The sequence below is a fragment of the Zootoca vivipara genome, chromosome 8 (assembly GCF_963506605.1).
Source record: "Zootoca vivipara chromosome 8, rZooViv1.1, whole genome shotgun sequence".
Taxonomy (NCBI): domain Eukaryota; kingdom Metazoa; phylum Chordata; class Lepidosauria; order Squamata; family Lacertidae; genus Zootoca; species Zootoca vivipara.
The window spans coordinates 37,256,983-37,545,340 of record NC_083283.1 but is presented as its reverse complement, the minus strand read 5'-3'; the positions used below and the strand labels follow the sequence as shown (position 1 = coordinate 37,545,340).

The following is a 288,358-nucleotide window of genomic DNA, read 5'->3' as shown; positions in this document are numbered from 1 at the left end:
TGGTGAAGACCAACGCCTCCAATAGGGTGATGGGAGTGGTCCACCGTGTGTGGCTGCGGGGCAATCCATCACACGGTGCAGCAGGCCAATCAACAGTGTGCGGTGCAAGGTGAGCCCCCGCTGTGTGCCTTTTTGTCACCCCCTCAGAGATGATACCCGCTGCAGACCCCCCCTTCCTACGCCCCTGCTGTGCTCGGGTGCCTTTGTCAGGCGTGGGCCAGCATCCAGCTTGATAACAGCACACAAGACTTAATTAACTGGTAGATTTATTGCAAGCAGCAATTAGTCTCTGACCTCTCTATTGGAGAACCTGTTCTTCACAGTCAAGTTGACCCTTCTGAAGAGTCCTTCCAGTTTCTACAGAATATCCTGAACTTCCAACCCTTACGTTTTGGGGCTTGTTTTCTTTCTAGGACTTTCCCTATTCACCTAGTTTTGGGAATAATGATCTTAGTTGCCTCCTCATCCTATGTGGAACCGCTCACTCTCCTTTGTGCTGGGCATGACTGTGCTTCTTGCGAGAGCGGGCTGCTCTCCAGCCCGCTCTGCCGAAGCAGATAAGCTGCATTCCTGCCAGCTCTCAAAAGAGGAGGGGTTGACAACCCCCCTGTTTCAACTATCTAAGAAGTATCCAAGCCTAGAGAGCATCCAAGCTCTCTCTGCATCTGCCTGCATTCTATTTCAGGCAATACGTCTTTGCTTTGGGCTGGTGTGTTCACAACACCACCCCTCCCCTATAATCGTCGTCCTCCTCCTGCTCCCCCTCCTCCTCAGGCTCCCTGTCTATGTTTTACCACCAGTCATCCTCACTCTCTTCCTCCTCTTGAGAGTTCCCAACTATGCCCCCCCTCATCCTCACTTTTGCCATGTTCTTCGACTGCTTCCTCCTCTTCCCTCTACCCTTCTTGGTTTGGGCTTCCTGAGGTACCTGTGGTGGAATTCTACCTGTAACCTAGGGTCATGCACATTTTTGGAATCCTCCCAAGAATTTTCCTCATTCCCATAACCTTTCGAAGAATTTTCTTCTTTCCCATAAACTTTCCAAGATACTAAATATTGCAGTCTCCTTCCCCTCTAGTCCAGCAACTGTTCCACTTCATATTCCCCTTCACTTTCCACAATGATTGGTTATGGGGTGAGGTTTCCTTCTTGGGCTCTTGATACGGGTGTGCAGGGTGTCAGGAGATTCAGTTCCACCTTAAGACTTAGGCATGCTGCTGCTGATATATGTCACATGTCTAGGTATATCCTTTTATGGACTCTTACTTTCAGTTCTGTACTGGTTCTGTTCTGAGTTCTGTTCTGAACTGTTTGATCTGATGGAAGAGAGAAAGCATCGTTCGCTCTCTCTTCATGCTGTAATATAGCTGTAAATAAACCACTTTAAAATGCCTCTCTGCTGCTGCCTTATCATCTCTGCTGAAACTGCGTGGGCATCTCTGCTGATTGCGTGCTCAGGTTGCTGAGACCCTGAGTCGTGTTCCATGGGAATCACCGGGACTGAGACGAAGAGGGAGCTGCCGGCTGGACCTCCCAATGGTGAAATCCCATCAAAAGGGTTCCGGGCCCAGAAGTACAAGGGTCGTCAAGCCCAGAGGAGATGGTTGGTGGTCTCTGGACCAGCCAGTTATGGATCCAGGAGCAGGCAGTGTGTTCCGAATGCGGCTTTGATCAGTGCTGAAAACATCGGAGCAATTGAGAGGTATGTGTGGAGAGCGAGAGGCAGCAAAATGTTTATTCAGCAAGCTGCTGGCTGCTGCCGGAGAAAGCTTTGAAACAGACAGTCGTAAACCTGTCCCAGTGATTAATTGACTGTGAGATAGAGCTGGAGCGGAGGCATTTTTCCAAAGTGATTGCCTGTAACGGGTGGCTGGAAAAATGGAGAATATGCTTGGAAGCTCTAACCAGATAATTCTTCTGGATGGGACTAATTATCATACATGGAAAATATATGTAGAAGGCAAGTTAAGACTTGCAAAGCTCTGGCATGTGATTGAAGAGAACCCCCCCGCGCCTGTAACGAATGCTTGGACTCAATGTGACTCACAAGCTCGCGGTTTGATTATTGGATGTGTCTCAGCTACAGAATTAATTACCCTTGCTAACAGAGCGTCTGCGAGACAAATGTGGGAGGGACTACGTGAAGCCCATGAACGCAAACAGGCAGGGTCAGTTCTATTGTTTTTTCGGACTCTGCACAACATGAAACTCCAGCCGGGAGGTGATTTACGTGCCCACATTCTTGAAATGCAGCGGCTGAGGGAGGAACTGGTGAATCGTGAATTTGTTTTGCCAGAAGCTGTGTTTGCAGTGTTGATTCTGGACTCTTTAGACCACAGCTTTGATGCCATTGCTAGCCAGTTAGCAGCCCTCCCCACAAGAGATTTAACAGCAGCTAGAGTAATTGCTGTATTGCAAAATGAGTGGGATCGGAGGAGAGCTGAGGGCGCCAGTTGCAAATCACAGGAGCCAGCTGCTACGTGCCAATCTCAAGCTGATAACGCTAGAGCCTTCACGATCAGATGCTATGGTTGCGGAGGTCAGGGTCACGTAAAGCGAAACTGCAGAAAGAAGCAAGATAAGCAAAGACCGATAGCTGCTGCAAATTTCAAAGGCAAGCAAGGAAAGGGGGGTGGCAGCGGTGGAAAGCAGCCAAGTGGACAGCGTAAAGCTATGCTGGCTAAGATAACAGCAACTTCAAAGGCTAATAACTTCTTTGTTGTCGATTCTGGTGCCACGAACCACATCTGCCGAGACCGACATCTTTTTGTTTCATTTCAAGCCTTTAAGGGGAAGATTTTACAGGCAGGTGGATCATCTTTGGACATTCAAGGAACTGGGACAATTGTGTTAGAATCTCTAAACCTAGAGATTGCTGATGTGCTTTATGTGCCAAAAGCAAAGGATAATTTACTTTCAGTTCCACAGCTGGACAGAAAGGGTTTTCACATCTCTTTCAGGAATGGCATTGCCATTATCACTAAGAACAATGAAGAATACGTACGTGCTGAAAAGGTTGATGAACTGTTTTTGATGACTTTTGATGATGTAAAAGTGTCTGAGGGTGAACCTGATGAAAATGTTGCTTATGTTGCTAACACAACTAATAGGCCTCTTCATGCAGGTTGTATTCACGAATACCATCGCATTTTTGGACACTTAGGCTGGCAAGCAGTGTCCAAGATGCCCAAGGTTGTGCAGGGCTTGAAGCTTAAACCCTGCAAGTATCATATGAAGTGTGTTTCCTGTGCACAACATAAGGTGAAAGTTGCACCCAAAGGGAAAGTGTCTGGGAGGAAGGCAACCCAGCCTTATCAGGTGGTCCATGCAGACCTGGTAGGTCCACTTTCACCATCTGTGAGTGGATCTAGGTATTTTATGATCCTAATAGACTCCTACACCAGATATGTTCACGTGTTTGTGCTAAAACAGAAATCAGATGCCTTTTTAAAGTTCAAGGGTTTCTGTGCATGGCTTGAAAATGCCAGGGGCCAAAAGATAAAGTGCCTATTCAGTGACAATGGAGGGGAGTTCACTTCTCATGAATTTAAAGCTTTTCTGTCTGAGAAGGGAATTCAACACGATCTGGCATGCCCCAGAAGTCCTTGGGAAAATGGTCTGTGTGAAAGGGCAGGACAAACCTTACAGCAGGGACTTAAAACCTTGCTGCATGATGCCAATTTACCTGAGCAGTATTGGGCCGAAGCACTATCTAATTTTGTTTACACTCTTAATCGCAGGTGGCATTCAGCGATTGAGTGTACCCCTTATGAGAAGATGTTTGGCAAACAGCCTTACATCAAACACATGAGGATCTTTGGATCTGACATGTGGGTAAACACCCCACAAAGTGGTAAGCTGGGGACACGAGGTGAACCTGGTATATTTTTGGGATACGAAAATGGAGCGTACAGAGTGTTAATGAAAAACACTCAAACTGTAAGAATCACCAAGAGTGTCCAGTGCAATCCCAAATGGGGGGAAAATGTGGGGATTTTTCAGATTCATCCTGTTGATGATGATGATGAAGAAGAAGCACAAGCTGAGGATGATGATGAGCAGGATTCTGGTTCTGATTCTGATTCAGTAAGAGGCGCAGGTGCACTATCAGCATCTGATAGTGACACTGCAGATTATTTAAGTGCAAAAGCCTCAATCAGACCATCAGATGCGTCTGACACTGAACTAGAAGAACCTCTGTTCACCATTGGTCGCTTTTCTCCTAAAAAGGAGGAGTTAAGTAAAGATGAAGAACGGACTGTTCGAAGGTCCGAGAGGGCCACAAAGGGGAAACCGCCCAAGAGATATGCTGATGAATATGCAAAGACAGCTGTTGCTGTTCTTGGTACCTCTGAAAAAATCTTTGAACCTGCTAGTTTCCAAGAGGTTCAGGAATTGAACCCAAAGCAGGCTCAGCCATGGCTGGAAGCCATGAAGGCTGAAATTGACTCCTTAGATAGAAATCAAACCTGGGAGCTAGTTCCAGTTGTCCCGGGAATGAGACTTGTTGACAGCAAGTGGGTGTTTAAAGCCAAGACTAACCAGAATGGAAAGATTATGAGACACAAAGCAAGGTTGGTCGCCAGAGGATTTTCGCAGGTACCGGGGGAGGACTTTCACCAAGTCTTTGCTCCTACCGTGAAATACGAGACGGTGAGACTCATGCTTAAATTTGCGTCTGAACAAAAGTTTCAGGTCGCCCATCATGATATCGATACAGCTTTTTTATACGGGGTTTTGCAGGAAGATATATTTTTACTGCCCCCTGCTGGTGTGGATGTACCAAAGGGAATGGTATGCAAACTAAAGAAATCACTGTATGGGCTCAAGCAGAGCGCCAGGTGTTGGAACACCAAACTTACAGAAACATTGCTTTCCTTAGGATTTAAGCAAGGTATCGCTGATCCGTGTGTATTTGTCAAACAAGAGGGGGAGCAAAAACTGTACTGTATTTGTTTTGTTGATGATTTGCTGTTCTTCCGGAAGAACAAAGAGTTGTACCAGAGTACACTTGCTCAGTTGAAGGAACACTTCAATATGAAAGACCTAGGTGAGGTTTCCAATTATCTTTCTCTACAGGTTGAGAGAAACAAAGAAGGTACTTTTCTGGTACACCAAACTCAAAAGATTACTGATGTGCTGAACCAACTGAATTTAATTGATGCAAATCCTGTTGACACACCTATGGTACAAGGTTATAAAGTTGATGATGATGCAGAACCATTTGCCGACACCACACTGTATAGATGTGTGTTAGGTAAGTTAAACTTCATCGCAAGAGTTTCAAGACCTGACATTGCTGTTAGCTGTAATTTGCTGAGCAGACGTGCCAACAATCCTACTGTTCAGGATTGGCGTGCTTTGAAACGCATTTGTAGGTACTTAAAAGGAACCATGCACTACAGATTGCGTTTCACAAGTCAAAAGACTGGAGGTCTGGAAATCTTCGCAGATGCAAGTTTTGGTAGTGATGTCACAGATAGCAAAAGCACTTCAGGTGTTTGTTATGTATACAACCATTGTCTTTTTGATTGGATGTGCAGGAAACAGACAACCGTTTGTCAGAGTTCCTGTGAAGCAGAGCTCAACGCTCTCTCACTCTCCTTAATGGATTGTGAATGGTTGTTGCAACTGTTCAAGGATATTGGAGTTAATGTGTCTTGTCCTATTCAGGTATATCAAGACAATCAGTCCTGTTTAGCTTTGCTAGCATCCGAGAGTTGCAAGCAGAGGACCAAATATTTGCAGATAAAATTACATCGTGCAAGGGAATGCATAAAGAAAGGACTGGTCCAAATATCATACATGCCAGGTAATGAAATTCCAGCTGATATGTTGTCCAAGGTTGTAAATAAAGAACAGTTGCACAGTTATATGCAAAAGCTACAGTTTGGAACTGCTGAGCTTAAGGTTTCACAGAATGGGGGAGTGATGTCAGGAGATTCAGTTCCACCTTAAGACTTAGGCATGTTGCTGCTGATATATGTCACATGTCTAGGTATATCCTTTTATGGACTCTTACTTTCAGTTCTGTACTGGTTCTGTTCTGAGTTCTGTTCTGAACTGTTTGATCTGATGGAAGAGAGAAAGCATCGTTCGCTCTCTCTTCATGCTGTAATATAGCTGTAAATAAACCACTTTAAAATGCCTCTCTGCTGCTGCCTTATCATCTCTGCTGAAACTGCGTGGGCATCTCTGCTGATTGCGTGCTCAGGTTGCTGAGACCCTGAGTCGTGTTCCATGGGAATCACCGGGACTGAGACGAAGAGGGAGCTGCCGGCTGGACCTCCCAATGGTGAAATCCCATCACAGGGTTCATGGGGGACAATAAGGACCTATGGAATACAGAGTGTATCTTCATGGAGGTGGGCAAACAAAGCCTGAATGACACAGGGCTAATTTGTGTGTTCCGCAACTGGGACTGACATGTTGTCTTCCTTCTTACACCTTCAGCAGCTGCTTTAGTTTCCTCCAAAACTGGGAGGTAAACTGTGTTCCTCTATTGGAAATGACCCTTAGAGCAATCCATGCTGCTTAAACACATGCTCCATGAAGAGTTGAGCCGTCTCCTGAGCCAAGGGAAACTTCTTACAGGGCACAAAATCCTCCTCCACCCATATCACCGGCTGCTTCTGTGACTCAGGCAGGTCAGTGATAAACATAGCTGCCAAGTTTTCCCTTTTCTCGCAAGGAAGCCTATTCAGCATAAGGGAAAATCCCTTAAAAAAAGGGATAACTTGGCACCTATGGTGATAAAGTCCATAACTATCACCTCCCATGGTCTTTGAGACCTAGGAAGCGGTTAGAGTAGTCCTGCAGGCCCTTCATGGGGTCTCTCTGCCTGCTGACAAGTCTCCAATGCCTTCACATACTCCCTCGTTTCCTCCTTCATCTTTGGTCACCAAAATGTTCTCATCACTCAGAATAAGGTTTTGTACTGCCCCAAATGCCCCGCAATGGGTCTGTCATAACACTGCTTCAAGACCTTGGCCCAGAGCTCCTCCTCTGGGACATATAGCCCTGGTCCCTTATAGAATAGAATAGAATAGAATAGAATAGAATAGAATAGAATAGAATAATTTATTGGCCAAGTACTAACATAATTGGAATTTTGTTTCAGTTACATTGCAATGTAAAAGTACTTTGAACAAAGTGTGCAAAACACTATTTCAAGATCACAAGCGGAGTTACTTCAGAACAGGTTGAGGTGGTTGTTGGTGCCTCTGGCGCCAACTGAATGGCACTAGTTGATAATGCTTGACTTTTGTCCTGCTATAAAACTGATTCAGGTCGTTTGCCAATTTTTTGACTCTCTGGAGCAGAATATGTTCTTTTATATTCAGTAATGTTCTGTAAATTCTTCCAAAGAGTAGCCGAGTCCCTGTTTGAGAACTGAGTTTCTTGAGTTTTCTCAAGATGCAGTTCATCCATTTTATTGGCAAGTGAGTGAAGATTTGAGAGGTGAATAGATGGTAAAGCTGATCTCATTCCATGCCTTCATATCTTAAACAAAGTGCCAGCATACCTCCCTCTTTGACGCCGTCTCCAGATCCTGCAAGGAGCCACAACTCCTCCATCGAAAACATCTTCGCAATTTTCCTCTAAGGTTGGAGGGTAAGTACCCGAAAAGGCTTCTCTGATATTTAAAATCTCATCCCAGGAAAATGTAATCCAGGTGGTTTGTAAGAAGCCATAAGGAATGATAATAAATGTTAAAAAAATCCTTTTCCACTCCAACAGTTCTGTTAGGCAATTGGCAGTTAAGCTCACTCCTTGTTGTTGTTTAGTCATTTAGTCGTGTCCGACTCTTCGTGACCCCATGGACCATAGCATGCCAGGCACTCCTGTCTCACACTGCCTCCCACAGTTTGGTCAAACTCATGTTTGTAGCTTCAAGAACACTATCCAACCAGCTCGTCCTCTGTCGTCCCCTTCTCCTAGTGCCCTCCATCTTTCCCAACATCAGGGTCTTTTCCAGGGAGTCTTCTCTTCTCATGTGGTGGCCAAAGTATTGGAGCCTCAGCTTCAGGATCTGTCCTTCCAGTGAGCACTCGGGGCTGACTTCCTTAAGAATGGATAAGTTTGATTTCTTGCAGTCCACGGGACTCTCAAGCTCACTCCTTAGCAGGCCTTATCTCCAATCCTTGTCTACAACGCTGTCATAAGAGGCAATAAAAGCCATAAAACCATAAACTCCTAAACACCTTAAAACAATAAAACAGTGATATAATTTCAAATCGGGGAGTCCAAAACCTCCCCTTTCTTTGGTGTCAATAAGCAACTTGTGTTTGATTCTCGGCCTTGTGCCTTGCCAAATAAATTTAGAGATTTCTTTTTGCCAATCCATTAAACACCCGGTGTTGCGGATTATGGGAATATTTTGAAAAAGAAACATAAGCTTTGGCAGTACACTCATTTTGATTGCCGAAATTCTCCCCAAGAAAGATAATTTGAATTTGCTCCAGGTCACCAAATTTCTTTTAATCTCTTCCCATGTTTTCTTATAATTGTCCTGATATAAATTTATATTTTTTGGGGTTACCCAAATTCCTAAATACTTAATTTTTGAGAAAAAATTTAACTGGGTTATTCTCTCAATCTCTGATTTTTCTTCAGTTGATAAATTCTTGGCCAGCATTTTGGTTTTTGCCCTATTTAATTTGAATCCCGCCACCATTCCAAATTCATTTATAATTTCTAAGAGTTTAATTATACTTTCTTTTGGGTTTTCCGTTGTAATCATTAAATCGTCGGCAAAGGCCCTTAATTTATACGTTCTGCTACCGAGTGTGATTCCTTTTATCTCCTTTTCACTTCTAATTTTATTATTCAATATTTCCATTACCATAATAAAGATTAACGGAGACAGGGGACACCCCTGTCTGGTTCCCTTATTTATTTCACACTCTTCTGTAATATTATTATTCAGTAATATTCTTGCCCTTTGCCTGGAATAAATCGCTTGGATTCCCTTACAAAACGAATTCCCGAGATCCATTTTTTCCAAGGTGGCTTTCATAAATTTCCATGAAATTTGGTCGAACGCTTTTTCCGCGTCGACCGCAATTAGGGCTCCTGGCTTGTCTATACGCATGTCTAAATACTCAATTATATTTATAATATTCCTGATGTTACTCTGCATTTGTCTTTTTGGAAGAAATCCTGTTTGATCCTCATGTATAACTGTTACCAATATATTTTTTAGTCTGTCTGCTAAAATAGCAGCAAACAATTTATAATCGTTATTCAATAACGCTATGGGTCTGTAATTCGATGGTAATGTTAAATCTGTTCCCTGTTTGGGGATGAGAGTTAAATAACTTTCTCCCCATGTTCCAGGCATTTCACCCTTTTCTAATATTATATTCATGATTTCCTTTAGCGGGTCAATCAGAGATTCTTCCATTTTTTTATAGAATATCGCAGGTAGTCCATCAGGACCTGGTGTTTTCCCTTTTTTTGCATTCTTTATAGCCTGGTAAATTTCAAATGTAGTGATCCGGGCATTCAATCTTTCAGCTTGTTCCTTGGATATTTTTCCTATGTTATTTTGTTCCAGGTACTGCACTATTTCTACGTTTGTTTCCTTCCCTTCTTTATATAAATCTTGATAAAAGTCCAGAAATTTTTTTTCAATTTCTTTAGGGTTAGATGTATACTTTCCTCCTGACTTCAATTTATTTACAATACGCTCGCTTTGTCTTTTTTTCAGTTGCCAGGCAAGTAATTTGCCTGGTTTATTTGCCTGTTCAAAATTTTTTTGTCTCATCATTTTTAGTTTCCATTGAACTTCTTCATTTAATATCGTAGAATACTGTGTTTGCAGTAATTTGATAGTTTGTTTGATTTTATCATTTTCAGGATTTTGATATAATTTCACTTCATTTTTTCTAATCTCTTCCAGGAGTTTTTGTCTCTTTTTTTCCTTTTCTTTCTTTTGAATGGCATTCTCTTTAATAAAAAAGCCCCTTATCACCGCCTTTCCGGCATCCCATACCGTCAAGGCTGGGGTCTCCTTGTTTAAGTTAAATTGAAAGAATTCTTGAAGGGTCTTTTTTGCTTTGTCCACAATCAAATCATCGTCAAGTAGAGCTTCATTTAATCTCCATCTTTTCATTTTAGGTTGTTCTTTCTTTAACCAAATAAGCACAGGGCTATGATCTGATAGCGCCCTGGGTTGTATTTCGGCTTCTGCTATCGCTATTGTTAATTCCTTAGGGATCCAGATGGCATCAATCCTACTTGCTGTCTTGTTTGGCTCTGAAAAATACGTGAATTCTCTTTCCATCGGATGCTTTACTCTCCATGCATCACTCATATTCATAGTTTCCATTGTTTGGGTGAATATTACCGGTAATTTAGATTGTTTTAATCCTTCCCAATTCTTTTTATGCGTTCTATCGATATCTGGTGTCGTGACCCCATTTAAGTCTCCTAACAAAATGGTCTTTTCTCCCACATATTCAATTAACTTTTTCTCCAATTTTTGATAGAATTCTTTCTGTCTTTTGTTAGTTGCATAAATTCCTACAATGACTATCTTTTCTCCCTGTGTTGAGACTTCTATAATAACAATCCTCCCCCCCGGATCTTTAAACAGCAGTTTGGGTTGCAGATAATCTTTAGCGTAGATTACCACACCTCTCTTTTTTTTTGTTTTGTCGGCCGAAATAAATTCCTGGCCTAACTTTCTGTTAACTAAAACTCTTGCGTGTTTTTCCGTCACGTGGGTTTCTTGTAAACAAATCAAATCAATTTTTTGTTTACTTAGTTCATGCTCAATCCTATTTCGTTTTTTTTTATCGTTTAAACCGTTTACGTTCCAAGTCAAGAATTTAAGATTCATTTTTTGTTTATTATATTTATTTACTTATTTATTACTAATTTCCTTTTTTTTTTAAATGCCTTTATTGTTTAAAAATAAAATAAACCTATACAAAATACACTTCTTGTGCAAAATACACTTCAGTTCCCGACAGTATTCACCAAATATTTAGTAATTTGTGGTTCTTTAAAGTACTTCTCTAACTTTCTTCTAACTCCCCTGGGTTATCCGAATCCTCCCCTCCTCCACTTGACCTTCTTACTGTCCCAAGCTGGTTCGGGTACTTCCTCCAATACTTGGCAGCATCATCTGTTGCCACGAATTTCCTCCTTCTACCCTTGAAGAAGAAAGAGAAACCCTCTGGAAATTCCCATCTATGGGTTATCGCCTTTCCTCTCAATGCTTCGATGTAAGGTTTAAATTTCTCTCGTTTTTTTAAAAATCTTGCTGGTATGTACTTGTGAATAATTATATCACTTTCATCTATTTGTAATTTTTTCTTATTACTTGTTTGTAGGACTTTATCTCTGATATCTAAGTTCTTAAAAGTTATCAGACAGTCCCCAGGCCAATTATTCTCCTTTGCAATGTTTGATTTTATTCGGAAAACTCTGTCTATTTGTTGTTCCATATCCAATTCGGGAATTTCCATCCATTTAGCTAGTTCAACTGTCAATTTTTGTCCAATTTGCTCATCAGGTTTCTCCGGTATTGCCCTCAACCTCAGAGTCCTTTCCCTCCTATGCATCTCTATCATAGAGATTGCATCCATTACAGCCTCATAAGTCATTTTCATTTCAACTATATCTTTCCTTGTTTTTTCCCCCTCCCTCTTTAGTTCTCTGTTCTCATTCTGCAATTTCCTCACTGTCTCCTCCAAACCTAAGGTTTTACCTTTCCATTCTTGCACCGTTTTTGTAAGCTCTGCATTTTTTATCCCCAATTCGTTCATCTTCTCTGTTAGCTCAGTTACTATCTTAGCATTTCCATCAATTTTTTCTCCAAAAGAATCCAATTTCTCATTCATATCTTTTTTCATTTCTACAAAATCCCTTTTAAGACTTAAGATTAATTCCTTCACATCCATATTCATATCCATATCTGCTCCTGATCCCCTTCTAAGTTGGTTATTAACGTTTCCGGAAAGAGTTGTTGAGGTAGTAGCAGTTTTTTTCCCTGCCATTTCTCTTAGCGTTCCTACTGTATCCCAAGAACCTTGCTAACGATAATCACAATAACATTAACAAGAGGAAAACAGCTAAAGCACTATAACAATCCGAATAAAATAAAATAAAAAGGGGAAAGAGAGAAAGAAGAAGAGAAGATGGAGGAAGAAGAATAGCAACAAAACCTAGAAAAGGGCACACACAAAAACAAAACAAAAACAAAAACAAAAAGAAAGGAGAGAGAAAGAAAGGAATAAAGGAGAAAAAAAAGGGGGAGTGGGGAATTTACAATATATGTAATTTGGTTTAAATTGAACAAATTTAAGAGTTAAGATGAGACCTGGTATGATTTTAGTCCGAATGAATTAACAAGGTTTTGCCAACAAACCGATACAAGTAAAAGTTCTGACGTTGTTCAATGAATAAGTAGAATTTTTATGGCCAGTCCCAGTTGCACTTAAAGGCTTTTAAACGTCTTTTTACGACCTTCCTGGGGGTGGCGTAGCTCCCCAAATGGGATTGTTCTTGTCTGGCTCACCCTTCTGCAACCACTATGACTCGACAGTTTGTTGGTATATTTAATTGTCCTTACCCATAGGAGGCCGACATCCGAGGTTTAGGGATATCCTGGGTTTCTGCTTTAAATTTGCTTCTCAAGTCCACTTTATTTTACACCTTTCTGAGTCTGTAGATCACGTCAAGCATAGAGGAGGGGGGGAATAAGTTTCAACACAGTTCAGTTTCCCCCATCTTCTTCTTTACCCCGTCGCTTGAGAAGAAAGCTCCGAAATTAAGAGATGAAATAACAACTTGTCTAATGTGGTTAAAAGAATGGCTTGTGCTTCAGAGACCAAATCTATTAGATCTAGAAGGATTTGATTTAAGATTCGGATGGCACGCCTATCTTTATTATGATAAAGTCAAAGCCCACAGAGGATTCTCCAACCACATATTAAGAGGTGCCCTATATAAGGTGTGGGAGAAATATAAAAACTTATTAGAGCCCAAAACCCCACTCTGGCTATCACCGGTCGAGGCTAAAGCCGTAAGGAAAAAAAAAATACAAAGGAAAAATGGGTAACTTATCGAACACTGCTGAGCTGGAATGAGGAAGAGTTTGAAATGAAGCGATATGAGGAAATTAAAGGCGAGTTAGTTAGTTGGTTAGATTATCATCAATTAAGAGAAGTCTTTAAGGACGACAAAAAGAAGGGATTTAATAAAGAACCATCCATAATAGAAAGAGATTTGTTGAACAACAACAGTAAAATTATCTCTAAAATGTACCACCTACTCTTAGAATGGGAAGTTCAAGAAGAAGCAGTGAAACATGTAATGATCAGGTGGGCCCAGGATTTGGGCCACACAATAATGATGAAGGATTGGGAGACCCTGTGGAATCACAATATGAAGTTTACGGCGTCATTTGCAATCAAGGAAAATATGTATAAAATGATGTACCGGTGGTACCTCACACCAGCTAAACTATCTAAAATGTATCAAAAGGCATCAGACAATTGTTGGAAATGTGGGGTTGTAAGAGGAGACTTGATACATATGTGGTGGGGTTGCTCTAAGATTAAAGAATTTTGGAACAAAGTTTATGAGGAAATGAAAAAAATCTTGAGAATCAATTTTGTTAAAAAACCCGAAGCATTCCTTCTTGGAATATTAGCGAAAGACATCCCACTGAAGTGTAGAGAGATCTTCCTATATGCCACTGCGGCAGGGCGACTGCTGATAGCAGCCAACTGGAAAGGGGACAAAATTCCATCCATTGGAGAATGGAGAACGAAGCTACTAGAATTTCTTGATATGGCTCAATTAACAGATAAGCTAAGGGGAAATTCGAAACAAAAATTTCTGGAAAAATGGGGAAAATTTAGGAAATATTTACAAGAATATTATAACAATGACGAAATCTTTATGGCTGCCCTGAATTGATTGGTATAGAAAAATGATTCAGTTAATTGGGTATGATCAGTATAAGTGTGTACAAAAGAATTAACAGAATTTTGAAGAGAAAAGACGGTACATAGAATAACTAAATGAGTCGCACGGCAATAAGCGACCGGAAGTCAGGGGTATTAATATGATTTAATGACTTAAAGTTGAATATGTTATATTGTAGAAATCATGGTTTGGTGGGGGGAGTAAGAAAAAAAGGATGTATTATTTGCTTACCTTATGTTAGAAATTAGGAATCACAGTAAAGGTAGTAGGAAAATGAGACAAGAAACCGTAAAATTGATCATTTTTTATTGATATTGTTTTGTAGTTTCGTTTTAATTGTATGAAGTATTCTTTTGCATTGTATCTGTAATTTACTTTCAATAAACTTAAAGAAAAAAATAAAAATAAAACAATAAAACAGTGAAACAATACACTAAAAACATTCTTAAGCTCGTAAAAAGGACAAGTACTTTACAGAGCAAGAGCCGAGGCTGCCCTTATCGGCACCATCTTAGATAGAACAATCTATATATATTATATCATACAACAATCCACCTCTTTCAGCAAAGCTATCTGCCGCACTATCCCCTCTCTGTATTGCCTCTATGTTCCCCTTCATCCTCCGCAGTTTGTTTCTGGAAGTCGAGTATCTGCTGCTGAGACTGCTGCTACCTGTAGCCAGTCTGAGGATGTGCCTCAGCACTAGGGTAGGCTCCTCTTCCAGATACTCCAGTTTCCGTGAAGGAGCATATGCTCTTTGGTTCTGAGGGCCCACCACATACTGCACTCTGAAGTTGAATCTGGCAAAGGATTGTGCCCACCGTATCTGCCTCTGGTTAAGACGCCAAGCTGTCTGCCAGTGTTCTAAATTATGGTGATCGGTGCGCAACTCCACTTGATGTTGTGCCCCCTCCAGGAAGTGTCGCCACATCTCCAGAGTGTCCCAAATAGCAAGCAATTCTTTCTCCCAGATGGTGTAGTTCTGCTCTAATGGATTTAGCTTACGCATGACTAAATACAGTACTCAAAACTGCCATATCTGGTACAAAAGGTGGTCTTCCACTCATTTCCTTCTCTTATCCATATCAAGTTATAGGCCCTCCTCAAGTCAAGCTTTGTGAAGATCTTTGCCGACCTCAACCACTCCAGCAAGTTCCCTATATGTAGCAGGGGGTAGCGATTGGGCACCATCACCTGGTTCAGCCTCCTCTAATCATTGCAGAGGAGCAGCTCAGAGTAGTTCCTCTACTTCACAAAAAGCACAGGTGCACCCCCAGGACCCTTAGAAGGATGAATAATCCGGAAGTCAAATTATTCTCCAGAAACTCCTTCAGTGTGGCCAACTCTGCTTCTGACATGGAATAAAGACGACTGGTGGGCAACTGGGCCCCTGGGAGCAATTCGATTTTGCAGTCATAAGGCCTATGGTTGGCAATCTATCAGCTTCCTTCTCACAGAACACATCTCGATAGGCGTTGTAGGGCGGGGGTAATTGTCCTTTGTCCCCTGTAAGGGGTCTTAGGGCCTCTTTCCTCTCTGACCTCTGACCTCTCTGGCCCCCTTCCACCTAGGCAGTGTAGGCGGCAATAGGCTGAAGCAAAGATTATGGATCTCTGCCCCGAAAGCAATCACAGGATCATGCCGGGATAGCCCCGTCATTCCCAGTACCACAGGGTGAGTTGCCAACCTTCTGATGCGGAGTGTGATTGTCTCTTGGTGGCCCAGCAACCCCAGGCCTATCGGCATTGTGGCCTCAGAGACATGCGCAGCGAGCAAGGGCCGCCCATCAATATTCTATACTTTCAGAGGGGGCTCCAACCTCTGCATGGCCAACACCAGCCTCTCCACAAAGTCCAAGTCTATAAAATTTGTAGATGCTCCTGAATCTATGAGTGTGCACACTTGCTCACTGCCCCCATCCGGAAACTAGCGTGGCGTGCGCTGTCAGTCCCAGAATAAATTTGGAAAGAGACTTAAAAAAATTCCCAAAACACGAGGTCCCAAAAACAAAAGAGTTTACTACTTTATGCCACTACTGCAGCTAGAACCTTATTGACACAAAGCTGGAGAACAAGTATAGTACCCACTAACAAAGAATGGTAGTGTAAAATGTTGGAATACAGTGGTACCTCGGTTTAAGTACACAATTGGTTCCGGAAGTCTGTACTTAAGCTGAAGTGAACTTTCCCATTGAAAGTAATGGAAAGTGGATTAATGCCTTGCAGATGGTCCATGGAGTACTTAACCTGAAGCGTACTTCACCTGAAGTGAACTTTCCCATTGAAAGTAATGGAAAGTGGATTAATCCATTCCAGATGGGTCTGCGGAGTACTCAACCTGAAGCGTACTTAACTGAAAGTATGAGTGTAATTGGTTCTGGAAGTCCGTACTTAACCTGAAGCGTACTTAACCTGAAGTGAACTTTCCCATTGAAAGTAATAGAAAATGGATTAATCCGTTCCAGACAGGTCCACAGAGTACTTAAACTGAAAGTACTCAAACCGGAGCGTTCTTAAACCGAGGTATGACTGTATACTGAACTGGCTGGTCTGATAAAGAGCATAAGGCAGTCATCCCCAAACTTCGGCCCTCCAGATGTTTTGGACTACAATTCCCATCTTCCCCGACCACTGGTCCTGTTAGCTAGGGATCATGGGAGATGTAGGCCAAAACATCTGGAGGGTCGCAGGTTGGGAATGCCTGGCATAAGGGAAGGGGAGGGGGTTAAATATGGTCTCTGTTATAGTTTTTAAAAATTATTTTAAAGCCCACTCTAGACCTAACAGAGTGCAAGAACTATAGACTGGTCACTGATGCCTCTTTTTTGTCGAAGGAGATGGAAAGGGTGGTTGTGGAGCAACTGTAGGCATTTCTGGATGAAAATTATTTTCTAGATTCATTAAATTCTAGGTTCAGACCTGCATTCAGAACTGAATCAGCCTTGGTCACCTTTATCATAAAATGAACCAACTGCAAGGCCAGGTTACCGCTTGAGCACTGTGCTCCAGGTGTTGGTTGGTAACATGAGGCTGTATTTCTAAGATAAGATGATAAGTAAGATAAGATAAGATAAGATAATTTTTACTGTCATTGTCCTCTTGCGGGAACAATGCAATTACTTGGTTACCACATCCACTCAGATAAAGCATTCCACATAATCCAAAATAATTCAAAACCTTAATTAAAACAGTGCAATACGATTCAATATAACAAATAAAATAAGATGACTTCAAAGTCCAGAATTTCCATTCCAGGCCAAAATCTCTCTAGAGAAGAAACTGTTCCTGAGACGGCTCGTTCTTGCTTGCATTGTTCTATATCTCCATCCCAATGGCAGGAGCTCGAAGAAATGGTGACCAGGGTGTGTTGGATCTCTTGATATGTCTAGTGCTTTTCTATGTTACCTGGTGGTATAGATTTGTTCTAACGTGGAGAGTGAGCAGCCAATAATGCTCTCTGTAATGTGTTCGATGTGGAACTGCCCTTGGGCCTGATAAAGAAATTTCCTTGCACCTTTAAAGAAACAAGAAGACAACATCATTGGGAGAAGGTATTAACCTTTATTTCTCAAAACAAAACAAAACATGGAAGTGATATGAAAGTAGCTAAGACAAATGTGCCACAGAAGCCCACCAACTCTTGCAAAGCCCAACTAGGTAAGGGTTCTTTTGGCATGTGGGTGGAGGAAATAAAAAGGCACCTGTTGGGATGGGTAGTGCAGAAGGCAGGAATGGCAACAGGAAGAAAACCCAGAGCCACTGATTGTAGTTATGCCCCTAGTCCTCGTCCATGCTGAGTACTACAATGGCAACAGGAACTGAGGAGGAGGAAACTGGCAGGCAGTGGCATCCCCATGTCATACATGTCATATGTGTTTTGGCCTACAACTCCCATGATCCCTAGCTAACAGGACCAGTGGTCGGGAAAGATGGGAATTGTGGTCCAAAACATCTGGAGGGCCGAAGTCTGAGGATGCCTGTTTTAGAACTAGTGGCTTTGGACAGGGAAGCAACTGAGAAAATGAGAGATTGCAAAGGACTAGAAGGATCAATTCTCTTTTCTCTTTTTTTCATTTTGCATCACTTCTACATATCTGGAGGTAGAGGGACAGTGGGGAAGATATTGGCAGAGTGGGTATTTTTGAAAGACGTTGATGGAGCCAATCCAGTGTGCCTGCTTTGTATGTTTATACCATGCTGACCTCACTCCCAACTTGCCTTTCCCCTCTACCTTCTGTTAAGCAGCAGCAATGTCACCAGGTCAGGTGGGCAGCAGTGCCCCATCACACTCTGCCATTGCCGTAACCCATCATTGTGCAATGCAGTGGCATGTAAGAAATTGTGTCCTGCAGTTGCTGTGCCTCCTTAATAGCTAGGTACACCCACACCTCCAACTAAGCTGGCGTGGTTTTGAAATGGGGTGGTACACCCCACTAAGGTGATCTCCACCCTTGATTGTGGAAACTCTCACTATGTGGGCAGTGAGAACTTCAATCAATGACAATGCTAGCAGGGTGACAAGAATGGAGCCACTTCAGAATAAATACCACATAAAAGTTGCAACATATGTGATTGATTTCCCATGACTGCTTATTTGGATATTTTCTGTAGACATTTCTGCAGATTCCATTATTCTAGCATCATTATTTTAGTAAAAGGACCTAGTCACTTTGAGGAATTTTGTAAAAAAGCAGGATATAAATCTAAATAAATTGAATAAACCGTTTAGAGACTAAGAAACACACTGTGACAAAACTTTCACCAAATTATTTCCATGGCACAATCTACATCCATGGCACCATGCAAGTGATGATAATACTGTGAGGCGTCATAAAGAATATCTACCTCCCAGCTCTTTAATTACACACCCAACGATTTTCAGATCTAAAACCTGGCCTTTGTTCACAGGGCATACATCATGTTCAAAAACAAATGCCCAACAGTGCAGTGGCAATGGCGTACATCTGTTCCTACACCAGCAAAGTAGTCGGGGCACCCCAAAACGCCTCCCCCTTGACCTGCGTCGCAGTGCTCCCCTTATCTCTTGCGCCGGAAGGAGCGATGCCATCTCAGCCTCCTCCTGGCCAAAGCGATGTAAGGGCTCTCCAGCATCCTGGAGCCCTTGCCTGCATCTCTCCTCCCCTGAGCTTTCCAATCGTTCTGCATGCTGGTTTCTCTCTCCCTCCGAGTCTCCCCCCTCCCCCCTGGCTGCTTCAGACCCACTGCTGCTGCCTGTGCTTGGCGAGGTGGACGATAGGATGATGGGGGCTGGCTCCCTGTAGGGAGTCACCCTTACACTATGGAAGAAAAAAATCAGCTAAAAGATAAAGATGATAGTGTGTGTGTAAAAGCCTGGTTGCTCCAGTTACTCTGGGCAGCTTAGAACATAAAAAAACGCCGCAGCAACACATAATCAATTAAAAACTTCCTGATTCAGGGTTGCCTTCAGATGTCTTCAGAATGTTGTGTAGTTGTTTATCTATTTGACATCTGAAGAGAGGGTGTTCCGCAGGGTGGGCGCTGCTACTACGGGGTGGGCGCCAAACCCAGATTCATAGCTGAGTTGGCTGTTTTCATTAGATCAGTCACTTTTTTTCACCAAATTCTGGCTATATTTTTGTTTTCTCTACTTTTCTTTCTATAAGTTTAAAAGGAATTGTATAATAGGGCTCAAATCTTGGAGCACCCTTTTATAAACATAAAAGAAGCTCCACTGTTTTAATACAGGTGATTTATAGACATTACTCTTTCACATGTAATATTATTTCATGTTTCAGTTAAACATTCGCCTCCCTGTTATACTCTTTGATTCTGCCTCTACTAGTGGCAAGTTCCCCCAAAAGAGGAATTCTGGGTGTATTGCAGGATAGGGCAGGAAAGCACGTGTACGTCTTCGAAAACCTAGGACCTTCTGCACACACAGCAGGTGCTGAGTTACTGAGCTAGAGTCCCTTCCAGATCATTAATAAACAATCCAGCACCATTCTGTATATATCAATTTAGCTTTAATAAAATAAAAAAATTCCTTCAGTAGCACCTTAAAGACCAACTAAGTTTATATTTTGGTATGAGCTTTCGTGTGCATGCACACTTCTTCAGATACACTAGGAATGCGCTAGTGTATCTGAAGATGCGCTAGTGTATCTGAAGAAGTGTGCATGCACACGAAAGCTCATACCAAAATATAAACTTAGTTGGTCTTTAAGGTGCTACTGAAGGAATTTTTTTATTTTGCTTCGACCTAGTGTATCTGAAGAAGTGTGCATGCACACGAAAGCTCATACCAAAATATACACTTAGTTGGTCTTTAAGGTGCTACTGAAGGAATTTTTTTATTTTGCTTCGACTCAGACCAACACGGCTACCTACCTGTAACTAGCTTTAATAACATAATGATTAATGTTCCTATTACAGACATCTTGTCAGAAACACTGCAACTGTTTTATATGGACTAGTTAGCTTTGTAATGCTTATCAAATCATTCTGAAAGAGCTCTTAATATATTTCCGGGCCTTTTTTGGTGTTTATCCCGAAGATTTTCAAGTGCAGTCTTTGCCTGTTGAAAGAAAACCAGAGGAATACATTGTGTTATAGGAATAGATTGCAAAATAGTTATGCACAGTTATTAATATTTGTGAGGAAAAAGCTAAGGGGATCAGAACCAGAGGCAACCGATTTATTCCAGCCATAGAAGCACAATATGCAACTTCTTTCTGGGATACACAAATGACTTTGTATAGGCCTCCTGAGATGTGTTGCACGAAGGTTTATGAACACAATTGGTTCCGGAAGTCTGTTCATAAACTGAAGCGTTCATAAACTGAAGCGAACTTTCCCATTGAAAGTAATGGAAAGTGGATTAATCCGTTCCAGATGGGTCCGCGGCGTTCGTAAACCGAAAATTCGTAAACCGAGGTGTTCATAATCCGAGGTTCCACTGTAGTTACCTTGCATGGTTGTTACAATGTAAAATAAAAGGATGGAACCTCATGACAACAAAGGCATAATCCCTTGCAGAAAGAAATTATTTATCTGCCCCTTTAAACAGGCAATCAAAAGCAGCAAGAAAACAACCAGAAAGTGCTTGGGGGAGGACCAGGCATACTAACTAAACCATGTTCCAACCCCGTTCCCAATAGCCACCAGGACCCTACATGCTCCTCCCCTTAGCCCCCTCCCTTTGGGAGTCAGCTTCCCAAGTCTTCCTCTGTGTGTGGGCGGGGCCGCTCGGCTTCTGTCCTTGTGGCGTGGGCTCTGTTTCACACATGTGGACAGTTTGGAGAAAGCGCAAGAGGACAGTTGACCAATGGCCCCACAGAAGCTCAGCTCAACAACTTTTCATGCAATAAACCAACATTTTCATCAGTAGGAATTAGAATAAGATCTATTATTTGATTATTGATATAAACATCCAGAATGTCTTTTGTATAGTCAACCCTAACATAGTGGGAAGAAGTCCCATTGCATGAGCAGATCTCTCTCTGTGCTGCATAGTTTGTCCCCTTTAATTTGTCTCAACAAGTTAAGGAGAGGGAAAATTGAGTGATGGGAATAATGCACAAAAGTATATATAATGAACCCTATATCTGGTCATATAGAATGAGGAAATCAATATGTACAATACAATTTAGAGCTGAAAGAGAGAGAAAAATGAAGTGGAAAAGAAATATTCTGCTTTTAAACTTCCAAGTTTAGAGTTAACTTACTCTTTCAGCCAGCTCTACAGCGGTTATATTTGGATCATATGGGATAGGTTCTCCAATAAATGTCCTCAATTTCACTGGAAACCCTCCGTAAATGGGAAGGAATATACATCGAGTTTTATCATACAGCCATTTTGTCAGCCCTGTGTATGAAATGGAAGAAGATTCCGAAGGAAAGCGACACCATATCAAATTTGAAATTAGTTGACATTCTCAGTGTTTAGCAATTGCAATAAATACACCCCAAAGAGGAAGTATATATGTGGGCTTGGGTAAAGAGATACAGTACAAGATATTCAGTCAGCTCTTCTCAACTCTTTGCAATCAGATTCATAAGTTTTGTACAATACATATTCTTTTAAAAATATCATTCTATATTATTAAAATGTTTATTGCCTGATATCAACCAAGGTACCGGTATTTAACTTACTTGTCTTTCCAATGGTCCTGTATGCTGTTTTGTGTAAAAATAGGGATGATGGGCTAACAGAATAAAAGATGAAGCAAACATGAAAAGAAAGGTGAGGACTGGATATTTATTTTGTCCCAAACAACCCACCTTTATTTTTGTTATGGACTACAAAGAATGCTTCACATCTAGGATTATAATGAGAAGCAACTCCTTCTTCTTTTGTTGTGTTCTTCTTTTGTTGAGTTCTTTGCTGTTTTTTACAGAGGTTTTATTTTGTTTTTAAGGGGAGGGGTCAGGGCTGCCCGGGAGGGGGTCCCAGCAAGCAAAATGGCTGGGGCAGATTCCACAGGGGGGTGTGCACTGGAACAACCGATCTCAGTGGTCACGGGTAGGAGGAGGAGTTACGCTAAGACCAGACCATGTCATTACCGAGGAGGCAGACTTAGTCGTTGTCTGAGGACTATCCCTGCCTCCAGGTCTGGTCCTGACCGGACGGATATTGGAATCAGCAAGGGATACCCACATGACCTGAAGGTGCTGCTGTGCAATGCCAGGTCGATGATGAATAAGACCACCGCCATTCACGACCTGATTGTGGATGGAGGATTTGACCTGGCATGTGTGACAGAGACCTGGTTGGAGGAAGCCGATGGGCCCGTTCTTGGCGCTGCTTGCCCACCAGGTTTCTCTTATGCACAGCAACCCAGGCCATCTGGGCGGGGAGGGGGGGTTGCAGTGATTTTTAGGAAGTCATTAGTTTGCACCAGGCGTCCTATTGGGAAGACCCAGTTCTCTGAGTGCATGTTCTGGAAGTTGGGCAATAGAGGCAGTACAGGATTCCTTTTGGTGTACCGACCTCCCCGCTGCACCAAGGATTCCCTGCCCGAGCTGCTTCAGGTCGTGTCGGATGTGCTCCTGGAGACACCTAGCTTGGTTGTCTTAGGGGATTTTAACATCCATGCCGACACGACCTTACAAGGAGCCGCTCGGGACTTCGTGGAAAGCATGGCCACCATGGGGCTGTCCCTGAATAAGTCTGGCCCAACTCATAGCCGCGGACATGCCTTGGACTTGGTGTTTACCTCTATGGATGTTGGTGATCTGACATTAAGTAAAAGCGAAACAAAAGAAGTGCCATGGTCAGATCACTTTCTGGTGCAACTGGACTTCTCCGCAACCCTTTCCCTCTGCAGGGAGGTGGGACCGATTCGGATGGTCCGCCCCCGCTACTTAATGGATCCAATTGGCTTCCAAAGAGTGGTAGGGGATGTTTTATCCCATGTCGATGGCCTTTCAGCTGATTCCCTGGTGGCCCGCTGGAATGCGGAGTTAACCAGCGCTATTGACTGTCTGGCTCCGAAGCGCCCTCTCAGATTGCATGGAGCCCGGACAGCCCCGTGGTTTTCCCCGGCGCTGAGGGCAATGAAACAGTCGTTGAGACGGCTAGAGCGCCGGTGGCGGAAAACTCATTTTGAATCAGACCGGACACGGGCTAGAGCTCAACTTCGAGCCTACCAAGTGGCAATGGCGACGGCGAAGAGGACCTTCTTCACCGTCTCCATCGCATCTGCAGAAAACAGCAGCAGGAGACTCTTCCAGGTGGTTCGCAATTTAGCGGAACCACCTGCTCCATCCGGGCCCAGTACGGGCCACATGATCTCCTGCAATGATTTTGCAAAGTTTTTTGCAGATAAAGTCGCTCAGATTCGGGAAGAGGTAGACTCCACCGTGGGAGCAGGGCCGGGGCGGGGGAGTGCTAGAGTCCTGTCTAGTCAAGTTTTGTGGGATCAATTTCAATCTGTTACCTCCGAGGATGTGGACAGGCTGCTTAGACGAATGAAACCAACCACCTGTCTCCTTGATCCTTGCCCATCCTGGCTTATAAAAGCTAGCCAGGAAGGGCTGGGCGATGGGCTTCGCGGGTTGGTAAATGCTTCTCTCCATGAGGGAGCCTTCCCAGACCCGCTGAAAGAGGCGGTTATTAAACCGCTTCTTAAAAAACCATCTTTAGATCCGGCCAATATGGCCAACTATCGCCCAGTCTCAAATCTTCCATTCTTGGGCAAGGTGATTGAGCGAGTGGTTGCGGAACAACTCCAGGCACGCCTGGAAGAAGCGGACCATTTGGATCCCTTCCAGTCAGGATTCAGGCCTCATCATGGGACTGAAACTGCCTTGGTCGCACTGGTCGATGATCTCCGGCGGGCTAGGGACAAAGGTAAGAGCTGTTTCCTTGTTCTGCTGGATCTCTCAGCGGCTTTTGACACCATCGACCATAACATCCTTCTGGACCGTCTAGAGGGCTTGGGAGCTGGGGGCACTGTCATGCAGTGGTTCCGCTCCTTCCTCCTGGGCCGTGTTCAGAAAGTGGTGGTGGGGGATGAGTGTTCAGACCCCTGGGCGCTCACTTGTGGGGTGCCTCAGGGTTCTGTCCTCTCCCCCATGCTTTTTAAATCTATATGCAGCCACTGGGAGAGATCATCAGGGGGTTTGGGCTGGGTGTCCATCAGTATGCTGATGATACCCAGCTCTACCTCTCTTTTAAATCAGAACCAGTGAAGGCGGTGAAGGTCCTGTGTGAGTGCTTGGAGGCGGTTGGAGGATGGATGGCGGCTAACAGATTGAGATTGAATCCTGACAAGACAGAAGTACTGTTTGTGGGGGACAGGAGGCGAGCGGGTGTGGAGGACTCCCTGGTCCTGAATGGGGTAACTGTGCCCCTGAAAGACCAGGTGCGCAGCCTGGGAGTCATTTTAGACTCACAGCTGTCCATGGAGGCACAGGTCAATTCCGTGTCCAGGGCAGCTGTTTATCAGCTCCATCTGGTACGCAGGCTGAGTCCCTACCTGCCCACTGACTGTCTCTCCAGAGTGGTGCATGCTCTAGTTATCTCTCGCTTGGACTACTGCAATGCGCTCTACGTGGGGCTACCTTTGAAGGTGACCCGGAAACTACAACTAATCCAGAATGCGGCAGCTAGACTGGTGACTGGGAGTGGCCGCCGAGATCACATAACACCGGTCCTAAAAGACCTACATTGGCTCCCAGTACGTTTCCGAGCACAATTCAAAGTGTTGGTGTTGACCTTTAAAGCCCTAAACGGCCTCGGTCCGGTATACCTGAAGGAGCGTCTCCACCCCCATCGTTCTGCCCGGACACTGAGGTCCAGCTCCGAGGGCCTTCTGGCGGTTCCCTCATTACGAGAAGCCAAGTTACAGGGAACCAGGCAGAGGGCCTTCTCGGTAGTGGCACCCACCCTGTGGAATGCCCTCCCACTAGAGGTCAAAGAGAACAATTACCAGACCTTTAGAAGGCATCTCAAGGCAGCCCTGTTTAGGGAAGCTTTTAATGTTTGATGGATTTCTGTATTTTAGAATTTCTGTTTTTTTTTGGAAGCCGCCCAGAGTGGCTGGGGGAACCCGGCCAGATGGGCGGGGTATAAATAATAAATTATTATTATTATTATTATTATTGATAATGTAATTGGCGTTAAAAGTCCTGACACATGTATTCAGATATCTCAGATGAACAAACTTCAGAAGCTGTCCTCCAGATTTTCAGGAATTGAAGGGGGGGGGAGAGAAAAGGATTTCCTGGTTTGCCCTGAGGCCGCTGCTTTTTGGCATTTGGGGGCAGCTCGTAGGAAACAAGCACCCCCCAAAAGGAAACAAAGAAAGTCTGTTATTGGAAATAAAAGAAGGGGGATAAGACCTTTGAAAGCTTTCTTTTTAAAGAAAAAAATCGAACTTTAATACACCTCCCCCCTGGATTCAAAGCCTCAATCCAACTCTTCTATATTTTACAAGATTTATTCTGAAACATTTCCCACCCCCTCCCATTTTCCTGTTGGGCATGTTGGATTTTTTTTTTTGCTATTAATTTAGTAAGTTAGATCCCCCCCTTTATTCCTCCCCCCTTCTCTTTCTCAATTAATGGTTTCTTGGGCAATTTAATTAAGGTTGTATACTGCCCCCCTCCAGATTATTGCTCATTTTTTATGTATCAGCGAATTTTCCCTCCCTCTCTGGACTGGTGGCATATTTAAGAATTTAAATATTGTTCTGGCTTGGTGCCTGTGGCTGACTGACAAGGTGTTGCCTGCTCAGACTGTGTAGCTTCATATATATTGGATTTTCCCTTTCCCCCCTCCCCCTTCTTTTTCTCAATTAATGGTTTCTTGCACAATTTAATTGAGATTGTTTTTCCCTCTTGCTCCTCCCTTCTGACAACTTTCTGTTCCCCTGCCAAGCATGTCACCTATGAATTATAAAAACTAGATCTGCTTATTATTATTACTACTACTACTACTACTACTACTACTATTTTGTTCTCCTCAATGGTTGGAATAGAAACCCTCTTTTTCTGCCCTTCCCCTCCTAGTTGTGGTTCTGGCATTTATTTTATGTTATTGGTAACTCAGAGGACTGTACAGCTGTAAATGAAACTGGCTGCAGAAACACTTATGAGCTGCTTATAGACATAGCAAAAGTAACCCCTAGGCCAAGAAAACAATAGGAAATATTTGCATGAAGAGCGCTCTCTCTCTCTCTCTCTCTCTCTCTCTCTCTCTCTCTCTCTCTCTCTCTCTCTCTATATATATATATATATATATGTATTGGATTTGTTTTGGCTTGGATTATAGTATCCCCCTATTATTGTGGATTAAGACTTTAAGTGGCTGAAGAGTTGTGGGACTTGGCTTCTTTTTGTACAGGTAATGCTGTGGATTAGGCCAATAAGTGGCTGAAGTTTTGAGAACGTTTTAAAAACTAGACAATAAACAATAGACTCCTTGCTTTTAGCTGGGTTAAAAGTCGAAAATGACTGAGGGAGGGAGAGAAAGAACGGTTTGGTGCCATCTAGTGGGGAAAAAGTAAAATTGTTTGAAACTAGAAATTTTCTATTAGAGCTCCACCTGGGGGCCAATCTGGTATTGCAATTAGGTATTTTTTTTTTACCAGGATTGAAATTACAGCCATAATTTGACTTTGAGAATGGCATCAAAGGAAGGCAAAAATGGCAAGGAGGGAAAGAAAGGGATGGGTACACCAAGTGACAGAAGAGGATCAAAACAAGAGGAAGTCAAGGATGTTTTATAGCATAAAATTAAAGATGAACTTAGGCAAAATGAACAACGTATGGAGAAAAAATTAGGGGAAGTACAAGAAACAATTGATAAGAAAATTGAAGGAGCAGTGGGAGAACTCATGACGAAGATAAAAGATTTATCAGTGAGATCCAAAACAATGGAAGATACGATGAAGAAGAATCAGAAGGAGATAAAGGAGGTTAAAAAAGAAACAGATAAAGTTAAAGAAAAAGTCGCAAAATTGGATATGGCACATGAACAAATGTTTGATAATTTGGTTTTGATGGAGATGAAGCAAAAACAGATGAATTTGAAATTGAGAGAGATACCTGAAGAGCAAGATAAGGATATTAAAGCAAAAATAATTGGAGAATTGGCGAAATGGATGGAGAAAACAGATGACAAAGTGAGTAAAACCATTGTAAATGCTTTTAGGATTAAAGTAAGATCAGCAAGGCCAAAGCAAGGAAAGCGCCTGGAGACTGCTTGGTCATTTTCAATTCAATGGAAATGAGGAACGAGATATTAAGACTGAGTTTTACCAATAAATTGATCATCAATGGAAGACCCATGATCGTGTTTAAAGAGATCCCAGGAAGATTTTTACGTAAAAGGGATGGATATAAAGCAATGGTGTCATTATTGAGGAAAAATGGAATCCAACACAGATGGGAATACCCAGAAGGGACCATGTTTTACTATAAAGAGAAGAAATTTGTTTTAACAAGTATGCATGATATTGGGAAATTTCTAAGGAAGTATGATAAATATCTTGGAGTCCTAGAACCCAGCCTAGCAGTCCTGGTGGAAGTAACAGCAGAAGAAGAAGCAGAGCCAAAACCACAGAGAGGGAGGAGGAGGAAAAAGGGTGAGAAAGAAGATAAGGAAGAAGAAGAAGGGGAGGAAGGAGAAGAAGAAGGAGAAGAATCAGGAGAAGAAGAGGAAGAGGAAGAAAATAAGGATATTAATAAAATACCCATCCAAGACTAAATCAAGTTTTTGATAGTTGAAGTTGAAAATGGCACTTAAAGAGCTTTCATGGAACGTGAATGGACTAAACGATAAAGTTAAAAGAAATAAGATTGAACATGTATTGAAGAAGAAAAAATTGGATGTAATTTGCCTACAAAAAACAAATGTGGCGAAAAAACATAGACATATTTTAATCAATAAAGGGTTGGGTAGAGAATTCATGAATTCAGTTGTAAATAAAAACAGAGGAGTAGCTCTGTATATAAAAGAGAAATTGGACCCGAAACTGATCTCAAAGGACGAGGAGGGAAGAGTGATTGCTGTACAGATAACATCGCAAGGAGAAAAACTGATTGTTGTGGGAATTTATGCACCAAATGAGAACAAAGCAGAATTTTTCAAGAACTTGGAAGATTGACAGAATTCATGGATCAAAAGATAATGTTGATGGGAGATTTTAATGGAGTGGCGGTACCAGAATTGGAAAGGGCAAAAAAGAGGGAAAATGAAGGAAAGTTGCCCAAGTCCTTTTTGATTTAATAGAAAACCTGGGCCTAGTGGACATTTGGAGGTTAAAACACCCGACGACTAAACAATTTACGTTTTTCTCAGAACCAAATCAGAGTTCGGGAAGAATTGATTATATGTGGATTTCTAAAGAACTAGTGCCCAGGGTAGCACGAAGTGAGATTACGCCACGAACATTATCTGATCATAATTCAACATTCATGGAAATGAGAGGGAAGGATCAAAATTCCTTCAGATGGAGAATGAATGAAGATCTGTTTGATGAAAAGGAAGTTGTGGATAAAGCTAAAGAAATCTTGAAGGACTATTTTTACTTGAATTTACATAAAGATACCGGATTGGATATGGTGTGGGATGCAAGTAAGGCAGTGATGAGGGGCTTTCTAATACAGAAGAACAGTTTCCTGAGGAGAAAGAGAGAGAAGAAAAAGGAGGAAATCCTGAAATACCTCATGGAGAACGAGAAGAATTTGATTGCAAATCCAGAGGATCTGCAAATCAAAAATAACATAAAGATTCTACAGACGCAGTTCTCCATGTTGGTAAACCAGGAGATAGAATGGAAAATAAAACAAATGAGACAAAAAAAAAACCTTTGAATCAGCAAACAGGAAAACTGTTAGCTTGGCAATTGAGGAAACATCAAAATCAAAATACAATTAATAAAATTAAAACAGAAGATGGAATGACGGAAGACCCAAAGGAAATCAGTAAAGCTTTTCAAAAATTTTACAGAAATTTATATAGCAAAGGAAAGAAGGAAGGTGGAGAAATTAAAGAATATCTGGATAAACATAAATTGAAGCAAATTCCAGAAAATGAAAGAAAAAAACTAAATGCCCCAATAACAATACAGGAAATACAAAATGCAATAAAGAGAATGAAACAAGGCAAGGCCCCAGGACCAGATGGACTTTCAGCAAAATACTATAAAGTGTTAAATGGGCAAAAATGATACCAGTTTTAGTTGAAGTGATGAATAACATACTTGTAGGAGGAAGGATCCCAAATACTTGGAAAGAAGCATACATAACATTGATTCCAAAACCAGGTTCAGATGGATTAGATGTGATGTGAAAAATTATAGACCAATTTCATTATTGAACAATGATTACAAGCTTTTTGCAGACATAATGGCAAGGAGACTGAAAGAGATTTTGAATGAGATAATACATAAGGATCAAGCAGGATTTCTCCCTAGTCGACAGCTAAAAGACAATGTTAGACATATTATAGATGTAATAGAATATCTGGAGACCAGGATAGATAAACCTGCAGCATTAATGTTTATAGATGCAGAAAAAGCGTTTGATAATATCTCTTGGCAGTTTATGAAGAAGAACCTGGAATCGATGGGAGTGGGAGGATCCTTCCTGAATGGAATCGAAGCAATATATTCTGAGCAAAGTGCAAAACTGATAATAAATAACGTTTTAACAAAATATTTTGAAATCACAAAAGGTACTAGACAAGGATGCCTGTTATCATATTATTTATCACGGTCCTGGAAGTATTACTGAATAGATTAAGAGAAACCTCAACAATTAAAGGAGTTAAAGTAGGTGCCAAAGAGTTTAAATTGAAGGCCTTTGCGGATGATTTAGTTTTAACTTTGGAAAATCCCAATGAAAGCGTTGCAGAAGCTATAGAAGAGATGGAGAAATTTGGACAGTTGGCAGGATTTAAGTTAAACAAACAAAAAACGAAAATGGTGTTTAAGAATATGAAGATGGAGGAAAAGGAGGAATTACAACAGAAACATGGAATCGTAGTGGCGAAAAAAGTACAATATCTGGGAATATGGATGACAGCAAAAAATATCAATCTATTTAATGACAATTATGAATTAGTGTGGAAGGAGATAAAGAAAGATTTAGAAATTTGGAATAGAATGAAGTTGTCGTTCCTTGGAAGAATAGCAGCAATCAAGATGAATGTATTACCCAAAATGTTATTCCTATTTCAAACGATACCTATAATAAAGGGAACAGGACAATTCAGAGAATGGCAAAAAGTTTTGCAGAGATTCGTCTGGCAGGGGAAGAAGCCAAGAATAAAATATAAAATTTTGGTGGATAGAAAAGAAAGAGGTGGATTCTCCATGCCAGACCTGAGGATATATTATGAGGCGTCCTGTCTCTGTTGGTTAAGAGAATGGATAACATTGGGAAATACAGATTTATTAGATTTCGAAGGATACGACAACAGATTTGGTTGGCACGCATATCTTTGGTATGATAAAAAAAAGAGTTCATAAAGGTTTTACAAATCATGTGATAAGGAGGTCTTTATATGAGGTGTGGGAAAGAAACAAATCACTGTTAGAAACGAAGACCCCATGGTGGATTTCACCAGTGGAGGTGTTAACAGTCAAAAAAATAAATATGGAGGGGAGGAGGGCCACTTAGGAGGAGATACTGATGAAATCAGAAAAGGGATGGAAGTTGAACCCCTATGATGAAATTAAAGAATTTCTGACTGGATAGCTGCAATATCACCAAGTAAACGATGTGTTTACAAATGATAAAAAGAATAGGTTTTGAAGATAAAAGGTCCAAATTTCAAATAGAATTGTTGGAAGGCAGAACAAACTTGTTGTCAAAAATGTATGATTTGTTGTTAGAATGGTATACGAAAGATGAATTGACAAAAGATGTGATGATAAAATGGGCAAAAGATTTTGGGTACAATATTGAATACGATGCGTGGTTGAAATTGTGGAATCAAACATTGAAATTTACTGCATGTACTGCCCTGAAAGAGAATGTATTGAAGATGATGTATAGATGGTATTTAACAGCAGTAAAATTAGCTAAGATGTATAGGATGAGTAGTAAAACATGCTGGAAATGTAAAGAGAAGGATGGTGAATTTTATCATATGTGGTGGACATGCGAAAAAATTAAAAGATTTTGGGAAATGATATATAATGAACTGAAAAAGATTTTTAAATACACTTTCCCCAAAAAATCGGAGGCTTTTTTATTGGGACATATAGGACAGGAGATTGTAAAAGGAGACCAAGTATTATTTATGTATGTGACAACCGCAGCTAGGACTTTGTTAGCCCAAAAATGGAAAACTCAGGAGTTACCGACGATTGAAGAGTGGCAGACAAAAATGATGGACTATGCGGAACTAGCAAGGCTGACTAGCAGGATCCGAAACCAGGGAGAGGCAAAGTTCCAAAAAGACTGGAGTAAATTTGTGGACTATATGGAGAGGAATTGTAGAAGTTTAAAGACACTTGCAGGACTGAAATAAATCCTACGAAATGACTTTAAGTAGAGGGAGTAAAGTAACTGTGAGATAAGAGTGGATAAGAAAACCAAAGAAAACACTCTTTTCCAACAGAAAGAAAACACTCTTTTCCAACAACACAAGAGACGACTCTACACATGGATATCACCAAATGGGCAGCATCGAAATCAGATTGATTATATTCTCTGCAGCCAAAGATGGAGAAGCTCTATACAGTCAGCAAAAACAAGACCTGGAGCTGACTGTAACTCAGATCATCAGCTTCTTATAGCAAAATTCCAGCTTAAACTGAAGAAAGTAGGAAAAACCACTGGGCCAGTAAGATACAATCTAAATCAAATCCCTTATGAATACACAGTGGAAGTGAGGAACAGGTTTAAGGATTTAGATTTGGTGGACAGAGTGCCTGAAGAACTATGGATGGAGGCAGCAACGAAAACCATCCCAAGGAAACGGAAATGCAAGAAAGCAAAATGGCTGTCCAACGAGGCCTTACAAATAGCGGGGGAGAGGAGGCAAGCAAAATGCAAGGGAGATAGGGAAAGATACAGGAAACTGAATGCAAATTTCCAAAAAATAGCAAGGAGACAAGAGGGCCTTCTTAAACGAGCAATGCAAAGAAATAGAGGAAAACAACAGAATGGGGAAAACCAGAGCTGTTCAAGAAAATTGGAGATATGAAAGGAACATTTTGTACAAAGATTACCATAATAAAGGACAAAAGTGGTAAGGACCTAACAGAAGCAGAAGACATCAAGAAGAGGTGGCAAGAATACACAGAGGAATTATACCAGAAAGATATGGAATTAAAATGTTATAGTATGAGCAATTGGCAATACATACAGTTGATTAGCATATTTAGGGCAGACAAAAAGATAGCTTTTGCAAAAGAAAATTCTTTATTCGAAAGAGAAGTCATTCAAAATAAAAGTAATCTGTTATCCAGAACATATAATCTCCTACTGGGGTGGGATTTAATTCAAGAAGATACGACAGAATCAATTATTAAATGGTCCCAAGATCTCAATCAGGTAATACAAATTGACCAATGGGAGAAATTGTGGAAGCAGGATATAAGATTTACGGCTTCTTATACCTATGATACATTTTGATAATTTCAGCAAAATGTATCATAGGTGGTATTTAACACCTGTAAAGATGGCCACAGTATATAAATTAAAAAATAACTTGTGCTGGAGATGCAATGGGGAACCTGGCACACTCATACATATGTGGTGGACTTGTCAAGATATAAAAAAGTTTTGGTTAATGATTCATGAAGAATTAAAGAAAATGATGAAAAAATCGATAAAGAAAAAACCAGAGATCTATCTATTAGGTTTATTAAGTGAAGAGATTCCCCTAAAGAATAAGACAGTGTTTTTATATGAGTGCATAGCAGCCAGGGTTCTAATAGCTACATATTGGAAGACATCCAAAACACCAACAAAAGAGGAGTGGATAAATAAACTTAGTGAGTATCTATTAATTGCCAAGCTGACAGCAGCTTTGAGAAATCAATCGAAACAAAAATTAAGAAGCGAATGGGAATGTTATGATGAATATATTAAAAAATTATTTAAAATAGAGCATACTCACATGCTTAGAATAAAAAGATATGAAGGGATACAAAAGATAAAGAGTGGAGGTATAAGATAAGAGAGATAGAGGAATATAGGAAAGACAGAATGCATGCACAGAATATATGTGATTGATTATACTTACAAAATTGGACTAGAAGTGAAAACAGAAGTCGAGTAAACAAAGGAGGCAAGTTTGTGGGGGAGGGGGGAAAGGTGGCGGGGGGTGATTGGTATTTGGTGAACTTTTTTCCCTTTCTTTCTTTCTTTCTTTCTTTCATCATTATTATTATTATTTATTGTTATTATTATTACGGATTATTATTTATTTATGTTCATTGGTTTATAGATTATTTGCTTATTGTTTATGTTTAATTGTATGATGATGGATATTCAATAAAAACTTTAAAAAAAATATAAAATAATAATAATAATAAAAAAGAAGAGGTGGCAAGAATACACAGAGGAATTATACCAGAAAGATATGGAGGTCTCGTACACCCCAGGTAGTGTGGTTGAGCCAGACATCTTGGAGAGTGAAGTCAAATGGGCCTTAGGAAGCACTGCTAATAACAAGGCCAGTGGAAGTGATGATATTCCAGCTGAACTATTTAAAATTTTAAAAGATGATGCTGTTAACGTGCTACACCCAATATGCCAGCAAGTTTGGAAAACATGTGCTGGATTATGGAGAAAGCTAGAGAGTTCCAGAAAAACGTCTACTTCTGCTTCATTGACCATGCAAAAGCCACAGCAAACTATGGCAAGTTCTTAAAGAAATGGGAGTGCCTAATCACCTCATCTGTCTCCTGAGAAATCTCTATATGGAACAAGAAGCTACAGTTAGAACTGGATATGGAACAACTGACTGGTTCAAAATTGGGAAAGGAGTATGACAAGGTTGTATATTGTCTCCCTGCTTATTTAACTTATATGCAGAATTCATCATGCGAAAGGCTGGACTAGATGAATCCCAAGACAGAATTAAGATTGCCGGAAGAAATATCAACAACCTCAGGTATGCAGATGACACAACCTTGGTGGCAGAAAGTGAGGAGGAATTAAAGAACCTTTTAATGAGGGTGAAAGAGGAGAGCGCAAATTATGGTCTGAAGCTCAACATCAAAAAAAACCAAGATCCTGGCCACCGGTCCCATCACCTCCTGGCAAATAGAAGGGGATGAAATGGAGGCAGTGAGAGATTTTACTTTCTTGGGCTCCTTGATCACTGCAGATGGTGATAGCAGTCACAAAATTAAAAGACACCTGCTTCTTGGGAGAAAAGCAATGACAAACCTAGACAGCATCTTAAAAAGCAGAGACATCACCTTGCCGACAAAGGTCCGTATAGTTAAAGCTATGGTTTTCCCGGTAGTGATGTATGGAAGTGAGAGCTGGACCATAAAGAAGGCTGATCGCCGAAGAATTGATGCTTTTGAATTATGGTGCTGGAGGAGACTCTTGAGAGTCCCATGGTCTGCAAGAAGATCAAACCTATCCATTCTGAAGGAAATCAGCCCTGTGTGCTCACTGGAAGGACAGATCGTGAAGCTGAGGCTCCAATACTTTGGTCACCTCATGAGAAGAGAAGACTCCCTGGAAAAGACCCTGATGTTGGGAAAGATTGAGGGCACTAGGAGAAGGGGACGACAGAGGACAAGATGGTTGGACAGTGTTCTCGAAGCTACGAACATGAGTTTGACCAAACTGCGGGAGGCAGTGCAAGACAGGAGTGCCTGGCGTGCTATGGTCCATGGGGTCACGAAGAGTCAGACACGACTAAACGACTAAACAACAACAACAAGAAAACCAAAAGAGGGGAGGGAGGGAAGTCAAAGCTCGGCAGAACATAGGGAATTTGAGATAGGTGAATTTGAGATAGATGTTAAAAGGAGAAAATTTTGTGTTTATTGTGTGTTGTTGTGTTTGTTGTTGCATGTTGTTGAATGTTTTGTTATTGTTTAATGTGTTTATTTGAAAATTTAATAAAATGCTTTTTTAAAAAAGAAAACAATAGGATATATAAAACAAAAAGCAGCAATACTTGGTGTTATATAGGGATCCCTCGGCATTTGGTGGTTAACTAAGGGTAAAAAGGTAAAGGGACCCCTGACCATTAGGTCCAGTCGTGTCCGACTCTGGGGTTGCGCGCTCATCTCGCATTATTGGCCGAGGGAGCCGGCGTATAGCTTCCAGGTCGTGTGGCCAGCATGACAAAGCCGCTTCTGGCAGACCAGAGCAGCACATGGAAACGCCGTTTACCTTCCCGCTGTAGCGGTTCCTATTTATCTACTTGCATTTTGATGTGCTTTCGAACTGCTAGGTTGGCAGGAGCTGGGACCAAGCAACGGGAGCTCACCCCGTCACAGGGATTCGAACCGCCGACCTTCTGATCAGCAAGCCCTAGGCTCAGTGGTTTAACCACAGTGCCACCTGGTTCCCAACTAAGGGTACTGCTTGTAATATAAATATTATTGTCAGCCCTTTTTTTTCTTGGCATAGATGTGTGGACTTTTACCAGATTATCCGCATCATAGTGCCCAATCGCTACCCCATTGGGGATTTGCTAGAGAGGTTGTGGTCTGCAAAGATTTTCACAAAGCTGGACTTAAGGGGGGGGCGTACAATTTGATACAGTGGTACCTCTGGTTAAGAACTTAATTAGTTCCAGGGGTCCGTTCTTAACCTAAAACTGTTCTTAACCTGAAGCACCACTTTAGCTAATGGGGCCTCCTGCAGCTGCCGCGTCGTCAGAGCATGATTTCTGTTCTCATCCTGAAGCAAAGTTCTTAACCTGAGGTGCTATTTCTGGGTTAGCGGAGTTTGTAACCTGAAGCGTTTTTAGCCAGAGGTGCGACTGTACGTATGAGGGAGGGAGATGATTGGAAGACAACATTCTGCAGTTACGGCAGTTTCGATTACTTGGTCATGCCTTTTGGGTTGCAGTCAGGTACAGTGACATTCCAAGCATTCATCAACCACGTATTGGGAAATCTGGTGGACACGCATGTCATTTCTTATCTTCTGATCTATTCTGAGAACCCAGAGCAGCATGTACGTCACATGACGGAGGTGCTACGAAGGCTGAGAGAGCATTGCCTTTACATGAAGTTGGAGAAATGCCAGTTCCACGAAGTAGAGTTCTTCAGGTACCGTATAACGGTGAGTGGAATGCACATGGATCTGGCCATGGTGCAGGTGGTAGTGTTGTGGAAGGAGCCCAAAACCAAGAAGGACTTGCAAAGGTTTTTGGGGTTCGCGAACTACTATCACAAGTTCATGTCTGGCTACTCCAGGCTCACAGCGCCTCTTACGGACTGAGGGTAAAATAAAACCCTTCCTGTGGACAGCAGTGGTCAGCAGGCATTCGAGCAACTCAAGGCCGTACTCACATCAGAGGAGTATCTAGCCCAGGTATCCCTAAATTTTGGCCCTCCAGATGTTTTGGACTACAATTCCCATCTTCCCTGACCACTGTTCCTGTTTGTTAGGGATCTTGGGAGTTGTAGACTAAAACATATGGAGGGCCGCAGTTTCGGGATGCCTGATCTAGCCCATTCCGACCCCCGGCAGCTGGTGGTGGTGGAGACCAATACCTTCAATAGGGCGTTGGGAGTGGTGCTGCTTCAAGAAGACTGGAATGGGCGATCTGTGCCCTAGTGGCGTAGTTAGCTGCATGGGCAGAACAAGCTGCGTGGGGGTGGGTGGACGGGATGATCCACCATGTGTGGCTGCGGGGCAATCCATCATGCATGGCAGCGGGCCAATCCGCAGTGTGCCTTTTTGTCACCCCCTCTGAGATGACACCCGGGGCAGACTGCCCCCCCCTTCCTACAGCGCTGCTGTGCCCATGTGCCTTTGTCAGGTGTGGACCAGCATCCAGCTTGAAAACAGGACACAAGACTTACTTAACTGGTGGATTTGTTGCAAGCAGCAATTAGTCTCCAACCTCTCTATTGGAGTATCTGTTCATCACAGTCAAGTTGACCCTTCTGAAGAGCCCTTCCAGTTTCTGAAGAATATCCTGAAGTTCCCTTTTCAACTAGTTTTGGGAATAATGGTCTTAGTTGCCTCCTCATCCTGTTTGGAACTGCTCACTCTCCTTTGTGTTGGGCATGACTGTGCTTCTTGCGAGAGCTGGCTGCTCTCCAGCCCGCTCTGCCGAAGCAGATAAGCTGCATTCCTGCCAGCTCTCGAAAGAGGAGGGGTTGACAACCCCCCTTGTTCAACTGTCTGAGAAGTATGCAAGGTTCTCTGCTCTCTGCGTCTGCCTGCATTCTATTTCAGGCAGTACGTCTTTGCTTTGGGCTGGTGTGTTCACAACACTACCCCCTCCCCTATAATTGTCCTCCTGCTCCTGCTCCTGCTCCCCCCTCCTCCAGAGGCTCCCTGTCTGTTTTCCCACCAGTCATCCTCACTCTCTTCCTCCTCGTTACAGGTAGGTAGCTGTGTTGGTCTGAGTCGAAGCAGATACCTGAAGAAGTGTGCATGCACACGAAAGCTCATACCAAAATATAAACTTAGTTGGTCTTTAAGGTGCTACTGAAGGAATTTTTTTATTTCTCTTCCTCCTCTTGAGAGTTCCCTACTATGCCCACCCCTCACCCTCACTTTTGCCATGTTCTTCGACTGCTCCCCCCCCCTCTACCCTTCTTGGTTTGGGCTTGCTGAGGTACCTGCGGTGGAATTCTAACTGTAACCTAGGGTCATGCACATTTTTGGAATCATCCCAAGAATTTTCCTAATTCCCATAACCTTTTGAAAAAATTTCTTCCTTCCCATAAACTTTCCAAGATACTCAATATTGCAGTCTCCTTCCCCTCTAGTCCAGCAACTGTTCCACTTCATATTCCTCTTCACTTTCCACAATGATTGGTTATGGGGTGGGGGTTTCTCCTTGGGCTCTTGATACGGGTGTGCAGGATTCATGGGTGACAATAAGGACCTTTGGAATGCAGAGTGTATCTTCATGGAGGTGGGCGAACAAAGCCTGAATGACACAGGCTAATTTGTTCCACTACTTCAAATGGCCCCACCCTCTGAGGGTCCAACTTCTGGCACCATCCCTTTGTAGGCAAATCTTCTGTAGACAGCCACACTTGGTCCCCCACCCTTATCGCCTTGCCTTGTTTTCTATCTGCCTCCCTCTTATATGCGTCATTCACCTGTTCCAACTGCTCTCGTAGTAAGCTGTGTAGAGCCGCCAATTCCTCTGCCAGATGTTCCGCAGCTGGGACTGACATGTTGTCTTCCTGTCCTGGAGAAGCGCGGGGGTGTCTTCCCAGGCAGGCAAAGGGAGACTGTTGTGTAGATGAGTGTACAGCGCTGTTATATGCGAACTCTGCTAGAGCCAGCGTGTCGACCCAATCATCCTGTTGATAGTTCACATAACACCTCAGATACTATTGCAAGGTTGCATTCGTCCTTTCCGACTTTCCATTGGTCTGTGGGTGCCACACTGATGCGAGGCAGACTTACACCTTCAGCAGCTACATTCGTTTCCTCCAAAACTGGGAGGTAAACTGTGTTCCTCTATCGGAACTGACCCTCTTTCTTTCTTTCTTTCTTTCTTTCTTTCTTTCTTTCTTTCTTTCTTTCTTTCTTTCTTTCTTTTTAGTTTAAATGTATAATTTTATTTTTATTTTTTATTTTATTTTAACCATTAAATTTTTATTGATTTTTCCAATTTTTAACAGCTTAAACATTAAACATTGATCAAAACAGTACATAGCTTTCCCCAGCTCTGACTTCCCTCCACCCCCACCCCCTTTGCAGGTAAATTAGTTCCGTCCTCTCGCATATTTCTGGTTTCACTTAAAATCACAAATATAGGATTTAACTCATAACCGCCAACATTTTCATTCTTTTGTAATTCGTCCTACCATAGTCTACAAATTTACTCCATTCTCTATGAAACTTCTCGTCAGCCTTGTTCTGACTCTGCATTATCTAAAAGCCTGCACATTTTAGAGAGTGGTTTTTTTCATTATTATGAAGAACCTCTTTTTCAAATCTTGTGGTTTTATTTCCAACCCCCCTTGTTTTTATGTCTTTTTCATATGTTGCCTTCAATTGAAAATACTCCAACCAACTTATCCCCTTTGTTTTGAATTCTTCATATTCCTTTAATTTAGTATTTCCAATTGTACTTTCTATTATCTCTCTATAAGTTAACCACACTTCCTTTTTATTACATTTTAAGGTAGAATTTGCTTCTAGGGGAGATATCCACCAGGGGACTTTGTCTATCACCTTTTCTTTTGTTCTCTCCCATACTTCAACTAGGGCTTTCCTTATTAGATGGTTTTTAAAATCTTAATGAATTTTGTTCTTCTCATATATCAGGTACCCATGCCAACCAAATATTTTATATTCCATCCTTCCAGTTCTAGAATCAGGGCCGGCTCTAGGTAGAGTCCCGGTTGCGCCAGGGCACCGGGCTGGTAGGCAGGGCGCTGCGCGCCGAAGCCGCACGGAAGCCATGCTGAGCCCTGCGAGGGCGGGGGCGCCGGAGTGATCCCTGCCCCTCAGCGCCAGGGCGGCCGACCTGCTCGAGACTGCCCTGTCTAGAATTTTGGTTTTTAATGTTAGCCATTCTTTTAACCAGGTCCAGCAGGCTGCCTCAAAGTATATTTTCAGGTCTGGAAGGGCAAAACCTTCATTTCCTATCTTTTCAGGTCTGGAAACCTATCTTTTCAGGTCTGGAAGGGCTTCTTTTGGGCCTGTCAATATTTCATTTTTTATTCTTGCTTTCTTCCCTTGCCATATGAAGTCCACAAGATCTTTTTGCCAGTCCTTAAGATACTTTGTTCCAATTATTATAGGGATGTTTTAAAATAAAAACAAACTTTTCGGCAGTGCTATCATTTTTTAAAATATATATTTTTTTATTGATTTTATAAAGGATACAAAAAGAAAAAGGAGGGTATGCAAAAAAGGAATACAAAAATAAAACCCCAACAGCAAAAAACAAAAAAGAAAAAAGTATTTCTAAAACAATATCATATATAATTCTTATTCTGTTGGCTTCCTCCCCCCCCCTCCACATTTCTATTAATGACTAATATAGCGCTCTCTTCTTCTTATACCATTTCTTCTAAAATACTTATTATAAAATATTAATTGATCCATTTTACACACTCCTTCCCGATATTTCAAAATCTTATTTGGATCTGAAAATTTTAGTAATTCTGATTCACTTAAACATAGTCCCTTCTTACTATATCTAGTTGCTTCTACAGCCTCTTTGTACTTCCACTTCCCTCATTATCCATTTTTAATCTTATATTTCTTCTCCAGATAAATCTTAAATTTCTTCCAATCTTCTTCCACCGTCTCCTCTCCCCGATCTCGGATTCTCCCAGTCAGTTCAGACAATTCCATGAATTCTATCAGCTTCATCTGCCAGTCGTCTGTAATTTCTTTACCCTCATCTATGATCATATTTATTACTCTTTCAGTTTGCCTTTCTTTATTCAACCAAGCTAGCATTCTTCCGGGTTTATTTGCCTGTTCCAAGTATCTTTGTTTTGTCCAAATAATTTTATTTTTAACTTCACTATTTATTAAATCAGATAAGTGGGCTTGCAATCTTTTAATATGTTGCAATAATTCTTCATTTCTTGGATTTTTTTTATTAGATCTTTCTCTTTCTCTCTTATTTGTTTGCTCATCTCCATTATATTTTCCCCTTTTCCCCTTTTAATCCTTCCCATTTTGTTGAATCCCATAACCTCTCATGTATGCTTTACTTGTTTCCCATATTAATTTCCTGTCAGTTTCTTGTCTTTCATTTATTTCAAGTCTCAAACGCCTTCACATACTCCTTCATTTCCCCCTTCATCATTGGTCACCAAAACAGTCGTCACTCGGAATAAGGTTTTGTACTGCCCAAAATGCCCTGCAATGGGTCTGTCATGACACTGCTTCAAAACCTAGGCACGGAGCTCCTCCTCTGCGACATATAGCACTGTTCCCTTATACAACAATCCACCTCTTTCAGGAAAGCCGTCTGCAGTGTGGGAATGTTTAGGAATGTGGATGAGGAGATATTGTTTAATATGTCCTATCCCCACTTGCGCTAGCAAGCACCAAACTTTAGCAGAGTAAAAACATTCCCCTTTTGCAAAATGCACAGCAGAAAAGCATTAGTGCAGGCTTGATTTAAGCCTGTAAAATAAAGTGTATTTTCCTGGTGTTTCCCCTTTGTCCCTCTTAAAAGAAAACACACGACACAATGCTCTTAAAAGTATAAAAGATGTTTACTTACAATCTTCCTGAGATACAGCATACTCAAGAGGTAGACTTGCTTAGGTAAAAAGTAATATATACATTGTGAAGTTCACTTATAAGAAGTGAGACTCCATCTCATCTCTCTCTGTTGGCTGGAAGCCTTGAGAGAGAGTAACTGCAATCCAAGAGTCCAAGAGTAAGAGAGAGTAAGAGAGTCAGAGTCCAAGAGAGGGAAATGGCTGCTTGCTTCAGAATTTATCTACCGCCTTTCCCATCCAATTAGCATGTGGCCTTCTCGGTGGTGGCGCCTGCCCTGTGGAACGCCCTCCCATCAGATGTCAAAAAGGAAAACAGCTACCAGATTTTTAGAAAACATCTGAAGGCAGCCCTGTTTAGGGAGGCTTTTAATGTTTAAGAAATTAGTGTATTTTAATGTTTCTGTTGGAAGCCGCCCAGAGTGGCTGGGGAAACCCAGCCAGATGGGCGGGGTATAAATATTATTATTATTATTATTATTATTATTATTATTATTATTATTATTATTTGGAGGAACAGGAAACTAGGCTTAGTCATGTGTTCCTCCTCAGTCCTCCAAGAGGACTATCTAGGGATTGTTGTGACTTGACTGCACTTAACCCTTTGCATCCCACATGCAGCACTATCCCCTCTCTGTATTGCCTCTATGTTCCCCCTTGCAAACTCATCCTCGGCAGTTTGTTTCTGGAAATTGAGCATCTGCTGCTGAGACCGCTGCTATCCGTAGCCAGTCTGAGGATGTGCCTCAGCACTAGGGTAGCCTCCTCTTCCAGATACTCCAGTTTCCGTGAAGGAGCATATGCTCTTTGGTTCTGAGGGCCCACCACATACTGCACTCTGAAGTTGAATCTGGCAAAGGATTGTGCCCACCGTATCTACCTCGGGTTAAGACGCCAAACTGTCTGCCAGTGTTCTAAATTATGGTGATCGGTGCGCAACTCCACTTGATGTTGTGCCCCCTCCAGGAAGTGTCGCCACATCTCCAGATTGTCCCATATAGCAAGCAATTCCTTCTCCCAAATGTTGTAGTTCTGCTCTAATGGAGTTAGCTTACGCATGACTAAATACTCAAAACTGCCGTATCTGGTACAAAAGGTGGTCTTCCACTCATTTCCTCCTCTTATCCTTATCAAGTTATAGGCCCTCCTCAAGTCAAGCTTTGTGAAGATCTTTGCTGACCTCAACCACTCCAGCAAGTTCCCTATATGTAGCAGGGGTAGCAATTGGGCACCATCAGCTGGTTCAGCCTCCTCTAATCATTGCAGAGGCGCAGCTCAGAGTTGTTTCTCTTCTTCATGAAAAGCACAGGTGGACCCCCAGGAGCCTTAAAAGGATGGATAAAGCTGTGCGGCAAATTCTTCTTCAGAAATTCCTTCAGTGCAGCCAACTCTGCTTCTGACATGGAATAAAGACGACTGGTGGGCAGCAATTCGATTTTGCAGTCATAAGGCCTATGGGTGGCAATCTATCAGCTTCCTTCTCACAGAACACATCTTGATAGGGGTTGATAGGGTGGGGGTAACTGTCCTTCGTCCCCCGTGAGGGGTCCCAGAGCCTCTTTCCTCTCCGACCTCTGCCCTCTCTGGCCCCCTTCCACCTAGGCAGTGTAGGCGGCAATACGCCGAGGCAAAGGTTATGGATCTCTTCTCCCAAAGCAATCACAGGATCATGCTGGGATAGCCACGTCATTCCCAGCACCACAGGGGGAGTTGCCAACCTTCTGATGTGGAATGTGATTGTCTCTCGGTGGCCTAGCAACCCCAGGCCTATCGGCATTGTGGCCTCAGAGACACACGCAGCTAGCATGGTCTGCCCGTTGGTACTCTATACTTCCAGAGGGGGCTTCAACCTCTGCATGGCCAACTCCAGCCACTCCACAAACTCCAAGTCTATAAAATTTGTAGACGCTCCTGAATCTATGAGTGCGCACACTTGCTCACTGCCCCCATCTGGAAACTGTCAGTCCCGCAATAAATTTTTAAAGATACTTCAAAAATATCCCCAAAACATGAGATTTTACACTTGGGGATGGTAACAGCGGAGGTCCCAAAAAAACAAATAAGTTTACTACTTTATGCCACTACTGCAGCTAGAACCTTATTGACACAAAGCTGGAGAACAAGTATAGTACCCGCTAACAAAGAATGGTAGTGTAAAATGTTGGAATACAGTGGTACCTCGGTTTAAATACACAATTGGTTCCGGAAGTCTGTACTTAACCTGAAGTGAACTTTACCATTGAAAGTAATGGAAAGTGGATTAATGCCTTGCAGATGGTCTGTGGAGTACTTAAACTGAAGCGTACTTCACCTGAAGCGAACTTTTCCATTGAAAAGCTATGTATTTGTCTTGAAAACTATTTCAAGACAAATACATAGCTTAGCAGGTCTTGTGTAAATCCAGAAAATTTGAAATAGGGTATTTAGTCGATACCAGATTGGATGATTAAAAAGATGTTTATAACGAGGAGTAGTAGAAAAGTAAAAGAAACCAGAAAAAGTGTGGTTGTGGAGCAACTGTAGGCATTTCTGGATGAAAATTATTTTCTAGAATCATTAAATTCTAGGTTCAGACCAGAATTCAGACCTGAATCAGCCTTTGTTGCCTTGATGAATTACCTTTATCATAAAAGGAACCAACTGCAGGGCCAGTTTCTCACCTGAGCACTGTGGTCCATGCGTTGGTTGGAAACTTGAGTCTGTACTACTGTCATGTGTTCTTTGTGGAGCTGCTCTCGGGTCTGAAGAAGCACCAGTCAGCATAGAATAGGGTGCCTAGATTGCTGATGGAGGCATCTGACCAAGATTATGTGACACCATGGGGTAATGTAGCCAAACAACCCTTGCTGACAGATGTATTGTTTCCCCTCACATAAAAATTTCCTTGCACCTTTAAAGAAACAAGAAGACAACATCATTGGAAGAAGGTATTAATGTTTATTTCTTTTTTAAAAAAACACCACATGAAAGTGATATGAAACTAGCCAAGGCAAATGTGCCACAGAAGCCCACCAGCCCTTGCAAAGGCTGACTAGGTAAAGGTTCTTTTGGCATGTGGGTGGAGGAAATAAAAAAGGCACCTGTTGGGATGGGTAGTGCAGAAGGCAGGAATGGCAACCGGAAGAAAACCCAGAGCCACTGATTGTAGTTATGCCCCTAGTCTTCATCCATGCTGAGTACTACAATGGCAACAGAAACTGAGGAGGAGGAAACTGGTAGGCAGTGGCATCCCCATGGCATAAGTGTGAAGGGGCTGGCAGAGGGCAGATTGCCATTTTATCAGTTTTAATTGCACAGCCTGAAATTGCCGCATCCATCCTAATGCAACAGCTCCAATTGCCAAATGGTCTATCTCAACACACCTGAATGCCTAGAACTAGTAGCATTGTATAGGGAAGCAACTGAGAAAATGAGGGCTTGCAAAAGGATCACGTTTCTTTTATCTTTTTCCCTTTTCCCTTTCCTTCCTTTCCTTGGTGCAGCCTATTCAGGAGAAGCCAGTTGCTCCTTCATTATGGAGGTAAGATGGTTGTGAAAGGAACAGAAAGAATATGGGAAATAACTGCTTCAAAATTGTACAAGGGGGATAAATCATTCCTGGTATTTGACTTGGTTACTTTAAGTCAGGATCAAAGTACTCATCATGATGCAGCAGATATCTGACTGGGGCAGGGGGGTTACTTTCTGTAATTCAGCAGCTGAGGATTTTGTGGGGAGCACCACTCACCCAGTAAATCACATCACTGCCACTTATCTGGAGGTAGAGGGAAAGCAGGCAAGATAGTGGCAAGGTGGATGTGATTCAAATACATTGATGGAGCCAATTCGTCTTGTCTACGTATACCATGCTGACCTCACTCCCAGCTTGCCTTTCCCCCCTCTACCGCCTGTATCACTCATCTGACCTCTGGTACATCACATCTCTGCTACGTATCTGGAGGTATAGAGAGAGTGGGGAAGATGGTGGCAAGGTGGGTGTGATTTAAACACATCAATGGAGCTACTCCAGTGATCCTGCTTGTTTGTTTATACCATGCTGACCTCACTCCCAACTTGCCTTCCCCCCTCTACCGCCTGTTAAGCAGCAGCAATGTGACCAGTCAGAGGTCAGGTGAGCAGCAGTGCCCCATCACACTCTGCTATTGCCGTAACCCATCATTGTGAAATGCAGTAGCATGTAAGAAAATGTGTCCTGCAATTGCTGTGCCTCCTTAATGGCTAGGTACACCCACACCTCCAACTAAGCTGGTGTGGTTTTGAAATGGGGTGGCACACCCCACTAAGGTGATCTCCGCCCTTGATTGTGGAAACTCTTCACTATGTGGGCAGTGAGAACTTCAATCAATGATGCTAACAGGGTGACAAGAATGGAGCCACGTCTGAATGAATATCTCATAAAAATTGCAACAAGTGTGATGGATTCCCCCATGACTGCTTACTTGGATATTTTCTGTAGATATTTCTGCAGATTCCATTATTCTAGCATCATTATTTTACGGTAGTAAAATGAACTAGTACTGTAGTCACTTGGAAAAAGTTTGTCAAAAAGCAGGATATAGATCTAAATACAGTGGTACTGCACTAGACGAATGCCCTGCTAGACAAATTTTTTGCTAGATGAATGGGTTTTGCGATTGTAGGTTGCCTCGCAAGATGAATTTGTTTTGTGAAAAATTCATCTAGCGAATCACGGTTTCTCATAGGAATGCATTGAAATTCAATTAATGCGTTCCTATCGGCAAAAAAAAGGTCAATGCATTCCTATGGGATCCACAAGACAAATTTTTAGCAAAACGAATTGACTCACAGAACAAATTAAATTGGTCTCGGCAAGAATTTCTACACGCAGTAGAGAAAAGATGGCGACGTGAACAGTAGCCTTGTTCTATGCTTGGTAAAGCTTTTGTTTTTACTTTCTGCTTTGAAGGGTTTTTAAGGGCTTTAAGATGCCTTAGGGCGTTTATTTTAGAAGAGTTATGGTTTTAAGGTTCAGATTATTCCTACTTCTCCCATAAATCTGCAAGAAAATGCTATAGATAAAGATTGTTAAAGGGAGCAGGGCTCATTAACAGCACAACCTGCCCTGCCCTGACCCTGTGGTTTTGAGAAATTTTCTCCTTATTTTTTTGCCGATATGAGAGGGAAGAAACGCTGCAGGCAGCATTCCAATGAAGCTACGAGCATTGCCAAAAAACAGACAAACATCAGGGATTTCTTGCCTGACAATGACCTAAATGAGATCTGTGGAAACTTTCCTACTGCAAACAGTTATGATGTCCTTGCTCCCAGTACTACTCATGAGGAGCCTGCCGGCATTGTGGATGGCTCACAACTAGCCCCGAGCCTGTGTATGAAGGAACAGAAGGAACAGACTCATGAGTCCCTGCAAAAAACTTCACCTGAACTATCCCAGTCACCAGCCCAGTTAAACGAGGACCGAGAGGCACTGGAACTGTTAATCTGCCAGATTGAGCTGATAACACATACCATCACCAACTTATATAAAAGGCTGGATGGGATCGAAAAGAAGCTTGAAAAAGTCTTTGGCTTGTTCAGTCGCCCCCCCCCTCACTTCCTCAGCTTAACAATATTGCAAACTCCACTCATCCCTGCTCTAGTATGCAGGCCAACCTTGCACAAAAACAAGTAAGATGCCTGCCCAACCAAGTCCAAAACTCAAGTCTGCAACTCCAGAACAGCAAACTTGCAGTACTGGTGGGAAATCACCCCTTGAACTATAACAAATGGGTGGATAAACACTCGGTCACAAATTCCCTGACCCAACTGTTGGGGCAGACACTACGCCCCGTAGATATCGTGGACATCTCATGGCTGCCCTCTGGACCTTATATGAGACGTATGGTTATTAACTTTAGATCTGTCCATCTCGTTGTAAAGATTCTAAAATAAAAAAACCGTACAAGAAAATGGTACATCTATTTTACAAGGGTATTCGCCAATCTGACCTGTACACCGCTATGCACCAGGATAGACGCTGCCTGTGTTGATGCTGGGCCTGTGTGCCACAGAGAACAAATAGACGGGGGAATGGAGCCGGGGACCCCAAACAAGGGCAAATCTATTACCCCACAGGAAGTGGCAAGTCTGCCTGCAAATGATTTAATTGATTTCCTACACACACACCCACTTGGTACCCTGGTCTCTACGTGCAACGAGCCTGACATAGGACTACCCAAGCAAGACTAGTCTGAAATGCTCTCGTCCTCATATGCCTCGATGCCGGATTTGGAGGCTTCCATTATTTTAAGCCCAATATGCAATCAAGATTCACAACATCTGTCAAATTCTGACCTGCTAGCAGCATCGACGCAAGATACAGCTGTTGACCTGCTATCTTTACAACCTATACAGGTCGGCAAAGCCCATGCTTTGGAAAAATCAGCTGAACATTTTGATATTTACAATAGTGTCATCAAAGATCCCCTGGGCCATATCAACTTATTGGCCCCTCAGTTAAAGTTATCACACCTACCTAGGGACCAGCGACCTCAAACCTGGAATCACCAAGCAGCGCGGAAAGAGGATGAGCCTAACCCAGGAGCCTCAAACCATCGGAAAAGAGATTGACTGCCACTATTTCCACCATCACCCTATTTTCACATTCTATCTTGGAATGTGGCGGGGTGGTTATCTAAGCAGGGTGATGTCGACCTTCTGGACTTCCTTACAAAATTTCAGATTATATGTTTACAGGAGACATGGTGTCTAGATTTCCATATCCCTTCTTTACAGGGATACGAAGCCTTTGTTACCCCTGCGATAAAACCAAATATCCGAGGCCGACCTAGTGGTGGTTTAGTCACTTTTATTTCTACCAAGCTAAAGTGCAAGGTCCGGCAACAGCAGTGGGTGAAGAGTAACAATTTACAAATCTTACTCATTTCTAGCAGTGATGGAGGAGGTTTCCTTTGCTTTAATATATATATATCCCTCCCATGGGCACCCCTCCCCAGTCGTCACAAATCTGGGAAGATTTAGAGCTATGTTTGGAGAAGGCTGAACTAGAACTCCCTGGCATGGATATCCTGCTGGCAGGTGATTTCAACGCCAGGATAGGAAATGACATTAATATGTACTGCTCCAAATCTCAGTTCCTACCAGAGGCAGACTGGTTTATTCCCTGGTCCTCTGACGATAAGGTCTTGAATAAGGCAGGCATTACATTAATGGAGACTGCCTTCAAACATAATTTGTATAATCTGCATGGTACCTATATGGACAGGTCAGGGGGTTTCTTTTCTTTTCTTGGGCCTAGAGGTGAGAGTGTTATTGATTATATCCTGGTCTCCCCAAAATTTTTGGAGAGGTCACAGGGCTTCAGGACTTTCAATAGAATTGAGAGTGATCATCTTCCTATAGCAATCTCACTAATTCCCCTTGGTTTGGAGGATCTGCAACACCATCACTGTGCAGACCTACCTCCAATTCTGGCCCTCCGTAGGCGTAAATGGAACAGCGATCTGGAATCTAAAATCAAACAACACTTGCATTCATCAGATTTACTGGCCTTGAGAGACCAGTGTATTTTATCTAATTCTGACCCCTTTTCAACATTCCAGTGGGTCTCAGAGTCGCTCTTCCCACTACTCACGAACTCCAATCCTCCCAAACAGCAAAACAATTCGAGGGCCTTGTTTTCCTTCTCTTTCTGTTTTGTGGGATGAAGGTTTTGTTGGGATAGTATGTAATGAATTTTAACATTTTTAATTATTGTTGTGTTGATATTTGTGTACAGGCATGGTCCTCACAATAAACGATGTTGTTGTTGTTGTTGTTGTTGTTGTTGTTGTTGTTGTTGTTGTTGTATTTAAGAAACAACATATTGTGACTAAATTTTCAACAAATTATTATTTCCATGGCACAATCTATGTTCATGATACTTTGCAAATGACTCTAATTGTCAGGCCTGAGGAATCTCTCCCTCTCTTCCAGATGTTTTCAAGGAGCCAGGAGAAATCAAGAAGGCTTTTAAGTATGATTTATTCAGTCACTGCTGTAACACAAAGAATTCCAGTCTTTACACCATGATGGAGTTATTCACTCTGACTCCTCCTCATTTCCCCTCCCCCAGCAGTATCGACTCCTACAGATGCTTTCCATTGCCAAACATTGTTGCGTATGCTGCTCTAGTATCCTCAGCCACCATTGCATCCTAGGGGATGGAGGATCTCCTACTATTTGCTCTCCCCCCTCTCTTAAATTTCCTAATTCTGCATAGATTGGCTGCTCTCCCATCTCTGTCTGGTTATCTCCCTCATAGTTTGGCTGCAATTCAAAGCTGTCTTTCTCCCCCCTGTCAGCTCCAGGAAGGGGGGGGGGGAGAGATTCCTCCCATCCCTCTGCTTCTTCCTTCCAGTCCCTGACACCAATACTATCAGGCATCATGGAGAATATCTACCTCCCATCTCTATAATAACATTCCCCAACACACTCAATGATTTTCAGATCGAAAGCTTGGGCCTTTGTTCACATCATCTTCAGGAACAAATGCCTAACAAATTCTTAAATCCTGATCAGCCTACTCTTGTATTCATGATTGAGGCTATGGCAGAAAGAAATCAGCTAAGATGAAAACCTGAGTCTTTCAAGAGCTAAAAGATAAAGGGGTGTGTGGGTGGGTGGGTGTAAGTGTAAGTGTAAGTGTAAGTGTAAGTCTGGTTGCTCCATTAACTCTGGGCAGCTTAGAACATAATAAAAACACAGCAACACATCATCAGTCAAAAACTTCCTGATACAGGGTTGCATTCAGATGTCTTCAGAAAGTTGTGTAGTTGTTTATTTAACATCTGATGAGAGGGTGTTCAACAGGGCGGGTGCCACTACTGACTTTGAAGGCAGCCTTTAATTTCCAAGCAAAGGGTCTGCAGGTTTCTCCAGACTCAAAAGAGAGCAGGGCAATTAAAGGCAGAGAAGTCCTGTCCTCTATTGAGTCTGGCAACCCTACTGCCTGGTTCCCTGTAATATCACTTCTTGTAGTGAGGGAACCGCCAGAAGGCCCTCAGAGCAGGACCTTAGTGTCCGGGGTGAATGCTGAGGGTGGAGACACTCCTCAGGTATACAGTGGCAGGGCCATTTAGGGCTTTAAAGGTCAACACCAACACTTTGAATTGTGCTCAGAAATGTAAAGGGAGCTAATATATCTTCCAGGCTGGGTGTTATATGGAGCCAGCAGCTGCTCCTTATCTAGCTACCTTATCTAGCTACCAGAATTAACACAGAATCAACATATGCACAGAATTAACATTATCCATGGACAGCTGTGAGTTCAAAATGACCCCAAGGTTGTGCACCTGATCCTGATTATTCAATACCTTCTGGATAATCCTATTATTCAAAACATGGCAGCACAGCTTAGGTTTGCAAAGTTGCAGCTGAACATACCACAAGACTTCTGGAACAATGTCCTTTGGACAGATGAGACCAAAGTGGAGATGTCTGGCCCTGATGCACAGCACCATCTTTGGCAAAACCCAAACAGCATATCGGCACAAGCAGCTTGGGGTGGTGATTTGGGCTTGTTTTGCAAGCACAGGAGCTGGGAACCTTGTAGTCATTGAGTCAACCATGAACTCTTCTGTATACCGAAGTATTCTAGAGTCAAATGTGAGGCAATTTTCCCGACAGCTGAAGCTTGACCAAAACTGGGTCATGCTGTTAACAGAACAAGGATCCCAAGCATACCAGCCATGGCTGCTTTGTTGACCCCTTGGGATAACTGTTGACCCCTTGGGATAATGTGGAATTGTTCCCAATGTAGTAAACATTTATATAGATTTGTTTTGGGATGCCTCATGGGAATCATAGAATAATAGAGTGGAGGGAACCACAAGGGTCATCTAGGCCAACCCGCTTCAAGCCAAATCACTCCTCTTGGAGAGCAGATGCTCCACATGCCTTCTTCCGCAGACATCCTATTGGGAGAAAGCCAGCTAAGGAGTGCTAGAAGAACAGGCCTCTGAGTTCCTGGGCCCTTGACAAGGACCTGCCAGCCACAACTGCTTTGTTGACCCCTTGGGTGCAGCCCTCAGGTTCATATCAAGTGAAAGCTCATCTCTCTTGTTACAGTCAACAGGGCTTAAAACTGTTCAATGTTGACTGTATTGTTTCCTACATCATCCTTTGCTTATCCTTTGAGAAAAAGCATTTTAGTTGCACTTTCTCTGATGTTATTAATGCTTTCTATGTGATACTTGGCAGTTGGAAAAGTAGTGTTCTAAAGTCGTTGCTGTAAAATTTGACTGATGTTCTATTTCATATAGTATCATAATTATGTTGTCTAGGTCCTGAGACTCTATGAGCATGCACAAGAACATCTACATATGGGATGAGTTCCACTTTCAAACTGTTCAGCCATTTTGCAAGGAACGCAGCCATGTCTGTCCCCTCTTCTTACTCTGGGACCCCCATCCAGCTCAGATTCTGTCCCTTGATCCCAATTTGAATAATCCTCAAGGAAAAGCTGTAAAATTGAGGACGCTTACTTTAGCTGTTTAACGGCACTTGGATTGCCCAGATCCAGATTCATTGCTTAGTTGGCTGTTTTCATTAGGTCAGTCACTTTTTCCACCAATTCTGGTTACTTTTTTGTTTTCTCTACTTTTTTTGCTATATGTTTAGAAAGGTTGAGCCATTATAGGGCTCAAATCTTGGAGCGACCATTTATAACCATAAAAGAGGTTCACTGTATTAATACAAGTGAATTATAGTCATTATTCTTTCATGTGTAATATTATTTCGTGTTTCAGTTAAGCACTCGTATTCCCATTATAAAAGGGACATTCTGGGAGTATTGCAGGATAGGGCAAGACTTGTATGTCTTCGAAAACCTCGGACCTTCTGTATGCCCAGCAGGTGCTGAGTTACTGAGCTAGGGTCCCTTCCAGATAATTAATAGACAATCCAGCACAATTCTGTGTATATCAACTTAGCTTTAATAACATAATTATTATATGAACTAGTTGGCTTTGTAATGCTTATCAAATCGTTCTGAGATAGCTCTTAATATATTTCCTGGCCTTTTTTGGTATTTATCCCGAAGATTTTCAATTGCAATCTTTGTCTGTTGAAAGAAGTACAAAGGAATACATTGTGTTATATCAATATGTTGCAAAATGGATATTCACAGTTATTCATATCTGTGAGGAAAAAGCTAAAGGGATCAGAACCAGGCAGGATAAAGAATCCCATTTTTTCAAGTTACAGACACAATATGACCGTCCTTGTGCCTCAATCCTCAGCATGGAGGGTTGGGCAAGAGCAGCCAGGGCCAGGAAACTCCAGTAGGAAACTGTTCATCTCTCTGTGAATCCAGCCCACTGTCTTTACGGTTGTTGTTTTCCACGAAGAGCACTATATGAGTATGGCAGAGATACAACCAAACATAAGTGCCTTGGGCTGCTTGGTACATCTTAGTTTTCCTGCACAGTTGTTACGTCCAGCTATATGAGGAAAACTGCAGAAATGCTATTGAGTTATATTTCACTATACTCAGTGCTATTTTTCCAGAAAAGGAGGTGCCTGAACTCATTATGAACACCTCCCTTGTTCTCTTAGAATGACAATGGCTGGTGACAAAAAACAGTCACCTCCTGCTTCCATGCCTGAAAACAGCACAGCAGGGCAGGGGTAAAAATAGCAGAGTAGCATGGAGTCCCATTCACTTGCGGAGTTGCAATAAATCACACAAACATCAGAAGTTCTTCAGTAATACAGTAGTTTTAGTGAGGGTTAAGAGTGTACAGTGCTTACTGGGTCCCCCACTGGGGTAGGGGGCTTGGAGGGACCCTCTGGGGCACATGGTGGGGAGAAGAAGTCCTATTGCATGAACAGTTCTTTGTGCAGCACTACATAAAATGCACAGGTTTTTCATGGTCTCAACAAGTTACAGAGAGGGAAAGCTGAGTGATGAACATGATGCACAAAAGTCTATATGATGAACCCTATCTCTGGTTGTATAGAATGAGGAGCCAGTAGGCATAATACAATTTATAGAACTGAAAGAGAGAAACCAACAGGGGGGAAAATTCGGATTTTATATTTCCAAGTGTAGAGTTAACTTACTTTTTCAGCCAGCTCTGCAGCTGTTATATTTGGATCATATGGGATGGGTTCTCCAATATATGTTCTCAGTTTCACTGGAAATGGTCCATATAAGGGAAGGTAGAGAAATCGTGTTTTCTCATATAACCATCTTGTCAACCCTATGTATGAAAGGGAAAAGAGTCTGAATTTTAGCAATTCCAATCAATCCATCCCAGAGTTGAGGTTAAATAATTTCAGTGCATATTTTTTAAGAAAAGCACAACTTTTGCAGATAAGTGTACATAATGTATGAAAGGGAAAAGAGTCTGAAAGAGAACGACCCCATACAAAATTTGAAATTAGTTGGCATTCTGAGTTTTTAGCAATTCCAATCCATCCATCACAGAGGGGAAGAGTTTAATAGAATGAGTCCTTTGGAAAAGGAAAAGCAACATATTCTGTCAGCTCTTCTCTGCCATTTATAAATCAAGGTCATAAGTTGTACAATAGACTGCAGCATATGGTTTTTTTCCTGCTCAGTTCCCCTCCATGTTGGGGTTTCTACCACTTATATTGACTATCGCTATCTTTTAAATCTAATGAAAAAACTAAGCAAATGCATGTTCACTCAGTCCTGAGACAGGGAGCACAGCTTTGCAGATCAGCGTACCCTGAATAAACTCTACTAGAAGGTAGTAAAAAGATATTCTGTTTTTTTAAAAAAATTGTATATTATTAATATGTTTATTGCCTGAAAGCAGATCTCTTGATCAACCAAGGTACTCACTTGTCTTTCCAATGTTCCTGTATGCTTCACAAACGTTTTGTGTAAATATAGGGATGATGGGCTAAAAGAATAAAATCAAAAATCAAAAGGAAGCTGATAACTGGAGCATTACTTCACCCCAACCGCCCCACCTTTATTTTGGTTAAGGATAGGAATAGTGCTCTGCACCTGGCATTACAATGACAAGCCAGACGTAATTGACTTCAAATTGCACATGCAGATTTTCAAGAATTGAAGAGGGGGGGAAAGCTATTTTTTTCTTTTTAAATGTAATTGAGATCAATAGCTTAAAAAAACCGGGTGGGAAATACTTGGAACTCCAGATATCATTTGACCCCCAAACATTTACCATCATCAACCATTTAGGATGCTGCCGGTAGATCAAGGATGTAAGCACATTATGACTTATCTAGGATAATTGTGAAGACAATGCAAGTTGCCCAAAGATCACTCACCACTTTTGCCTCCAAAGCTATCTGAGCGAAACCTGTGCGTTTACCCCACATTAAGCTGTAGTCATTACTAAAGTTTGCTTCTCTACCTCCACCAGGTGAAATGCCCATTAAATGGCCGTTCTTCAAAATTTCGACACATTCAGCTTTACTGAAATCTTTCAAACCGATGGTATCAAAAAATATCTTCAACCCTGAAAAAATAAGCCCCTAATAATAATAAAAAATCATTTTATATAACTCTTATTTAGGAAATATTGTTGACGCTATACAGGTGTCATTATTCCAAAGATATTGCACTATTACAGATCAGAAGCATAGTTTTCTGCCAATCCTTTTCAAGTAGGATTTCGTGGAAGTGCTGAGGTGGTGACCTTTTTAGACATGTGTTCCACAAGTCAAGTCTGTAGTACAGCAGAATGATATACAAGCTTGCATTATGATAAAAAATACAGACCACAGTGCCATGCACAGAGAGACAAACACACACACATGGCACTGATGAGCCCATGCTGGTTGAATCCTACCTACACCAACGTAAGTCCATCTTTTCATGCACATATAAGTGGGTGGAGATTATATGCTGCGTTAATTCGCCCAATGGAATGCCCCCCAAACAGAGCACTCTGTGCTACTGGGCCTCTTTGGGCTCTGTCCTTCCTTCCTTCTTTAAATGACCTTTCTGTGATGCCATGGTTTCCTGGTGTGGTTGCGTGCATACAGAGGAAGATGATGTGGGGGGAGTGGCAGCGGAAGGCCATGAACACTACAGCAAGGGTGCCACATGTGTTTGATTGCAGTGTCACATGGGGGCATAAATGATGGGTGCGGAAGTGCTTGATTGGCCATGTGTTCGGGTGGGGCCATGTTTTCTGGTATTTTTGTATCTGAAGAAATCATCAAGTTAGAGATCCTATTTCCTACACCTTGTCCTCTTCTGGCATTAAAGTCAGCAGCAATTATATGCAGTCACAGCACAGAAATCAGATGTCACAATATCTAGATTGCGCCATTTTTTGGATCCCTGTAGACAGTGATACAACTAAACACAAAATTTATGCATGGAAGCACAGGAAATGCCTTGTGATTACAAGAGTAAAAAAAAAGTACTCTCATAGCTGTTTTGAGGTCAGATAAGGAATTCCTGCAATCTGTGATAATGGGCCAAAAGACCCAGGTCGACATGCTTTATTGGAAGCTCAACATCAAAAAAAACCAAGATCATGGCCACTGGTCCCATCACCTCCTGGCAAATAGAAGGGGAAGAAATGGAGGCAGTGAGAGATTTTATCTTCTTGGGCTCCTTGATCACTGCAGATGGTGACAGCAGTCATGAAATTAAAAGACCCCTGCTTCTTGGGAGAAAAGCAATGAGAAACCTAGACAGCATCTTAAAAAGCAGAGACATCACCTTGCCGACAAAGGTCCGTATAGTTAAAGCTATGGTTTTCCCAGTAGTGATGTATGGAAGTGAGAGCTGGACCATAAAGAAGGCTGATCGCCGAAGAATTGATGCTTTTGAATTATGGTGCTGGAGGAGACTCTTGAGAGTCCCATGGACTGCAAGAAGATCAAACCTATCCATTCTGAAGGAAATTAGCCCTGTGTGCTCACTGGAAGGACTGCTTGTAATATAAATATTATTGTCAGCCCTTTTTTTTCTTGGCATAGATGTGTGGACTTTTACCAGATTATCCGCATCATAGTGCCCAATCGCTACCCCATTGGGGATTTGCTAGAGAGGTTGTGGTCTGCAAAGATTTTCACGAAGCTGGACTTAAGGGGGGCGTACAATTTGATACAGTGGTACCTCTGGTTAAGAACTTAATTAGTTCCAGGGGTCCATTCTTAACCTAAAACTGTTCTTAACCTGAAGCACCACTTTAGCTAATGGGGCCTCCTGCTGCTGCCACGCCGTCAGAGCATGATTTCTGTTCTCATCCTGAAACAAAGTTCTTAACCTGAGGTACTATTTCTGGGTTAGTGGAGTTTGTAACCTGAAGCGTTTTTAACCGGAGGTGCGACTGTACGTATGAGGGAGGGAGATGATTGGAAGACAACATTCTGCAGTTACGGCAGTTTCGATTACTTGGTCATGCCTTTTGGGTTGCAGTCAGATACAGTGACAGTGGACAGTGTTCTCGAAGCTACGAACATGAGTTTGACCAAACTGTGGGAGGCAGTGCAAGACAGGAGTGCCTGGCGTGCTCTGGTCCATGGGGTCATGAAGAGTCGGACACGACTAAACGACTAAACAACAACAACAACAACAACAACACAGCACAGAAATCAAATGTCACAATATCTAGATGGCCCCATTTTTTAGATCCCTGTAGACATAGCTGTTTTGAGGTCAGATAAGGTATTCCTGCAATCTGTGATCATGGCCCAAAAGACCTAGGTCGACATGCTTTATTGGAAACATGTTGTTGTTGTTTAGTCGTTTAGTCGTGTCCGACTCTTCGTGACCCCATGGACCATAGCACGCCAGGCACTCCTGTCTTGCACTGCCTCCCACAGTTTGGTCAAACTCATGTTCGTAGCTTCGAGAACACTGTCCAACCATCTTGTCCTCTGACGTCCCCTTCTCCTAGTGCCCTCAATCTTTCCCAACATCAGGGTCTTTTCCAAGGATTCTTCTCTTCTCATGAGGTGGCCAAAGTATTGGAGCCTCAGCTTCACGATCTGTCCTTCCAGGGAGCACTCAGGGCTGATTTCCTTAAGAATGGATAGGTTTGATCTTCGTGCAGTCCATGGGACTCTCAAGAGTCTCCTCCAGCACCATAATTCAAAAGCATCAATTCTTCGGCGATCAGCCTTCTTTATGGTCCAGCTCTCACTTCCATACATCACTACTGGGAAAACCATAGCTTTAACTATACGGACCTTTGTCGGCAAGGTGATGTCTCTGCTTTTTAAGATGCTAGGTTTGTCTAGGTTTGTCATTGCTTTTCTCCCAAGAAGGAGGTGTCTTTTAATTTCGTGACTGCTGTCACCATCTGCAGTGATCAAGGAGCCCAAGGAAGTAAAATCTCTCACTGCCTCCATTTCATCCCCTTCTATTTGCCAGGAGGTGATGGGACCAGTGGCCATGATCTTGGTTTTTTTGATGTTGAGCTTCAGACCATATTTTGCGCTCTCCTCTTTCACCCTCATTAAAAGGTTCTTTAATTCCTCCTCGCTTTCTGCCATCAAGGTTGTGTCATCTGCATATCTGAGGTTGTTGATATTTCTTCCGGCAATCTTAATTCCGGTTTGGGATTCATCTAGTCCAGCCTTTCGCATGATGAATTCTGCATATAAGTTAAATAAGCAGGGAGACAATATACAACCTTGTTGTACTCCTTTCCCAATTTTGAACCAATCAGTTGTTCCATATCCAGTTCTAACTGTAGCTTCTTGTCCCACATAGAGATTTCTCAGGAGACAGATGAGGTGATCAGGCACTCCCATTTCTTTAAGAACTTGCCTTAGTTTGCTGTGGTCGACACAGTCAAAGGCTTTTGCATAGTCAATGAAGCAGAAGTAGACGTTTTTCTGGAACTCTCTAGCTTTCTCCATAATCCAGCGCATGTTTGCTATTTGGTCTCTGGTTCCTCTGCCCTTTCGAAATCCAGCTTGCACTTCTGGGAGTTCTCGGTCCACATACTGCCTAAGCCTGCCTTGTAGAATTTTAAGCATAACCTTGCTAGCGTGTGAAATGAGCGCAATTGTGCGGTAGTTGGAGCATTCTTTGGCACTGCCCTTCTTTGGAATTGGGATGTAGACTGATCTTCTCCAATCCTCTGGCCATTGCTGAGTTTCCCAAACTTGCTGGCATATTGGGTGTAGCACCTTAACAGCATCATCTTTTAAAATTTTAAATAGTTCAGCTGGAATATCATCACTTCCACTGGCCTTGTTATTAGCAGTGCTTTCTAAGGCCCATTTGACTTCACTCTCCAAGATGTCTGGCTCAAGGTCAGCAACCACACTACCTGGGCTGTACGAGACCTCCATATCTTTCTGCTATAATTCCTCTGTGTATTCTTGCCACCTCTTCTTGATGTCTTCTGCTTCTGTTAGGTCCTTACCACTTTTGTCCTTTATTATGGTAATCTTTGTACGAAATGTTCCTTTCATATCTCCAATTTTCTTGAACAGATCTCTGGTTTTCCCCATTCTATTGTTTTCATCTATTTCTTTGCATTGCTCATTTAAGAAGACCCTCTTGTCTCTCCTTGCTGTTCTTTGGAAATCTGCATTCAGTTTCCTGTATCTTTCCCTATCTCCCTTGCATTTTGCTTGCCTCCTCTCCTCCGCTATTTGTAAGGCCTCGTTGGACAGCCATTTTGCTTTCTTGCATTTCCTTTTCCTTGGGATGGTTTTCGTTGCTGCCTCCTGTATAATGTTACGAGCCTCCATCCATAGTTCTTCAGGCACTCTGTCCACCAAATCTAAATCCTTAAACCTGTTCCTCACTTCCACTGTGTATTCATAAAGGATTTGATTCAGATTGTATCTTACTGGCCCAGTGGTTTTTCCTACTTTCTTCAGTTTAAGCTGGAATTTTGCTATAAGAAGCTGATGATCTGAGTTACAGTCAGCTCCAGGTCTTGTTTTTGCTGACTGTATAGAGCTTCTCCATCTTTGGCTGCAGAGAATATAATCAATCTGATTTCGATGCTGCCCATTTGGTGATATCCATGTGTAGAGTCGTCTCTTGTGTTGTTGGAAGAGAGTGTTTGTGATGACCAGCTTGTTCTCTTGACAGAACTCTATTAGCCTTTGCCCTGCTTCATTTTGAACTCCAAGGCCAAACTTGCCAGTTGTTCCTTTTATCTCTTGATTCCCTACTTTAGCATTCCAATCCCCTGTAATGAGAAGAGCATCCTTCTTTGGTGTCATTTCTAGAAGGTGTTGTAGGTCTTCATAGAATTGGTCAATTTCACTTTCTTCAGCACCGGTAGTTGGTGCATAAACTTGGATTACTGTGATGTTAAAAGGTCTGCCTTGGATTCGTATCGAGATCATTCTGTCATTTTTGAGATTGCATCCCATTACAGCTTTTGCCACTCTTTTGTTGACTATGAGGGCCACTCCATTTCTTCTACAGGATTCTTGCCCACAGTAGTAGATATGATAGTCACCCGAACTGAATTCGCCCATTCCCTTCCATTTTAGTTCACTGATGCCCAGGATGTCGATATTTATTCTTGTCATCTCATTTTTGACCACATCCAGCTTACCTCCACTCATGGTTCTTACATTCCAGGTTCCTATGCAATATTTTTCTTTACAGCATCGGACTTTCCTTTCGCTTCCAGGCATATCCGCAACTGAGCGTCCTTTCGGCTTTGGCCCAGCCGCTTCATCAGCTCTGAATCTACTTGTACTTGTCCTCCGCTCTTCCTCAGTAGCATGTTGGACGCCTTCCGACCTGAGGGGCTCATCTTCCAGCGTCATAACTTTTATATGCCTGTTATCTTTGTCCATGGAGTTTTCTTGGCAGGGATACTGGAGTGGCTTGCCAGTTTCTTCTCCAGGTGGATCACGTTTAGTCAAAACTCTCCACTATGACCTGTCCATCTTGGGTGGCCCTGCATGGCATAGCTCATAGCTTCTCTCAGTTATTCAAGCCCCTTCGCCACGACAAGGCATTGATCCATGAAGGGGATTGGAAACATAGCCTGATTCAAATAAGATGCCTGAAACATTATTGGAAGAAGAGGTTGAGGCTCTAAATGGCCAAAAGCAAGCCTGCAGTTCCCAACTCCCTTTTTTGTGTGGACACTCCATCTCATTCTGGGCTCATCCATTGTTGTAACTCAAATGGGAATCTGTCAGAGCCACTTGCCACTGGGAAATGAAGTGAGGCATGCTTTGATTGGATTGCCCCAACAGCATGGGTATGGTACAATGAAAAATCAACACCTGGTTAAGAGTTTTATTTTGGCTTACATTCCCTATGGTCACATCCATCATGATTTTCCTAATTTTTATCGCTATAAAATGAAGCCCCTGCAATCTTTTCTTGCTTGATCTGCAAAGAGCTCTTAAAAAAAAATTATTGGATTTTTCATAGAAAAGGGAAAAAACAAGAAAAAAGTGAAAAAAGTTTAATAAGAAAAAAGATACAAAAACTTTAAGAAAAAACAAATACAAAGATCTAGAACAATATCATCACGTCTTGTTTCTTTATTGTTCTTCACTTATCTTCCTTACCATTCTTTTATAGTTAACTCATAGCATTTCTAGAATCTTAACAAAACATCATAAAGATACATCTTAGCTCTCTTATTTATATATAATTCTTAATCAGTTTATATAAAAGGGTGAAGAAAAATGAAAAGAAAAAACCCATCGAAATATTAAAAAGACATAATTATATTTTTCAATTTCAAATCTAAACATTTCGGACTTCCTCATTCCCCTTCCTTGAGTTCTTTATAATTCACTAATTATTGCAGTTTCCATCTCTAAAATTACATTTTTTCTTCTAAATTATAATTTCTTTTTTAAAACCATTAACCCTTCATGCTTCTCTTTACCTTAGTTACCCAATATTCTCTACCCTATTATCCAGAAATATTCAGACAAATTTTCAAAATCTTTTACCCCCTTTTTATTCCCACTCTCAAAACTAAATCTACCCCCTTTCCTTGGAATCGGTGTCTCCAGAGATTTCAGCCAACTCCCTAATACATTCCGAGTTCAAATCCTGTTTTACCAACCAATAAAAATTAGCATAATTCCCCCTCATCCTACTCCTGCTCTGTCCCAATCTAAATTTTGCAGAACCCTCCCCCCCACCCTGCTGTATATCCAATACTTTATTTTCGATCTCATTCTCTTTCTGCCCCCCTCCTACTTCCTTCTCCCCCTCTCTCACTGGGGTAACAACCTTTTTATTTTTCCCTTTTTGAGGGGGCTTTTGAAACCTTTCCCTGTTTCACCCCTCCCACCGGTGGAACAGTGGTTTCTTCTTCATCCTCTTCTATCTCAAAAATCCATTCTGTTGGTTCAGCAATCTGTTCTCCCTTAATTGTTGCATTTCCTTCAAAATTATAGTTCTCCTCTACCATTTCCAAAGTTTCCCCAAAAGTCACATCACAGCATGCGTCTTCTTTTGGTCTTTCCTCTTCTCCCTTTTCTTCCTCTCTAAGTTCAAAGCTATCATCTGTTTCAAAATTCAGTTCAGTAGATTCATCAATCCTCTCTTCCATGCATGTTAGAACAACTTTAGGGTTGCGAATCTGTTCTGTCATTTCCAAGATTGTTGTCAGAATCAAGTCCCACTGTGAGTACTTCTCCTCACAGTCCAGAACTTTCTCTTCCAACCTATTGGTGCTCTCTGCTTCCATGATTGTAGCAGGCAGGAAGTGGTGTTATTATTGCCCTTGTTTTATATTTTCCAAGTGGAGAAGGAATAAATTCCGGTCTGAACTGGATCCAACCTCTATTTCTTTACATTTTTCTCTTAACAGTGAAACTCAAATTCAGCACTGAGTAGCCTTGAGGTTTGCTTTTAGAAGTTCCTCTTTTATTTGTCTACAGCTCTCAGTCTCAGGCTCACAAACAGACACATTCTTTTCTATTGTGATGTCACAATAGCTCTGAGGTTTCTGGCATCGCGGAGGGGGGGGAATTCTGCGGGAGCCACGCGGATCCCCACAAGAACCCTGGGTAGAGCGTCCCGGGGGCGAAATAGCCCTGCAAAGAGCTCTTTTTGAGCTCATGATTGTTCTCGGCTGGATTTGAACTAGCTGGTGCTGTTCTCCTCCAGTGGCTGTTAGTCCAGGCAGGAAACATGTCAAGAGATGGTGGGGTAAAGAACAATAGTGTATTCAATTAATGGCATTCTTTGATCCCCTTGCAGTGTCTTGTGTTGGGTCATTGACGGTACCATTTGGGCTTGACATGCACATTAGTATGGACACTGAGCTGGTTGGGCCATTGTGTGCTTGTCAAGTCAAGTGCCCACGATTCTAGGAACAAGGAAGAACTATTCCTTCTAGTCCTTTATTCTAAGGCAGTGTAAACATGGCCAGGAAAATGGGGTGACCTGATTCTTCCTGTCTTAGGGAATTTCCTTTCCAACTATATTTTTATTTGGCTTATTTAATTTGATTTACAGACCCTTGAAGCAAGCTAAATAATAATAATAATAATAATAATAATAATAATAATAATAATAATAGTGGTGATGATCATAATAATAATAATAATAATAATAATAATAATAATAATAATAATAAATTATTTGTACCACGCCCATCTGCCTGGGTTTCCCCAGCCACTCTGGGTGGCTTCCAACAGAAAAATAGATTAGATTAAAATTAATAGATTATTTTATTCCATTTTTCTGTTGGAAGCCACCCTAAACAGGGCTGCCTTCAGATGTCTTCTAAAAATCTGGTAGTTGTTTTTCTCTTTGACATCTGGTGGGAGGGCATTCCACAGGGCGGGCGCCACCAGCGAGAAGGCCCTCTGCCTGGTTCCCTGCAACCTGGCTTCTCGCAATGAGGGAACCGCCAGAAGGCCCTCGATACTGGACCTAGTGTCCGGGCAAAACGATGGGGTGGAGATGCTCCTTCAGGTATACTGGACTGAGGCCATTTAGGGCTTTAAAGAACAACACTTTGAACTGTGTTTGGAAAAATACAAATTTAATAATTAAGGAATGATTTGGAAATAATGCTAGTTATAGTTAGGTAGCTGTGTTGATCTGACGTAGTCAAAACAAAATAAAAAAATTCCTTCCAGCAGCACCTTAGAGACCAACTAAGTTTGTCATTGGTATGAGCTTTCGTGTGCATGCATACCAATGCTCATACCAATGACGAACTTAGTTGGTCTCTAAGGTGCTGCTGGAAGGAATTTTTTTTTTTTTTTTGAAATAATGGTTCATCCTGCATTCATGCTGTAAAGACTTGGTGAGAAAGAACCTTCCTCTCTACCAACTTTCACCTCTTGCTGATATTTTATTTGTCTGTTGTTTTTCACCTGTTTGCCTGATAACATGGTTTTATATTTTATAGCATTGTTTTATGTCATATTTCACATACTTTTTTGTAAAAAAAAGCATGATTTAAATTGAATAATTTACCTGGTACGTGATATACGACATGATCAACTACTGAATAGCAGTGTCTCTGTGTCTCCTTAAAAAGTTTAGCCACTAAAAAGGAATAGTCAGTAGAAGTGACTGAGTGATAATAAATAATAACCCCTGGTCCTTTAGGGATATGTTCCATGTTAATAACTTCATAACCTGGAAATGATACAAAATGCAACAAATAAATATTACTTTGTTGAAAAATAAATGAAATATTGCAATCTTTTATTTGAAGAAAACAGTGCAGTTCAAAAAACTGAAATTTAAGATCAACTAAAAAGCTCTCCTATATGTTGCAGCGTTCTGGATGCTAGGTTGTCATCCACATGGATCAAAACTTTCTCTGTTATGATCCCAGAATGAATGGTATTTGTCCTCTGCTGGAATATTCCTTCCTTGCTTACTTTTGGGTGCAGGTGGAAACATTTTTTCCCAGTCTTTGAGTAAGCTAAAACTGTGACACTGTTTTAATCTCCTTTAAGCATTTGTATGAGTTAGAATACTCATATCTTCAGACCATTCTCTGAGTCAATTTATGCAAAGTGAGAAAACAGTTTCCCAGACAGATGCAACTTTGACCATGTCATAAGCAACCACAGGGTTTCATCCTTATCACCCAAACTTGGTTTCAGTAATGAATTTCTGATTTATGCTTCAACATCTAAAGCAACATCACACTCTGGGAAGCAATGAGAAGATAAGATGGATCCTGTTGATCAAGCCAAAACTCTCTGTATCCCATCATCCTGTTTCCCGCAGTGTCCATTGTTTGTTTATGTTTCAGAGTTACTTAGTGGTTACCATGCTCAGGAAAATTGCACCCTCAAGGTCTCACTGCACGATGACATTCTCATTACATTCGCTTCGTACTCACTACACATTTAAACCCAATTCCCTTCTCTTGCCACAATCCATGAAACAATTTTTAAAGAGCTTTGCTAATTATAGCTCTGTGAGGTGTAAACAGCATTCTCCAGGTTTCTTCTGGAGAGGAGACATACTTTAAATGTGATTAAATGTATGGTTTTATGCAGCCACCAGCTGACCCTTTCTTCTGGAATATATCTTAATTTCATACCTCATAAAATGTTTTGTTGTTATTTTTGATTGCTTACTAGCTACATAAATTTCCATTCCTTTGTTTTGATCCTTATGGAGCCGACCCCCAACTTGTAGCTGTTGTGAATCTGAAGTTGGTTTAGAGGTCCATTCCTGATGCACTGTAGCAACTATTGTTCCAGTGCTTCAAGTCTGAAATTCTGATGCTCAGTCCTAAGAAAGTATAGTAGCTGATAAGACTGAATGATTGGAATGAAAGAAACCTTTACTCACCAAACCATATCTTTCCACCTATAGAAACAGCTAGAGCAACAAATTTCCTTAGTTTCTCCACAACTTTGATTTGTGTGCCGCGGAACAGCGGTTGAGAAACGCTGGTTTAGAGGTCCATTCCTGATGCACTGTAGCAACTATTGTTCTAGTGCTTCAAGTCTGAAATTCTGATGCTTAGTCCTAAGAAAGTATAGTAGCTGATAAGACTGAATGATTGGAATGAAAGAAACCTTTACTCACCAAACAATATCTTTCCAACAATATCAGTAACTAGAGCAACAAGTTTCCTTGGTTTCTCCCAAAATTTGCTATCACTTTCTTGCTGGTTATTCATCTTCTTGTAAATATGCAACAGAAATGAGAAAGGCCAGATAAACAAAAAAAGAGCTATCACTGGTGAATAAAGTAAAATCAGAAGCTTAAGTAACCACAAAGGATGAACCACTGAGGTCAGATATTCTTCCAAAAAAGGAAAACTGATCCAGTTTTCCAGAATTTGAGAAAACCAGCTCATGGTTTCCTGATCTGAAGCACCACGTGTATGCCAATGAAGGAAATATATGAAGTGAAAATTTCCTCTGTTGTGATGTTATTTTTTCAACTGTTTACCTGGAAAACAGAAAATGCAGTACATTAGTTTGAACTGTCATCCCAGAAGCATTCATGATTACATGAAATCTCATGTGATTTAAATGTTTTCCTAGTTTTCCCCACTGTAACTTGCCAAGTAGACGTATTGTTTTTCCAACCTCCATCATGGGGATGTACAACCTTACAAATGTATGACTCCATCATTTATTTGATATAAAGCAAGCTGGTTTCATTCCACTGCTGAAGTATTAGGGAAAGTGAGAAAGGGTTACTTCTCTTTGAGTCGGGCGAAATGGTCCCCTGCCCCCTAAAAATGCAGCTGCATGCAACTTGTGACTGTCTTATTTGAGTTACTGGGCAAACTGACACATAGCTCAGGATAGATAAAAGCTCAAGTTACAGCATTCACTGTTGGGGAACATTGGAAACATGGAGATGGTTGGAATGATCTGGTTAAAAAGTGGAGGACTTTGTGAAGATCTTGTCGGAAGGAATTTGGACACATTGCAAGACTTTTGACTGAAAGAACTCTGGCAGTTGCTGGTCTTCGTTAACAACTGGACTTTGCTTCAGCAAGGACTTTATAAATCAATACGCTCTCTGGGCTCAGAGAGTGGTGACTTCTTGTAGCAACTGTAAAGTGTTGGGGTTTTTTCTGTTTCTGCCCCCAAAATAAAAGTTATCTTTGCTACACAGTTGTTTCCTATACTGGGCCTAACTGCTTGACTTAAATTCTGTGGTGCACACACAACACCGAACAAGAGGGAGGGTAGGGAAAACAGTGAGCTAATGGGTGACAGCATTTTGGGATTCACCGCAAAGTGCCTCTTTCTGGGGATGTGAGGGGGAATAGCAGCTTTGCTGCCATATAAGGACAGATGCCAATGGCCAAACCCTGTTATCACTGCCTCTAGAACTTCTTTCCAGTTGGGTTATTGAAGATCATGCCACAATACACAATACATGCCATTGCATTTTTGTCTACATCTTACTAAATCATCTTAAAATCCATTAGCTTTTCATATTCAAATTGTATATTTTTGATTCTACTCTATCTTCAATACATCTTTCAACTTAATAGTATGAGAAAATAGACAAGGTTGATGGGGGGGGGGTTGCCTATAATAGGTGTGTGATAGGGATGAATCAATACCTGAAAAAAGCCGTAAGTGCTCCAGTTCCTCACCCCTGAGAGCCAAGAAAAACTAAATTTCACTGCTGTGGTTTGTCTCATTTCAGTTGCACCTTGGTTTTCAAACAGCTTAGTTCTCAGACATTCTGGGAAGCCGAACATCCAACGGGGCTTCCGTGGCTTCCAATTGGCTGCAGGAGCTTTGGTTTTCAAATGTTTTAGAAGTCGAACAGACATGGTACAACTATAAACCTTACTGCTTCACCTGAGATTTAGGTGCCTCAGATTTTACCAGATCCTTTCAGACTTCCTGTTTCCTGCCGAGGGAAATGGCTGCCTCCCATGAGATTGGACCCCCAGTAGTGCCAGAAATTCAGGACTAATATGGGAGTAATTAGTCCTGCAGACCTCTCCAGGGTAAGAGAGGGCTGTCTCACCCACGGAGTCCGTTATCACAACAAGATACCAAGCCTTGGCACGGAAACTGGGCACTTTCCAGAGTCATTCTCTCAATCAGGGACACCTGTTTCTTAAAGATTAATGAGATTTGGCTGAAAACAAGTGTATTCTGGACTGATGGAGATAAGGGAAACAATCTGTGGAATTGCACAGTTGCTGGTGTCTAAGTTTGGACTTCAAAGAGATTTTCATCATGGTGCTTGGATTTACGGAGGTGATCAGTACGTTCTTTCTTTTATATCTACATTTGCTTTTATATGCCAAGCCTCATTAAGAAAGACCTCACAAAAATTTAAACGGAGTACAGATGGACTTCTATTTGCAATTGATTATTCAGCTGCACAGTTTTAATCAGACTTGACAAAGATAAATGAGCGGAACAAGATGGCACTTGATAGCTGTGACACAGGGTGGAAAAAGCGGATTCCAACAATCTGAGACAACAATTTGGGAAATATCCCACAACATACAGTGCATCTGTTTGCAGGTTTTTCTTCTTTATGGGTGAGAGAGTGGAGACTCCCAGAGGGGAGACTTGCATGGTCGCTGGAAAAGCTGATCAAGTGCCAAATGATTTATATCTGTGGAATATATTCCATTTTAATTGCTACATATACTGTATTTGCAAACAGTATGCTTAACAACTCAACAACTTGGGAATTTACTGCAACATAAAACTTCAAATGGCAGGCTTGGACAACAGCCTGGACTGGAAGATATGATGAAAAAATTCCTTCCAGTAGCACCTTAGAGACCAACTATGTTTGTTATTGGTATGAGTTTACGTGTGCATGCACACTTCTTCAGATACACTGAAACAGAAGTCACCAGACCCTTATATATAGTGGGAGGATGGGGAGGGATATTACTCAGAAGGGTGGTGGGAATGGGTGATTGGCTGATAGGTGTGGTGAACCTGTTGACGACTGTTAACGACTGCAATTGGTCTTACAGGAAAAAGCAAGGGGTGAGATGGCTAAAAATAGCCTTATCATCTATAATGAGATAAGAATCCAATGTCTTTTACCAGTTCTCTCCATGGTTTTAAGTTTGCTAATAAGTTGCAATTCAGCAACTTCTTTTTCCAGTCTGTTTCTGACTTCTGGTGTCTTCTGTTTCAGTGTATCTGAAGAAGTGTGTGTGACGAACCTTGCTTCTCTATTACTAAGCTGCTTCTGGTGAACCAGAGCAGCGCACAGAAATGCAGTTTATCTTCCCACTGGAGCGGTACCTATTTATCTACTTACACTTTGATGTGCTTTCAAACTGCTAGGTGGGCAGGAGCTGGGACTGAACCACACTGACTTTCTGATCGGCAAGCCCAAGGCTCTGTGGTTTGACCACAGTGCCACCCGTGCCCCATACAAACACACACACACACATACACACACACACTAAACTGTACCCAACAGATGAAATGATATATGGTTGTTTAACATGATTGGGAATCAATTAGCTAGTGACTGAGGACTTTGAGAGTTTAAGATCAGAATGTGGAAAATATGAGAACAAGAAGAGGGCAGAAATATAATTATGTGAGATGAGTTCTTCAGAGGTCCAGAATATGGGAAGTCTATGTGAAATTTAATAATTAATAATTCAGATTGTAATTTGGTTTTATTTTTGAATTGGATTATGATTTGATTGGTTATTAATTGGATGTTCTTAATGGAAAATTAATAAAAAATATTATTATTATTATTATTATTATTATTATTATTATTATTATTATTATGAAAGATCCTTTCCTCCAACCCTTGCTAGGAATAGGGAAGCCTGCATCACAGGTATTTGAGGAATGATGAATTCCAGAGGGGCACTGTTTCAACTACAACAACAAAAATTTCTCACATATATTTGAGTCTGCATGCAATGCTTTCCCACTGTTGGTTTGGACAGTAGTATACTCTTGACATTAGCTACCATCCATATCAATCCCAGCTTCAAATCAACCCTGACTGAAGGAAACGAACATCCTAGCTGTGTTTTAAGTTGACAGTATGGAGACAGACTAAGATGTTCATACAACTAGTTTTTACACGCACACACACACACACACAGAGAGAGAGAGAGAGAGAGAGAGAGAGAGAGAGAGAGAGAGAGAGAGAGACGGACAGCATTTCTCTCTCTCTGCTGACTCCTGCACAGGAAGTGACAAATAACACAACTACTAGGACATTTGCAAACAAAGCAGGCTCTAGTATGGTTTCAAACTGAATGAGAGATTTTGATGAGATTCCTGCATTGAAGAGGGTTGACTAGATCACCCTTGGTATCCCTTCCAGCTCTACACTTTATGATTCTATGAACATATTTTTTTACTTACATTCCTGGTAAGTCTAAATTGCCTTTGCTTCAGTCACTTTTCTGTGGATGCAGCAGCAGTCCTGTCTGGTGCACTTTTTCATTGGCCAATTTGAACCTGTATGGAGACACGTCCCTTTCTGTGGTGCTTTAAAGAGGCTGTGATGAGTGTGCCATTTGCATGAAGAAACCAAGCATTGTGAAAAAGTTAGAAAGCCTAGGGAGCCCGCTGCTAAGAGGTTGTGCCCATTTGTAATTAAAGATTATGAAAGCACACCTACACTAGCAGCCTGATCACATAACAATATATTGCACCACAGAAAACCAGTTATTGACTAAGGGTTAAAGGTAGGTATTGTGACAAGTGTGTTATCTCCATTTGCTGTTGGCTTCTCCCACTATAAAATGTTTAGGAGATAAGAACATGATGTAACACACAAACCTTAATAACATGTTACAGGCAGTGGCGTAGCGTGGGGGGGCTGGGGGGGCCGTCGCACCGGGCGCAACATCTGGGTGGGCGCGCTCGCACTCGCAGCTCTCTGCCCCTGCCTGGCTCACTCACGCACGCACGCAAAACCCACTTCCAAAAAGGATCACGACGCCCAGGGGCGCAGTTGCCCCCCCTAGAACACTACCGTACCCAGGGGGGGGTATGCACCCCTAGAAGCTACCATCTTTTTTTTTCCTCCAAGACTCTGAAGCAGCTGCCGTCTTTTTTTTCCCTCCGTCTTTCTTTGGCAGTGAAAAGAGCAGAGGACTGCCCCCTCCCCTTGGGGGTGTGTGGACATTGGCCACGCCCCCTGGGGAATCCCGGCCATGTCATCGCCAGCCAGCCAATCGGGTGGCTGGAGGTGGGGGCGTGGCCGGGCCACTTTTAAACTAGCGCACGAGCCGGGAGTCTCCCTCTCCACTTGCGCTTTTCCCGACCCGCCGTGCTAACGCAGCTTGCCAGGCGCCTGCAGAGAGCTCCAGCCTCCAGACCCTTGCAAGGCACCTCCAGAGAGTCCAGACCCTTCCTTCGCTGTCGTGGCCCCCCTGCCTCACCTGGCTGGAATCGGATCCATTCCCTGCCTGGCTGGATCCACCCTCATCCCTGCCTTGTCGGCCTCCAGGTGAGTCTGAGCCACATGTGCTTGGAGGGGGCCCTCTCTGCCACCGCTACTGCTAGCCCTGGAAGACGGAGCCTGGCCGAGTGAGGGAGGGGGTTGCAGGAGGGGCATTTGCAGTTCATGGTGAGACACAAGCTGCCCTGCTCCCGATTCATTCTCTGGGTGTTCTGTTGGATCCCTGGCCTTTCCCCCAGACCTGGCTCTTTCCCCCTCCATATTCTCCCTTTCCACCCTTCAAAGCTGATGGATGCGCTTGGCAATTGATCCTTGGGGCTCGAGTTTCTTGGGGGGGGGCAGGAAGATAAGCAAAACACACACACAAACACCCCCAACCCTCTGCAACTGCCCCCCTGCCCCCTGCGTACGCCTCTGGGCTGGACCCAGGGGATGTGAGGGAGGGGGGATCTGCAGAGGGTTGGGGGGTGTTTGTGTGTGTGTGTGTGTTTCCTTATCTTTTGAAGCTGCCCGCCCCCCAAGAAACATGAGGCCCAAGGAATCAATACCTCTCTCATGCCACCTCAGGCTCTCCAAATTGGGGGGGGGGGGTTGTATTCAGTGTTAGTCATACTCAGCATAAACCCATTGACATTAATGAACATGGCTAAATTAGGTCCATTTATTTCTGTGAGTTAGTTTCCTATTGAGTAGAAGTCAGTTGGCTCCACAGACCCGCTGGGTGCAGATGTGGCACGGGGTGGTGGTGGTGGTTCTTGAGAGGTGCAGAGAGGGTGGACACTTTGGGGTTTTTGTGGGATGGGGAGGAATGTTTTCGGGATGTGGGCCTGAGCCCACCCCAAAAGCAGTCGTCTTCCTCCTTGACTTCACCCTGGGATATGTCCCCCTCGTCCTTGAACCAGACTATATCCGCCTCCCTGCTGGTCTCTCCCCAAAACATCCCCCTCTCCCCTGAGCCCCCCTAAAAGAAATTGCTCCAATCCTTTGCTCCCTCTCCCTTCAGCCAGCCCCGGATTATGCCCCCTTGCCCCCTGAAACTCTCCCAGAATATGCCCCCTTCCCCCTGAAACTCTCCCAGAATATGCCCCCTTACCCCCTGAAGCCTGGCCAGAACATGCCCCCTTGCCCCCTGAAACCTGGCCAGAATATGCCCTCTTACCCCCTGAAACCTGGCCAGAGTATGCCCCTTTGCCTCCTGAAAATCTCCCAGAATATGCCCCTTACCCCCTGAAACCCTCCCAGACCATGCCCCCTTGCCCCCTGAAACCTGGCCAGAATATGCCCCTTTGCCTCCTGTAACCCTCCCAGAGTATGCCCCTTTACCCCCTGAAACCTGGTCTGTATGACACTAGGCTCAGTCCGAGAGGGAGCAGGAGTCCCTCAAGGGTGCATCTCAGGGAGGCTGCTTCTGCTGTCCAAACAGCATCCAAAAGAAAATGACTTAGCGTGGCTACCAGCCTGGGCTTCCCTTTGAACTTGCTTGCTCTTGAAGCATGGTTGTAACAGAACAGAATAAGAGTTCCACTACAGATCTCCAGACACACTCAATAGCTCCGCTTGGTTGTGCAAGACACCTGCTTGGGCAGCTAGGTGATGATTTCTGTGAGGAGTTCAAGTTAAAGGAGGCATAGATTGATTTCTTAAGATGGGTGTGTGAAAATTACTATGGACAAAGTATAATTATGTAGGCAATTTCCTTGATTAGGGTGAGTTCCAATTCCCCTTGAGTCAGGAAAGCATTACAATGGATTCAGTTGCCGAGAATGGCTGTGTTATTAGGCAAACAAAGGCAAAGAGATATGGGCCATTAGCAGAGATTCTGCCAGACAGCAAGAGGGTATGTCCCCTCTACCTCCTTCCACAGAGAGATAGTTAGCAGAGACAAAAGAAAGGCCAGTAGTGAATAGGTCAAAACAAAATAAAAAAATCCTTCCAGTAGCACCTTAGAGACAAACTAAGTTTGTCATAGGTATGAGGTTTCGTGTGCATGCATGCACACTTCTTCAGATACACTGAGGGTCACCAGACCCTTATGTATAGTCAGAGGGTGGGGGTGGGGGTATTACTCAGAAGGGGGGTGGGAATGGGTGACTGGCTGACAGGAGTGGCAAACCTGCTGATACATGATAAAGCTTTCTTTGGCACCTCACCCCTTGCTTTTTCCTGCAAGACCAATTGCAGTCATTAACAGTCTTTAGCAATCATCAGCATCATAGAGCTGGAAGAGACCACAAGGGCCATCCAGTCCAACCCCCTGCCAAGCAGGAAACACCATCAAAGCATTATTGACATATGCCTGTCAAGCCTCTGCTTTAAGGCCTCCAAAGAAGGAGACTCCACCACACTCCATATATATATATATGTGTGTGTGTGTGTGTGTGTGTGTGTGTGTGTGTGTAACATAAAGTTTATTTATTCATTAAAAACATACACAATAACAAATATGAAACAAAAAAAAACAGAAATGACCAAAATATAAAGAAAATACAAAATATAAACACAAATTAACAATAACCCAAATTAACAATAAAATATAAACACAAATTAACAACAAACCAAAATCTACCCTCCCAAAATAAATTTGAACATACTTCTTCCAAATTAAATCCCTATCCCCACCCCCCTCCACCACATGTGACTTCCAACCTCTCTTCTTCCTAATGTTTAGGTGGAAACTTCCGGGAATCAGTGTGTTTTTACATGAGTAGAATGTGTGCTTTTATTTAAAATGCACCTCTAGGTTATTTGTGGGGCATAGGAATTCATTTTTTGGTTTTTAGGGTTTTCTTTTTTCAAAATATAGTCTGCCCCCCCACAATGTCTGAGGGACAGTGGACCGGCCCCCTGCTCAAGACTGCAAAACCTCAAGGGCCACCTCTTCCTATATGAACCTACTCAGTATAGGTGCCAGCTCCCTGGGGCCCGAGCACCCACAAAATTCCCCATGAAGATGCTATGCACCCCCAAATTTCGGTGCCAGGGCCATGCACGCTGCATGCCACCCATGGTCACAGGGGCAATTTGGTATTCCCGCTACTCAGACCCAGAGATAATCCTCTGAGGCCCATTTTTGTGTGCCTCTGCCACAAGAGGTCCAGAGGGTGGCAACACGAAAAGGGGCCTTTTCTGCAGCAGCTCCCCATTTGTGGAATGCTCTCCCAAGGGAGGCTCGCCTGGTGCCTTCACCTTTAGGCACCAGGCGAAAATGTTCCTCTTCAACCAGGCTTTTGGCTAAATAATACCTTATACCCCTTCTAAATGTGTTGGGGGGGGGTGGGTTGATTGGTTTGTGTATTTTGTTCTTGCCTTTTTATCGTGTATTTTTTGTTTTTATCTTGGCTTTTTATGTTGTGAACCACAATTAGAACTAGAGGTGTAGGTATAGAAATTTAAATAATAATAATAAGTAAACACCACAGAGCTCAATAAGGATTTCCTCCTGAGTTAAGTTGCATAGATCAGATTGGGCTACAAAAATACAACTCCCAGAGGTGCCCCCCCCCAATTCACGCACTCCTAACTGTACCAACAATGTCTCTCTCTCACGGGATTAAGTTGCCCAGATCATGTTGTAGCGTTTCTGTCCCTATGGTGGTTTTATTTTTTAAGCCATAGACATTGATGGTGAGGGGTGTGCCCAGTGGGGAGACAGTTTGTGCTCCGAAGAAGAGTCCAAAGAGGCCAATAAAAAAGTAAAGGTATCCCGGACTGTTAGGTCCAGTTCGCAGATGATTCTGGGGTTGCGCGTTCATCTCGCTCTATAGAGGGAGCCGGCGTTTGTCCACAGACAGCTTCTGGGTCATGTGGCCAGCATGACTAAGCCGCTTCTGGCGAACCAGAGCACTGCACGGAAACGCCGTTTACCTTCCCGCCGGAGCAGTCCCTATTTATCTTCTTGCACTTTGACGTGCTTTCGAACTGCTAGGTTGGCAGGAGCAGAGACCAAGCAACGGGAGCTCACCCTGTCGCAGGGATTTGAACCGCCGACCTTCTGATCGGCAAGCCCTAGGCTCCATGGTTTAGACCACAGTGCCACCCGCTGGTCTCTCTGCATTGAAAGGGGGCATGCTGGTCATTCCGCATTGAAAGGAGGCACGCTGGTCATTCCGCATTGAAAGGGGGGCACGCTTTCGATCCATATGTAGCTGATCCAGCTCAACATAAGTTGATGTAAGCCAGTGGGTCTAGCAACCTTTAATTTATTTATTTATTTTGCTGAAAGAGTAAGGCAATAGGCATGAAGGTGAATAAACATTATGTTAAGAGTAAAGAAATGGTTATACAATGAAGGGGTGCTAAAAGTGCAGCAAGGCAAGAAAGTGATTTTCTTTTTTTTCTTTTTTAAGAATTTTAGCAGAATACTACACCTATAGCATGCCATACAAAAAAGAATCTGGTGCACAAGGCAGGAAAAGGAGAAAGATAGAGACAGAGCAACAAGCTAAGTTAGCTGGAAGCCTTCACCGTTTTTTGGTGAGTACTGCTGAAATTACAGCAGGACCATCAGCAGCAGCACAGGAGACTCGGAATCCTGATCCTGTGTCAGTGGACATTCCTGTTCCTGCATTAGAAGCAGGGACAGTTTCATCTAGGGATGTTTATACTCAGCCAAATCTGCGAGAAAATATTGACCAAAAAGTTTATACTGATATTGGCTATTGGCCTGAAACCATGGATGAAACCTTGAAAACTGAACTTGTCAGGCGAGGGACAGAGGAACTGCAGAATAAGGATGCATGGTTTCCAAGAGACAGTAATGGCAGGTCATTTTCCAAGGATTGGTTCTACATACATTTGGAGAATGGTGAGACTATGTTAAGGACATGGTTGGTGTTTTCTCCTGTAAACAATGCTGCATATTGCTTTCCTTGCATGCTTTTTCAGAAGGCTAAAGGGAAAAGTTCATTTGGAAAGTCAAGTGGATTTAATGCATGGAGAAAGTTAAACCCTAAGATTGCTAGAGCATGAGCGCAGTTCATATCACTTGAGTGCATTTACAATGTGGAAAGAATTAGAAATGCGGCTGCATAAACAGGAGACTATTGATGCTGCTGCCCAGCTTGCACAACAGAGGTCATTTGAAAAATGGAAGGCAATCTTACTCAGAATACTTGATTGTGTTCTGTATCTAGCCAGGCAAACCTTACCCTTAGGTGGTCACTCTGAAGATTTAAATACAGATGGAAACTGTGGAAATTTCTTAGAAACTTTCAAGTTACTCGCCAAATATGACCCAGTTGCCAAACAACATCTTCACAGAGTACAACACACAGATGGTTACATTGTGTCCTATCTCTCTCCACAGAGCCAGAATGAGTTTATTAGCCTGCTCGGCAATCACATTCGAACAGTCATCTTTCAAAATATCATAAAGGCCAAGTATTTTGCTATAATGTTTGATAGCACTCCTGATATTTCACACACTGACCAAATGTCCCAAGTGATTCGATATGTGCATATTGAAGATTCAGGAGTCCATGTGACAGAGTCTTTCATTGACTTTATTCAGTTATATGGGAAATCAGCTGATGTCATTACAAAACAAATTTGTGACAATTGCAAGCTGATGGCCTTAAACTAGAGCATTGCTACGGCCAGGGACACGACAATGCTGCGACTATGGCTGGACACATTAGTGGTGTACAAAAACGTATTTTGGATATGAATCCCAAAGCAATATTTGTGCCATGTAACAATCACTCGCTCAGTCTTGCTGGGATGCATGCAGTTGGTGTTGGGACGAAGTCTGTTACTTTCTTTGGCACTGTGGAAAAGGTGTATGCATTTTTCTCAAGCTCCACCCACAGGTGGGATATCCTTAAGAAACATGTACCAATCCGTGTAAAGTGATCGTGTAACACAAGATGGAGTTCAAAGCATGAAGCTGTATGCGTACTTGCTGAACACACTGAGAAAATAATAGACGCTTTGGAAGCGTTGAGAGATGGGCCAGAAGAAACCTCTGAAACCAGGGGTGATGCAGGAAGTCTTTTAGTTTGCATAATGACGTATGTTTTTTCCTCTTTCTTGCATTTTTGGAACCCAGTACTAACCGAAGTAAATGATACTCAGATCTACCTGCAGCAAGAAGGACTTGCGCTTGATCAATGCGTGCAAAAGTTAAAAGCATTGGCTTTATTTTGTCATGAAAAACATGATAGTCTAGTGTCAAAGGCAACTGAGAAAGCTCTGCAGGTATGCAAAACCTATTGCATACCTACAGAGAGAAGAGTTGGAAGACGCAAGAAGATGGATGGTGAGAACAGTTGTGATGCTGGCTTGACCTTAATACAGGAAACAAGCAGAGAACAACTGGAAGCAATTGATCAGCTTCAGGCAGAAATAAAAAAAACGTACTACGCAGATGAATACGCTTCACCAGCGATTTGCTTCTTTGCAAATCCAAACATTGTTGGATACTGGAAAAGATGATTTTATTAAGAAACAAATTCAGCACACGTGTGCTCAGTACACAGAATTGAATGCTGCATCTATGCTCACCGAAATAACTCGACTTCGGCACCACATTATCTTGTATAAGGAGGTCAATCCTGATGAGCAGGTTGCAAACTGGTCAGCTTTAGATTTGCTTTGCTGGGTGTATAAGTGGAAGCTGCAAGAAAGTTTAACTAACTTTGTTGTCACATTAAGAATCTTTCTTACTATCACTGTTTCTACAGCGAATTGTGAAAGAAGTTTCTCAAAACTTAAACTAATTAAAACATATCAGAGATCTACAATGAGCCAAGAAAGACTGAGTAATCTAGCAATACTGTCCATTGAGAGAGACTTTAATGTAGATTTCAATTCCGTTGTTGAAAAATTTGTGCTAATTAAAAGCAGGCGAATTTAACTTAATCTGTATATACAGATTGATATCTTGCACTTCTATTAAAGAATTACAATTAGAGGTACGGGATTGAGGAAGTTGGCTTCATCTAGCCCAGTCTTGGATCATCTCCAGGGTATGGTTCCATTTTGATGTTTAGTTTTTGTTCTTGATATTTTTTGTCATTTACGATGGTTGTGAGACGACATATAATAGCATGGGCCATGCTAGGTTACTACATTTGTAGATTTGTATTCATAGACCTGCTGAAAATGTGGAGAATATGTAATGCATGTTCGCACTCAATAAAGTGTTTGAAAATAAACTTGTATTTAGATGCATTTTACTTTAATTACCTCAGTATTTTCATAACAAACAATACATGTGCTTAGGGGGTAAGGGTTTCTTTAACTAATCTAGTGGAAGAGACTCAAGTGCTAAAATCCACGGGTTAGGGGGCGCAAATTACTTGCCTTGCCCCGGGTGCTGACAACCCACGGTACGCCACTGCTTACAGGTAGGTAGCCGTGTTGGTCTGACGTAGTCGAAACAAAATAAAAAAATTCCTTCCAGTTGCACCTTAGAAACCAACTAAGTTTGTCATTGGTATGAGCTTTCGGTATCTAAAGAAGTATGCATGCACACGAAAGCTCATACCAATGACAAACTTAGTTGGTCTCTAAATTCTTAATAACATGTTCTATTTACAATATTGAATCCTAGTGCTGCATCAGTAAAACCTCTTCCATTGGAACCATGCTGCATTTAATTATGCAGCATGAATTGCTTGCTTAGGAGCTCCAGAAATTCCACGTTGACATGCTTTGCTATCAAAGGGTCTCTGGCCTTCGGCACATGTTCAATACTGTCAGGTGGAGATGAAGGATGCAAGCCCAGCATGCATTCGTCAGTTAAGTCAGAGCATACATATACATTGGTCCATTTACTCTGTCATGCAGTGTCTGCAATTCAGTCACAGACTCATTAAAAACTGAAGTTCATCAGGCGGTTTACAATTTGATGATGATCATATCTATATCTATAACTACATCTATATATCTATATGTCTATATCTATTGTCAGGCTTTGGGGGATTCTATCCCTTCCCCGCCCCCGGTAGCAGCAAGAAGCAGAGAAAAACAAGAAGAGTTCTTACTAATGAGTTTATTCAATCATCACAGCGAAAGACAAATGAATGTAGTCAGTCACTCATTAATGGAACTGCTCCAACTGAGATCCTCTCCACTCCCTTCCTACCAACAGCACTTCCCCTTACAGTAGCCGCTGGAGGCTAATTGTCTCTGAGTCCTTTGCTCTTGCACTCTAAATGAACGTCGGGTTCTGGGAGAAGGGAGGGGGTCAGAAATTCTCTCCAGTGATAATGTGTCAGATAAACATATCTGTAACTTGCCTTGGATTGCTTCAAAATTTGCTATCAACCATAGCTGCCAAGTCTCCCGTTTTCCCTGGGAAATCCCTGTTTTTCCAGCTGTTCCTAGCTGAAAAACCAGATTTTTTTTGTTTTTCCCCGGTTTCTTCTGGCACGACGGCCATTTTGGAACTGGGCGGAGCATGCCTCCCACTCCTACGGAATGCACTGCATGCATCGGAAACTCTCCAACGTGGTCACCATGAGCAAATATTATTCTGTTTTTTAAAGATATATTAGAATTCAGCCTTAAGAAACAGGCATGTTGTGGAAGAAGGAGACAAGTTAACCTGCTGCTAAATCATAGCTGCCAAGTTATCCCTTTTTTTAAGGGATTTTCCCTTATGCTGAATAGGCTTCCTCGCGAGAAAGGGGAAAACTTGGCAGCTATGTGCTAAATCAATCAGCCACTGAGTGCCAAGGTCTCAATCTGGAGATTTTAATTGTAATTGGATTGGTATGTGGTGGAGAAAAGCCTTTGTTTTCTCTTTATATATTCACTAGGCTGTTTTATAATGTGGCATCTCTTCACCAAAGAAAAAATTAGTTACTAATGGATTGCAATTATTAATGGACTGCAAGAGGGAATCAACAAGAACTTTATAATTCATATGGATTAAATCAAAGAATGGAACTGTGTAGAAAATATTGGGATGTTCTGTGGCAATACTCTCCAACGGAGGATTCTAACTTTGATTTTTGCTTGTTATTAGATTGGAAAGTATTCAAAGAAAACACTGGAAGTCCGCCCAGAGTAAAGTGCCTGGAAGGGACTCAGCGGTTTGCAAGGCAACATCTCTCTCTGAAAGGCCTGTGGTTTTTTATCTGCCTTGGATACTTGTTTTTAATGAGTCTATGATTGAATCACAGATAGAGTAATCGAGTACAATTCCTACCTTTATTCCTTAATCAAGATCGGATTTTCTGTGACTCAATATGTTATTGTGCATTATGAATATTCTTGTAGGTGTGACTCCGTACTTTATGTTTATTACTAATGGCCCCAACTTCCAAGAAGCAGCCTCCCCAAACCTTCTCTCTTTCTCACAATGCCTGGTTTCTTCATACAGATTGCACAGCCATCACAGTCTCTTTAAACCTCCACATAAAGGGATGTGTCTCCATAGTGGTGGAAATTAGCCTACGGAAAATAGAGCACCAGACAAGACTTTTGCTGCTCTCAGAGAGAGGTTACCAAAGTGAAGGCAATTTAGGCTTACCAGGAATGTAAGTAAAAGTTTGTGTTCATAGAATCAATAAGTGTAGAGTTGGAATCTCAACAAGCGATCCTTGCTTAGTTTTCAAATGTGCTAGTAGTTGTGTTATTTGTGAGTTCCTGTGCGTGGTTGAGCAGAAAGAGAGAGAAATGCTGTCTTGTTGGTATGCGTGTGTAAAAACCAGCTGTATGAAAATTTTAGCTTGTTTCCACATTGTCAACTTAAAACATAGCTAGGATGTTCGCTACTTGTGGAGATGAAATTAAGCACTTACAGCTTTTCAGATATTATAACACTGAGAAGCAAAAATTTCATTCCTCCCTATAGCACAGCTATTATTGGAATCAAAACAGCTGTGATTTAAAGCCCGCCCACCCCTTATCATTTTTGTCTCTTTTCTCATACTTTTTTTAAAAAAAGATGTAGTGAAGATAGAGTAGAATAAAAATATGCAATTCAACTATGTAAATATAATGGGTTTTCAGATGACTTCATAATTTGTAGACAAAAATGCAATGGCTGAGTATTGTGGCATAGTCCCCAATAACCCAACTTAAGAGAAGTTCTAGAGGCAGTGATAACAGGGTTTGGCCATCGGCATCTGTTCTTATATGGCAGCAGAGCTGCTATTCCACCTCACATCCCCAGAAAAAGGCTCTTTGCAGTGAATCCCAAAATGCTGCCACCTATCAGCTCACTGTTTTCCTCACCCTCCCTCTTGTTCGGTGTTGTGTGCGCGCCACAGAATTTAAGTTGAGTGGTTAGCCTCAGTACAGGAAACAACTGCATTAGTTTCCTCCAAAACTGGGAGGTAAACTGTGTTCCTCTATCGGAAATGACCCTTTTTGTTTCTTGTTCTGGCTCTGCATTATCTAAAAGCCTGTGCATTTTAGAGAGTGGTTTTTTCATTGTTGTGAAGAACCTCTTTTTCAAATCTTGTGGTTTTATTTCCAAACCCCCTTGTTTTTATGTCTTTTTCATATGTTGCCTTCAATTGAAAATACTCTAACCAACTTATCCCCTTTGTATTGAATTCTTCATATTCCTTTAATTTAGTATTTCCAATTGTACTTTCCATTATCTCTCTATAAGTTAAATTTGCTTCTAGGGGAGATATTTCCCATACTTCAGCTCGGGCTTTCCTTATTAGATGGTTTTTAAAATCTTTATGAATTTTGTTCTTCTCATACACCAGGTGCCCATGCCAACCAAATACTTTATATTTCATCCTTCCAGTTCTAGAATTTTGGTTTTTAATGTTAGGCATTCTTTTAACCTGTTCCAGCAGGTTGCCTCAAAGTATGTTTTCAGGTTGGAAGGGCTTCTTTTGGGCCTATCAATGTTTCATTTTTTTATTCTTGCTTTCTTCCCTTGCCATATGAAGTCTGGAAGATCTTTTTGCCAGTCCTTAAGATACTTGATTCCAATTATTATAGGGATGTTATGAAATAAAAACAAAATTTTATCATAGAGACCTTTCCCCATATTGAAAGATTTAAGTGTTTTCATTTTCATTTCTCTAAACCATTTTTTTATTTCCTTCCATTTCTTAATGTAGTTATTTATTTTTGTTGGTGATCCATATTCCTAAATAATTTATTGTATTTTCTATTTTTATTTCTGTTATTTTCCCCAGTTCTTCTTTATCTTTCTCTCTTGTGTTTTTTGTCAGCATTTTTGATTTATCTTTATTCAACTTGAATACGTATACGCCTCTAAATTTTCTCATATCATCTAAAGCTTTCTGTATGCCTTCATCTGGATTTTCCGTCATAATAATTACATCATCTGTGAACACTTTGACTTTATAGCACAGCGCTCCCAGATTTATACCTATTTGTTTATCCTTTCTCAATGTTATTAACAGTGTTTCCAGTATCATGATATATAAAAGAGGTGATAGGGGGCAACCCTGTCTAGTCCCCCTTTCGATATTAAATTCCTCTGTGATTTCTTTATTCATAATTAATTTTGCTTTCTGTTCTTTATAAATTGCTTGTACTCCTTTCAGAATTTTGTGTCCCAGCTTCAACCTCTCACAGGCGTTACTTAAGAAGCTCCAAGACATGCTGTCAAACGCTTTCTCAGCATCTACCATCAGCATTGCTATTTTCATACTGGGTTTCACTTCCGCATATTCCAAAAGATCAATAATTGTCCTATTGTTACCTTTGATTTGCCTTTCCGGGAGAAAACCAGCTTGGTCGTTTCTTATTATTCTGTTTAAGAAATTTTTCATTCTTTTTGCTAGAACTCCGGTGCAATTTTATAATCTATATTTAATAGAGAAATTGCCATGTAATTTTTGATTACATTCAAATCCGATCCTTTTTTAGGTATCAGGGTTATTAGGGCTTCTTGCCAAGATTTTGGTATTTCTCCTTTTCCTTATATTTCATTCATTATTGCTTTGAGTTTACGTACTAATATATCCTCTAATGTTTAATGATATTTAACTGAAATCCCTTCGGATCCTGGTGACTTCTATTCTTTCATTTTACTTATCACTCTCCTTATTTCTTCTTCTTCAATTTCTGCATTAAGATATGAATATTCTGTTTCATTAATTTCTGGAAGATTCTTTTCTGTTAAATACTTTTGGATTTCCTCCTTTTCTTTCTGTTCTTCTTTATATATGTATATTTAAAGTAATTTATAAAGCTGACTTTAATTTGTTCTGGATCTGTAATTTCTTTACCCTCATCTATGATCTTATTTATTACTCTTTCAGTTTGCCTTTCTTTATTCAACCAAGATAGCATTCTTCCGGGTTTATTTGCCTGTTCCAAGTTCCAAGTTTTGTCCAAATAATTTTATTTTTAACTTCACTATTTATTAAATCAGATAAGTGGGCTTGCAATCTTTTAATATGCTGTAATAATTCTTCATTTCTTGGATTTTTTTATTAGATCTTTCTCTTTCTCTCTTATTTGTTTGTTCATCTCCATTATATTTTCCCCTTTTCCCCTTTTAATCCTTCCCATTTGTTGAATCCCATAACCTCTCAGGTATGCTTTACTTGTTTCCCATATTAATTTCCTGTCAGTTTCTTGTCTTTCATTTATTTCAAGTCTCAAACGCCTTCACATACTCCATCATTTCCCCCTTCATCTTTGGTCACCAAAACAGTCGTCACTCGGAATAAGGTTTTGTACTGCCCAAAATGCCCTGCAATGGGTCTGTCATGACACTGCTTCAAAACCTAGGCACAGAGCCTCTGCAACATATAGCACTGTTCCCTTATACAACAATTCACCTCTTTCAGGAAAGCTGTCTGCAGCACAATCCCATCTCTGTTTTGTCTCTATGTTCCCCCTTGCAAACTCATCCTAAGCAGTTTCTTGCTGGATGTCAAGCATCTGCTGCTGAGACCACTGCTATCTGTAGCCAGTCTGAGGATGTGCCTCAGCACTAGGGTAGCCTCCTCTTCCAGATACTCCAATTTCCGTGAAGGAGCATATGCTCTTTGGTTCTGAGGGCCCACCACATACTTCACTCTGAGGTTGAATCTGGCAAAGAATTGTGCCCACCGTATCTGCCTCTGGTTAAGACGCCAAACTGTCTGCCAGTGTTCTAGATTATGGTGATCAGTGCGCAACTCCACTTGATGTTGTGCCCCCTCCAGGAAGTGTCACCACATCTCCAGAGTGTCCCAAATAGCAAGCAATTCCTTCTCCCAGATGGTGTAGTTATGCTCTAATGGAGTTAGCTTACGCATGACTAAATACTCAAAACTGCCGTATCTGGTACAAAAGGTGGTCTTCCACTCATTTCCTTCTCTTATCCTTATCAAGTTATAGGCCCTCCTCAAGTCAAGCTTTGTGAAGATATTTGCTGACCTCAACCACTCTAGCAAGTTCCCTATATGTAGCAGGGGGTAGCGATTGGGCACCGTCAGCTGGTTTAGCCTCCTCTAATCATTGCAGAGGCACAGCTCAGAGTTGTTCCTCTTCTTCAAGGAAAGCTCAGGTGCACCCCCAGGGGGCTTAGAAGGATCGATAAAGCAGTGCGTCAAATTCTTCTCCAGAAATTCCTTCAGCGCGGCCAAGTCTGCTTCTGACATGGAATAAAGACAGCAATTTGAGTTTGCAGTCAGAAGGCCTATGGTTGGTAATCTATCAGCTTCCTTCTCACAGAACACATCTTGATAGGATGGGGGTAATTGTCCTTCATCCCCCGTGAGGGGTCCCAGAGCATCTTTCCTCTCCGACCTCTGCCCTCTCTGGCCCCCTTCCACCTAGGCATTGTAGGCGGAAATAGGCCGAGGTAAAGGTTATGGATCTCTGCTCCCAAAGCAATCACAGGATCATGCTGGGATAGCCACGTCATTCCCAGCACCACAGGGGGAGTTGCCAACCTTCTGATGTGGAATGCGATTGTCTCTCGGTGGCCCAGCAACCCCAGGCCTATTGACATCGTGGCCTCAGAGACACGCGCAGCTAGCAAGATCCGCCCGCCGGTAGTCTATATTTCCAGAGGGGGCTCCAACCTCTGCATGGTCAACCCCAGCCTCTCCACAAAGTCCAAGTCTATAAAATTTGTAGATGCTCCTGAATCTATGAGTGTGCACACTTGCTCACTGCCCCCCATCCAGAAACTAGCGTGGCATGCACTGTCAGTCCCGGAATGAATTTTAAAAGATACTTTAAAATTTTCCCAAAACACGAGATTTTACTCTTGGGGATGGTAACAGTGGAGGTCCCAAAAAACAAAAGATTTTACTACTTTATGCCACTACTGCGGCTAGAACCTTATTGACACAAAGGTGGGGAACAAGTATAGTACCCACTAACAAAGAATGGTAGTGTAAAATGTTGGAATATACTGAACTGGCTGGTCTGATAAACAGCATAAGAAAAAATGGAGATTAGGAATGGATAAGGTTTATTAACTATTTCAAGACAAATACATAGCTTAGCAGGTCTTGTGTAAATCCAGCAGATTTGAAATAGATAGAGTATTTAGTTGATACCAGATTGGATGATTAAAAAGATGTTTATTACGTGGAGTAGTAGAAAAGTAAAAGGAACCAGAAAAAGTGTGGAAACATGCTGTATTTGGTATGAAGTTGTAAGTGGGACAGGGGGGTGGGAGGGGAGGGGGTTAAATATGCTCTCTGTTGTTGTTCTTGAAAATGCAATTTTAAAAAATTATTTAAAAGCCTACTCTAGAGCTAACAGAGTACAAGAACTATACACTGGTCAATGACACCTCTCTTTTGCCGAAGGAGATGGAAAGGGTGTGTGTAGGCATTTCTGGATGAAAATGATTTTCTAGAATCATTAAATTCTAGGTTCAGACCTGAATTCAGACCTGAATCAGCCTTGGTCGCCTTGATGGATTACCTTTATCATAAAAGGAACCAACTGCAGGGCCAGGTTCCCACCTGAGCACTGTGGTCCATGCGTTGGTTGGAAACTTGAGTCTGTATGACTGTCATGTGTTCTTTGTGGAGCTGCTCTCGGGTCTGAAGAAGCACCAGTCAGCATAGAATAGGGTGCCTAAATTGCTGATGGAGGCATCTGACCAAGATTATGTGACACCATGGCATAATGTGGCCAAGCAACCCTTGCTGACAGATGTAATGTTTCCCCTCACATAAAAATTTCCTTGCACCTTTAAAGAAACAGACAACATCATTGGAAGAAGGTATTAACGTTTATTTCTTTTTTTAAAAAAACACACATGAAAGTGATATGAAAGTAGCCAAGGCAAATGTGCCACAGAAGCCTACCAGCCCTTGCAAAGGCCAACTAGGTAAAGGTTCTTTTGGCATGTGGGTGGAGGAAATAAAAAGGCACCTGTTGGGATGGGTAGAGCAGAAGGCAGGAATGACAACAGGAAGAAAACCCAGAGCCACTGATTGTAGTTATGCCCCTAGTCTTCGTCCATGCTGAGTACAGTGGTACCTCGGTTTATGAACACAATTGGTTCCGGAAGTCTGTTCATAAACTTAAGCGTTCATAAACTGAAGCGAACTTTCCCATTGAAAGTAATGGAAAGTGGATTAATCCGTTCCAGACGGGTCCGCGGAGTACTCAACCTGAAGCGTACTTAACCCGAAGCATGGGTGTAATTGGTTCCGGAAGTCTGTTCATAAACTGAAGTGTTCATAAACTGAAGCGAACTTTCCCATTGAAGGTAATGGAAAGTGAATTAATCCATTCCAGATGGGTCCGCGGCGTTCGTAAACCGAAAATTCGTAAAACAAGGTGTTCATAAACCGAGGTTCCACTGTACTACAATGTCAACAGAAACTGAGGAGGAGGAAACTGGTAGGCAGTGGCATCCCCATGACATAAGTGTGAAGGGGCTGGCAGAGGGCACTTTGCCATTTTATGAGTTTTAATTCCACAGCCTGAAATTGCCACATCCACCCTAATGCAACAGCTCCAATTGCCAAATGGTCTATCTCAACACACCTGAAAGCCTAGAACTAGTGGCATTGTATAGGGAAGCAACTGAGAAAATGAGAGCTTGCAAAAGGATCACGTTTCTTTTATCTTTTTCCCTTTTCCCTTTCCTTCCTTTTCTTGGTGCAGCCTATTCAGGAGAAGCCAGTTGCTCCTTCATTATGGAGGTAAGATGGTTGTGAAGGGAACAGAAAGAATATGGGAAATAACTGCTTCAGAATTGTACAAGGGGGATAAATCATTCCTGGTATTTGAATTGGTTACTTTAAGTCAGGATCAAAGTACTCATCATGATGTAGCAGATATCTGACTGGGGCAGGGGGGTTACTTTCTGTAATTCAGCAGCTGAGGATTTTGTGGGGAGCACCACTCACCCAGTAAATCACATCACTGCCACTTATCTGGAGGTAGAGGGAAAGCGGGGAAGTAGGGTTCCCAGACTCAATAGAGGACAGGACTTCTGTGCCTTTAATTGCCCTGCTCTCTTTTGAGTCTGAAAACCTTAAAGAGAAACCAGCAGACCCTTTGTTTAATTTCCAAGCAAAGGGTCTGCTGGTTTCTTTTTAAGGTTTCCAGACTCAAAAGAGAGCAGGGCAATTAAAGGCACAGAAGTCCTGTCCTCTATTGAGTCTGGGAACCCTACTGCCTGGTTCCCTTTAATATAACTTCTTGCAGTGAGGGAACTGCCAGAAGGCCCTCAGAGCAGGACCTTAGTGTCTGGGGTGAATGCTGAGGGTGGAGACACTCCTCAGGTATACAGTGGCAGGGTCATTTAGGGCTTTAAAGGTCAACACCAACACTTTGAATTGTGCTCAGAAATGTACAGGGAGATAATATATCTTCCAGGCTGGGTGTTATATGGGGCCAGCAGCTGCTCCTTATCACCAGTCTAGCTACCAGAATTAACACAGAATTAACACGTGCACAGAATTAACATTATCCATGGACAGCTGTGAGTTCAAAATGACCCCAAGTTTGTGCACCTGATCCTGATTATTCAATACCTTCTGGATAATCCTATTATTCAAAACCTGGCAGCACAGCTTAGGTTTGCAAAGTTGCAGCTGAACAGACCACAAGACTTCTGGAACAATGTCCTTTGGACAGAGGAGACCAAAGTGGAGATGTCTGGCCCTGATGCACAGCACCATCTTTGGCAAAACCCAAACAGCATATCGGCACAAGCAGCTTGGGTTGGTGATTTGGGCTTGTTTTGCAAGCACAGGAGGTGGGAACCTTGTAGTCATTGAGTCTACAGTAGCAGGTGCAGCCCTCAGGTTCAAATCAAGTGAAAGCTCATCTCTCTTGTTACAGTCAACTGGGCTTAAACCTGTTCAACGTTGACTGTATTGTTTCTTACATCGTCCTTTGCTTATCCTTTGAGAAAAAGCATTTTAGTTGCACTTTCTCTGATGTTATTAATGCTTTCTATGTGATACTTGGCAGTTGGAAAAGTAGTGTTCTAAAGTCGTTGCTGTAAAATTTGACTGATGTTCTATTTCATATAGTATCATAATTATGTTGTCTAGGTCCTGAGACTCTATGAGCATGCACAAGAACATCTACATATGGGATGAGTTCCACTTTCAAACTGTTCAGCCGTTTTGCAAGGAACACAGCCATGTCTGTCCCCTCTTCTTACTCTGGGACCCCCATCCAGCTCAGATTCTGTCCCTTGATCCCAATTTGAATAATCCTCAAGGAAACACTGTAAACCTCAGGCAGCTTACTTTAGCTGTTTAACGGCACTTGGATTGCCCAGATCCGGATTCATTGCTGAGTTGGCTGTTTTCGTTAGGTCAGTCACTTTTTCCACCAATTCTGGCTACTTTTTTGTTTTCTCTACTTTTTTTGCTATATGTTTAGAAAGGTTGAGCCATTATAGGGCTCAAATCTTGGAGCAACCATTTATAAACATAAAAGAGGTTCACTGTATTAATACAAGTGAATTATAGTCATTATTCTTTCACTTGTACAGTGGTACCTCGGTTTATGAACACAATTGGTTCCGGAAGTCTGTTCATAAACTGAAGCGTTCATAAACTGAAGCGAACTTTCCCATTGAAAGTAATGGAAAGTGGATTAATCCGTTCCAGACGGTCCGCGGAGTAACCGTTCATAAACTGAAGCGAACTTTCCCATTGAAAGTAATGGAAAGTGGATTAATCCATTCCAGAAGGGTCCGCAAAGTACTTAAACTGAAGCGTTCATAAACTGAAACATGGGTGTAATTGGTTCCGGAAGTCTGTTCATAAACTGAAGCGTTCATAAACTGAAGCGAACTTTCCCATTGAAAGTAATGGAAAGTGGATTAATCCGTTCCAGACGGTCCGCGGAGTAACCGTTCATAAACTGAAGCGAACTTTCCCATTAAAAGTAATGGAAAGTGAATTAATCCGTTCCAGATGGGTCCGCGGCGTTCATAAACCGAAAATTCATAAACCGAGGTGTTCATAAACCGAGGTTCTACTGTAATATTATTTCATGTTTCAGTTAATCACTCGTATTCCCATTATAAAAGGAACATTCTGGGAGTATTGCAGGATAGGGCAAGACTTGAATGTCTTCGAAAACCTCGGACCTTCTGTATGCCCAGCAGGTGCTGAGTTACTGAGATAGGGTCCCTTCCAGATAATTAATAAACAATCCAACACAATTCTGTGTATATCAACTTAGCTTTAATAACATAATTATTATATGAACTAGTTGGTTTTGTAATGCTTATCAAATCGTTCTGAGAGAGCTCTTAATATATTTCCTGGCCTTTTTTGGTATTTATCCCGAAGATTTTCAATTGCAATCTTTGTCTGTTGAAAGAAGTACAAAGGAATACATTGTGTTATATCAATATGTTGCAAAATGGATATTCACAGTTATTCATATCTGTGAGGAAAAAGCTAAAGGGATCAGAACCAGGCAGAATAAAGAATCCCATTTTTTCAAGTTACAGACACAATATGACCGTCCTTGTGCCTCAATCCTCAAGACTGACTTTTTCAGCATGGAGGGTTGGGCAAGAGCAGCCAGGGCCAGGAAACTCCAGTAGGAAACTGTTCATCTCTCTGTGAATCCAGCCCACTGTCTATATGGTTGTTGTTTTTTACCAAGAGTCCCATGCCTGAAAACAGCACAGCAGGGCATGGGTAAAAATAGCAGAGTAGCATGGAATCCCATTCACTTGCAGAGTTGCAATAAATCACACAAACATCAGAAGTTCTTCAGTAACAGTTTTACTGAGGGTTAAGAGCCTACAGTGCTTACTGGGTCCCCCACTGGGGGAGGGGGTTTGGAGGGACCCTCTGGGGCAGATTCTGGGGCACATGGTGGGGAGAAGTCCTATTGTATGAACAGATCTTTGTGCAGCACTACATAACATGCGTAGATTTTTCATGGTCTCAACAAGTTACGGAGAGGGAAAGCTGAGTGATGAACATGATGCACAAAAGTCTATATGATGAACCCTATCTCTGGTTGTATAGAATGAGGAAGCCAGTTGGCAGAATACAATTTATAGAACTGAAACAGAGAAACCAACAGGAAAAAAACATTCTGCTATTATATTTCCAAGTGTAGAGTTAACTTACTTTTTCAGCCAGCTCTGCAGCTGTTATATTTGGATCATATGGGATGGGTTCTCCAATATATGTCCTCAGTTTCACTGGAAATGGTCCATACATGGGAAGGTAGAGAAGTCGTGTTTTCTCATATAACCATCTTGTCAACCCTATGTATGAAAGGGGAAAGAGTCTGAAAGAGAGCGACTCCATATCAAATTTGAAATTAGTTGGCATTCTGAGTTTTTAGCAATTCTAATCAATCCATCCCAGAGGGGAAAGAGTTTAATAGTATGAGTCCTTTGGAAAAGAAAAAGCAACATATTCTGTCAGCTCTTCTCTGCTCTTTATAAATCAAGGTCATAAGTTGTACAATAGACTGCAGCATATGGTCTTTTTCCTGCTCAGTTCCCCTCCATGTTGGGGTTTCTACCACTTATATAGACTATCGCTATCTTTTAAATCTAATAAAAAAAAACTAAGCAAATGCATGTTCACTCAGTCCTGAGACAGGGAGCACAGCTTTTGCAGATCAGTGTACCCTGAATAAACTCTACTAGAAGGTAGTAAAAATACACTCTGTTTTTAAACAATTGTATATTATTAATATGTTTATTGCCTGAAAGCAGATAAACCAAAATACTCACTTGGTTGTTTATTGCCTGAAATATGTTATTATATTATATATTAATATAATATATAAATATTATATATTAATATGTTTATTGCTCCCTGGAAGGACAGATCATGAAGCTAAGGCTCCAATACTTTGGCCACCTCATGAGAAGAGAAGACTCCCTGGAAAAGACCCTGATGTTGGGAAAGATGGAGGGCACTAGGAGAAGGGGACGGCAGAGGACGAGATGGTTGGACAGTGTTCTCGAAGCTACGAACATGAGTTTGACCAAACTGCGGGAGGCAGTGCAAGACAGGAGTGCCTGGCGTGCTATGGTCCATGGGGTCACGAAGAGTCGGACACGACTAAACGACTAAACAACAACAACAACAATATGTTTATTGCCTGAAAGCAGATCAACCAAGGTACTCACTTGTCTTTCCAATGTTCCTGATTACTTCACAAATGTTTTGTGTAAATATAGGGATGATGGGCTAAAAGAATAAAATAAAAAATCAAAATCAAAAGGAAGCTGATAACTGGAGCATTACTTCACCTCAACCGCCCCACCTTTATTTTGGTTAAGGATAGGAATAATGCTCCGCACCTGGCATTACAATGACAAGCCAGACGTAATTGACTTCAAATTGCACATGCAGATTTTCAAGAATTGAAGGGGGGAAGCTATTTTTCTTTTTAAATATAATTGAGATCAATAGCTTAAAAAAAAGGGTGGGAAATACTTGGAACTCCAGATATCATTTGACCCCCCAAACATTTGCCATCGTCAATCATTTAGGATGCTAGATCAAGAATGTCAGCACATTATGACTTATCTAGGATAATTGTGAAGGCAATGCAAATTGCCCAAAGATCACTCACCACTTTTGCCTCCAAAGCTATCTGAGCGAAACCTGTGCGGTTACCCCACATTAAGCTGTAGTCATTACTAAAGTTTGCTTCTCTAGCTCCACCAGGTGAAATGCCGATAAAATGGCCTTTCTTCAAAATTTCCACACATTCAGCTTTACTGAAATCTTTCAAACCGATGGTATCAAAAAATATCTTCAGCCCTGAAAAAATAAGCCCCAAATAATAATAAAAATTGCATTTTATATAACTCTTATTTAGGAAATATTGTGTTTTTTATAATAAATTTTTATTGATTTTACATAATAGAAAAAAGAAAACATAGAAAACATATTGTCCACCTTCTTCTAGCCCACCCCTCACAAGCCCCCTCCTGCCACGAGAGAGTCCCATGAAAAGTGGGCAGTCGGAGGTGGTCCATTTTTTAATTGGGTTTATCCCCACCCCACCCCCTCCCAGAACCCCTCCCTGCCACCAAGGGGCTCTAGTATGGTAGGGAGAGATGCAGGCGAGTGTCCACCCAACTATCTATCTAATCAAACCTTATTGAATAAAACACAAAAAACACAACAACAACAACAACAAAATACACATATCCCATTTTCAAGTTCATAATCTGCTTAACATTGTTTTGATGACTTCCCCAGATACCTCCCAACTGATTTTCATTTTTGACCAAATTATATTTTCATAACAGTTTCATGACCCAATTTCAGCTCATTTTCTTTAACATACACACTCTTACAGCTAATTCTTATCCCTGCAAAACTTCATATAAGCATTTTTTCTAACAGATATCATATTTTCTCTTCCCTAGCCTAATCTTTCCCCCAAGAAAAAATTCATAGTTAATCCTTATTATTATTATTATTATTATATTTTATTGATTTTATACAAAACAAAAACAAAAACAAAAGATACTACATTACATGTTTACCACTGGCTTCCACCCACCCTCCCAAGGCCCTCTTCTCCCACCAGAGGGACCCCCGAAAGGCAGGCAGCCGGCAGTGTTTCCTTTTATGGCTGGGTTTCTCCCCCACCCCTCCCTCCCCCCCCCAGAATCCCCCCTGCCACCGGGAGACTCCAAGAGAGGGAACGAAGAGGGGGGCATCCGTCCAGCCAATTTCCAAACAGAAAAAAGAAAAACAAAAGAAAGAAGAAAAAAAGGAAAAATGAAAGAAAAATGACTTCCCCAACCTCCCCCCTATCCCGATTTCCATTTTCGATTCTTATTTAACAGTATTCTTATTCTTATTCCCATTCTATTTCTACAAAAAAAATTAACCTTATATTATAAAAAAAAACTGTCCCACTTTTTAAGTCCTCTTTAATCAAACTAGCTTGATCTTTCTAAATCTTTTTCATAAACAAATCTGCTCGTTACTTTTATTTTTGACCTGCCTATTTTTTATCCTCCAAAGCTCCTCTTTATTATTCTTATTTGCACAAATTAAAAATCATGATTTTCCCCCTCCCCGCCCCGATCACGGCCTTTCCCTTCCAGTCCAGTAAGTTCCAAAGTCGTCAGTCCAGTTGTCAGTCCTTTTTATCTGTCCTCAATAATTGATATTCAGTCTTCCTTCAACCCACCCCCTTCCTAACCTGTTTCAAAAACCAACCCCCTCTGTCTCCCCCTCCCCAGTCTTCTTTTCTTCTTTGCTGGCCATTTTTCTCATGGGTGTTCTGTCTCTCCTGTAGCTCTTGCATCATTGACTCCTCTGATCCATCTTTGTTCTTTAAATTTTCCTTTTTCCCATCGCTCAGTTCATACGGCCACTCGTCGTCTTGTGCCTTTTTTCGGTTGAGACCTTTTCCTGTAATTCTTGTGTTCCTTCTTTAATCAAGTCCTCTTTTTGCAAATCTTGCTCCTTTTCCTCTGGTAAGTCCCGTTCTCTGAGCTCCTGTAGATCTTGATTTATTTCCAACAATTGTTGCTGAGTCTTGTACGTTTCTGTTCTAAGTTCCCATAAGAGTTTTATCACTCTGTCCTTGAACGCAGATGTGCAGTCTTTTGTTGCCATTGTTCCAGCTTGCTGAGGATGGCGCGAGGCTTGAGAGCCAGGGGGTGTTTACAAAAGAGATATATTGTTGCAAAATCCAAACTGGAAACTGTGTATTGTCCGTAGTATCTAACTTCAACTTTAAATTTGTTTCAAACATTCAATCAAAAAGTTTTTAAGTATCAAATCCTTATTGACATCCATCTTCACAATCAGCTTACCGTCCTCTCCGGGCTGCCGATTTCAGGGCAGGGAGAAGCTCTCCCTTTCCTAAGGTGCAGGGGATATCAGCTTTAAAATAAGTCTCTCTCCTTCACCCTGCCACCGGAGGTAATTCTTTAAATTTAGTCTCTGAAGGAGTTCATATAATAAGCTGCTTTTTGCTTAGACTGGTCGTCATTTCAATTGCACTGCTTCTTGTATCAATCAGTGGGAGAAGGTGACTTCCGTTCTTTTCCCCTTACTCCCGATTACCGAATTACAGTCCAATATTATATATTCAAACTTTACTCACGGGTTTTTCCAAATCAAAAATTTAGAAGAATCTGCCGCTCACCACCACCGGACTCGAAGCTTCACTTCGCTGAGGTAACGCTGTTCTCCAAAATGGCCCCCGCGACTGCAACCCTTTCTCTCCGGGACTCTTATTAGAGCTCACCAGAGGATCGGGGAGTCGCTAAAAAATGGGGCACCGCCGGAGCTTTGTTTCCAGAACTCTCGATCTGGAACTCTTTTGGGGCGCTGCGGCGCTTTCGCAGCCTTCCCCCCCCCTCAGCGAAGCCGGGCTGTCTCGGAGCTCGAGACAAACCCCGCCGGCCAGATCGGGCGACAAACCGGAAAATTCATAGTTAATCCTTTCTCTGTTGCCATATATTTTCTTCTGTCCTTAATTGCTCCATACCTCCTCCCCCCTAGATTCCTTCCCCCATTTGATACAGCAATTCCGTAAAACAGTCCAGATTCCATATCCATTTTTTCTACTTAAAATTCAGCTTTTCCTTATCCCACTCCCATTCTCTCCCATTTTGCCACCCTTATATTTGACCTCCCCTCTTTCTGCCTCCCCCCATCTCCACAAACTCTTTCCCTTGCCTATTCACATTTTCCCACATTTCCCATGAAATCAGTTCCAGTTCTTGTTCTTCCAGTTCTAAAAGATCAGAACTATCATGGAAGTCCTGATCTTTCTTTTCTCCTTGTTGGGTATTTCCTTCTTCCTCTTCTATGTGTTCTTGCATTTTGTCATCAGGAATTAATTTTTCATTATGAATCCCATTCTGAGTAATTTCTTTCAGTTCCTGATACTGTTCCCTGGTGGTTCTTAACTGTGCATAAAACTGTTGCTGCCCAATTACAAGGTCTCCCAGCAGTTTTAACACTGTCCTCTGGAAAGCAGGTGTTCCGGATGTTGACATTCTTACCAAGCCAAGGGCAGAAAAGAGATTAGAGGACAAACAACAATGGAGACTCAGACTTCCAAGGCAAAAGAATCCAACATGGCTGAAAACATAATTTTCCTAAGTTGTTGTAGTAAAGCATTTATGTCTCTTCTCATTCCGTCGCAAACCAATTAAACTTTATTATTGACAGCTGTCAAACTTTCCTTTCATTGGCCCCTCGCTGACTCTCCTGGGGTGCCGAATCCCGGGTTGAGAAGGGGTTTCCCCCACAACTCTCTCTTGCTTTTGCAGGGTTTTTATTATTCCATTAACTCTTCCCCCCTTCACCCTGCCTTAGGTGGGGAAGTTCTAGTCTTTCCTTGAAGATTTTAAGCCTCTGTATCCTTTTCTCCCTGGCTTAGGGCTAAGGCACTGCTTCCTGATTTCTCAGTGGGTAGAGACCGACTCCCGTTTTTTAAATCTCTTCCCATTATCCAAATTGTCCAAATCAAAGTCCAATAAATCCAACTCACACTTTTAATCCAAGTTTTTAGGAGAATTGGTCGCTGTAGCCTCACAGTCTTGCAGCGTCACACTTTGAAGTTAGCGGTCTAATGTCTGCCGCGTCGCAGCTCCGATCCCCCCGCTCTCGGGGGCTCAAAACAGAGCCTTACTGGGGGGGAGAGCCCGCTTTTGACACCTGCCAGACGACCTGGCCCCAAGACGCTCTACTTGGGGATTTTTGGGGGAATCCGCTTCGCTGGAGCGATTTCCCCTTTCTTCAAAGTGCCGAGGTCCGCTCCGCTGAACGGACCTCCAACTACGATGGCGTCGTGACCAACCGGAAATCCTATTTAGGAAATATTGTTGACGCTATACAGGTGTCATTATTCCAAAGATATTGCACTATTACGGATCACAAGCATAGTTCTCTGCCAATCCTTTTCAAGTAGGATTTCGTGGAAGTGCTGAGGTGGCCACCTTTTTAGACATGTGTTCTACAAGTCAAGTCTGTAGTACAACAGAATGACATACAAGTTTGCATTATGATAAAAAATACAGACCACAGTGCCATGCACACAGAGACAGACACACACACATGGCACTGATGAGCCCATGCTGGTTGAATCCTACCTACACCAACACAAGTCCATCTTTTCATGCACATATCAGTGGGTGGAGATTATATGCTGCGTTAATTCACTCAATGGAATGCCCCCCAAACAGAGCACTCTGTGCTACTGGGCCTCTTTGGGCTCTGTCCTTCCTTCCTTCTTTAAATGACCTTTCTGTGATGCCATAGTTTCCTGGTGTGGTTGCTGTGTGCATACAGAGGACGATGATGTGGGGGGAGTGGCAGCGGAGGGCCATGAACACTACAGCAAGGGTGCCACATGTGTTCGATGAAACAAAAAAAAATTGAATCAGCTAATAAGTCGGGTAGACTATTGGCTTGGTAAATAAGGGCGCAGCAAAAACGAAATATAATTAATAAATTAAAAGAAGATGGATAAGAAATTATAGATCCTAAAGAAATAAGGAAGGCTTTCCAAAGATATTATAAAGAGCTATATAGAAAAGAAAAAGAATATAAAATTAAGATTGAAAGATATATTCAAAACCATAGATCGCAGAAGATACCAACAGATAAAAGAGAAGTATTAAATAAAGAGATAACCCTTCAGGAAATCGATGCTGCAATAAAAAGGATGAAGATAGGTAAAGCTCCAGGCCCGGTCAGCATTTCGGCAAAATATTATAAAGTGCTATCTGGACAATTGTCTCCGTGCTGTGCAATGTGATGAATAATATAGTGAAGAATGGTAACATTCCCAATACATGGAAAGAAGCATACATTACACTAATACCAAAAAAAGACATTGATCCTCTGAATGTTAAGAATTATAGACCCATTTCATTGTTAAACAATGATTATAAAATATTTGCAGATATCTTAGCCCAGAAATTGAATGAGGTGTTAAAAAATACAATACATAAAGATCAAGCTGGATTTTTACCAGGTCAGCAACAAAAAGATAATGTAAGAAATATTGTAAACATTATTGAATATTTAGAGGTTAGAAATAAGAAGCAAGCAGCACTTATATTTGTCGATGCCGAGAAGACATTTGATAACATCTCATGGCATTTTATGATGGAAAACCTAAAAGAAATGGGAGTAGGAGAAATGTTTTTTAAAGGTATAAGTGCAATATATTCGGACCGGAAGGCAAGGTTGGTGATAAATAATAATCAATCAGAAAAATTTGATATAGTTAGAGGCACCAGGCAAGGATGCCCTTTGTCACCTCACCTGTTCATCACGGTATTATAAGTTCTAAACAATTATTTGAGAGAGAAACCTGAAGTTAGAGGAATCAAGATTGGCACAAAAGAATACAAATTAAAGGCATTCACAGACAATTTGGTACTAACAGTAGAACAACCAAGAACAAGCATACAGGAAGCATTGACAATGATGGAGGAATTCGGCAGAGTGGCGGGTTTCAAACTTAATAAGACAAAGACAAAAATACTTACAAAAAATATGCCCAAAGAGGAGAGTGAGGAATTGGAAAAGGAAATTGGAATAATGGTGAGCAAGAAAGTAAAATATTTAGGAATTTGGTTGACAGCAAAAAATATAAATTTATTTAAAGATAATTATGAAACCACCTGGAAAGAGATTTAAAAAGATTTAGACATTTGGAAGGGCCTAAAAAGATCATTCTGGGGAAGAACTGCGGTGGTGAAAATGAATGTTTTTCCAAGAATGTTATTTCTATTTCAAAATATCCCAGTAATAAGAGGAGTTGGACAATTTAAAGAGTGGCAAAGAATGTTATCAAGATTTGTATGGGCAGGGAAGAAACTGAGGATTAAATTCAAAATTTTAGTGGACAAAAAAAGAAAGAGGCGGATTCGCAATGCCCGATTTGAAATTATATTATGAGGCTGCATGTCTCTCCTGGCTCAAAGATTGGATCTTATTGGAAAATACAGACATTCTTGATTTGGAGGGATATCAAAATAGATTTGGGTGGCACCCTTATTTGTGGCAGGAAAAAGTGAAAGTGCATAAAGGCTTCCTAAATCACATATTCAGAAGATCAATCTATGAGATCTGGGAGTGAAATAAAGGCCTTCTTGAAAAGAAAACGCCATGTTGGATTTCACCTGTGAATATGCTGTCAATACAAAAACTTAATATGGATGGGAATGGGGTCACCTACGAAGAAATCATTGTAAAAACAAAAGATAAGTTAAAGCCTTATGATCAAATCCAAGAGCGATTTATGGGATGGTTACAATACCATCAAGTTAATGATTTGTTTAATAAAGATAAAAGGAATTTGGGATTTGAAGAAAAAAAATCAGAATTTCAAATCGAATTGCTAGGGAGTGGAGGTTGTCAAAAGTGTTGTCAAAAATGTATAATTTGCTATTAGATTGGTACACTATGGATGAGATTGTAAAAGAAGCAATGATTAAATGGGCAATTGATTTTGGGCACAATATTGAATTTGATGATTGGACAAAATTATGGACTGACAGTCTGAAATTCACGACATGCACACTTCTAAAAGAAAACATTATGAAGATGGTATACCGTTGGTATTTGACACCTGTACGGTTAGCAAAAATGTATAGAATGAAAAACAAGGCATGCTGGAAATGTAAAACATCATATGGTGAATTTTACCACATGTGGTGGATGTGTGATAAGATAAAAACATTTTGGGAATTAGTCTATAATGAATTAAAAAATATATTTAGATATACTTTCCCTAAAAGACCAGAAGCCTTTCTACTGGGGTTGATGGGTAAAGAGATCTTAAAATCAGATCACAGATTGTTTATGAATGCCACAGTGGCGGCAAGAGTTCTGCTAGCCCAAAAGTGGAAATCACACAAAATACCTTCCATATCAGAGTGGCAGATGAAATTATTCGAATATATGGAAATGGCCAAACTGACCTGCAGAATACGTGATCAGGATGATGTGAGATTTCAAAAAGAGTGGAATAAGTATGTTGAATATGTAAAAGAAAATTATAAAGGGATGAAAATATTAGCGGGGTTGAGATAAATCCTATATCCTTGATGGGGTGGAAAGTTTAGAAAATACAGGAGTGGATAAAGATCAATTTACCTGCTGGGGGGACGGAGGGAAGTCAAAGCTTGGCAAAGCTATATGTTGTATAAATGTGAATTATATTTTGTATAAAATTGGAAAGTATAAAAAAGAAAATAATAAAAGTTTATTCTGGGAAAAAAAGCTGTGTGTGGGAGTGCTTGATTGGCCATGTGCTCGGGTGGGGTCATGTTTTCTGGTATCTTTGTACCTGAAGAAACCATCAAATTAGAGACCCTTGTCCTCTTCTGGCATTAAAGTCAGCAGCAATTATATGCAGTTACAGCACAGAATGGGGAAAACCAGAGATCATAGAATGGGGAAAACCAGAGATCTGTTCAAGAAAATTGGAGATATGAAAGGAACATTTCATACAAAGATTACCATAATAAAGGACAAAGGTAGTAAGGACCTAACAGAAGCAGAAGACATCAAGAAGAGGTGGCAAGAATACACAGAGGAATTTTACCAGAAAGATATGGAGGTCTCGTACACCTCAGGTAGTGTGGTTGCTGACCTTGAGCCAGACATCTTGGAGAGTGAAGTCAAATGGGCCTTAGAAAGCACTGCTAATAACAAGGCCAGTGGAAGTGATGATATTGCAGCTGAACTATTTAAAATATTATAAGATGATGCTGTTAAGGTGCTAAACCCAATATGCCAGCAAGTTTGGAAAACTCAGCAATGGCCAGAGGATTGGAGAAGATCAGTCTACATCCCAATTCCAAAGAAGGGCAGTGCCAAAGAATGCTCCAACTACCGCACAATTGCGCTCATTTCACAGGCTAGCAAGGTTATGCTTAAAATTCTACAAGGCAGGCTTAGGCAGTATGTGGACCGAGAACTCCCAGAAGTGGAAGCTGGATTTCGAAAGGGCAGAGGAACCAGAGACCAAATAGCAAACTGAGGAAGAGCGGCGGACAAGTACAAGTAGATTCAGAGCTGATGAAGCGGCTGGGCCCAAAGCCGAAAGGACGCTCAGTTGCGGATATGCCTGGAAGCGAAAGGAAAGTCCGATGCTGTAAAGAAAAATATTGCATAGGAACCTGGAATGTAAGAACCATGAATAGAGGTAAGCTGGATGTGATCAAAAATGAGATGACAAGAATAAATATCGACATCCTGGGCATCAGTGAACTAAAATGGAAGGGAATGGGCGAATTCAGTTCGGGTGACTATCATATCTACTACTGTGGGCAAGAATCCTGTAGAAGAAATGGAGTGGCCCTCATAGTCAACAAAAGAGTGGCAAAAGCTGTAATGGGATGCAATCTCAAAAATGACAGAATGATCTCGATACGAATCCAAGGCAGACCTTTTAACATCACAGTAATCCAAGTTTATGCACCAACTACCGGTGCTGAAGAAAGTGAAATTGACCAATTCTATGAAGACCTACAACACCTTCTAGAAATGACACCAAAGAAGGATGTTCTTCTCATTACAGGGGATTGGAATGCTAAAGTAGGGAATCAAGAGATAAAGGGAACAACTGGCAAGTTTGGCCTTGGAGTTCAAAATGAAGCAGGGCAAAGGCTAATAGAGTTCTGTCAAGAGAACAAGCTGGTCATCACAAACACTGTCTTCCAACAACACAAGAGACGACTCTACACATTGATATCACCAAATGGGCAGCATCGAAATCAGATTGATTATATTCTCTGCAGCCAAAGATGGAGAAGCTCTATACAGTCAGCAAAAACAAGACCTGGAGCTGACTGTAACTCAGATCATCAGCTTCTTATAGCAAAAATTCCAGCTTAAACTGAAGAAAGTAGGAAAAACCACTGGGCCAGTAAGATACAATCTGAATCAAATCCCTTATGAATGCACAGTGGAAGTGAGGAACAGGTTTAAGGATTTAGATTTGGTGGACAGAGTGCCTGAAGAACTATGAATGGAGGCTCGTAACATTATACAGGAGGCAGCAACGAAAACCATCCCAAGGAAAAGGAAATGCAAGAAAGAAAAATGGCTGTCCAACGAGGCCTTACAAATAGCGGAGGAGAGGAGGCAAGCAAAATGCAAGGGAGATAGGGAAAGATACAGGAAACTGAATGCAGATTTCCAAAGAACAGCAAGGAGAGACAAGAGGGTCTTCTTAAATGAGCAATGCAAAGAAATAGAGGAAAACAATAGAATGGGGAAAACCAGAGATCTGTTCAAGAAAATTGGAGATATGAAAGGAACATTTCGTACAAAGATTACCATAATCAAGGACAAAAGTGGTAAGGACCTAACAGAAGCAGAAGACATCAAAAAGAGGTGGCAAGAATACAAGGAGGAATTATACCAGAAAGATATGGAGGTCTCGTACACCCCAGGTAGTGTGGTTGCTGACCTTGAGCCAGATATCTTGGAGAGTGAAGTCAAATGGGCCTTAGAAAGCACTGCTAATAACAAGGCCAGTGGAAGTGATGATATTCCAGCTGAACTATTTAAAATTTTAAAAGATGATGCTGTTAAGGTGCTACACCCAATATGCCAGCAAGTTTGGAAAACCCAGCAATGGCCAGAGGATTGGAGAAGATCAGTCTACATCCCAATTCCAAAGAAGGGCAGTGCCAAAGAATGCTCCAACTACCGCACAATTGCGCTCATTTCACACGCTAGCAAGGTTATGCTTAAAATTCTACAAGGCAGGCTTAGGCAGTATGTGGACCGAGAACTCCCAGAAGTGCAAGCTGGATTTCGAAAGGGCAGAGGAACCAGAGACCAAATAGCAAACATGCACTGGATTATGGAGAAAGCTAGAGAGTTCCAGAAAAACGTCTACTTCTGCTTCATTGACTATGCAAAAGCCTTTGACTGTGTCGACCAGAGCAAACTATGGCAAGTTCTTAAAGAAATGGGAGTGCCTGATCACCTCATCTGCCTCCTGAGAAATCTCTATGTGGGACAAGAAGCTACAGTTAGAACTGGATATGGAACAACTGATTGGTTCAAAATTGGGAAAGGAGTATGACAAGGTTGTATATTGTCTCCCTGCTTATTTAACTTATATGCAGAATTCATCATGCGAAAGGCTGGACGAGATGAATCCCAAGCCGGAATTAAGATTGCCGGAAGAAATATCAACAACCTCAGATATGCAGATGACACAACCTTGATGGCAGAAAGCGGGGAGGAATTAAAGAACCTTTTAATGAGGGTGAAAGAGGAGAGCGCAAAATATGGTCTGAAGCTCAACATCAAAAAAAACCAAGATCATGGCCACTGGTCCCATCACCTCCTGGCAAATGGAAGGGGAAGAAATGGAGGCAGTGAGAGATTTTACTTTCTTGGGATCCTTGATCACTGCAGATGGTGACAGCACTCACGAAATTAATAGACGCCTGCTTCTTGGGAGAAAAGCAATGACAAACCTAGACAGCATCTTAAAAAGCAGAGACATCACCTTCCCGACAAAGGTCCGTATAGTTAAAGCTATGTTTTTCCCGGTAGTGATGTATGGAAGTGAGAGCTGGACCATAAAGAAGGCTGATCGCCGAAGAATTGATGCTTTTGAATTATGGTGCTGGAGGAGACTCTTGAGAGTCCCATGGACTGCAAGAAGATCAAACCTATCCATTCTTAAGGAAATCAGCCCTGAGTGCTCCCTGGAAGGACAGATCCTGAAGCTGAGGCTCCAATACTCTGGGCACCTCATGAGAAGAGAAGAATCCTTGGAAAAGACCCTGATGTTGGGAAAGATTGAGGGCACTAGGAGAAGGGGACGACAGAGGACGAGATGGTTGGACAGTGTTCTCGAAGCTACGAACATGAGTTTGACCAAACTGCGGGAGGCAGTGCAAGACAGGAGTGCCTGGCGTGCTATGCTCCATGGGGTCACGAAGAGTCGGACACGACTAAACGACTAAACAACAACAAATGTCATATTTCACATATTTTTTGTAAAAAAAGCATGATTTAAATTTAATAATTTACCTGGTACGTGATATACGGCATGATCAACTACTGAATAGCAGTGTCTCTGTGTCTCCTTAAAAAGTTTAGCCACTAAAAATGAATAGTCAATAGGAGTGACTGCGTGATAATAAACAATAACCCCTGGTCCTTTAGGGAGATGTTCCATGCCAATAACTTCATGATCTGGAAATGATACAAAATGCAACAAATAAATACCCTGTTTCTCATATTTTAAGACATACCCATAAAATAAGCCATAGCAGGATTTTTAAGCATTCAAGGAACATAAGCCATACCCCGAAAATAAGACATAGTGATAGGCGCAGCAGCAATGCCGGCCGCGGCAGGAGGAGGAGGAAAAAAATAAGACATCCCTTGAAAATAAGCCATAGTGTGTTTTTTTGAGGAAAAAATAAACATAAGACGTGTCTTATAATATGAGAAACATGGTATTACTTTGTTGAAAAATAAATGAAATATTGCAATCTTTTATTGGAAGAAAACATTGCGGTTCAAAAAACCGAAATTTAAGATCAGCTAAAAAGCTCTCCTATATGTTGCAGCGTACTTGATGCTAGGTTGTCATCCACATGGATCAAAACTTTCTCTGTTATGATCCCAGAATAAATGGTATTTCTCCTCGGCTGGAATATTCCTTCCTTGCTTACTTTTGGGTGCAGGTGGAAACATTTTTGCCTAGTCTTTGAGTAAAGTAAAACTGTGACACTGTTTTAATCTCCTTTAAGCATTCATATGAGTTAAAATACTCATACCTTCAGACCATTCTATGAGTCACTTTATACAAAGTGAGAGAACAGTATCCCAGGCAGATGGAACCTTGACCATGTCATAAGCAGCCACAGGGTTTCATACTTATCACCCAAACTTCATTTCAATAATGAATTTCTGATTTATGCTTCAACATCTAAAGCAACATCACACTCTGGTAAGCAAGGAGAACATAAGATGGATCCTGTTGATCAAGCCAAAACTCTCTGCATCCCATCATCCTGTTTCCCGCAGTGTCCATGGTTTGTTTATGTTTCAGAGTTACTTAGTGGTTTACCATGCTCAGGAAAATTGCACCCTCAAGGTCTCACTGCACGATGACATACTCATTACATTCGCTTCGTACTCACTACACATTTAAACCCAACCCCCTTCTCTTGCCACAATCCATGACACTGTTTTTAAAGAGCTTTGCTAATTATAGCTCTGTGAGGTGTAAACAACATTCTCCAGCTTTCTTCTGGAGAGGAGACATACTTTAAATGTGATTAAATGTGTGGTGTTTATGCAGCCACCAGCTGACCCTTTCTTCTGGAACATATCTTAATTTCATACCTCATAAAATGTTTTGTTGTTATTGTTGATTGCTTATTAGCTACAAAAATTTCCATGCCTTCGTTTTGATCCTTATGGAGCCAACCCCAACTTGTAGCTGTTGTGACTCTGAAGTGGGTTTAGAGCAGTGTTTCTCAACCTTTTTTGGGCCACGGCACACTTGTTCCGTGAAAAAAATCACGAGGCACACCACCATTAAAAAAGTTTTAAAAATTAACTCTGTGCTGCCCTATATTATAATTATGACTGTAAGAAACACTTGCCAGATATTGCTTTCCGGCGGGTCAGCGTTTTATATTGGCGGGCGCCAGGCTCGTTGGCACTGAGCTTTGGGAAAGAGGAGGAGAAATATTGCTTTCTGACGGGTCAGTGATGTTTATTGGCGGCCGCCAGGCACGTGACAATGCAAATCACCCTTCTCGTCGTCGCACGTCGCGGCACACCAGCCAGCGTCTCGCAGCACACTAGTGTGCCGCGGAACAGCGGTTGAGAAACGCTGGTTTAGAGGTCCATTCCTGATGCACTGTAGCAACTATTGTTCCAGTGCTTCAAGTCTGAAATTCTGATGCTTAGTCCTAAGAAAGTATAGTAGCTGATAAGACTGAATGATTGGAATGAATAAACCTTTACTCACCAAACAATATCTTTCCAACAATATCAGTAACTAGAGCAACAAGTTTCCTTGGTTTCTCCCAAAATTTGCTGTCACTTTCTTGCTGGTTATTCATCTTCTTGTAAATATGCAACAGAAATGAGAAAGGCCAGAGTAACAAAAGAAGAGCTATCACTGGTGAATAAAATAAAATCAGTAGCTTAAGTAACCACAAAGGATGAACCACTGAGGTCAGATATTCTTCCAAAAAAGGAAAACTGATCCAGTTTTCCAGAATGTGAGAAAACCAGCTCATGGTTTCCTGATCTGAAGCACCACGTGTATGCCAATGAAGGAAATATATGAAGTGAAAATTTCCTCAGTTGTGATGTTATTTTTTTCAACTGTTTACCTGGAAAACAGAAAATGCAGTACATTAGTTTGAACTGTCATCCCAGAAGCATTCATGATTACATGAAATCTCATGTGATTTAAATGTTTTCCTAGTTTTCCCCACTGTAACTTGCCAAGTAGACGTATTGTTTTTCCAACCTCCATCATGGGGATGTACAACCTTACAAATGTATGACTCCATCATTTATTTGATGTAAAGCAAGCTGGTTTCATTCCACTGCTGAAGTATTAAGGAAAGTGAGAAAGGGTTACTTCTCTTTGAGTCAGGAGAAATGGTCCCCTGCTCCCTAAAAATGCAGCTGCATGCAACTTGTGACTGTCTTATTTGAGTTACTGGGCAAACTGACACATAGCTCAGGATAGATAAAAGCTCAAGTTACAGCATTCACTGTTGGGGAGCATTGGAAACATGGAGACTGTTGGAATGATCTGGTTAAAAAGTGGAGGACTTTGTGAAGATCTTGTCTGAAGGAATTTGGACACATTGCAAGACTTTTGACTGAAAGAACTCTGGCAGTTGCTGGTCTTCGTTAACAACTGCACTTTGCTCTTACTCTGTCGACTTTGTCTCAGCAAGGACTTTCTAAGTCAATACGCTCTCTGGGCTCAGAGAGTGGTGACTTCTTGTAGCAACTGTAGAGTCTTGGTTTTTTCCTGTGTCAGGATGAAACCCTGTGTTATCACTGCCTCTAAAACTGCTTTCCAGTTGGGTTATTGGAGATCATGCCTCAATACTCAGCCATCACATTTTTGTCTAAAACTTACTAAGTCATCTTAAAATCCATTAGCTTTACATAGTCAAATTGTATATTTTTGATTCTACTCTATCTTCACTACATCTTTCAACTTAATAGTATGAGAAAATTAGACAAGGTTGATGGGGGGGATGTGGCTATAATAGCTGTGTGATAGGGATAAATCAATACCTGAAAAAGCCATAAGTGCTCCAGTTCCTCACCCCTGAGAGCCACAAAAAACTGAATTTCACTGCTGTGGTTTGTCTCAGTTCAGTCGCACCTTGGTTTTCAAACAGCTTAGTTCTCAGACGTTCTGGGAAGCCGAACGTCCAACGGGGCTTCCGCGGCTTCCAATTGGCTGCAGGAGCTTTGGTTTTCAAATGTTTTGGAAGTTGAACAGACATGGTACAACTGTAAACCTTACTGCTTCACCTGAGATTTAGGTGCCTCAGATTTTACCAGATGCTTTCAGACTTCCTGTTTCCCGCAGAGCAAAATGGCTGCCTCCCATGAGATTGGACCCCCAGTAGTGCCAGACATCCAGGACTAATATGGGAGTAATTAGTCCTGCCAACCTCTCCATGTTAAGTGAGGGCGGTCTCACCCATGGAGTCTGTTATCTGGCCCCCACAACAAGATACCAAGCCTTGGCACTTTGGGTGCCAAGCCGGGCACGGAAACTGGGCACTTTCCAGAGTCATTCTCTCAAGCAGGGATACCTGTTTCTTAAAAATTAATGAGATTTGGCCCAAAAGAGGTGTATTCTGGTCTGATGGAGATAAGGGAAACAATTTGTGGAATTGCACAGTTGCTGGTTACAGGTAGGTAGCCGTGTTGGTCTGAGTCGAAGCAAAATAAAAAAAATTCCTTCAGTAGCACCTTAAAGACCAACTAAGTTTTTATTTTGGTATGAGCTTTTGTGTGCATGTATGGGAAGTCCATGTGAAATTTAATACTTAATTATTCGGATTGTAATTTGGCTTTTGTTTTTATTTTTGAATTGGATTATGATTTGATATAATTGGTTATTAATTGGATGTTCTTAATAGAAAATTAATAAAAAATATTATTATTATTATTTTAAAAGATCCTTTCCACCCAACCTTGCTAGGAATAGGGAAGCCCGCAACACAGGTATTTGAGGCATGATCAATTCCAGAGGGGCACTGTTTCAACTGCAAGAACAAAAATTATCTCACATATATTTGAGTCTGCATGCAATGCTTTCCCACTGTAGGTTTGGACAGTAGTATACTCTTGACATTAGCTACCATCCATATCAATCCCAGCTTCAAATCAACCCTGACTGAAACAAACAAACATCCTAGCTGTGTTTTAAGTTGACAGTGTGGAGACAGGCTAAGTTGTTCATACAACTAGTTTTTACACGCACACACACACACACAGAGAGAGAGAGAGAGAGAGAGAAATGCTGTCTGTGTTTCTCTCTCTCTCTCTGCTGACTCCTGCACAGGAAGGGGAAAATAACACAACTACTAGGACATTTGCAGACAAAGCAGGGTCTAGTATGGTTTCCAAATAGCAAACATGCGCTGGATTATGGAGAAAGTTAGAGAGTTCCAGAAAAACGTCTACTTCTGCTTCATTGACTATGCAAAAGCCTTTGACTGTGTCGACCACAGCAAACTATGGCAAGTTCTTAAAGAAATGGGAGTGCCTGATCACCTCATCTGTCTCCTGAGAAATCTCTATGTGGGACAAGAAGCTACAGTTAGAACTGGATATGGAACAACTGATTGGTTCAAAATTGGGAAAGGAGTACGACAAGGTTGTATATTGTCTCCCTGCTTATTTAACTTATATGCAGAATTCATCATGCGAAAGGCTGGACGAGATGAATCCCAAGCTGGAATTAAGATTGCCGGAAGAAATATCAACAACCTCAGATATGCAGATGACACAACCTTGATGGCAGAAAGTGAGGAGGAATTAAAGAACCTTTTAATGAGGGTGAAAGAGGAGAGCGCAAAATATGGTCTGAAGCTCAACATCAAAAAAACCAAGATCATGGCCACTGGTCTCATCACCTCATGGGAAATAGAAGGGGAAGAAATGGAGGCAGTGAGAGATTTTACTTTCTTGGGATCCTTGATCACTGCAGATGGCGACAGCAGTCACGAAATTAAAAGACGCCTGCTTCTTGGGAGAAAAGCAATGACAAACCTAGACAGCATCTTAAAAAGCAGAGACATCACCTTCCCGACAAAGGTCCGTATAGTTAAAGCTATGGTTTTCCTGGTAGTGATGTATGGAAGTGAGAGCTGGACCATAAAGAAGGCTGATCGCCGAAGAATTGATGCTTTTGAATTATGGTGCTGGAGGAGACTCTTGAGAGTCCCATGGACTGCATGAAGATCAAACCTATCCATTCTGAAGGAAATCAGCCCTGTGTGCTCACTGGAAGGACAGATCGTGAAGCTGAGGCTCCAATACTTTGGCCACCTCATGAGAAGAGAAGACTCCCTGGAAAAGACCCTGATGTTGGGAAAGATTGAGGGCACTAGGAGAAGGGGATGACAGAGGACGAGATGGTTGGACAGTGTTCTCGAAGCTACGAACATAAACTTGACCAAACTGCGGGAGGCAGTGGAAGACAGGAGTGCCTGGCGTGCTATGGTCCATGGGGTCACGAAGAGTCGGACATGACTAAACGACTAAACAACAACAACAACAGTATGGTTTCAAATTGAATGAGAGACTTTGATGAGATTCCTGCATTGAAGAGGGTTGACTACTGGTCTTGCTAGCTAGGGATGATGGGAGTTGTCGTCCCAAAACATCTGGAGGCACACTGGTTGGGAAACACTGGACTAGATTACCCTTGGAATCCCTTCCAGCTCTATACTTTATGATTCTATGAACATATTTTTTTTTTTTACTTACATTCCTGGTAAGTCTAAATTGCCTTTGCTTCAGTCACTTCTCTGTGGATGCAGCAGCAGTCCTGTCTGGTGCACTTTTTCGTTGGCCAGTTTCCACCTGTATGGAGACACGTCCCTTTCTGTGGTGCTTTAAAGAGGCTGTGATAAGTGTGCCATTTGCATGAAGAAACCAAGCATTGTGAAAAAGTCAGAAAGCTTAGGAAGCCTGCTGCTAAGAGGTTGTGCCCATTTGTAATTAAAGATTATTATATCACACCTACAATAACAGCCTTATCACAAAGCAATATATTGGGTCACAGAAAACCAGTTATTGACTACGGGATAAAGGTAGGTATTGTGACAAGTGTGTTACCTCCATTTCTTAATAACATGTTCTGTTTACAATATTGAATCCTAGTGCTGCACCAGTAAAAGCTCTTCCATTGGCACCATGCTGCATTTTATTATGCAGCATGAATTGCTTGCTTAGGAGCTCCAGAAATTCCACGTTGACATGCTTTGCTATCAAAGAGTCTCTGGCATTTGGCACATGTTCAATACAGTCAGGTGGAGGTGAAGGATCCAAGCCCAGCATGCATTCGTCAGTTAAGTCAGAGCATACATAATACATTGGTCCATTTACTCTGTCATGCAGTGTCTGCAATTCAGTCACAGACTCATTAAAAAAGTTCATCAGGCAGTTTACAATATTGTATGATGATGATCATATCTATATGTCTATATCTATTGTCAGGCTTTGGGGAATTCTTTAAAAAAAATAATTTTATTGAATTTTACATAGAGAGAAGAAGAAAAAGAACAAAAAAGAAAAAATTAAAAAAAGAAATACAAAAAACAAATATGACAATGTTGTCACATCTTATTTCTTCATTTTCTTCACTTCCCCTTCTTACAGTCCTTATTAATAATTAACTCTTACTGTTTCCAAATCTTAGCTAGACATCATAAAATTACTACTTGTGTCCCATTTCATAACCTTATTCTTAAATAATTCTTGTTCATTTTATATAGAAGAGTGAAGGAAATATAGAAAGAAAAAAACAAAAATAGAAACAAAAACAAAACAAAAGACATAATATTTTCCAATTTCTAATCTAAATATTTCAGACTTCCTCATTTCCCCTTCTTGAGTTCCTTATTAATCACTAATTGTTGCAGTTTCCAAATCTAAGATTACCTTCTTTCTTCCAATTTACATCTTCTTTTTGACCATTTACCCTTCATACTTCTCTTTACCTTTATTGCCCAATATTCTCTAATTTTCAAAATCTTTTCCCCCTTTTTCTTCCCACCCTCAGAACTAAATCTGCCCCCTTTCCTTGGAATCGATGTCTCCAGAGATTTCAGCCAGCTCCTTAATACATTCCTAGTTCAAACCGCGTTTTATCCACCTATAAAAGTCCTCTCAGTTCCTCCTCACCCCACTCCTGCTCTGTCCCAATCTAAATTTTGCTCAACCCTTTCCCTTGCCAGCTGTATTCCCAACATTTCATCTTCAATCTCTTTCCCTTTCTGTCCCCCACCTGCTTCCTTCTCCCCCTCTCTCACTGGGGTAACAACCTTTTTGGGGGACTTTTGGGTCGAGTCCCTTCCCTGTTCCACCCCTCCCACCGGTGAAACAGTGATTTCTTCTTCCTTCCTTCCCTGTTCCACCCCTCCCACCAGTGAAACAGTGGTTTCTTCTTCATCCTCTTCTGTCTCAACAATCAGTTCTGTTGAATCAGCAGTCTTCTCTCCTCCTTCAGGATTGCGGTTCTCCTCTGTCGTTTCCAGAATTTTTCCTAAAGTCAAGTCACAGCATGCGTCTTTTTATAATCCTTCCCCTAATCCTTCTTCCTCTTCTCCCTCTTCTTCCTCTCTTAATTCATATGGATCATCTGCTTCAAAATTCATTTCTATTAGTTCATCAGTCCTCTTATCCAAGCTTGTTACAACACCTTTGGGATTACAAATCTCCTCTGTCATTTCCAGAATTGTTGTCAAAATTAAGTCCCACTGTGTACTATTCTTCTCACAGCCCAGAACCTTCTCTTCCTTCCTGTTGATGCTTTTCACCTCCATACTTGTGGCAGAGCAGGAAGTAGTGTTGTTGTTGTCTTAATTTTATATTTTCCAAATATAAAAAGAATAAAGTCCCATCTGAACTGGATCCAAACTCAATTTCTTTCTTTTTCTCTTATTATTCAGTCTCAAATTCAACACTGAGTAGCCTTGAAGTCTATTTTTTAAAACTTCCTCTTTTGCTTATCTGCAGCTCTCAGTCTCATACAGCATTCACATTCTTTTCTATTGTGACATCATAAAGGCAGCTAGCCGATCCTTCCTTTGACCCGACTCCAAGTTCACGGGGGGGGGGGGGGTTCGTCTTGTCAAACCACAGTCTTTTGCAGAGATTTATGCACACTTTCTCTTTGTTATCACTCCCTTTATATATTTTCGCCAATTTCACCAGGGTCAAATGCCATCTGTATTGCATTTTTAATATGTTTTCTTTCAGGTCATAATTTGGTGTAAATTTTATATCTCTTGTCCATCATTTTTCCCACTTCTCTACCACTATTGCTTTTTCCAAATCTTGTCCCCATTTTATCTTTACCTCCTTTGTCTGTTCGTCTTTTGTATCCCATTCTAATAATAGATCATAGAAAATTTTAATATATTTATTGTCCTCTCCTAATAGTATTTTATCAAATTTTGAGAAGCTATTTTCAAATCCTATTATCTTATCTTTCTGAAATCTTTGATTAATTTGGAAATATTGTAGCCAAACATTTAGATAATTTTTGACCTCTTTATATTCTTTTAATTTAATATTTCCTTCTACTTCTTCCAATAATAATTTGTAAGTTGGCCAAATCTCCTCTAGATTTTTTTCTCTTTACCGCTATTATCTCCATCGGTGATATCCACCACGGGGTCCTTGATTCTAATATGCCTTTATATTTTTTTCCAAATCTTGAATATTGATTTTCTTATGATATTGTTCTTAAAGCTGCTATGTTCTTTCAGATTTTCCTCCATTAAATACTTGTGCCATCCAAAGTCTAGGCCCACCCCTTCCAAATCTAACACATCCGCATTCTTTAATTCCATCCATTCTTTCAACCACATTAAACCAGCTGCATCATGATATAATTCTAAATTCGGCAAGTTGAATCCTCCTCTCTCCCTTCTATCTGTAAGTAATTTATATTTGATTCTAGGTTTTTCCCCATTCCAAATGAATTTTGCCAGATCCTTCCTCCACTCTTTAAAACACTTCACGTTGCCTAATATGGGTAAATTTTGCAATAAATAGAGCATTTTGGGGAGAACACTCATTTTTATTACTGATATTCTTCCTAGTCGAGAGAGTTTTAATTTGGACCAATTTGCCCATTTTTTTGTATTTCTTTCCATGCTCTCTCATAATTTTCCTGATACAAAGCTATATTTTTTGTTGTAATCTGTATTCCCAAATATTTTTTTTCTTAATTTCAATACCTGTTATTTCCTGTAATTGTTCTTTTCCCTTATTTTCCATAGTGTTGTGAGACTTTGAGGGTGCAATTTTCTTGAGCATGGTAAACCACTAGGTAACCCTGAAGCTTAAAGTCTGGACACAAACCATCAAATTTGTCAGCACAGGATGTGGTGATGGCTGCTAATTTGGATGGACACTGCGGGAACAGGGTTCTTTTTAATTCTAGAAATATCAAAGACTGAGTGCTCCAGACATATTATGAGAATGGTCTTGAAATAGATGATGAGAGGATTCTAATCCTAAAAGATTGGAAAATGTTTATTGAATATATGGGAAATAATTGTGTAAAACTGAAAACTCATTAAGATAAATTTAGTCTAAATTCATTCTAAATAAGTTTTAATGGATTCAATAATGGAATACTGAATGTTATAGTTTTTGTAAAATATGAAGGGATTTATGATATGTAAGATGAACCATGGAAGAAGAAGGGAATTCATAGACATCGTAAGGATGTAAAATTGAAAGCTCGGGGTGCAAGACAGGAGTGCCTGGCGTGCTATGGTCCATAGGGTCACGAAGAGTCGGACACGACTAAACGACTAAACAACAACAAATGTCAGGCAGCTGCGAAGGAATCAAATCAGGCTCAGAGATGTGGAGAAAAGGAAAATAAAAGATTTATTTATTACAAGCCTGCAATAAACAAAATTTGACTCAGCTATATAGTTTCCCAAAAAGCTGGCCCAGAATACAGTTTTTCTTCAATCTTTATACCTTAGAGCTGAACATCAACAGCATAAAACATTCAGATTGGCTAGTTTAGAACAAAGGATGGCCAATGAACTTTGGGCAAGGCCCTTTCCGGTTGCCATGTATGAACAGTGTTACCCCATCTTAGATTAAGTCCACCCCAACCCAAATTTGGGATATCCGCATTACAACATCTATGAATGAGCGCCCCCATCCTCATTAGGCATATCCGGGGTTATAATGACCTAGGAGATTGCGAAAGGATGTACCTTTATTCCAGATTTCTAGCATCTTCCTAGTAAAAGATATACCTCTGTCCCAAATTCAGCATCTTATGAGGCAAACTCCAAATCCCCCTCCCTCCTCTGTGTGGGCTCATGCCGGCATCCAGCCAACACAGAAGGAAACTAAGTGAATTCCAACATAGGTGCATTCTCATACAGTTACAATCAATCATTGGCAAACCATTGGCAAACATAAAACCATAATCAATATAAAATATAGAAAACAATCAAGAGATACATTATTAGTATAAGCTTCTCTGGTGAAGGACAGTTCTCAGTCTATCATGACCCAGTGTCTATATCTTATTCACTAGAACATTCTTCTCCTTATCAAAATCCAGGCATTCAGCCAGATTTTTAAGAACAAAACATACTGGGCATAGATACTTTTATGTTTCATGGCTTATTTCTCGCAGTTTTATACCTGAAAGCATAGGCTCTCACCTATAGGCCTACACCTGCGTACATCAAAATTAGTATTTTAAATAGTAAAACAATTTTAAAAAATATTAAAAAGAAGGAAAAAAGGAAAATGCAGGTTTTCTTTTTAAATGTCACCAATTTCAGTAGGAGTGATTTTAAAGCAGGGGTGGGAAATACTTGGAACTCCAGATATCATTTGACCCCCAAACAGGATATTTGCCATCCTCAGCTATTTCGGATGCTGGATCAAGGATGTCAACGCATTACGTCTTATCTAGGATATTTGTGAAGGCAATGCAAATTGCACAAAGATCACTCACCACTTTCTCCTCCAAAGCTGCCCAAGCAAAACCTGTGTGTTTACCCCACATTATGCAGTAATCATGACTATACAGTCCTTCTCTAGCTCCACCAGGTGAAATGCCCAGTAAATGGCCGCTCATAATTTCCACAATTTCAGCTTGCTTGTAAAATTTCAACCCGATCACATAAAAAAACATCTGCAGTCCTGAAAAAATGAGCCCCAAATAGAAGAATGCATTTTATGTGAAACTTATTTAGGAAATAGCGTAGATACAATAGAAGTGTCATTACTGAGAAGATATTGCACTCTTATGGATCACAAGCATAGCTCTCTGCCAATCCATTTCAACTAGGATTTCATGGAGGGGGACTTTATGCTAATTCCTCTTTTGCTCAGAAGGTCTGACAGTAGGCTTTCTTTCTCTTTTTTTGAAAGCACATTGAGTGGGGTTGAGTGCTGAGGTGGCCACCTTTTTAGACGTGTTCCTCAATTCAACTTTGTAGTACAACAGAATGGCATTCAAGTTTGCATTATGATAAAAAATACAGCTCACAGTGAGTAGTGGAGGAACCCTCCCTGGCACCCAGGGTGGCGCAGCCCGTACGGACTGTAGATGTGTGACGACCGTACGGTATGCTGCACATGCGCATTCCATACGGGCTGCCGCACATGTGCATTCCGTATGGACTGTGCGTGCCCTCGGCCGCTCTATAGCTGGGGGGAGGCAGGGGACATCTTGTCCCCTCTCCCCTCCCAGAGTGGCACCCGGGGCGGCCCGTTCCCTCCACGCCCCCCCTTCCTATGCCCCTGATCACAGTGCCTTGCTGCACCACCCAAACCTCCAATCCCTTTTGGCTGCAGAGCTTTTGGGTATGGCACAGAGGAGGCTATGCTGATGGAAAATTGCCTCCAGCAGCAGAGATTCATTCACAGATATATGGGTGGAGATTATATGCTGCATTAATTAACCTAGTGGGAAAACTGTGTGCTACTAGGCCTCTTTGGGCTCCTTCCTTCCTTCCTTCCTTCCTTCCTTCCTTCCTTCCTTCCTTCCTTCCTTCCTTCCTTCCTTCCTTCTTTAAGTAACCTTTCTGAGATGTCATAGTTTCCTGGTGTGGCTGCTGTTTGGATACAGAGGAAGATGATGTGGGGGGAGTGGCAGTGGAGGGCCATGAACACTACAGCAATGGTGCCACATGTGTTCGATGGCAGAGGATTTTACAGAGGATTTTGCACAGGGGGGTTGCTAGTGCAGATACTAGCAAACCCCCAAGCAGAATCCCATACTTTGCGTTCTTTCCAGTAAGAAACATCCCATCTTTACTAATGACTGAACTTTACAAAACACTTTGTACTTGAGAAAATCTTCAACTTAGAGATGGTTTAATATGTTGTTATACTAAGTTTTTCTGATATTCTTTTTATTTAAAGAGTAGTATCACCACCCTTCGGTGCAGTGTTGCTTTGTATGAGAGCTATCCAGGGCCTGGAGTATATTTCCTCCCCATCCCTAAGAGCTCCAACTTCAGGCATCTTCAGACCATTCTCTGAATACCAAGTGAGAAAGCTTTTTCCTAGAAAGACACACCCTTGACCATGTCCTCGGTAGCTACAGGGTCTCATCCTTATGGCCCAAACCTGGTTTTAGTAGTTTATTTCAGATTTAATTTTCAACACTTACAGTAACATGAGACCTGTGGGAAGCATTGAGAACTTATAAAGAGTCTTATGGTTCTGGCAAAGGCTTCTGTATTAGACCATCCTGTATTAGACCATTCTCCAGGTTTCTTTTGGAGAAGAAGCGTACTTAAAATGTGGTTTAAATGTATGGTGTTTATGCAGCCACCAGTTGACCCTTTCTTCTGTAATCTGTCTTATTTATTTATTGATATTATTTTGGTTTTATTAATTTTATTCGTTAATTTACATCCATACATAGGCTTTGGTACATGTACAGCCTTAAATACATAAACCATTAGATATTAATTTACACTTGTATATGTACATGCTCTTTTCTTATCATTTTAAACTAAACAAAAATATATCAGAATATTAAATCCAATGAACTAAATTCCAATAAACTAAATCATATAAAAACAGACTTCCTGTCACTTCCTGATGTGAGTTACATTTACGACATTGAACGTACTTAAACTTCTTACCTTACTCTTACTCGTAGTTTCTTATAACATATTGTCCTGTATTTCCTTGTTTAATAGTATATAATTTACACAAGGGTCATTCAAACGCTGCCATAGATATTATGTCACTATTATGTTTTTGTAGGTATTTCTTGAACATAACCCATTTTTGTGTGAATGATTGTTTTGTATTTCCCCTTAATCTATCCCTCAGTTGAGCCAGTTCTGCATAGTCTAATAACTTATTCTGCCATTCCCTTACATTTGGTACTTTCCCCCCTTTCCAGTTCAATGCAGTTAGTAACTGGGCCATGGCTGTTGCGTATAAGAAGATTTCTCTTATACTTTTCGGGATATCACTGCCTAAGATTCCAAGTAGAAATGCCTTTGGCTTCTTTGCAAATGTTAGTTTAAAGATCTTTTTCATCTCATCATAGATGAGGTTCCAAAACTCTTTAATTTTTCGGCAGGCCCACCACATATGGTACATATCTCCTTTTGTTTCTCCACATCACCAACATTTGTCTGAGATGTTTTTGTACATCTTGGAGAGTTTTGATGGTGTAAGGTACCACCTGAACTGCATCATCATCATATTTTCTTTAATTGTGTAAAATGCCGTAAAGTCAGGGCCGGTGCGTCCATTTTGGCGAACTAGGCAGTTGCCTAGAGCGCGTAAATGGAGGGGTCGCAAAAACCCCGTGCCGCCGCCCTCCCACGGCGCGCGCTCGCGCTCCTCCTGCCTATGGAGGAGCAACAAGCGAGCGGTGGCGGTGACAGCGCCCGTAGCTGAAGCCTTCAGCTATGGGCACTGTTGCTGCCGCCGCCGCTCACTCACTGCCGCCGCCGCTGAAGAGCTCACAGCGTCCCCTCCATAGGCGGGAGGCACGCGAGCCAAAATGAGAGCTCAGCACCCTCCCGCCTATGATTGGGACGCAGGGGCGTCAGCAGCATTGTGCACGCGTCATGTCGCAGGTGCCGTGTGTGTGTGTGTGTGCCAGAAGGTGATTTTGCCTAGGGCGCAAAAAGCCCTAGCACCGGCGCTGCATAAAGTTCATGTTAGTTTTCCAGAGGTTTTCCCATTCACTCATCATAATGGTGCGTCCAATGTCTTGCACCTATTTAATCATTACCACCTTCATCTCCTCCTCCTTGACTTCCGAGTCCACACTCCCGAAGCAGATTAGCTGTATTCCTGCCAGCTCTCAAAAGAGAAGGGGTTGAAAAAAACCTGTTTCAACTTCTCAGTCAAGGAGGAGTCGGTACATTCTGGAAATGATTTTGGTGTTGTTATTTAGCAGTTCTTTTTCTAACTTTGTCAGGTGTGGGCCAGCATCCAGCTAGAGGACAGCACACAAGACTTAATTAACTGGTAGGTTTATTGCAAGCAGCAATTAGACTCCGACATCTCTCTATTGGAGTATCTGTTCATCACAGTCAAGTTGACCCTTCTGAAGAGCTCTTCCAGTTTATGCAGAATATCCTGAAATTCCTACCCTTACGTTTTGGGGCTTGTTTTCTTTCTAGGACTTTCCCTATTCACCTAGTTTTGGAAATAATGGTCTTAGTTGCCTCCTCATCCTGTGTGGAACTGCTCACTCTCCTTTGTGCTGGGCATGACTGTGCTTCTGACGAGAGCTGGCTGCTCTCCAGCCCGCTCTGCCGAAGCGGATTATCTGTATTCCTGCCAGCTCCTGAAAAAGGAGGGGTTGACAACCCCCCCCCCCGTTTCAACTGTCTGAGAAGTATGCAAGCCTCCCTGCTCTCTGTGTCTGCCTGCATTCTATTTCAGGCAGTACGTCTTTGCTTTGGGCTGGTGTGTTCACAACACCACCCCCTCCCCTATAATAGTCCTGCTCCTCCTGCTGCTCCCCCCTCCTCCTGAAGCTCCCTGTCTGTTTTCTCACCAGTCATTCTCACTCTCATCTTCATCCTCTTGAGAGTTCCCCCCTTCAGCCTCACATTTGCTGTCTTCTTCCACTGCTTCCTCCCCCCCCCCTCAACCCTTCTTGGTTTGGGCTTGCTGGCGTACCTGCGGTGGAATTCTACCTGTAACCTAGGGTCATGGACATTTTTGGAATCATCCCAAGAATTTTCCTAATTCCCATAACCTTTTGAAAAAAATTCTTCCTTCCCATCAACTTTCCAAGATACTCAATATTACAGTCTCCTTCCCCCTCTAGTCAGAGTCCAGCAACTGTGCCACTTCATATTCCTCTTCACTTTCCACGATGATTGGTGCTGGTGGTGGGGGGTGCCTCCTTGGGCTCTTGATACGGGTGTGCAGGGTTCACGGGTGACAATAAGGACCTATGGAATACAGAGTGTATCTTCATGGAGGTGGGCAAACAAAGCCTGAATGACACAGGGCTAATTTGTTCCACTACTTCAAATGGCCCCACCCTCTTCTGTAGACAGCCACACTTGGTCCCCCACCCTTATCTCCTTGCCTTGTTTTCTATCTGCCTCCCTCTTATATGCGTCCTTCACCTGTTCCAACTGCTCTCGTAGTAAGCTGTGTAGAGCCGCCAATTCCTCTGCCAGATGTTCCGCAGCTGGGACTGACATGTTGTCTTCCTGTCCTGGAGAAGCACGGGGGTGTCTTCCCAGGCAGGCAAAGGGAGACTGTTGTGTAGATGAGTGTACAGCGCTGTTATATGCGAACTCTGCTAGAGCCAGCGTGTCGACCCAATCATCCTGTTGATAGTTCACATAACACCTCAGATACTGTTGCAAGGTCGCATTCGTCCTTTCCGACTTTCCATTGGTCTGTGGGTGCCTCACTGATGCGAGGCAGACTTATACCTTCAGCAGATGCATTAGTTTCCTCCAAAACTGGGAGGTAAACTGTGTTCCTCTATCGGAAATGACCCTTTTTGTTTCTTGTTCTGGCTCTGCATTATTTAAAAGCCTGTACATTTTAGAGAGTGCTTTTTTCATTGTTATGAAGAACTTCTTTTTCAAATCTTGTGGTTTTATTTCCAACCCCCCTTGTTTTTATGTCTTTTTCATATGTTGCCTTCAATTGAAAATACTCTAACCAACATATCCCCTTTCTTTTTAATTCTTCATATTCCTTTAATTTAGTATTTCCAATTGTACTTTCCATTATCTCTCTATAAGTTAACCACACTTCCTTTTTATTACATTTTAAGGTAGAATTTGCTTCTGGGCAGATATCTACCAGGGGATTTTGTCTATCACTTTTTCTTTTGTTCTTTCCCATACTTTAACTAGGGCTTTCCCTATTAGATGGTTTTTAAAATCTTTGTGAATTTTGTTCTTCTCATACATCAGGTACCCATGCCAACCAAATATTTTATATTCCATCCTTCCAGTTCTAGAATTTTGGTTTTTAATTACAGGTAGGTAGCCGTGTTGGTCTGAGTCGAAGCAAAATAAAAAAAATCTTCCATCAGCACCTTAAAGACCAACTAAGTTTTTATTTTGGTATGAGCTTTCGTGTGCATGCACCCTTCTTCAGATACACTGAAACAGAATTAACCAGACCCTTATGTATATTCAGAGGGTGTGTGTGTGTGGGGGGGGGTGATGGGAATGGATGATGGGCTGATAGGAGTGGTAAACCTGTTGATGTTAACAACTGTTAATGACTGCAATTGGTCTTGCGGGGGGGAGCAAGGGCTGAGGTGCTAAGGAAAGCTTGATCATGTATAATGAGATAAGAATCCTATGTCTCTGTTCATACCAGGTGGCTCCATGTTTTTAAGCTTGCTAATAAGTTCCAATTCAGCAACTGCTCTTTCCAGTCTGTTTCTGAAATTTTTCTGTAATAAAACAGCTGCTTTGAGATCTTGTATAGAATGTCCTGGGAGACTGAAGTGTTCTCCTACTGGTTTCTCTGTCTTGTGATTCCTGATGTCAGATTGATGTCCATTTATCCTTTGCCGTAGGGTTGTCCACCCTTGTCCGCCTATGTAGTTTGAATTCAGGATCAAAGTACTCATCATGATACCGGACTGAGGCACAGGGATTTACCTTTTGTAACTCAGTAACTGAGAGGTTTGAGGGGAGCACCACTCATCTGACCTCTGGTACATCACATCTCTGCTACTTATCTGGAGGTATAGAGAGAATGGCGAAAATGGTGGCAAGGTGGGTGTGATTTAAACACATCAATGGAGCTACTCCAGTGATCCTGCTTGTTTGTTTATACCATGCTGACCTCATTCCCAACTTGCCTTCCCCCCTCTACCTCCTGTTAAGCAGCAGCAATGTGACCAGTCAGAGGTCAGGTGAGCAGCAGTGCCCCATCACACTCTGCCACTGCCGTAACCCATCATTGTGCAATGCAGTGGCATGTAAGAAAATGTGTCCTGCAGTTGCTGTGCCTCCTTAATGGCTAGGTACACCCACACCTCCAACTAAGCTGGCAAGGTTTTGAAATGGGGTGGTACACCCCACTAAGGTGATCTCCACCCTTGATTGTGGAAACTCTTCATTATGTGGGCAGTGAGAACTTCAATCAATAATGCTATCAGGGTGACAAGAATGGAGCCACGTCTGAATGAATACCTCATAAGTGTGATGGATTTCCCCATGACTGCTTACTTGGATATTTTCTGTAGAGATTTCTGCAGATTCCATTACTTTAGCATCATTATTTTAGTAAAATGAACTAGTACTGTAGTCACTTAGAAGAATTTTGTCAAAAAGCAGGATATAAATCTAAATAGAGTGGTACCTCGCTAGACGAATGCCCTGCAAGACGAATTTTTCGCCCAAAAAATTCTTAAAATCCTGATCAGCCTACTCTTGTATTCATAACTGAGGCTATGGCAGAAAGAAATCAGCTAAGATGAAAACTTGAGTCTTTCAAGAGCTAAAAGATGTGTGTGAGTGTGTTTGTAAGGGTAAGTCTGGTTGCTCCAGTAACTCTGGGCAGCTTAGAACGTGATAAAAACACAGCAACACATCATCAATTAAAAACTTCCTGATACAGGGTTGCATTCAGATTTCTTCAGAAAGTTGTGTAGTTCTTTTAATGTCCAAGCAAAGGGTCTGCTGGTTTTTCTTTAAAGTTTCCTGACTCAAAAGAGAGCAGGGCAATTAAAGGCACAGAAGTCCTGTCCTCTATTGAGTCTGGCAACCCTACTGCCTGGTTCCCTGTAATATAACTCTTGTAGTGAGGGAACCGCGAGAAGGCCCTCAGAGCAGGACCTTAGTGTCCGGGGTGAATGCTGAGGGTGGAGACACTCCTCAGGTATACAGTGGCAGGGTCATTTAGGGCTTTAAAGGTCAACACCAACACTTTGAATTGTGTTCAGAAATGTAAAGGGAGCTAATATATCTTCCAGGTTGGGTGTTATATGGGGCCAGCAGCTGCTCCATATCACCGGTCTAGCTACCAGAATTAACACAGAATTAACATGTGCACAGAATTTACATTATCCATGGACAGCTGTGAGTTCAAAATGACCCCAAGGTTGTGCTCCTGATCCTGATTATTCAATACCTTCTGGATAATCGTGGCAACACAGCTTAGGTTTGCAAAGTTGCAGCTGAACAGACCACAAGACTTCTGGAACAATGTCCTTTGGACAGACGAGACCAAAGTGGAGATGTCTGGCCCTGATGCACAGCACCATTTTTGGCAAAACCCAAACAGCATATCAGCACAAGCAGCTTGGGGTGGTGATTTGGGCTTGTTTTGCAAGCACAGGAGCTGGGAACCTTGTAGTCATTGAGTCAGCCATGAACACCTCTGTATACCAAATGTGAGGCAATTTGCCCGACAGCTGAAGCTTGGCCAAAATTGGGTCATTCTGTTAACAGGACAAGGGCATGGGTGTACCCAGCATGGGGCAGGGGGGAGCAGCTGCCCCCCCTAGAAGGCCAAACCACGGGGCCGACTAGGGAAGCAAAAAACCTGCGCAGGCGCCCCGCTTGTTGACATGGGAGGAGGGAGGAAACGCTGCTGGTGGCTCCTCCTCTCAGCCCGCCCTGCCTACATTTGCATCAATCCCCGCCCACTAAAGCCATCACGCCTCCCAATGGAAAGCCCTGTCGCGTGGCAACCTCTCCTGCCTAAGAGTTCTGCTGGGCTGGCAAGTGAAGGAGACGCAGCTCCCTCCATTGGTTGCAGCCGCTGCCGCGCTCTGCCTCCTGGTAGGCTGCACTGCGATCGTCGGCGCCACGGGCTGGGAATCGCCCCCTTCCCCCCACCTACCCCCCCCTGAGTTAGGAGTTGCTACTGAGACTCCTCCTGGGCCGGGAGAGGAAGTGCACCGACAGGAGCCAGTTCAGCCTCGGCGGGCAGAAGCCCACAAAGGAGGAGTGGGGGGCGGCGCCCGAAGGCAGTGGTCGTGGCTGGTGCAAGGAAGCTGCATGGGGGCCTTTGCGCCGGATTGCCGGCGGCAGGAGTAGCCCAGCGGCAGTGACCTTTCCTCGCCACCCCCCACCCCGGGCAATAGGAAAGGAGCTGCCTTGGGGGGCGGCGGCACAGCTCTCTGCCTCCCCAGCCCCTCTCCCTTGCTGCCCCTGCCGAGAGAGGGGCGTTGAGAGCGGGAGAGCTGCTGCCGCCGCCGTAGGTTCGCAGCTGGGGGGGGGCTCGCTCGCCAGCGCTGTGCCACCCCACCTTTCCCATGTTTTGCTCCCTTGTGATGGGGAAGCGGCGGTGACAGCTTCTTCTTCTTTGAGGGTCTCAGCTTGACGGGGGGGTCCCCAGTATCCTCCCAGGCCATGGGGGGATGGCCCCCCAGGACTGGCAGAGCTCCTTCCCCATCCCAGATATATAGGGTGGGAACCGGCAAGGCTTCGAGGGGACCTGGAGGAGGGAAAGCGGGGCCTAAAGGGGTTTTCAGGGGGGTGGCTAGCCGTAAATGGATGGGAGCGGTGTATTCAGAGCAGGGCCGTCTTAAGCATACCTGGCGCCCTGGCACCGTGGTGTGACAGATCCCTCCGGTGCCCCCACCCCGCCCCGTTTCCCGGCTCGGCTGGCGCAGCTCACCGCGCGGCTGCCGCCTGGAGGACCAGAGCCCTGCGCAACCCAGCCTGGCCACAGGGCTGGCCCTGAGCCAGGGGGTGCTGCCCGCCCCCTGTTGCGACGCCCCTGCGCACAACGGAGGCAGCCCCAGGCCCGCGTGCCTCCAGAAAGCGGCCTGAAGCCGCTGAACAGCTGAGAGGTGCGCCTGGGGCGGCCTCCGCTGCACCTCTCAGCGGGCACAGCGGTGCCCCTGGCGCCCTGGTGCCCCGTGCCACCGGACCCGGGCCTAGAGACGGCCCTGCTTCGGAGAAGGGGAATTCCGTGTGAGAGAGTTTAGGGGGTTCATTTAGCGGCTGCAGCCGCCGCCGCAGAGTCGTTGGGCCTGCTGGCCCTGTAGCCCCGCCCACATTCCCACTTTGTGGCCCCTCCCCTCCCGTGCCTTGGCCCCGTCCCTGAATGACCATGGCTTCCCCCCCCTCCTAGTTTTGATCCTGGGTAAGCCCCTGGACAAGGGTCCCATGTATACCAGCAAATCTATCACAGAATGGCTGGAAAAAAACAGAATCAAAGTCCAGGTAAAGGGACCCCTGACCATTTGGTCCAGTCGTGACCGACTCTGGGGTTGCGGCGCTCATCTCATATTATTGGCCGAGGGAGCTGCCGTACAGCTTCCAGGTCATGTGGCAAGCATGACAAAGCCGCTTCTGGCGAACCAGAGCAGCACACGGAAACACCGTTTCCATTCCCGCTGTAGCGGTACCTATTTATCTACTTACACTCTGATGTGCTTTCAAACTGCTAGGTTGGCAGGAGCTGCGACTGAGCAACGGGAGCTCACCCCGTTGCGGGGATCCGAACTGCCGACCTTCTGATCGGCAAGGCCTAGGCTCAGTGGTTTAACACACACCGCCACCCGCATCCCTGAGCCCAATTGAAATGCTGCTCAAAAGAGCTGTGCATAAACAAATGTCAGCAAACTTCAATGAACTGAAGAGAAGTGATGTGAGTAACTGATAAAGTTCTACAGATAATTATAGCTTATTATTGTTGATAAATGTGGTTCTACAAGCTATTTAATAATAAGATGTACTTAGTTTTTCACACATGGCTTTTCCATATTGTCTTGATTTCTGTTAATAAATGGCACGGTCTAATGTTTCATGTGTTCCTGTTCATCTGTGGTTGTGTGTGTGTTTGTGTGTCACATTTTTAATGTGGAATTGTTCCCAATGTAGTAAACATTTATATAGATTTGTTTTGGGATGCCTCATGGGAATCATAGAATAATAGAGTTGGAGGGAACCACAAGGGTCATCTAGGCCAACCCACTTCAAGCCGAATCACTCCTCTTGGAGAGCAGGTGCTCCACATGCCTTCTTCCTCAGACATCCTATTGTGAGAAAGCCAGCTCAGGAGTCCTAGACAAACAGGCCTCTGAGTTCCTGGGCCCTTGACAAGGACCTGCCAGCCACGGCTGCTTTGTTGACCCCTTGGGATAACTTGTGTACCTGCAGAGCAGGTGCAGCCCTCAGGTTCAAATCAAGTGAAAGCTCATCTCTCTTGTTACAGTCAACAGGGCTTAAACCTGTTCAACGTTGACTGTATTGTTTCCTACATTGTCCTTTGCTTATCCTTTGAGAAAAAGCATTTTAGTTGCACTTTCTCTGATGTTGTTAATGCTTTCTATGTGATACTTTTCAGTTGGAAAAATAGTGTTCTAAAGTTGTTGCTGTAAAATTTGACTGATGTTCTATTTCATATAGTATCATAATTATGTTGTCTAGGTCCGGAGACTCTATGAGCATGCACAAGAACATCTACATATGGGATGAGCTCCACTTTCAAACTGTTCAGCCATTTTGCAAGGAACACAGCCTTGTCTGTCCCCTCTTCTTACTCTGGGACCCCCATCCAGCTCAGATTCTGTCCCTTGATCCCAATTTGAATAATCCTCAAGGAAAAGCTGTAAAGCTGAGGACGCTTACTTTAGCTGTTTAATGGCACTTGGATTCCCCAGATCCGGATTCATTGCTGAGTTGGCTGTTTTCGTTAGGTCAGTCACTTTTTCCACCAATTCTGGATCCTTTTTCCCCCCTCTACTTTTTTTTGCTAAATGTTTGGAAATGTTGAGCATTATAGGGCTCAAATCTTGGAGCGACCATTTATAAACATAAAAGAGGTTCACTGTATTAATACAAGTGAATTATAGTCATTATTCTTTCACTTGTAATATTATTTCGTGTTTCAGTTAAGAACTCGCATTCCCATAATAAAAGGGACATTCTGGGAGTATTGCAGGATAGGGTGAGACTTGTATGTCTTCGAAAACCTCGGACCTTCTGTATGCCCAGCAGGTGCTGAGTTACTGAGCTAGAGTCCCTTCCAGATAATTAATGAACAATCCAGCACAATTCTGTATATATCAACTTCGCTTTAATAACATAATTATTAATGCTTCTTATTACAGACATCTCGTCAGAAACACTGCAGCAGTTTTATATGAACTAGTTAGCTTTGTAATGCTTATCAAATCGTTCTGAGATAGCTCTTAATATATTTCCTGGCCTTTTTTGGTATTTATCCCGAAGATTTTCAATTGCAGTCTTTGTCTGTTGAAAGAAGTACAAAGGAATACATTGTGTTATATCAATATGTTGCAAAATGGATATTCACAGTTATTCATATCTGTGAGGAAAAAGCTAAAGGGATCAGAACCAGGCAGAATAAAGAATCCCATTTTTTCAAGTTACAGACACAATATGACCGTCCATGTGCCTCAATCCTCAAGACTGACTTTTTCAGCATGGAGGGTTGGGCAAGAGCAGCCAGGGCCAGGAAACTCCAGTAGGAAACTCTTCATCTCTCTGTGAATCCAGCCCATTGTCTTTACGGTTGTTGTTTTTTACCAAGAGTTCCATGCCTGAAAACAGCACAGCAGGGCATGGGTAAAAATAGCAGAGTAGCATGGAATCCCATTCACTTGCAGAGTTGCAATAAATCACACAAACATCAGAAGTTCTTCAGTAACAGTTTTACTGAGGGTTAAGGGCCTACAGTGCTTACTCAGTCCCCTACTGGGGGAAGGGGCTTGGAGGGACCCTCTGGGGCAGATTCTGGGGCACATGGTGGAGAGAAGTCCTATTGTATGAACAGATCTTTGTGCAGCACTACATAACATTCGTAGATTTTTCATGGTCTCAACAAGTTACGGAGAGGGAAAGCTGAGTGATGAACATGATGCACAAAATTCTATATGATGAACCCTATCTCTCGTTGTATAGAATGAGGAAGCCAGTTGGCAGAATACAGTTTATAGAACTGAAAGAGAGAAAGCAACAGGGGAAAAAATATTCTGCTATTAGATTTCCAAGTGTAGAGTTAACTTACTTTTTCAGCCAGCTCTGCAGCTTTTATATTTGGATCATACGGGATGGGTTCTCCAATAAATGTCCTCAGTTTCACTGGAAATGGTCCATACATGGGAAGGTAGAGAAGTCGTGTTTTCTCATATAACCATCTTGTCAACCCTATGTATGAAAGGGGAAAGAGTCTGAAAGAGAGTGACCCCATATCAAATTTGAAATTAGTTGGCATTCTGAGTTTTTAGCAATTCTAATCAATCCATCCCAGAGGGGAAGAGTTTAATAGTATGAGTCCTTTGGAAAAGAAAAAGCAACATATTCTGTCAGCTCTTCTCTGCTCTTTATAAATCAAGGTCATAAGTTGTACAATAGACTGCAGCATATGGTTTTTTTCCTGTTCAGTTCCCCTCCATGTTGGGGCTTCTACCACTTATATAGACTATCGCTATCTTTTAAATCTAATTAAAAATCTAAGCAAATGCATGTTCACTCAGTCCTGAGACAGGGAGCACAGCTTTTGCAGATCAGTGTACACTGAATAAACTCTACTAGAAGGTAGTAAAAAGATATTCTGTTTTTTAAAAATTGTATATTTTTAATATGTTTATTGCCTGAAAGCAGATCTATCTCTTGATCAACCAAGGTACTCACTTGTCTTTCCAATGTTCCTGTGTGCTTCACAAATGTTTTGTGTAAATATAGGGATGATGGGCTAAAAGAATAAAATCAAAATCAAGAGGAAGCTGATAACTGGAGCATTACTTCACCCCAAGCGCCCCACCTTTATTTTTGTTAAGGACTAGGAATAGTGCTCTGCACCTGGCATTACAATGACAAGCCAGAAGTAATTGACTTCAAATTGCACATGCAGATTTTCAAGTATTGAAGAGGGAAAAAAGCTATTTTTCTTTATAAATGTAATTGAGATCAATAGCTCTGGGTTAAACCACAGAGTCTAGGGCTTGCTGATCAGAAGGTCGGTGGTTCGAATCCCTGCAATGGGGTGAGCTCCCGTTGCTCGGTCCCAGCTCCTGCCCACGTAGCAGTTCAAAAGCACATCAAAGTGCAAGTAGATAAACAGGGACTGCTCCGGCAGGAATGTAAACGGCGTTTCCGTGCACTGCTCTGGTTCGCCATAAGCAGCTTTGTCATGTTGGCCACATGACCCAGAAGCTGTCTACGGACAAACGCTGGCTCCCTTGGCCTATAGAGCGAGATAAGTGCCGCAACCCCAGAGTCGAATATGACTGGACCTCTATCATCTGACCCCCAAACATTTGCCGTCGTGAACCATTTAGGATGCTAGATCAAGAATGTCAGCACATTATGACTTATCTAGGATAATTGTGAAGGCAGTGCAAATTGCCCAAAGATCACTCACCACTTTTGCCTCCAAAGCTATCTGAGCGAAACCTGTGCGTTTACCCCACATTAAGCTGTAGTCATTACTGAAGTTTGCTTCTCTACCTCCACCAGGTGAAATGCCCACTAAATGGCCTTTCGTCAAAATTTCCACACATTCAGCTTTACTGAAATCTTTCAAACCGATGGTATAAAAAAATATCTTCAGCCCTGAAAAAATAAGCCCCAAATAGGAAAAAAATCATTTTATATAACTCTTATTTAGGAAATATTTTTGACGCTATACAGGTGTCCTTTTTCCAAAGATATTGCACTATTACGGATCACAAGCATAGTTTTCTGCCAATCCTTTTCAAGTAGGATTTCGTGGAAGTGCTGAGGTGGCCACGTTTTTAGACATGTGTTCCACAGTCAAGTCTGTAGTACAACAGAATGACATTCAAGTTTACATTATGATAAAAAATACAGACCACAGTGCCATGCACAGAGAGACAGACATACACATGGCATTGATGAGCCCATGCTGGTTGAATCCTACCTACACCAACATAAGTCCATCTTTTCATGCACAGATAAGTGGGTGGAGATTATATGCTGCGTTGATTCGCCCAATGTAATGCCCCCCCCCAAACAGAGCACTCTGTGCTACTGGGCCTCTTTGGGCTCTGTCCTTCCTTCCTTCTTTAAATGACCTTTCTGTGATGCCATAGTTCTGCGCATGTCAGGAGTCTGTGGACATGCGCAGAAACGTTTTCTGGGTAGCGGCCATTTTGGAATTGGGTGGAGCATGCTCAGAAGCGACTTTTGATGCTGCTCTGCCCAGTTCCAAAATGGCTGCAGTGCGACTTCTGGCATGGTGGCCATTTTGGAACTGGGCAGAGCAGCATCAAAAGTCGCTTCTGAGCATGCTCCACCCAGTTCAAAAATGGCGGTAGCACTACTTTCGGTCTTCTACTTCCAATCCGGTCCCTTATTTCTCGGGCAGGAACTTGGCAGGTATGGAGTGGCAGCAGAGGGCCATGAACACTACAGCAAGGGTGCCACATGTGTTTGATTGCAGTGTCACATGGGGGCATAAAAGATGGGTGTGGAAGTGCTTGATTGGCCATGTGTTCGGGTGGGGCCATGTTTTCTGGTATCTTTGTACCTGAAGAAATCATCAAGTTAGAGACCCTATTTCCTACACCTTGTCCTCTTCTGGCATTAAAGTCAGCAGCAATTATCTGCAGTCACAGCACAAAAATCAGATGTCACAATATCTAGATGGCCCTATTTTTTGGATCCCTGTAGACAGTGATACAACTAAACACGGATTTTCTGCATGGAAGCACAGGAAATGCCTTGTGATTATTAGAGTACAAAAAAAAGTACCCTCATAGCTGTTTTGAGGTCAGATAAGGTATTCCTGCAATCTGTGATCATGGGCCAAAAGACCCAGGTCGACATGCTTTATTGGAATCATAGCCTGATTCAAATAAGATGCCTGAAACATTATTGGAAGAAGAGGTTGAGGCTGTAAATGGCCAAAAGCAAGCCTGCAGCTCCCAACTTCCTTTTTTGTGTGGACACTCCATCTCATTCTTGGCTCATCCACTGTTGTAACTCAGATGGGAATCTGTCAGGGAAACTTGTCACTGGGAAATGAAGTGAGGCATGCTTTGATTGGATTGCCCCAACAGCATGGGTAGGGTACAATGAAAGATCAACACTTGGTTAAGAGTTTTATTTCGGCTTACATTCCCCATGGTCACATCCATCATGATCTTCCTCATTTTTGTCGCTATAAAATGAAGCCTGCAATTATTTCTTGCTTGATCTGCAAAGAGCTCTTTTTGAGCTCATGATTGTTCTTGGCAGGAGGTGAACTAGCTGGTGCTGTTCTCCTCCAGTGGCTGTTAGTCCAGGCAGGAAACATGTTAGGAGATGGTGGGGTAAAGAACCATAGTGTATTCAGTTAAGGGCACTCTTTGATCCCCTTGCAGTGTCTTGTGTTGGGTCATTGAGGGTACCATTTGGGCTGCACATGCACATTACTGTGGACACTGAGCTGGTTGGGCCATTGTGTGCTTGTCAAGTCAAGTGCCCACGATTCTAGGAACAAGGAAGAACTATTCCTTCTAGTCCTTTTCTCTGAGGCTGTGCTGCCTGTAAACATGGCCGGGAAAATGGGGTGACCTGATTCTTCCTGTCTTAGGGAACTTCCTTTCCAACTATATTTTTATTTGGCTTGTTAAATTTGATTTACAGACACTTGAAGGAAGCTAAATAATAATAATAATAATAATAATTTATTTGTACCCCGACCATCTGGCTGTGTTTCCCCAGCCACTCTGGGTGGCTTCCAACAGAAAAATAGATTTTATTCCATTTTTCTGTTGGAAGCCACCCTAAACAGGGCTGCCTTCAGATGTCTTCTAAAAATTAGTTGTTTTTCCCTTTGACATCTGGTGGGAGGGCATTCCACAGGGCGGGCGCCACCACCGAGAAGGCCCTCTTCCTGGTTCCCTGCAACTTGGCTTCTCGCAACAAGGGAACCGCCAGAAGGCCCTTGGTACTGGACCTCAGTGTCCGAGCAGAACGATGGGGGGTGGAGTCGCTCCTTCAGGTATACTGGACCGAGGCCCTTTAGGGATTAAAAGGTCAGCACCAACACTTTGAACTGTGCTCAGAAACGTACAAATTTAATAATTAAGGAATGATTTGGAAATAATGCTAGTTACAGGTAGGTAGCTGTGTTGGTCTGACATAGTCAAAGCAAAAAAAAAATATCCTTCCAGTAGCACCTTAGAGACCAACTAAGTTTGTCATTGGTATAAGCTTTCATGTGCATGCATACCAATGCTCATACCAATGACAAACTTTGTTGGTCTCTAAGGTGCTGCTGGAAGGATTTTTTGTTTGTTTGTTTGGAAATAATGGTTCATCCTGCATTCATTCTGTAAAGTCTTGGTGAGAAAGAACCTTCCTCTCTACCAACTTACTATTTCACCTCTTGCTGATATTTTATTTGTCTGTTGTTTTTCACCTGTTTGCCTGATAAAATGGTTTTATATTTTATAGCATTGTTTTATGTAATAATTCACACATTTTTTGTAAAAAAAAGAGCATGATTTAAATTGAATAATTTACCTGGTATGTGATATACGGCATGATCAACTACTGAATAGCACTTTCTCTGTGTCTCCTTAAAAAGTTTACCCAATAAAAGGGAATAGTCAGTAGAAGTGACTGCGTGATAATAAACAATAACCCCTGGTCCTTTAGGGATATGTTCCATGCCAATAACTTCATAACCTGGAAATAATACAAAATGCAACAAATAAATATTACTTTGTTGAAAAAATAAATGAAATATTGCAATCTTTTATTGGAAGAAAACAGTGCGGTTCAGAAAACTGAAATTTAAGATCAGCTAAAAAGCTCTCCTATATGTTGCAGCGTTCTGGATGCTAGGTTGTCATCCACATGGATCAAAACTCTCTCTGTTATGATCCCAGAATAAATGGTATTTGTCCTCTGCTGGAATATTCCTTCCGTGCTTACTTTTGGGTGCAGATGGAAACATTTTTGCCTAGTCTTTGAGTAAGCTAAAATTGTGACACTGTTTTAATCTCCTTTAAGCATTTATATGAGTTATAATACTCATATATTCAGACCATTCTCTGAGTTGCTTTATACAAAGTGAGAAAACAGTTTCCCAGACAGATGAAACCTTGACCATGTCATAAGCAGCCAAAGGGTTTCATCCTTATCACCCAAACATGGTTTCAGTAATGAATTTCCGATTTATGCTTCAACATCTAAAGCAGTGTTTCTCAACCTTTTTTGGGCCACGGCACACTTGTTCCGTGAAAAAAATCACGCGGCACACCACCATTAAAAAAGTTTAAAAATTTAACTCTGTGCCGCCCTATATTGACTATAATTATGACTGTAAGAAACACTTGCCAATTGCTGTGTTGGTTGCAATCTCCTGTAATAAGGCTTCACAAGCCGCTGATTTCTCTGCCAGCACGTGCTCCTCGCCGAAGAGGCCGCTCACTCCCTGACAGAGTGACAGTTTGGATGCTGGCTGGACAAAAGAGGCTCTTCTCTTTGCACCTATGGAGTCCCTGTGTCATTTTTATGCGTTACAAAATGCATCGTTTCATTTCCACGTGGCTCCGCTCCTCCCGTCGAACCCGGCTGGGTCATCCCGAGGTTGTGGTGCATGTTGGGATACTGGGGGTTCTGCTGCTTTTTCCTCTCTGGGGGGTCTGGGTTGAGGTTGCGGCTGCAGAGATGGTGAGTAGGGGAGGGGGAGCGCTCGGCGGCTTTCGATTGGGTGCGGAAGACCATAGACAACTAAGTCAAAGGGACGCTCGAGGAGGAACCATAGAGATAAAAGAGAGAGCGGAGAGTGGTGGTGGTGCGGGCGGGGCAGGCAGGCCGGTTATTACAGGAATCGCCGCGATCTTGTGAAGGGCATGCTCAAACGCAGCCATGCTGAGAAGGTTCTCCGCACATAGGTATGGTAGTTCTGCAAATCGCCCTTCTCGTCGTCGCACGTCGCGGCACACCAGCCAGCGTCTCGCGGCACAGTAGTGTGCCGTGGAACAGCGGTTGAGAAACGCTGATCTAAAGCAACATCACACTCTGGTAAGCAATGAGAACATAAGATGGATCCTGTTGATCAAGCCAAAACTCTCTGTATCCCATCATCCTGTTTCCCGCAGTGTCCATGGTTTGTTTATGTTTCAGAGTTACTTACTGGTTTACCATGCTCAGGAAAATTGCACCCTCAAGGTCTCACTGCACGATGACATACTCATTACATTCGCTCTGTACTCACTACACATTTAAACCCAACCCCCTTCTCTTGCCACAATCCATGAAACTGTTTTTAAAGAGCTTTGCTAATTATAGCTCTGTGAGGTGTAAACAACATTCTCCAAGTTTCTTCTGGAGAGGAGACATACTTTAAACGTGATTAAACGTGTGGTGTTTATGCAGCTACCAGCTGACCCTTTCTTCTGGAATATATCTTAATTTCATACCTCATGAAATGTTTTGTTGTTATTGTTGATTGATTATTAGCTACATAAATTTCCATTCCTTCGTTTTGATCCTTATGGAGCCAACCCCAACTTGTAGCTGTTGTGACTCTGAAGTGGGTTTAGAGGTCCATTCCTGATGCACTGTAGCAACTATTGTTCCAGTGTTTCAAGAATGAAATACTGATGCTCAGTCCTAAGAAAGTATAGTAGCTGATAAGACTGAATGATTGGAATGAAAGAAACCTTTACTCACCAAAGCATATCTTTCCAACTATATCAGAAACTAGAGCAACAAGTTTCCTTGGTTTCTCCCAAAGTTTGCTATCACTTTCTTGCTGGTTATTCATCTTCTTGTAAATATGCAACAGAAATGAGAAAGCACAGAGAAATTTAAAAAACCCTACCTTTGGTGAATAAAGTAAAATCAGAAGCATAAGTAACCACAAAGGGTGAACCACTGAGGTCAGATATTCTTCCAAAAAAGGAAAACTGATCCAGTTTTCCAGAATTGGAGAAAACCAGCTCATGGTTTCCTGATCTGAAACACCTTGTGTATGCCAATGAAGGAAATATATGAAGTGAAAATTTCCTCAGTTGTGATGTTATTTTTTTCAACTGTTTACCTGAAAAACAGAAAATGCAGTACATTAGTTTGAACTGTCATCCCAGAAGCATTCATGATTAAAAGAAATCTCATGCGATTTAATGTTTTCCTAGTTTTCCCCACTGTAACTTGCCAAGTAGACGTATTGTTTTTCCAACCTCCATCATGTACAACCTTACAAATGTATGATTCCATCATTTATTTGATGTAAAGCAAGCTGGTTTCATTCCATTGCTGAAGTGTTATAACAGGTATTTGAGGAATGATGAATTCCAGAGGGGCACTGTTTCAACTACTACAACAAAAAATTATCTCACATATATTTGAGTCTGCTTTCCCACTGTTGGTTTGGACAGTAGTATACTCTTGTCATTACCTACCATCCATATCAATCTCAGCTTCAAATCAACCCTGACTGAAAGAAACGAACATCCTAGCTGTGTTTTAAGTTGACAGTGTGGAGACAGGCTAAGATGTTCATACAACTAATTTTTACATGCACACACAGACACACACACACACACAGAGAGAGAGAGAGAGAGAGAGAGAGAGAGAGAGAGAGAGAGAGAGAGAGAAACACAAACAGCATTTCTCTCTGTGTGCTGACTCCTGCACAGGAAGTGACAAATAACACAACTACTGGGACTTTTGCAGACAAAGGAGGGTCTTGTATGGTTTCAAATTGAATGAGAGACTTTGATGAGATTCCTGCATTGAAGAGGGTTGACTAGATCACCCTTGGAATCCCTTCCAGCTCTACACTTTATGATTCTATGAACAATTTTTTTTACTTACATTCCTGGTAAGTCTAAATTGCCTTTGCTTCAGTCACTTCTCTGTGGATGCAGCAGAAGTCCTGTCTGGTGCACTTTTTCGTTGGCCAATTTGAATCTGTATGGAGACACGTCCCTTTCTATGGTGCTTTAAAGAGGCTGTGATAAGTGTGCCATTTGCATGAAGAAACCAAGCATTGTGAAAAAGTCAGAAAGCCTAGGGAAACTGCTGCTAAGAGGTTGTGCCCATTTGTAATTAAAAATTATGAAATCACACCTACACTAGCAGCCTGATCACATAACAATATATTGCACCACAGAAAACCAGTTATTGACTATGGGATAAAGGTAGGTATTGTGACAAGTGTGTTACCTCCATTTGCTGTTGGCTTCTCCCACTATAAAATGTTTATGAGATAAGAACATGATGTAACACACAAACCTTAATAACATGTTACAGGTAGGTAGCCGTGTTGGTATGATGTAGTCGAAGCAAAATAAAAAAAAATTCCTTCCAGTAGCACCTTAGAAACCAACTAAGTTTGTCATTGGTATGAGCTTTCGGTATCTAAAGAAGTATGCATGCACATGAAAGCTCATACCAATGACAAACTTAGTTGGTCTCTAAGGTGCTACTGGAAGAAAAAAAAATTAATAACATGTTCTGTTTACAATATTGAATCCTAGTGCTGCATCAGTAAAACCTCTTCCATTGGAACCATGCTGCATTTAATAATGCAGCATGAATCGCTTGCTTAGGAGCTCCAGAAATTCCACGTTGACATGCTTTGCTATCAAAGGGTCTCTGGCCTTCGGCACATGTTCAATACTGTCAGGTGGAGATGAAGGATGCAAGCCCAGCATGCATTCGTCAGTTAAGTCAGAGCATACATATACATTGGTCCATTTACTCTGTCATGCAGTGTCTGCAATTCAGTCACAGACTCATTAAAAACTGAAGTTCATCAGGCGGTTTACAATATGATGATGATCATATCTATCTATATCTATATCTACATCTATATATCTATATGTCTATATCTATTGCCAGGGAGATTCTATCCCTTCCCTGCCCCCGGTGGCAGCAAGAAGCAGAGAAAAACAAGAAGAATTCTTATGAATGAGTTTATTCAATCATCACAGCGGGAGACAAATGAATGCAGTCAGTCACTCATTAATGGAACTGCTCCAACTGAGATCCTCTCCACTCCCCTTCCTACCAACAGCACCTCCTCTTACAGTAGCCGCTGGAGGCTAATTGTCTCTGAGTCCTTTGCTCTTGCACTCTAAATGAACGCCGGGTTCTGGGAGAAGGGGGGGGGTCAGAAATTATCTCCAGTGATAATGTGTCAGCTGGCTGCTCTGGCTCTGTCTCCTCACCATGTCATATCTTTCTAAACATATCTGTAACTTGCATTGGATCGCCCCAAAATTTGCTATCAACATCAGTTTCTTGCTGAAACAAGAAATTCCTTCCAGTAGCACCGAGACCAACTAAGTTTGTCATTGGTATGAGCTTTCGTGTGCATGCACACTTCTTCAGATACACTGAAACAACACAAACCCCGCTATCAATGGATTTCTGCCTTCCCACTCCCTTGCAGAATGCTGAACCAGGGTATGCCCTGCCTAATGGGCCTTTAATTCACCGAGACAGTCTCATGGTTGCCACAGAAGCTATGATTCCTGAGCTGCCCCAAGACCTATAAGTTTTATGATCAAGAGCCATGAGTTAGTTCCTTCCCTTGGGACAGTGAATTCTCAAACTTATTGTGAAAGTGAACAGAGAGGGAGAGATTTCTTGGCAGTGATGGGAGACTGAGAATTGGAGTGATTGTTTTATGGCAGCGGATAAAGGTGTAGTGTAACTTTTGATTTTGTTTGAAATGTATTGTTATGAATAGATTGTGGACTTCCGGTTTTTGCTGCCATGGTGAACAATGGTTCTCACCATAGCGGACCAAGGGCATGCAGCCAATTAAGGATAATTTGAGAGTAATTATCATTGCAATTTCCCCCAGATTTGGGGGGGGGGAGAGCTCTCACCTGCAGATCGCCCGGTACCTGCCTCCCACTCCTACGGAATGCACTGCATGCATCGGAAACTCTCCAACGTGGTCACCATGAGCAAAGATACTTCTGTTTTTTAAGATATATTAGAATTCAGCTTTAATAAACAGGCATGTTCTGGAAGAAGTTAACCTGCTGCTAAATCAATCAGCCACTGAGTGCCAAGGTCTCAATCTGGAGATTTTCATTGTAATTGGATTGGTATGTGGTGGAGGAAAGCCTTTGTTTTCTCTTTATATATTCACTAGGCTGTTTTATAATGTGGCATCTCTTCACCAAAGAAAAAATTAGTTACTAATGAATTGCAATTATTAATGGACTGCAAGAGGGAATCAACAAGAACTTTATAATGCATATGGATTAATTCAAAGAATGGAACCGTGTAGAAAATATTGGGATGTTCTGTGGCAATACTCTCCAACGGAGGATTCTAACTTTGATTTTTTTATGGTGTTTGCAAGATATCAGCTTGTTATCAAATTGGAAAGTATTCAAAGAAAATGCTGGAAGTTTGCCCAGAGTAACGGCCAGAGGACAGTGCCTGGAAGGGACTCAGCAGCTTGCAAGGCAACATCTCTCTCTGGAAGGCCAGTGGTTTTTATCTGCCTTGGATATTTGTTTTTAATGAATCTATGATTGAATTGCAGATAGAGTAATCGAGTACAATTCCTACCTTTATTCCTTAATCAAGAACTGATTCTCTGTGACCCAATATGTTATTGTGCATTATGAATATTCTTGTAGGTGTGACTCCATACTTTATGTTTATTACTAATGGCCCCAACTTCCAAGAAGCAGCCTCCCCAAACCTTCTCTCTTTCTCACAATGCCTGGTTTCTTCATACAGATTGCACAGCCATCACAGTCTCTTTAAACCTCCACATAAAGGGATGTGTCTCCATAGTGGTGGAAATTAGCCTACGGAAAATAGAGCAGCAGACAAGACTTGTGCTGCTCTCAGAGAGAGGTTACCAAAGTGAAGGCAATTAAGGCTTACCAGGAATGTAAGTAAAAGTTTTTGTTCATACAATCAAAAAGTGTAGAGTTGGAATCTCAACAAGCGATCCTTGCTTAGTTTTGCAAATGTGCTAGTAGTTGTGTTATTTGTCAGTTCCGGTGCATGGGTCAGCAGAAAGAAAGAGAAATGCTGTATTGTATTGTCTGTATGTGTGTGTGTGTAAAAACCAGCTGTATGAAAATCTTAGCTTGTTTCCACATTGTCAACTTAAAACATAGCTAGGATGTTCGCTACTTGGGGAGATGAAATTAAGCACTTACAGCTTTTCAGATATTATAACACTGAGAAGCAGAAATTTCATTCCTCCCTAGAACACAGCTATTATTGGAATCAAAACAGCTGTGATTTTAAGCCCACCCACCGCTTATTTTTGTATCTTTTCTCATACTTTTTTGTTGAAAGATGTAGTGAAGATAGAGGAAAATATAAATATGCAATTCAACTATGTAAAGCTAATGGGCTTTCAGATGACTTCATAATGTGTAGACGAAAATGCAATGGCTGAGTATTGTGGCATAGTCCCCAATAACCCAATTGGAGAGAAGTTCTAGAAGCAGTGATAACAGGGTTTGGCCATTGGCATCTGTTCAAATATGGCAGCAGAGCTGCTATTCCACCTCACATCCCCAGAAAGAGGCACTTTGCAGTGAATCCCAAAATGCTGCCACCCGTCAGCTCCCTGTTTCCCTCACCCTCCCTCTTCTTCGGTGTTGTGTGCGTGCCACAGAATTTAAGTTGAGTGGTTAGCCTCAGTACAGGAAATAACTGCGTTGCAGAGATCGCTTTTACTTTGGGGGCACAAAAACACACACACTCTGCAATTGCTACAAGAAGTCTTCACTCTCTAAGCCCAGAGAGCGTTTCAAAGTATAAAGTTTTTGCTGAGGAAAAGTGCACACAGCAAGTGCAAAGTCCAGTTGCTCAAAAAAAAGTCCTGCAACTGCCAGAGTTCCCTCAGTCTAGAAGTCTTGCAATGTGTCTAACTTCCTTTAGGCAAGCTCTTCACAAATCCGACACATTTTTTCCAGGTCATTCCAACAGTCTCCATGTCTCCAATGCCCCACAACAGTGAATGCTGTAACTTGAGTTCATTATCCATCCTGGGCTATGTGTTAGTTTGCCCAGCAACACAAATAAGACTGTCACAGGATGCATGCAGCTGCATTTTTAGGAGGCGGGGAACCATTTCTGCTGACAAAGGGAAGTAACCCTTTCTCACTTTCCTTAATACTTCAGCAGTGGAATGAAACCAGCTTGCTCTACAACAAATAAATGGAGTCATACACTTGCCATTTTGTATCTACTTGTATCTACTTGGCAAGTTACAGTGGGGAAAACTAGAAAAAAATTAAATAGCATGGGATTTCATGTAATCATGAATGCTTCTGGGATGACAGTTCAAACCAATGTACTGCATTTTCTGTTTTCCAGGTAAACAGTTGAAAAAAATACCATCACAACTGAGGAAATTTTCACTTCAGAATACCTGAGCTCAGGGGCTCTTTCTTGGTGGTTTCGTAAGCTTCTGATTTTGACTTGTTCATTATGTATAATAGTGTATTTGCTTGTCTGTACTTTCTCATTTTTGCTATATGTCTACAAGAAGATGAATAAGCACCAAGAAACTGATGTTGATAGTATTTTTTTTGAAAAAGCCAAAACAAGTTGTTGCTCAAGTTTTATATATATATGGAAAGATATTACATGGTGAGTAAATGTTTCTTTCATACCAATAATTCAGCTACTATACTTTCATAGGACTGAGCATCAGAATTTCAGACTTGAGGCAATGGAACAATAGTTACAACTCTTGGCTTTAACTGTGTAGTGGGTACACAGCAAATTTAAGGAGTATATCATCGTGTAGTGAGACTTTTTATTTTATTTTTTTAAAAACTCTTTTATATTTGAAAAATAATGATATACAGAATCAGATCAATGCAAAGCAATATAATACAATAAAAGGAAATAAAAGAACAAACAGACAACAACTGAAAGGAAAATAAAATACCAAGAATTTTTCAATCTGTACATCAGCTGTATTATACCTTCATTATACTATACTTTCTTTTGATGCATTTTTGTAAGCATACAAAGAGAAAAGAAAGAAAGAAAGAAAGAAAGAAAGAAAGAAAGAAAGAAAGAGAAAAGAGAAAGAAAAGAAAAAAGATATATAAAATAGTAATAACAACATAAATATTTACCAACAATAAAGAATGATCCCTCCACCCCCTCCACCCTGTGATGACTTCCAGCCTTTTTTCTATTTCAGTATTTTCTTCATTTCTGTATAGATCTCCTCCCAAAATTTCTTAATTGTTTTGCGATGCAACCAAGTATGTATTTACGAGCCCACCTCCTCATGGCACTTCCAACATGTGTTATAACTCCCTTTATATATTTTTGCCAATTTCACCAGGGTCAAATGCCACCTGTATTGCATTTTTAATATGTTTTCTTTCAGGTCACAATTTGGTGTAAATTTTATATCTCTTGTCCATAATTTTCCCCACTTCTCTACAATTATTGCTTTTTCCAAATCTTGTCCCCATTTTATCATTACCTCCTTTGTCTGTTCGTCTTTTGTATCCCATTTCTAATAATAGATCATATAAAATTTTACTATATTTATTGTCCCCTCCTAATAGTATTTTATCAAATTTAGAGAAGCTATTTTCAAATCCTATTATCTTAACTTTCTGAAACCTTTGATTAATTTGGAAATATTGTAGCCAAACATTTAGATAATTTTTGACCTCTTTATATTCTTTTAATTTAATATTTCCTTCTACTTCTTCCAATAATAATTTGTAAGTTGGCCAATTCTCCTCTAGATTTTTCACCACGGCGTCCTTGGTTCTAATATGCCTTTATATTTTTTCCAAATCTTGAATAATGATTTTCTTATGATATTGTTGTTAAAGCTGCTATGTTCTTTCAGTTTTTCCTCCATTAAATACTTGTGCCATCCAAAGGCTAGGCCCACCCCTTCCAAATCTAACACAACCGCATTCTTTAATTCCATCCATTCTTTCAACCACATTTCTTTCCATGCTCTCTCATAATTTTCCTGATACAAATCTATATTTTTTGTTGTAATCTGTATTCCTAATTACTTCATTTTTTTCTTAATTTCAATACCTGTTATTTCCTGTAATTGTTCTTTTTCCTTATTTTCCATAGTGTAGTGAGACTTTGAGGGTGCAATTTTCTTGAGCATGGTAAACCACTAGGTAACCCTGAAGCATAAAGTCTGGACCCAGCACAGGATGTGGTGATGGCTGCTAATTTCGATGGACACTGCGGGAAAAGGGTTCTTATTTATTCTAGAAATATCAAAGACTGAGTGCTCCAGACATATTATGAGAAAGGTCTTGAAATAGATGATGAGAGGATTATAATCCTAAAAGATTGGAAAACGTTTATTGACTATATGGGAAATAATTGTGTAAAGCTGAAAACTCATTCAGTCTAAATAAGTTTTAATGGATTCAATAATGGAATACTGAATGGTATATTTTTTGTAAAAAAATGCAGGGATTTATGATATGTAAAATGAACCATGGAAGGAGAAGAAGGGAATTCATTGACATCTTAAGGATGTAAAATGAGTATTTTAAATAGTAAAACAATTTTTAAAAAAGAAAAAAAAGAAGGAAAAAAGGAAAATGCAGGTTTTCTTTTTAAATGTCACCAATTTCAGTAGGAGTGATTTTAAAGCAGGAGTGGGAAATACTTGGAACTCCAGATATCATTTGACACCCCCAAACAGGATATTTGCCATCCTCAGCTATTTCGGATTCTGGATCAAGGATGTCAAAACATTACGTCTTATCTGGGATATTTGTGAAGGCAATGCAAATTGCACAAAGATCACTCACCACTTTCGCCTCCAAAGCTGCCCAAGCAAAACCTGTGGGTTTACCCCACATTATGTAGTAATCATGATTGTACAGTGCTTCTCTAGCTCCACCAGGTGAAATGCCCAGTAAATGGCCTTTCTTCATAATTTCCACAATTTCAGCTTGCTTGTAAAATTTCAACCCAATCACATAAAAAAATCTGCAGTCCTGAAAAAATAGTTCTCTGCCACTCCATTTCAACTAGGATTTCATGGAGGGGGACTTTATGCTAATTCCTCTTTTGCTCAGATGTTCTGACAGTAGGCTTTCCCCCTCTTTTTCTGAAAGCACATTGAGTGGGGTTGAGTGCTGAGGTGGCCAACTTTTAAGCCATGTGTTCCTCAGTTCAACTCTGTAGTACAACAGAATGGCATTCAAGTTTGCATTATGATAAAAAATACAGCTCACAGTGAGTGGTAGAGGAACGCTCTCTGGCACCTGGGGTGGTGCAGCCCATACGGACTGCGCATGTGCGACGACCGTACGGGCTGCCGCACATGTGCATTCTGTATGGACCCTCGACTGCTCTACAGCTGGGGGGAGGCAGGGGACATCTTGTCACCTGTCCCAGAGCGGCATATTTTACATGTTTTATGTTAAAAAAAACATTAGTTAAATTTAAATAATTTACCTGCAATCCAATGCCCAGAACGATGACTTAATGAAAAGCACAGTCTCCCCATCTCTAAGAAATATCTAGCCAAAAATAAGACATAGCCGAGAGGAGACACTCCATGATGATAAATATGATAAATCCCTGGTCCTTTAGGGAGATGTTCTGTGCCAATAACTTTGAAACCTGAAAATAATACAAAATTCAACAAATAAATATAGCAACCATTATTGGAGGAAATCAGTGTTGTTCAGGAAATAAATGAAATTTAAGAACAGGCTAAAAGCTCTGTTATGTACTCCAGCATTCTGGATGCTAGGTTGTCATCCACACGGATCAAGACTTTCTCTTTAACGAATCCTGATTGGTTTCCATGAATTATTTCTATTAAAATCCAATTTAATCTATTTGCCAAAACCCCTGCATAGATTTTGTAATTGCAATTTAATAAAGAAATGGGCCTATAATTCATGGGTGATTCTGGATCTGTATCCTGTTTGGGTAAAAGAGTTATTGTGGCTTCTCTCCAGGAGTCCGGCATGCTACCTTTTATTAATATTTCATTCATGACATTTTTCAACAAATTATTATTAATAAATCTTCCAAATTTTTATAATATTCTATTGGGATCCCATCAGGGCCTGGTGATTTTCCAATTTTCATCTTTTGAATTACCTCCTTGATCTCAGTTTCTGTTATGGTTTCATTTAATGCCTTGATCTTATTCGCCATTATCCTGGGTAATTTGTACTTACTTAGGAAATTTATTATTTCTTCCTCCTTTTCCTCTTCCTTTCGGTAAAGATTTACATAATTTTTTTTCAAATATTTTCCTAATTTCTTTTGATTTTTCAATCAATTTCCCTTCTACTTTTAATCTGTTTATCCATCTTTCACTTTTCCGTTTCTTTAATTGCCACACTAACATCTTCCCTGGTTTGTTAGCCCACTCAAAGTTCTTATATTTCCAAAACTGAATTTCTCTTTCCATTTCTTGCTCTACCATCCTTTCATACTCACCCCTTAAAATATTAATTTCTTTATTGAATTCTTTTTTCTTTGTTTTATATAATAATTTCTCCTTCCTCTTTATTTCTTCCACCAATTTCCTCCCCCCCCTTCTTTAGCAATTTTATCAATCTTATTTTGTTATTCCTTCAGGGTCTGACACTTCTGTTTCTAGTGTATCTGAAGAAGTGTGCATGCACACGAAAGCTCATACCAAAATATAAACTTAGTTGGTCTTTAAGGTGCTACTGAAGGAATTTTTTTATTTTGCTTCGACTCAGACCAACACGGCTACCTACCTGTAACTAGACTTATTTTGTTATATAAAATAACCCTGTGCCACAGCCTTCCCGGCGTCCCATACAGTTTTTAAATCCACCTCTCCATTACAATTTAATTCAAAATATTCCTGTACCAATTTGCGGGCCCCCTGTAGGATTTTTTTTATTTTTCAGACGAAATATATTCATTTTCCATCTTTTATTCATTTCTTGTTCTTTTTCTTCTATACTCAGCATTACGGGGTTGTGGTCTGTCAGTGTTTTGGGTAATATTTCTGCTTTCCCTGTTCTCCTTAATATATTTTTAGAAATCCGAATTCCATCAATTCTGCTTGCTGATTGGTGTAAGGATCAATAAAAAGTGTACTTTTTGTATCGGATGTTTATATCTCCAAGCATCAACCAAATCTAAATTTTCCACCATTTCGTGGAAGCTTTTACAATTTACAATCCTTCTTGTTCTTTTTGATTGTTGATTTATCTAATTCTGAATTGAGGACTCCATTTAAATCTCCCATTATTAATATATTCTTATCCATATGTTCTAATAGTTTCTCTTCCAATTCCTTAAAAACCCCGACCTTACTCCCATTGGGTGCATATATTCCTGATAATATCCATGGTTCACCTTCCACTTTTTTTCCACCAACATTATCCTTCCTTCTCTGTCTTTCCATATTAGTTTTGGCTCCCACTTCCCTTTAAAATATATGACCACTCCTTTTTTCTTTTTGTCACCTGCTGATATGAATTCCTTTGCCAATTTTTCATTCTTCAAAACTCATTCATGTTTTTTATTTATATGCGTCTCCTGTAAACAGCTTATCTCCCAATTTGCTTTTTTCATTATATGTCCTAATTTATTTCTTTTTTCTTATTATTTAAACCATTCACATTCCATGATATAATTTTTAATTTCATGTTGTTTTATTTAATATTTTAATAAGAATTAAAAAATGAAATTTTCAACCGCTAACTGTAACAAAGATCAGAAATGTGCTGATCAATTAATGAAAATATATATATACATCAGATGCTTTTTTCAGGGGAGAATATTCCCCTTTATCTATTCAAATTGAAGCGATATACCATATAACCCCTTTCCCCTTACAACTTCATTTTTTACATTAATAGATAACCTTGTTTATTAAGTCTCTCGATTCATTTCTTCTTCTTCGTCTTCTTTCTTGTCTTCTTCTTTGTCTTCTTTCTTGTCGTCTTCCTTTTCCTCTGTGCTGTCATCGTCATCTTCCTCTTGGTTGCTGTCCTGTTGGTCTTCTATTGGCCTGACTTTTTCATCACCCAGTTCCTGCCAATACTTTCTCCAAAACAAGTCCACCTCCCCCACATTCCCGAACTTTCTCCGTTTTCCTTTGTAAAATAAAGATAGACCTTCTGGATACTCCCAGCGGAAAGGAATTCTCTTCATTTTTACTGTTTTAGTTAGGAATTGATATTTCTGTCTCTTATGAATCAGTCTTGGTGGAATTTCTTTGAGTATAACGATCTCTACTCCTTCTATTCTCAGTTTCTTTCCCCCTTTTGTCTGTAAGCTCTTTTCTACCAGCCAGCTTGTGGTGAAATTTACTATACAGTCTCCAGGCCAGTTGTCTGCTCTCGCTTTTTTAGAATTTACTCCAAAGGTTTTTTCCACCCTTTCTTCTATTCCTTCTGGCTCCACCTCTAACCATTTTGCTAATTATTCCATTATCCGTTTTTCTATATCCTATATTTTTGGGAGGAAATATTATAAAGAATTAAAAAAGATAGTTAAGTATTTGTTTAAAAAAGAGCCAGAAATTTTCCTTCTGGGAATGCTGAATGAAGAAATTAAAGCTAAAGACAGATGTGTGCTGATGCACGCAACAGTAGCGGGCAGACTCTTAATTGCAAAAAAAATGGAAAAGTGAAAAAATACCAAGTAAAGAAGATTGCCTGATTAAATTAACAAATTATCAAAATTTAGCAATTAAGGTAGATATATCAAAAGGATTAAGTGAGGAAAAAGCAGGGGAAGATTGGAAATTATTCAAATTATATATAAAGAAACAAGTGGAGAAAGCAAATCTTATAGCAGAGATATGAAGGGCACAAAAATATAACTTAGAAAATAAAAAGAGAGTTAAAATAGGTTAATGAATGTAGTGTACCAAAGAAATTTAAATCAGGATATAAGAGAGGCTGGAAGTCACAAATGGTGGAGGGGGTGGTGTGGTGGGGATAAAAGGTTTAATGTATCTTTGTATATATTGCTTGTTTTTCTTTTATTATTAGTTTATCTTTATATATATGATTTCAAATTCAGTTATGTTGTGTTTATTTTTTATATGTATATGATTTGGATTTAATTTTAAGTTAATTCCAGAGTTGATGCAAGGTTGTCTTGAAGTTTTGTTATTTAAGGTTTCTTTTATTGTCGAGTTGTGTGTATTATGTTTATTATGTTGTGTTTTTCTTGTCTTCATATCTGTCTGTTTTTCTTTTTTTCCTTTTTTGTCCTATTTTTTTGTATATGTTTTTTTAAAAATTCAGTAAAGATTATTTTTATTATTAAAAAAAAAGACTTAATGAACTGGTGGATTTATTGCAAGCAGCAATTAGTCCCCGACCTCTCTATTGGACAGGGGCGTAGCCAGGATCAAAACTAGAGGGGGCAAGCCATGGTCATTCAGGGGCGGGGCCACAAAATGGGAATGTGGGTGGGGCTACAGGGCCAGCTGGCCTGATGACATCGTGGCGGCGGCAGCGGCCACCTTGTGCTTCTGGGGCTGGCAACGGCGGCGGCTACCCTGCTTGGCCTCCTCCCTAAAATAAGCTGAACTATGACCTGAACCCTAAACAAAAATGGGCCTCCCTCCCTCCTAAAAGAAGCTCAACAAGTTTGACCTAAACCCCCCAAAACAGGGCTTCCCTTCCTTAAAAAAACTCAACAGCTTTGACCTGAACCCCCCAAAAGGGGATAGATCACTCCCTGTTTTAAACTCTGTGAGTAGATCAGAGTCTCTTGGGAGGTGGCCACCCCTGATTTACAGTATACAGATGCAGGAGGAGGGGCAGACTGGAACACCACTGCTTTTTATAAACATCACTGTGTCTGTCAAAGCTACAGCCCCCCCTTTCTTATTCACTTCCTTTTAGCCTTGCAGAGCCACCTTAGTCAAATTGAATCCTCTGCACCCTCATTAAATCGTCAATAGAACTCTTAATGCGATTCCTGAATGCTCATTAACAACTTCCACTGAAGAACAATAGGGTGAAGTGGTCAGCTATCGAAACTTGCCTGGTGATATCTGCTCCATTGTCTTAACTGCTTAACTACTGGTAGCCACTTTGCTTTATTTATTTGATGTGTTTTTGTTACAGCTGTTCCCCCCCCCCCCAGCAAGCGGAGACTTAGCTGCTCTTGCTAAAGCAAAGCCCTTTCCACTTCAGTTTTTGGAGGGGCAAAGTGCTGGTTATGGTCTGTAAAATACAATATTTTTTTGCTTCTAGGGGGGGCAGCTGCCCCCCTCCTGTCCCCCCTGTCTACACCCATGCTATTGGAGGTCAAGTAGACCCTCTTGCCAATTCCTCTGCCAGATATTCCGTAGCTGGGACTGACATGTTGTCTTCCTGTCCTGGAGAAGCGCGGGGGTGTCTTCCCAGGCAGGCAAAGGGAGCCTGTTGTGTAGATGAGTGTACAGCGCTGTTATATGCGAACTCTGCTAGAGCCAGCTTGTCGACCCAATCATCCTGTTGATAGTTCACATAACACCTCAGATACTATTGCAAGGTTGCATTCGTCCTTTCCGACTTTCCATTGGTCTGTGGGTGCCTCACTGATGCGAGGCAGACTTACACCTTCAGCAGCTGCATTAGTTTCCTCCAAAACTGGGAGGTAAACGTTGTTCCTCTATCGGAAATGACACCTTTTGTTTCTTGTTCTGGCTCTGCATTATTTAAAAGCCTGTACATTTTAGAGAGTGCTTTTTTCATTGTTATGAAGAACTTCTTTTTCAAATCTTGTGGTTTTATTTCCAAACCCCCTTGTTTTTATGTCTTTTTCATATGTTGCCTTCAATTGAAAATACTCTAACCAACTTATCCCCCTTTGTTTTTAATTCTTCATATTCCTTTAATTTAGTGTTTCCAATTTTACTTTCCATTATCTCTCTATAAGTTAACCACACTTCCTTTTTATTACATTTTAAGGTAGAATTTGCTTCTAGGGGAGATATCCACCAGGGAGATATCCACCTTTTTGTCTATCACTTTTTCTTTTGTTCTTTCCCATACTTCAACTAGGGCTTTCCCTATTAGATGGTTTTTAAAATCTTTGTGAATTTTGTTCTTCTCATACATCAGGTACCCATGCCAACCAAATATTTTATATTCCATCCTTCTACTGCTAGAATTTTGGTTCTTAATTACAGGTAGGTAGCCGTGATGGTCTGAGTCGAAGCAAAATAAAAAAAATCTTCCAGCAGCACCTTAAAGACCAACTAAGTTTTTGTTTTTGTATGAGCTTTCGTGTGCATGCACACTTCTTCAGATACACTGAAACAGAATTAACCAGACCCTTATGTATATACAGAGGGTGGTGGGGGTGGGTGGGAATGGGTGATGGGTGATGGACTGATAGGAGTGGTAAACCTGTTGATGGCTGTTAACGACTGCTGATGACTGCAATAGGTCCTGCCGGGGGGAAGCAAGGGCTGAGGCGCTAAAGAAAGCTTGATCATGCATAATGAGATAAGAATCCTATGTCTTTGTTCATCCCAGGTGGCTCCATGGTTTTAAGCTTGGTAATGAGTTCCAATTCAGCAACTTCTCTTTCCAGTCTGTTCCTGAAAATTTTCTGTAATAAAACAGCTGCTTTGAGATCTTGTATAGAATGTCCTGGGAGATTGAAGTTTTCTCCTACTGGTTTCTCTGTCTTGTGGTTCCTGATGTCAGATTTATGTCCATTTATCATTTGGCATAGGGTTTGGCCTGTTTGTCCAATATAGAGAGCTGAAGGGCACTGTTGGCATTTGTATAGTATAGTACCCACTAACGAAAAACGGTAGTGTAAAATGTTGGAATATATTGAACTGGCTGGTCTGATAAACAGCATAAGAGAAAATGGAGATAAGGAATGGATGAGCTTTATTAACTATTTCAAGACAAATACATAGCTTAGCAGGTCTTGTGTAAATCCAGCAGATTTGAAATAGAGTATTTAGTTGATACCAGATTGGATGATTAAAAAGATGTTTATTACAAGGAGTAGTAGAAAAGTAAAAGCAACCAGAAAAAGTGTGGTTGTGGAGTAACTGTAGGCATTTCTGGATGAAAATGATTTTCTAGAATCATTAAATTCTAGGTTCAGACCAGAATTCAGACCTGAATCAGCCTTTGTTGCCTTGATGAATTACCTTTATCATAAAAGGAACAAACTGCAAGGCCAGGTTCCCACCTGAGCACTGTGGTCTATGCGTTGGTTGGAAACTTGAGTCTGTATGACTGTCATATGTTCTTTGTGGAGCTGCTGTCGGGCCTGAAGAAGCACCAGTCAGCATAGAATAGGGTGCCTAGATTGCTGATGGAGGCATCTCACCAAGATTATGTGACACCATGGGGTAATGTAGCCAAACAACCCTTGCTGACAGATGTATTGTTTCCCCTCACATAAAAATTTCCTTGCACCTTTAAAGAAACAAGAAGACAACATCATTGGAAGAAGGTATTGATGTTTATTTCTTTTTTAAAAAAAATCACATGAAAGTGATATGAAAGTAGCCAAGGCAAATGTGCCATAGAAGCCCACCAGCCCTTGCAAAGGCCAACTAGGTAAAGTTCTTTTGGCATGTGGGTGGAGGAAATAAAAAGGCACCTGTTGGGATGGGTAGTGCAGAAGGCAGGAATGGGAACAGGAAGAAAACCCAGAACCACTGATTGTAGTTATGCCCCTCGTCTTCGTCCATGCTGAGTACTACAATGGCAACAGAAACTGAGGAGGAGGAAACTGGTAGGCAGTGGCATCCCCATGGCATAAGTGTCAAAGGGCTGGCAGAGGGCAGGATGCCATTTTATCAGTTTTAATTGCACAGCCTGAAATTGCCACATCCACCCTAATGCAACAGCTCCAATTGCCAAATGGTCTATCTCAACACACCTCATTATGGGGGTAAGATGGTTGTGAAGGGAACAGAAAGAATATAACTGCTTCAGAAATAACTGCTTCAGAATTGTACAAGGTGGATAAATCATTCCTGGTATTTGACTTGGTTACTTTAAGTCAGGATCAAAGTACTCATCATGATGCAGCAGATATCTGACTGGGGCAGGGGAGTTACTTTCTGTAATCCAGCAGCTGAGGATTTTGTGGGGAGCACCACTCACCCAGTACATCACATCACTGCCACTTATCTGGAGGTATAGAGAGAGTGGGGAAGATGGTGGCAAGGTGGGTGTGATTTAAACACATCAATGGAGCTACTCCAGTGATCCTGCTTGTTTGTTTATACCATGCTGACCTCACTCCCAACTTGCCTTCCCCCCTCTACCTCCTGTTAAGCAGCAGCAATGTGACCAGTCAGAGGTCAGGTGAGCAGCAGTGCCCCATCACACTCTGCCATTGCCGTAACCCATCATTGTGCAATGCAGTGGCATGTAAGAAAATGTGTCCTGCAGTTGCTGTGCCTCCTTAATGCCTAGGTACACCCACACCTCCAACTAAGCTGGCAAGGTTTTGAAATGGGGTGGTACACCCCACTAAGGTGATCTCCGCCCTTGATTGTGGAAACTCTTCACTATGTGGGCAGTGAGAACTTCAATCAATGATGCTATCGGTGACAAGAATGGAGCCACGTCTGAATGAATACCTCATAAAAATTGCAACAAGTGTGATGGATTTCCCCATGACTGCTTACTTGGATATTTTCTGTAGATATTTCTGCAGATTCCATTATTTTAGCATCATTATTTTAGTAAAATGAACTACTACTGTAGTCACTTGGAAAAAGTTTGTCAAAAAGCAGGATATAAATCTAAATACAGTGGTACCTCACTAGACAAATGCCCTGCTAGACAATTTTTTTGCTAGACGAATGGGTTTTGCGATCGGAGGTTGCCTCGCAAGACGAATTCGTTTTGTGAAAAATTTGTCTAGCGAATCGCGGTTTCCCATAGGAATGCCTTGAAATTCAATTAAGGCATTCCTATGGGCAAAAAAAAAGGAAACTCAATGCATTCATATGGGATTCGCAAGATGAATTTTTCGCAAAACGAATTGACTGACAGAACGAATTAAATTCGTTTTGCAAGGCACAACTGTAAATTAAAGACTATTTAAAGACTAAGAAGCAAACTGTGACTAAATTTTCACCAAATTATCATTTCCATGGCACAATCTACGCCCATGGCACTTTGCAAATGACTCTAATTGTCAGGCCTGAGGAATCTCTTCCTCTCTTCCAGATGTTTTCAAGGAGCCAGGAGAAATCAAGAAGGCTCTTAAGTCACTGCTGTAACACAAAGAATTCCAGTCTTTACGCCATGATGGAGTTATTCACTCTGACTCCTCCTCATTTCCCCTCCCCCAGCAGTATCGACTCCTACAGATGCTTCCCATTGCCAAACATTGTTGCGTATGCTGCTCTAGTATCCTCAGCCACCATTGCATCCTAGGGGATGGAGGATCTCCTACTATTTGCTCTCCCCCCTCTCTTAAATTTCCTAATTCTGCATAGATTGGCTGCTCTCCCCTCTCTGCCTGGTTATCTCCCTCATAGTTTGGCTGCAATTCAAAGCTGTCTTTCTCCCCCCCCCCCATCAGCTCCAGAAAGGGGGGGGGGAGATTCCTCCCATCCCTCTGCTTCTTCCTTCCAGTCCCTGACACCAATACTGTCAGGCATCATAAAGAATATCTACCTCCCATCTCTATAATAACATTCCCCAACACACTCAATGATTTTCAGATCGAAAGCTTGGGCCTTTGTTCACATCATCTTCAGGAACAAATGCCTAACAAATTCTTAAATCCTGATCAGCCTAATCTTGTATTCATGATTGAGGCTATGGCAGAAAGAAATCAGCTAAGATGAAAACTTGAGTCTTTCAAGAGCTAAAAGATAAAGCTGTGTGTGTGTGTGTGTGTGTGTGTGTGTGTGTGTGTGTGTGTGTGTGTAAGTGTAAGTCTGGTAACTTTGGGCAACTTAGAACATAATAAAAACACAGCAACACATCATCAATTAAAAACTTCCTGATACAGGGTTGCATTCAGATGTCTTCAGAAAGTTGTGTAGTTGTTTATCTATTTGACATCTGATGAGAGCGTGTTCAACAAGGCGGGTGCCACTACTGACTTTGAAGGCAGCCTGCTTTAATTTCCAAGCAAAGGGTCTGCTGGTTTCTCTTTAAGGTTTCCAGACTCAAAAGAGAGCAGGGCAATTAAAGGCAGAGAAGTCCTGTCCTCTATTGAGTCTGGCAACCCTACTGCCTGGTTCCCTGTAATATCACTTCTTGCAGTGAGGGAACCGCCAGAAGGCCCTCAGAGTAGGACCTTAGTGTCCGGGGTGAATGCTGAGGGTGGAGACACTCCTCAGGTATACAGTGGCAGGGCCATTTAGGGCTTTAAAGGTCAACACCAACACTTTGAATTGTGTTCAGAAATGTACAGGGAGATAATATATCTTCCAGGCTGGGTGTTATATGGGGCCAGCAGCTGCTCCTTATCACTGGTCTAGCTACCAGAATGAACACAGAATTAACATGTGCAAAGAATTTACATTATCCATGGACAGCTGTGAGTTCAAAATGACCCCAAGGTTGTGCACCTGATCCTGATTATTCAATACCTTCTGGATAATCCTATTATTCAAAACATGGCAGCACAGCTTAGGTTTGCAAAGTTGCAGCTGAACAGACCACAAGACTTCTGGAACAATGTCCTTTGGACAGACGAGACCAAAGTGGAGATGTCTGGCCCTGATGCACAGCACCATTTTTGGCAAAACCCAAACAGCATATCAGCACAAGCAGGTTGGGGTGATGATTTGGGCTTGTTTTGCAAGCACAGGAGCTGGGAACCTTGTAGTCATTGAGTCAACCATGAACTCTTCTGTATACCAAAGTATTCTAGAGTCAAATGTGAGGCAATTTGCCCGACAGCTGAAGCTTGGCCAAAATTGGGTCATGCTGTTAACAGGACAAGGGTCCCAAGTATACCAGCAAATCTATCACAGAATGGCTGGAAAAGAACAGAATTAAAGTCCAGGTAAAGGTAAAGGGACCCCTGACCATTAGGTCCAGTTGTGACTGACTCTGGGGTTGTGGCACACATCTCGCGTTATTGGCTGAGGGAGCTGCCGTACAGATTCCAGGTCATGTGGCCAGCATGACAAAGCCGCTTCTGGCAAACCAGGGCAGCACACGGAAACACTGTTTACCTTCCCGCTGTAGCGGTACCTATTTATGTACTTGCACTTTGACGTGCTTTTGAACTGCTAGGTTGGCAGGAGCTGTGACTGAGCAACGGGAGCTCACCCTGTCATGGGCATTCGAACCACTGACCTTCTGATCGGCAAGCGCTAAGCTTAGTGTTTTAACCCACAGCGCCACCTGCGTCCCTCAGCCCAATCTTGAATTCCTGCTCAAGATAGCTGTGCCTAAACAAATGCCAGCAGACTTCAATGAACTGAAGTGATGTGAGAGACTGATAAAGTCCTACAGATAGTGATAGCTTCTTATTGTTGCTAAATGTGGTTCTACAAGCTATTTAATAATATTTTTTTAAAAAATATATTTTTATTAATTTTCCAATTAAAACCAATTATATCACATTCATTATTTCAAATTATACACATATATATATCAATCAAACCGAATGTTATGCCAAATCGTCTAGAGAATTTTTTATTTGGGTTCCCATGCTTCAAGAAATTGGGGATTCCTCGCAACCGTCCACTGCCGTCTTTTTTCTAAAGTTCAAATCGTCCTCCAAGTTCATAATAATCCAGATCTTCCCCTTACAGTCACATAGATGTTTTCCACTTTCAACCGATTGTTTCCCAGCTGCTGAGATAAATATCAAACAAGGTTTCACAAATGTTCTTTCTCCTGTGTGGGTTAATCAGTCCAGCCTCCCCATAAATCTTCTTAGTCTGGAGCTCCCTGTTGCGTCGAAGCAGCTCCATCTTAAAAAGCTCAAATCACTTTCGTTTTCTCTCATAGCCATGAAGATTAGCGATCTTTATAGAATTTACAGCTTTTCCAGGCAGAAGACCCAAACATCAAACCATAAACTCTTGGTAAATTAATGGATCTCCTTGCCCTATAGCTGAACTTAGCTTCAGGTCGCTGCTCCAATTCAAAGTGCGTCACAGCTCATAAATCCTCCGAACGCGTCCAGGACTCCTTCCGTCCGACTAGGGGGGGGGGGCTTTTCTCATCGGCAACTCCACATCTTTAAAAAATATGCTCAGTAACAACAGTTTATAAAGTTCAACTCACACAGTCTTTTGCTTCTCTTTCACTCCAAACAAGCCAGGACATCGCGTCTGGGAAGGTACGAAGTAACTCATATGAAGAAAAATAAAAAAAAACTCAATTCCCTTATCGCTCCGTCCCCATCAATCCTTCTTCCAGATGATATACAGCCTTTGACTCCTCTCCCTCAGCAGCATAAATTTCTCAGCAGTAAACAGCGCTTCTTCCCCTCCTTCTGAAGTATGTCCATAGTTTTAAGCCTAATTATCTTCTTTAACCATGGAAATCCCCGCCATGCAGATTAGCGTCCGGGAGTCCTGGCCCTCGTAAGTGCTTTTCAGCCCAAGCTCCCCCCACTCCATAAACAGTCGGAGTGGGTCTGGGGGCATTGCGGGCCAGCGGCCCCTCTCCGTAACCCCCGGAGAGGGTAGGGGGTTGCCATTTACTCCCCTAGCAACCGCCAAATTCCTTACGAAGGTCAGAGGGATGGAAAACAGGTCCGCCATTCCTGCCGGCGGAAACCGGAACCCCAAGCTATTTAATAATAGTGTGTCATGTGTTCCTGTTCATCTGAGGTTGTGTGTGTGTGCATGTCACATTTTTAAATGTGGAATTGTTCCCAATGTAGTAAACATCATAGAATAATAGAGTTGGAGGGAACCACAAGGGTCATTTAGGCCAACCCGCTTCAAGCCAAATCACTCCTCTTGGAGAGCAGATGCTCCACATGCCTTCTTCCGCAGATATCCTATTGGGAGAAAGCCAGCTAAGGAGTGCTAGACGAACAGGCCTCTGAGTTCCTGGGCCCCTGACAAGGACCTGCCAGCCACGGCTGCTTTGTTGACCCCTTGGGATAAATCTCTCTTGTTACAGTCAACAGGGCTTAAAAATGTTCTATGTTGACTGTATTGTTTCCTACATTGTCCTTTGCTTATCCTTTGAGAAAAGGCATTTTAGTTGCACTTGCTCTGATGTTATTAATGCTTTCTATGTGATACTTTTCAGTTGGAAAAGTAGTGTTCTAAAGTCGTTGCTGTAAAATTTGACTGATGTTCTATTTCATATAGTATCATAATTATGTTGTCTAGGTCCGGAGACTCTATGAGCATGCACAAGAACATCTACATATGGGATGAGCTCCACTTTCAAACTGTTCAGCCATTTTGCAAGGAACGCAGCCTTGTCTGTCCCCTCTTCTTACTCTGGGACCCCCATATAGCTCAGATTCTGTCCCTTGATCCCAATTTGAATAATCCTCAAGGAAACACTGTAAAACTGAGGCAGCTTACTTTAGCCGTTTAATGGCACTTGCATTGCCCAGATCCAGATTCATTGCTTAGTTGGCTGTTTTCGTTAGGTCAGTCACTTTTTCCACCAATTCTGGATCCTTTTTTCCCCTCTACTTTTTTCCTAAATGTTTAGAAAGGTTGAGCCATTATAGGGCTCAAATCTTGGAGCGACCTTTTATAAACATAAAAGAGGTGTCACTGTATTAATAGAAGTGAATTATAGTCATTATTATTTCCCTTGTAATATTATTTTGTGTTTCAGTTAAGAACTCGCATTCCCATTATAAAAGGGACATTCTGGGAGTATTGCAGGATAGGACAAGACTTGTATGTCTTCGAAAACCTAGGACCTTCTGTATGCCCAGCAGGTGCTGAGTTACTGAGCTAGGGTCCCTTCCAGATAATTAATAAACAATCCAGCACAATTCTGTGTATAACAACTTGGCTTTAATAACATAATTATTAATGCTTCCTATTACAGACATCTCGTCAGAAACACTGCAGCAGTTTTATATGAACTAGTTAGCTTTGTAATGCTTATCAAATCGTTCTGAGAGAGCTCTTAATATATTTCCTGGCCTCTTTTGGTATTTATCCCGAAGATTTTCCATTGCAGTCTTTGTCTGTTGAAAGAAGTACAAAGGAATACATTGTGTTATATCAATATGTTGCAAAATGGATATTCACAGTTATTCATATCTGTGAGGAAAAAGCTAAAGGGATCAGAACCAGGCAGAATAAAGAATCCCATTTTTTCAAGTTACAGACACAATATGACAGTCCTCAAGACTGACTTTTTCAGCATGGAGGGTTGGACAAGAGTTGCCAGAGCCAGGAAACTCCAGTAGGAAAGTGTTCATCTCTCTGTGAATCCAGCCCACTGTCTTTATGGTTGTTGTTTTTACAAAGAGTTGCATGCCTGAAAACAGCACAGCAGGGCATGGGTAAAAATAGCAGAGTAGCATGGAGTCCCATTCACTTGCAGAGTTGCAATAAGTCAGACAAACATTAGAAGTTCTTCAGTAATAGTTTTACTGTGGGTTAGGAGCCTACGACCTGTCCATGCATGGCATAGCTCATAGCTTCTCTGTGTTATTCAAGCCCCTTCACAACGACAAGGCATTGATCCATGAAGGGCCAGTAAGATACAATCTAAATCAAATCCCTTATGAATACACAGTGGAAGTGCGGAACAGGTTTAATGATTTAGATGTGGTGGACAGAGTGCCTGAAGAACTATGGATGTAGGCTCGTAACATTATACAGGAGGCAGCAATGAAAACCATCCCAAGGAAAAGGAAAGGCAAGAAAGCAAAATGGCTGTCCAACGAGGCCTTACAAATAGCGGGGAAGAGGAGGCAAGCAAAATGCAAGGGAGATAGGGACGGATACAGGAAACTGAATGCAGATTTCCAAAAAAATAGCAAGGAGAGACAAGAGGGCCTTCTTAAATGAGCAATGCAAAGAAATAGAGGAAAACAATAGAATGGGGAAAACCAGAGATCTGTTCAAGAAAATTGGAGATATGAAAGGAACATTTCGTACAAAGATTACCATAATAAAGGACAAAAGTGGTAAGGACCTTACAGAAGCAGAAGTTATCAAAAAAAGAGGTGGCAAGAATACAAGGAGGAATTATACCAGAAAGATATGGAGGTCTCGTACACCCCAGGTAGTGTGGTTGCTGACCTTGAGCCAGACATCTTGGAGAGTGAAGTCAAATGGGCCATAGAAAGCACTGCTAATAACAAGGCCAGTGGAAGTGATGATATTCCAGCTGAACCATTTAAAATTTTAAAAGATGATGGTGTTAAGGTGCTACACCCAATATGCCAGCAAGTTTGGGAAACTCAGCAATGGCCAGAGGATTGGAGAAGATCAGTCTACATCCCAATTCCAAAGAAGGGCAGTGCCAAAGAATGCTCCAACTTCTGCACAATTGCGCTCATTTCACACACTAGCAAGGTTATGCTTAATATTCTACAAGGCAGGCTTAGGCAGTATGTGGACTGAGAACTCCCAGAAGTGCAAGCTGGATTTTGAAGGGGCAGAGGAACAAGAGACCAAATAGCAAACATGCGCTGGATTATGGAGAAAGCTAGAGAGTTCCAGAAAAACGTCTACTTCTGCTTCATTGACTATGCAAAAGCCTTTGACTGTGTCAACCACAGCAAACTATGGCAAGTTATTAAAGAAATGGGAGTGTCGGATCACCTCAGCTGTCTCCTGAGAAATCTCTATGTGGGACAAGAAGCTACAGTTAGAACTGGATATGGAACAACTGATTGGTTCAAAATTGGGAAAGGAGTACGACAAGGTTGTATATTGTCTCCCTGCTTATTTAACTTATATGCAGAATTCATCATGCGAAAGGCTGGACTAGATGAATCCCAAACCGGAATTAAGATTGCCGGAAGAAATATCAACAACCTCAGATATGCAGATGACACAACCTTGATGGCAGAAAGCGAAGAGGAATTAAAGAACCCTTTTATGAGGGTGAAAGAGGAGAGCACAAAATATGGTCTGAAGCTCAACATCAAAAAAACCAAGATCATGGCCACTGGTCCCATCACCTCCTGGCAAATAGAAGGGGAAGAAATGGAGGCAGTGAGAGATTTTACTTTCTTGGGCTCCTTGATCACTGCAGATGGTGACAGCAGTCACGAAATGAAAAGACGCCTGCTTCTTGGGAGAAAACAATGACAAACCTAGACAGCATCTTAAAAAGCAGAGACATCACCTTGCCTACAAAGGTCCGTATAGTTAAAGCTATGGTTTTCCCAGTAGTGATGTATGGAAGTGAGAGCTGGACCATAAAGAAGGCTGATCACCGAAGAATTGATGCTTTTGAATTATGGTGCTGGAGGAGACTCTTGAGAGTTCCGTGGACTGCAAGAAGATAAAACCTATCCATTCTGAAGGAAATCAGCCCTGAGTGCTCACTGGAAGGACAGATCGTGAAGCTGAGGCTCTAATACTTTGGCCTCCTCATGATAAGAGAAGACTCCCTGGAAAAGACCCTGATGTTGGGAAAGATTGAGGGCACTAGGAGAAGGGGATGACAGAGGACGAGATAGTTGGAGAGTGTTCTCGAAGCTACGAACATGAGTTTGACCAAACTGCGGGAGGTAGTGGAAGACAGGAGTGCCTGGCGTGCTATGGTCCATGGGGTCACGAAGAGTCGGACACGACTAAATGACTAAACAACAACAACAAGATCCTACAGTGCTTACTGGGTCCCCCACTGGTGGAGAGGGCTTGGAGGAACCCTCTGGAGCACATGGTGGGGAGAAGAAGTCCTATTGCATGAACAGTTCTTTGTGCAGCACTACATAAAATGCATAGATTTTTCATGGTCTCAACAAGTTACGGAGAGGGAAAGCTGAGTGATGAACATGATGCACAAAAGTCTATATGATGAACCCTATCTCTGGTTGTATAGAATGAGGAAGCCAGTAGGCATAATACAATTTATAGAACTGAAGGAGAGAAACCAACAGGGAAAAAAACATTCTGCTATTATATTTCCAAGTGTAGAGTTAACTTACTTTTTCAGCCAGCTCTGCAGCTGTTATATTTGGATCATATGGGATGGGTTCTCCAATATATGTCCTCATTTTCACTGGAAATGGTCCATATATGGGAAGGTAGAGAAGTCGTGTTTTCTCATATAACCATCTTGTCAACCCTATGTAAGAAAGTGAAAAGAGTCTGAATTTTAGCAATTCCAATCAATCCATCCCAGAGATGAGGTTACATAATTTGAGTGCATATTTTTTAAGAAAAGCGCCACTTTTGCAGATAAGTGTACATAAGTGTACATTGAATAAACTACTAGTACGTACAAAATAGGGGTTGTTGTTGTTTTTTAAAAAAATCATTATGTATTATTAAAATGTTTATTGCCTAATATCAGATCTCTTAATCAACCAAGGAATATAAGGTATTTAGCTCACTTGTCCTTCCAATGTTCCTGAATGCTTCACGAACGTTTTGTGTAAACATAGGGATGATGGGCTGAAAGAATAAAAGAAGAAATACAAAATCAAAAGAAAGGTGAAAACTGGAGAATTACTTCACCCCAACCACCCCACCTTTATTTTGGTTAAGGATTACAAGAATGCTTTGCATCTGGCAATATAATGATAAGCCAGACATACTTCAAAAATACTGACATATCTATTCAAATATCTCACATGAAGAAACTGCCCCCCCCCCCAGATTTTCAGGAATTGAAGAGGAAAAGGGGGGAAGCCATTTTTCTTTCAAATTTTCATTTATTTCAGCATTTTGTTTTAAAGCAGGGGTGGGAAACCTGTGCTACTCCAGATATCATTTGACCCCAAAACAGGATATTTGCCATCCTTTGCTTTTTAGGATGCTAGAAGATCAAGGGTGTCTTGTGGGTCATTCCATATCAAGCGATCCAACATCACACATGAAATGAGTCTGAAAACATTTATTGTTCCATTATTTATACTTTGCATCAAATGATTTTCAAGAGCATTTGTTGTACAAGTTTCATTTTTTGTCAAAGTATAAGTGCAGCCAGTTGCAGTCCTTTGTTGGAGCCTTCTTAGAACTTGTGCTCGCCCCACCTTAAGTACATCCCAACTAGATGGGTAAACAAATGATGATGCTGGGCCTGGCAGGTGTAAGCAGGTCATAGTTGCTTCTTCACTTTCATAGTCCATTGGCAGCACATACGTCAGCCACCATGTTTTATTGTATTCATAGGTCACTACCCAATTATCTCAGCCATATCCAGAGATTTTATACCTCCTTCAGTGGAGAACTTCTCACTCTCATTGCTAAAGGTGTACACTTTGCTCACCATTTCTGTTGGGCTGGATGTAGATGGAACAAAGCAATGAAATCCTTGTGTTCCCTTGATCACTTCCACTCTTTCAAATAGTCGTTTTAGGAACATTTCTTCCTAGGAACTGGAGCCAGTGTGGTGTAGTGGTTAAGAGCAGTCTACTCGTAATCTGGAGAACTGGGTTCGCGTCTCCACTCCTCCACATGCAGCTACTGGGTGACCTTGGGCTAGTCACACTTCTTTGAGGTCTCTCAGCCCCACTCACCTCACAGAGTGTTTGTTGTGGGTGAGGAATGGAAAGGAGAATGTTAGCCACTTTGAGACTCCTTAGGGTAGTGAAAAAGCGGGATATCAAATCCAAACTCTCCTTCTTCTTCTTTTTCTTTTCTGTACTCCTCATTTGTTGAAAATAAAAACTGGATAGAAGGGATGTTATCTTAGCACCAGTTAAACAGTTCCAGCAGTGCCATGATTTTGTTTGATATATATTTTGCTGTAATGTTCATGAAATGAAGTACTAACAAGAATTCTTTTAAAGTGTTTTTGTGTAGTAAGGCAAAATGGTCATTTTATTAAAAAAAAATCAAACCCTCATAACTCACCAATGGGATGAGTTAAAAAATTGAAATTTTAGATTTAAACTTAGTTTTGATAATTCAACAAGTGTACAAAATATTGAGAAAATTGGATGGCATTAGGTTAAAAAGTTGGATCACTCGGTATAGAATGACCGTTATCTAGGGAAAGCGTGAGGACAATGCAATGTTCCTGTATGCTTCACAAATGTTTTGTGTAAATATAGGGATGATGGGCTAAAAAAATAAAAGCAAAAGCAAAAGGAAGCTGATAACTGGAAAATTACTTCACCGCAACCACCCCACCTTTATTTTGGTTAGGAATAATGCTCCACACCTGGCATTACAATGACAAGCCAGCCAATCCAAATTCCTCAGAGCCCTCCTCCACATTCCCAGATGCGTATCTAACGCATGGGTCAGACTTGAAACGGGAACAACGAGAGTGGAGGCTTTAATCTGCCTATCATCAATCTATAAATGGCTGGCTCTAAATTTGAAACCACAAGGAATTGCGCCATTGATCCTATGCGACCAGTTCCAGTCCGGTTGGCAGCTAGCGGTTCTGAACTCTCTCCAGAGTATGGGCCTTGCCCCCCAAGCCCTGCTAAGATTGAATCTAAGACAAGCTAAAGCAATGGTCAGACAATGACTCATTGATATCAAAAGACAACAGGACTGTTCAAGATGCCCTGAATACAGAACTGGAGAAATTGAGAGATACATAGCCGCCCCGGCACCCTACCTCTCCTTTCTCCTGTTAAAAACTGCAAGAAGGGCTTTTACACTTGCCAGAAGCGAGGCATTGCCCACGCCTGTGCTGGAGGGGCTTTATAAAAAAAATCCCATACGCCCAAAGACTCTGCGTATGCCCATTAGGGGAAATTGGAAGCCCAGAGCACCTGTTCTTCAGATGCCCTCTCTATGAAGAAGCTCGAAGGGAGATCCTGGGCCCCTTACTGGTGAGGTTAGCAAGCCTCCTGGAAAAGCAATTATACAACATGCTCATGCTAGGTAACGACCTGAAGAGCACCAGGGCGGTCGCCAGATTCTGTGCACAAATATGCAGACACAGACTTTCTCCCGAGTCCGCCTGAATTTTCTCAAAATATGGTACCCCGAGCGAGCTAGGCTCAGCTTTCTGCAGCTTCTATTTTAAGGGTTAAACTTTTAGCATAGTTATATAATTAACAATTATCTTTTAAATGTTGTTCAAAGCGTCTTATGTACGTTATGCTCCCGGAAACTGTTCTTCCAAAGGGATCCATTTTATTTTTATTTTATTTTCATTTTACTTTTAAGAGCTGGTCCTCGACCGTAATAATAAAATTATGTTATGACAAGCCAGATGTAATTGACTTCAAATTGCACATGCAGATTTTCAAGAATTGAAGAGGGGGGAAAGCTATTTTTTCATTTTAAAAGTAATTGAGATCAATAGCTTAAAAAAAACCGGGTGGGAAATACTTGGAACTCCAGATATCATTTGACCCCCAAACATTTACCATCATCAACCATTTAGGATGCTACCGGTAGATCAAGAATGTCAGCACATTATGACTTATCTAGGATAATTGTGAAGACAATGCAAATTGCCCAAAGATCACTCACCACTTTTGCCTCCAAAGCTATCTGAGCGAAACCTGTGCGTTTACCCCACATTAAGCTGTAGTCATTACTAAAGTTTGCTTCTCTACTTCCACCAGGTGAAATGCCGATAAAATGGCCGTTCTTCAAAATTTCGACACATTCAGCTTTACTGAAATCTTTCAAACCGACGGTATCAAAAAATATATTCAGCCCTGAAAAAAATAAGCCCCAAATAATAATAAAAAATCATTTTTTATAACCCTTATTTAGGAAATATTGTTGACGCTATACAAGTGTCATTATTCCAAAGATATTGTACTATTACGGATCACAAGCATAGTTCTCTGCCAAACCTTTTCAAGTAGGATTTCGTGGAAGTGCTGAGGTGGCGACCTTTTTAGACATGTGTTCCACAAGTCAAGTCTGTAGTACAACAGAATGACATTCAAGTTTGCATTATGATAAAAAATACAGACCACAGTGCCTTGCTGCATGCACAGAAAGACAGATACACACACACATGGCACTGATGAGCCCATGCTGGTTGAATCCTACCTACACCAACACACGTTCATCTTTTCATGCACACATAAGTGGGTGGAGATTATATGCTGCGTTTATTCACCCAATGCAATGCCCCCCAAACAGAGCACTCTGTGCTACTGGGCCTCTTTGGGCTCTGTCCTTCCTTCCTTCTTTAAATGACCTTTCTGTGATGCCATAGTTTCCTGGTGTGGCTGCTGTGTGCATACAGAGGAAGATGATGTGGGGGGAGTGGCAGCGGGGGGCCATGAACACTACAGCAAGGGTGCCACATGTGTTCAATTGCAGTGTCACATGGGGGCATAAAAGCCGTGTGTGGGAGTGCTTGATTGGCCATGTCTTCGGGTGGGGCCATGTTTTCTGGTATCTTTGTAACTGAAGAAATCATCAAGTTAGAGACCCTATTTCTTACACCTTGGACTCTTCTGGCATTAAAGTCAGCAGCAATTATATGCAGTTATAGCACATCAATCAGATGTCACAATATGTAGATAGCCCCATTTTTTAGATCCCTGAGGAAGACTGTAGACAGTTGTACAACTAAACACGATATTTCTGCATGGAAGCACAGGAAATGTCTTGCGATTACTAGAGTAAAAAAAAAGGACTCTCATAGCTGTTTTGAGGTCAGATAAGGTATTCCTGTAATCTGTGATCATGGGCCAAAAGACCCAGGTTGACATGCTTTATTGGAAACATAGCCTGATTCAAATAAGATGCCTGAAACATTATTGGAAGAAGACGTTGAGGCTGTAAATGGCCAAAAGCAAGCCTGCAGTTCCCAACTTCCTGTTTTGTGTGGACACTCCATCTCATTCTGGGCTCATCCATTGTTGTAACTCAGATGGGAATCTGTCAGGGCAACTTATCACTGGGAAATGAAGTGAGGCATGCTTTGAGGGGCTTGCCCCAAAAGCATAGGTAGGGTACAATGAAAGATCAACACTTGGTTAAGAGTTTTATTTTGGCTTACATTCCCCATGGTCACATCCATCATGATCTTCCTCATTTTTGTCGCTATAAAATGAAGCCTGCAATCATTTCTTGCTTGATCTGCAAACAGCTCTTTTTGAGCTCATGATTGTTCTTGGCAGGAGGTGAACTAGCTGGTGCTGTTCTCCTCCAGTGGCTGTTAGTCCAGGAAGGAAACATGTCAAGAGATAGCCAGGAAAATGGGGGAACATGATTCTTCCTGTCTTAGGGAACTTCCTTTCCAACTATATTTTTATTTGGCTAGTTTAATTTGATTTACAGATCCTTTAGGCAGTTATATTTAATAAAAAATACATTTTCTCTACAATACTGAATCCTCAGTATTGCTTAAGGTGTGTTTTCTGCTGTGATCCACCCTGGGAACTTTGGATGAAGCAAGCTATACAAATTTAATAATTAAGGAATGATTTGGAAATAATGGTAGTTACAGGTAGGTAGCTGTGTTGGTTTGACATAGTCAAAAACGAAAGCTCATACCAATGGCAAACTTAGTTGGTCTCTAAGGTACTGCTGGAAGGAATTTTTCTTATTTTGTTTGGAAACAATGGTTCATGTTGTATTCATTCTGTAAAGATTTGGTGAAAAAGAACCGTCCTCTCTACCAACTTACTATTTCACCTCTTGCTGATATTTTATTTGCCTGTTCTTTTTCACCTGTTTGCCTGATAACATGGTTTTATATTTTATAGCATTGTTTTATGTCATATTTCACATTTTTTTGTAAAAAAGCATGATTTAAATTTAATAATTTACCTGGTACCTGATATATGGCATGATCGATTACTGAATAGCACTTTCTCTGTGTCTCCTTAAAAAGTTTAGCCACTAAAAGGGAATAGTCAATAGCAGTGACTGCGTGATAATAAACAATAACCCCTGGTCCTTTAGGGATATGTTCCATGCCAATAACTTCATAACCTGGAAATAATACAAAATGCAACAAATAAATATTACTTTGTTGAAAAATAAATGAAATATTGCAATCATTTATTGGAAGAAAACAGTGTGGTTCAGAACACTGAAATTTAAGATCAGCTAAAAGGCTCTCCTATATGTTGCAGCGTTCTGGATGCTAGGTTGTCATCCACATGGATCAAAACTTTCTCTGTTATGATCCTAGAATAAATGGTATAAATGGCTTACTTTTAAGTGCAGGTGGAAACATTTTTGCCTAGTCTTTGAGTAAGCTAAAATTGTGACACTGTTTTAATCTCCTTTAAGCATTTATATGAGTTATAATACTCATATAATCAGACCATTCTCTGAGTCACTTTATACAAAGTGAGAAAACAGTTTCCCAGACAGATGGAACCTTGACCATGTCATAAGCAGCCAAAGGGTTTCATCCTTATCACCCAAACTTGGTTTCAGTAATGAATTTCTGATTTATGCTTTAACATCTAAAGCAACATCACACTCTGGGAAGCAATGAGAACATAGGATGGATCCTGTTGATCAAGCCAATACTCTCTGTATCCCATCATCCTGTTTCCCGCAGTGTCCATCCAAATTAGCAGCCACCACCACATCCTGTGCTGACAAATTCCATGGTTTGTTTATGTTTCAGAGTTACTTAGTGGTTTACCATGCTCAGGAAAATTGCACACTCAAGGTCTCACTGCACGATGACATACTCATTACATTCGCTCTGTACTCACTACACATTTAAACCCAACCCCCTTCTCTTGCCACAATCCATGAAACTGTTTTTAAAGAGCTTTGCTAATTATAGCTCTGTGAGGTGTAAACAACATTCTCCAAGTTTCTTCTGGAGATGAGACATACTTTAAACGTGATTAAATGTATGGTGTTTATGCAGCCACCAGTTGACCCTTTCTTCTGTAATATATCTTAATATCATACCTCATAAAATGTTTTGTTATTTTTGTTTGCTTTGTACCTACATACATTTCCATGCCTTCATTTTGATCCTTATGGAGCCAACCCCGACTTGTAGCTGTTGTGACTCTGAAGTGGGTTTAGAGGTCCATTCCTGATGCACTGTAGCAACTATTGTTCCAGTGCTTCAAGTCTGAAATTCTGATGCTCGGTCCTAAGAAAGTATAGTAGCTGACAGGACTGAATGATTGGAAAAAAAGAAACCTTTACTCACCAAACCATATCTTTCCAACAATATCAGAAACTAGAGCCATACGTTTCCTTGGTTTCTCCCAAAAATTGCTATCACTTTCTTGCTGGTTATTCATCTTCTTGTAAATATGCAAAACAAATGAGAAAGCCCAGAGAAACAAAAGAATTGCTATCACTGGTGAATAAAGTAAAATCAGAAGCTTAAGTAACCACAAAGGATGAACCACTGAGGTTAGATATTCTTCCAAATAAGGAGAACTGATCCAGTTTTCCAGAATTTGAGAAAACCAGCTCATGGTTTCCTGATCTGAAGCACCTTGTGTATGCCAATGAAGGAAATATATGAAGTGAAAATTTCCTCAGTTGTGATGGAATTTTTTTCAACTGTTTACCTGGAAAACAGAAAATGCAGTACATTAGTTTGAACTGTCATCCCAGAAGCATTCATGATTACATGAAATCTCATGCGATTTAATGTTTTCCTAGTTTTCCCCACTGTAACTTGCCAAGTAGATGTATTGTTTTTCCAACCTCCATCATGCGGATGTACAACCTTACAAATGTATGACTCCATCATTTATTTGATGTAAAGCAAGCTGGTTTCATTCCACTGCTGGTTTCATTCCACTGCTGAAGTGAGAAAGGGTTACTTCTCTTTGAGTCAGCAGAAATGGTCCCCTGCCCCCCTAAAAATGCAGCTGCATGCAACTTGTGACTGTTTTATTTGTGTTACTGGGCAAATTGACACATAGCTCAGGATAGATAAAAGCTCAAGTTACAGCATTCACTGTTGGGGAGCACTGGAAACATGGAGACTGTTGGAATGATCCAGTTAAAAAGTGGAGGACTTTGTGAAGATCTTGTCTGAAGGAATTTGGACACATTGCAAGACTTTTGACTGAAAGAACTCTGGCAGTTGCTGGTCTTCGTTAACAACTGGACTTTGCTCTTACTCTGTCGACTTTGCTTCAGCAAAGTCAAAACGCTCTCTGGGCTCAGAGAGTGGTGACTTCTTGTAGAGTCTTGGTTTTTTCCTGTGTCTTTCTGCCCCCAAAGTAAGAACTATCTTTGCTGCACAGTTGTTTGCTATACTGGGCCTATCTGCTCGACTTAAATTCTGTGGTGCACACACAACACCGAACAAAAGGGAGGGTGGGGAAAACAGTGAGCTGATGGGTGGCAACATTTTGGGATTCACTACAAAGTGCCTCTTTTGGGGGATGTGAGGTGGAATAGCAGCTCTGCTGCCATATAAGGACAGGTGCCGATGGCCAAACCCTGTTATCACTGCCTCTAAAACTTATTTCCGGTTGGGTTATTGGAGATCATGCCACAATACTCAGCCATCACATTTTTGTCTACAAATTATGAAGTCATCTGAAAACCCATTAGCTTTACATAGTCGAATTGTATATTTTTGATTCTACTCTATCTTCACTACATCTTTCAACTTAATAGTATGAGAAAATAGACAAGGTTGATGGGGGGGTTTGCCTATAATAGCTGTGTGATAGGGATAAATCAATACCTGAAGAAAGCCATAAGTGCTCCAGTTCCTCACCCCTGAGAGCCACAAAAAACTAAATTTCACTGCTGTGGTTTGTCTCAGTTCAGTCGCACCTTGGTTTTCAAACAGCTTAGTTCTCAGACGTTCTGGGAAGCCGAACGTCCAATGGGGCTTCCGCGGCTTCCAATTGGCTGCAGGAGTTTTGGTTTTCAAATGTTTTGGAAGTCGAACGGACATGGTACAACTGTAAACCTTACTGCTTCACCTGAGATTTAGGTGCCTCAGATTTTATCAGATCCTTTCAGACTTCTTGTTTCCTGCCAAGGGAAATGGCTGCCTCCCATGAGATTGGACCCCCAGTAGTGCCAGAAATTCAGGACTAATATGGGAGTAATTAGTCCTGCAGACCTCTCCAGGGTAAGAGAGGGCTTTCTCACCCACGGAGTCTGTTATCACAACACGATACCAAGCCTTGGCATGGAAACTGCGCACTCTCCAGAGTCATTCTCTCAAGCAGGGACACCTGTTTCTTAAAAATTATTCTGGACTGATGGAGATAAGGGAAGCAATCTGTGGAATTGCACAGTTGCTGTTATCTAAGTTTGGACTTCAAAGAAATTCTCATCATGGTGCTTGGATTTACGGAGGTGATCAGTACGTTCTTTCTTTTATATCTACATTTGCTTTTAAATGCCAAGCCTCATTAAGAAAGATCTCACAAAAATTTAAACGGAGTACAGATGGACTTCTATTTGCAATTGATTATTCAGCTGTGCAGTTTTAATCAGACTTGACAAAGATAAATGAGCGGAACAAGATGGCACTTGATAGGTGTGACGCAGGATGGAAAAAGCGGATTCCTCCTTAGAGACCAACTAAGTTTGTTATTGGTATGAGTTTACGTGTTCATAGTGGGAGGGTGGGGAGGGGTATTACTCATAAGGGTGGTGGGAATGGGTGATTGGCTGATAGGTGTGGTAAACCTGTTGACGACTGTTAATGACTGCAATTGGTCTTACAGGAAAACGCAAGGGGTGAGATGGCTAAAAATAGCCTTATTATGTATAATGAGATAAGAATCCAATGTCTTTATTCAGACCAGTTCTCTCCATGGTTTTAAATTTGCTAATAAGCTGCAATTCAGAAACTTCTCTTTCTAGTCTGTTTCTGACTTCTGGTGACTTCTGTTTCAGTGTATCTGAAGAAGTGTGCATGCACACGAAGGCTCATACCAATAACAAACTTAGTTGGTCTCTAAGGTCCTACTGGAAATATTTTTTATTTTTTTACCCTGTTTCTCATATTTTAAGGCATCCCCATAAAATAAGCCATAGCAGGATTTTTAAGCATTCAAGGAATATAAGCCATACCCCGAAAATAAGACATAGTGATAGGAGCAGCAGCAATGCCGGCCACGGCAGGAGGAGGAGGAAAAAAATAAGACATCCCTTGAAAATAAGCCATAGTGTGTTTTTTTGAGGAAAAAATAAATATAAGACGTGTCTTATAATATGAGAAACACGGTATTTTTTTACTACGGCAGAACAACACGACTACCAACCTGTAACTAGAACTATGGAAGATAAGAGCGAGCCAGGGAAAGCTGTGCTGGCAAACCGACAAGGTGTGTGTGTGTGTGTGTGTGTGTGTGTGTAAAGGTACCCCTGTCCATTAGGTCCAGTCGTGGACGACTCTGGGGTTGTGGTACTCATCTCGCTCTATAGGCCGAGGAAGCCGGTGAACCAGAGCAGTGCACAGAAACGCCGTTTACCTTCCCACTGGAATGGTACCTATTTATCTACTTACACTTTGAAGTGCTTCCGAACTGCTAGGTGGGCAGGAGCTGGGACTGAACCGCTGACTTTCTGATCGGCAAGCCCAAGGCTCTGTGGTTTAGACCACAGTGCCACCCGTGCCCCCACCCCCCCACACACACATTAAACTGTACCCAACATATGAAAGGATATATGGTTGTTTAACATGATTGAGAATCAATTAGCCAGTGACTGAGGACTTTGAGAGTTTAAGGTCAGAATGTGAAAAATATGAGAACAAGAAGAGGGCAGAAATATAATTATGTGAGATGAGTTCTTCAAAGGTCCAGAATATGGGAAGTCCATGTTAAATTTAATAATTAATCATTTGGATTGTAATTTGGTTTTTGTGTTTGTTTTTGAATTGGATTATGATTTGATTGGTTATTAATTGGATGTTCTTAATGGATTTTTTTTAAAAAAATTATTATTATTATTATTTTGAAAGATCCTTTCCACCCACCCTTGTTAGGAATAGGGAAGCCTGCATCACAGGTATTTGAGGAAGAATGAATTCCAGAGGGGCACTGTTTCAACTACAAAAAATAATAATATCTCACATATATTTGAGTCTGCATGCAATGCTTTCCCACTGTAGGTTTGGACAGTAGTATACTCTTGTCATTAGCTACCATCCATATCAATCCCAGCTTCAAATCAACCCTGACTGAAGGAAACGAACATCCTAGCTGTGTTTTAAGTTGACAGTGTGGAGACAGGCTAAGTTGTTCATACAACTAGTTTTTACACGCACACACACACAGAGAGAGACAGAGAGAGAGAGCATTTCTCTATCTCTCTGCTGACTCCTGCACAGGAAGTGACAAATAACACAACTACTAGGACTTTTGCAAACAAAGCAGGGTCTAGTATGGTTTCAAATTGAATGAGAGACTGTGATGAGATTCCTGCATTGAAGAGGGTTGACTAGATCACCCTTGGAATCCCTTCCAGCTCTACACTTTATGATTCTATGAACATATTTTTTTACTTACATTGCAACTTCTCTGTGGATGCAGCAGAAGTCCTGTCTGGTGCACTTTTTCGTTGGCCAATTTGAACCTGTATGGAGACACGTCCCTTTCTGTGGTGCTTTAAAGAGGCTGTGATGAGTGTGCCATTTGCATGAAGAAATCAAGCATTGTGAAAAAGTCAGAAAGTTTAGGGAGCCTGCTGCTAAGAGGTTGTGCCCATTTGTAATTAAAGATTATGAAAGCACACCTACACTAGCAGCCTGATCACATAACAATATATTGCACCACAGAAAACCAGTTATTGACTAAGGGTTAAAGGTAGGTATTGTGAAAAGTGTGTTACCTCCATTTCTTAATACTGTAACATGTTCTGTTTACAATATTGAATCCTAGTGCTGCACCAGTAAAAGCTCTTCTATTGGCACCATGCTGCATTTAATTATGCAGCATCAATCTCTTGCTTAGGAGCTCCAGAAATTCCACGTTGACATGCTTTGCTATCAAAGGGTCTCTGGCCTTCGGCACATGTTCAATACTGTCAGGTGGAGGTGAAGGATGCAAGCCCAGCATGCATTCGTCAGTTAAGTCAGAGCATACATAATACATTGGTCCATTTACTCTGTCATGCAGTGTCTGCAATTCAGTCACAGACTCATTAAAAACTGAAGTTCATCAGGCGGTTTACAATACTGTATGTTGATGATCATATCTATATCTATATCTACATCTATATATCCTTATGTCTATATCTATTGTCAGGCTTTGGGGGATTCTATCCCTTCCCTGCCCCCGGGGGCAGCAAGAAGCAGAGAAAAACAATAAGAGTTCTTGCTAATGAACTATTTTCCCTCCTGTATATAATTTCTTATAATATTTCACAAAACATTTTTGTATGTCTTCCCTTTTTATCCAATTTCCCCCCCATTTCTAATATTTGTAATCATTTGCCCACTTTGTTGTTTCCTTAATCTCCATGCCAATAATTTCCCAATTCCCCCCCCCCCCCCGGCTTCAAATGTTCTCTGTTTTGCCCATTTGATTTTCTTTTCTATCTCATAGCCCATTAATGCAGATAGCTCTTTTTGCCAGATTTTTACTTGTGCTGCTGCTTTCTTATTTTTAGGATTTTTTAAGCTAATTCTTTTTCTTTTTCCTCTAATTTTCCCTTGATTATATTTAAATTCTTTTCCCTCTTTTTTCTTTTTTTTCTTTTTCTTTTTTAGAAATATAAGCTTTATTTCATTTAAAAACACATACAAAATCAACGTAACACAAAATCAACATAACACAAAATAAACACAACTCATGCATTCATCAAATAATATCAAACTAAATCAAATCATGATAAATCAAATTGAAATCATACTCAAATCATATTTAAATCACATATAAAAGAAAATAATTAATCATTCATTCTAAATTATATTTTTAACATCAATTAAGACAAAAAAAGAAAAAAAGAATCCCAATTCTCAACAAGTCCCCTATCCCCCCCCCCTATATTAAAAAAATAACTTCCAATCACCTTGTACCTTGGTCTATTGTTGTTCTTTATCAATTATATACACACGCCTGTTTTCCTATATTTCCCTGGATATCTTTTAATTTTGTGTCTTTTATATATCTGCCAAAAGGTTTGTTTTTTCAATCTGTCTTTTTTGATATTGTTTTAGGTAAAGGTAAAGGGACCCCTGACCATTAGGTCCAGTCGTGACCGACTCTGGGGTTGCGCACTCATCTCGCATTATTGGCCGAGGGAGCCGGCGTTTGTCCGCAGACAGCTTCCAGGTCATGTGGCCAGCATGACAAAGCCGCTTCTGGCAAACCAGAGCAGCGCACGGAAACGCCGTTTACCTTCCCGCTGTAGAGGTTCCTATTTATCTACTTGCATTTTGACATGCTTTCGAACTGCTAGGTTGGCAGGAGCTGGGACCAAGCAACGGGAGCTCACCCCGTCACAGGGATTCGAACCGCCGACCTTCTGATCAGCAAGCCCTAGGTTCTTTCTTTTATACCTTTTTGCCTGCCCGCTTTGATTGATAAATTTTGGTATACTATTATCTTTTCTATCCATTCTTCCTTTTTTGGTATTTTTTCACTTTTCCAATTGATTGCGACAAGTAGTCTGCCGGCCGCTGTTGCGTGCATAACTAAACACATATCCTTTGCCTTTATCTCATTGCTTAACAATCCCAATATGAACATTTCTGCATCTTTTTTAAAGGGGTATTTTAAGATTTTTTTCAATTCGTTATATATATCATCCCAGAACTTTTTTATTTTTTCACATTGCCACCAGATGTGTAATTGTGTTCCCGGTTCTTTTAAGCATCTCCAACATGCATTGCTTGCTCCTTTGTACATTTTAGCTACCTTGGTGGGTGTCAAATACCATTTGTATTGGACCTTTTAAAAAAATTCTTTTAAATCATAGTTTGAGACACATTTCAAATCCCGCCTCCACAGATTTTCCCATCTATCAATGGCGATGTCCCTCCCAAAATCTTTGGCCCACCTAATCATTGTATCCTTCTTCATTTCATCCTTGGTTTCCCACTCTAATAATAATTCATATATATTTTTGATGTATTTTCCCCTCACTTCTAACAGAATTTTTCCAAATTTAGACATTTCCCTTTCGAATCCCACCCTTTTATCCAATTGAAAACATTGCCTAATTTGAAAATATTGTAGCCACACATTACAGAAAATTCTCCTTCTGTTTCTTCTAATAGTAATTCTTTATATGTTGGCCATCTTACTTCCATATTTCTTTTTCTCACTGATATAATTTCAAATGGCGACACCCACCATGGCGTTTTAGGTTCCAATATTCTCTGATATTTCTTCCATATCTTGTATAACGATTTCCTTATTATGTTACTCAAAAATATATTGTGATCTTTCATTTTATCCTTTAACATGTAGAAGTGCCATCCTGATCCCAATCCATTGCCTTCCAAATCCAATAGCAAATTGTTTTCTAACTTCATCCAATCCTTTATCCAAACCAGCCCTGCCGAATCATGATACATTTCTAAATTTGGTAGACCGAATCCCCCTCTTTCTTTTGAATCTATCATAATTTTATATTTAATTCTAGCTCTTTTCCCATTCCATATAAATTTCGTTATTTCTCTCCGCCAATCTGTAAAATATTTTCCCCCTCCTAAAATTGGTAAGTTTTGAAATAAATACATTAATTTGGGTAAAATATTCATTTTAATAACCGAAATTCTCCCTAACATTGACAATTTTAATTTGGTCCACATTTCTAATTTTCTTTTAATTTCTTTCCAGGTCCTTTCATAGTTTTCTTGGAATAGATCGATACTTTTTGCTGTCATGGTTATGCCCAAATATTTTATTTTTTTCTTTATTTCTATACCTGTCAATTCCTGCAATTTAATTTTGTCTTTTTTTCTAGATTTTTTACAAATAATCCACTCTTTTTGCAATTTATTTTGAAGCCCGCCAATTTTCCAAATTCTCTGATTTTTTCTATTGCCCTGGGTACACATTCTATTGGATTTTCCGTTGTAATAATCACATCATTGGCGAATGCTCGTGCCTTGTATCTATTTTTCCCAATTCTTATTCCCTCAATTTTCTCATCTCCTCTAATACTGTTTATTAATGTTTCCAAAATGATTATAAACAAAATTGGGGACAAGGGGCACCCCTGCCTAGTTCCTTTAAATATTTTTATTTCTTCCGTTAATTTCCCATTGATCACTATCCTTGCTTTTTGCTTTTTATATATATTTCCAATTGCCTTTATCAATTTTTCTCCTAATTCTAATTCCCCTAGCACAATTTCTAGACACCACCATGATATGTTGTCGAATGCTTTCTCCGCGTCGACTGATAGTAGTGCGGCACTTTTACTACTATCACTTTCCAAATATTCTAAAATGTTTATTATGTTTCTGATGTTATCTTTTGTTTGTCTCCCCTTAACAAAGCCTGCTTGATTTTCATTTATTATTCCATTCAAAATTAAATTTATTCTATTCGCTAATACCCCGGCATATAATTTGTAATCACAGTTCAATAATGATATTGGTCTATAATTTGTTGGAGAATTTAGGTCCGAATCCGTTTTTGGTAATAGTGTTATTATCGCTTCCCCCCAACTTTCTGGCAGATCGTCTTTTGTTGCTATATCATTCATCAATTGTTGTAGGGGTCTTATAATGATCTCCTCTAACTCTTTATAGTATTCTATTGGGATGCTGTCTAGGCCAGGAGCTTTGCCTTTTTTCATTTTTTGAATTACCTCCCTAATTTCTTTTTCCGAAAATGGTTCATTTATTAATTTATTTTTTTCTTCTGGGATTTTTACTAATTTATGTTTTTCCGCGAATTCTAGGGCTCTTTGTTCGTCAATTTTTTCTTTTTGATATAAATTATTATAATATTTTTCAAATATTTTTCTAATCTCTTGCGGCTTTTCTACTACTCTATTTTCAATCTTTATTTTATTTATCAATCTCTCATTCCTCCTCTTTTTTAATTGCCATGCAAGCAATTTCCCTGATTTGTTAGCCCATTCGTAATTTCTATATTTCCAGAATTCTATTTGTTTATTCATTTCTTCCTCAATCAATTTTTCATATTCTATTCTCAAAATTTTAATCTCTTGATTTACTTCTTTTTTTCCTGATTTGTATTAAAAAAAATTCTTTTCTTTTAATCTCCTCCAACAATTTAGTTTTCTGTTCTTCCCTTCTTACCCTCTCTATTTTGTTTTGTTTGATAAAATAACCTCTCCATTACAATTTATCTCAAAAAATTCTTTCATTAATTTTTTTGCCCCCTCTAACACTTTTTCCTTCTTTAACAAAAAAACATTCATTCTCCATCTTTTGTTTGTTTCTATTTCTCGATCCTCTATTAATGTCATTACTGAATTATGATCTGATATTGTTTTTGGTAAAATTTCTGCTTTTCCAATTCTAGTACTTATGTTTTTTGATACCCAAATTCCATCAATTCTACTTGCGGTCTTATATTGTGCTGAATAGAATGTAAATTCCTTATCGACTGGATGCTTGAATCTCCATGTATCGATCAGTTCCAAGTTTTCTATCATGTAAAAAAATTTTTTTTGTAATTTGTTTCCTTTCTTTTTCCCTTTGCTATTTGATTTATCCAGCTCTGGATTGGTTATTCCATTAAAATCACCCATTACCACGGTTTGTTTGTCCATGTGTTCCAAAAATTTTTTCCTCTATTTTATGAAAAAAAACTCACTTTACTTCCGTTTGGTGCATATATTCCTATTATCATCCATTTTCCCCCCTCAATTGTTATTTCCACTATTATCACCCTCCCTTCTTTATCTTTCCATATCATTTTAGGTTCCCATTTCTCCTTTATGTAAATTACAACTCTCCTTTTCTTTTTCTTATCTGCTGCAATAAATTCTTTACCCAAACTTGGGTTAACCAGTATCCTTTCATGTCTCTTATTAACGTGGGTCTCTTGCAGACAGATTATATCTAAATTTATTCCTTTTTTAAAATCATTTAACCCGTTCACATTCCATGAGAATAATTTGAGTTTCATCTTGTTTTAAATATACTTTATTGGAAAACTTTATTCAAAATTTGATTATAAAAAGGATATCCCTCCCTCTAAAAAAACTGTATTTTGGAAATGTTTCTATTAGTCTTTGGCAAATGAACAGCTGGCTTCCGACTCTTGAGAACGTAATATATACATATATATGGGGAGTTATTTCCCTCTTAATCCTAATTGAAGCTAAAGAATAAATTTTCCCCTCCCTCACATTTTGTCTATTCTACAACTTTATCTCTTAGTACATTCTTACTTCTTATATTTCCCGCTGTTCTTTGAGAGTCCCTTCTTCATCCAGATGTTCTTCTTCTTCTCCATCTTCCTCTTCTTCTCCCTCTTCATCCTCCGAACTACTTGTATCTACTTCGTCTTCCTTCTCCTCTCGTTGTTCTTCAATCGGTCTGACCTTCTCCCCTCCCAATTCCTGCCAGTATTTTCTCCAAAAAAAGGTCAGCTTCCCTCACATTTTCAAACTTCCTTCTTTTTCCTTTATAGAAGAAGGACAAACCCTCTGGGTATTCCCACCTAAAAATTACTTTTTTCTGTTTCAAATGTTTTGTCAAAAAGTTGTATTTCTGTCTTTTTTTAATCAGGCGGGGTGGAATTTCTTTCAGGACCACAGTCTCTACTCCTATTTTCAGTTTTTTCTTTCCTTTCGTTTGTAAGATCTTCTCCACCAGCCACATAGATTTGAAGGATACTAAACAGTCCATAGGCCAGTTGTTCACCCTGGCCTTCTTGGAGTTAACTCGAAAGGCCTTTTGTTTTTCTATTCCAGTTTCCTCCAGGCCTAGCCATTTCAATAACTCCATGGCAATCCTCTTTTCTATGTTCTCGTTCTCCATTTCTGGGATATTTCTAAATCTTACTATTTTCTCCCTGATCTTCATTTGCATCATAGCAAGTGCATCCATCTGTGCTTCCTGGACTGCCTTTTGTTCCTCCACTTCTTTCTTGGCTTTTTCCATTTCTTTCTTATTTAGTTTTTTCCCCTTGGTCAAGTTCTTTATTGTGTTTTCCATGGCTTGTATTCTCAATTTTAGTTCTTCTATTTCTCTTGTGGTCTCTGTACTTTATCATCTATCTCTTTCATGTGGCTTTTGATTTCCTCTTTATCTTTTACATCACAGTCCGCTTTTTCTTCTAATTTCCCTACCTTGTCCTCCAGCGTCTTGACTCTATCACTCATTTCTTTCTTTATCTCAGCTAAGTCCTTCTTTACCTCTCCCATGCCCTCTTTCAGGCTCCAAATGAGCTCTTTTAAGTCCATATCATTTTCCATTAACGAGTTCCTTCTTTGCTGAGAGGTTCCCACTGCTCCTATCTTCTTGGTTTTGACCTCATTTGGCATTTTGCTGGCTTTTATTTGGGGGGGGGGCTGCACTTCCTCTCTTCTACCATACGATGGCGTTTGATCCGTTTTTTTGAAAATGTTATTGTAGTCCCTTTTTTCTCCACTAGATGTCACTCGCTAAGATTTTCCTTTGCTGCGGTCGTTTCTCTTTATTAGCTTCTCTTTATTCCTGTTCTCCCCACGTTTCCGCCTTCTTCTGCTCAGCTGTTTTGCCTAGTCATCTTATTGTTTAAGCATTCACCATTTTCTCCCCCTTCTCCACCTTTTAATCAGGCTTCTTATTCCTGTTGTTTCAGCCCGCCGGCTTTCCACTTCATTTTTATTTTTTGATTTTTCTAAAACTCTTCTCTTTTCGCCCACCAACAATGCAGCTATCCCTGGGGTTCTCCTTCAGCTGGCACAAGATTCTTTGCGTGTGTGTTAATTCTACCCAGGTACTGATGACTTCAATAAATTTTCCCTTTCTTAGACACTTTTATGATTTCCTCAGCTCTCCGGCAGCGTTTTAGTCTCAGACCTTTCATTTTCTTTCGTACTTATTTGCCACTCCCTTTTACAGTCTCTCCGTTACGCCTTAGCCTTCTCCTCTCCACCTCCCTTTTCTTGGGGTTCTCTCACGTTTTAACAGGGGTGGCGGTCTTTTTCTTTTCTTTTCTTTACACCCCACGCTCCGGCAATGTTGTAATTAGTTTAAAGAAATTTTACCGTTCTTGCCGCGTCGGGAAACACAGCTCTTACAGGAAGAATGCTCTCCGCGTCTCAGTGTCCGGGCTCCCCCTCACCTCAGCTCAAAAGCGAGGGATGCCGAGAGCTCCTCTGGACACCACCGACTGCTCAGGGTAGGATCGCCTCCTACCCCTTCGATTTGGGGGTGCAGGTAGCCTCCTGCTCCCCTTTTTCTTTCCTGTAAGCACCCCGGGATGCGGAGCCTCTCCGGAGCGTGGTATTATATACCACATCCTTCCCAGCACCACAGGGTGAGTTGCCAACCTTCTGATGTGGAATGTGATTGTCTCTCAGTGGCCCAGCAACCCCAGGCCTATTGGCATCGTGGCTTCAGAGACACATGCAGCTAGCAAGGGCTGCCCATCGATGGTCTATATTTCCAGAGGGGGCTCCAACCTCTGCATGGTCAACCCCAGCCTCTCCACAAAGTCCAAGTCTATAAAATTTGTAGACGCTCCTGAATCTATGAGTGTGCACACTTGCTCACTGCCCCCATCCGGAAACTAGCGAGGCATGCACTGTCAGTCCCGGAATAAATTTTAAAAGATACTTTAAAAATTTCCCAAAACATGAGATTTTACTCTTGGGGATGGTAACAGCGGAGGTCCCAAAAAACAAAAGTTTACTGCTTTATGCCACTACTGCAGCTAGAACCTTATTGAAACAAAGGTGGGGAACAAGTATAGTACCAACTAACAAAGAATGGAGAAAATGGAGATTAGGAATGGATAAGGTTTATTAACTATTTCAAGACAAATACATAGTTTAGCAGGTCTTGTGTAAATCCAGCAGATTTGAAATAGATAGAGTATTTAGTTGATACCAGATTGGATGATTAAAAAGGTGTTTATTACGCGGAGTAGTAGAAAAGTAAAAGGAACCAGAAAAAGTGTGGAAACATGCTGTATTTGGTATGAAGTTGTAAGTGGGACAGGGGGATGGGAGGGAAGGGGAGGGGGTTAAATATGCTCTCTGTTGTTGTTTTTGAAAATGCAATTTTTAAAAATTATTTAAAAGCCTACTCTAGAGCTAACAGAGTGCAAGAACTATACACTGGTCAATGACACCTCTCTTTTGTTTCCCCTCACATAAAAATTTCCTTGCACCTTTAAAGAAACAAGAAGACAACATCATTGGAAGAAGGTATTGAGGTTTATTTCTTTTTAAAAAAAAACCACATGAAAGTGATATGAAAGTAGCCAAGGCAAATGTGCCACAGAAGCCCACCAGCCCTTGCAAAGGCCCACTAGGTAAATGTTCTTTTGGCATGTGGGTGGAGGAAATAAAAAAAGGCACCTGTTGGGATGGGTAGAGCAGAAGGCAGGAATTGCAACAGGAAGAAAACCCAGAGCCACTGATTGTAGTTATGCCCCTAGTCTTCGTCCATGCTGAGTACTACTATGGCAACAGGAACTGAGGAGGAGGAAACTGGTAGGCAGTGGCATCCCCATGGCATAAGTGTCAAGGGGCTGGCAGAGGGCAGGTTGCCATTTTATCAGTTTTAATTGCACAGCCTGAAATTGCCGCATCCACCCTAATGCAACAGCTGCTGCCACTGGCCAAATGGTCTATCTCAACACACCTGAAAGCCTAGAACTAGTGGCATTGTATAGGGAAGCAACTGAGAAAATGAGAGCTTGCAAAAGGATCACTTTTTTTATCTTTTTCCCTTTTGCCTTTCCTTCCTTTCCTTGGTGCAGCCTATTCAGGAGAAGCCAGTTGCTTCTTAATTATGGGGGTAAGATGGTTGTGAAGGGAACAGAAAGAATATGGGAAAAAACTGCTTCAGAATTGTACAAGGAGGATAAATCATTCCTGGTATTTGAATTGGTTACTTTAAGTCAGGATCAAAGTACTCATCATGATGCAGCAGATATCTGACTGGGGCAGGGGGGTTACTTTCTGTAATTCAGCAGCTGAGGATTTTGTGGGGAGCACCACTCACCCAGTAAATCACATCACTGCCACTTATCTGGAGGTAGAGGGAAAGCGGGGAAGCAGGGTTCCCAGACTCAATAGAGGACAGGACTTCTGTGCCTTTAATTGCCCTGCTCTCTTTTGAGTCTGGAAACCTTAAAGAGAAACCAGCAGACCCTTTGTTTAATTTCCTAGCATTTTTCCTCTATTGAGTGTGGCAACCCTACTGCCTGGTTCCCTGTAATATAACTTCTTGCAGTGAGGGAACCGCCAGAAGGCCCTCAGAGCAGGACCTTAGTGTCCGGGGTGAATGCTGAGGGTGGAGACACTCCTCAGGTATGCCTCATGGGAGGAACCACAGGGGTCATCTAGGCCAACCCGCTTCAAGCCGAATCACTCCTCTTGGAGAGCAGATGCTCCACATGCCTTCTTCCGCAGACATCCTATTGGGAGAAAGCCAGCTCAGGAGTCCTAGACAAACAGGCCTCTGAGTTCCTGGCCCTTGACAAGGACCTGCCAGCCACGGCTGCTTTGTTGACCCCTTGGGATAACTCTGTGTACCTGCAGAGCAGGTGCAGCCCTCAGGTTCAAATCAAGTGAAAGCTCATCTCTCTTGTTACAGTCAACAGGGCTTAAACCTGTTCAACGTTGACTGTATTGATAGCTATATTGTCCTTTGCTTATCCTTTGAGAAAAAGCATTAGAGTTGCACTTGCTCTGATGTTATTAATGCTTCAAATGTGATACTTTGAGTTGGAAAAATAGTGTTCTAAAGTTGTTGCTGTAAAATTTGACTGATGTTCTATTTCATATAGTATCATAATTATGTTGTCTAGGTCCTGAGACTCTATGAGCATGCACAAGAACATCTACATATGGGATGAGCTCCACTTTCAAACTGTTCAGCCATTTTGTAAGGAACGCAGCCTTGTCTGTCCCCTCTTCTTACTCTAGACCCCCATCTAGCTCAGATTCTGTCCCTTGATCCCAATTTGAATAATCCTCAAGGGAAAGCTGTAAAGCTGAGGAAGCTTACTTTAGCTGGGCACTTAAATTGCCCAAATCCAGATTTATTGCTGAGTTGACTGTTTTCATTGGTCAGTCTCTTTTTCCACCAATTCTGGCTACTTTTTGTTTTCTCTACTTTTTTTGCTAAATGTTTAGAAAGGTTGAGCCATTATAGGGCTCAAATCTTGGAGCGACCTTTCATAAACATAAAAGAGGTGTCACTGTATTAATAGAAGTGAATTATAGTCATTATTCTTTCACTTGTAATATTATTTCATGTTTTAGTTAAGCACTCGCATTCCCATTATAAAAGGGACATTCTGGGAGTATTGCAGGATAGGGCAAGACTTGTATATCTTCGAAAACCTCGGACCTTCTGTATGCCCAGCAGGTGCTGAGTTACTGAGATAGTCAAGACTGACTTTTTCAGCATGGAGGGTTGGGCAAGAGCTGCCAGGGCCAGGAAACTCAAGTAGGAAACTGTTCATTTCTCTGTGAATCCAGCCCACTGTCTTTATGGTTGTTGTTTTTTACCAAGAGTTCCAATGCCTGAAAACAGCACAGCAGGACATGGGTAAAAAATAACAGAGTAGCATGGAGTTCTGCTTCATTGACTATGCAAAAGCCTTTGACTGTGTCGACCACAGCAAACTATGGCAAGTTCTTAAAGAAATGGGAGTGCCTGATCACCTCATCTGTCTCCTGAGAAATCTCTATGTGGGACAAGAAGCTACAGTTAGAACTGGATATGGAACAACTGAGTGGTTCAAAATTGGGAAAGGAGTACGACAAGGTTGTATATTGTCTCCCTGCTTATTTAACTTATATGCAGAATTCATCATGCGAAAGGCTGGACTAGATGAATCCCAAGCAGGAATTAAGATTGCCGGAAGAAATATCAACAACCTCAGATATGCAGATGACACAACCTTGATGGCAGAAAGTGAGGAGGAATTAAAGAACCTTTTAATGAGGGTGAAAGAGGAGAGCGCAAAATATGGTCTGAAGCTCAACATCAAAAAAACCAAGATCATGGCCACTGGTCCCATCACCTCCTGGCAAATAGAAGGGGAAGAAATGGAGGCAGTGAGAGATTTTACTTTCTTGGGCTCCTTGATCACTGCAGATGGTGACAGCAGTCACGAAATTAAAAGACGCCTGCTTCTTGGGAGAAAAGCAATGACAAACCTAGACAGCATCTTAAAAAGCAGAGACATCACCTTGCCGACAAAGGTCCGTATAGTTAAAGCTATGGTTTTCCCAGTAGTGATGTATGGAAGTGAGAGCTGGACCATAAAGAAGGCTGATCGCCGAAGAATTGATGCTTTTGAATTATGGTGCTGGAGGAGACTCTTGAGAGTCCCATGGACTGCTAGAAGATCAAACCTATCAATTCTTAAGGAAATCAGCCCTGAGTGCTCCCTGGAAGGACAGATCGTGAAGCTGAGGCTCCAATACTTTGGCCACCTCATGAGAAGAGAAGAATCCTTGGAAAAGACCCTGATGTTGGGAAAGATTGAGGGCACTAGGAGAAGGGGACGACAGAGGACAAGATGGTTGGACAGTGTTCTCGAAGCTACGAACATGAGTTTGACCAAACTACGGGAGGCAGTGCAAGACAGGAGTGCCTGGCGTGCTATGGTCCATGGGGTCACGAAGAGTCGGACACGACTAAACAACTAAACAACAAAGCATGGAGTCCCATTCACTTGCAGAGTTGCAATAAGTCAGAAAAACAATAGAAGATCTTCAGTAATAGTTTTACTGAGGGTTAAGAGCCTACAGTGCTTACTGGGTCCCCCTCTGGGGGAGGGGGCTTGGAGGGACCCTCTGGGCCAGATTCTGGGGCACATGGTGGGGAGAAGTCCTATTGCATGAAGAGATCTTTGTGCAGCACTACATAAAAGGCATAGATTTTTCGTGGACTCAACAAGTTACGGAGAGGGAAAGCTGAGTTTTGAAGATAATGCACAAAAGTCTATATGATGAACCCTATCTCTGGTTGTATAGAATGAGGAAGCCAGTAGGCATAATACAATTTATAGAACTGAAAGAGAGAAACCAACAGGGGAAAAAATATTCTGCTATTATATTTCCAAGTGTAGAGTTAACTTACTTTTTCAGCCAGTTCTGCAGCTGTTATATTTGGATCATATGGGATGGGTTCTCCAATAAATGTCCTCAGTTTCACTGGAAATGGTCCATACATGGGAAGGTAGAGAAGTCGTGTTTTCTCATACAGTGGTACCTCGGTTTATGAACACAATTGGTTCCGGAAGTCTGTTCATAAACTGAAGCGTTCATAAACTGAAGCGAACTTTCCCATTGAAAGTAATGGAAAGTGGATTAATCCGTTCCAGACGGTCCGCGGAGTAACCGTTCATAAACTGAAGCGAACTTTCCCATTGAAAGTAATGGAAAGTGGATTAATCCGTTCCAGACGGGTCCGTGAAGTACTTAAACTGAAGTGTTCATAAACTGAAACATGGGTGTAATTGGTTCCGGAAGTCTGTTCATAAACTGAAGCGTTCATAAACTGAAGCAAACTTTCCCATTAAAAGTAATGGAAAGTGAATTAATCCGTTCCAGATGGGTCCGCGGCGTTCATAAACCGAAAATTCATAAACCGAGGTGTTCATAAACCGAGGTTCCACTGTATAACCATCTTGTCAACCCTATGTATGAAAGGGGAAAGAGTCTGAAAGAGAACGACCCCATACAAAATTTGAAATTAGTTGGCATTCTGAGTTTTTAGCAATCCCAATCAATCCATCCCAGAGGGGAAAGAGTTTAATAGTATGAGTTCTTTGGAAAAGAAAAAGCAGCATATTCTGTCAGTTCTTCTCTGCTCCTTATAAATCAAGGTCATGAGTTGTACAATAGACTGCAGAATATGGTTTTTTCCTGCTCAGTTCCCCTCCATGTTGGGGTTTCTACCACTTATATAGACTATCGCTATCTTTTAAATCTAATAAAAAAACTAAGCAAATGCATGTTCACTCAGTCCTGAGACAGGGAGCACAGCTTTTGCAGATCAGTGTAGACTGAATAAACTCTACTAGAAGGTAGTAAAAAGATATTCTGTTTTTTTAAAGTTGTGTATTGTTAATATGTTTATTGCCTGAAAGCAGATCAACCAAGGTACTCACTTGTCTTTCCAACGTTCCTGTATGCTTCACAAACGTTTTGTGTAAATATAGGGATGATGGGCTAAAAGAATAAAATCAAAAATCAAAAGGAAGCTGATAACTGGAGCATTACTTCACCTCAACCGCCCCACCTTTATTTTGGTTAAGGACTAGGAATAATGCTCCGCACCTGGCATTACAATGACAAGCCAGACGTAATTGACTTCAAATTGCACATGCAGATTTTCAAGAATTGAAGAGGGGGGAAAGCTATTTTTCTTTTTAAATGTAATTGAGCTCAATAGCTTTAAAAACCCGGGTGAGAAATACTTGGAACTCCAGATATCATTTGACCCCCAAACATCTGCCATTTTCAACCATTTAGGATACTAGATCAAGAATGTCAGGACATTATGACTTATCTAGGATAATTGTGAAGGCAATGCAAATCACCACTTTTGCCTCCAAAGCTATCCGAGCGAAACCTGTGCGTTTACCCCACATTAAGCTGTAGTCATTACTAAAGTTTGCTTCTCTACCTCCACCAGGTGAAATGCCCAATAAATGGCCTTTCTTCAAAATTTCCACACAATCAGCTTTACTGAAATCTTTCAAACCGACTGTATCAAAAAGTATCTTCAGCCCTGAAAAAATAAGACCAAAATAGAAAAAAATCATTTTATATAACTCTTATTTAGGAAATATTGTTGACGCTATACAGGTGTCATTATTCCAAAGATATTGCACTATTACGGATCACAAGCATAGTTCTCTGCCAATCCTTTTCAAGTAGGATTTCATGGAAGTGTTGAGGTGGCCACCTTTTTAGACATGTGTTCCACAAGTCAAGTCTGTAGTAAAACAGAATGACATTCAAGTTTGCATTATGATAAAAATACAGACCACAGTGCCTTGCTGCATGCACAGAAAGACAGATACATACGCGCACACATGGCACTGATGAGCCCATGCTGGTTGAATCCTACCTACACCAACATAAATCCATCTTTTCATGCACACATAAGTGGGTGGAGATTATATGCTGTGTTTATTCACCCAATGGAATGCCCCCCAAACAGAATAGCACTTTCTGAATAGCACTTTCTCTGTGTCTCCTTAAAAAGTTTAGCTACTAAAAGGGAATAGTCAGTAGAAGGGACTGCATGATAATAAACAATAACCCCTGGTCCATTAGGAATATGTTCCATGCCAATAACTTCATAACCTGGAAATAATACAAAATGCAACAAATGAATATCACTTTGTTGAAAAATAAATGAAATATTGCAATCTTTTATTGGAAGAAAACAGTGTGGTTCAGAACACTGAAATTTAAGATCAGCTAAAAGGCTCTCCTATATGTTGCAGCGTTCTGGATGCTAGGTTGTCATCCACACGGATCAAGACTTTCTCTGTTATGATCCCAGAATAAATGGTATTTCTCCTCTGCTGGAATATTCCTCCCTTGCTTACTTTTGGGTGCAGATGGAAACATTTTTGCCTAGTCTTTGAGTAAACTAAAACTGTGACACTGCTTTAATCTCCTTTAAGCATTTATATGAGTTATAATACTCATATATTCAGACCATTCTCTGAGTCACTCTGAGTGGGTGGAGATTATATGCTGCGTTTATTCACCCAATGCAATGCCCCCCAAACAGAGCACTCTGTGTTACTGGGCCTCTTTGGGCTCTGTCCTTCCTTCCTTCTTTAAATGATCTTTCTGTTTCCTGGTGTGGCTGCTGTGTGAATGCAGAGGAAGAGGATGTGGGGGGAGTGGCAGCGGGGGGCCATGAACACTACAGCAAGGGTGCCACATGTGTTCGACTGCAGTGTCACATGGGGGCATAAGAGCTGTGTGTGGGAGTGCTTGATTGGCCATGTGTTCGGGTGGGGCCATGTTTTCTGGTATCTTTGTACCTGAAGAAATCATCAAGTTAGAGACCCTATTTCTTACACCTTGTACTCTTCTGGCATTAAAGTCAGCAGCAATTATATGCAGTTATAGCACATCAATCAGATGTCACAATATCTAGATGGCCCCATTTTTTAGATCCCTGAGGAAGACTGTAGACAGTTGTACAACTAAACACGAAATTTCTGCATGGAAGCACAGGAAATGCCTTGTGATTACTAGAGGAAAAAAAAGTACTCGCATAGCTATTTTGAGGTCAGATAAGGTATTCCTGTAATATAAAAATGTAAAAATTGTGAAATTCTGTTTGACACTTTTCTCCGTAACCGCTTGACCGATCATCCTGAAATTTTGACACAACGATCCAGGCCACTCCTAGAGCGTTGTTGGGGGCAAAAATCCCTCAAATCGCACACCTGCCCAGGTGCAGACCTGCTTTTCCACCAAGTCAAACAGCGCCCTCAAGTGGCGTAGTACCCTCCTCCACCCCCTCCCTTCCTGAGAAATCTAAGCCACACCCACAAACCAAATGACATCATCATCAACCAAGCAACTGAAATACACCAAGGCAGCCATTTTATCTAGGCCTTTGTTTTAGGCCCCTGACAGGCTGTCAGGCCTCTACTAGGCCCGGGGAGGGGGATAACCCACAGCAACACACTTGGGGGCACGGCAAGGGGTTTTACTTTACCATTTAGCACCACTACCCCCCCAAAAAAACCCACCAAAGAACCAACATTGCCAAGTGGAGGTCGGGGCCTGCCTGGGGGGCGGGTTGCCACAGACCGCAGCACCGCCTTTGATTTATGTAGGCCCCTACACTGCAAGGGGTTTTTACTTTACAATTTAGCACCACTACCCCCAAAAAATCCACAAGACAAAAATAAATATGACTTATTTTATGGGTATGTCTTATTTTAGGAGAAACAACAGATTGTAAGCCTCTGTGTCTTTTTAAAATTATTTTAAAAAAACAACCATTCACTTTCTCTCCCCAGTTTAAGTCCTCAGATATTTGCAGTGCACACCCCCTACCCTATTTACAATTCCCTACCTTCCCCTTGCCACTTCCTGGGTTTTTTTATGGAACTGAACAACTCGAGGCCCGGCCCAGGTAGATAAGATAATGTGTCCCTGTTTTTAACCCTTTTGTTACTTTTCTCATTTTACTGATTGTGAATATGCTGACCGAGGCCCACTTTGGATTCGGAGGCCCGCACCAAGTGGCCCATATGATCCCCCTCCTTCTGTCTGGGCCTGTCTGTTGCTACAGGGCTGTGGGGCTTCGCTATTTGACCCCCCCTCCCCGGGTTGGGATTCTTTAAGTAGTTCTCTGGGTCCCAGGGCACATCATCACCCCCGATCCTTAATCTAAACATATAGAAATGTTCACGATGCGTGCACAGGAGCCAATGTATGGAGATACAGGGGGGAGGGGACAACAGAGGGCTCAGACAAAAGTAAATACTGGGAAATGGAACCCAGAAACTGACAGCCCCTTCTCCAAGGATGGGGGCCAATGTAGGAAGATACCAGGGGTAGGGGCCAACACTCCCCAGGAACAACAAAGGGTTCAGACAAAAGTGCATGCTGGGAAATAGAACCCAGAACCTAACAATTCCTTTTCGAAGGGTGGAGGCCAAGGTATGGAGATACAGGGGGGAGGGGCCAACACTCCCCAGGGACAACAGAGGGAAGGGTATCCTACGGAAACACAGGGATGAGCCGGGGTGGAGGGAGGAGGGGCAGGATACGTCATGGATCGTGACTGGGGGGGGATCACATGAAAGAACCACAGCAACGCGTGGCCGGATCAGCTAGTATTTAATAAAAATAACATTTTCTCTACAATACTGAATCCTCAGTCTTGCTTAAGGTGTGTTTTCTGTTGTGAACCACCCTGGGAACTTTGGATGAAGGAAGCTATACAAATTTAATAATTAAGGAATGATTTGGAAATAATGGTAGTTACAGGTAGGTAGCTGTGTTGGTTTGACATAGTCAAAAACGAAAGCTCATACCAATGGCAAACATAGTTGGTCTCTAAGGTACTGCTGGAAGGATTTTTTTTATTTTGTTTGGAAATAATGGTTCATGCTGCATTCATTCTGTAAAGACTTGGTGAGAAAGAACCATCCTCTCTACCAACTTACTATTTCACCTCTTGCTGATATTTTTTTTGCCTGTTCTTTTTCACCTGTTTGCCTGATAACATGGTTTTATATTTTATAGCATTGTTTTATGTCATATTTCACATATTTTTTGTAAAAAAAAAAGCATGATTTAAATTTAATAATTTACCTGGTAGCTGATATATGGCATGATCAATTACTGAATAGCACTGTCTCTGTGTCTCCTTAAAAAGTTTAGCCACTAAAAAGGAATAGTCAATAGCAGTGACTGCGTGATAATAAACAATAACCCCTGGTCCTTTAGGGAGATGTTCCATGCCAATGACTTCATAATCTGGAAATGATACAAAATGCAACAAATAAATATTACTTTGTTGAAAAATAAATGAAATATTGCAATCTTTTATTGGAAGAAAACAGTGTGGTTCAGAACACTGAAATTTAAGATCAGCTAAAAAGCTCTCCTATACGTTGCAGCATTCTGGATGCTAGGTTGTCATCCACACAGATCAAGACTTTCTCTGTTATGATCCCAGAATAAATGGTATTTCTCCTCTGCTGGAATATTCCTCCCTTGCTTACTTTAGGGTGCAGATGGAAACATTTTTGCCTAGTCTTTGAGTAAACTAAAACTGTGACACTGTTTTAATCTCCTTTAAGCATTTGTATGAGTTAGAATACTCATATCTTCAGACCATTCTCCGAGTCAATTTATGCAAAGTGAGAAAACAGTTTCCCAGACAGATGCAACTTTGACCATGTCATAAGCAACCACAGGGTTTCATCCTTATCACCCAAACTTGGTTTCAGTAATGAATTTCTGATTTATGCTTCAACATCTAAAGCAACATCACACTCTGGGAAGCAATGAGAAGATAAGAAGGATCCTGTTGATCAAGCCAAAACTCTCTGTATCCTATCATCCTGTTTCCCGCAGTGTCCATGGTTTGCTTATGTTTCAGAGTTACTTAGTGGTTACCATGCTCAGGAAAATTGCACCCTCAAGGTCTCACTGCACGATGACATACTCATTATATTCGCTACACATTTAAACCCAACCCCGTTCTCTTGCCACAATCCATGAAACTATTTTTAAAGAGCTTTGCTAATTATAGCTCTGTGAGGTGTAAACAACATTCTCCAGGTTTCTTTTGGAGAGGAGGCATACTTTAAATGTGATTAAATATGTGGTGTTTATGCAGCCACCAGCTGACCCTTTCTTCTGGAATGTATCTTAATTTCATACCTCATAAAATGTTTTGTTGTTATTTTTGATTGCTTATTAGCTACATAAATTTCCATGCCTTCGTTTTGATCCTTATCGAGCCAACCCCAACTTGTAGCTGTTGTGACTCTGAAGTGGGTTTAGAGGTCCATTCCTGATGCACTGTAGCAACTATTGTTCCAGTGCTTCAAGTCTGAAATTCTGATGCTCAGTCCTAAGAAAGTATAGTAGCTGATAAGACTGAATGATTGGAATGAAAGAAACCTTTACTCACCAAACCATATCTTTCCAACGATATAAGCACCTAGAGCAATAAGTTTCCTTGGTTTCTCCCAAAATTTGTTATCACTTTTTTGCTGGTTATTCATCTTCTTGTAAATATGCAGCAGAAATGAGAAAGGCCAGAGAAACAAAATAAAAGCTACCATTGGTGAATAAAGTAAAATCAGAAGCTTAAGTAACCACAAAGGGTGAACCACTGAGGTCAGATATTCTTCCAAATAAGGAAAACTGATCCAGTTTTCCAGAATTTGAGAAAACTAGCTCATGGTTTCCTGATCTGAAGCACCTTGTGTATGCCAATGAAGGAAATATATGAAGTGAAAATTTCCTCAGTTGTTATGGTATTTTTTTTCAACTGTTTACCTGGAAAACAGAAAATGCAGTACATTAGTTTGAACTGTCATCCCAGAAGCATTCATAATTACATGAAATCTCATGCGATTTGTTGGTATTAAAGGGTTAAGTTACACTAATCGCTCTGAACACTGAGCAGCTGAGCTTAATTAAACATCCGGGAATGTAAGACAGCCTGTATAAATAGTTAGTTCCTTGCGTGTGCTATTTCTCTCAGTAGCGTTTTCTCTTAGTTTTGATTGCTGTGTGTAGGAGTCATGCCTCAAGTTTGTGCACTGAGGCACAGTTTTGTTTAAGTTTTTACTTGGCCAGAGATGAAGGATGTCTGCCTTATCTCCTGGCTACGTTTTTGTAAATAAAGCCTTTTGAGTTTGCAACATGCTCCAGAGTCCCTGCATTTACAACTCTTGCTGACTAATCCTTACTCTTTGCTGTTTGCGCAAATAAAGCTCTGCAGAAAAGAAAGATTTACGTCCGGAAGCATGGTTGGACCGGTAACTTTGTTTACTTAAACACAAGCTAATTAAAGCTTATGGACACGATTTAACTCTGGCAGTTGCTGGTCTTCGTTAACAACTGGACTTTGCTCTTACTCTGTCGACTTTGCTTCAGCAAGGACTTTATAAGTCAAAACGCTCTCTGGGCTCAGAGAGTGGTGACTTGTTGTAGCAACTGTAGAGTCTTGGTTTTTTCCTGTGTCTTTCTGCCCCCAAAGTAAAAACTATCTTTGCTACACAGTTCTTTCCTATACTGGGCCTAACTGCTCGACTTTCCGTGCTGCACACACAACACCGAACAAAAGGGAGGGTGGGGAAAACAGTGAGCTGATGGGTGGCAACATTTTGGGATTCACTACAAAGTGCCTCTTTCTGGGGATGTGAGGTGGAATAGCAGCTCTGCTGCCATATAAGAACAGATGCTGATGGCCAAACCCTGTTATCACTGCCTCTAGAACTTCTTTCCAGTTGGGTTATTGGGGTTCATGCCACAATACTCAGCCATCACATTTTTGTCTACAACTTACTAAGTCATCTTAAAATCCATTAGCTTTACATAGTCGAATTGTATATTTTTTTATTCTACTCTACGTTCACTACATCTTTCAACTTAATAGTATGAGAAAATAGACAAGGTTGATGGGGGGGGGGTTGTGCCTATAATAGCTGTGTGATAGGGATAAATCAATACCTGAAAAAGCCATAAGTGCTCCAGTTCCTCACCCCTGAGAGCCACAAAAAACTAAATTTCACTGCTATGGTTTGTCTCAGTTCAGTCGCACCTTGGTTTTCAAACAGCTTAGTTCTCAGATGATCTGTGAAGCCATTACGCGGCTTCCAATTGTCGGCAGGAGCTTTGGTTTTCAAATGTTTTGGAAGTCGAATGGACATGGTACAACTGTAAACCTTACTGCTTCACCTGAGATTTAAGTGCCTCAGATTTTACCAGATCCTTTCAGACTTCCTGTTTCCTGCCGAGCGAAATGGCTGCCTCCCATGAGATTGGACCCCCAGTAGTGCCAGAAATTCAGGACTAATATGGGAGTAATTATTCCTGCCGACCTCTCCAGGTTAAGAGAGGCCTGTCTCACCCACAGAATCCATTATCTGCCCCCCCCCACAACAAGATACCAAGCCTTGGCACGGAAACTGGGCACTTTCTAGAGGCATTCTTTCAAGCAGGAACACCTGTTTCTTAAACATTAATGAGATTTGGCCAAAAACAGGTGTATTCTGGACTGATGGAGATAAGGGAAACAATCTGTGGAATTGCACAGTTGCTGGTGTCTAAGTTTGGACTTCAAAGAGATTCTCATCATGGTGCTTGGATTTACGGAGGTGATCAGTACGTTTTTTTCTTTTATATCTACATTTTCTTTTATATGTCTCATTAAGAAAGACCTAACAAAAATTTAAACGGAGTACAGATGGACTTCTATTTGCAATTGATTATTCAGCTGCATAGTTTTAATCAGACTTGACAAAGATAAATGAGCGGAACAAGATGGCACTTGATAGTTGTGACGCAGGATGGAAAAAGCGGATTCCTCCCTTTTTCGTGGGAGTGAGAAACATCTTTTGGCTGATTCTACAACGATCAGCAATGGCCAGAGGATTGGAGAAGATCAGTCTACATCCCAATTCCAAAGAAGGGCAGTGCCAAAGAATACTCCAACTACCGCACAATTGCGCTCATTTCACACGCTAGCAAGGTTATGCTTAAAATTCTGCTTATACTTCTGCTTATACTTCTGCTTCATTGACTATGCAAAAGCCTTTGACTGTGTCGACCACAGCAAACTATGGCAAGTTCTTAAAGAAATGGGAGTGCCTGATCACCTCATCTGTCTCCTGAGAAATCTCTATGTGGGACAAGAAGCTACAGTTAGAACTGGATATGGAACAACTGAGTGGTTCAAAATTGGGAAAGGAGTACGACAAGGTTGTATATTGTCTCCCTGCTTATTTAACTTATATGCAGAATTCATCATGCGAAAGGCTGGACTAGATGAATCCCAAGCCGGAATTAAGATTGCCGGAAGAAATATCAACAACCTCAGATATGCAGATGACACAACCTTGATGGCAGAAAGCGAAGAGGAATTAAAGAACCTTTTAATGAGGGTGAAAGAGGAGAGCGCAAAATATGGTCTGAAGCTCAACATCAAAAAAACCAAGATCATGGCCACTGGTCCCATCACCTCCTGGCAAATAGAAGGGGAAGAAATGGAGGCAGTGAGAGATTTTACTTTCTTGGGCTCCTTGATCACTGCAGATGGTGACAGCAGTCACGAAATTAAAAGACACCTGCTTCTTGGGAGAAAAGCAATGACAAACCTAGACAGCATCTTAAAAAGCAGAGACATCACCTTGCCGACAAAGGTTCGTATAGTTAAAGCTATGGTTTTCCCAGTAGTGATGTATGGAAGTGAGAGCTGGACCATAAAGAAGGCTGATCGCCGAAGAATTGATGCTTTTGAATTATGGTGCTGGAGGAGACTCTTGAGAGTCCCATGGACTGCTAGAAGATCAAACCTATCCATTCTTAAGGAAATCAGCCCTGAGTGCTCCCTGGAAGGACAGATCGTGAAGCTGAGGCTCCAATACTTTGGCCACCTCATGAGAAGAGAAGAATCCTTGGAAAAGCCCCTGATGTTGTGAAAGATTGAGGGCACTAGGAGAAGGGGACGACAGAGGACGAGATTGTTGGACAGTGTTCTCGAAGCTACGAACATGAGTTTGACCAAACTGCGGGAGGCAGTGCAAGACAGGAGTGCCTGGCATGCTATGGTCCGTAGGGTCACGAAGAGTCGGACACGACTAAACGACTAAACAACAACAACAACGATCTGAGACAATATTCCACAACATACAGTGCATCTGTTTGCAGGTTTTTTTTCTTTATGGGTGAGAGAGAAGGCAAAACGGGTGTCTTGCAACTCCCCTCCCCGGAGGGGAGGCTTGCGTGGTCCCTGGAAAAGCTGATCAATGGCCAAATGATTTATATCTGTGGAATATATTCCATTTTAATTGCTACATATATTTGCAAACAGTATGCTTAACAACTCAACAACTTGGGAATTTACTGCATCATAAAACTTCAAATGGCAGGCTTGGACAACAGCCTGGACTGGAAGATAAGATGAAAAAATTCCTTCCAGTAGCACCTTAGAGACCAACTATGTTTGTTATTGGTATGAGTTTACGTGTGCATGCACACTTCTTCAGATACACTGAAACAGAAGTCACCAGACCCTTATATATGGTGGGAGGGTAGGGAGGGGAATTACTCAGAAGGGTGGGTGGGAATGGGTGATTGGCTGATAGGTGTGGTCAACCTGTTGACGACTGTTAATGACTGCAATTGGTCTTACAGGAAAAAGCAAGGGGTGAGATGGCTAAAAATAGCTTTATCATGTATAATGAGATAAGAATCCAATGTCTTTTTTTAATAATACTTTTTATTGAGTTTTACATAGAGAAAAAGAAAAGGAAAAGAAATACAAAAGGAAAAAAAGAAAAACAGGAAAAAATTGAAAAGGATATAAAAAAGATATAAAAATACAAAATGCAAAAAAGACAATGTATATCCCCTCTTACTTCTTCTAACATCTTCACTTCCCCTTCTTACAATCCTTGTTTATAATTTACTCTTACCATTTCTAAATCTCATCTAGACATCATAAAATTGCATCTTATATCTCATTTTGCAGCCTTGTTCTTGAATCATTCTTATTCATTACATATAGGAATATGAAGGAATGATACGAAAAAAAAGAAAGAACCCATATTAAAAATAAAAGGGCATAAAACATTATCATATTCTCCCATTTCTAATCCAAATATTTCGGACTTCCTCATTTCCCCTTCTTGAGTTCCTTATCAATTACTAATTATTGCAGTTTCCAAATCTAAAATTACCTTCTTTCTTCCAGTTTATAACTTCTTTTTAATCATTTACCCAAACTTACTTCTCTTTACCTTTATTACCTAATATTCTTTAACCTTTTACCCAAAAATATTCATAATTAATTTCCAAAATCTTCTTCCCTTTCTTGCCACCCTAAAAGCTAGTTCTCCCCCCTTTCCTTGGAATCAGTGTCTCCAGAGATTTCAGCCAGCTCCTTATTGCATTCTGAGTTCAGACCATATTTAATCCACCGATAAAAGTCATCTCAATTCCTCCTCACCCCACTCCTGTTTTGTCGCATTCTAAATTTTGCTCACCCCTTTCTCTCGCCTGCTGTATTCCCAACATTTTATCCTCCATCTCTTTCTCTTTCAGCCCCCCACCTGCTTCCTTTCCCCCCTCTCTCACTGGGGTAGCAACCTGTTTGTTATTCCCCTTTTGGGGGGGCTTTTGAATCAAATCCCTTCCCTGTTCCACCCCTCCCACCGGTGAAACAGTGGTTTCTTCTTCATCCCTTCCCTGTTCCACCCCTCCCACCGGTGAAACAGTGGTTTCTTCCTCTTCTGTCTCAAAAATCAGTTCTTTTGAATCAGCAAACCTCTCTCCTCCTTCAGGATTGCGGTTGTCCTCTGTCATTTCCAGAGTTTTTCCCATAGTCAAATCACAGCATGCATCTTCTTCTAGTCCATCCCCTGGTCTTTCTTCGTCTTCTCCCTCTTCTTCCTCTCTAAATTCATGTGAATCATCTAGTTGAAGATTCTTTTCTGTTAATTCATCAGTCTTTCCATCCATACTTGTTAGAACACCTTTGCGATTACGATTACGAATCTCCTCTGTCATTTCCAAAATTGTTGTCAAAATCAAGTCCCACTGTGTGCTGTTGTTCTCACAGTCCAGAACCTTCTCTTCCTTCCTGTTGATGCTTTCCGCCTCCATACTTGTTGCAAAGCAGGAGGTGTTGTTGTTATTGTCCTTATTTTATATTTCCCAAGTATAAAAAGATTAAGGTCCCATCTGAACTGGATACAACCTCTCTTTCTTTACTTTTTTCTTATTATTCAGTCTCAAATTCAACACTGAGTAGCCTTAAAGGTCTATTTTTAAAACTTCCTCTTTTGCTTGTCTGCAGCTCTCAGTCTCTGTCTCATACAGACAGGCACATTCTTTTCCTTTGTGACGTCATAAAGATGGCTAGCCGGTCCTTCCTTTGACCCAACTCCAAGTTCACAGGGGGGTTTCCCCTTAACAGATCACAGTCTTTTGCAGATTTCTTAAGCACTTTTTCCTTACTCTGCATCAGGAAAAGGTTTTTTAAAAAAGCAAAATTTCTTAGCTTTCCATGGCTTTACTGCATCGTCCATTACTCAATGGGGGGGGGCAGCGCCAAATTTCTTAGTCCAAATTGAAATTTTGACTTACTTAATCCGAATCTGGTCTTTTTAAAGGAAGAATCCGCCGCTTGCAGGATGGAGGCACGGAGCTTCGCTGCATGGAGGTAACTATGGCGCCCAAAATGGCTCCCGCGACTGCCACTCCGCTGACTCTCGGGGCTCTCACGAGCTTACCGGGCAGCTGAGGAGTCACCTTGGGGCTCTGCCGGGATACTTTGCCCCCGGGACGCTCTACCCGGGGTTCTTGTGGGGATCCGCGTGGCCCTCGCGGGATTCCCCCCCCCTGCGGAGCCAGAAACCTCGGTGACTCCAGTGACTGAGGACTTTGAGAATTTAAGGTCAGAATGTGAAAAATATGAGAACAAGAAGAGGGCAGAAATATAATTATGTGAGATGAGTTCTTCAGAGGTCCAGAATATGGGAAGTCCATGTTAAATTTAATAATTAATCATTTGGATTGTAATTTGGTTTTTGTGTTTGTTTTTGAATTGGATTATGATTTGATTGGTTATTAATTGGATGTTCTTAATGGATTTTTTTTTAAAAAATTATTATTATTATTATTTTGAAAGATCCTTTCCACCCACCCTTGTTAGGAATAGGGAAGCCTGCATCACAGGTATTTGAGGAAGAATGAATTCCAGAGGGGCACTGTTTCAACTACAAAAAATAATAATATCTCACATATATTTGAGTCTGCATGCAATGCTTTCCCACTGTAGGTTTGGACAGTAGTATACTCTTGTCATTAGCTACCATCCATATCAATCCCAGCTTCAAATCAACCCTGACTGAAGGAAACGAACATCCTAGCTGTGTTTTAAGTTGACAGTGTGGAGACAGGCTAAGTTGTTCATACAACTAGTTTTTACACGCACACACACACAGAGAGAGACAGAGAGAGAGAGCATTTCTCTATCTCTCTGCTGACTCCTGCACAGGAAGTGACAAATAACACAACTACTAGGACTTTTGCAAACAAAGCAGGGTCTAGTATGGTTTCAAATTGAATGAGAGACTGTGATGAGATTCCTGCATTGAAGAGGGTTGACTAGATCACCCTTGGAATCCCTTCCAGCTCTACACTTTATGATTCTATGAACATATTTTTTTACTTACATTGCAACTTCTCTGTGGATGCAGCAGAAGTCCTGTCTGGTGCACTTTTTCGTTGGCCAATTTGAACCTGTATGGAGACACGTCCCTTTCTGTGGTGCTTTAAAGAGGCTGTGATGAGTGTGCCATTTGCATGAAGAAATCAAGCATTGTGAAAAAGTCAGAAAGTTTAGGGAGCCTGCTGCTAAGAGGTTGTGCCCATTTGTAATTAAAGATTATGAAAGCACACCTACACTAGCAGCCTGATCACATAACAATATATTGCACCACAGAAAACCAGTTATTGACTAAGGGTTAAAGGTAGGTATTGTGAAAAGTGTGTTACCTCCATTTCTTAATACTGTAACATGTTCTGTTTACAATATTGAATCCTAGTGCTGCACCAGTAAAAGCTCTTCTATTGGCACCATGCTGCATTTAATTATGCAGCATCAATCTCTTGCTTAGGAGCTCCAGAAATTCCACGTTGACATGCTTTGCTATCAAAGGGTCTCTGGCCTTCGGCACATGTTCAATACTGTCAGGTGGAGGTGAAGGATGCAAGCCCAGCATGCATTCGTCAGTTAAGTCAGAGCATACATAATACATTTACTCTGTCATGCAGTGTCTGCAATTCAGTGACAGACTCATTAAAAAACTGAAGTTCATCAGGCAGTTTACAATATTGTATGATGATCATATCTATCTATATCTATATCTACATCTACATCTATATCTATATCTATATCTATATCTATCTATCTATATATATATATATATGTCTATGTCTATATGTCTATATCTATATGTCTATATCTATGGATCAATGCCTTGTCGTGGCGAAGGGGCTTGAATAACTCAGAGAAGCTATGAGCTATGCCATGCAGGGCCACCCAAGATGGACAGGTCACAGTGGAGAGTTTTGACTAAACGTGATCCACCTGGAGAAGGAACTGGCAAGCCACTCCAGTATCCCTGCCAAGAAAACTCCATGGACAAAGACAACAGGCATATAAAAGTTATGACGCTGGAAAACGAGCCCCTCAGGTCGGAAGGCGTCCAACATGCTACTGAAGAAGAGCGGATGACAAGTAAAAGTAGATTCAGAGCTGATGAAGCAGCTGGGCCAAAGCCGAAGGTCGCTCAGTTGCGGATATGCCTGGAAGCGAAAGGAAAGTCCAATGCTGTAAAGAAAAATATTGCATAGGAACCTGGAATGTAAGAACCATTAATGGAGGTAAGCTGGATGCGGTCAAAAATGAGATGACAAGAATAAATATTGACATCCTGGGCATCAGTGAACTAAAATGGAAGGGAATGGGCAAATTCAGTTCGGATGACTATCATATCTACTAGGGTGGGCAAGAATCCCGTAGAAGAAATGGAGTGGCCCTCATAGTCAACAAAAGAGTGGCAAAAGCTGTAATCGGATGCAATCACAAAAATGACAGAATGATCTCGATACGAATCCAAGGCAGACCTTTTAACATCACAGTAATCCAAGTTTATGCACCAACTACCGGTGCTGAAGAAAGTGAAATTGACCAATTCTATGAAGACTTACAACACCTTCTAGAAATGACACCAAAGAAGGATGTTCTTCTCATTACAGGGGATTGGAATGCTAAAGTAGGGAATCAAGAGATAAAAGGAACAACTGGCAAGTTTGGCCTTGGAGTTCAAAATGAAGCAGGGCAAAGGATAATAGAGTTGTGTCAAGAGAACAAGCTGGTCATGACAAACACTCTTTTCCAACAACACAAGAGACGACTCTACACATGAATATCACCAAATGGGCAGCATCGAAATCAGATTGATTATATTCTCTGCAGCCAAAGATGGAGAAGCTCTATACAGTCAGCAAAAACAAGACCTGGAGCTGACTGTAACTCAGATCATCAGCTTCTTATAGCAAAATTCCAGCTTAAACTGAAGAAAGTAGGAAAAACCACTTGGCCAGTAATATACAATCTAAATCAAATCCCTTATGAATACACAGTGGAAGTGAGGAACAGGTTTAAGGATTTAGATTTGGTGGACAGAGTGCCTGAAGAACTATGGATGGAGGATCGTAACATTATACAGGAGGCAGCAACGAAAACCATCCCAAGGAAAAGGAAATGCAAGAAAGCAAAATGGCTGTCCAACGAGGCCTTACAAATAGCGGGGGAGAGGAGGCAAGCAAAATGCAAGGGAGATAGGGAAAGATACAGGAAACTGAATGCAGATTTCCAAAAAAATAGCAAGGAGAGACAAGAGGGCCTTCTTAAATGAGCAATGCAAAGAAATAGAGAAAAACAATAGAATGGAGAAAACCAGAGATCTGTTCAAGAAATTTAGAGATATGAAAGGAACATTTCGTACAAAGATTACCATAATAAAGGACAAAAGTGGTAAGGACCTAACAGAAGCAGAAGACATCAAGAAGAGGTGGCAAGAATTACACAGAGGAATTATACCAGAAAGATATGGAGGTCTCGTACACCCCAAGTAGTGTGGTTGCTGACCTTGAGCCAGACATCTTGGAGAGTGAAGTCAAATAGGCCTTAGAAAGCACTGCTAATAACAAGGCCAGTGGAAGTAATGATATTCCAGCTGAACTATTTAAAATTTTAAAAGATGATGCTGTTAAGGTGCTACACCCAATATGCCAGCAAGTTTGGAAAACTCAGCAATGGCCAGAGGATTGGAGAAGATCAGTCTACATCCCAATCCCAAAGAAAGGCAGTGCCAAAGAATGCTCCAACTACCACACAATTGCACTCATTTCACATGCTAGCAAGGTTATGCTTAAAATTCTACAAGGCAGGCTTAGGCAGTATGTGGACCGAGAACTCCCAGAAGTGCAAGCTGGATTTCGAAGGGGCATAGGAACCAGAGATCAAATAGCAAACATGCGCTGGATTATGGAGAAAGCTAGAGAGTTCCAGAAAAACGTCTACTTCTGCTTCATTGACTATGCAAAAGCCTTTGACTGTGTCGACCACAGCAAACTATGGCAAGTTCTTAAAGAAATGGGAGTGCCTGATCACCTCATCTGTCTCCTGAGAAATCTCTATGTGGGACAAGAAGCTACAGTTAGAACTGGATGTGGATCAACTGATTGGTTCAAAATTGGGAAAGGAGTACGACAAGGTTGTATATTGTCTCCCTGCTTATTTAACTTATATGCAGAATTCATCATGTGAAAGGCTGGACTAGATGAATCCCAAACCAGAATTAAGATTGCCGGAAGAAATATCAACAACCTCAGATATGCAGATGACACACCTTTGATGGCAGAAAGTTAGGAGGAATTAAAGAACCTTTTTATGAGGGTGAAAGAGGAGAGCACAAAATATGGTCTGAAGCTCAACATCAAAAAACCAAGATCATGGCCTCTGGTCCCATCACCTCCTGGCAAATGGAAGGGGAAGAAATGGAGGCAGTGAGAGATTTTACTTTCTTGGGCTCCTTGATCACTGCAGATGGTGACAGCAGTCACGAAATTAAAAGACGCCTGCTTCTTGGGAGAAAAGCAATGACAAACCTAGACAGCATCTTAAAAAGCAGAGACATCACCTTGCCGGCAAAGGTCCGTATAGTTAAAGCTATGGTTTTCCCAGTAGTGATGTATGGAAATGAGAGCTGGACCATAAAGATTGCCTGGTACCTGCCTCCCACTCCTACGGAATGCACTGCATGCATCGGAAACTCTCCAACGTGGTCACCATGAACAAAGATTCTTCTGTTTTTTAAGATATATTAGAATTCAGGAGACAAGTTAACATGCTGCTAAATCAATCAGCCACTTAGTGCCAAGGTCTCAATCTGGAGATTTTCATTGTAATTGGATTGGTATGTGGTGGAGAAAAACCTTTGCTTTCTCTTTATATATTCACTAGGCTGTTTTATAATGTGGCATCTCTTCACCAAAGAAAAAAATAGTTATTAATGGATTGCAATTATTAATGAACTGCAAGAGGGAATCAACAAGAACTTTTTAATGCATATGGATTAATTCAAAGAATGGAACTGTGTAGAAAATATTGGGATGTTCTGTGGCAATACTCTCCAATGGAGGATTCTAACTTTGATTTTTTTATGGTGTTTGCAAGATATCAGCTTGTTATCAGTTTGGAAAGTATTCAAAGAAAACGCTGGAAGTTTGCCCAGAGTAACGGCCAGAGGACAGTGCCTGGAAGGGACTCAGCAGTTTGCAAGGCAACATCTCTCTCTGGAAGGCCTGTGGTTTTTATCTGCCTTGGATATTTGTTTTTAATGAGTCTATGATTGAATCACAGATAGAGTAATCGAGTACAATTCCGACCTTTATTCCTTAATCAAGAACTGATTTTCTGTGACCCAATATGTTATTGTGCGTTATGAATATTCTTGTAGGTGTGACTCCATACTTTATGTTTATTACTTATGGCCACAACTTCCAAGAAGCAGCCTCCCCTAACCTTCTCTCTTTTTCACGATGCTTGGTTTCTTCATTACAGATTGCACAACCATCACAGTCTTTTTAAACCTCCACATAAAGGGATGTATCTCCATAGTGGTGGAAAGTAGCCTATGGAAAATAGAGCACCAGACAAGACTTGTCTGTATGTGTGTGTAAAAACCAGTTGTATAAAAATCTTAGCCTGTTTCCACATTGTCAACTTAAAACATAGCTACTTGCGGAGATGAAATTAAGCACTTACAGCTTTTCAGATATTATAACATTGAGAAGCAGAAGTTTCATTCCTCCCTATAGCACAGCTATTATTGGAATCAAAACAGCTGTGTTTTAAAGCCCACCCACCCCTTATCATTTTTGTCTCTTTTCTCATACTTTTTTTAAAAAAGATGTAGTGAAGATAGAGTAAAATAAAAATATGCAATTCAACTATGTAAAGCTAATGGGTTTTCAGATGACTTCATAATTTCCCGTTCCAAATGAATTTTGCCAGATCCTTCCTTCACTCTTTAAAACACTTCACATTGCCTAATATGGGTAAATTTTGGAATAAAAAGAGCATTTTTGGGAGAACACTCATTTTTATTACTGATATTCTTCCTAGTAGAGAGAGTTTTAATTTGGACCAATTTGCCCATTTTTATTTTTATTTTTGTATTTCTTTCCATGCTCTCTCATAATTTTCCTGATACAAACCTATATTTTTTCGTTGTAATCTGTATTCCCAAAAACTTCATTTTTTTCTTAATTCCAATACCTGTTATTTCCTGTAATTGTTCTTTTCCCTTTTTTCCATAGTGTAGTGAGACTTTGAGGGTGCAATTTTCTTGAGCATGGTAAACCACCGGTAACCCTGAAGCATAAAGTCTGGACACAAACCATCAAATTTGTCAGCACAGGATGTGGTGATGGCTGCTAATTTGGATGGACACTGCGGGAACAGGGTTCTTTTTTATTCTAGAAATATCAAAGACTGAGTGCTCCAGACATATTATGAGAATGGTCTTGAAATAGATGATGAGAGGATTCTAATCCTAAAAGATTGGAAAACGTTTATTGAATATATGGGAAATAATTGTGTAAAGGTGAAAACTCATTAAGATAAATTCAGTCTAAATTCAGTCTAAATAAGTTTTAATGGATTCAATAATGGAATACTGAATGTTATAGTTTTTGTAAAATATGCAGGGATTTATGATATATTAAATGAACCATGGAAGGAGAAGAAGGGAATTCATTGGCATCTTAAGGATGTAAAATTGAAAGCTCGGAGTTAGAAACAAATGTCAGGCTCAGAGATGTGGAGAAAAGGAAAGTAAAAGATTTATTTACTACTAGTGGTTTTCAGCCCATTCAATAACGGGCGCTAGAATCCTGGGGTTCGGAGAAGCGCTTGCGCAGCGCTTTTCCGAACCCTGGGACCTGTCCTTGCTGTCGGTGGCAGGGGGACAGGAACGGAGGAGGAGAAAGCGCTGCGTTCTCCTCCTCCGTTCCTGTCCCGCAGCCACCGACAGGAAGCAGACATCCCAGGGTTCGGAGAAGCGCTTGCGCAGCGCTTCTCCGAACCCTGGGACCTGTCCTTGCTGTCGGCGGCAGGGGGACAGGAACGGAGGAGGAGAAAGCGCTGCGTTCTCCTCCTCCGTTCCTCTCCCGCAGCCGCCGACAGGAAGAAGACATCCCAAGGTTCAGAGAAGCGCTTGCGCAGCGCTTCTCCGAACCCTGGGACCTGTCCTTGCTGTCGGCGGCAGGGGGACAGGAACGGAGGAGGAGAAAGCGCTGCGTTCTCCTCCTCCGTTCCTCTCCCCCAGCCGCCGACAGGAAGAACGCGCACACTCTCCCCCCCGCCTCCTCCAACCACCGCTCCTCACGGCCAGGGAGGGTTGTGAGGAGGCTTTCGCCGGCCTCCACCCTCGCTTCCCTGACGTGCCCTGCAGTGAGGCGGTGTCCGGCGGGAGCGGCGGTTGGAGGAGGCGGAGGGGGGGAGAGTGCGCGCGCGTGCAGTGTCTGCTGTCCAATCCCTGTATCCCTGGGGCACATGCGCAGTGACCCAGGGACACACGGGACAGCTTGGACGCAGGGACAACTTGGACATTATTATATAGGACAAGCCTGCAATAAACAAAATTTGACTCAGCTATATGGTTTCCCAAAAAGCTGGCCCAGAATACAGTTTTTCTTCAATCTTTATACCTTAGAGCTAAACATCAACAGCATAAAACATTCAATCAGATTGGCTAGTTTAAACAAAGGATGGCCAATGAACTTTGGGCAAGGCCCTTTCCGGTTGCCATGTATGAACAGTGTTACCCCATCTTAGATTAAGTCCACCCCAACCCAAATTTGGGCTATCCGCATTACAACATCTATGAATGAGCGCCCCCATCCTCATTAGGCATATCCGGGGTTATAATGACCTAGGAGATTGCGAAAGGATGTACCTTTATTCCAGATTTCTAGCATCTTCCTAGTAAAAGATATACTTCTGTCCCAAATTCAGCATCTTATGAGGCAAACTCCAAATCCCCCTCCCTCCTCTGTGTGGGCTCATGCCGGCATCCAGCCAACACAGAAGGAAACTAAGTGAATTCCAACATAGGTGCATTCTCATACAGTTACAATCAATCATTGGCAAACCATTGGCAAACATAAAACCATAATCAATATAAAATATAGAAAACAATCAAGAGATACATTATTAGTATAAGCTTCTCTGGTGAAGGACAGTTCTCAGTCTATCATGACCCAGTGTCTATATCTTATTCGCCAGAACATTCTTCTCCTTATCAAAATCCAGGCATTCAGCCAGATTTTTAAGAACAAAACATACTGGGCATAGATTCTTTTATGTTTCATGGCTTATTTCTCGCAGTTTTATACCTGAAAGCATAGGCTCTCACCTATAGACCTACACCTGCGTACATCAAAATGAGTATTTTAAATAGTAAAACAATTTTAAAAAATATTAAAAAGAAGGGAAAAAGGAAAATGCAGGTTTTCTTTTTAAATGTCACCAATTTCAGAAGGGTGATTTTAAAGCAGGGGTGGGAAATACTTGGAACTCCAGATATCATTTGACCCCCAAACAGGATATTTGCCATCCTCAGCTATTTCGGATGCTGGATCAGGGATGTCAAAACATCACGTCTTATCTAGGATATTTGTGAAGGCAATGCAAATTGCACCACTTTCGCCTCCAAAGCTGCCCGAGCAAAACCTGTGCGTTTACCCCACATTATGCAGTAATCATGACATTATGCAGTAATCTTGACTATACATTCCTTCTCTAGCTTCACCAGGTGAAATGCCCAGTAAATGGCCTTTCCTCATAATTTCCACAATTTCAGCTTGCTTGTAAAATTTCAACCTGATCACATAAAAAAAAAAAACTGCAGTCCTGAAAAAATAAGCCCCAAATAGAAGAATGCATTTTATGTGAAACTTATTTAGGAAATAGCGTAGATACAATACAAGTCTCATTACTGCAAAGATATTGCAAAGCTCTCTGCCAATCCATTTCAACTAGGATTTCATGGAGGGGGAATTTATGCTAATTCCTCTTTTGCTCAGAAGGTCTGACAGTAGGCTTTCTTTCTCTTTTTTGAAAGCACATTGAGTGGGGCTGAGTGCTGAGGTGGCCACCTTTTTAGACGTGTTCCTCAATTCAACTTTGTAGTACAACAGAATGGCATTCAAGTTTGCATTATGATAAAAAATACAGCTCACAGTGAGTGGTGGAGGAACCCTCCCTGGCACCCAGGGTGGCGCAGCCCGTACGGAATGTAGATGTGTGACGACCGTACGGTATGCTGCACATGCGCATTCCGTACGGGCTGCCGCACATGTGCATTCCGTATGGACTGTGCGCTCCCTCAGCCGCTCTATAGCTGAGGGGAGGCAGGGGGCATCTTGTCCCCTCTCCCCTCCCAGAGTGGCACCCGGGGCGGCCCGCTCCCTCCACGCCCCCCCCTTCCTACGCCCCTGATCACAGTGCCTTGCTGCACCACCCAAACCTCCAATCCCTTTTGGCTGCAGAGCTTTTGGGTATGGCACAGAGATTCATCCACAGATATATGGGTGGAGATTATATGCTGCATTAATTAACCTAGTGGGAAAACTGTGTGCTACTAGGCCTCTTTGGGCTCCTTCTTTCCTTAAATGACCTTTCTGTGATGTCATAGTTTCCTGGTGTGGCTGCTGCTGTGCATGCAGAGGAAGATGATGTGGGGGGAGTGGCAGTGGAGGGCCATGAACACTACAGCAAGGGTGCCACATGTGTTCGATGGCAGTGTCACATTGGGGCATAAAAGCTGTGTGTGGGAGTGTTTGATTGGCCATGTGTTTGGGGGGGCATGTTTTCTGGGATCTGTGTGCAGTTCTGGTGATAGGTTGGACTTGCCATGAAAGCCTTTTCCTTAGTTGGTTAGATCCAATGCCTATGCCAATACCTCTCTTCATCCGTAATCAATAAAGTTGTGGCCATTTATGCCCATTAACCTTATGCCATGTGTTTTGTTTCTTTATTTCTTTCGGGGAGGACTCGGGTATTGCCACACAAAAGCCCACCAGCCCTTGCAAAGGCCAACTAGGTAAAGGTTCTTTTAGCATGTGGGTGGAGGAAATTAAAAAGGCACCTGTTGGGATGGGTAGAGCAGAAGGCAGGAATTGCAACAGGAAGAAAACCCAGAGCCACTGATTGTAGTTATGCCCCTAGTCTTCGTCCATGCTGAGTACTACTATGGCAACAGGAACTGAGGAGGAGGAAACTGGTAGGCAGTGGCATCCCCATGGCATAAGTGTGAAGGGGCTGGCAGAGGGCACTTTGCCATTTTATCAGTTTTAATTGCACAGCCTGAAATTGCCACATCCACCCTAATGCAACAGCTCCAATTGCCAAATGGTCTATCTCAACACACCTGAAAGCCTAGAACTAGTGGCATTGTATAGGGAAGCAACTGAGAAAATGTGAGCTTGCAAAAGGATCACGTTTCCTTTATCTTTTTCCCTTTCCCCTTTCCTTCCTTTCCTTGGAGCACCCTATTCAGGAGAAGCCAGTTGCTTCTTCATTATGGGGGTAAGATGGTTGTGAAGGGAACAGAAAGAATATGGGAAAAAAACTGCTTCAAAATTGTACAAGGGGGATAAATCATTCCTGGTATTTGACTTGGTTACTTTATTTCAGGATCAAAGTACTCACCATGATGCAGCAGATATATGACTGGGGCAGGGGAGTTACTTACTGTAATCCAACAGCTGAGGGTTTTGCAGGGAGCACCACTCACCCAGTACTTCACATCACTGCCACTTATCTGGAGGTAGAGGGAAAGCAGACAAGATAGTGGCAAGGTGGATGTGATTCAAATACATTGATGGATCCAATCCTTCTTGTTTGTTTATACCATGCTGACCTCACTGCCAACTTGCCTTCCCCCCTCTACCGCCTGTTAAGCAGCAGCAATGTGACCAGTCAGAGGTCAGGTGAGCAGCAGTGCCCCATCACACTCTGCCACTGCCGTAACCCATCATTGTGCAATGCAAGTGCAACTAAGCTGGCGTGGTTTTGAAATGGGGTGGTACACCCCACTAAGCTGATCTCCGCCCTTGATTGTGGAAACTCTTCACTATGTGGGCAGTGAGAACTTCAATCAATGATGCTAGCGGTGACAAGAATGGAGCCACGTCTGAATGAATACCTCATAACAATTGCAACAAGTGTGATGGATATCCCCATGACTGCTTACTTGGATATTTTCTGTAGATATTTCTGCAGATCCCATTATTCTAGCATCATTATTTTAGTAAAATGAACTAGTACTGTAGTCACCTGGAAGAATTTTGTCGAAAAGCGGGATATAAATCTAAATACAGTGGTACCTCGCTAGACAAATGCCCTGCTAGACTAATTTTTCGCTAGACGAATGGGTTTTGCGATCGGAGGTTGCCTCGCAAGACGAATTCGTTTTGTGAAAAATTCATCTAGTGAATCGCGGTTTCCCATAGGAATGCATTGAAATTCAATTAAGGCGTTCCTATGGGCAAATAAAAAAAAATGTCAATGCATTTCTATGGGATTCGCAAGACGATTTTTTCGCAAAACGAATTGACTCAAAGAACGGATTAAATTGATTTTGCTAGGCACCACTGTAAATTAAACCATTTATAGACTAAGAGGTATACTGTGACTAAATTTTCACCAAATTATTATTTCCATGGCACAATCTAAGTTCATGGTACTTTGCAAATGACTCTAATTGTCAGGCCTGAGGAATCTCTCCCTCTCTTCCAGATGTTTTCAAGGAGCCAGGAGAAATCAAGAAGGCTTTTAAGTATGATTTATTCAGTCACTGCTGTAACACAAAGAATTCCAGTCTTTACGCCATGATGGAGTTATTCACTCTGACTCCTCCGCATTTCCCCTCCCCCAGCAGTATCAACTCCTACAGAAGCTTTCCATTGCCAAACATTGTTGCGTATGCTGCTCTAGTATCCTCAGCCACCATTGCATCCTAGGGGATGGAGGATCTCCTACTATTTGCTCTCCCCCCTCTCTTAAATTTCCTAATTCTGCATAGATTGGCTGCTCTCCCATCTCTGCCTGGTTATCTCCCTCATAGTTTGGCTGCAATTCAAAGCTGTCTTTCTCCCCCCTGTCAGCTCCAGGAAGGGGGGGGGAGAGATTCCTCCCATCCCTCTGCTTCTTCCTTCCAGTCCCTGACACCAATACTGTCAGGCATCATAAAGAATATCTACTTCCCATCTCTATAATAACATTCCCCAACACACTCAATGATTTTCAGATCGAAAACTTGGGCCTTTGTTCACATCATCTTCAGGAACAAATGCCCAACAAATTCTTAAATCCTGATCAGCCTAATCTTGTATTCATGATTGAGGCTATGGCAGAAAGAAATCAGCTAAGATGAAAAGCTGAGTCTTTCAAGAGCTAAAAGATAAAGGTGTGTGTGTGTGTTTGTGTGTTTGTACAGTAAGTGTAAGTCTGGTTGCTCCATTAACTCTGGGCAGCTTAGAACATAATAAAAACACAGCAACACATCATCAATTAAAAACTTCCTGATACAGGGTTGCATTCAGATGTCTTCAGAAAGTTGTGTAGTTGTTTATTTAACATCTGATGAGAGGGTGTTCAACAGAGCGGGTGCCACTACTGACTTCGAAGGCAGCCCACCTGGCAGGGTTGCCAGACTCAATAGAAGACAGGACTTCGGTGCCTTTAATTGCCCTGCTCTCTTTTGAGTCTGGAAACATTAAAGAGAAACCAGCAGACCCTTTGTTTAATTACCAAGCAAAGGGTCTGTTGGTTTCTCTTTAAGGTTTCCAGACTCTAAAGAGAGCAGGGCAATTAAAGGCACAGAAGTCCTGTCCTCTATTGAGTCTGGCAACCCTACTGCCTGGTTCCCTGTAATATAACTTCTTGCAGTGAGGGAACTGCCAGAAGGCCCTCAGAGCAGGACCTTAGTGTCCGGGGTGAATGCTGAGGGTGGAGACACTCCTCAGGTATACAGTGGCAGGGTCATTTAGGGCTTTAAAGGTCAACACCAACACTTTGAATTGTGCTCAGAAATGTACAGGGAGATAATATATCTTCCAGGCTGGGTGTTATATGGGGCCAGCAGCTGCTCATTATCACCGGTCTAGCTACCAGAATGAACACAGAATTAACATGGGCACAGAATTAACATTATCCATGGACACTAGGATATCTTGAGGGCACTAGGAGAAGGGGGCGACAGAGGACAAGATGGTTGGAAAGTGTTCTCGAAGCTACGAACATGAGTTTGACCAAACTGCGGGAGGCAGTGCAAGACAGGAGTGCCTGGCGTGCTATGGTCCATGGGGTCACGAAGAGTCGGACACGACTAAATGACTAAACAACAACAACATGGACAGCTGTGAGTTCAAAATGACCCCAAGGTTGTGTACCTGATCCTGATTATTCAATACCTTCTGGATAATCCTATTATTCAAAACATGGCAGCACAGCTTAGGTTTGCAAAGTTGCAGCTGAACAGACCACAAGACTTCTGGAACAATGTCCTTTGGACAGACGAGACCAAAGTGGAGATGTCTGGCCCTGATGCACGGCACCATTTTTGGCAAAACCCAAACAGAATATCAGCACAAGCAGCTTGGGGTGATGATTTGGGCTTGTTTTGCAAGCACAGGAGCTGGGAACCTTGTAGTCATTGAGTCAATCATGAACTCTTCTGTATACCGAAGTATTCTAGAGTCAAATGTGAGGCAATTTGCCCAACAGCTGAAGCTTGGCAAAAAATTGGGTCATGCTGTTAACAGGACAAGGATCCCAAGCATACAGGCAAATCTATCACATAATGGCTGCAAAAGAACAGAATCAATGGTAAAGGTAAAGGGACTCCTGACCATTAGGTCAAGTCGTGACCTACTCTGGGGTTGCGGCGCTCATCTCGCGTTATTGGCCGAGGGAGCTGCTGTACAGTTTCCAGGTCATGTGGCCAGCATGACAAAGCCGCTTCTGGCAAACCAGAGCAGCACACCGTTTACCATCCCGCTGTAGCGGTACCTATTTATCTACTTACACTTTGACATGCTTTCAAACTGCTAGGTTGGCAGGAGCTGTGACTGAGCAACGGGAGCTCACCCCGTTGCGGGGATTCGAACTGCCGACCTTCTGATCGGCAAGCCCTAGGTTCAGTGGTTTAACACACAGCGCCACCTGCGTCCCTGAGCCCAATTGAAATGCTGCTCAAAAGAGCTGTGCATAAACAAATGCCAGCAAACTTCAATGAACTGAAGTGATGTGAGAAACTGATAAAGTCTTACAGATAATTATAGCTTCTTATTGTTGATAAATGTGGTTCTACAAGCTATTTAATAATAAGATGTACTTAGTTTTTCACACATGGCTTTTCCATATTGACTTGATTTCTGTTAATAAATGGCACGGTCTAATGTGTCATGTGTTCCTGTTCATCTGTGGTTGTGTGTGTGTTTGTGTGTCACATTTTAAATGTGGAATTGTTCCCAATGTAGTAAACATTTATATAGATTTGTTTTGGGATGCCTCATGGGAATCATAGAATAATAGAGTTGGAGGGAACCACAAGGGTCATCTAGGCCAACCCGCTTCAAGATTAATCACTCCTCTTGGAGAGCAGGTGCTCCACATGCCTTCTTCTGCAGACATCCTATTGGGAGAAAGCCAGCTCAGGAGTCCTAGACAAACAGGCCTCTGAGTTCCTGGCCCTTGACAAGGACCTGCCAGCCATGGCTGCTTTGTTGACCCCTTGGGATAACTCTGTGTACCTGCAGAGCAGGTGCAGCCCTCAGGTTCAAATCAAGTGAAAGCTCATCTCTCTTGTTACAGTCAACAGGGCTTAAACCTGTTCAACGTTGACTGTATTGTTTCCTACATTGTCCTTTGCTAATCCTTTGAGAAAAAGCATTTTAGTTGCACTTGCTCTGATGTTGTTAATGCTTTCTATGTGATACTTTTCAGTTGGAAAAGTAGTGTTCTAAAGTTGTTGCTGTAAAATTTGACTGATGTTCTATTTCATATAGTATCATAATTATGTTGTTTATGTTTAGAAAGGTTGAGACATTATAGGGCTCAAGTCTTGGAGCGACCATTTATAAACATAAAAGAGGTGTCACTGTATTAATACAAGTGAATTATAGTCATTATTCTTTCCCTTGTAATATTATTTCATGTTTCAGCTAAGCACTCGCATTCCCATTATAAACGGGACATTCTGGGAGTATTGCAGGATAGGGCAAGACTTGTATGTCTTCGAAAACCTAGGACCTTCTGTATGCCCAGCCAGTGCTGAGTTACTGAGATAGGGTCCCTTCCAGATAATTAATAAACAATCCAGCACAATTCTGTGTCTATCAACTTAGCTTTAATAACATAATTATTAATGCTTCCTATTACAGAAATCTCGTCAGAAACACTGCAGCAGTTTTATATGAACTAGTTAGTTTTGTAATGCTTATCAAATCGTTCTGAGAGAGCTCTTAATATATTTCCTGGCCTTTTTTGGTATTTATCCCGAAGATTTTCAATTGCAGTCTTTGTCTGTTGAAAGAAGTACAAAGGAATACATTGTGTTATATCAATATGTTGCAAAATGGATATTCACAGTTATTCATATCTGTGAGGAAAAAGCTAAAGGGATCAGAACCAGGCAGAATAAAGAATCCCATTTTTTCAAGTTACAGACACAATATGACCTTCCTTGAGCCTCAATCCTCAAGACTGACTTTTTCAGCATGGAGGGTTGGGCAAGAGCTGCCAGGGCCAGGAAACTCAAGTAGGAAACTGTTCATCTCTCTGTGAATCCAGCCCACTGTCTTTTATATATATACCAAGAGCACTCTATGAGAATGGCAGAGATACCACCAAACATAAGTGCCTTGGGCTGCTTGGTACGTATTAGTTTTCATGCACATTTGTTACGTCCAGCTATGTGAGGAAAACTGCAGAAATGCTATTGAGTTATATTTCACTATGCTCAGTGCTATTTTTCCAGAAAAAGAGGTGCCTGAACTCATCTCATTATGAACACCTCCCTCGTTCTCTTAGAATGACAATGGCTGGTGACAAAAAACAGGGCTAGTGACAAAAAACAGTCACCCCCTAGTTCCATGCCTGAAAACAGCACAGCAGGGCATGGGTAAAAATAGCAGAGTAGCATGGAGTCCCATTCACTTGCAGAGTTGCAATAAATCACACAAACATCAGAAGTTCTTCAGTAATAGTTTTACCAAGGGTTAAGAGTGTATAGTGCTTACTGGGTCCCCCACTGGGGGAGGGGGCTTGGAGGGACCCTCTGGGGCTGATTCTGGGGCACATGGTGGGGAGAAGGAGTCCTATTGCATGAACAGGTATTTGTGCAGCACTACATAAAATGCATAGATTTTTCGTGGTCTCAACAAGTTACGGAGAGGGAAAGCTGAGTGATGAAAATGATGCCCAAAAGTCTATATAATGAATCCTATCTCTGGTTGTATAGAATGAGGAAGTCAGTAGGCAGAATACAATTTATAGAAATGAAAGAGAGAAACCAACAGCAAAAAAATATTCTGATTTTATATTTCCAAGTGTAGAGTTAACTTACTTTTTCAGCCAGCTCTGCAGCTGTTATATTTGGATCATATGGGATGGGTTCTCCAATATATGTCCTCATTTTCACTGGAAATGGTCCATATATGGGAAGGTAGAGAAGTCGTGTTTTCTCATATAACCATCTTGTCAACCCTATGTATGAAAGGGAAAAGAGTCTGAAAGAGAGCGACTCCATATCAAATTTGAAATTAGTTGGCATTCTGAGTTTTTAGCAATTCCAATCCATCCATCCCAGAGATGAGGTTAAATAATTTGAGTGCATATTTTTTAAGAGGCAGTGCAACTTTTGCAGATAAGTGTACATAAGTGTACATTGAATGAACTACTAGTAGGTAAAAAGTAGGTTTTTTTAAAAAAATCATTGTATATTATTAAAATATTTATTGCCTAATATCAGATCTCTTGATCAACCAAGGAATATAAGGTAATTAGCTCACTTGTCCTTCCAATGTTCCTGAATGCTTCACGAACGTTTTGTGTAAACATAGGGATGATGGGCTGAAAGAATAAAAGAAGAAATACAAAATCAAAAGAAAGGTGAAAACTGGAGAATTATTTCACCCCAACCACCCCACCTTTATTTTGGTTAAGGATTACAAGAATGCTTTGCATCTGGCAATATAATGATAAGCCAGGCATAATTCAAAAATACTGACATATCTATTCAAATATCTCACATGAAGAAACTGCCCCCCCCAGATTTTCAGGAATTGAAGAGGAAAAGGGGGGAAGCCATTTAAAAAATAATAATTCATTTATTTCAGCACTTTGTTTTAAAGCAGGGGTGGGAAACCTGTGCTACTCCAGATATCATTTGACCCCAAAACAGGATATTTGCCATCCTTTGCTTTTTAGGATGCTAGAAGATCAAGGGTGTCTTGTGGGTCATTCCATATCAAGCGATCCAACATCACAAGTTTCATTTTTTGTCAAAGTATAAGTGCAGCCAGTTGCAGTCCTTTGTTGGAGCCTTCTTAGAACTTGTGCTTGCCCCACCTTAAGTACATCCCAACTAGATGGGTAAACAAATGATGATGCTGGGCCTGGCAAGTGTAAGCAGGTCATAGTTGCTTCTTCACTTTCATAGTCCATTGGCAGCACATACGTCAGCCACCATGTTTTATTGTATTCATAGGTCACTACCCAATTATCTCAGCCATATCCAGAGATTTTGTACCTCCTTCAGTGGAGAACTTCTCACTCTCATTGCTAAAGGTGTACACTTTGCTCACCATTTCTGTTGGGCTGGATGTAGATGGAACAAAGCAATGAAATCCTTGTGTTCCCTTGATCACTTTCACTCTTTCAAAGAGTCGTTTTAGGAACATTTCTTCCTAGGAACTGGAGCCAGTGTGGTGTAGTGGTTAAGAGTGGTCTACTCGTAATCTGGAGAACCGGGTTCGCATCTCCACTCCTCCACATGCAGCTGCTGGGTGACCTTGGGCTAGTCACACTTCTTTGAAGTCTCTCAGCCCCACTCACCTCACAGAGTGTTTGTTGTGGGAGAGGAAGGGAAAGGAGAATGTTAGCCGCTTTGAGACTCCTTAGGGTAGTGATAAAGCGGGATATCAAATCCAAACTCTTCTTCTTCTTTTTCTTTTCTGTACTCCTCATTTGTTGAAATTAAAAACTGGGTAGGAGGGATGTTATCTTAGCACCAGTTAAACAGTTCCAGCAGTGCCATAATTTTGTTTGATATATATTTTGCCGTAATGTTCATGAAATGAAGTACTAACAAGAATTTTTTTAAAGTGTTTTTGTGTAGTAAGGCAAGGCCAAAATGGTCATTTTATTTTTTTTAAAAAAAATTTCAAACCCTCATAACTCACCAATGGGATGAGAAAAAAATTTGAAATTTTAGATTTAAACTTAGTTTTGATAATTCAACAAGTGTACAAAATATTGAGAAAATTGGATGGCATTAGGTAAAAAAAGTTGGATCACTCGGTATAGAATGACCGTTATCTAGGAAAAGCGTGAGGACAATGCAATGTTCCTGTATGCTTCACAAATGTTTTGTGTAAATATAGGGATGATGGGCTAAAAGAATAAAATCAAAAATCAAAAGGAAGCTGATAACTGGAGCATTACTTCACCCCAACCGCCCCACCTTTATTTTGGTTAAGGATAGGAATAGTGCTCTGCAACTGGCATTACAATGACAAGCCAGACGTAATTGACTTCAAATTACACATGCAGATTTTCAAGAATTGAAGAGGGGGGGGGGAAGCTATTTTTTTCTTTTTAAATGTAATTGAGATCAATAGCTTAAAAAAACCCGGGTGAGAAATACTTGGAACTCCAGATATCATTTGACCCCCAAACATTTGCCATCGTCAACCATTTAGGATGCTACCGGTAGATCAAGGATGTCAGGACATTATGACTTATCTAGGATAATTGTGAAGGCAATGCAAATTGCCCAAAGATCACTCACCACTTTTGCCTCCAAAGCTATCTGAGCGAAACCTGTGCGTTTACCCCACATTAAGCTGTAGTCATTACTGAAGTTTGCTTCTCTACCTCCACCAGGTGAAATGCCGATAAAATGGCCTTCCTTCAAAATTTCCACACATTCAGCTTTACTGAAATCTTTCAAACCCATGGTATCAAAAAATATCTTCAACCCTGAAAAAATAAGCCCCAAATAATAATAAAAATTCATTTTTTATAACTCTTATTTAGGAAATATTGTTGACGCTATACAGGTGTCATTATTCCAAAGATTATTACGGATCACAAGCATAGTTCTCTGCCAATCCTTTTCAAATAGGATTTCGTGGAAGTGCTGAGGTAGCCACCTTTTTAGACATGTGTTCCACAAGTCAAGTCTGTAGTACAACAGAATCACATTCAAGTTTGCATTATGATAAAAATACAGACCACAGTGCCTTGCTGCATGCACAGAAAGACAGATAGATACACACACACATGGCACTGATGAGCCCATGCTGGTTGAATCCTACCTACACCAACACAAGTCCATCTTTTCATGCACACATAAGTGGGTGGAGATTATATGCTGCGTTTATTCACCCAATGCAATGCCCCCCAAACAGAGCACTCTGTGCTACTGGGCCTCTTTGGGCTCTGTCCTTCCTTCCTTCTTTAAATGACCTTTCTGTGATGCCATAGTTTCCTGGTGTGGCTGCTGTGTGCATACAGAGGAAGATGATGTGGGGGGAGTGGCAGCGGGGGGCCATGAACACTACAGCAAGGGTGCCACATGTGTTCAATTGCAGTGTCACATGGGCATAAAAGCTGTGTGTGGGAGTGCTTGATTGGCCATGTGTTCAGGTGGGGCCATGTTTTCTGGTATCTTTGTACCTGAAGAAATCATCAAGTTAGAGACCCTATTTCCTACACCTTGTCCTCTTCTGGCATTAAAGTCAGCAGTTACAGCACAGAAATCAGATGTCACAATATCTAGATGGCCCCATTTTTTAGATCCCTGAGGAAGACTGTAGACAGTTGTACAACTAAACACGAAATTTCTGCATGGAAGCACAGGAAATGCCTTGCGATTACTAGAGTAAAAAAAAAAAAGTACTCTCATAGCTTTTTTTAGGTCAGATAAGGTATTCCTGTAATCTGTGATCATGGGCCAAAAGACCCAGGTTGACATGCTTTATTGGAAACATAGCCTGATTCAAATAAGATGCCTGGAACATTATTGGAAGAAGAGGTTGAGGCTGTAAATGGCCAAAAGCAAGCCTGCAGTTCCCAACTTCCTGTTTGTGTGGAAACTCCATCTCACTCTGGGCTCATCCACTGTTGTAACTCTGATGGGAATCTGTCAGGGCAACTTATCACTGGGAAATGAAGTGAGGCATGCTTTGAGGGGATTGTACCCTACGTACAATGAAAAATCAACACTTGGTTAAGAGTTTTATTTTGGCTTACATTCCCCATGGTCACATCCATCATGGTCTTCCTCATTTTTATCGCTATAAAATGAAGCCTGAAAACTTTCTTGCTTGATCTGCAAACAGCTCTTTTTGAGCTCATGATTGTTCTTGGCAGGAGGTGAACCAGCTGGTGCTGTTCTCCTCCAGTGGCAGGAAACATGTCAAGAGATGGTGGGGTAAAGAACTATAGTGTATTCAGTTAAGGACACTCTTTGATCCCCTTGCAGTGTCTTGTGTTGGGTTCTTGAGGGTACCATTTGGGCTTGACATGCACGTTAGTGTGGACACTGAGCTGGTTGGGCCATTGTGTGCTTGTTAAGTCAAGTGTCCATGATTCTAAGAACAAGGAAGACTTATTCCTTCTAGTCCTTTACTCTGATGCAGTGCTCCCTGTAAACATGGCCAGGAAAATGGGGTGACCTGATTCTTCCTGTCTTAGGGAACTTCCTTTCCAACCATATTTTTATTTGGCTAGTTTAATTTGATTTACAGATCCTTTAGGCAGTTATATTTAATAAAAATAACATTTTCTCTACAATACTGAGCCCTCAGTCTTGCTTAAGGTGTTTTTTTTTGTTGTGAACCACCCTGGGATCTTTGGACGAAGCAAGCTATACAAATTTAATAATTAAGGAATGATTTGGAAATAATGGTAGTTACAGGTAGGTAGGTGTGTTGGTCTGACATAGTCAAAAACGAAAGCTCATAGCAATGGCAAACTTAGTTGGTCTCTAAGGTACTGCTGGAAGGAATTTTTTTTTTTTTGGTTTGGAAATAATGGTTCATCCTGCATTCATGCTGTAAAGATTTGGTGAAAAAGAACCGTCCTCTCTACCAACTTACTATTTCACCTCTTGCTGATATTTTATTTGCCTGTTCTATTTCACCTGTTTGCCTGATAACATGGTTTTATATTTTATAGCATTGTTTTATGTCATATTTCACATTTTTTTGTAAAAAAGCATGATTTAAATTTAATAATTTACCTGGTAGCTGATATATGGCATGATCGATTACTGAATAGCACTTTCTCTGTGTCTCCTTAAAAAGTTTAGCCACTAAAAGGGAATAGTCAGTAGAAGTGGCTGCGTGGTAATAAACAATAACCCCTGGTCCTTTAGGGATATGTTCTATGCCAATAACTTCATAACCTGGAAATAATACAAAATGCAACAAATATATATTACTTTGTTGAAAAAATAAATGAAATATTGCAATCTTTTATTGGAAGAAAACAGTGCGGTTCAGAAAACTGAAATTTAAGATCAGCTAAAAAGCTCTCCTATACGTTGCAGCATTCTGGATGCTAGGTTGTCATCCACACAGATCAAGACTTTCTCTGTTATGATCCCAGAATAAATGGTATTTCTCCTCTGCTGGAATATTCCTCCCTTGCTTACTTTTGGGTGCAGATAGAAACATTTTTGCCTAGTCTTTGAGTAAACTAAAACTGTGACACTCTTTTAATCTCCTTTAAGCATTTATATGAGTTATAATACTCATATATTCAGACCATTCTCTGAGTCACTTTATACAAAGTGAGAAAACAGTTTCCCAGACAGATGGAACCTTGACCATGTCATGAGCAGCCAAAGGGTTTCATCCTTATCACCCAAACTTGGTTTCAGTAATGAATTTCTGATTTATGTTTCAACATCTAAAGCAACATCACACTCTGGGCAGCAATGAAAACCTAAGATGGATCCTGCTGATCAAGCCAAAACTCCCTCTATCCCATCATCCTGTTTCCCACAGTGTCCATCCAAATTAGCAGCCATCACCACATCCTGTGCTGACAAATTCCATGGTTTGTTTATGTTTCAGAGTTACTTAGTGGTTTACCATGCTCAGGAAAATTGCACCCTCAAGGTCTCACTGCACGATGATATGCTCATTACATTCGCTTCATACTCACTACACATTTAAACCCAACCCCCTTCTCTTGCCACAATCCATGAAACAATTTTTAAAGAGCTTTGCTAATTATAGCTCTGTGAGGTGTAAACAACATTCTCCAGGTTTCTTTTGGAGAGGAGACATACTTTAAACGTGATTAAATGTGTGGTGTTTATGCAGCCACCAGTTGACCCTTTCTTCTGTAATATATCTTAGTTTCATACCTCATAAAATGTTTTGTTGTTATTTTTGATTGCTTATTACCTACATATATTTCCATTCCTTCATTTTGATCCTTATGGAGCCAACCCCAACTTGTAGCTGTTGTGACTCTGAAGTGGGTTTAGAGGTCCATTCCTGATGCACTGTAGCAACTATTGTTCCAGTGTTTCAAGAATGAAATACTGATGCTCAGTCCTAAGAAAGTATAGTAGCTGATAAGACTGAATGATTGGAATGAAAGAAACCTTTACTCACCAAAGCATATCTTTCCAACTATATCAGAAGCTAGAGCAACAAGTTTCCTTGGTTTCTCCCAAAATTTGCTATCGCTTTCTTGCTGGTTATTCATCTTCTTGTAAATATGCAACAGAAATGATAAAGCCCAGAGAAACAAAAAAAACCCTACCATTGGTGAATAAAGTAAAATCAGAAGCATAAGTAACCACAAAGGGTGAACCACTGAGGTCAGATATTCTCCCAAATAAGGAATTTGAAAAAACGAGCTCATGGATTCCTGATCTGAAGCAACAAGTGTATGCCAATGAAGGAAATATATGAAGTGAAAATTTCCTCAGTTGTGATGGTATTTTTTCCAACTGTTTACCTGGAAAACAGAAAATGCAGTACATTAGTTTGAACTGTCATCCCAGAAGCATTCATGATTACATGAAATCTCATGTGATTTAATGTTTTCCTAGTTTTCCCCACTGTAACTTGCCAAGTAGATGTATTGTTTTTCCAACCTCCATCATGGGGATGTACAACCTTACAAATGTATGACTCCATCATTTATTTGATATAAAGCAAGCTGGTTTCATTCCCCTGCTGAAGTATTAAGGAAAGTGAGAAAGGGTTACTTCTCTTTGAGTCAGCAGAAATGGTCCCCTGCCCCCTAAAAATGCAGCTGCATGCAACTTGTGACTTTCTTATTTGAGTTACTGGGCAAACTGACACATAGCTCAGGATAGATAAAAGTTCAAGTTACAGCATTCACTGTTGGGGAGCACTGGAAAGATGGAGACTGTTGGAATGATCCAGTTAAAAAGTGGAGGACTTTGTGAAGATCTTGTCTGAAGGAATTTGGACACATTGCAAGACTTTTGACTGAAAGAACTCTGGCAGTTGCTGGTCTTCATTAACAACTGGACTTTGCTCTTACTCTGTCGACTTCGCTTCAGCAAGGACTTTATAATTCAAAACGCTCTCTGGGCTCAGAGAGTGGTGACTTCTTGTAGCAACTGTAGAGTCTTGGTTTTTTCCTGTGTCTTTCTGCCCCCAAAGTAAGAACTATCTTTCCTACACAGTTGTTTCTTATACTGGGCCTAACTGCTCAACTTAAATTCTGTGGTGCACACACAACACCGAACAAAAGGGAGGGTGGGGAAAACAGTGAGCTGATGGGTGGCAACATTTTGGGATTCACTACAAAGTGCCTCTTTTGGGGCATGTGAGGTGGAATAGCAGCTCTGCTGCCATATAAGGACAGATGCCGATGGCCAAACCCTGTTATCACTGCCTCTAAAACTTATTTCCAGTTGGGTTATTGGAGATCATGCCACAATACTCAGCCATCACATTTTTGTCTACAACTTACTAAGTCATCTTAAAATCCATTGCGAGCCAAGACCACCCAGAAATTCCCAACCAATAACTCAGACAGACACGTTATTTTAGGTTTTTGTTTTGGCATAATTTTGGCCACAACTTTATTTAAAATTACAATTAATTTTGAGTGTTGGCCTTAGGCTTTGGTTAATCTTCTGCCCCACGGTGGGACAGGACCAGCTCTGACTTCCTGCAATAGGAAAGTCAAGTAAACACTGCATGGTGGAGGAGATAACTGAGCAACAGGCAATCTCCCCCTCCAGAAATGTTCCCCAAGGCCCGTGCTCTGTATAGGCCCCAGCCCCGCACCGTGCGGGGGTGTAAAGACTAGAGCCCCGGAGCCCCAGGATTCCTTTAACGGAATACTTCTATAAGAGCAACCACTGAGGGGCATGCACCTCCATGCGATGCCCCTCCCAAACTCATCAACCAAAGCCTAACCTGCCAACCCTAACAAGCTGTGACTATTGCTAAGCAGTAGGCGAAAAACCAAGTGGCAACAGCCAATCAGCCAGATGGAAAAAATTCCTACTGACCCCTGAATACAGGCAGTACCATAGCAAGGTCAACCTAAACCTGCAGGAAAAAAGGAGGTGGGCGGGAGGGAGATCAAATTCTCTAGCAAGAATGGAGCTGAACCCCTGGGACGCTGACTACTTAAAAGATCCCCTTGTCAATCAAAATTGGATACATGCCATTCTCCCCAGAGACAGCCAGCCCCTCCAATCAGGTTCTCCCAATTAGCTTAAACCCACCCCACACACACACCGTCATTTCTGATAGGCCTGTTCGCAACTCTCACTAAATCCCTATGCGGGTTAATGAGTTTTAGCTTTACATAGTCAAATTGTATATTTTTGATTCTACTCTATCATCACTACATCTTTCAATTTAATAGTATGAGAAAAGAGACAAGGTTGATGGGGGGGGGGGGTTGTGCCTATAATAGCTGTGTGATAGGGATAAATCAATACCTGAAGAAAGCCATAAGTGCTCCAGTTCCTCACCCCTGAGAGCCACAAAAAACTAAATTTCACTGCTGTGGTTTGTCTCAGTTCAGTCGCACCTTGGTTTTCAAACAGCTTAGTTCTCAGACGTTCTGTGAAGCCGAACGTCCAACGGGGCTTCCGCGGCTTCCAATTGCCTGCAGGAGCTTTGGTTTTCAAATGTTTTGGAAGTTGAACGGACATGGTACAACTGTAAACCTTACTGCTTCACCTGAAGAAGTATCTGAAGAAGTGTGCATGCACACGAAAGCTCATACCAAAATAAAAACTTAGTTGGTCTTTAAGGTGCTACTGAAGGGTTTTTTTTATTTTGCTTCACCTGAGATTTAGGTGCCTCAGATTTTACCAGATCCTTTAAGACTTCCTGTTTCCTGCCGAGGGAAATGGCGGCCTCCCATGAGATTGGACCCCCAGTAGTGCCAGAAATTCAGGACTAATATGGGAGTAATTAGTCCTGCAGACCTCTCCAGGGTAAGAGAGGGCTGTCTCACCCACGGAGTCCCTTATCTGGCCCCCACACCAAGATATCAAGCCTTAGCACTTTGGGTGTGAAGCCTGGCACGGATACTGGGCACTTTCCAGAGTCATTCTCTCAAGCATGGACACCCGTTTCTTAAAAATTAATGAGATTTGACCAAAAACAGGTGTATTCTGGACTGATGGAGATAAGGGGAACAATCTGTGGAATTGCACAGTTGCTGGTGTCTAAGTTTGGACTTCAAAGAGATTCGCATCATGGTGCTTGGATTTGCGGAGGTGATCAGTACGTTCTTTCTTTTCTATCTACATTTGCTTTAATATGCCAAGCCTCATTAAGAAAGACCTGACAAAAATTTAAACAGAGTACAGATGGACTTCTATTTGCAATTGATTATTCAGCTGTGCAGTTTTAATCAGACTTGACAAAGATAAATGAGCGGAACAAGATGGCACTTGATAGCTGTGACACAGGGTGGAAAACACCGATTCCTCCCTTTTTCGTGGGAGTGGGAAACATCTTTTGGCTGATTCTACAACGATCTGAGACAATAATTTGGGAAATATCCCACAACATACAGTGCATCTGTTTGCAGGTTTTTCTTCTTTATGGGTGAGAGAGAAGGTGAAACGGATGTCTAGCAACTCCCCTTCCCGGAGGGGAGACTTGCGTGGTCCCTGGAAAAGCTGATCAAGGGCCAAATGATTTATATCTGTGGAATATATTCCATTTTAATTGCTACATGTATTTGCAAACAGTATGCTTAACAACTCAACAACTTGGGAATTTACTGCATCATAAAACTTCAAATGGCAGGCTTGGACAACAGCCTGGACTGGAAGATAAGATGAAAAAATTCCTTCCAGTAGCACCTTAGAGACCAACTATGTTTGTTATTGGTATGAGTTTACGTGTGCATGCACACTTCTTCAGATACACTGAAACAGAAGTCACCAGACCCTTATATATAGTGGGAGGATGGGGAGGGATATTACTCAGAAGGGTGGTGGGAATGGATGATTGGCTGATAGGTGTGGTGAACCTGTTGACGACTGTTAACAACTGCAATTGGTCTTACAGGAGAAAGCAAGGGGTGAGGTGGCTAAAAATAGCTTTATCATATATAATGAGATAAGAATCCAATGTCTTTATTCAGACCAGGTCTCCCCATGATTTTACGTTTGCTAATAAGTTGCAATTCAGCAACTTCTATTTCCAGTCTGTTTCTGACTTCTGGTGACTTCTGTTTCAGTGTATCTGAGAAGTGTGCATGCACACGAAAGCTCATACCAATAACAAACTTAGTTGGAAGGATTTTTTATTTTTTTACTACAGCAGAACAACACGGCTACCTACCTGTAACTAGAACTATGGAAGATAAGAGTGAGCCAGTGAAAGCTGTGCTGGCAAACCGACAAGGTGTGTGTGTGTGTGTGTGTGTGTGTGTAAAGGTACCCCTGACCATTAGGTCCAGTCATGGACAACTCTGGGGTTGCGGCGCTCATCTCGCTCTATAGGCCGAGGAAGCCGGCGTTTGTCCGCAGACAGCTTCCAGGTCATGTGGCCAGCATGACTAAGTTGCTTCTGGTGAACCAGAGCAGTGCACAGAAATGCTGTTTACCTTCCCACCGGAGCGGTACCTATTTATCTACTTACACTTCGATGTGCTTTCGAACTGCTAGGTGGGCAGGAGCTGGGACCAAACAACAGGAGCTCACCCCGTCGCGGGGATTCGAACCGCTGACTTTCTGATCGGCAAGCCCAAGGCTCTGTGGTTTAGACCACAGTGCCACCCGTGCCCCATACACACACACACACACACACACACACACACTAAACTGTACCCAACAGATGAAAGGATATATGATTATTTAACATGATTTAGAATCAATTAGCCAGTGACTGAGGACTTTGAGAGTTTAAGATCAGAATGTGGAAAATATGAGAACAAGAAGAGGGCAGAAATATAATTATGTGAGATGAGTTCTTCAGAGGTCCAGAATATGGGAAGTCCATGTGAAATTTAATAATTAATCATTTGGATTGTAATTTGGTTTTTGTGTTTGTTTTTGAATTGGATTATTTGATTTTGGATTATGATTTGATTTGATTCGATCGGTTATTAATTGGATGTTATTAACGGGAAATTATTATTATTTATTATTATTATTATTATTATTATTATTATTATTATTTTGAAAGATCCTTTCCTCCAACCCTTGCTAGGAATAGGGAAGCCCGCATCACAGGTATTTGAGGAATGATGAATTCCAGAGGGGCACTGTTTCAACTACAAAAAATAATAATATCTCACATATATTTGAGTCTGCATGCAATGCTTTCCCACTGTAGGTTTGGACAGTAGTATACTCTTGTCATTACCTACCATCCATATCTATCCTAGCTTCAAATCAACCCTGACTGAAGGAAACGAACATCCTAGCTGTGTTTTAAGTTGACAGTATGGAGACAGGCTAAGATGTTCATACAACTAGTTTTTACACGCACACAAAACACACACACACACACAGAGAGAGAGAGAGAGAGAGAGAGAGAGAGAGAGAGAGAGAGAGAGAGAGAGAGAGAGAGTTTTTACACGCACACACACACAGAGAGAGAGAGACAGAGAGCATTTCTCTCTCTCTGCTGACTCCTGCTCAGGAAGTGACAAATAACACAACCTCTAGGACATTTGCAAACAAAGCAGGATCTAGTATGGTTTCAAATTGAATGAGAGACTTTGATGAGATTCCTGCATTGAAGAGGGTTGACTAGATCACCCTTGGAATCCCTTCCAGCTCTACACTTTATGATTCTATGAACAATTTTTTTACTTACATTCCTGGTAAGTCTAAATTGCCTTTGCTTCAGTCACTTCTCTGTGGATGCAGCAGAAATCCTGTCTGGTGCACTTTTTCGTTGGCCAATTTGAATCTGTATGGAGACACGTCCCTTTCTATGGTGCTTTAAAGAGGCTGTGATGAGTGTGCCATTTGCATGAAGAAACCAAGCATTGTGAAAAAGTCAGAAAGCCTAGGGAAACTGCTGCTAAGAGGTTGTGCCCATTTGTAATTAAAAATTATGAAATCACACCTACAATAGCAGCCTCATCACATAACAATATATTGGGTCGCAGAAAACCAGTTATTGACTAAGGGTTAAAGGTAGGTATTGTGACAAGTGTGTTACCTCAATTTGCTGTTGGCTTCTCCCACTATAAAATGTTGATGAGATAAGAACATGATGTAACACACAAACCTTAATAACATGTTACAGGTAGGTAGCCATGTTGGTCTAACGTAGTCGAAACAAAATAGGTATTGTGACAAGTGCGTTACCTCCATTTCTTAATAACATGTTCTGTTTACAATATTGAATCCTAGTGCTGTCAGGGCCAGTGCTAGGGTTTCTTGCACCCTAGGTGAGATCACCTTCTGGCGCCCCCCCCCCCAAATCATATTTCAAACACAGGTGTATTTCACATCCAACCTTTTCCTTGTCACCATGATCTCTGCTACATGTTCCAAAGCAGTGGCAGCCCTGCTACCACAGAATAATCATTCAGGGTGGGGAGCTATGTGTCTCCTGCGCAGCCCGCTGCTCCAAAACAAGTCTCAAATTCTGGTAGGCTGGCTAAACAAAATAGCTCAATTAATATAATCCTGAAGTGTTTCTTTCAAAATCCACACAGACCACTGACACCACACTGAAACACACTTGTTTACCCTACAATTAAATTTCAACAGGATTGGCTTCATTTGCCTTCAGCAAGTTTGTTTTTACCTATGAAAAACCAAATTATGAATGTAGCCGTCAAAAATTACATGAGCACACACACCTTAGAATAAGCATACTACAGCAGGAGTTGAGCACATGCTTGACAATCATTATTCTGAAATCTCATGCATAAAGTAAATATGCATAAAGTAAATAATTATGATACGCCAGAAATATCCCACAAGCAACACGGGAACTACACCTGAAGAATCCTTGACAGATGGCAATCCAACCTCTCTTTACAAATCTCCAATGAAGAAGATTCCACCACCTCCTGAGTTGGTCCATGCAACTGTTATACAGTTCTTACAGATAGAAAGCCCTTCCTAATGTTTAGTTGGAATAGCCTAAGCTGATTTTTCCATTATCAACTAGCTCTGTCATTCAAATCCTGGAATAAAACTCCAGCTAGACTCCAACCAGTCCGCAGAAGAGGCCATGGTAAAATTCAGTTGTTGTGGGTTATACACCTAAATACCCTGTTCAATGAGATTGAGCCAATATCTATGTACAGTACCTGCATCCCCCAGAAAATCTTGATGGATTACAGGACATAGGTTTTGGAGCATCTTTGTAGCTTGTCCTTGGATTATAACTTCCTGTATATGTTTCCGGGGGGGGGGGGGGAGACGGCTTTGTGTATTGGTATTCCCTGGGCTTTTTTTCAGGTGGAACTCTCAGGAACCCAGTTCCGGCACATCTTGGGGGAGGCCATTGCCATTATAAGAGAACGAGGGACATGCTCATTGTGAGTTCCAGCACCTCTTTTTCTAGAAAAACTGTACTGGGTATTCTCCAGTTATTTATGGCAATCATTCTTCTACATGGACAGACTCATCCAGATTTGTGCTCATCCCGTGGCTAGAAAGCAGGGGTCCAGGCAGTTGTCCCACACTTTCTAAACATGGGGTCCAAGCAGTTTTGCCCTTGTCTCACTGCTTTCTCTCTCAAAACCCACTCTTTAGTGATAAATCAGTGCAGGATAGGCACTCACATGGCGGCGGTATCAGCAACTCAGGAGCCCTTCGGGCAGCGCGAACACGATGGCTGCTCTCAGGAGCTCTGTGGCGCGCGCCATGATGCCTTGCCGGAAGCCCAGCAAAGAGAAATTCTCCCGCTGCAGCTGGACTCCGCCCCCCTGAGCCCTATTGGCTGGCAGAGGGTATGATGTGGCGGCGGGGAGGGGCTGGTGCATGGGGCCGACTACGCCCCCCTGCAGACGCGGGAGGTGGCCCCACGCAGCACAGGGCGGCAGCGGGCGGTGGCGGCAGCGGGCGGTGGGCGGCGGGCGGGCTGCCCAGCACCCCCTGCATTCTGGCACTCTAGGCAGTGGCCTAGTCTGCCTTTATGGACACGGCGGCCCTGAGTGCTGCACCAGTAAAAGCTCTTCCATTGGTACCATGCTGCATTTAATTATGCAGCATGAATTGCTTACTTAGGAGCTCCAGAAATTCCACGTTGACATGCTTTGCTATCAAAGGGTCTCTGGCATTTGGCAGATGTTCAATACTGTCAGGTGGAGGTGAAGGATCCAAGCCCAGCATGCATTCGTCAGTTAAGTCAGAGCATACATAATACATTGGTCCATTTACTCTGTCATGCAGTGTCTGCAATTCTCATTAGAAACTGAAGTTCATCAGACGGTTTACAATATGATGATGATCATATCTATATCTACATCTACATCTATATGTCTATATGTCTATATCAGTGATGGCGAACCTATGACACGCGATTTCTATGCTTTCTGCGATTTCAGTCCTGCGCCACATTTCTCCCCGCTGCCGGGACGGACCCCCTTTTTTCGCCCCTCAGCAAGCCGAATTCACTCCTTCTTTTATCAATTCTTTGAATTTCTCCTCCTCACAGCCGAATTCTTTTCAATTTATGGGAATTCGTCGCTTTCTTCAGAAGCCTGAGACTGCGTTCTGTAGGGCTAGTGGTCTTCTCCCCTTCGTGCCCACAGCTCGATCCCGTCCCCGGCTTTACAGAGAGCAGAAGATCACGCTGGGCACCGCTGGGTGCCACGACCCTCAGGGTAACCCCCCCTGAGGTTTCGAGGTTCTCACCATAGCGGACCAAGGGCATGCAGCCAATTACGGATAATTTGAGAGTAATTATCATTGCAATCCCCCCAGGTTGGGAGGGAGAGCTCTCACTCGCAGATCGCCCGGTACCTGCCTCCCACTCCTACGGAATGCACTGCATGCATCGGAAACTCTCCAACGTGGTCACCATGAGCAAAGATTCTTCTGTTTTTTAAGATATATTAGAATTCAGCTTTAATAAACAGACATGTTCTGGAAGAAGTTAACCTGCTGCTAAATCAATCAGCCACTGAGTGTCAAGGTCTCGATCTGGAGATTTGAATTGCAATTGGATTGGTATGTGGTGGAGAAAAGCCTTTGTTTTCTCTTAATATATTCACTAGGCGGAGGGACCCAGGTGGCGCTGTGGTTAAACCACCGAGCCTAGGGCTTGCTGATCAGAAGGTCAGTGGTTCGAATCCCTGTGACGGGGTGAGCTCCCGTTGCTTGGTCCCAGCTCCTACCAACCTAGCAGTTCGAAAGCACGTCAAAATGCAAGTAGATAAATAGGAACCGCTACAGCGGGAAGGTAAACGGCGTTTCCATGTGCTGCTCTGCTTTGCCAGAAGCGGCTTTGTCATGCTGGCCACATGACCTGGAAGCTATACGCCGGCTCCCTCGGCCAATAATGCGAGATGAGCGCGCAACCCCAGAGTCGGACACGACTGGACCTAATGGTCAGGGGTCCTTTTACCTTTACCTTTAGGCTGTTTTATAATGTGGCATCTCTTCACCAAAGAAAAAATTAGTTACTACTGGATTGCAATTATTAATGGACTGCAAGAGGGAATCAACAAGAACTTTATAATGCATATGGATTAATTCAAAGAATGGAACTGTGTAGAAAATATTGGGATGTTCTGTGGCAATACTCTCCAACGGAGGATTCTAACTTTATGGTGTTTGCAAGATATCAGCTTGTTATCAGATTGGAAAGTATTAAAAGAAAATGCTGGAAGTCTGCCCAGAGTAATGGCCAGAGGACAGTGCCTGGAAGGGACTCAGCAGCTTGCAAGGCAACATCTCTCTCTGGAAGGCCTGTGGTTTTTATCTGCCTTGGATATGATTATTGTGCATTATGAATATTCTTGTAGGTGTGACTCCATACTTTATGTTTATTACTAAAGGCCCCAACTTCCAAGAAGCAACCTCCCCTAACCTTTTCTCTTTTTCACAATGCATGGTTTCTTCATACAGATTGCACAGCCATCACAATCTGTTTAGACCTCCACATAAAGGGACGTGTCTCCATAGTGGTGGAAATTAGCCTACGGAAAATAGAGCACCAGACAAGACTTTTGCTGCTCTCAGAGAGAGGTTACCGAAGTGAAGGCAATTAAGGCTTACCAGGAATGTAAGTAAAAGTTTTTGTTCATAGAATCAAAAAGTATAGAGTTGGAATCTCAACAAACGATCCTTGCTTAGTTTTGCAAATGTGCTAGTAGTTGTGTTATTTGTCAGTTCCTGTGCATGGGTCAGCAGAGAGAGAGAGAGAAATGCTGTCTTGTCTGTATGTGTGTGTAAAAACCAGTTGTATGAAAATCTTAGCCTGTTTCCACATTGTCAACTTAAAACATAGCTAGGATGTTCGCTACTTACAGCTTTTCAGATATTATAACACTGAAAAGCAGGCAAAAAGACAAAATGCAATGGCTGAGTATTGTGGCATAGTCCCCAATAACCCAACTGGAGAGAAGTTCTAGAGGCAGTGATAACAGGGTTTGGCCATCGGCATCTGTTCTTATATGGCAGCAGAGCTGCTATTCCACCTCACATCCCCAGAAAGAGGCACTTTGCAGTGAATCCCAAAATGCTGCCACCCATCAGCTCACTGGTTTCCCCACCCTCCCTCTTCTTCGGTGTTGTGTGCGCGCCACAGAATTTAAGTCGAGCAGTTAGGCCCAGTATAGGAAACAACTGCGTAGCAGAGATCACTTTTACTTTGGGGGTACAAAAACACACACACACACTGCAATTGCTACAAGAAGTCTTCACTCTCTGAGCCCAGAGAGCGTTTCGAAGTATAAAGTTTTTGCTGAGGAAAAGTGCAGACAGCAAGTACAAAGTCCAGTTGCTCAAAAAAAAAAGTCCTGCAACTGCCAGAGTTCCCTCAGTCTAGAAGTCTTGCAATGTGTCTAACTTCCTTCAGGCAAGCTCTTCACAAATCTGACACATTTTTTCCAGATCATTCCAAGAGTCTCCATGTCTCCACTGCCCCACAACAGTGAATGCTGTAACTTGAGTTCATTATCTATCCTGGGCTATGTGTTAGTTTGCCCAGCAACACAAATAAGACTGTCACAGGATGCATGCAGCTGCATTTTTAGGAGGCGGGGAAGCATTTCTGATGACTCAAAGGGAAGTAACCCTTTCTCACTTTCCTTAATACTTCAGCAGCGGAATGAAACCAGCTTGCTTTACAACAAATAAATGGAGTCATACACTTGTCATTTTGTATCTACTTGTATCTACTTGGCAAGTTACAGTGGGGAAAACTATGAAAATATTAAATAGCATGGGATTTCATGTAATCATGAACACCTCTGGGGTAGCAGTTCAAATTGATATACTGCATTTTCTGTTTTCCAGGTAAACGGTGGGGGAAAATACCATCAAAACCAAAGAAGGTTTAACTGGATTCGTTTCCTTCATTGGCATACACGTGGTGCTTCATATCAGGAAACCATGAGCTCTTTTACTCAAATGCTGGAAAACTGGATTCGTTTTCCTTACTTGGAAGAATACTTGAGCTCAGGGGCTCTTTCTTGGTGGTTTCGTAAGCTTCTGATTTTGTCTTGTTCATTATGTATAATAGTGTATTTGCTTGTCTGTACTATCTCATTTTTGCTATATGTCTACAAGAAGATGAATAAGCACCAAGAAACTGATGTTGATGGCAAATTTTGTTGGAAAAAGCCAAAACAAGTTGTTGCTCAAGTTTTATATATATATGGAAATATATTGCATGGTGAGTAAATGTTTCTTTCATACCAATAATTCAGCTACTCTACTTTCATAGGACTGAGCATCAGAATTTCAGACTTGAGGCAATGGAACAATAGTTACAACTCTTGGCTTTAACTGTGTAGTGGGTACACAGCAAATTTAAGGAGTATATCATCATGTAGTGAGACTTTTTATTTTATTTTATTTTATAAAAAACTTTTTTATATTTGAAAAATAATGATATACAGAATCAGATCAATGTAAAGCAATATAATACATTAATAACACAATAAAAGGAAATAAAAGACCAAACAGACAACGAACTGAAAGAAAAATAAAATATCAAGAATTTTTCAATCTGTACATCAGCTATATTATACCTTTATTATCCTATACTTTCCTTTGATGGATAAAAATAGTAATAACAACATAAATATTTACCAACAATAAAGAATGATCCCTCCACCCCCTCCACCCTGTGATGACTTTCAGCCTTTTTTCTATTTCAGTTTCTGTATCCAAATTCCCTTGTATACCTATTTACATATTTCCTTCCATTTTTATTTACTTTGCTTGAGCCCTTCGCCTGTCTAAGAGATCAACGTTTTCCACAAATTTTGCCATATCTTTGTCAACTTTTCCCAATCTTTGTCAATTTTCTCTTCTGATATCCCCTTAATTTCTCCTATTTTCCTCGCCATATTTTGATATCTTATCAATTTAATTTGCCAATCCTGTACCTTCGGAATTAAATCACTTTTCCAATTTTTAGCGGTGAGAAGTCTTGCGGATGTGGTTGCATACATTGTTAGGCATCTGTCTTTTTCCTTAATTTCTTCACTTAGCATTCCTAGCAGAAATATTTCAGGAACTTTCTTAAAAGAGTATTTCAGTATTTTCTTCATTTCTGTATAGATCTTCTCCCAAAATTTCTTAATTGTTTTGCATTGCCACCAAGTATGTATGTACGAGCCCACCTCCTCATGGCACCTCCAACATGTGTTATCACTCCCTTTATATATTTTCGCCAATTTCACCAGGGTCAAATGCCATCTGTATTGCATTTTTAATATGTTTTCTTTCAGGTCATAATTTGGTGTAAATTTTATATCTCTTGTCCATCATTTTTCCCACTTTTCTACCACTATTGCTTTTCCCAAATCTTGTCCCCATTTTATCTTTACCTCCTTTGTCTGTTCGTCTTTTGTATCCCATTCTAATAATAGATCATAGAAAATTTTAATATATTTATTGTCCCCTCCTATTAGTATTTTATCAAATTTTGAGAAGCTATTTTCAAACCCTATTATCTTATCTTTCTGAAATCTTTGATTAATTTGAAAATATTGTAGCCAAACATTTAGATAATTTTTGACCTCTTTATATTCTTTTAATTTAATATTTCCTTCTACTTCTTCCAATAATAATTTGTAAGTTGGCCAATTCTCCTCTAGATTTTTATTCGCTATTATCTCCATTGGTGATATCCACCACGGCGTCCTTGGTTCTAATATGCCTTTATATTTTTTCCAAATCTTGAATAATGATTTTCTTATGATATTGTTGTTAAAGTTGCTATGTTCTTTCAGTTTTTCCTCCATTAAATACTTGTGCCATCCAAAGGCTAGGCCCACCCCTTCCAAATCTAACACATCCACATTCTTTAATTCAATCCATTCTTTCAACCACATTAAACCAGCTGCATCATGGTATAATTCTAAATTCAGCAAGTTGAATCCTCCTCTCTCCCTTCTATCTGTAAGTAATTTATATTTGATTCTAGGTTTTTCCCCGTTCCAAACGAATTTTGCCAGATCCTTCCTCCACTCTTTAAAACACTTCGCATTGCGTAATATGGGTACATTTTGGAATAAAAAGAGTATTTTTGGGAGAACACTCATTTTTATTACTGATATTCTTCCTAGTAGAGAGAGTTTTAATTTGGACCAATTTGCCCATTTTTTTTGTATTTCTTTCCATGCTCTCTCATAATTTTCCTGATACAAATCTATATTTTTTGTTGTAATCTGTACTCCCAAATACTTCATTTTTTCTTAATTTCAATACCTGTTATTTCCTGTAATTGTTCTTTTTCCTTATTTTCCATAGTGTAGTGAGAGTTTGAGGGTGCAATTTTCTTGAGCATGGTATACCACTAGGTAACCCTGAAGCATAAACTCTGGACACAAACCATGGAATTTGTCAGCACAGGATGTGGTGATGGCTGCTAATTTGGATGGACACTGCGGGAAACAGGATGATGGGATACAGAGAGCTTTGGCTTGATCAACAGGATCCATCTTATGTTCTCATTGCATCCCAGTGTGTGATGTTGCTTTAGATGTTGAAGCATAAATCAGAAATACATTACTAAAACCAAGTTTGGGTGATAAGGATGAAACCCTGTGGCTACTTATGACATAGTCAAGGTTGCATCTGTCTGGGAAGCTTTTTACTCACATTGTATAAAGTGATTCAGAAAATGGCCTGAAGATGCCTGAAATTAGAGCTCTTGGGGATAGGGAAAGAATGTGCAGAAGGGTAATACTGTTCTTCAAATTAAAAAAGGCTCAGGAGAATATAGTATTATAACCCATATGAAAATCAAGGCCATCTTAACCATTGGCACTGGGGTGCACGGCACCTGGGCATCGGCCTCTCAGGGGCACCAGGTTGAGAGTCCAGGGCCAAGTGTTGGAGTCCAGGGAAGAGTCGCCGACAGTCGAGTGGAGCAGAGCCCGTTGGAGCACTGTGGGCTCTTCTGCTGTGGGCAGCTCTTCCCCGGACTCTAACACTTGCTCCCAAACTCCCGCCAAGCCGCCCACAGCAGAAGAGCCCGTGGTGCTCTGGCGGGCTCCGATCTGATCAGCTGTCGGCTCTTGCCCCGGCTGCATGGCAGCTGTTTTGGCTCCATGCCCAGAGCACCATTTAACATTGTGGGCGTTGCACGATGCATCCTGTTGCATGTGCTGAGGTGCGGGTTCCTTTGTTGGCTTTTCCTCCGTCCCAGCACCGCCCAATGTGGGATGCCTTCCTCCCAGCACCGCCCAATGTGGGATGCCAGCACAGAATGACAGGGAATGCAAGTGGCAGCAGAGGAAACATCTGCAGACGGGATCCGCCGTGCGTCAACAGTGCCGATGGCAGCAACAAATCCCAGCGAATAGGAATGTGTGAATCCCAGCTGAAAAGGTTGACAGCTCTGGGCAACCTAGGGGTGCCAGGCGGATCTTTGCTCCCCAGCGCCACATATGCTTAAGACGGCCCTGATGAAAATTTAAAGGAGATTGAAACAGCAAGTCACAGTTTTAGCTCACTCAAAGACTAGGCAAATTTTTCCCCAGCTGCGCTAAGATTCCAGCAGAGGAGAAATACCATTTATTATGTGACCACAACAGAGAAAGTCCTGGTCCGTGTGGATGACAAGCTAGTATCCAGAATGCTGGAACATAAAGGAGAGTTTTTTACCTGATCTTAAATTTCAGTTTTCTGAACCACAGTGTTTTCTTCCAATAAAAGATTGCAATATTTCATTTATTTTTCAACAAAATAACATTTATTTATTGCATTTTATATTATTTCCAGGTTATGAAGTTTTTGGCATGGAACATCTGCCTAAAGGACCAGGGGTTATTATTAGTTATCACCCAGTTTGTACTATTGACTATTTCTTGCTTGTCGCTAAACTTATTAAGGAGACAGGGAGAGAGTGCTTTACAACAATTGATCGTGCCATATATCGGTTTCCAGGTAAGTTATTAAATTTAAATCATGCTTTTTTTACATAAAATATGTGAAATATGATATAAAATAAAGCTATAAGATATAAAACAATGCTATAAAATATAAAACAGTGTATCATGCAAGCAGGTGAAAAACAACACATGAAATATCAGCAAGTGTCCACACAAAAAAGAAAGTTGGAAAATGCAGGCTTGCTTTTGGCCATTTACAACATCAACCTCTTCTCCCAATAATGTTTTAGGCATCATATTTGAATCAGGCTATGTTTCCAATAAGGGACCCAGGTGGCGCTGTGGGCTAAACCACTGAGCCTAGGGCTTGCTGATCAGAAGGTCGGCGGTTGGAATCCCTGTGACGGGGTGAGCTCCCATTGCTTGGTCCCAGCTCCTGCCAACCTAGCAGTTCAAAAGCACATCAAAATGCAAGTAGATAAATAGGAACCACTATAGCGGGAAGGTGGGGACCCAGGTGGCGCTGTGGTTAAACCACTGAGCCTAGGGCTTGCTGATCAGAAGGTTGGCGGTTCGAATCCCTGTGACGGGGTGAGCTCCCGTTGCTTGGTCCCAGCTCCTGCCAACCTAGCAGTTCGAAAGCACATCAAAATGCAAGTAGATAAATAGGAACCGCTACAGCGGGAAGGTAAACGGCGTTTCCATGTGCTGCTCTGCTTTGCCAGAAGCGGCTTTGTCATGCTGGCCACATGACCTGGAAGCTATACGCCGGCTCCCTCGGCCAATAATGCGAGATGAGCGCGCAACCCCAGAGTCGGACACGACTGGACCTAATGGTCAGGGGTCCCTTTACCTTTACCTATAGCGGGAAGGTAAACGGTGTTTCCATGTGCTGCTCTGGTTTGCTAGAAGTGGCTTTGTCATGCTGGTCACATGACCTGGAAGCTATACGCCGGCTCCCTCGGCCAGTAATGCAAGATGAGCGCGTAACCCCAGAGTCGGTCACGACTGGACCTAATGGTCAGGGGTCCCTTTACCTTTACCTTTATGTTTCCAATAAAGCATGTCAACCTGGGTCTTTTGGCCCATGATCACAGATTGCAGGAAAATCTTATCTGACCTCAAAACAGCTATGAGAGTGCTTCTTTTATTTTTACCCCAAGTAATCGCAAGACAATTCCTGTGCTTTCATGAAGAAATTTCATGCTTTCTTGTATAACTTGTCTACATTCTTCCTCAGGGATCAAAAAGCTGAAGGAATGTGGATAATGTGACATCTGATTTCTATGCTGTAACTGCAGGCTCTCATATAATAATTGCTGCGGACTAATACTAGAATAGGACAAGGTTTAGGAAAATGCATCTCTAAGTTGAAGATTTCCTCAAGTACAAAGTGTTTTGTAAAGTTCAGTCATTAGTAAAGATGGGATATTTCTTACTGGAAAGAACAACGCAAAGTATGAGATTCTGCTTAGGAGCATCTGCACTAGCAAACCCCCTGTGCAAAATCCTCTGTATTCAAACACCACTGGGTGGCAGCTGGGACGGGGTGGGAGCTACAGCTAAGGAAAAGGGCAGAAGCCCAAGTGAAGCCCCAAAGACATGTCTGTGGCTTTCGTGGCAAGTCCAACCTATCACCAAATCTGCACACAGATCCCAGAAAACATGGCCCCCACCCGAACACATGGCCAATCAAACACTCCCACACACAGCTTTTATGCCCCCATGTGACACTGCCATCGAACACATGTGGCACCCTTGCTGTAGTGTTCATGGCCTTCCACTGCCACTCCCCCCACATCATCTTCCTCTGCATTCACACAGCAGCCACACTAGGAAACTATGACATCACAGAAAGGTCATTTAAAGAAGGAAGGCAGGCAGGCAGGCAGGCAGGAAGGAAGGAAGGAAGGAAGGAAGGAAGGAGCCCAAAGAGGCCCAGTAGCACAGAGTGCTGTTTGGAGTTTTTCCACTAGGTTAATTAATGCAGCATATAACATCCACCCATATATCTGTGGAGGAATCTCGCTGGTGGAGGCAGTTTTCCACCAGCATCGCCTCCTCTGTGCCATGTGTGTATCTGTTTCTCTCTGTGTGCATCTACTGTATCCAAAAGCTCTGTAGCCTTAAGGGATTGAAAGTTTGGGTAGTGCAGCAAGCACTATGGACTGTATTTTTTTTATCATAATGGAAACTTGAATGTACTACAAACTTGACTAGAGGAACACATCTAAACCCCACTTAATGTGCTTTCAAAAAGAGAGAGAGAAAGCCTACTGTCAGAACATCTGAGCAAAAGAGGAATTAGCATAAAGTGCCCCTCCATGAAATCCTAGTTGAAAAGGATTGGCAGAGAACTATGCTTGTGATCCGTAATAGTGCAATATCTTTGAAATAATGACCTTTGTATTGTATCCACACTATTTCCTAAATAAATTTCACAAAAAATGCATTCTTCTATTTGGGGCTTATTTTGTCAGGATGGAAGACGTCTTGTGATGCCGCCGGGTTAAAAGATTTCAGTAAAGCTGAAATTCTGGATATTTTGAAGAAAGGCCACTTTATAGGCATTTTCCCTGGTGGAGCTAAAGAAGGAAACTTTAGTAATGACTACAACTTAATGTGGGGAAAACGCACAGGTTTCGCTCGGGTAGCTTTGGGGGCAAAAGTGGTGAGTGATCTTTGTTCAATTTGCATTTCTTCCACATAATGTGTTGACATCCTTGATCTAGCATGCTAAGTAGTTGAGGACAGAATATCCTGGTTTTTTGGGGGGGAGGAATCAAATGATATCTGGAATTCCAAGTATTTCCCACCCCTGCATTTTTTTTTAAAAAAAGCTATTGAAATAAATTACATTTAAAAAGAAAAATAGCTTTTCTCCTCTTCAATTCTTGAAAATCTGCATGTGCAATTTGAAGTCAATTACGTCTGGCTTGTCATTGTAATGCCAGATGCGGAGCATTATTCCTAGTCCTTAACCAAAATAAAGGTGGGGCGGTTGAGGTGAAGTAATGCTCCAGTTATCAGCTTCCTTTTGATTTTTGATTTTATTCTTTTAGCCCATCATCCCTATATTTACACAAAACGTTTGTGAAGCATACAGGAACATTGGAAAGACAAGTGAGTACCTTGGTTGATCAAGAGATCTGCTTTCAGGCAATAAACATATTAATAATATACATTTTTTAAAAAACAGAATATCTTTTTACTGCCTTCTAGTAGAGTTTATTCAGTCTACACTGATCTGCAAAAGCTGTACTCCCTCTCTCAGGACTGAGTGAACATTTATTTGCTTAGTTTTTTTATTAGATTTAAAAGATAGCTACAGTCTATAAAAGTGGTAGAAACCCCAACATGGAGGGGAACTGAGCAGGAAAAAAATCATATTCTGCAGTCTATTGTACAACTCATGACCTTGATTTATGAAGAGCAGAGAAGAGCTGACAGAATATGTTGTGTTTTTTCCCCCAAAGGACTCATACTATTAAACCCTTGCCCTCTGGGATGGATGGATTGGAATTGCTAAAAACTCAGAATGCCAACTAATTTCAAATTTGACTCTTTTCCCTTTCATACATAGGGTTGACAAGATGGTTATATGAGAAAACACGACTTCTCTACCTTCCCATATATGGACCATTTCCAGTGAAACTGAGGACATATATTGGAGAACCCATCCCATATGATCCAAATACAACAGCTGCAGAGCTGGCTGAAAAAGTAAGTTAACTCTACACATTGAAATATAAAAGCAGATATTTTTTTCCTGTTGGTTTCTCTCTTTCAGTTCTATAAACTGTATTCTGCCTACTGGCTTCCTCATTCTATACAACCAGAGATAGGGTTCTTTATATAGACTTTTGTGCATCATGTTCATCACACTTAGCTTTCCCTCTCTGTAATTTGTTGAGACCATGAAAAACCTATGCATTTTATGTAGTGCTGCACAAATATCTGTTCATGCAATAGGACTTCTTCTCCCCACCATGTGCCCCAGAGGGTCCCTCCAAGCCCCCTACCCCAGTGGGGGACCCAGTAAGCACTGTACACTCTTAACCCTCAGTAAAACTATTACTGAAGAACTTCTGATGTTTGTGTGATTTATTGCAACTCTGCAAGTGAATGGGACTCCATGCTACTCTGCTATTTTTACCCATGCCCTGCTGTGCTGTTTTCAGGCATGGAACCAGGGGGTGACTGTTTTTTGTCACCAGCCATTGTCATTCTAAGAGAACGAGGGAGGTGTTCATAATGAGTTCAGGCACCTCTTTTTCTGGAAAAATAGCACTGAGCATAGTGACATATAACTCAATAGCATTTATAACTCAATAGCATTTCTGCAGTTCTCCTCACATAGCAGGACGTAACAACTGTGCAGGAAAACTAATATGTACCAAGCAGCCCAAGGCACTTATGTCTGTAACTTGAAAAAATGGGATTCTTTATTCTGCCTGGTTCTGATCCCTTTAGCTTTTTCCTCACAGATATGAATAACTGTGAATATCCATTTTGCAACATATTGATCTAACACAATGTATTCCTTTGTACTTCTTTCAACAGACAAAGACTGCAATTGAAAATCTTCGGGATAAATACCAAAAAAGGCCAGGAAATATATTAAGAGCTCTTTCAGAACGATTTGATAAGCATTACAAAACTAACTAGTTCATATAAAACTGCTGCAGTGTTTCTAACAAGATGCCTGTAATAGGAAGCATTAATAATTATGTTATTAAAGCTAAGTTGATATACACAGAATTGTGCTGGATTGTTTATAAATTATCTGGAAGGGACCCTATCTCAGTAACTCAGCACCTGCTGGGCATACAGAAGGTCCTAGGTTTTCGAAGACATACAAGTCTCGCCCTATCCTGCAATACTCCAAGAATGTCCCTTTTATAATGAGAATGCGAGTGAAGGAAGTAGATAGCCTTCGGCTATAGATAAGATCATCACATACCTACCCCCGCAAGAACAACTGCCAAACAGGTTGAGCAGCGGGCAAGGCATACTCATCCTTGCAGGGACAACATTCCTTACAAAGTAAAGTGCATGTGTGTGTTAAGTTTGTCTTAAGCAAGAACTGAATCTTATTTCTCCCCACTTCATCAAGTTCAAATTCAGGCAAAATATTCTCTCATATTAAAGAAAGGAGTTGGGTTGGAGGAGACCATGGGGGGCCATCTAATTAAACCTGCCAAGCAGGAAACACCATCAGAGTATTCTTGACGTGGCTGTTAAGCCTCTGCTTGGAGATCTTTAAGGAAGGACACCACATTACTTGCTGGCAAATTCCACTGCCAAAACAGCTCTCATTGTAAGGGGGTTCTTCCTGATGATTGGGTGGAATATTCTTTTAGTTTGAATCCATTGATTTGTGTCTACTTCTTTGGAGTAGCAGAAAGCAACCCTTCACCCTCCTCTATATGGTATCCCCTCAACCTTCTCTTTTCCAGGCTGAGCATGCCCGGCCCCCTGAGCTGTTCCTCAAAAGGCATTCCTTAAAGATAGGAAAGGAATGCCTGTCAGGCTACATTTCTGGGTGCTCGCAGGCCACGTCTCTCCCATGGACAATATATGAGCTTGTAAAATAATATAAGAAGGAAATACTTTGCCCCATCATCTTGCTTAATGGGAACTTGCAAGACCCCCGCTGTGGGGCTAGGAGGGGCCTCGCTTGCTCAACGCAGCCGAGGCTGGAATGTTTCAACGTGGCAGTCAGAATATTTCAACGTGGCAGTCCAAAACGGAGGAGTTGAGCTGCCCCACCCAGCAGGAACAAGGGTATATAATGTAGCTACAAATTCTGCACAGTGTGCTGCTGTGAATGATCACGCACCACCTTTTTGCTCTGCTTGCATTGCAAAAATAAAAGGCTCTTTGCTCTGAAACACCCGGTGTCATTTGACTCCTTTCCTCCTCCGCGGGGCACGCTGAACTGGACTCAGGCTGGCAGCCTACACGAGTGCTTAACTGAAACACGAAATAATATTACAAGGGAAAGAATAATGACTATAATTCACTTCTATTAATATAGTGACACCTCTTTTCTGTTTATAAAAGGTCGCTCCAAGATTTGAGCACTATAATGGCTCAACCTTTCTAAACATATAGAAGAGAGAATACAAAAAAGTAGCCAGAATTAATGGAAAAAGTGACTGACCTAACGAAAACAGCCAACTCAGCAATGAATCCAGATCTGGGCAATTCAAGTGCCATTAAACAGCTAAAGAAAGTGTCCTCAGTTTTACAGCTTTTCCTTGAGGATTATTCAAATTGGGATCAAGGGACAGAATCTGAGCTGGATGGGGGTCCCAGAGTAAGAAGAGGGGACAGACAAGACTGCGTTCCTTGCAAAATGGCTGAACAGTTTGAAAGTGGAGCTCATCCCATATGTAGATGTTCTTGTGCATGCTCATAGAGTCTCAGGACCTAGACAACATAATTATGATACTATATGAAATAGAACATCAGTCAAATTTTACATCAACGACTTTAGAACACTACTTTTCCAACTGAAAAGTATCACATAGAAAGCATTAATAACATCAGAGCAAGTGCAACTAAAATGCTTTTTCTCAAAGGATAAGCAAAGGACAATGTAGGAAACAATACAGTCAACGTTGAACAGTTTTAAGCCCTGTTGACTGTAACAAGAGAGATGAGCTTTCACTTGATTTGCACCTGAGGGCTGCACCTGCTCTGCAGGTACACAGAGTTATCTCAAGGGGTCAACAAAGCAGCCGTGGCTGGCAGTTCCTTGTCAAGGGCCCAGGAACTCAGAGGCCTGTTTGTCTAGCACTCCTTAGCTGGCTTTCTCCCAATAGGATGTCTGCGGAAGAAGGCATGTGGAGCATCTGCTCTCCAAGAGGAGTGATTCGGCTTGAAGCGGGTTGGCCTAGATGACCCTTGTGGTTCCCTCCAACTCTATTATTCTATGATTCCCATGAGGCATCCCAAAACAAATCTATATAAATGTTTACTACATTGGGAACAATTCCACATTTAAAAATGTGACATGCACACACACACAACCTCAGATGAACAGGAACACATGACACACTATTATTAAATAGCTTGTAGAACCACATTTAGCAACAATAAGAAGCTATCACTATCTGTAGGACTTTATCAGTCTCTCACATCACTTCAGTTCATTGAAGTTTGCTGGCATTTGTTTAGGCACAGCTATCTTGAGCAGCAATTCAAGATTGGGCTGAGGGACGCAGGTGGCGCTGTGGGTTAAAACACTAAGCTTAGCGCTTGCCGATCAGAAGGTCAGTGGTTCGAATCCCCATGACAGGGTGAGCTCCCATTGCTCAGTCACAGCTCCTGCCAAGCTAGCAGTTCAAAAAGCACGTCAAAGTGCAAGTAGATAAATAGGTACTGCTACAGCGGGAAGGTAAACAGTGTTTCTGTGTGCTGCTCTGGTTTGCCAGAAGCGGCTTTGTCATGCTGGCCACATGACCTGGAAGCTGTACGGCAGCTCCCTCAGCCAATAACGCGAGATGTGTGCCACAACCCCAGAGCCAGTAACAACTGGACCTAATGGTCAGCGGTCCCTTTACCTTTACCTGGACTTTGATTCTGTTCTTTTCCAGCCATTCTGTGATAGATTTGCTGGTATACTTGGGACCCTTGTCCTGTTAACAGCATGACCCAATTTTGGCCAAGCTTCAGCTGTCGGGCAAATTGCCTCACATTTGACTCTAGAATAATTTGGTATACAGAGGAGTTCATGGTTGACTCAATGACTACAAGGTTCCCAGCTCCTGTGCTTGCAAAACAAGCCCAAATCATCACCCCAAGCTGCTTGTGCTGATATGCTGTTTGGGTTTTGCCAAAGATGGTGCTGTGCATCAGGGCCAGACATCTCCACTTTGGTCTCGTCTGTCCAAAGGACATTGTTCCAGAAGTCTTGTGGTCTGTTCAGCTGCAACTTTGCAAACCTAAGCTGTGCTGCCATGTTTTGAATAATAGGATTATCCAGAAGGTATTGAATAATCAGGATCAGGTGCACAACCTTGGGGTCATTTTGAACTCACAGCTGTCCATGGATAATGTAAATTCTTTGCACATGTTAATTCTGTGTTCATTCTGGTAGCTAGACCAGTGATAAGGAGCAGCTGCTGGCCCCATATAACACCCAACCTGGAAGATATATTATCTCCCTGTACATTTCTGAACACAATTCAAAGTGTTGGTGTTGACCTTTAAAGCCCTAAATGGCCCTGTCACTGTATACCTGAGGAGTGTCTCCACCCTCAGCATTCACCCCGGACACTAAGGTCCTACTCTGAGGGCCTTCTGGTGGTTCCCTCACTGCAAGAAGTGATATTACAGGGAACCAGGCAGTAGGGTTGCCAGACTCAATAGAGGACAGGAGTTCTGTGCCTTTAATTGCCCTGGTCTCTTTTGAGTCTGGAAACCTTAAAGAGAAACCGGCAGACCCTTTGCTTGGAAATTAAAGCAGGCTACCTTCAAAGTCAGTAGTGGCACCCGCCTTGTTGAAGACGCTCTCATCAGATGTCAAATAGATAAGCAACTACACAACTTTCTGAAGACATCTGAATGCAACCCTGTATCAGGAAGTTTTTAATTGATGATGTGTTGCTGTGTTTTTATTATGTTCTAAGTTGCCCAGAGTTACTGGAGCAACCTGTTGTCTTTGTCCATGGAGTTTTCTTGGCAGGGATACTGGAGTGGCTTGCCAGTTCCTTCTCCAGGTGGATCACATTTAGTCAAAACTCTCCACTATGACCTGTCCATCTTGGGTGACCCTGCATGGCATAGCTCATAGCTTCTCTGAGTTATTCAAGCCCCTTCGCCATGACAAGGCATTGATCCATGAAGAATCCCGTAGAAGAAATGGAGTGGCCCTCATAGTCAACAAAAGAGTGGCAAAAGCTGTAATGGGATGCAATCTCAAAAATGACAGAATGATCTCGATACGAATCCAAGGCAGACCTTTTAACATCACAGTAATCCAAGTTTATGCACCAACTACCGGTGCTGAAGAAAGTGAAATTGACCAATTATATGAAGACCTACAACACCTTCTAGAAATGACACCAAAGAAGGATGTTCTTCTCATTACAGGGGATTGGAATGCTAAAGTAGGGAATCAAGAGATAAAAGGAACAACTGGCAAGTTTGGCCTTGGAGTTCAAAATGAATCAGGACAAAGGCTAATAGAGTTCTGTCAAGAGAACGCCTTAATTTGCCCATAGGAACACCTTAATTGAATTTCAATGCATTCCTATGGGAAACCGTGATTCGCTAGATGAATTTTACACAAAATGAATTCGTCTTGCGAGGCAACCTCCGATCGCAAAACCCATTCATCTAGCGAAAAATTCGTCTAGCAGGGCATTTGTCTAGTGAGGTACCACTGTATTTAGATTTATATCCCGCTTTTCGACAAAATTCTTCCAAGTGACTACAGTACTTGTTCATTTTACTAAAATAATGATGCTAGAATAATGGGATCTGCAGAAATATCTACAGAAAATATCCAAGTAAGCAGTCATGGGGAAATTGCAACACTTGTTGCAATTTTTATGAGGTATTCATTCAGACGTGGCTCCATTCTTGTCACCCTGATAGCATCATTGATTGAAGTTCTCACTGCCCACATAGTGAAGAGTTTCCACAATCAAGGGCGGAGATCACCTTAGTGGGGTGTACCACCCCATTTCAAAACCACACCAGCTTAGTTGGAGGTGTGGGTGTACCTAGCCATTAAGGAGGCACAGCAATTGCAGGACACATTTTCTTACATGCTACTGCATTTCACAATGATGGGTTACAGCAATAGCAGAGTGTCATGGGTCACTGCTGCTCACCTGACCTCTGACTGGTCACATTGATGCTGCTTAACAGGAGGTAGAGGGGGAAAGGCATGTTGGGAGTGAGGTCAGCATGGTATAAACAAACAAGCAGGATCACTGGAGTAGCTCCATTGATGTGTTTAAATCACACCCACCTTGCCACCATCTTCCCCACTCTCTCTATACCTCCAGATACGTAGCAGAGATGTGATATACCAGAGGTCAGATGAGTGGTGATCCCCTCAAACCCCTCAGCTATTGAGTTACAAAAAGTAAATCCCTGTGCCTCAGTCCGGTATCATGATGAGTACTTTGATCCTGAATTCAAACTACATAGTCAAACACCAGGAATGATTTATCCCTCTGGTAAAATATTGAAGCAGTGTGATGGGGCACTGCTGCTCACCTGACCTCTGACTGGTCACATTGCTGCTGCTTAACAGGCGGTAGAGGGGGAAAGGCAAGTTGGCAGTGAGGTCAGTGTGGTATACGTAGACAAGAAGGATTGGCTCCATCAATGTATTTGAATCATATCCACCTGCCACTATCTTCCTATCTTCTCATTGATAATTAATCAAGAAATAGAGTGGAAAATAAAATATTTAAAACAGAAACAATATGAACAGGTTAACATACCAGGGAAATTATTAGCATTGCAAATAAAGACAAGACAAGAAAAATCCTTTCTAAATAAAATTAATATAGGAGACAGAGTTGTGGAAAAACTTAAGGAAATAAGAGATCAATTTTTGAGTTTCTGTACAGAATTATATCTAGCTAAACCGGGTAATATAGAAGAAATGCAAAAAATATCTAGAGGATAATAGAATATCTAAAATACCAAGAGATAAAATGACAATCTTGAATGGATGGGTGACAATGATGGAATCTCACAGGCAAAACTTGCAAATGCACCCGGACCTGATGGGCTCTCAGCAATATATTATAAGAAGTTACAAGATTACCAAATGCAACTATTAAAGGATATTATGAATATGACTTTAAATACACGTGAGCTGCCAGAATCCTGGAAGAATGCTTATATAACTTTGATTCCTAAACAAGATAGAGATCCTGAGCACCTAAAAAAGTATCGACCTATATCTTTGTTGAATAACAATTACAAACTTTTTGCAGATATATTAGCACATAGGCTGAAAATGGTATTAAAAGAGGCAATCCATTATGATCAGGCTGGATTTTTGCCAAGAAGACAAATGAAGGACAATATTAAGAACAAATTGTTATAATAGAATACTTACAAGTCAGAAATGAAAAACAAGTGGCTTTAATGTTTTTAGATGCAGAGAAAGCATTTGACAACGTCTCCTGGGATTTTATGTTTAAAGTCTTGGAATATATGTGCTGTTTTATAAAAGAAGTCAGGGCAATATACAGTATACTGAACCATCAACCAAACTGATAGTAAATAATGTCCTGACTGAGAATTGCAAAATAACTAAAGGAAGGAGACAAGGTTGTCCATTGTCACCCTTGTTGTTTATATTAGTTTTAGAATAAAATGTTATGAAGAAATTTCTGAAGGAAATCAGCCCTGAGTGCTCACTAGAAGGACAGATCGTGAAGCTGAGGCTCCAATACTTTGGCCACCTCATGAGAAGAGAAGACTCCCTGGAAAAGACCCTGATGCTGGGAAAGATTGAGGGCACTAGGAGAAGGGAATGACAGAGGACGAGATGGTTGGACAGTGTTCTCGAAGCTACGAACATGAGTTTGACCAAACTGCAGGAGGCAGTGCAAGACAGGAGTGTCTGGCGTGCTATGGTCCATGGGGTCACGAAGAGTCGGACACGACTAAACGACTAAACAACAACAACAGTGGGACAGAGACAATATAAATTAAAAGCATTCGTGGACAACATGGTGAGATCTGTAGAAGAACCAATAGAATCAATCCCGAAAGTATTACAAGAGATTAAAATGGGGGGGAGGGTATAAACATAATTAATCTTTATTAAGATTAATACAGATAATACCAAACTCTGGGTAAAACAATATGAAGGATGAGAGCAAAAATAAATTACAAGATGTGTCAGGATTAAAGATTTAAAGGAAGGTCAAGTATCTAGGTGTATGGTTAACAGAAAATAATATAAAACTGTATAAAGATAATTATTTAAAAACATAGGAAGACATTAAAAGAAATTGGCAAATTTGGAACAGAATGAAACTTTCACTGTTAGGTAGAGTGTCAGGTAGAGTACCAACTATATTTTCTAACTGGTAATTGTTCCAAATTACCAAGAATGTTATTTTTGTTTCAATCAATTTTGGTGATTGGCAAGACAGATAGTTGGATGACAAAAATATGTTTCTAAATATATAAGGCAAGGGGGGAAACATTGAGAATAAAATATAAAATACTGATAGATGCAAAAGAGAGAGGAGGTTTCTCCATGCTGGATATGAGATTATATTATGAGCATCTTGTCTTTGTTGGTTGAAGGAATGGATGAAATTGGAGTATCCACATACCTTAGATTTAGGAAGGTCATGATAATATGTTTGGTTGGCATGTCTGTCTGTGGTATGAAAAGGTTGAAAGTACACAAAGGATTAACGAATAATGCAATCAGGAAAATTTTGTATAGAGTATAGGATAAATATAAAAATTTACTGGAGACAAAAACACCACTTTGGCTCTCACTGTTGGAAGCCATAGCAGTAAACAAAAAGAATGTGATAGAAGGGTGGACAACTTACAGAAATTTATTAAAAATAAGAGGGAGGGGAGTATAAATTAAAATAATTTAAGCATTTATTGGGAAAATTAACAGCACGTATTCAAGAAAGATAAGAAATGAGGGTTTGGGGAACAAATATCACAACTGGAGAGAGATCTGTTGGAATGTAATGTTAAAGTGCTGTCTAAAATGTATAAGATATTATTGGATTGGGAAACAAAAGATGAGCAAGCAAAATTTTCAATGATACATTGGGCAATAGATATTGGTCATAATATAGATATGGAAACATGGGAACGATTGTGGGATACTGATATAAAATTTAAAGCTATGGTTTAAGAGAAAACTATATGAAAGGGTTAAAGGCTTATATAGATGGTATCTAACACTGAGAAAACTGACAAAAATGTATGAATCAAAATCAAATAAGTGTTGGAAATGCAAAGAGAAAGAAGGTACTTTCTATCATATGTGGTGGTCTTGTAGTAAGGTTAAAGCTTACTGGGAAATGATACCGGTATATAATGAATTGGAAAAGATGTTTGAAATAATTATACTACAGAAATAAAAGAATTAGTTAAGTTAATTCAGAATAAGTAGGAAATGATAAATATGAATTCAAGGAACTGCAAAAAAGGAGAAAGGAAGTCGAGTTTGGAAACATTAGAATGATTGTAAAACTATTGAACTGTATATAACTGAAAATCACAAAAAATAGCAACAAATGTATTGTTATTATTTGTTTTAATATTAAATAGATGTGCAAAAAATGAATAAATCCCTCTTCACAGGGATCTCTGAGAATTGTAGCTCTGTTAGGGGAATAGGCGCTCTCCTGACAACTCTCAGCATCCTTACACTACAGCTTCCAGAATTCTCTAGGAAAACCAATGACAGCTTAAAGCAATATCTTAATGTTTGAAATATATGGTTTATATTTATAAGCCATCCTGGCTTATGAAAAAGCTAGCTGGGATGGGGTGAATGAATGGGCCAGAGGTGTGGTAGATGCATCTTTGCATTATGCAGTGCTGGATGCTGCCCTTAAAGAGGCAGTGGTGTGTTGACTCCTCAAGAAGCCCTCTCTAGACCTAACAGAGAGCAACAACTATAGACTGGTCACCAAAACCTCTTTTTGCCAAAGTAGGTGGAGAGGACAGTTGTGGAGCAGCTGCAAGTGCTCCACATCCATTAAAATCTAGGTTAAGAACTGGATTCAGAACTGAATCAGACATGGTCACCTTGATGGATTACCTTTATCGTAAAATGGACTAACCATAAGGCCAGTTTCCTAGTAATACAGGCTGGGCTACAGTAATGTGTTCTACACCCTTGTGCAAATTAATTGAAAGAAACAATGTAGTTTATTGTACAAAACTCACATACAGTATACGTACATTAGTAACGGATATGACCTCCGCTACTTTTAAGCAGCATTTCAACAGGGTTTGGCATGGAGTTTACTAGTTTCGAACAGTCACTATTGATTTTCGGATCCCTGTACCACACTTGAATCAGCGCCTGAATGAGCTTCTCCATAGTCATACAGTCTACAGCAGGGGTCCCCAGACTTACCGGGCTTTGGGCCGGAGGGCAGGGGAGTGCGCGCGCAGCGGGCCGGAGGGCGGGGGAGTGCGCGCCCGTGCGCATGCGCACACGCACACGGTCGGGGGGGAAATCGCCGAAAATTGCTTGTGCGCATGCGTATGGGCCTCCCCCGACCCAGAAGTGCATCGGAAATGACCTCTTCTGGGTCGGGAGAGGCCCATACGCATGCGCACAAAGGATTTTCGGTGATTTTTTGCCGATTTTGAAGATCGCCGCCGCGCCGCGCGCCGTAAGAGCGGCCGGCGGCAGCAGGCGGCGGGGGTCCTCGCGGGCCGGATTGGGAGGCCAATTGGGCCGCATCCGGCCCGGGGGCCGTAGTCTGGGGACCCCTGGTCTACAGCATGGAGGCGACTTTTGCATATAGCCCACAAATTCTCAATGGGATTTACGTCCGGGGAATTCCCTGGCCATTCAAGTACCTGTATTTGCTGCTCTGTCATGAATTTCTTCCCCACTTTCGATGTGTGACAGGGGGCTAGGTCCTGCTATAATATCCCAGTACTGTCAGGATACCTCTTTTCCAGCTCTGGAATAGCTCTCTTTCATAGAACCTCAATATATTGTAGCAAACGCATCATTCCGTCTATTGGCTGCAGGCTTCTGACACCATAATGATCAACTGACTTTTCATGTTGGTTTTGAGTACAGGATTATGAGTAAGATAGAAAACATGCTTTGTTTCAATTAATTTGCACAAGGGTGTATGTGGAACTGCCCTCGGGCCTGATGAAAAAGGACCAGCAGGCATAGGATAGGGTGGCTAGAATGCTGATGGAGGCATCTGACCGAGATTATGTGACACCATGGGGTAATGTGGCCAAGCAACCCTTGCTGACAGATGTATTGTTTCCTCTCACATAAAAATTTCCTTGCACCTTTAAAGAAACAAGAAGACAACATCATTGGAAGAAGCTGTAAACATTCATTTCTCTAGAACAGGCACGTCCAACAGGTAGATTGTGATCTACCAGTAGATCACTGGATGTCTGTGGTAGATCACTGCTAGATCACTGGCACCCCTAAAAAAAGCTCACCCAAAATTTTCCTCCTCCCTAAAAAAGCTGAACTATGACCTGAAGCCCTAAACAAAAATGGGCCTCCCTCCCTCCTAAAAGAAGCTCAACAAGGTTGACCTAAACCCAAAAAAACAGGGCTTCCCTTCCTTAAAAAAACTCAACAGCTTTGACCTGAACCCCCCAAAGGGGGGTAGATCACTCCCAGTTTTTAACTCTGTGAGTAGGTCAGAGTCTCTTGGGAGGTGGCCACCCCTGCTCTAGAACTATGAAAGTGATAAGAAAGTAGTCAAGACAAGTGTGCCACAGAAGCCCACCAACCCTTGCAAAGGCTGACTAGGTAAAGGTTCTTTTGGCATGTGGGTGGAGGAAATAAAAAAGGCACCTGTTGGGATGGGTAGTGCAGAAGGCAGGAATGGCAACAGGAAGAAAACCCAGAGCCACTGATTGTAGTTATGCCCCTAGTCCTTGTCCATGCTGAGTACTACAATGGCAAAAGAAATCGAGGCGGAGGAAAGTGGCAGGCAGTGGCATCCCCATGTCATAAGTGTGAATAGGCTGGCAGAGGGCAGATTGCTGTTTTATCAGTTTTAATTGCACAGCCTGAATTTGCCGCATTTACACTAATGCCTTGGGAGACCCTGCTGGGAGTACAAGACTCCCGATGGCTTCACTCACGAGGGTCCTAGAAATGTGCAACCTTACTCACCACAACAAGGTGATGATTCAGCAAGTGAGTGTTTTAGTATCATCATTATGCTGTTTAGGTCCTTGGTACGTATTAGTTTTCCTGCACATTTGTATTAGTGTTCCTGCACACTCCAGCTATGTGAGGAAAACTGCAGAAATGCCATTGAGTTATATTTCACTATGCTCAGTGCTATTTTTCCAGAAAAAGAGGTGTCTGAACTCACTATGAACACCTCCCTCGTTCTCTTAGAATGGCAATGGCTGACAGGACTAGTGACAAAAATCAGTCACCCCCTCGTTCCATGCCTGAGAACAGCACAGCAGGGCATGGGTAAAAATAGCAGAGTAGCATGGAGTCCCATTCACTTGCAGAGTTGCAATAAATCATGCAAACATCAGAAGTTCTTCAGTAATAGTTTTATTGAGGCTTAAGAGCAGGCATCCCCAAACTGCGGCCCTCCAGATGTTTTGGCCTACAACTCCCATGATCCCTAGCTAACAGGACCAGTAGTCATAGAATCATAGAATCGTAGAGTTGGAAGAGACCACAAGGGCCATCCAGTCCAACCCCCTGCCAAGCAGGAAACACCATCAAAGCATTCTTGACATATGCCTGTCAAGCCTCTGCTTAAAGACCTCCAATGAAGGAGACTCCACCACACTCCTTGGTAGCAAATTCCACTGCCGAACAGCTCTTACTGTCAGGAAGTTCTTCCTAATGTTTAGGTGGAATCTTCTTTCTTGTAGTTTGAATCCATTGCTCCGTGTCCGCTTCTCTGGAGCAGCAGAAAACAACCTTTCTCCCTCCTCTATATGACATCCTTTGATATATTTGAACATGGCTATCATATCACCCCTTAACCTTCTCTTCTCCAGGCTAAACATACCCAGCTCCCTAAGCCGTTCCTCATAAGGCATCGTTTCCAGGCCTTTGACCATTTTCATTGCCCTCTTCTGGACACATTCCAGCTTGCCAGTATCCTTCTTGAAATGTGGTGCCCAGAACTGGACACAGTACTCCAGGTGAGGTCTGACCAGAGCAGAATACAGTGGTACTATTACTTCCCTTGATCTAGATGTTATACTCCTATTGATGCAGCCCAGAATTGCATTGGCTTTTTTAGCTGCTGCATCACACTGCTGGTCTACCAAGACTCCTAGATCCTTTTCACATGTACTGCTCTCAAGCCAGGTGTCACCCATCCTGTATTCATGCCTTTCATTTTTTTTGCCCAAGTGTAGTACTTTACATTTCTCCTTGTTAAAATTCATCTTGTTTGCTTTGGCCCAGTTGTCTAATATGTTAAGGTCATTTTGAAGTGTGATCCTGTCCTCTGGGGTATTAGCCACCCCTCCCAATTTGGTGTCATCTGCAAACTTGCTCAGGATGCCCTCAAGCCCATCATCCAAGTCATTGGTCAGGGAGGATGGGAATTGTAGTCAAAAACATCTGGAGGGCCGAAGTTTGAGGATGCCTGCTTAAGAGCGTACAGTGCTTACTGGGTCCCCCACTGGGGGAGGGGGGTTGGTGGGACCATCTGGGGCAGATTCTGGGGCACAAGGTGGAGAGAAGAAGTCCTATTGCATGAACAGATCTTTGTGCAGCACTACATAAAATGCATAGGTTTTTCATCGTCTCAACAAGTTACGGAGAGGGAAAGCTGAGTGATGAACATGATGCACAAAAGTCTATATAATGAACCCTACCTCTGGTTGTATAGAATGAGGAAGTCAGTAGGCAGAATACAATTTAGAACTGAAAGAGAGAGAAACCAACAGGAAAACAATATTCTGCTTTTATACTTCCAGGTGTAGAGTTAACTACTTTGAACCATAGTGTACACTTGACATTAGCTACCACCCATATTTATCCCATTCCTTCTTATGAAATACCATGTGTTGATTAGTTTTCCCTTAAATCAGCTTCAAATCAACCACGACTGAAACAAACAAACATCTTAGCTGTGTTTTAAGTTGACAATGTGGAAACAGGCTAAGACAGGGTCCTCAAACTATGGCCCACGGGCCAGATCCAGCCTGCCAGGGTCCTAAACCCAGCTAACCCGGGGTCGGGTGGGAATTGCGGAGGAGAGAGGTGCCCCGCATGCCCTGGACCCCATGCGCCCCGTCTCCCGCTCCTGGCCTCCTCACCCACCTGTGAGCATGCCGCCAGGGCAGCCCCGGCCTCTCCCTGCCCGTCCACCCGTCTCCCCGCCTCGGAGGCCGGCGGTGCGTAGTCGATAGCTGCCCTTGTCTGCTTGACTCAGCCGTCACCAACCCCCGCTGTGCTGGGAAGATGGCTGCAGCCACTAGCGAGGACAGGCCCTTTTTCATAGGCTGATTTCCACCACTATGGAAAGACGTCCCTTTATGTGGAGGTCTAAAGAGATTGTGATGGCTGTGCAGTCTGTATGAAGAAACCAAGCATTGTGAAAAAGACAGAAGGTTTGGGGAGGCTGCTTCTTGGAGGTTCCAAAATGGCCGCCACGCCAGAATAAACCGGGGAAAAACAAAAAAATCCATTTTTTCAGCTAGGAACAGTTGGGAAAACGGGGATTTCCCGGGGGAAATGGGAGACTTGGCAGCTATGGAAATTGTACTCAGTACTCAGTCATAGACTCATTAAAAACAAATGTCCATGGCTTGTAAAAGCCAAACAGAACCGCAAAACATAAAAAGCACGTGTATCTTATCTTTACTAGCTGGTTCATGGATCATTTGAAGAACTCAATAAAACTGCTTAAAACCTACTAAAATGCAAATAAAAACCACAGGCCTTGCAGAGAGAGATGTTGCCTTGCAAGCTGCTGAGTCCCTTCCAGGCACTGTCCTCTGGCCATTACTCTGGGCAGACTTCCAGTGTTTTCTGTGAATACTTTCCAATCTGATAACAAGCTGATATCTTGCAAACACCATAAAAAAATCAAAGTTAGAATCCTCCGTTGGAGAGTATTGCCACAGAACATCCCAATATTTTCTACACAGTTCCATTTTTTTGAATTAATCCATATGCATTATAAAGTTCTTGTTGATTCCCTCTTGCAGTCCATTAATAATTGCAATCCATTAGTAACTAATTTTTTTCTTTGGTGAAGAGATGCCACACTATAAAACAGCCTAGCAAATATATAAAGAGAAAACAAAGGCTTTTCTCCACCACATACCAATCCAATTGCAATTCAAATCTCCAGCTCGAGACCTTGGCACTCAGTGGCTGATTGATTTAGCAGCAGGTTAACTTGTCACCTGACACTCCAGAGAATATGAGGGAGCCCTGTTTGCTTCAGTGTTGAGGAAGGGACTTCAGAGTGTTGAGGATGACACTTGAGAGCCAACCTGTGCCAACCTTATTTAACAATTCTATAGCAAGACTTCGACAGAAGTGGTGAGCATGCCAACTTGAAAATTCCTGAGAGTATTCAGGAATCCACCAAATACCATAAGTCTCTGGGAACAGACCACCTTAATGGACCCCCCCCCCCAGCCTTATAGAGGGGCACTGAATCATCACTTCAGATTTCACCATCTTATTATCCATCTCAGACAATGGGCTCAGTACAAACCTCCCTACCAATGGATTTCTGCCTCCCCACTCCCTTGGAGAGACCTGAACTAGGGTATGTTCTGTCTCATGTGCTGGGCCTTTAATTTACTGAGATGGTCTCATGGTTGCCATGGAGACCAGGACCTAGAGGTGTTATGGTCAAGAGTCATGTGTTGCAGCATTTCTGGTCTGCGAGCGGATAATGTAGGAGGACAGAGACTGCTCGCTTTAAATCACACCCACCTTGCCACCATCTTCCCCACTCTTCCTATACCTCCAGATAAGTAGCAGAGATGTGATATACCAGAGGTCAGATGAGTGGTGATCCCCTCATATCCCTCAGCTATTGAGTTACAAAAAGAAAATCCCTGTGCCTCAATCAGGTATCATACTTTGATCCTGAATTCAAACTACATAGTCAAATACCAGAAATGATTTATCCCTGTATTAAAATATTGAAGCGGTTATTTCCTATGTTCTTTCTGTTTGCTTAACTACCGTCTTACCTCCATGTTGGAGAAGAAACTGGCTTCTCCTGAATAGGAGGAACCAAGGAAAGGAAGGAATAGCAAAAAGATAAGAGATGTAATCCTCTTAGTCCTTTTGCAATCTCTCATTTTCTCAGTTGCTTGCTGTGACGGATTGGGCTGGCTTGAATAGAACTCCAGAGTGTTAAGTGTTAAACCCAGCCTCCTAGTTGATTGACGCATTCCATTCCTGAGGGGCGGGACTGCCACTAGTTTAAAGGGGATGGGGAGCCGTTTATTGAGTTGAGAGAGTTGAGAGAGGGTTTTGGGCGCGGGAGTGTGAGGGTGGTAGTGGAGAGTAGAGAGTTTGAGAGGTTTACCGGAACTGTATTATCTAGCCTGAGTTATATGTAACTAATATAATGAACTAAGAGTTTATACGTATGAAACCATAAAGAATTTTACATGTCCTCCAGTTAAATAAAGCTTTCTTAAATGTTGTGTTAAAAACGGATGTTCCTCCTTATTCCAGCAACGTATCTGAACTCAAAAGGGTGGTGACCGAAGAGAGGAGGCAAAACTAAACCTGAGGAGCAGGAGAATAGTTTATACCTCAAGGTCACGCACAGGGGAGGCAAGTGCAAGGGAAAAGGTGCCACCATAGCTGCCAAGTTTTCCCTTTTCTCGTGAGGAAGCCTATTCAGCATAAGGGAAAATCCCTTTAAAAAAGGGATAACTTGGCAGCTATGGGTGCCACAAAGTAGCAAGGGTTGCTAGGGCAAACATAGCTGCCAAGTTTTCCCTTTTCTCGCGAGGAAGCCTATTCAGCATAAGGGAATTTCCCTTTAAAAAAGGGATAACTTGGCAGCTATGAGGGCAAACAGCTGCTGAGGTAAATCTGAGGTGAAAGGGAATCCTTACAGTGGGCACAAGTTGGTTCCTGTAACACTTTCCTGGAGTTATTAAGGTTACTGAGCCACGTTATTTGGAGAGCTGGAACTGCACTTCATTTACTAGCAAACCCCATATATAAACAGGGAGTTTATTTGGGAGGAAGAAGGAATAGTGGGTTGTTTGTAAAATAACTGAATTCCTTCGACACACTGCTAGTGATAGATAAGGGAGGTACATCGCTAATTTGGTGGGATCTGCACATTTTAGGTGGGATCGTCGCAAAATTAGGTGATAGCGTCGTGTGACCGTCGCATATTTGGTGATAGCGGCGGGATCGTCGCACTTGCCTATCCAAAGCCACTAAGCATTCAGATAGACCATTTGGCCAGTGGCAACTGTTGCATTAGGGTGGATGCAACAAATTCAGGCTGTGCAATTAAAACTGATAAATCGGCAATCTGCCCTCTGCCAGCCCCTTCACACATATGACAAGGGGATGCCACTTCCTGCCAGTTTCCTCCTCCTCCTCGGTCTCTGTTGCCATCGCAGTACTCAGCATGGATGAGGACTGGGAGCATAACTACAATCAGTGGCTCTGGGTTTTCTTCCTGTTGGCATTCCTGCCTTCTGCACTACCCACCCCAACAGGCACCAACTAGCACTGATTTCTTGCATCCCTGTCCCTTAAAAAACAGGTGCCTTTTTATTTCCTACAGCAACGTGCCTAAAAGAACCTTTACCTAGTTGGCCTTTGCCGGTGTTGGTGGGCTTCTGTGTCTTGGCTACTTTTTTATCACTTCCATGTTTTTTGAGAAATAGATGTTAATAGCTTCTTCCAGTGTCGTCTTCTTGTTTCTTTAAAGGTGTAAGGAAATCATTATGTGAGGGGAAACAATGCCAGTGTCAGCAAGGGTTGCTTGGCCAAATTAGCACAATGAATTACAGCAATGCAGCTTCAAGGTTACCAGTTTCATCCAGAAACACCTGCAGCTGCTCCACAACTGCCCTCTCCACCTACTTTGGCAAAAAAAAAAGAGAGGTGTTGGCGACCAGTCTATAGCTGTTGCTCTCTGTTAGGTCTAGAGAGGGCTTCATGAGGAGTCAACAAACCTCTGCCTCTTTAAGGGCAGCATCCAGCACTACATAATGCAAGGACCCATTTACCAGGGCTGTCTTAAGCATATCCGGGGCCAGCCGTGGTGCAAAGATCCCTCCGCCGCCCCCGCCCCCCGTTTCCCAGAGTTGTCAACCTTTTTTGGGAGCTGACCACCGTTACACATTATCTCTGCTATTTTTGCTGCTCATTGCACTTATTGTTAAGTATATAACAACAACACATTGTTTCACTTTTCCTTGTTTCTTGCAGATTTAAGACATTCATTTACCCCATTCATTCACCCCATCCCGGCTAGCTTTCATAAGCCAGGATGGTTTATAAATATAACCCATATATTTCAAGCAACTAAATATTACTTTAAGCTGCCATTGCTTCTTCCAGAGAATTCTGGGAGCTGTAGTATAAGGGTGCCGAGAGTTGTTAGGAGACCCCATATTCCCCTCACAGAGCTATAATTCCCAGAGATCCCTGTGAAGAGGGATTTGTTCATTTTTTGCACACTTAATAAATAGTAAAACAAATCATAACAATACATTACAAACAAAATCAAATGTTGCACTACAACATTGTCCACTGCCATAATACAGCAGAACAATTACTCCAATTCTCAATCTCCCATCAATGGCATGGAATCACTCTCTCTCTGCTCACTTTAACAATGTTTGAGAATTCACTTTCCCAAAGGAAGAGAAGCAACAGATGGCTCTAAAAAAATAAAATAAAAAACTATGATTTCCAGGTTTATACATTTCAATAATTTTACAATCATTCTAGATACAGATAGGTAGCCGTGTTGGTCTGACGCAGTAGAAATAAAAAAATTGTCCAGTAGCACCTTAGAAACCAGCTAAGTTTCTTCTTGGTATGAACTTCAAAACTTTACTTCCTTCCCCCTCTTTCGGTGGTTCCTTAATCTCTTTTTTAAAAAAATCTGCATATCTAAATTAACTTAATTTGTTCATTTATTCATCTACTTTAAATATATACTCTTAGGAAACTGCAGGTTATTACAATAATTCTGCCAATGTTCTTATCTGTTTATTCTTCAGCGAGGAGAATGCACCCAATTGGCAGGGGCTGCTTGTGCCAGTCCTGAAGGTGAGGAAGGAGTGCTTTGGGAGATATCAAGAAGCAGACTGTCTCCTCAGAGAGAGAACTTTTGCCTTCCTCCCCCCCCCCTTTGAACTTCCCCTTCATGCACCCCACGCGCTCCTCCCTCCAATGGAATTGGGTAGATCACTGCCAGTTTTTTATACTCTATGGGAAAGCACGCCTTGGTTTTGGAACGCTTTGGTTTTGGAACAGATTTCCCAAACGGATTAAGTTTGAGAACCAAGGTACCACTGTATGTTTATTTGGTTTTAATTAGTTAATTTTTAAATTTTCCTATTACAGAACTATGGTTTGTTTTATATAGACTAGTTAGCTTTGTCATCCTTATCAAATCGTTCTGAAAGAGCTCTTAATATATTTCCTGGCATTTTTTGGTGTCTATCCCGAAGATTTTCAAGTGCAGTCTTGGTCTGTTGAAAAAACAAAAACAAAGGAATACATTATGTTATAGCTAAAGGAATAGCAAAAAGCTAAAGGAGTCAGACACAGTAGCATTAAGAATCCCATTTTTCTTCCAGCTAAAGAAGCCCAATATGTAATTTCTTTCTGGGATCAGAAGTAAAAGCAGATAAGGATTTTTAGATAGTTGTGTTAGGAAACCATCTCTCCAGATCCCAATGCATATTCTGCTGTCTCCCCTGCAAAGGATAGGGAAGAAATTGAACCTTGATCATGAACCCAGAATTCTCCCTCATACCCTGCTTTGCAGTGTTAACCAAAATACATGTAGCAGGCCTAAGAGGACCTATGCAAGTCCTACCAGGCATACTGCCTTGGCAGGTCCCTAAAGGGCATCCATAATGCCAAATGGCAATGACTGCATCCCAACAATGTGAAATAAAAGGAAGGAACCACAGCACAACCAAGGAATCAACCCCCACACACCCGCAAAAATAAATTCAAACAAGCAACCAAAAGCCGGAACTAGATGTGGGGAGGGTAGAGGGTGTAGCAAGAATGAAAGCAGAAAGTGCTTGGGGGAGACGAGGGCAACCAAGAATATTAAGGGTCTGGAAAGGAAACCTTATGAGGAACAGTGAAAGGAGGGGACTGAGAGGAGATATGATAGCCATTTTCAGCTCCTAGCTCAGTGGGCATTTAATTAGTCTCAACAAGTTAAGCAGAGCAACAGCTGAGTGATCAATAGCACCTTAAAAATATATAAAATACTCAAAAATATATAAAATATACTGTATATTCCTGCATATAAGACTACTTTTTAACCCATGAAAATCTTCTCAAAAGTTGGGGGTCATCTTTTATGCCAGGTCATATTTCTTATACGGCGAGTATATCCCAAACTCTATATTTTAACTGGAAAAGTTGGGGGTCGTCTTATACGCCCATGTATATATACATATATATGATGAAGCCTAGCTCTGGGTCATACAGAATGAGAAGCCAGTATGCAGAATACCATTTAGAGAAGAAAAAAACAATACGAAAAAGATTATTTTGCTTTATATTTCCAGGTTCTTACTTTTACAGCCAGCTCTGTGGCAGTTATATTTGGATCATATGGAATGGGATCTCCAATTCCATATTTCACTCCAATTCCATATTTCACTCAATTTCACTGGAAACCCTCCAATTTCACTGGAAACCCTCCATATACGGGAAGGACTAAACATCGAGTTTTCTCATATACCCATCTTGTCAACCCTGTGTATGAAAGGAAAAAGATTATGAAAGAATGCGACCCCATATCAAATTTAAAATTAGTTGGCGTTTTGAGAGTTCAGCAATTGCAATCCATCCATCCCAGGGAGGAAGAGTTAAATAATATGAGTGCTTGGGAAAAGAGATGCAACATATTCAATCAGGTCTTCTCAGCTCTTTGAACCAGGGTCATAAGTTGCCCAATAGATTGCAGAATATACTATCTTGTTCAATTCCCCTCCGTGTTGGGATTCCTACCCCATTGTTAAAATCTAATAGAAAAGTAAGCAAGGGGATGTTCACTCAGTATTGAGGCAGGCAGCACAGCTTTTGCAGATAAGTGTACATGCCTGGAAGAAGCGGACCATTTGGATCCCTTCCAGTCGGGGCTCAGGCCTCATCATGGGACTGAAACTGCCCTGGTCACACTGGTTGATGATCTCCAGCGGGCTAGGGACAAAGGTGAGAGCTTTTTGCTAGTCCTGCTGGATCTCTCAGCGGCTTTTGACACCATTGACCATAACATCCTTCTGGTCCGTCTAGAGGGGTTGGGAGCTGGGGGCACTGTTATACAGTGGTTCCGCTCCTTCCTCCTGGGCCGTGTTCAGAAAGTGGTGGTGGGGGATGGGTGTTCAGACCCCTGGGCTCTCACTTGTGGGGTGCCTCGGGGTTCTGTCCTCTCCCCCATGCTTTTTAACATCTACATGCAGCCGCTGCGAGAGATCATCAGGGGGTTTGGGCTGGGTGTTCATCAGTATGCAGATGACACCCAGCTCTACCTCTCTTTCAAATCAGGACCAGTGAAGGCGGTGAAGGTCCTGTGTGAGTGCCTGGAGGCGGTTGGAGGATGGATGGTGGCTAACAGATTGAGGTTGAATCCTGACAAGACAGAAGTACTGTTCGTGGGGGACAGGAGGCGGGCAGGTGTGGAGGATTCCCTGGTTCTGAATGGGGTAACTGTGCCCCTGAAGGACCAGGTGCGCAGCCTGGGAGTCATTTTGGACTCACAGCTGTCCATGGAGGCGCAGATCAATTCTGTGTCCAGGGCAGCTGTCTATCAGTTCCATCTGGTACGCAGGCTGAGACCCTACCTGCCTGCAGACTGTCTAGCAAGAGTGGTGCATGCTCTAGTTATCTCCCGCTTGGACTACTGCAATGCGCTCTACATGGGGCTACCTTTGAAGGTGACTTGGAAACTACAACTAATCCAGAATGCGGCAGCTAGACTGGTGACTGGGAGCGGCCGCCAAGACCACATAACACCGGTCTTGAAAGATCTACATTGGCTCCCAGTACGTTTCCGAGCACAAATCAAAGTGTTGGTGCTGACCTTTAAAGCCCTAAATGGCCTCGGTCCAGTATACCTGAAGGAGCGTCTCCACCTCCATCATTCTGCCCAGACACTGAGGTCCAGCACCGAGGGCCTTCTGGCGGTTCCCTCGTTGCGAGAAGGCAAGTTGCAGGGAACTAGGCAGAGGGCCTTCTCGGTGGTGGCGCCTGCCCTGTGGAACGCCCTCCCATCAGATGTCAAAGAGGAAAACAACTACCAGACTTTCAGGAGACATCTGAAGGCAGCCCTGTTCAGGGAGGCCTTTAATGTTTAAAAGATTACTGTGTTTTATTTTTCTGTTGGAAGCCGCCCAGAGTGGCTGGGGAAACCCAGCCAGATGGGCAGGGTATAAATAATAATAAATCCATGGCTTTATTATTTCCCTCCGGGGAATTCTGAGCTTTGCGGGGGGGTTAGAGGTCACGCAAAGGCTCCACGGACCTCAAAACCTCGGGTGGTGCTACCCCGAGGGTCGTGGCACCCAGTGGTGCCCAATCTGCTCTCTTGTTCTCTGGGTTTTGCTTGTAAATCCAGGGACGGGATCGAGCTGTGGGCACAGGGGAAAGACCACTACCCCCGCAAAGCACAGCCTCAGGCTTCGGGTGGAAAGCACTGAATTCCCATGATAAAAGAATCCGGATTAAAAGAAGGAGTGTGAAGTGTGGATAAATTAGAGGTGAACAATTACAAAATTCGGTGAGCTGAGGGGCGAAAAAAGGGAGCGGGGAGAAAGATGGCGCAGAGTTGAAATCGGAGGAGTGAGACAGTGGAAAGTGAAAGTGCCTGCTCATGAGGTATGCAACAAAGTCCGGTGCTACTTTGTAGCAAGGCAATTGATTTTATATGTGGCGAGTGAGACTGACTGAGAGTTAAAGTTTTAAGGATTCTTTGTTTTCATTCTGAAGTGAGAGACCCGATGGGGGTGGCTGGGGGACTTTAGACGTCTAAAGCTTCAGCCCAGGGACAATATCTTCTGGCAACGTAGTTTTTAACAATGAATAAAGGTGGTGGGAGGCTGAACAGACTGCAGTACTTGAGCAGAAGGGGGAGAGAAGAAGTGGACTTAGTTTCAATGGGTGATCATAAACTTTTAAGCTTCACTCTGGTCTCTGGCATCCTTTTGAATTGGGGGAAAATCGATGTGGATTTAAGCCTACAAGTGGCTGAAGACGACACGAGCCTGTTTGGTTTCCTTTGCTTTTAATGATTAAATTTACCCTAACTTGGATTAAACCAGCAAGTGGTGGAAGAGTTGCGGGACTTGGCATTTATTTACAGGTTTCTTATTTGCTGGATTAGACCAACAAGTGGTTGAAGTTATAACGACGTGGCTGAATAGACTTTCGACTTTTGGAGTAAAGAAACAAAACTTCTGGAGGGAGGGGGCTGCTGCCATCCAGTGGTGAACTGTCAAATTGTGAGTTTTTTAATGTTGTGCAGTTAGAGCGCCACCTGGAGGAAAGCATTAATATTACATGTGCTTTTAAATTCAATTTAATTGATAGCCCGAGAATCCCTCTAGAGGCAGACTGTATTATTATAATTTAAATATAATCTTTTAAGCCCAAAATGGCAGGAAAAGAAGGGAAGAAAATATCAGGAACACCAGCAGACAGAAGAGGATCAAAACAAGAAGAAGTCAAGGACTTGGAGATGCTGTGGCAGAAAATTAAAGAAGAATTTAAACAGAATGAACTACGCATGGAGAAAAAATTGGGAGAAGTACAAGAGACAATTGATAAAAAAATTGAGGGAGCAGTAGGTGAACTCACAACCAAAGTAAATGACCTGTCAGTAAGATCAAAGACAATGGAGGAGACGATGAAGAAAACGCAGAAAGAGGTACGTGACTCAAAGAAAGAAACAGAGTTTGTAAAGGAGAAAATATCAGAATTAGACAAAGTACATGAGCAAATGCTTGATAATTTAGCACTGATCGAGATGAGACAAAAACAGATGAATTTGAAATTGAGAGGGATTGTGGAAGAACATGATGAGGATATTAAACAAAAAATAATTCATGAATTAGCAAAATGGATGGATGTGAAAGAGGAAGAAGTGAGTCAGACCATTGTGAGTGCTTTTAGGATTAAAGTAAAATTTGAATTTCTAACTGCTACACTACCCGGGTGCCTCTGGGAAGTCCATGAGCAAGAAATGAGGGTAATAAAACCTCTCCCAGTGTTGTTCCCTAGCAACTGGTTGTTGTTGTCGCCATCATTTTAATTACATTTACCTTTCCTCCAAAAAGTTCAAGGTGGTGTACATGTGTCTTTCCGCAATTTTACTCTTCCCATCAGACCCTAAAATCAACCAGTGCGCATCATTGCTGAGTGTTGATTTCAACCCATGTGCAGGTTCTTCAGTGGCCCACAAAGCCCACTTTCTGCCCAACCACATCTTTACCTGCCCCACATCTGATGTCACACGGGATATCAGGTGTAGGGGCAGGTGCATGTAGCTTAGCCAGAACAATCTCACAGGCCAAATGAGGATGCCTGGCATCTGCCCAATTGATCATCAACACTTGCAAAATGCTGTTTCTTTGCTTCCAAACTGCATCATGGGACACCTGGCATCACTGCGACATCATGTGAGTGACAAGTGGGCAGGGCTCACTTGGTCAAAAACATGACCCATGGAGGGCCTTCTCAGTGGTGCCGCCTGCCCTGTGGAACGCCCTCCCATCTGATGTAAAAGAGAAAAACAACTACCAGACTTTTAGAAGACATCTGAAAGCAGCCCTGTTTAGGGAGGCTTTTAATGTTTAATAGATTACTGTATTTTATTTTTCTGTTGGAAGCCGCCCAGAGTGCCTGGGAAAACCCAGTCAGATGGGCGGGGTATGAATAATAAATTATTATTATTATTATTATTATTATTATTATTATTATTATTATTATTATGGAGTTCCCTCCCCCAGGAGGAGGCTGTGATGGCCACCGACTTGGATGGCTTTAAAAGAGGATTAGACCACTTCATGGAGGATAATGCTATTAGTGACACTATGTATGATGGTTATGCCTTGCCTCCATGATCAGAGACACTAATGCTTCTGAATGCCAGTTGCTGGAAACCACAGGAAGAGGGTCTAGTGGTGCTCTTGTGCTCAGGTCCTTTCTTGCTGATTTCCCACAAGCGCCTGTTTGCCCACCATGAGAAAAAATGATGCTGGACTAGATGGGCCATTGGCCTGATCCAGCAGGGTTCTTCTTATGTTCAGCTTCCCCTTTTCATTCTCATAATACCTTCTGTATGTAACTGTTCTTTAAACCTTGTTCACTGCTTCCCTATCCACCATTTCCCCTGTGGGCTTGAGCAGACAGCAGTAACTCCAACAGACTTGCGTAGTGCTGAACTTGAAATGGAGAGGGGGGGGGAGTCAGGGGCACCAACTCTCTTTTGTACTGGGGGAACATACATGCGCTGATCCTATGGGTTGTCAGTTTAGTAAGAAATCAACATGTGGACTAATCTTTGTGTATTGTTGATGACCTGACCTTACTACGCCTCTGGTTATTGCCCCCTGCATCACGGGAGTCCTGGGCCTGCGTCATGCCACCCCGCCAGCCAAAAGGCTGACAACTGTGGGAAACGGGGGGGGGGGTGCCGGAGGGATCTTTGCACCACGGCGCCAGATACGCTTAAGGCGGCCCTGAGTGGGGGGGGGCAGAAGGTGATCTCGCCCAGGGCGCAAAAAACCCTAGCACCGGCCCGGCCCATGGTTTAACATGATATCAAACTAAATGTTTTGGAGACTTTTTTATTTATCTGAAGGGCAGCATTACCCTTCTGTACAGGGCGCTACTTTGGGAAGGAGCTACCGGTATCTTTGGGGCAGAAGCACATTTCTTTCCCATCCCTAAGAGCTCCAACCAGACAGCTGTTTTCCAGACAGATGCACCATTGACCATGACATAAGTAGCTACAGGGTTTCATCACTGAGTCTCAGGCTTGGTTTTAGTAGTATTTTTCTGATTTATGCTTCAACTCCTAAAGCAACATCAACATGCCCTCCAACATTTCTCACATGAAAATAAGCACATCAATAAATAATAATAATAATTTTTTAAAAAAACAATAATTGTATTCTTTATGCCCCACTCATCAGACTCGGTTGCTCCAGCCACTCTGGGTGGCTTACAACATACTGTATATAAAAACATTAAATGTTTAAAAAATTCTGTATCCATGGCTGCCTTCAGATGTCTTCAAAAGGTTGAATAGTTACTTAATTCCTTCGCTCATGTGTTGCATACCTCCCTATCCTCTGATATTTCTCCAATGAAAAAAGGAACATCCTAAGGAAAAGCAGGGAATTCCAGGATCAAATCAGAAACCCTACCAGGACAGGGTTTGTAAATCCAGGACTGACCCTGGAAAACAGGAATACTTGGAGGGTTTTTAGCAGTCTTCTGAGAGGAATTGAGAATATAAGAAGAATCCTGTTGATGAGGCCAAAGGCCTCTCTAGCCCACCGTCCTGTTTCCCGCAGTGTCCATCTAAAGTAGATGTCCTGTGCTGCGCTGACAAATTCCAATGTTTATGTTTCAGAGCTACCTTGTGGTTTATCATGCTCAGGAAAATTGCACTCAGTCCTATGATGCTCAGTCCTGTGAAAGTATAGGAGCTGATAAGACTCAATTATTGGTATGAAAGAAACCATTACTCACCATGCCATATCTTTCCGTATATACCGAAACCTTGAGCCATAACTTGCCTTGGCTTGTCCCAAAATTTGCTATACAAATCATTTTCTTGGCGGTTATTCATCTTCTTGTAAATATATAACAGAAATGAGACAGCACACCAACTTATATATACAAATAACCATAAAGAATAAAGCAAAACCGGAATCATAAATAACCACAGAGGGTGAACTACAGAGTTCAGGTATTCTTCCAAATAAGTAACACTAATCCAGTTTTCCAAAATTTGAATAAACCAGCTCATTGTTTCCTGATCTGAAGCATGAAGTGTATGCCAATGAAATAAATCAAGTGAAATTCGCTTCAGTTGTGATGGTATCTTTCCCCCACTGTTTACCTGTAATGCAGAAAATGCAGTATATCAGTTTGAACTGCCACCCCAGAGCATTCATGATTACATGAAATCTCATGCTATTTAATATTTTCCTAGTTTTCCCCAATATAACTAGCCAAGCAGTCATATTCTTTCCTCAACATTCATCGTGGTTATGTACAAAATTAGTAATGTATGTTTCTTGTTGTAAAGCAAGCTGGTTTCATTTCAATGCTGAAGTGTTAAGGAAAATGGAAAAGGAGTTACTTCTCCATAACTCAGCAGAAATGGCAGTTACAGGACTTTTGTTAGCCTCTGGACTTTGCACTTGCTGTGTGGAGTTTGCCTCAGCAATTACTTTATAAGCTGAAACACCCTTTTGTCTTCAGAGAGTGAAGACTTCTTGTAACAACTGCAAGGAATGTGTGTACATAGTGTGTGTCTTTTTGCCCCCCAAGTAAAAGCTCTCTCTGCTACATAGTTGTTTCCTATATTGAGCCTAACTGCTTGGCTGAACTTCTGTGGCGCGAAAAGGGTGGGGAGAACGGTGAGCTGAAGGATGGAAGCATTTTTGGATACACTGCAAAGTGCCTCTTTCTGGAGATGTGATGTGGGATTGCAGCTCTGCTGCCAGGTAATAGCAGATGCTGAAGGCCAAACCCTGTTATTACTGCCTCTAGACATTCTTTCCACTTCGGTTATTGGGAACCATGCCACAATACCCAGCCATTGGATTTTTGTCTTCAGATTACTAAGTCATCTGAAGACCCATTAGCTTTACATAGCTGAATTGCATATTTCTGATCTGATTCTTCTTTATTTTCGCTACATTTTTCAATTAAATAGTATCAGAAAATAGACCGCAAAAATGTTGGTGTTTTCTTGGGGGGGGGGGACTTGAAATCACAACTATTTTAATTCCTATAATAGACATATGGTATGGAATATTTAAATTTGTGTCTATAATAGACATATGGTATGGAATATTTAAATTTCTGCTTCTCAGAGTTGTAATAACTGAAAAAGCTGTAACTGGTTAATTTCCTCTTCCCACGTAGCTATGAAAAGATAAGTTTCACTGCTGGGGTTTATCTTAGATATCTCACTGCTTCCACCAAGATTTTAGTGAGTCTTATGTCAGACAGGATCCTTTCCACACACCCTTGCCAGGAATGAGGAAGACCTCATCAGTGGAATTAAAAGAATGATAAATTGCAGATCCCATGGACTGCTAGAAGATCAAACCTATCCATTCTGAAGGAAATCAGCCCTGAGTGCTCACTGGAAGGACAGATCGTGAAGCTGAGGCTCCAATACTTTGGCCACCTCATGAGAAGAGAAGACTCCCTGGAAAAGACCCTGATGTTGGGAAAGATGGAGGGCACAAGAAGGGGACGACAGAGGATGAGATGGTTGGACAGTGTTCTCGAAGGAACCAGGAAAGGTGTGGAAGGGAAGTCATATGTTATATGTATACATGCTGTATTTGGTACAAAGTTGTAAATGGGATGGGGAGGAAAGGTAGAGGGGTTAAATATGCTCTCTGTTCCCATTTTTGACAATGCAGTTTTAAAAAAGATTCTCATACATGGTTTTTATGCCTGCATGCACTGACACGCACAGAGGGGGGGATTCTATCACAGAAACTGACAAATAACACAAGTACTAGCACATTTGCAAAACTAAGCAGGGATCATTTGCCGAGATTCCTGCATCCCAATGGGTTAACTAGACGACCCTTGGGACCCCTTCCAACTCTACACCTTATTATTCTATGAACAAAAGTTTTTACTTACATTCCTGGTAAGCCTGAATTGCTTTTAATTCAGTCACCTCTCTGTGGAAGCACCTGAAATCCTGCCTGGTGCACTTTTATGAAGGCTAATTTCTAGGCGTGTTGAAACACAGCTCTTTATTTGGTGGTTTCAAGGAACTTTGCCATCTCTATGAAGAAACTAAGCATTGTGGAAGAGGGTTATGGTGCCTGCTTCTTTGAAGTTGTGGCCAATTGTAATCAAACATGAAATATAGAGTCACACCTGCAATAGCATTCAGGTCTCACAATAACATATTGGGTTACAGATTAGGTACATTAGGTACCAGTTGTACCTAAGAAAATAAGGAGCTTTTATATTTGCCTATGGGACCCAGGTGGTGCTGTGGTTAAACCACTGAGCCTAGGGCTTGCTGATCAGAAGGTCGGCGGTTCGAATCCCTGTGACGGGGTGAGCTCCCGTTGCTTGGTCCCAGCTCCTGCCAACCTAGCAGTTCGAAAGCACATCAAAATACAAGTAGATAAATAGGAACCGCTACAGCGGGAAGGTAAACGGCGTTTCCATGTGTTGCTCTGGTTTGCCAGAAGCGGCTTTGTCATGCTGGCCACATGACCTGGAAGCTATACGCCGGCTCCCTCGGCCAATAATGTGAGATGAGCGCACAACCCCAGAGTCGGTCACGACTGGACCTAATGGTCAGGGGTCCCTTTACCTTTATATATATATACTTCCGCCGCTGCAAGAATCTTAGTGGTAGAGTGATAAGCTACCAAGTAAAAAAAGAATGGTTTTTTAAGACAGTAGATTATGTTGAATTAGCCTCTTTATATGAGAAAATAAAAGAAAATCCTAGAAGCAAATTAGTGGAGGAGTGGAATAGTTTTTTGATTTATCTAAACAAAAGGTGCAACCTCAACATGGTTCACGCACTGGAATAACTCTTATAGAAGTATATTTTGGTTATCTAGCAACAAATTATTAGATAAAAGATCAGATTAAAAGTCTTAGATGATTGGTTTCAAATCAACAATTATGAACTTCATGTTTATCTGTATATAATATGCATAAAATCAATGAAGAGTTGTGTTAGGGAAGTCAAATTTTTCATTTAATTAAGTTCTATAATTTTTTGAGTTATGAAACTAATTGTGTTATTGTGTTTTTTTAAAAAAGAACTTTAGGTTGTATATTATGTGTAATAGAACTTATATTATATTGTTTAATAACTATGTATGATGCAAGGATTTATTTATTTATTTTTGGGGGAGAAATATTGGGTCACAGATTAAAGAAAGGAATTCTGACAAGTGTGTTATCTGCCTTTGATGGTAGCTTCTCTCCAAGCCAGGTACAATATGTATGTTGTGTAATACATAACCTTAATAACATGTTCTGCTACAATATTGAATCCTAGTGCGTAAGTAAAAGCTCTTCCATTGGCACTTGTCTCTTTAATTCTACAGCAAATGAGGATTTCATTAACACTACTGGGTTTGAATACTGAATCTCAAATAATCATCCTCAATAATCAATTCTACTCCAGTAAACTTGACCAGTCACTTGTGCTCCAGGCATTTTATGAGATCTCCAATACCATCTGTTTGATCACTGAAATTAAATTCTGCCATGCTGATTTTACATGCAGGCAGATGGTTGAAAAGCTTCTTCGCTAGTTGCTCCTGCAATATGCATTGCTTGCTCAGGAGCAAAAAAGTTCCAGGTTGACATGCTTTGACATCAAAGGGTCATCATTATTATCATGTGTATGATAAATTTTTGCTAATTTAATTGGGGTTAAATACCACCTATACATCATGTGGCATGCGTTCTGGGGGTGGGGCGCGCGTTTTGGGGGCAGGGCGCGCCACACACAGGGGCATAGTACGCATTTTTGGGGTGTGGCGCGTCATGTGCAGGGGTGGAGCGCGTGTTTTGGGGTGGGGCACGCCGCCTGCGGGGGTGGGGTGCCCAGCACGGGCAGGGGGCAGCCGCAATTGCGCCCCTGGGATCGCACTGCCCGGGGCGGCGCGCCCTCACCACCCCCATTTTCCTATGCTACTGAGTCCATGGGCAGATAGGGTCTCAGTCTGCATATCATATGCAGCTGGTAAACAGCTGCCCTGGACACAGAATTGACCTGCTCCTCTGTCATGAAGTGGCAAAACTTTGGTTCTTGTTGCAAGGCAAGCTGGGAACCATCACAAGGAACTTTGGGGAAGTTGTGGTGGGAATTTGCCCTTTTTACCTTAAGGAAACTGGTATGAGAACGGAATTCACACTCCCTTGTCCTCCCTTTGATGTAACTGTTAATTGCGGATTGCTGCAGCTGAGAAACAGCTTGTTTATAGTAAAAGTGCCTTGATAAGAAGACCATTGCCTTCACATGCAGAAGACAAGAGCTGGAGGTCATTTGTAATGTAAATCACCTGGAGGCCTGGAGATTATCTCTTTTGAGTGACATCTCTAACGGTCAGCTTACATCTGATGGGTTAATTTGAACACAAGTTAATTGTTGATTGGTTGTGTGCCTTTGTCCCCTCGTGGGTTTACTTTCACACCCTCAGGGGGAAGTAAAATAAAAAAATTCCTTCAGTAGCACCTTAAAGACCAACTAAGTTTTTATTTTGGTATGAGCTTTCGTGTGCATGCACACTTCTTCAGAACACGAAAGCTCATACCAAAATAAAAACTTAGTTGGTCTTTAAGGTGCTACTGAAGGAATTTTTTTATTTTACTTCGACCCAGACCAACACGGCTACCTACCTGTAACCCTCAGGGGGAGTTAATGGATAAAAGGGGAACGCTCTTTTGTTCGCAGCTGGCTGGCTCTGGCTGTCTCTGGCAGGTTGCCCCCTGCCTTGCTTTGCCATGTCTTCCTGCTGACCATCTGAAGGCGAAAAGGCTTGCTACAATGTGAATCTTTGCCTGTGGCTGCGTCCTGCTGATGGAAACTATGTAGCCGAGTTGCTTTTCTATTCTGGTGAGTTCAACTGTTAGTCATCAAGGTTTTGTTGTTTTACTTTTGTAACCTTTCTTGCTGTGAGAACTGTTTTATGTTTTATGCTTACGCTTAAGCCTATGTTTGCTTGTTTAAACCTTTTACTTTAATAAATAGTTAAATGCATTTTGCGTTTGGTTTTCCTTGTCTCTGACACCAGAGCTAAATCCGAGTCTGACCACTAGACCACCCTACCGGGTTGAAGTATAGTATTGGCGGGTTGCCTCGGAGAAGGAACCTTGGTGGCAGCGAAGTTACCCACAGAATGGAGCAGTTCCTCCTGTGTAAAATGCTGATTTTACTGCAGGCAGATGGTTGAAAAGCTTCTTCACTAGTTGCCCCTGCAATATGCATTGCTTGCTCAGGAGCAAAAAAGTTCCAGGTTGACCTGCTTTGACATCAAAGGGTCTCTGGTATTCGGAACATGTTCAGTATTGTCAGGTGGAGGCGAAGGAAGTCCAGCATCCATTTGTCAGTTAAGTCAGAGCAATGTTTGCATACACATATGGTGGTCTGTTTTACTCTCTTTTCGCAGAGGAGAGGTATTCCTTGTAACAGAGGAGCAGTATTTCCTTGCGTTAAGTGAGATTTGTCAATGGGGAGAAATTTGATACCTTGCCTTGTATATTAGTTTGTTCTAACATTCTCTTTTGCACTCTTCTAATGACCATTATTGTTCACTCCCCCTCCCTTACAATCCTTTATCACCAGCTTCTCAAGATTTCTGAGCATTAATAAAGCATCTGACCTTCCTTATCCGCAAAAATGCTGTCTCATGCAGTACTTTGTCTGCGATTCAGTCACAAACTCATTAAAAACAAATATCTCTGGGAATTGTAGCTTTGTGAGGAGAATAGGGTGTTATGAAAAATGTACCCCAAAATGCGTTGCCTTTTAAGAAGGACAGACGCGGGTCGGAAGCTCCAAAATTTGCACTAAGTTCAGCTCCACCGGGAAAATGACAGAGACCACACGATGCTGTCAGGAAAAACAAACAGATCCCTTTATTGCAGAATGCAAAGCTACAGCTGTAGGGTCCCTGCCTCTGGAAAGAAGGAAGGAACCTCGGAAAATGGTGAAGTCCCTCTTTATACCCTCCTGTCCCTGCATGGAAATCCCTGGACTGGGAGGATGGGTGGCGGTCGGATTAGCTGGGTGAGGAGATGACTTTTCCTTTCAGATGGGGAGCTGTCAATCGCTCTCCTCCTGTTGCTGATGGTGTCCCCTTTTGTTTGGCGGGAGGGGCAATCAGCCGAGATGGGTGCAGAGGTGGGGCAGTTCCTGGCGATTTCCGTGGGGTGGAAGTCCGCCCGGCAGGTGTTTTCCTCCAGGCCATGGAAGGGTGGACTACGTTGAAGATGGCATTTTTATTTTAATAAAGTTGTTCCAGCTAATCCCTCTATTGTCCGTGCGTTCTTGGGTGGGTATGGGGTGGCAGTAGGGAAAGGTTCAGGTAGGTTGGGGTCATACAGGGTTCACACAGAAAATATACCTGGAAAACATACCTAATACAGGGATTTCTAATTAAAAGGTAGCAGTCCTGACATATACAGTTCTAAGATATAAAACTGCAACTCTAATACAGAGAGATACTAGCAATTCTAATACAGGGGTAGGGGATAGAGATTTTCCTAGAAACGTTGGAAGGCACACAGTGAAGGACGTATAGTGACTATATTAAGGAATACGGATAAGGGTTTCACGATTAGAAGACACATAAGATAAGCAGACATATAATCTAAAGGGCATAAGGGGACATATAAAAAGGGCAAAGTTCGTGGCAAGAGCGCATAAAATGGGCTGCATTATTAACTGGAGTAAGAAAGTGTCACTTTGGATTTGGGCGGCTTTCCCCCCCCCCCCTTCTGGAGACATTGTTTTGTTTCGGGCTAAGCGAGGTGGAGAGGGGAAATGTGTGAGTTTATGCTAACTGTTGTGCATATGCAGATCCTTAAGCCTTCCTTCAGGCAGGGTCACGTCCTAGCGGGAGGGGTGAGGAGACGGGGAAGATGGCAGTGAACAGGATTCTGGGTATTGCAGCTGTCAAATTCTGTCACCCCTCTCTGTTCATTAATAATGGTGTCCTGCAACCCCCACCCCCAATATGATTTTATAACAAGGGGGTCTCCTAACAATTCTCAGCACCCTTATACTACAGCTCCCAGGAATCTCTGGGAACAGTAATATTGTACTGTTGGAAATATATGGGTTATATTTAAGAAGGCATCCTGGCTTATGAAAGCTAGCTGGGATGGGGTGAATGAATGGGCCAGAGGTAAGGTAAATTGGTCTTTGCATTATGCAGTCCTGGATCCCTGTGAGGAGGGATTTGTTCATCTTTTGCACATTTAATTAATAGTAAAACAAATCATAACGATACATTACAAACAAAATCAAAAGTTGCACTACAACATTGTTCACTGCCATAATACAGCAGAACAATTACTCCAATTCTCAATCTCCCATCACTGGCAAGGAATCAGTCTCTCTCTGTGCGTTCACTTTAATGATAAGTTTGAGAATTCACTTTCCCAAAGGGAGAAAAGCAACAGATGGCTCTTAAAAATAAAAAATAAAATTATGATTTCCAGGTTTATACATTTCAATAATTTTACAGTCATTGTAGATTCAGGTAGGTAGCCATGTTGGTTTGACACAGTAGAAGCAGCTCATCCCCAGAAGTGAGTGCCGCAGCATCCCCTCACAGGGTGCAGGACGGCACGGGCAGGATGCTGGAGCTGCCGCTATACTAATAGTTATTCAGCAAGGAGAACGCACCCAGTTGGTGGGGGCTGCTTGTGCCAGTCCTGAAGGTGAGGAAGGAGTGCTCGGTGGGTGGGTGGGTGGGAGGTATCAAGAAAAGCTGGCCTTGGGGGGGGAGAGAAGCAGAGGGGCTCCTCAGAGAGAGAACTTTTGCCTTCCTCCCCCCCCTTGAACTCCCCCTTCATGCACCCCACACGCTCCTCCCTCCAATGGCAATGGGTAGATCACTGCCAGTTTTTTATACTCCGTAGTGGATTGCAGCCTGGTCTATTGCTTTCATTTTATGGATCAATGGTCTCGTTAGATAGTAAGATTCATGTTAAATTGCTATTTTAGGGGTTGATTTCAATTGTCTGGAACGGATTAATCCATTTTGCAAAGCACGCCTTAGTTTTGGAACGCTTTGGTTTTGGAACAGATATCCGAAACGGATTAAGTTTGAGAACCAAGGTACCACTGTATGTTTATTTGGCTTTAATTAGTTAATTTTTAAATTTTCCTATTATGGAACTATGGTTTGTTTTATATAGACTTGTTAGCTTTGTCATCCTTATCAAATCGTTCTGAAAGAGCTCTTAATATATTTCCTGGCATTTTTTGGTGTCTATCCCGAAGATTTTCAAGTGCAGTCTTGGTCTGTTGAAAAAACAAAAACAAAGGAATACATTATGTTATAGCTAAAGGAATAGCAAAAAGCATGTACCAGGCCTAAGAGGACCTATGCAAGTCCTACCAGGCATACTGCCTTGGCAGGTCCCTAAAGGGCATCCATAATGCCAAATGGCAATGACTGCATCCCAACAATGTGAAATAAAAGGAAGGAACCGCAGCACAACCAAGGAATCAAACCCCACACACACACCCGCAAAAATAAATTACTTCTCCGCCACTTCAAACAAGCAACCAAAAGCCGGAACTAGACGTGGGGAGGGTAGAGGGTGTAGCAAGAATGAAAGCAGAAAGTGCTTGGGGGAGACGAGGGCAACCAAGAATATTAAGGGTCTGGAAAGGAAACCTTATGAGGAACAGTGAAAGGAGGGGACTGAGAGCAGATATGATAGCCATTTTCAAATATCTTAAGGGCTGTCACATGGAAGATGGGGTAAACTTATTATCTCCTGCTCTGCAGCGTAGGACTCAAACCAATGCCTTATAATCATCATCATCATCATTTTTATTTATTTATACTCCAACCATCTGACAGGCTTTCCATAGCCACTCTTCAAGTTGCAAGAAAGGAGATTCCACCTCAACATCAGAAAGAGCTTTCTGACAGTGAGAGCTGTTTTGACAGTGCAACAGTCTCCCCTGAGAGGCTGTGAACTCTCCTTCCTTGAAGGTGTTTAAGCAAAGGCTGGATGGTCATCTCTCATGGGTGCTTTAGTTGATATTCCTTCATTGCAGGGAGTGGACTAGATGACCCTTGTGTTCCTTTCAACTCTAAGATTCTATGATTCTATATCTAAAAATGTGTTGGGGATTCAAAGTTGGTAGTTCAGAGGGCATTTAATTAGTCTCAACAAGTTAAGCAGAGGAAAAGCTGAGTGATCAATATAATGCTCAAAAATATATATAATAAAGCCTAGATCTGGGTCATACAGAATGAGAAGTAATTATGCAGAATACAATTTAGAACTGAGCGAGTGAAAGAACAATAGGAAAAGATTGTTCTGTTTTATATTTCCAAGTACTTACTTTTAGAGCCAGCTCTGCGGGAGTTATATTTGGATCATATGGGATGGGTTCTCCAATATATGTCCTCAATTTCACTGGAAACCCTCCATATGCGGGAAGGGGAAAACAACGCGTTTTCTCATATACCCATCTTGTCAACCCTGTGTATGAAAGAGAAAAGATTCTGAAATAATGCGATCCCATATCAAATTTGAAATTAGTTGGCATTTTGAGAGTTCAACAATTGCAATCCATCCATCCCAGGGAGGAAGAGGTAAATAATATGAGTGCTTGGGGAAAGAGATGCAACATATTCATGCAGCTCTTCTCAGCTCTTTGCAATCAGGGTCATAGGTTGTACAATAAGTTGTCCAATAGATTGCAGGATATGCTTTACATCTTGTTCAATTCCCATCCATGTTGGGATTCCTACCCCATTCATAGATTATAGCTTTGTTAAAATCGATTAGAAAAGTAAGCAAGGGGATGTTCATTCAGTACTGCGGCAGGCAGCACAGCTTTTGAGGATAAGTGCACATGAAATAAACTACTAGTAGGTAGGAAATAGATATTCATTTTTTAAATAAAAAAATCATTGTATATTATTAAAATGTATATTGCCTGAAATTAGATATCTTTATCAACTACATAACATAATAAATATAACTTACTTATCTTTCCAAAGGATCTGTATGCTTCAGAATCATTTTGTACAAATATAGGGATAATGGGCTAGAAGAATAAAATAGGAAATAAACAAGAACAGAAAGGTGAGAACTAGTTAATTTCTTCACCCCAACCATTCCACCTTAATTTTTGTTAAAGACTAGAAGGAATGATTGACATCTGGCATTATAATGACAAGAAAGACGTGATTGGCTTCAGAATTCCTGACAGATCTATTCAAATATCTCAGATGAAGAAAATTCACAAGCTGTCCCTGAGATTTTGAGGAATGGAAGAGAAAAAAAGAGAGAAAAAGCTGTTTTTCTTATTCAATGTTATTGATTTCAGTAGCTTTTTAAAGCAGGGGTGGGGAATCCATGGCTCTCCAGATATATTTGCCATCCTCCGCTATGGATGATGCTAGATCAGGCTTCCTCAAACTCGGCCCTCCAGATGTTTTGAGACTACAATTCCCATCATCCCTGACCACTGGTCCTGCTAGTTAGGGATTATGGGAGTTGTAGGCAAAAAACATCTGGAGGGCCAAGTTTGAGGAAGCCTGTGCTAGATCAAGGATGTCAAGACAGTACGTCATATCCAGGATAATATCCAGGATAATTGTGAGGTCAATGCAAATTGCTCAAAGATCACTCACCACTTTCGCCTCCAAAGCTAGCCGAGCGAAACCTGTGCGGTTACCCCACATTAAGCTGTAGTCAGTACTAAAGTTTGCTTCTCTAGCTCCACCAGGTGAAATGCCCAATAAATGCCCTTTCTTCAGAATTTCCACACATTCAGCTTTCGTGAAATCTTTCATGTATAAGAAATCATGAAATATCCTCAGCCCTGAAAAAGTAAGCCCCAAATAGAAAAATGCATTTTATATAGCTCTTATTTAAGAAATATGTGGATACTATACAAGTGTCGTTATTCCAAAGATATTGCTCTATTACAGATAACTAGGATTTCATGGAAGGAGGACTTTATGCTAGTTCCTCTTTTGTTCACATGTTCTGGAATGTAGATAATTATACAAGAAAGCCTGGAAACACAGGAATTGCCTTGCAATTACTGGGGTAAATAATGTCATTCTCATTTATGTTTTGAGGTCAGATAACATTTACCTGCAATCTGTAATCAAGGGTGGAAACACCCAAGTCTACATGATTTATTGGAAACATAGCCTGATTCAAATAAGATGCCTGAAACATTATTGGGAGAAGATATTGACCAAGCATGCACACTTTCCCACTTCTTTTAAAAATTCTAGATTGACACAGCCCATTTGGATTCTCTACTTCCAAGATCTGAATGTACAATAGGTATCTGAATGGACTTCAGAACATTATTGAATACATTTCCTCAGAACTTCAAAGCAACCAACAATATGGATTAGTACCCCATGACATAGTGCTACCCCCTGGAATCGGTCCTAAAGATAGGATTGGAACCACTGTAATACTGTAATTACAGTGGGGTCCATCCTTCAGAGAAAGCCTGCAATGTTTTCTTTGGCAGTCTGCAATGAGCTCTATTTGAGCTCTTTTTTGTTCTTAGGAGGAGGTGAACTACCTGGCGTTGATTTCCTCCAGTGGCTGTTAGTTCAGGCAGGAAACATAATTCAAAAGATAGTGGAGTAAATCACTATGGTGGTATTTAGTGAGGGGCACTCTTTGATCACCTTACATTGTCTGGTTGGGTCATTGGGGATGGCATTTCTGCTATGCATGCACATTGGGATGAACACTGAGCTGGTTGGGGCACTTTGTTCTCATCAAGTCATGTGCCCAAGATTCTAGGAACAAGGAGGACATATTCCTTCCAGTTCTTTACTCTGAGGCAATGCTGCCTGTAAACATGGCCAAGAAAGTGGAGTGACCTGTTTCCTCCGGCCTAACAGCATTTTGATTTGGCTAGTTCAATTTAATTTACAGATCCTTTAGGTAAAGGTAAAGGGGCCCCTGACCATCAGGTCCAGTCGTGTCCGACTCTGGGGTTGCGGCGCTCATCTCGATCTATAGGCCGAGGGAGCCAGGGTTTGTCCGCAGACAGCTTCCGGGTCATGTGGCCAGCATGACAAAGCTGCTTCTGGCGAACCAGAGCAGCGCACGGAAACGCCGTTTACCTTCCCGCCGGAGTGGTCCCTATTTATCTACTTGCACTTTGATGTGATTTCGAACTGCTTGGTGGGCAGGAGCTGGGACCGAACAACGGGAGCTCACCCTGTTGCAGGGATTCGAACCTTCTGATCAGCAAGCCCTAGACTCTGTAGTTTAACCCACAGAGCCACCTGGGTCCCTTGTTACAGATCCTTTAGGCTGCTATATTTAAAAAAAATAACCTTTTGTCCACAATATTTCATTTCATTTCCATTTCAATACTATGCCCTGAGTCATCCTTAAGATGTAGTTTCTGTCGAGAAACATCCTGGGATCTTCGAATGAAGGACAGTATACAAATTTAAGAAAGAAAGAAATGAATTGGAAATAATTATTCACCCTGCATTCATTCTCTCTTACTTGCAGGGACTTGGTGAGAAAGAAACTCTCCACTAATTTACTGTTTCACCAGTTGCTGCTATTTTATTTACCTGGAAGTTTATACAGGGCATGGTCAATTACTGTATGGCACGGTCTCCCTTTCTCTTTATAAACTTTTCCCACAAACAAGGAATAGCCGGCAAGGAAAAGTGAGTGATGAAAAATAACAATCCCTGGTCCTTTAGGGAGATGTTCCATGCCAATAACTTCATAACCTGAAAATGATACAAATGGCAACAAATAAATATTATGTTGTTGAAAGGTAAATAAAATATCACAAGTTTTTATTGGACGAAAACAGTGTATTTCAGAAGAAAAAATGAAATTTAAAATCAAGCAAAAAGCTCTGCTATGTATTCCAGCATTTTGGATGCCATGAGAGCAACACGACTTTCTCTGTGGTGGTCGCAAAACTAATAGGGCTGGGGGGGTGCTTCTCTCCTGGAATATTCCTTCCCTGTTTCCTTTTAGACACAGATGGAAACATTTTTGCCCAGTCTTTGAGTTATTTTGCTCTTTTAATGTGTTTTTATGTGTTTTTGACCCTTTGAGATGGTTTAATTTTTATTTATTTGAAGGGCAGCATTACCCTTCTGTACAGAGCGCTACTTTGGGAAAGAGCTACTGGTATCTTGGGCCAGAAGCACATTTCTTTCCCATCCCTAAGAACTCCAACCAAACAGCTGTTTTCCAGACAGATGCACCATTAACCATGTCATAAATAGCTACAGGGTTTTATCACTGAGGCCCAGGCTTGGTTTTAGTAGTTTATTTCTGATTTATGCTTCAACTCCTAAAGCAATATCAACATACCCTCCAACATTTCTCAAATGAAAAGAAGCACATCAATAAATAATAATAATAATACTGTAGTAGTACGGTAGTAGTAGTAGTAGTAGTAATAGTATTCTGTATACCTCACTCATCATCACTCATGCTCCAGCCACTCAAGGTGTCTTACAACATATATAAAAACATTAAACGTTAAAAAATTTCAGTATCCATGGCTGCCTTCAGATGTCTTCTAAAGGTTGTATAGTGACTTAATTCCTTCGCTCATGTGTTGCATACCTCCCTATCCTCCGACATTTCTCCGATGAAAAAAGGAACATTATAGGAAAAGCGGGGCATTCCAGGATTAAATCAGAAACCCAGCAGGACAGCGTCTGTAAATCCAGGACTGTCCCTGGAAAACAGGAATACTTGGAGGGTTTTTAGCAGTCTTCTGAGAGGAATTGAGAATATAAGAAGAATCCTGTTGATGAGGCCAAAGGCCTCTCTAGCCCAGCGTCCTGTTTCCCGCAGTGTCCATCTAAAGTAGTAGCCATCACCACATCTTGTGCTGGCAAATTCCATAGTTTATGTTTCAGAGCTACCTTGTGGTTTATCATGCTCAGGAAAATTGCACACTCAGTGTCTCACTATACAATGTTATATTAATCACATTGGCTGTGTACCCACTACACATTTAAAGACAATCCCCATCTCTTGCCACAATCCATGAAGCTATTTTTAAAGGGCTTTGCTAATTGTAGCTCTGTGAGGTTTAAGCAACATTCTCCAGGTTTCAGGGGGGGGGGTGTTAAATGTGATTTGAATGTATGGTGTTTATGCAGCCACCAACTGACCCTTTCTTCTGTAATATGTCTTGATTTTGTACGTCATAAAACACGTAGGTTCAGAGCTACATTCCTGATGCACTGTGGCAACTATTGTTCCAGTGTTTCAAATCTGAAATTCTGATGCTCAGTCCTATGAAAGTATAGGAGCTGATAAGACTCAATTATTGGTATGAAAGAAACCTTTACTCACCATGCCATATCTTTCCGTATATACCGAAACCTTGAGCCGCAACTTGCCTTGGCTTGTCCCAAAATTTGCTATACATATCATTTTCTTGGTGGTTATTTATCTTCTTGTAAATATATAACAGAAATGAGAGAGCACACCAATTTATATATACAAGTATCCAGAAAGAAAAAAGCAAAACCGGAATCATAAATAACCACAGAGGGTGAACTACAGAGTTCATTGTTTTCTGATCTGGAGCACGAAGTGTATGCCAATGAAATAAATCAAGTGAAATTCGCTTCAGTTGTGATGGTATCTTCCCCCCACTGTTTACCTGTAAAGCAGAAAATGCAGTGTATCAGTTTGAGCTGCCACCCCAGAGCATTCATGATTACATGAAATCTCATGCTTTTTGATATTTTCCTAGTTTTCCCCACTGTAACTAGGCAAGCAAGCATATTTTTTCCCCAACATTCATCATGGAGATGTACAAAATTAGTAATGTATGATCATCATGTTTTTTGTTTTAAAGCAAGCTGGTTTCATTTCATGGCTGAAGCGTGTAAAGAGAGTGGAAAAGGAGTTACTTCTCCATGCAGGGGCGGCTCTAGGGGTAGGCTGGGTGGCGCGGGGTGCCAGGGCGCCGGGTTGGCAGGAGGGCGCTGCGCGGCGAAGCCGCACAGAAACCACCAGGCACAGGAAGAAACGGGGCAGGGCGGGGGCGCCGGAGCGATCTGCACACCACGGTACCCGGGCGCCCGACCTGCTTAAGACGGCCCTGTCTCCATGAGTCAGCAGAAATGTCAGTTGCAGGACTTTGTTAGCCTCTGCACTTTGCACTTGCTGTGTGGAGTTTGCCTCAGCAATTACTTTATAAGCTGAAACACCCTTTTGTCTTCAGAGAGTGAAGACGTCTTGTAACAACTGCAAGGAATGTGTGTATATAGTGTGTGTCTTTTTGCCCCCCAAGTAAAAGCTCTCTCTGCTACATAGTTGTTTCCTATATTGAGCCTAACTGCTTGGCTGAACTTCTGTGGTGCGAAAAGGACCGATTTATCTGGCCTGCGGCAACCCCTGCCGCCCACTGCCGCCACCCGCCCACTTCCAGGTTGCAAGAGCACCGAAAATAGCTTGCGCACATGTTCAAGAGTCATTTCTGCTGCACTTCCGGGTCGGTAAGTTTGGGGACCCCTGCATTAGACTAGAGAGAAAGAGATCAACTCATTGGCACACAGCCTCAAAGACCCTCAATGGAGCGACAAAACTTACCAAATTAAATCCAAATAAGAAGAGGCCATTCAAAGAATTAAGTAGGAAATCTTTGGAAAAGAGTCTGGGAGTGAAAAAGGGAGCCCACTCCAGACCTGGTAAGAAGCGTGTGGGAAAAAATAGAACGGAAATAAATAGGTACAATTAAAGACCTGCTGAGAGACTATGGAAGAGAAGGCAGATTTAAACAACTCAAATTACAACTGTGGAATTTAAACAATGATACTCCCCTTCTAGTATTTGAAACTCAACATCCAAATGAAAGATAACAGTGGATCTAAACGGACTGTCTAAGTATACAAATTGGAAACCAGCTAAACAAGAAGGGGGGAAAGAAATAGCAACCCCGTCAAACAGGTGTGGATAGGAGGACAAAGAAAACAAGGTTTTAGACAGGATGAGGAAGGGGAGACAGTAAATATCCCCAGATGTTTACCAAAGTGAGTTGCTAAGATTTTAGTATGTCTCGAGTAAAGAAAGCAGAGTTGAAGTAGATAGAGTATTTAATTGATAACAAATTGGATGATTTAAAAAATGTGGATTACACGGAGTAGTAAAAAAGCAAAGGAACCAGGAAAAGTGTGGAAGGGAAGTCATATGTTATATGTATACATGCTGTATTTGGTACACAGTTGTAAGTGGGATGGGGAAGGAAAGGTAGAGGGGTTAAATATGCTCTCTGTTCCTGTTTTTGAAAATGCAATTTAAAAAAAGATTCTCATACATGGTTTTTATGCCTGCAAGCACACACACGCACAGAGAGGGAGATTCTATCACAGACACTGACAAATAACACAAATACTAGCACATTTCCAAAACAAAGCAGGGATCGTTTGCTGAGACGACACTTGGGACCCCTTCCAACTCTACACTTTATGATTCTATGAACAAAAGTCTTTACTTACATTCCTGGTAAGCCTGAACTGCCTTTAATTCAGTCACCTCTCTGTGGAAGCACCTGAAATCCTGCCTGGTGCACTTTTATGGAGGCTAATTTCTAGGCGTATTGAAACACGTCTCTTTATATGGTGGAAGAAACTAAGCATTATGAAAGAGGGTTAGGGTGCCTTGAGGTTGTGGCCAATTGTAATCAAACATGAAATATAGAGTCACACCTGCAATAGCATTCAGGTCGTACAAGAACATATTGGGTTACAGATTAGGTACATTAGGTACCAGTTGTACCTAAGAAAATAAGGAGCTTTTATATATATATACTTCCACCGCTGCAAGAATCTTAGTGGTGGAAGAAACTAAGCATTGTGAAAGAGGGTTAGGGTGCCTTGAAGTTGTGGCCAATTTTAATCAAACATGAAAGATGGAGTCAAATATGGATTACAGATTAAAGATAGGAATTGTGACAAGTGTCACAATTGATGCTACATTCGATAGTAGCTTATCTCCAAGCCAGGTACAATATGTATGTTGTGTAGTACATAAACTTAATAACATATTCTGTTGCAATACTGAATCCTAGTACGTAAGTAAAAGCTCTTCCATTGGCACTTGACTCTTTAATTCTACAGCAAATGAGGATTTCATTAACACCTACTGGGTTTGAATATTGAATCTCAAATAATCATCCTCAATAATCAATTCTACTCCAGTAATCCTGACCAGTTGCTTGTGCTCCAAGCATTTTATGAGATCTCTAATACCCTCTGTTTCATCACTGAAATTAAATTCTGCCGTGCTGATTTTACTGCAGGCAGATGGTTGAAAAGCTTCTTCACTAGTTGCTCCTGCAATATGCAATGCTTGCTCAGGAGCAAAAAAGTTCCAGGTTGACCTGCTTTGACATCAAAGGGTCTCTGGTATTCGGAACATGTTCAGTATTGTCAGGTGGAGGCGAAGGAAGTCCAGCATCCTTTTGTCAGTTAAGTCAGAGCAATGTTTGCATACACATATGCTGGTCTGTTTTACTCTCTTTTCGCAGAAGAGAGGTATTCCTTGTAACAGAGGAGCAGTATTTTCCTGCGTTAAGCGAGATTTGTCAACGGGGGAGAAATAATTTGATAGCTTGCCTTGTTTAATTTGTTTGACATGATTCTAACTTTCTCTTTTGCAATCTTCTAATGACCCTTATTGTTCACTCCCCCTCCCTTACAATCCTTTATCACCAGCTTCTCAAGATTTCTGAGCATCAATAAAGCATCTGACCTTCCTTATCCGCAAAAATGTTGTGTCGTGCAGTACTTTGTCTGCGATTCAGTCACAAACACATTAAAAACAAATATCTCTGGGAATTGTAGCTTTGTGAGGAGAATAGGGGGTCTCCTAACAATTCTCAGCACCCTTATACTACAGCTCCCAGGATTCTCTGGAAGAAGCAATGGCAGCTTAAAGTAATATTGTACTGTTGGAAATATATGGCATCCTGGCTTATGAAGGCTAGCAGGGAAGGGGTGAATGAATGGGCCAGAGGTAAGGTAAATGGGTCTTTGCAATATGCAGTCCTGGATCCTACCCTTAAAGAGCAGTGGTGTGTTAATAACAATAATAATAATAATAATAATAATAATAATAATAATAATAATTATACCCCATCCATCTGACTGGGTTTCCCCAGCCACTCTGGGACACTTCCAACAAAATATTAAAGTACAATAGTCTGTCAAAGCTTCCCTAAACAGGGCTACTTTCAGATGTCTTCTTAAAGGCTGGTAGTTGTTTTTCTCTTTGACATCTGGTGGGAGGGCGTTCCACAGGGCGGGTGCCACTACTGAGAAGGCCCTGTGCCTGGTTCCCTGTAATGTGGCTTCTCGCAGCGAGGGAACTGCCAGAAGGCCCTTGGCACGGGACCTCAGTGTCTGGGCAAAACAATTGGGGTGGAGACGATCCTTCAGGTATACTGGACCGAGGCTGTTTAGAGCTTTAAAGGTCAGCACCAACACTTTGTTTTGTTTTGTTTTTATTAATTTCATAAACATCTATTAGAAACAAAACACTACACCCACAATACACAAATATAAAACAGAACCATAGCTGCCAAGTTATCCCTTTTTTTAAGGGATTTTCCATTATGCTGAATAGGCTTCCTCGCGAGAAAAGGGAAAACTTGGCAGCTATGAACAGAACATAGAAGAAATATACAAGAAAAAAGAAAAACAAATAAACAACAACAACAAAAGTACCAAATTTCATAAACTTAACCTCTTTTCTAATCATTTTAGGGTGACATCCTCAAACCACCCATACTGTGATTCACTGCAAATCCTCTTTAGCAATTTCTATTTCTTAATCTTTTGTCATATTTTCTATCTATACTTATTTTTAATTCTAAACCATTATCTATCATTTTTTCATATTTTCCTTGATCCTAAAACAAATTCCTAAACTACAGCATTACCGGTATATGTATTTCGAGATCCATTTCATACTAATTAATATTACAATACTTCTTCAAATAAACTTTAAAACTCTTCCAATCTTCTTCCACCAATTTTTCTGCCTGGTCGCGAAGCCTCCCGGTCAGTTCAGCTAATTCCATATATTCCATCATTTTCAACTGCCATTCTTCCACCGTTGGTATTTCTTGTGTCTTCCAATTCTTTGCTATCAAAATTCTTGCTGCTGTTGTGGCATACAAAAAGAATATAACATCTTTTTTGGGTATTTCTTTCCCGACTACTCCCAATAAAAAGGCTTCTGGTTTCTTAATAAATGTGTTTTTAAATACTTTCTTTAATTCATTATAAATCTTTTCCCAGAAGTCTTTTATTTTGGGGCAAGTCCACTACATGTGGTAAAAGGTTCCTTCCACTGCTTTGCATTTCCAACATTTATTATCATGTGTATGATAAATTTTTGCTAATTTAATTAGGGTTAAATACCACCTATACATCATGTGGCATGTGTTCTGGGGGCGGGGGGTGGGGGGCGGGAGCGCGTTTTGGGGGCAGGGCGCGCCACACACAGGGGCATGGGCATGGTACGCATTTTTGTGGTGTGGCGTTTCATGTGTAGGGGTGGAGCGTGTGTTTTGGGGTGGGGCAGGCCGCCTGCGGGGGTGGGGCGCCCAGCACGGGCGGGGAGCAGCCGCAATTGCGCCCCTGGGATCGCACTGCCCGGGGCGGCGCGCCCTCACCACCCCCATCTTTCTATGCTACTGAGTCCATGGGCAGATAGGGTCTCAGTCTGCATATCATATGCAGCTGGTAAACAGCTGCCCTGGACGCAGAATTGACCTGCACCTCTGTCATGAAGTGGCAAAACTTTGGTTCTTGTTGCAAGGCAATCTGGGAACCCTCACAAGGAACTTTGGGGAAGCTGTGGTGGGAATTTGCCCTTTTTACCTTAAGGAAACTGGTATGAGAATGGAATTCACACTCCCTTGTCCTCCCTTTGATGTAACTGTTAGTTGCGGATTGCTGCAGTTGAGAAACAGCTTGTTTATAGTAAAAGTGCCTTGATAAGAAGACCATTGCCTTCACATGCGGAAGACAAGAGCTGGAGGTCATTTGTAATGTAAATCACCTGGAGGCCTGGAGATTATCTCTTTTGAGTGACATGTTCAACTGCTGACCATCTGAAGGCGAAAAGGCTTGCTAGAATGTGAATCTTTGCCTGTGGCTGCGTCCTGCTGATGGAAACTATGTAGCCGAGTTGCTTTTCTATTCTGGTGAGTTCAACTGTTAGTCATCAAGGTTTTGTTGTTTTACTTTTGTAACCTTTCTTGCTGTGAGAACTGTTTTATGTTTTATGCTTACGCTTAAGCCTATGTTTGCTTGTTTAAACCTTTTACTTTAATAAATAGTTAAATGCATTTTGCGTTTGGTTTTCCTTGTCTCTGACGCCAGAGCTAAATCCGAGTCTGACCACTAGACCACCCTACCGGGTTGAAGTATAGTATTGGCGGGTTGCCTCGGAGAAGGAACCTTGGTGGCAGCGAAGTTACCCACAGGACGGAGCAGTTCCTCCTGTGTAAAATGCTGGTTTTACTGCAGGCAGATGGTTGAAAAGCTTCTTCACTAGTTGCCCCTGCAATATGCATTGCTTGCTCAGGAGCAAAAAAGTTCCAGGTTGACCTGCTTTGACATCAAAGGGTCTCTGGTATTCGGAACATGTTCAGTATTGTCAGGTGGAGGCGAAGGAAGTCCAGCATCCTTTTGTCAGTTAAGTCAGAGCAATGTTTGCATACACATATGCTGGTCTGTTTTACTCTCTTTTTGCAGAAGAGAGGTATTCCTTGTAACAGAGGAGCAGTATTTTCCTGCGTTAAGTGAGATTTGTCAATGGGGAGAAATTTGATACCTTGCCTTGTATAATTTGTTTGACATTATTAGTTTGTTCTAACGTTCTCTTTTGCAATCTTCTAATGACAGAGGAGCAGTATTTTCCTGCGTTAAGCGAGATTTGTCAACGGGGGAGAAATAATTTGATAGCTTGCCTTGTTTAATTTGTTTGACATGATTCTAACTTTCTCTTTTGCAATCTTCTAATGACCCTTATTGTTCACTCCCCCTCCCTTACAATCCTTTATCACCAGCTTCTCAAGATTTCTGAGCATCAATAAAGCATCTGACCTTCCTTATCCGCAAAAATGCTGTGTCGTGCAGTACTTTGTCTGCGATTCAGTCACAAACACATTAAAAACAAATATCTCTGGGAATGGTAGCTTTGTGAGGAGAATAGGGGGTCTCCTAACAATTCTCAGCACCCTTATACTACAGCTCCCAGGATTCTCTGGAAGAAGCAATGGCAGCTTAAAGTAATATTGTACTGTTGGAAATATATGGCATCCTGGCTTATGAAGGCTAGCAGGGAAGGGGTGAATGAATGGGCCAGAGGTAAGGTAAATGGGTCTTTGCATTATGCAGTGCTGGATCCTACCCTTAAAGAGCAGTGGTGTGTTAATAATAATAATAATAATAATAATAATAATAATAATAATAATAATAATAATAATTATACCCCATCCATCTGACTGGGTTTCCCCAGCCACTCTGGGACACTTCCAACAAAATATTAAAGTACAATAGTCTGTCAAACATTAAAAGCTTCCCTATACAGGGCTACTTTCAGATGTCTTCTTAAAGGCTGGTAGTTGTTTTTCTCTTTGACATCTGGTGGGAGGGCATTCCACAGGGCGGGTGCCACTACTGAGAAGGCCCTGTGCCTGGTTCCCTGTAACGTGGCTTCTCGCAGCGAGGGAACTGCCAGAAGGCCCTCGGCACGGGACCTCAGTGTCTGGGCAAAACAATTGGGGTGGAGACGATCCTTCAGGTATACTGGACCGAGGCTGTTTAGAGCTTTAAAGGTCAGCACCAACACTTTGTTTTGTTTTGTTTTTATTAATTTCATAAACATCTATTAGAAACAAAACACTACACCCACAATACACAAATATAAAACAGAACATAGAAGAAATATACAAGAAAAAAGAAAAACAAATAAACAACAACAACAAAAGTACCAAATTTCATAAACTTAACCTCTTTTCTAATCATTTTAGGGTGACATCCTCAAACCACCCATACTGTGATTCACTGCAAATCCTCTTTAGCAATTTCTATTTCTTAATCTTTTGTCATATTTTCTATCTATACTTATTTTTAATTCTAAACCATTATCTATCATTTTTTTCATATTTTCCTTGATCCTAAAACAAATTCCTAAACTACAGCATTATATGTATTTCGAGATCCATTTCATACTAATTAATATTACAATACTTCTTCAAATAAACTTTAAAACTCTTCCAATCTTCTTCCACCAATTTTTCTGCCTGGTCGCGAAGCCTCCCGGTCAGTTAAGCTAATTCCATATATTCCATCATTTTCAACTGCCATTCTTCCACCGTTGGTATTTCTTGTGTCTTCCAATTCTTTGCTATCAAAATTCTTGCTGCTGTTGTGGCATACAAAAAGAATATAACATCTTTTTGGGGTATTTCTTTCCCGACTACTCCCAATAAAAAGGCCTCTGGTTTCTTAATAAATGTGTTTTTAAATACTTTCTTTAATTCATTATAAATCTTTTCCCAGAAGTCTTTTATACATCATGTGGCATGTGTTCAGGAATCTCTGGGAACAGTAATATTGTACTGTTGGAAATATATGGGTTATATTTAAGAAGGCATCCTGGCTTATGAAAGCTAGCAGGGAAGGGGTGAATGAATGGGCCAGAGGTAAGGTAAATGGGTCTTTGCATTATGCCGTTCTGGATCCCTGTGAGGAGGGATTTGTTCATCTTTTGCACATTTAATTAATAGTAAAACAAATCATAACGATACATTACAAACAAAATCAAAAGTTGCACTACAACATTGTCCACTGCCATAATACAGCAGAACAATTACTCCAATTCTCAATCTCCCATCACTGGCAAGGAATCAGTCTCTCTCTGTGTGTTCACTTTAATGATAAGTTTGAGAATTCACTTTCCCAAAGGGAGAAAAGCAACAGATGGCTCTTAAAAATAAAAAATAAAATTATGATTTCCAGGTTTATACATTTCAATAATTTTACAGTCATTGTAGATTCAGGTAGGTAGCCATATTGGTTTGACACAGTAGAAGCAGCTCGTCCCCAGAAGTGAGTGCCGCAGCATCCCCTCACAGGGTGCAGGACGGCACGGGCAGGATGCTGGAGCTGCCGCTATACTAATAGTTATTCAGCAAGGAGAACGCACCCAGTTGGTGGGGGCTGCTTGTGCCAGTCCTGAAGGTGAGGAAGGAGTGCTCGGTGGGTGGGTGGGTGGGAGGTATCAAGAAAAGCTGGCCTTGGGGGGGGGGGAGAGAAGCAGAGGGGCTCCTCAGAGAGAGAACTTTTGCCTTCCTCCCCCCCCTTGAACTCCCCCTTCATGCACCCCACACGCTCCTCCCTCCAAT

At 41.7% G+C, this 288,358-nt stretch overlaps 7 protein-coding genes and 2 long non-coding RNA genes across 16 annotated transcripts; 2 read left to right on the top strand and 7 right to left on the bottom strand.

Moving 5' to 3' along the window:
- Positions 1–20,324: 20,324 nt before the first annotated feature.
- LOC132592581 (monoacylglycerol/Diacylglycerol O-acyltransferase-like) lies at positions 20,325–26,179 on the bottom strand. Its single transcript, XM_060278197.1, has 4 exons — positions 26,157–26,179; positions 22,077–22,174; positions 21,650–21,789; positions 20,325–20,499 (listed from the first exon to the last, which is right to left on the bottom strand). Exons 1-4 carry the CDS (start codon positions 26,177–26,179, stop codon positions 20,422–20,424), a joined length of 339 nt encoding a protein of 112 aa, XP_060134180.1. The 3' UTR covers positions 20,325–20,421.
- Positions 26,180–52,684: 26,505 nt separating this feature from the next.
- Positions 52,685–70,105, bottom strand: LOC118078329 (monoacylglycerol/Diacylglycerol O-acyltransferase). Its single transcript, XM_060277818.1, has 7 exons — positions 69,974–70,105; positions 65,706–66,074; positions 64,125–64,289; positions 55,040–55,230; positions 54,585–54,645; positions 53,837–53,976; positions 52,685–52,835 (listed from the first exon to the last, which is right to left on the bottom strand). Exons 2-7 carry the CDS (start codon positions 65,977–65,979, stop codon positions 52,731–52,733), a joined length of 936 nt encoding a protein of 311 aa, XP_060133801.1. The 5' UTR covers positions 65,980–66,074; positions 69,974–70,105; the 3' UTR covers positions 52,685–52,730.
- A 10,202-nt stretch (positions 70,106–80,307) lies between these two features.
- On the top strand, positions 80,308–92,022 carry LOC118078331 (uncharacterized). Of its 2 annotated transcripts, XR_004691712.2 has the most exons (4): positions 80,308–80,503; positions 87,036–87,073; positions 88,436–88,704; positions 91,205–92,022. It is a non-coding gene; the product is annotated as an uncharacterized LOC118078331 (long non-coding RNA). The 2 variants fall into 2 exon arrangements; XR_009558019.1 differs by lacking the exon at positions 88,436–88,704 and having other exon boundaries at positions 91,200–92,022.
- On the bottom strand, positions 89,563–197,530 carry LOC118078330 (monoacylglycerol/Diacylglycerol O-acyltransferase-like). 6 transcript variants are annotated; one of them, XM_060277816.1, is made up of 10 exons: positions 196,894–197,530; positions 189,615–189,985; positions 184,090–188,449; positions 183,057–183,615; positions 166,080–166,449; positions 164,720–164,884; positions 91,959–92,149; positions 91,510–91,570; positions 90,491–90,630; positions 89,563–89,713 (listed from the first exon to the last, which is right to left on the bottom strand). In XM_060277816.1, exons 5-10 carry the CDS (start codon positions 166,351–166,353, stop codon positions 89,609–89,611), a joined length of 936 nt encoding a protein of 311 aa, XP_060133799.1. In that variant the 5' UTR covers positions 166,354–166,449; positions 183,057–183,615; positions 184,090–188,449; positions 189,615–189,985; positions 196,894–197,530; the 3' UTR covers positions 89,563–89,608. The 6 variants fall into 6 exon arrangements, with proteins under 6 accessions (XP_060133799.1, XP_060133798.1, XP_060133795.1 ...); XM_060277815.1 differs by lacking the exons at positions 89,563–89,713; positions 90,491–90,630; positions 91,510–91,570; positions 91,959–92,149 and adding exons at positions 126,086–126,285; positions 158,995–159,134; positions 159,403–159,463; positions 162,452–162,642 and having other exon boundaries at positions 196,894–197,474; XM_060277812.1 differs by lacking the exons at positions 89,563–89,713; positions 90,491–90,630; positions 91,510–91,570; positions 91,959–92,149 and adding exons at positions 155,876–156,066; positions 158,995–159,134; positions 159,403–159,463; positions 162,452–162,642 and having other exon boundaries at positions 196,894–197,470.
- On the bottom strand, positions 129,347–135,070 carry LOC118078333 (uncharacterized). 2 transcript variants are annotated; one of them, XR_009558017.1, is made up of 3 exons: positions 134,836–135,070; positions 133,690–134,059; positions 129,347–131,694 (listed from the first exon to the last, which is right to left on the bottom strand). It is a non-coding gene; the product is annotated as an uncharacterized LOC118078333 (long non-coding RNA). The 2 variants fall into 2 exon arrangements; XR_009558018.1 differs by lacking the exon at positions 129,347–131,694 and adding an exon at positions 131,738–133,017.
- Positions 197,531–211,172: 13,642 nt separating the features above from the next.
- On the bottom strand, positions 211,173–224,565 carry LOC118078332 (monoacylglycerol/Diacylglycerol O-acyltransferase). Its single transcript, XM_060277811.1, has 7 exons — positions 224,390–224,565; positions 218,717–219,065; positions 217,330–217,494; positions 214,873–215,063; positions 212,873–212,933; positions 212,428–212,567; positions 211,173–211,385 (listed from the first exon to the last, which is right to left on the bottom strand). Exons 2-7 carry the CDS (start codon positions 218,967–218,969, stop codon positions 211,281–211,283), a joined length of 915 nt encoding a protein of 304 aa, XP_060133794.1. The 5' UTR covers positions 218,970–219,065; positions 224,390–224,565; the 3' UTR covers positions 211,173–211,280.
- Positions 224,566–228,602: 4,037 nt separating this feature from the next.
- On the top strand, positions 228,603–238,830 carry LOC118093176 (monoacylglycerol/Diacylglycerol O-acyltransferase). Its single transcript, XM_035132072.2, has 7 exons — positions 228,603–228,769; positions 230,005–230,383; positions 233,947–234,111; positions 236,537–236,727; positions 237,119–237,179; positions 237,640–237,779; positions 238,620–238,830. The coding sequence occupies exons 2-7, from the start codon at positions 230,101–230,103 to the stop codon at positions 238,722–238,724; spliced, it is 945 nt and encodes a 314-aa protein (XP_034987963.1). The 5' UTR covers positions 228,603–228,769; positions 230,005–230,100; the 3' UTR covers positions 238,725–238,830.
- An 18,452-nt stretch (positions 238,831–257,282) lies between these two features.
- LOC132592580 (transmembrane protein 68-like) lies at positions 257,283–264,829 on the bottom strand. Its single transcript, XM_060278196.1, has 3 exons — positions 264,703–264,829; positions 258,521–258,588; positions 257,283–257,450 (listed from the first exon to the last, which is right to left on the bottom strand). Exons 1-3 carry the CDS (start codon positions 264,800–264,802, stop codon positions 257,346–257,348), a joined length of 273 nt encoding a protein of 90 aa, XP_060134179.1. The 5' UTR covers positions 264,803–264,829; the 3' UTR covers positions 257,283–257,345.
- A 7,872-nt stretch (positions 264,830–272,701) lies between these two features.
- LOC118078913 (monoacylglycerol/Diacylglycerol O-acyltransferase-like) lies at positions 272,702–281,533 on the bottom strand. The gene is made up of 7 exons (XM_060277810.1): positions 281,433–281,533; positions 279,280–279,592; positions 277,518–277,682; positions 275,583–275,773; positions 274,933–274,993; positions 274,283–274,422; positions 272,702–273,223 (listed from the first exon to the last, which is right to left on the bottom strand). Exons 2-7 carry the CDS (start codon positions 279,497–279,499, stop codon positions 273,110–273,112), a joined length of 891 nt encoding a protein of 296 aa, XP_060133793.1. The 5' UTR covers positions 279,500–279,592; positions 281,433–281,533; the 3' UTR covers positions 272,702–273,109.
- Positions 281,534–288,358: the final 6,825 nt, after the last annotated feature.

Coding starts and splice junctions, on each gene's coding strand:
- LOC118078330 (XM_060277816.1), bottom strand. CDS start 166,353: ATGAGCTGGTTTTCTCAAATTCTGGAAAACTGGATCAGTTCTCCTTAT. Junction 90,631..91,509: donor CAGGAACATTGGAAAGACAA/GTGAGTACCTTG, acceptor TTTCATACATAG/GGTTGACAAGATGGTTATAT. Junction 89,714..90,490: donor CTGCAGAGCTGGCTGAAAAA/GTAAGTTAACTC, acceptor TTCTTTCAACAG/ACAAAGATTGCAATTGAAAA.
- LOC118078913 (XM_060277810.1), bottom strand. CDS start 279,499: ATGAACTCTGTAGTTCACCCTCTGTGGTTATTTATGATTCCGGTTTTG. Junction 277,683..279,279: donor ATACGGAAAGATATGGCATG/GTGAGTAAAGGT, acceptor TATCATTTTCAG/GTTATGAAGTTATTGGCATG. Junction 273,224..274,282: donor CCGCAGAGCTGGCTCTAAAA/GTAAGTACTTGG, acceptor TTTTTTCAACAG/ACCAAGACTGCACTTGAAAA.
- LOC118078332 (XM_060277811.1), bottom strand. CDS start 218,969: ATGAGCTCGTTTTTTCAAATTCCTTATTTGGGAGAATATCTGACCTCA. Junction 215,064..217,329: donor TGCCATATATCAGCTACCAG/GTAAATTATTAA, acceptor TTATTTTTTCAG/GGTTGAAGATATTTTTTGAT. Junction 211,386..212,427: donor CTGCAGAGCTGGCTGAAAAA/GTAAGTTAACTC, acceptor TTCTTTCAACAG/ACAAAGACTGCAATTGAAAA.
- LOC118093176 (XM_035132072.2), top strand. CDS start 230,101: ATGAGCTCTTTTACTCAAATGCTGGAAAACTGGATTCGTTTTCCTTAC. Junction 230,384..233,946: donor ATATGGAAATATATTGCATG/GTGAGTAAATGT, acceptor TATTATTTCCAG/GTTATGAAGTTTTTGGCATG. Junction 237,180..237,639: donor CAGGAACATTGGAAAGACAA/GTGAGTACCTTG, acceptor TTTCATACATAG/GGTTGACAAGATGGTTATAT.
- LOC132592581 (XM_060278197.1), bottom strand. CDS start 26,179: ATGAAGCTACACAGTCTGAGCAG. Junction 22,175..26,156: donor AAGCTACACAGTCTGAGCAG/GCAACACCTTGT, acceptor ATAAATATCCAG/TCCTCACCTTTCTTTTCATG. Junction 20,500..21,649: donor CTGTAGAGCTGGCTGAAAGA/GTAAGTTAACTC, acceptor TTCTTTCAACAG/GCAAAGACTGCACTTGAAAA.
- LOC118078329 (XM_060277818.1), bottom strand. CDS start 65,979: ATGAGCTGGTTTTCTCAAATTCTGGAAAACTGGATCAGTTTTCCTTTT. Junction 64,290..65,705: donor TGTTGGAAAGATATTGTTTG/GTGAGTAAAGGT, acceptor TATCATTTCCAG/GTTATGAAGTTATTAACATG. Junction 54,646..55,039: donor TAGCTTTGGAGGCAAAAGTG/GTGAGTGATCTT, acceptor TTATTCTTTTAG/CCCATCATCCCTATATTTAC.
- LOC132592580 (XM_060278196.1), bottom strand. CDS start 264,802: ATGAATAACCGCCAAGAAAATGATTTGTATAGCAAATTTTGGGACAAG. Junction 258,589..264,702: donor ATACGGAAAGATATGGCATG/GTGAGTAATGGT, acceptor ATGGAATTGGAG/TGAAATATGGAATTGGAGAT. Junction 257,451..258,520: donor CCACAGAGCTGGCTGTAAAA/GTAAGAACCTGG, acceptor TTTTTTCAACAG/ACCAAGACTGCACTTGAAAA.